A 288358-nucleotide genomic window follows, 5' to 3' on the forward strand; every position below is an offset into this window, starting at 1 on the left:
TAAATTGACTTTTATTGTATCCAAAAGTAAGAAATCTTCTGGGATAAAAACCCTTTTGCTACTTGGCTGCTGATAATTGGAATCAACAACTCAAGGAATTAAGGAGGCTAGATCAGCTACATGCTTTTAAAATGATTTGTAGCTGATGTATTGCCAGTTATGCACTCCATGGGCTAATCTCTAATTGTATTTTCATGTATAGCTCTGGACTGAGTGGGTGATTTATTTGACACATGGTTTGATCTACTCATCACCAGCCCTTAACATACAGGGTTTGCCATTCCAGATTGAGCTCTTTGTCCAACAAGTCCCATGCCCTGCCTTTAGCAGTGGCTGAAAACACCCTTGCATGGCAAAGGGCTTGGCTGCTGCTGAAGTGCTGGTGGCAGGGATGGCTCCTGGTGGCCCTGTGGCTCTTCCCAGTGTTCAGACACCCTCTTGGGGCCTGATCTCTGTGTGACAGAGACCAGAGGCACATTCCAAGGCTGCTTCAGAGCCAGGAGTTGCTGCCTTTGTCAGTTCTTGGGAGCCAAGAGGCAGCAGCAGGACCCTCCTGAGTGAGGAACCTGTGTGGGTTAGGCACCAGTTCACAGGCCAGGAAACTTGGCGAGCTCTGCTGTGGGAGATATTGAATCACTCACTCTCTCTCTCTCTCTCTCTCTGAACTTGTTTCCACCCACTCCTTCTCTTGCATAATTAGTCTATAAGCTCTCCAGGGCAGGGACCATCTTTTTATAACCTGTTTTGTGTAACACCTAACACACAATGGGGTGCCAGTCTCACCTCAGGCCTGCAGGCACCACGCTGCTGTGGATAATTAGTATTTTTTTAGGCACCACTGTAGTACAAATAACCAGGGTGTTTTGTTGTTGTTATTTATTCTTGGCCAAGGCCTGGTGAAGGCAGCAGATCACAGAGGACTGTGGACAGGCTGAGTTTAGAGAAGAGCAGACACGTGAGCTTGTGGTGAAGATGGAAGGGCTCTGCAGACCTCTGCTTTACTCCCAGCTCAGCTGCTTCTCAAGTTGCTTTTAAATGTCCACTTCATTACTTCTCACCAAAGTTTCCTTGCTATGAAAAGTGTAATTAAGGACCAGCTCTTTTGTGAAGGTCTGTTAGAGGTTTGGCTAGAGCAGAAAGAGTAAGAAATTAGACATGGCAAATTCCGTTTAATTGTTCCTTGCCCTTGCACAGACCAGAGGATGTTCTTACAGCACTTCTGTAACGTGTTTTGCTGTGGGTGGGCAAAAGCTGGGAGAAATCACAGAAGATCAAGTGCCAAAGTGTGTGTGTGTGCTCATCTGACCAGCTGGGTGTGCATCACGTGCGTGAGAAATGCCTTTTTTTTTCTTTAAATTCACAGAACTGCTCTTTGTTTCCTTAATCTCACCGTGGATGGCTTCCTCTCTGCGTGCCCATGCTGTAATTCCCCCAGTAGACATCTGTCAGGAATACACAAAAACGAGCACAGCTTTGATGCAACAACAGAATCCTGGAAACTAATCAAGAAAAAAAAATTGCCCTTGTAAAACTGGGTCTGTAATTATTATGGGAGCCAAGATATCGAGATAATAAGGAGACAGCCCTAAATAACTTGGGGGAATTACAGAAGGTAATAATGTACTGCACCACTGCCAGACAGGGTTAGACAGACAGAGTGGCTTTGGGTTTTGGCCTGGGTTCTGCATTGTGTTAAGGCTGCTCCAGCACTGCCAGACCGAGGGAGGAGTGTGAGGAGAGGGGCTGTGCAGGCTCCTGCCTTGGGCTGAGCCTTCCTGGGCGCCACTGGGGGATCTGCAGCTCCTCACCCCCCCTCATCCCGCAGCCTGGGGAGGCTCCAGCCCTGCCACACACCCCAGAGCTGCTGCAGAGAGGGCTGAAACCTGTTCAGTTTGGGGGGATCAGCTTTTCCTTCCTAAGCTTGGCCTTGCCATCTCCTACCCACGAGATGCTGCACTCTGTGCCAGCAAACCTGCCCTGAGCACAGAAATGTCTGCAGCTGCCCCCCTGCAGTGTGATACCAGAGATGCAAAATAGGCAAAGGGTTACCAAAACCAAAAAAAAACCCAAGCAAAACTGTTGCTGTCTCTGAGGGAGGGAGTGTCAGCTCGGCTTTGCTGGTTATGGTAAACTGTTGTACACAAGCTCCTATCCTCAAACAGGAATCTCTGTGCCAGAAAGTCCATGTAGTCTTGGAAAACAGATGGTGTGGGAGCGAGCTGATCAGGAGTGGTTGCCCTGCTGCATTTGTGTGTTGCCAGAAGAGTCAAGCCAAGCTCCTGTTGCTTTTTCACAGCCACCTTCAGCAGGGCAGGGGCAGCTCAGATTCTCCTGCCGAGGAAACGCCGGGCGCTGCCGGAGCCAGGCTGCTTCCAGCTCCAGAGAGCTCAGGCTTGGGCAGCTCAGCGCTGCGGTGCAGACATATCCTTTGGGTGTAATAACAATAGAAAGATGAGATATGTCCTTTTCAGAGGGTTTGGAGCAACAGGGTGTTAAGATAATACAGGCAATCAAGCTCAAAATATATCTGGTGGTGGTTTCTAACCCTGCTGGTATTTCTCCTCGGGGTTCAGTGTGTTAGAAGAGATCAGGGGTGTGTTTTAAAGTATGCAGAACCCACAACCAGGAGTAAAGACTTCCAAGGATCTTAACACTCATTTAGACAAACAGAAATCACTCCGTGCTACAAAGCTGCTCTGCAAACTGGGGGGCTGAACTCGTTTGGAAATTCAGCTTTTAGGTGCCATCAGTTTGCTAATCATCAAGACAAGATCTCTGCATCTTTTTCAGCAAAGCAAATGCAATTTAAAGACACAAATCCACACTTATATTATTAATGTTTCTGTTTTGCAAGGATATTCCAGCTCCATAATGGGGATGTAGAGCTGTTATCCCTTTGGGCTGACTTCAGTCCTCAAAACTGAATCTTAAACAACAACCTCTTCACTTCGCCACTTGATCTTGGAGATGCACTAAAATATTCTGTGCCTTCCTTAAACAGAAGAAGAAACCCCGTGAGTTTCAGGTGTGTGAGCACTGAAAATCCCAGTGAATTCCACTGAAGAGTCCCCTGTATAGCAGCACTTTCCAGGGACACTTCCTACCTCTCCTTTGATGTCCTCGTACTTAGAACCTGGAGGAGCATAGCATGCTACTACTAAGTGCTTTTAAATTAGGATTTAAAAAATTCTCCTGTGGTTGCCCCTGTTGATTACAAATCTGGGGTTTTTCCCCCCTCAAGACTCAGTGTTTTGGCTCCAGCACCCTCATCAGTTATAATTACTGTGCCCTTTTACATGGAAAATGTGATCAGCTTCAGCTCCTCTGAGCTGCTTCATCCACCTGCACCTGTGGCTATGGAGGGAATGGCTCATGCTGGAAATTCTGACTCTATCAGAAAGGCAATTATTAATCCTAGGAATGGCATTAAAAATATCTCCCTTTTTATTAGCATTATTAAGAGAAGTCTTATTCTTGATGATCTGCTAATCGCTTGTCATGTTAATTCCAATGTAAAGTATAAAAGCCCTTCTTTAGTTTGAGTCAAAATCATGTGTTTAAAGACACAGGAATATAGTTGATGAATTAATATGGTTGACTGAGGGTAAATACGGCCAGGGTAGATCTCGTCACTCCCTGCTGTCTTTGAATCCTGTTTAATTCACACAGCAAAATGGCCATACACACTCTGGATTTCAGTGGGCTGAGCTGAGCACAAATGGCCTTTGCAAATCAGGAGTTTGAGCTGAGCTTGATGGGATGTTGTGTGGCACTCTGCTGCTATCAGCCAACTCTGCCTGTTCTGCATCCTGCCACAGCTCACTGCAGGGCTGGGATTCTGCTCTGGCTTCAGATTCAACAAAAATCTCTCCTGATGAGGCCAGGAGGAGCAACTCAAAAAGTTTGCTGGTTTAAATCTCTGCTTTTGGTCCTTCAAATAAACTGAGGATAAAAAGACAAAAGTTTCATGGTGTCTATGCACAAAGAGAAGAGGGAGACAGGAGCAGTTCCCAGGTCCTGCAGTAGCCCTGTAAGGCATTGCATGTTTGTCCTCCTCTCCAGCACCAGTTCAGAACCAGAGCCAGCATTCCCTGGCCCAAGCCCTGTGCTCAGGTTAAACCTGGCCGGGGAGCTGGGATGTCCAGATCAAGCATCACTTGACCTTGTTTCCATTCCCTCTGCCCTGCCTGTGTCTGCTGGGCTGTCCCAAGTCCCTGTGTGCATCCCAAGTCCTGAGCCTCCAAAATCTGCCCGCATGGAGCAGAGGTGGGGCACAACAGCCCCTTTTGCAACCACCAGTTTTCCTGCCTCTGCTCCTGCCTGGGTGGTTCAGCAACCACAGCTCTCATCATTAGCAGCCCTGGTGGGTCCCAGATTTAGCCCTGTCACCACAAACCCTCTCTTTTGCTCCAGCTTTAGCAAGTGGCAACTCCCTTAATTACACATTTTTCTCTTCTCCACCCCAGCTACTGCACCGGGGCTGGGGGAAGGCAGGGGAGAGCAAAAAGAAGGAATCAGAGGGGGAAAGTTAAATGAAGAGCACTGTGGTCCATCCTGCTGGCTACAGCATAACTGTTCCCTGCAGCATGAGTTTAGCAGGACTCACACAGCCCTGGCCAAGTGTGTTGTCCACTGGGGCTGCAGCTTAGGGCTGGATTTGGGGGCTTCTCCCACCTCTGTCCTTTTTCTCCTGCTCAGGGAGGCTTATAGTGTGACTCCTCTTCTCTGGCCTGGTTTGGGGTGATCCCAGCTTTGCCCTAAGCCCACCACCATCTCCTCAGGCATCTCCAGCCCCGGCCGGGGCTTTCCAGGTCCCTTGTTCCTCCTTGCTCCTCTTTCTCTTTCCTTTGCTGCCCTCTATCCCCAGCCTTGCTCTGCTGCCTGGCAGATAAACCTCGAACTTGCTGCATAGGCATAAAATCCTTTTGCACATGGATAGGTCAAAAAGAAGTGTAGCAATTTGCTCGAACATGTGCACGGGCAGTATTAATGCAGATCAGTTGCAAGAAATAACGTAATACAGATTTGCCAACGTATGTATTGCATAAATGCTGACAGGTGCTGACAGAAGTGTGTGCGTAAACATTTAATAGCACTGTTAATTCATAGCACAACAGTTGCTGTTGGCATGGTTTGGAATTTATTATATTTTGCTATTTATTCCTAGTCAGCTTGTTGTCCATCATCCTCCCAGATGGCATGTCTGCCGCGATTCCTTCCTCCTCACATTTGCATGATGCTTTTCCTGGGAGGAAGGCAGGGTGGCTGAGAGCTCAAGTTGTGCTTGCAGGCTCCAAAGCCTCCTTTCTTGTTCAATATAAGCCCACTCAGTAACTGTGAAGAGTTCCCCTAATCTCTTTATATCTTAATTGCTCTCTGTGAATCGGGGGAAATAAATATTTCATTCCCTTATAGATGTGTTTCCCTATTCTGTTTTTCTTTTCTAATCTGTTCAGATCACCGTGGTGAAAACCCAGCCCCACTGAATGCAAAGGCAAAACCACCACTGATTTCAGTCCAACAAAGATTCACCTTAACTGACTCTGCCTAAAAGTCCAAGATAATCATCAAGGCTCCTTCTACAGTCCCTGTCGAAAGACACTGGCACCTCCAGCATCAATCCACCCTCCCTGTCTCAGACAGATACCTTGGGAAGGGATGAATGGCCCTCCAGAGGTGCCTGTTTCCCTCTCCATTCACCACAGCAGAAAGTTCAAACTCAAACTAACTTTTAGGTGGCTGTTTTTCAGTTGGGAGTGGCAGGGATGAGTCCTTGCTTTGTTGCAGTCCTTCCTCTCTCCCAGAGTCGGGATGTTCCCTGCTAGAAGTATTTATAGCTGGATCCACACTGGTGTGAGATTTGTCTCTCAGGTATCCCCCTGGGAACAACACCCAGGTGGCCTTGGACAGTGCCTGGCTCTGGCTGCAGGCTGGCACCCCTGTGTTGATCCATGGCAGTTTTCAGGAGCAGCAGGAGGACGTGTATGGATAGACTGAGAGCCTTTAGCTGGGTATTGCCAGGGGAAAAACTGAACCAGCCCGTAGGTTTCACATTTGGCTTTTCTCAGTGGAAAAACTGGACAATATCAAATGACAGGAACAGCTTTCCAAAAACATTTTCTTTCCAGCAGTGAGTGAGAGGAGCTTTTTCACTATTAACCTCCAAAGGTACACAGTAATTGGTCGTGTTTCAGGTGTGAGGGGCAGTAAATGGGGTCTCTGTGGGTCTGCTCATGGTGGTCTTGAGAAACATGGGAATAACTAATGGCCACATGTGACAGCCTCTAGGATATGTTCCTAATTGTTTTCCCCCAAATTCAGGATGCTGCTGTGGAGGTGGCAATAACAAGGACAGTTTGATGGGATTCATTCCTTTAATTTCACCAGGAGCCCATAGGAACTGCAGTGTGGCCTGGTTGTGGCAGGGAGTGGTGCTGCCAGACCAGGGTGGCCATAGGTGCTGAATCCCAGCCCTGAAAGCTGCTGGGATGTCCTGCTGACAAGTGAGAGGGAGAGAAGTTTCTTGGCTTCAACAGTCACCACACAGGAAAAGTCAACATGGAGAAGAAAATAAAGCCCTTGTTCCTCTGAATTGTGAAAATTGTTTCCTCTGTGGGTGTAAATGGATGGGGGATATTCTGATTTATCAGGTAAGGATCTGCTCTAACGTGCAGTAAAAGCTTCAAGTTCTGGCTGTAAGTCAGGGGTTAGTCCTTTGGGTAGTCACAGAGGAGGTTTTGCAGGGGGATCAGAAGGTAGAGCCCTTGGGAACCCCAGGAAAAATAAACATAGCCCAAAAAGCTGTGAGAGATTGTGTGACAGCCTCTGGTGAATGAGAAGTGACTGAACACCAGGTTTTTCTCTTTCACAGCCATAAACCCAGGCTAAGGAGCCTGTCCATTACATCTCTGCTGTGGTATCACTCCCCGTGTTTGACACTGCTCACATGATCTACGAACTGGGGCCTGGTTTTGATTTAGCACTGTTTATTAACTGAGCAGTGCTGACATATTTTAGTGCAACATATAAAATCTAAGGCTTTTTCTTAAGCTGAGGAAATGAGGTTATGTGACATTGATCCAAAATGGAGGGGAGTATTTTAGGTTTCATGTTAACAGACAAGGGAGCAGAGACAGGGGAAATGCAGTTTTTTCTCCTGTCCTCCCTGCCAAGTCCTCTGCAAATGGGGCAGAAACACCAGGTTTCAGTAAAGTCTGGTGCAGATTTAAAACCAGCTGCAAATGGCTTTTGATCATTTTGTCATATGTGTGAAAGATTGTAAGAATCAGTTTAAAACCTAAATTGAGAGAATAAGAAATTCAAAATAATGTCTGCTTGAGTTATTCACCTCTGAAAAGAGTTGGACACAGGTGTCCCATGGCTACAGTGAAGGTACAAGGTGTTGTCCCCATTAAATGGAAGAAGAAACTGAGGCCAGAAATGGGGGAATGGTGATTCAATGGATAGAGAAGAGGTTGGTCCTTCAGATTTTAGGACCTTATGGAATCCCACCAGCGCTAGGAATGTCGGCTAAGGATAACTGATTAAGGAAATCTAGAGCTTACTGGCACAAAATAGTGATCTGCAGACAGGCAATGACAGGCCATTAATAGGCCTGGTAATATGGATTTGCATTAACTTTTTCAGGTGTTTTGTAAGGCCCTTGGCTGCCTGTCAAAGCACTGAAGCTGGTGCATTGTTCCAGCACTGGAGTTGCTGCTGTTGGTGGGAGTCCAGAGCTGTTGTGGTTGTGCAATGCTCCCAAGTCCTTGCTTTTCTCCTGATTACCTCCTGAATGGAAGTCCTTTCCTTGGTTTTGATAACAGCTATTAAATTTGGCTGCACCCACTCCACATTGCTGTGCTTCTCGGAAATAGGGCAGCAGTTGTGTAACTTCCATTCATCTGTCCGTGCAGAGCATTTAATTTCCATTATTGAGGTTTCCCAACATCATAAGAGAGTTGCATTAATGGGCTTATCTGTGATAACCAGTGCAAACTAGTGCAGGAAAATCTGTGAGCAGAGCTTGTTTAATTCAGCCTGGTGAGTGAACATTACACCATTACCCTCCACCAGCATCTCTGAGCTTCCTGCTCCTCCCACGCCTCTCCTGACCTCTGTCAGGTGGTGCTTGGAAACCCGCTGGCTGTACTTTGGTCCCTGCTTCAGCTGGAGCTGCCTGTAAGAGGTTCCCACCATCAGTTACTCTGGGATCTGAGCAAGCTGTGCTGTCATTCCACCAAATTCCCTCAATTCCCTCCAGGAGTGTGGGGTTGCCCATTTTCCTCCTGCAGGCAGCCCAGAGCTCACTGGTGCATCTCCCCTGTCCCATCCCTTCAGTCTCCCCAAGAGGAAGGGCTGAAGGAGCTCACACGTTGCCCCATGTAATCTCACTGCTAGCTGACATTTCTCCTCCTCCTCCTCCACTCATTTATCCCAAATCCCTTCCTTTTCAGATCCCTTCATTTCCTCCTGCTCTCGCTTTTTAAGCCTTCTCTTATGTGACTTAGTGTCTAGAACAGTTTCCCTCTGTACTTCTCTCCCCTTTCAAATCCTTCCTTAAACCACAGCCACTTCAGCAAGTCCTCCTTTTCAGAGCAGTAATCCCCAGTTATGCCAGAACCCACAAACATTATCTGGTGTCATGTCAAGCCTGTGCACAGCCTCTGAGGGAGGCTGGGCAGGTTTCTGAGAGGGAGCAGAGCTTCTAAATCCCTTTGAAATGGAACACAAATCAGGCACCTCATTCTCTTTGGTGTCACAGTCCCGTTCTTGTCCCAGGGCAGGGAGTGGGTGTGGATTTAGGGACAGGCAGCACCATCCAGAGTGTGAGAGGTTTGTGTGGGACCACGAGTCATTTGGATGTGTGAGTTAAGGGCATGTCCCCAATGCTAAGATGGGCTGGTTTAGATGTGTCTCGTGGGGCTGGTTCTTGCTCAGTTGCTCATTTCCAGATGTGAATTTTGAGAGAGGCAGAACTCACAAGGCTGTCTCCTGTTAGGGATCTCCCCACAGTCAATCCCCATCTCTGTGTAAGTAACTGGGATTGCTCCCAGTGGGATCAGCAGCATCAGGACTGTGGAAGCTTTGCTTTTGGTCACCAGCTGTGGAACAGCTTTGCTACCAGGGGCAATCCCTCTATTCCCAGCGAGGCTGTTGCTGTGAGAGTCCTGTACAAAAGGTGACATTGAGCATTGTGGAAATGTCAGGAATACTTAGCCTGCTGTGCTTCTCAAAGGGAAAGAGCTGGGATTTAAGATGAGGGTAGTGTAGTCAGAAAGGGGTTTAGAGCCAGGACTAGGCATGGGTGTGACTACGGGGCAGCCTGTTGGTTGTTGTCTAGAGGGCAGAGCAGTGAAGTAATGCAGGTGAGAGAGTCTGCTCCTGCATCCCCAAAAAGCAGGGTGCTCACTGGGGCCCAGCAGTCCTGCACTGGGCTTGTGAAAACCCCGTAGTAAAACCTCTGCGAGGGGGTTCTCAGGTCCCAAGTCCTAAACATGTTGTGAGCAATTCCATTTGTTCCTCACGCTGTGATTTAATTCCCAGCATTGTTAGGAGCAGCCTGTGAGTGGATGGGACTCCTGTGGCTGCTCCTGGTGCAGCTCCCAGGGGACTCTGCCTGATCAAAAGTGCTGCCCAAGATAATGTGAACTGTCAGTCATGGTCAGGCCTTAATGAGTGCTGGATTCAGCTCAGTTAGAAACCCACTCTAAGGGGGGAAAAAACCCTCCCATGGCCACGTCTGTGCAGTGGAGTAAAACACAAGTGTCCTGGGAAGGGGCTGTGGTCCACAGGCTGACAGCAGGTCCCACACTTGTGGACCCCTCCTTTAGAAAGATGAAAGGTAAGAGAAGGAGAAAAAGCTATTCCTGATCAATTGCCAAAATCATAAAATACAGAGAGAGGGAGAGAGGAAGAAAGCAGCTGTAAATGTAAAAACCAGCACAAAAATCCAGTGGAGCTGGGGATTAAACCCAAGTGTGCAAGCTGCAGTCAGTTCCTGTGCCAGAGTCCCCTTGCATGAGCTGATTCCCTGTGGTGGGGCGGCCAGGCTGGGGCTCTCAGCAGTGCCCTGTGAGCAGTGCAGGTCCTGGCAGCCCTGGGGACTGCAGGGTCACATCCCCTCCTGCTGCTACGGGGACTGGGAGCACCTCAGAGCTCCCATGGAATCCCTGCCCTGGGCTGGGGTGTGCAGGAGGAGGAGGATGAACACTGAGTGGGGACAGGTTTCCCATTCCAGCAGCTCTGGATTTATTTCTGTTCATTCACTGCAAGTCACAATCCATTCTCTTCATTTTCATTCTTCCATGCTGTGACACCCTTAAAATCCGTGGTACATTTAACTTTTTATTTCCATTAAATTCCTTTTAAAGTGATCTAATGCAGACAGATTACAGACAGTGAGGGTTACTGTCCTTTGGTGGAAATACCCTGTTAATAAAATATTGAGAGACAGACTGGCCCCTCCATGCATTAAAAAAGAAAGATATACTACATTTAGATGCTGTGGCAGTAAAACTTTATAGACTTATCAATTTTGGACAGTCATATTCTCCTGAAGTTTTCAAATCACCTTGCAAAGGCAGCCAGCTCTCCTGGTTTGGAAATCAGAACCAGTTGTTTTTGCAGTTTGCAGTATTTAATGCAGATCTATGTAAATTGCTAGGGGAGGGGGAGGAAAAGAGTTTCATCTTAAAATATAATTTGGATTGTTCTCATCTTTTCTTGTAAAGGCTGTTTTGATCATTTGTTGCCACCTCCCAGTTTTCAAACATCTCAGTCTCAAAAAGTTCTGATACTTTTAAAGATAAGGATCAAAATTTATGTATTTTTGTCTCTTAGTTCTCATGCCTTTGACATTCAGGTTTGCAAACTTCCCCTATCAAAGGGCTTTAACATCTTTCCTTTTCCTTTCCTTTTTTTTTAATTTTTAAATGAAAATTGACATTCTCATTTAATAATGTGACTCTAGGTGCCAAGATTTTCAGAAAAAATGCCAAATACCACAATACCTATGGGAATTTGCAACCTTATTATTAGTAATGGGCGCCTCTTGCTTCTCTTCAAGCCTCCTGAGATTTTGTTGTTTCATCTAAATCCACCGAAATTCTGTGATCTTTAAAAGTGGGAAGAGTGGAAAAGTACCTCTTCAAGAGAAGAACTGATTACAAAGCATGGATTTCATTTTCAGTTCGAAGCTCTTTAAATATCAAATATTTCCAGGTGTAAGGTTTGGTTGCCTGAAATGTTGTTTTTTCCCCACTTTTTTCTTGCTTTGCTGGTAGAATGAAGGATTTGATTTAACATTATATGCCTGGAAAAAATAAAGCATTTAATTTACATTTTACAAGGCAGTTATTGCAGGTTAATTAAATATCAATTGAGTGTTATAGGCCGTATTAAGATTTATTAATAACCCAGCAGATAAATCTCCTTGGAATTCAATTAAATGAAAATCACATAAAAATATATGTGCAATTTTATTCATATAATACATAAAACTTGTGAATTATTGTGCAGCATTGTACAGTAAGTTGATTAATGGGAATTAATTGCTGAAATGGAGAAAAATCAATTTAAACTTCCTGTAGCAGCTATAAGAAGCTTGGTATTCTTGTCCCACACTCTTGGATGCTGAGTCTGTGTCTGCACTTAGACTGTACCATAGGATGAGTTGGAATAAATGTGTTTCCTCTCCTCTCACCTGCTTTAGCTCAGCATTTTGGGCTCAGAGAAAGGAATTAGTCACTGTTGCCAGTGTGTTCTGTGGAGTTAATTGTGCCACTGGAGCTTTTAGAGGTGAGCAAAGGAGCAGGAAGGTGACACTGGTGGGTGTCCCTGGCACTGAGAACACCCCTGGGCTTGTGCCCCGTGTCACGGGCAGGTCCCTGCTGGCCCCCAGGAGGATGAGGAGCTCTGGGGCTGTTTGACCCAGCAGATGTGGGAGCTTTTTGCCCTTTGGACACTGTTCCCACTCTGTCCCCATGCTCCCAAGGCAGTTCTGCCAGCCAGGCTGTGGGCTCTGGGCAGAGCAGTGTGTGGGGCTTTCACCAGTCTCAAGCTGTGTCAAGGGAAATATGGGTTGGATATTAGGAAAAAGTTTTTTACAGAAAGGGTGATAAAGTGATTAAGTTCTGGAATGGCCTGCTGGGGAGGTGGTGGAGTCACCATCCCTGGATGTGTTTTAAAAAAGCCTGGATGTGGCACTGGGTGCCATGGTTTAGTTGAGGTGTTGGGGAATGAGTTGGAATCAATGATCTTTAAGGTCTCTTCCCACCTGGTCATTCTATGAATTTTGTGAATTCTGTGAATTCTGTGAACCAGGATTAGTGAAGGGCTCAAGGCCCTTTTGGGAAGCAAAGCTTCTGACATCTCAGATGAGGTCCAGGAGCTTGTGAGAAATGCTACTCACTTTCAAAAATTTAAAAGGTTTATTAAAACCTTATCAAAAATACAACAGCAGATTGAATAGAGAAAATATCACAGCGCCGGGAGCAGAAGGTTTTTCCCACCATGTGCTTGTCCTCACAATGGAGGTTTCCATTTTGGAAACCTCAAGGGTTCCCCACAAAGGGCCTTTTAACCCTTTAGCCCCTCCCAGAGTTCTGTCCATCCACTCCTCCTTCCCTGCCCAGTGGTGGAGATCATTCCTGACACCTTGATTGGAGCTCAGCTGCTGCCACACTGACCCTCCCAAATGTCCCAAACCCAGGGCACCCCTGATAACAACACAAGGGGGTAAAACACAGCTATAAATCTATAAAACTTCTCTAACATATATACATGATATTTGCCGTTTAATTGTGAGAGTCAGCCATGGCATTACTCATCTATCACAGGCTGGACGTGGAAAATATCTTCCCAATCCTCGCAGGCCGATGGGGCCTGGCCTGGTGCCATCTGCTCCCTGTGCATCCTGAGTTAAACACTGTCAATATGAGATTATGTTCCAATTACAGGACCAGACCGACTGGTTTAACTCCTACCATGAATCTGTTTTGCTTTATTACCATGCCCTGACTCTGTGACTGATGTACCAGACACCAAAAGAGATGGGCTCTGCCCGGAGGGCTTTGTCTCACAGGAACACGCCGGGAGAAGACCGAACGTGGCAGAAAATGCAGATGAATGAGTAACTCAGTCGAGATTTTCTTTTTAATTTGGGGATTCTTTGCTTGGTTTTGTGTTTGGCTTGAGTTTTAATATTGCTAAATTTGCTTCCTTCAGACGTTGCACAAGAACAGAGACTTCCAGAGAAACTCAAACAGGGTTAGGCATGTGGCTCTTTGAAGTGTGCATGTTGGGGGGTGAACACTCCTGGAGCATGGAAAACCAAGGGAGAACCCTGCTCCAGCTCACACAACAGCTCCAGCTGAGCCATGGCCTGTCCTGGGGAAGTTTAGCCATGTTGAAAATACAAGCAGGTGTCAGTCCTTGCTCATCCTCCCTGCTCCTGCAGCAGAGACTGCCTGCATCTGTCTCCTCCGTGCTTCAGCTCTGCTTCTCCCTGCAATAGTTGTCAGGGATATTAGCATTAAATACTTACTGCCTGGCTTAACTAAGGGGTAAGATAGGATTTAATTTGTATGGCTGAAATCCAATTATATAATGGAGCCCCTGGGGGAAGCAGTTATACCTGCTGAATCTCTTGGATGAGTAATTGTGCACAAAGGCTCCTCTCCAGAAGTAGAAACAGATCTGAAATATTTTTTCTTTTCTCATTTTTTGCTGCTGCTGTTACATAATAAGGCTGAGACCCTGAAAAGAAAAGCCAATGACAACCCAATGCAGTAGAAAGAATTAAAGCATTGCCAGGGGAAAACAAGTTATAATCTGATAAAATCAAGGATCTAACAGGAAGTCTGCAGCAGCATTAGCTTGGAGGAGCCAAAAGGCAGGGCAGCCAAAGGAAGCTTACTCATCTTTTTGGAAAATAGCACAGCGGCCTTGCTGTCTAACTTTTCCCCCTATTTCTACCATGACCAGGGAAAGGGAATCCTCTGGTTGTTTTTGTCAAAGCCTGGGAGGTGAGTAAGTATTAAAAAAGCTGAGCAGCCAGCTAATTCAGATACATCTGAAAAATCCAGCACTTAACCACCTTTGAAAATCCCTTCTGCTTATCCTGCATGTCATCTGCAGGCTGATAAGCATCAGAATCAGAGGTGATGATGAGCAGGACAGGAACAAAAGCATGATGACGTTCCCAGCAAGGTTTATGAAAGCAGGCAAGCTTGTAAGGCATTAATCTGGGATAGTGCTGGGGCTTGACAACTCTCCCATCTGATATCTGCAGCAGCTCCAAATCCCACAAAGGAATTACTGAGGGACTGGGACTGAAGGCATCAGCCTGTTGTGCTTGTGCAAGGCTCCTCAGAGGTCAGAGCGCCAAAATTCATTCTATTTTTAAAGACAAAAAGCAAACTTTTATTCTTTTCTAACGAGCTCTGAGTGGAAAAAATCATTTCCTCAGTGTCTTTGATTCCAGGGCTACATGCAGATAAAATTGTAACTGCTTCCAGCCAGCGGAGGGAAGGCCAGAATTCCCAGTGCCGCGGAGTGAGGGCAGAGCCTTCAGCCTCGCTGCCTGGGCAGGGATTTCAGTCCTTGCAGAACGCTGCTAAATCCTGGTGAGGCTGCACGAGGAGGGACCTGTTCCCAGCCTCGCAGCTCCACCCAGTGGCTCTTTTTTGGCAGGATAAATCCATAATTTCAGAGGCATCAAAACTTGTTGAAGGCCAACAGTGATGCACTGTGGAGATGCTCTGGGATACGCATGAGGAATTGAGGGTGTATTTGTCACATTCTTTGAGTTGTCAGCTACCATTTGGATAATGGCAAAAAACTGCAAAGAGACTTGTAATGAATCTATAAAAATCAGAAATCTCATTATCCCCTTTCTTAACCCCTCCCAGCACAAGTGGAAGGGGGAAAATGGTAGGGAACTGGTAATTTACCCACTTCACCTTTTCAAATTCTCTGTGAGCAGACTGCAACAGTTTGGGCCAAACTTATTGTTATATGAGCTTAGTAATGAACTACCAAAGCAACTGATTTCTGATCTGTAAGCTCATTTTGAAAAAGAATTCTCTTGTGAGTGTGAATTTAACTTGGCAGCTCTCACTGTATTGCTCCACTTTCCTTCCTGGGTAATTACCAGGACTAACAGGAAGCAAATTTTCATCATTTCTATCAAGGCTGCCATGCTGAAACTTGCTGTTTCTAGGAGTATCAGGGCACTTATAATTAAAATAAGCTTCTATTTGTGCATATGCACACTTTTACTCCAAGAACACTCAAGAGATGGGTACAGATTCACAGAACACAGAAGTGTGACATTAACAGTGTTTATTTTCTATTTGAGCCAGTATTGTAAAAATATCCCATTCCTCCAAGCTCAAGTGAAAACTGACATCTCAGTTGTGCATAATGTAGATTTACCAGCCTCTCTGCAGGTCTTAAAAATAGAGAAGCTGATAAACTGATAGAAACCACAGTTTTGCTGTGAATCTCCTGGAAGTGCCTGCCCCATCTGTGTGAGGAAAATATCATCTGTGAAATGCTGCTCCCAGATGGGCTGTGCAGCTCCAGTGCCATGCGAGGAGCTGAAATGACCTCTTCCTCCTGGAGTTCAAACGTTATTTAGCATAAATGCAGCCCCTAAGGCCTTCACTTGATGTTGCTTTCTGCCAGCACAGCAGCTGAACATGGGCTTTAATCTGCTTTGTTTTGCCATTGGAGAGCTCTGTGGTAAGAGATTTGGAGTTACAAACTTCGTGAATCCAACCTTTAAGTTTGTAGACATCACTTCTCCATCCATACAATTAAAGGTTAATCAGCCTATGCCTTGTTAGGACAAAAGATGAGAGGTTTTTCTTTTAGAGGGATAATAGTTCAAAATAGATATTCAGTATTCCACAGCTAAAGAGTAACAGGAAGCATCTTGCAAAAGGCAGTTTTGGAAAAGGGAATTTTTTTTTCTTTTTATTAAACCCTAAATCAGAGCAAGAACCTGCTGGGTTTTACTTGTCCTCCCCAAAACTATCACTGAAGAGCCCTTCAGTGTCTGAGCCAGGTAGAGCCACCCCACCAAATGTCCAAGACCGTGGCTCCCAGGCTGGGGAACAAAACTGGTTCACTGATCTTACCACAAAGGAGTTTTCTGGGCACCATCTCCCAGCTGAGCTTGATCTCTCTTGTTCCCACAAGTCACTGTGCAGTGGTGGCACCTTGGCCCTGAGGGAGGCCAGCAACTCCTGTATGTGTGCAGGGAAGGTTTCAAATGCCCATGGAACACAAAATAGCTGAGATTTTGGCATGGCAAGGGTATCACAACTTGCAGCCTGTGAGTTTTTCTCCCTCTCTGCTTCTGTACCAGGATTTCTGTGTTTGCAAAGCTCCTGCCAAAGGTCTGTGCAGGTTGTGAAGCTCCCTCCCCTGTGCCAGGGGAGATACAGGTTGGATATTAGGAAAAAGTTTTTCACAGAAAGGGTGATAAAGTTCTGGAATGGCCTGGGGAGGTGGTGGAGTCCCCATCCCTGGGTGTGTTTAACAAAGCCTGGCTGTGGCACTGGGTGCCAGGGTTTAGTTGAGGTGTTGGGGCTGGCTTGGACTCAATGGTCTTGAAGGTCTCTTCCAACCTGGTCATTCTGTGAATTCAGATGAAACCTCAGGATAAGCAACCTCCTTACCCCAAAAGTGCTGTTCAGTTCTTCTTTTCATGCAGCTGGGGGGGTCCCAGGCTCCCTGCAGCTGCTTTCAGCCACTGTGCAGTCCTGAGCCTGCTCTCCTGCCACGTGAAGAGGGGTTTGTACCCAAAATGCCTGGAGGCCTTGTCTGTCTCAAAGGAGAAGGTGGTGACTATGGTGTTCAGCAGGGCCACGCTGAGGAAAGGCTGTGGCCTCCAGAAAGGGGACAGGATGGCCCTGATGATCCTGTGCAGTTGGATCATCAACCACATCTTCCAGTAGGGGATGTGAGAGCCCAGCCTCACCGAGGGGTCTGCACTGGCCAGCAGCTGGTGCCTGACCAGGAAACCCTTCCTGCTGGGGGTGTCATCGTAGCAGTAATACACCTGTCCTGCCAGCAGCTCTGCCTTCAGCTGCAGGTGCCGTGCTGCAAGGACATGCATCCATGCCACGTTCCCTGCGGAAATAAGAGAGGGAGAGAAACAGCCGTTCAGGGGGAGCTCAGTTTCCCTGCTCACCATAGAATGAGTGCACTGGATGTGCCAGCTTCAGTGCTGGGAAGCAGGGGGGCACTCATGTGTGCTCAGCTGTGCTGCAGAGATACTGAGTAGTTAATCCAGGCCTCCAAGATCCTTTAAACCTTTGGTCTCCCCTTTGAGCTGGACAATTAATGTGCCTTGTGATCCTGGTTCACGTGAAGCAAAAGGGCAGTGTTTTGTAGTTTTTGAGAGCAGGATGAATAGGAGGCAGTGCTCCAGGGTTTTATCCCTGCCTCTGCTGTGAGCCTTTGAAGGAGTCACTTGATTTATCTGGGCCTGATTCTTCTCTAACAGCATTTTCAAACTCTGCACTTTTGGAAAAAGACATAGAAGTGTGCTGCACAGAAATCACTGAATGCCTGCATGAGCTAATGGTAAATTACACCCCCTTGAAAGGCACCAAAACAAACTCTTGCTATAGGTTTTGTGAGTAATTTCTTGTGCTTGCTGAAACTGGTTATGTAGTGCAGCCTTTTCTGTAAAGAGCTTGACAAGTAGTGGTAGTTTAATTTTTTTTTTCTAATGAAGAAGTCTTTTCCTAGCAAAAACATTTTATAAACATAGCTGGAATTTCTCTCTGCCTCCCATATATCCCTGAAACACTCCTCAAATGGAATAAAGAAACCCTTCCCAGGAAAATAGTAATGAGAAACTGCTTTTAAAATCCTTTAGCCAGTCTAAGTTTTGTGGTTCCAAACCCATTTGTGCTCATTCACCATACTGATCTCTCTGTCTGGGGAGATTATGGCTAAGCTGACATGTAAAATCCCCTGTGACTAAAGCTGGTAGCACCCACGCAAGGAGCTCAGCCCTTCACTCACCCACGTAGGTGTGATTCCTCTCGGTGTCTTCAGGCTCCAGGTAGTTCAGAACACCACTCCTGGCTCTGGCAAGCAAGTACAGCTCCTGCAGGAACGCTGCCTTCTCCCCATACACGGTGTTGGCACGGAGGATGCAGGTTCTGAGTGTGCCACCATTGCTCAGCTGCAGAATCAGGGAGGGATGTCAGTGGACGGATCCAGTTTAGATGGATCCAGAGATGGGATCTCCCAAGTGACACTGGGTTTCCCAGATAAACCCAAACCCTGGGAGTACTGGCCTAGAGGAGTCAACATTTGCAGAGCTGCTCTGCATGCTTGGCACCTGCTTTGGGTCCCTAAAAACACAAGGAGGTGCCCAGTTTGATTGTTTTTTTTTTTCCCCACTGCAGATCTGCACCCACGAGGTGCTCTTTGAGAGGTGCTGGCTGGAGTGAACTCTTCTGCAGTTTGGTGTATAAAAGTGGATTTGCAGCAAACAAAACCAGGTACCACAGCAAGCCAACCCAAATGGCTGGCCTCAAACTGGGACTGGGGGAGAGGTGCTCCAGGCAGTGGTTTAGAGCACAAGTCTCATTTTTACATTCTCCTTAATTGTCTAGAAGAACTCCTATGTCTGCTGACTGTGCTGCCAGTCTAAAACAGTGAACAGCTATCTTGGGTGGGGGGCTGGCTCTGGGTACACCAATATTTTTAATTCTTAAGTCACTCTGGAAAGCCTGGAAATTACACATTTTTTCAGTATGAACTAGGTGAACCTGGTTCCTTCAGCCCTAATTTAGCACAGCCCTTTCCAAAGTCACACTCCTGCTGGAGCTGAAGCACAGGCTCGCAGGGAAGCACCCTGTGATCCTGGGAGAGTCTGGCAGCTTCCTGCTGATGTGGGAATATCAGGCTTTGGGAGGCTTAGGACACTGTGCTTCATGCCTCAAATCCAGGCAGAGGTTGGACACGCACTTAGCCAGGAGCTGTGGGGTGTCGCCACATTTCTCTTCACAGAGAAAAGCAAGGCACAATTCTTCCCAAGAATAATTCTGGGTTTCACATTCTCTGAACATCAGAGAAAGAAAACACAATTCTTATCTCATTTGCAGTGCCTGTGTTTGTGCCAAAGTAGAATGCAACATGGAGATTGCTGACCCAAAGTGATGGTGTTTTGTTTGTAGAATGCAATATGGAGATTGCTGACCCAAAGTGATGGTGTTTTGTTTGTAGAATGCAATATGGACATTGTTGACCCAAAGTGATGGTGTTTTGTTTGTAGAATGCAATATGGACATTGTTGACCCAAAGTGATGGTGCTTTGTTTGTAGAATGCAATATGGAGATTGTTGACCCAAAGTGATGGTGTTTTGTTTGTAGAATGCAATATGGAGATTGCTGACCCAAAGTGATGGTGTTTTGTTCCCTTGGCCCATCAGGGCCAGGTGTGTGTGTGTGTGTTGGGACTGTCAGGACAGCCACGAGATTCAGTGCAGGGGAGTGTCGTTGAGTGCTTGGCAGATTCAGTTTAGATGTTATGTAATATAGTATAGAATAATATAGTATAATAAAGTAATTAATTAGCCTTCTGATAAGATGGAGTCAGATGCATCATTCTCTCCCCCTCGTCGGGGCAAAACTATCCACGGTAGTGGGGTCTTTCCAACCATCTCCCTCTTTCCCCTGCCCTGGGCTGTAATTCCAGGGGTGCTACCACTGGATTTTGTACCTTTGCTCCGTTGGCTTCAAGCACAATTTTTTCTGCCATGGCTTTTGTCTTCCCATAGGGCAGCTCCACTTCCCCACTGTACTGAGACTCCTCATTTCCTCTGGAACAGATTGTGGGAGACAGGGAGTGACTGTGGGGCAGAGCACAGGGCTCAGGGACATCTGTGCCAGCCTGGTTTGCTCTGCATTCCCTGCTCCCAGGGGTTTCTGCTGCCTGGCAGCTATGGGAATCTCAGCTCCTCGCTGCACTTTGGGAGGAATCAAGTCCCGAGGAACACCAGGTGCTTCGGGGTGTTCACAGGCAGGTTTGCATGGGGGCAGTGGTTTCTCAGAGCTGGATTTAGTTTTGTCTAATAGCCTGATTGAAATAGCATTCCATCAGGCAAATTAGAAGGCAGCAGAGTGGCATTTTTAAGCAACTCACAGCAAGGTAAAAAGAGCACAAGAAGATGGAGGGCAGGAAAATGAGAGCAATTCTACTTCATTTTTTCATTAGGGCCAGAGAAAAGCCTCTCATGAGCCATAAACTAAAAGGAGAAACTGCTACTTAATTTTCTCACAGAGTTGATTAAAGTTGGGAGGCATTTGCTGGGGATGTGGTGGAGCTGCTGGAGATCTCCTGGAAGCCTTGCAATCAGCAGGGTTGTGCTGGGATTGCTCCTTCATCTCCCCTCACAAATTGCCCTTGAGGGGAAGGAGAAGCAGAGGACCCACGGTGAAGGACAAGCAGGGAACGCTGGGCTGTGGCTGTGGAAGACAACCTGCTCCTCAGGCTGCCCCCTTACAGTTGCCAAGGGGAAAGCCTGTGGGATCTCACATGGAGCCAGCCTCACAGAGCCTGGAATAATTCCAAGGAGAAAGCAGAAAGCAGCTCTATTCCCCATAGGGTGTCAGCATCTTGTCCCAGTGGTTTTAGATCAGCCTGAGGCCATCATGGGATTCAACATCTCCAGTGGGCTCTGCAGTGAAGAAACCTGGCTTGCAGCATGGGGAAGGAGCATCTACTTGCTCCCCTGCTCCCCTGAGTAGCAGAGATCAAATCTCCCTCCCTTCTTGTGCTGCTGGAGACTTTCTTCCCATTTTTAAATTAATTTACTCTATATTTTGCTGTTCAAGAGAAATCCACCCTGCCAAACCAGTACCTGCCTGGCACGGGGTACCCCACACAGGGCAAAGAGGAATCCTCACCCTCCTGTGGCTCAGACACATCTCCTGGAAGGTTCAGTGGCCTGTGGGGACTTCACCCAGCACATCTGCAGCAGAGGTGTTTTTGTCAAACACTGGGCCCTGGGAGAGTCAGCTCTGACTCAGGCTCCCTCTCTGACCTTGGCAAGTTGTTCCTGTGCTCAGATCTCCCCGTGTAAAACGTGGCTGATGCTGCTGCCTGGCCCCTGCCTGTTCAGCAGGCTGGCATGTTGTGTGTCAGACATCCCAGCTGCAATCAGGCTCTCCTTGCACTACAGCAACAGAAATAAATTAGGAGCATCAGAAATGCAGACTCCTCACACACCCTGGGCTTCTATCACAAAACCCTCCTCCCCTCCCCGTGTTTACAGGGCATGAACAAGAGACAAACCAAAAAACAAGCAAGACAAAAGATTGATTGTGCAAGGTTTGTTGCAAGCCCAGGAGAGGCCCAAGACAATTAGTGGGGGGTTATCTAGAAGTTCTAGTTTTAATTGCTTTCTCTCTTTTTTTTAATCAATTTTTTTGGGGTTTTGGTTTTTGGTGTTGTTTTTTTTTTTTTTTTTTCTGTTTTTTTTTTTTTTTTTTCCCTGCAAAGCTTTTGAAAAGCAGCAGCCTCACAAAGGGACAAACCTGCCTGCTGTTCCTGGGCTCTGCTGCGTGTGCCTTCCCCCACCCCTCTGAAGCTTGGTAGTAACAAAGAGCTCAGCATAATGCTCTTGCTTTTCAAAACGATCCCAGATAAGTGAACGCTAATCAGAGTGGAGCAGCATTGTCAGAAGGTATCTCAGCAGTGCCTGTCTCCCAGGGATTGAGACTGACAGAGGCATTTTCTATTATTGTCGGATGCTGAGGTGTGAGCATTATCCCTGAGCCCATCACCCCGGCCAGAGACTCCTCCTGCTTTTTCTGTGCCAATTCCCTGCACGTGAAAGGGAGGTAAATAAATTCTACAGTGCCGTGATGGAGAAGGGGGACAGAGGAAAAGGCAAAGGCAGGCAGGATCCTGGACTGTGAGGAACAGGGTGGGGATGGGGAGATGGGAAGAGGAGAAAGGAGAGAGGCATCACCTGTGCCTTCAGTCTGCAAAGCAGAGCCATGTTATGCTGCTCCCAGTCATCCCTGGGCTCCTCCTGACACAGGTGGGGTAAGTTTTCACTGGGAGGCTGATACTTCTCCCATTATCTAATTCCCTTCATTTAAAATCAAAATAATTGGAGAATGAAGACCCCTCTCTAGGGCTTCTTCTCAGGATAATGGGAGAATCTGAATGTGTTCTGCAAAATGAGTGAAAGGCTGCAGGTGTGGTTTTGTTTGTGGTGGGGAAGGCTGTTTATAGCTCCATGAGCATCAGCCTGGGTGGGTTTTCTAACCCCTGTTGGTGCCACCATTACAAGCCAAAGGACTGTGATCAGGCAAGATCTCAGGCTGATTCTTTCAAGACATCTGTTAACATCTCTCTCCTAAGTCACAGGACTAAAATACTGGCAAGGATGTGCCTGTATCTACATGAATTCTTAGGAATTATTTGTATTTGCTAGTGACCAAATTCCACAGCTTTGCAGTGACAGTCTCCAGTGCTTGTGGTCCCAAATGGATTGAGTTGCTCTCATGAATTTTTTCATAAGCCAGACATTTATTCTACAGATTTGAGTGCTTAGACACTTTTCAAAACAAGGGGCTTATGCCTTCACTTACTTGTGAGCATGAAATTGAGGCTTGTAGGCAATTTTAAGTTATGTCTTTTCTAGCTGGGCTCAAATTTCTAGAGCCAAGTGACTGAAGGCAGCTGTGTCCAGGCTGGCTGCCTGTGGAGGCACCGCTTGACTTGGAGCCAGCTCCCCTGGCACACAAATTTCCAGGGGCTGAGCAGTTTGTGTGGCTCTGACCAGGCTTGAAATCAGCAAGGAGACTTCGGTACACATCAGACTGACCTCAAATTCAACCTAAAACTTTAGCCCCAGAAGTTTTTGAAGATATTTCTTCAGAAATATCAGCCCTGCTCTCAAGGTGCAGGTGCTGTTGCCCCAGGAATACAAAAGTATTCCCAAATCCTGATGCTGAGCCCTGAGCAGGAGTGCCAGCTGATTGTCAAAGTCACTTCTGGGGATCTAAGCAAAAAAACCCTCAAAATTGTTATTTTGACCACTGTCTTTGTATTGATCCAAATCTCACCTTTGCCACAGAGGGTTTTCTAAAGCTCTGCTGCTGCTTCTGGGTCTGTGGGTCAATCTCATGGGAGCCACAAACAGAGGAGAAGGGTTGAGCGTAAAGCCCCAAAGTGGTGACATCCAGGAGCCCAGGAGGCAGCCCCCATGAGCATGTTCCAGGAAGAAGGACTTTGAGGGATAGAAGGGTACAATTTACAGATCAGAAGCAGGTAACAGAAGGATGTGACTACACCTGAATCCTGCAGGGCAGGTTCACACCATGCCTCTGTCCCCTAAGACTTCATAGGCAATTGCTTTTTTCTGGGATAATGCTACATGAAATCTGCCCACATTTGATAACAGAGGATGGGCACAGGCTTCCCAGCAGCTCCCTGTGGAGCTGAGAGGAGGAGGGGCAGTGTGGTGGTAGCAGTGGGGCACCACCGCCCTTTGGGTTGACCCATTGGGCAGGAGAGCAAAACCTCTGACCCAACAGCAGGATGTAATTCGGCCATATCCCAAACTTTGAGCACGTGAAACCTTATCTCAAAATGATTTTAGGGCTCAGAGGAGCAGGGCTGTAGATCCAGGGACAGCCTGGCACTGCAGCTGGGCCACACAGCTCTCACCTTGGGGTGTCACTGGCCAGGATTAGGCTGGGAAGAGCCATGGCTCCTAAATGGGAAGAGCAGCAAGGAAAGGTTTTCAAGAAAGAGAAGGAACAAGCAGGAAGGGAAACACAAATCTCCTTGGTAGCTCAGATCTCCATCTGGCTGCAGTTGCATTGCTGTTTGACTGGACAAACAGAGCAATGGAGAAGGTTTGCTGAGCCTCACCTGAGCAGGGGCTCACAGGAGGTGTTGGGTCCCACGGCAGCGATGGAGCTGGTGTAGAGCAGGTATGGGATGCTCAGGACACAGCAGGCCCTTACCACGTTTTCAGTTCCTGTGGGGCAGGATGGGACGGACAAAGATCAGCCACCCTGCCTTGATTCCTGTTGTGCAAATCAAAACAGATTCCCAGGGGCTTTTTCCAGCTTGGAACAAACCCATCTTTTTTTATGGCTGAAAAGATGTAAAGCCCCAGGTGAGGGCTGCATTTCCTCGGGAGGGGATGGTTTACAGCATGAGCAGCAGTCACATCCATAGCTCTGATGTGGCTGATCCTCCATGGCCATTGGCAACTGACTTAACTTGGACTTTAGAGCTGCTAACAAAGGGAAGTTGAGGGCTTGGCAGGGCAAAACTCCATTTTTTCTCATTTGGGGACAGGTTTTTAGTGAACTGCTGCCTTCTGGCAAAGGATCAGCGTTTTAGTTGCATGTGTTGCTCTGCAGAAGGTCTGCAGGGTGCTACAGGGTGAAATCACTCCATCAGACTCCTGATAGCTGCAGAACTTTAAATAAAATAATGAGGGCAGCTTACAAGTCCATGTGAAATCCAGACAAATCCCAAACATGGTTTGCTTTCAGGAAGGTTGTTCTGGCTGAATTAGTTGGTCAGTGTGTGCAGTTTAGTGTGGTTATTTTGGAGTATTTCAGTGGGTTTAAACAATTTATGACTCTTTCAGGAGTGGTTTTTGCATTCATTGTGATTTTGATCCAAGTTGATCCTGTGAGAGCCTCAAGGACAAGGACTGAGGGCCTTCAGACCTCAGATTGAAAGGAAGCAGCTCGTAGGGTTGGCTTCCAGAAACCTCCACACTATTTGTGCCTGGCTAAGCAGGCTCTGCCCTGAGCCTCTCTGCAGATCTTGTGTGGGAGGGCTTGTGATTTCTCTTCTCTTTGCTATTAAGGGCATAATCTGATATTACCAAGGAAATCCTGAGTTTAGGGTGATTTCCAAGCACAGGAATCCATCTGAAATCCCAGTGGAAAAGAATCAATGTGCTTCTCCATGAGCCTATCACAATATGTAAAGTTAACTGAGAACCCCTGGTGAGAAACATCCCTGGAAACAGCTGAGTTAAAATCCATTCAGCTTAACAAAAAGAAGATTAAAAAGTCTTTAAGTGACTAGATAGAAAAAATAATTCTTGTAGAAGAGAACTCTTCAATTCAGTCAACAAGGCTATAACAAGACTCAGCAGCCAGTGGTTGAAACAGAGGAGGGAATCAAAGCAGAAGATGTAAATTTTGGCCAGAAATTATAATTAACCATAGCCACACCACCACTCCTCAGCATTGTTATGGCTTGCTGAAAGCCATGATAGATAGCCCATTAACTTGCTCCCTTAATTCCAGGCAACAAGTCTGTTGAAAAGGAATGGTCCAATTTAGCCACAAATTGTTGGGCTCAGAGCAGTAATTGGATGAATTTCTGTGGCCTGAGTTGCACAGAGGAGCCAGCTAGAGGATTATATACTTGACCTCTCCTGACCCTACTTTTTTCCATGAAGTCTGCAGCAGGTATCAAATACCATTTTTATTCTTTTTTCTGCCATGATTTCAATAGAGAACTTCAGGCTAATCTCTCAATTCAGGATTTTGAGGAGCCCTGGTGAGGGCAGCAGCCCCATTTTGGGGAGTTCCATGTGGAGCCATCCAAGGGGAGGCAGAAATTCAGGACAGGCTCCCGTTAAACCATCCCAGACTGTGCTCCTCAAAGAGTCACTCTGGAAAATCCTTGCATGTATGGTTTTCTGGGAATGTCATCAACAACTGCAAGAGGTTTGGTTTGCTGAGGAGGGGACTTGCCTGGTGTTCATTGCTCTCTCTGAATCCTCCCTGAGCTGAAGCACTGAGCTCACAGCAACAGTGAGGGGGAAGAGCTCACAAAGCCACTAAAAAGCAGCAGGAACCCTCAGGCTCTGAATATTCTCAGAACACAGAGAGCACAATGCTGGCTCTTAAAAGCATTGAGTTTTGAAAACAAGTACAGCAATGAAAAGAAGGCTGGAATTTAAATGTTACCCTTGACTGTATCAGCAAATAGTCGAAGCCCTAAGCAGTAATCGAGTTGGAGATGTATATATATGAAAAAAAAAAAAAGTTCCTTCCTTTTGGTTAACGACTATTTTAGTAGCTAACAGCCTGAGGTACCACTGGAATTGCTGCTGTAATAGGGATTTCATTATTTTTATAGCCTGTGCTTATTTCCCAGATTTATGAACAAATTTTCTCTAAGCAGATCGTGCACCAAACATGAAATTGGCTCTGGTGGTAGGAGGACAGGGTTGTAGGGTTGTGGAGCTCTCAGTTACACGTGGCCTGTTGATACATGATAGCTGGGAACTCTGACTAATTAAACAGCATCATCTGCTAATTAAAACAGCATCACTCCCTTCTGGTGGGTGCAGCTCAACGGGTACAGCCTTGTGCTGGTAGAGACAGGGCAAAATCCCTGGGAAAGCCATGAGCTCTCCAGAGCACAGTTTCATTTTAATTGTTTCCCTTGTCACACACAAAGCAGTTTCAGACCACTGTAGGTGTGTCCTGACCCACCTCAGAGCCACCAGGGGAAGTTCTGCTCTGGCCCAGGAGAGCTGTGCCAAAACTGAGCCCGGATTTGATGAGCAGTGGAGAGGAGCAAGGACAGAGGGGCAACGGGAGAAACCTCCGTGCTGGAAAGGTTCTGGGCACCTTTTCTCTCTCTGGGCATTTGGGATTCAGGCAGAGGGAGCCCGAAATGTGGATGGATGTGGCTGCAAGGTGTGTGAGAGGGCAGGGCTGTGTCCAGGGCCCTGCTCTGGGCTCACCCCCGACGTTGACGGCTCTCATCTCCGAGAAGGGCAGCGTGCTCCTGTAGTCCACCACAGCAGCTGTGTGGAGCACCACGTGCACTCCCCTCATGGCAGCAAGGAGCGCGCCGGGGTCGCGGATGTCTCCTCTCATCACTGTCACACGAGTGGAAGCTGCAGAAAAACAATACAGAGGTGCAGGGGGGGGAAAAGAGTACAAATCAGCATTTGTTTTTTCTGCAAAGAACAAAAAAAATCTACAAAAAAAAATTAATTTCAATTTAATAAATTTAATAAATAATAAAAATAAATATTAAGAATATAGTAATAAATAATAAAAGCAACAATTTAAAATTCTAATTAATTAATTTTCAAATATAAATAAAAATTATAAATCAAAAATTATAAATTAAATCAGCATTTGTACTGCAAGCTACAAAAATTTATAAATTAAAAATAAATAAATTTATTTAAATTAAATTTAAATTCAATTAACAGCTTTTTGTAAATAAATTATAACTATTAATTGTTAATTGTTTATTAATTAGATAATTAAATAATTACTTTTTATTAATAAACTAATTAATCTTAATTTATAAATGAAAATATAAACCAGAAAAAAATTTCTACATCAAAAAATTTTATACATCAAATCAACATTTGTACTTTCTGTAAAGCACAAAAAGTTTCTACCTTCCTGCGAAGCATGGAATGTCCTCTCTGCAGGGCAAGGCAAAGCACTCTGATAGTTTGAATTTACCACAGTGCTGTGCATCAGCTGTGGGGCAGAGTCAGTGTGTCTGTCCCTGCAGAGCCCCAGCCTGCACCGAGGGCAGCCCTGGCAGCAGGACACACCTGGCCCAGGCTGGAGCTGCCCCTGTGGCTCAGGGAAGCTGTGCTGGACTCTTCCCTTCAGACGCAAAATTTTAGGGCTTGTGGGAACAGCACCTGGTGATTTCAAGAGACATCTCACAGAGCTTTGTTTAAATTGCAAATACTGCCAATTAAGAAGGAAAATAATGCAACAGGTTTAAAAAGCTTCATAGGAAATTCCTCCCTTAGAGCCTCTCAGAATTTTCCCCCTATTCCCTTTTACCTCCTCCTTCCTCAGAGTAGCTGTTCCTTACATGGCTACTCTTGGCATCTACTATTCATTTTCTTGCTTTGAGGCAGTGTTGTAACATTTAAATAGGATTTTCCCCTTTTTCCTTTCCTGTAGTTGGGAATAGAACAGGGAGAAGCTGGGATGAGCAGCCTCCACTCCTCAGGGATTTGCCAGAAGCACTCATGGGGTTGCTTTGGGAAGATCTCTGCCCCGGTCTGCTCTGCCCTGGGCAGAGAGCCCCACACAGGCTGGGCTCAGGGTTGGAATTCCTGGAGGATCCCACCAATGAGTCCAACAGGATGAAGTTTAATAAGTCTAAGTGTCGAGTTCTACATTTTGGCCACAAAAATCCCCTACAATGTTACAAGCTGGGGACGGTGTGGCTGGACAGTGCCCAGGCAGAAAGGGACCTGGGGGTGCTGCTCAACAGAGACTGAACATGAGCCAGCAGTGTGCCCTGGTGGCCAAGAAGGCCAATGGCTCCTGGCCTGGGTCAGGAATGGTGTGGGCAGCAGGAGCAGGGAGGGCATTCTGCCCCTGCACTGGGCACTGGTGAGGGCACAGCTCGAGTGCTGTGCCCAGCTCTGGGCCCTCAGTTTGGGAAGGATGATGAAGTTGAGACACTGGAGTGTGTCCAGAGGAGGCAACGAGGCTGGAGAGGGGCTGGGAACACAAACCCTGTGAGGAACCACTGAGGGAGCTGGGGGTGCTCAGCCTGGAGAAAAGGAGACTCAGGGGTGACCTTATTGCTCTACAGCTTCCTGAAAAGTGGCTGTGCTCAGCTGGGGTTGGTCTCTTCCACCAGGCAGCACTGACAGAACCAGAGCACACAGCCTCAAGCTACCTCAGGGAAGGTATAGGTTGAATATCCAGAAAAAAATTTTCACCACAAGAATAATAAAGTACTGGAATGCTCCTCCCAGGGAGGTGGTGGAGTCACCATCCCTGGGTGTGTTTAAAAAAAGCCTGGACATGGCAGTTGGTGCTATGGTCTAGTTGAGGTGTTAGGGCATAGGTTGGACTCAGTGATCTTAGAGGTCTCTTCCACCCTCATCATTCTGTGATTCTGAGCAGCTCAGGGAAGGGTCTGTGGCTCCAGCTGTGGGGCTGTTATGGTGTGGAAACCCTCAGAGAGGATCCAGCAGGGCAAGGTGGGCAGAGCATTATTCCTGATGGCCCAAAAGGAGGGATGGAATCCAAGCCAGCAGATCAAGTGGCTGAGTGTGCTCTGAGCAGCCTGGGATGGAGAAGGAGACAGAAATGTTACCAAAGGGTCCAGCTGCTTTCTTCATTAGCACAGCTAACAGTCAGTGGACTCACTCTGAGGAGTTTTAATATTAAATTAACATTGACCATGAATATTAATTTAGTAGTAAAGCACAGAGTGAATTCAGTGAGAATAGAGGGTGAAAGGAAAGGAGCTGTCCAGAAGCAGAGGTAAAACCCTTGCCTGGAGGAGCAGAGGGCAGAGGAGGATGCTCCTTCTGAGAGGCAGAGCAGGGTGTCAGCAGGCTCTTGGGGGGAATTTTTCTGCTCCTCTGTTGTTTGGGAAAGCCTAGAAGCCACCAGGCTGAAGTGTTTCATAGCCTTTTTCACACCACCTGTGTTAAGGCAGCTGGTGTAAAGCAACCATGAGGAATTTCCAAATTGATTAGGAAATTGAAGGCCTGTTGAGCACTTCCAGGGCTCCTAAAGAGGTGAGGGGTGTAACTGCAGCTTCAGTGGGTTACCAGCTACTTTGGAGAACTTGTGAAGGCACTGGGAGAGCTCAGCAGAGCAAATGAAACACTTGTGCTTAGAAGGGAGGTAAAGAAGAGGCAGGAAATTACAGAACATTTTGGTTTCAACCCCAGGAAATTCAGGAGCACGCACTCAAACACGCATGTGTGAGCACCTGTGGGATAATGGGCAGAATGGAAGCAGCTGACATGGATTTGTCAAGAACAAATCAAGCCAGATAAACCTCCTTTGTTCTTATGACAAGGTAACAGGCTGCAGGGATATTGTGGAACAGGTTGATGTCATCTATCTTGATTTTTGAAGGGCTTTGGAAACTCAGCGTCATTCTCACAAGGAGTCAGTAAAACATGGGCTAAATCAGCCCCATTAAGGAGAGCACAAAGCTGGTGGAATTACAGTTCCCAGGGAATTGCCAGCTGTGGTAGGTGGCTGCCCTGGGGCTCTCCAGGGCTTATTGCTGTATTTGAGTATTTTTGATTGTTTTCATCAAGAATCTGGCAGATTTGTTCATTAAATCAGCAGATAACATCAGACTGGGAGGGACCATGCTGGAGGATTTGAGTATGAGCTGAATGGAATTAGCAGAGTCTGGGAGTCTGGAGGGGGGGCGGGGGGGAAGTGAAATTTGACAGGAACAAAGAGAAGTTTTTGGTTTAGCAGGGAAGAGGCAGCTGATCTTCATGAAGGAATTAAATTGGGCCAGGGCAGCTCAGGAGCTGTTGCTTGTTGTCAGCTGGAAAAGGCACAATTGTAGTGACAGGTAAAGCAGGAGGATAAATTACAGGATGGAAGACACAAATCCATCAGCTTTTTGCAGCAATGGGAAGGCCATAGCCCAAAACTCAATGCCCCCCTTGCAGACAGGAGCAATGGCAGTGCCCTGCAGTGCTGGATGGAGCAGAGGAGGAGGAAGGAGTGTGTGAGAGCTGCTTTAGCCTAAAGCAGAAACCAGTATGGAGTGGAAGGATGTGGTTTACAGATGGTGAAGATTGTTGTAAAAAAAAAAAAAAGACAGTAATCCTGTAATACCTCTTCTACCTGTAAGTTTAGATGGGAAATCAAGGACTCAGACTGTACCCACTGCCTGGTGGGGCAGAGATAAATGGGCTGCTCGGGGTGGCCTGGGGACAGAACAAACATTTGTGGTGGAGCTGAGTCTGCCCGGGGCAGAGGGATGGGGTTGGGATGGCCCCGCAGGCTGCTCCTGCCTCATTGCCTGTGGTTTGCTGGGGTGTCAGGCCACAGAGCCCTCCTGGAGCAGGGATTTTGGCACCTCCTAAGGTTTAAACAGCTTTTTTTTCAATTATGGGTGCTTTTAAGGTAATTGGCTCCCTGGAAGCTGGGGAAACCAGTCTGCTGAGTTCATCTGCCAGGGAGGTTTCTGATAGTGATATTTCCCTGGGAGTCTTGACTTGCTGTGGGTGCATCCCCTTTCTGTCCATATCTCCCCACAGGATCTCCCTCAGCATTTTTTGCCTCTCTCAAAGCAGGCTGAAGGTTTGGGCAGTCAGAGACAGGAAACCCAGCCCAGCATTAGCTGAGCAGAGCACCCTGAGCTGCCTTGGCTTGTTTGGCATGGGTATTCCTGAATCCAGTAAAACAGGATGTTTTTCCCCAACAAATCTCACTGTACTCAACCCTGCATGAGGGCAGCACTCAGGGTATGATCAAATGAATTCATTCAGTATCTCTGAGTATTTACTGAGACTCACCTCCTCCTTTTTCAAGGCTGCTGTAGGTTTCTCTCAATTATTTCCATCATTTATTTCACAATGCCTGCAGTAGGTGCTGAGACTGATTCTGCTGCTGTCAGGATTTTTAGTTATTTCCCTCAGAAGCAGTGGCTGGTTGGAGCAGCTCAGGAGGGTGTTGGTTTAACCCCTTTGTGTCAGACTGGCTGAGCAGCAGCAGCTGGGCAGCCAAGTTCTCATGTCACAGCCTCTGTGTGCACATGGCTCCTCACAACCGAGCCCTGCCTGGGGGCTCAGAGCCTCACTGGGTGACTTCTCTTGGCTGACCCATCCCTAGGGGTCTTTTTTCTTTGATTTAGTGCTGTGCTGTACAATTTCTGAGCTGGAAGTTGTTCCTCACCCAGTCTGTTTATCCAGGTTCCTACCCCATGCCTGTAACTGTGGCATCTCCAGTGTTATCCCAGCTGCCTGGAAGGAGAGGGTTATGGGCACTAAATTGATGTTGGTGGCCTTTTCTTACCTGTGCTGAGTTTTTCTACTTCTTCTCTTGCTACTGAATCAAAAACTCTGACTTCTTTGATGTAGTCTTGTTGAGACAGGAGCTCCACAATCCTCTCCCCCACAAACCCACATCCTCCTGTCACCAGGTAGACCCAGGCTCCATCCATTGCTGCAGATGTTTTTGTGGTTGAGGAGCAGGGAGAAGGAGGCTGCCAGGATCTTATTGTGCACTCAGCCAGTGTTTTCTGAGCTAAGTCTAAAGTTTAGCTGTCACAGAATGCTGCTGGGTGAACATTAACTGCAGCTGGTTACACATAAATCAGCTTTTCCTTGGCACAGTCCCACAGTGCTGCCACAGGCCCCCTCTGTGCTCTCTGACTCAGCCTTTCCCTGCTCCCATGGCCAGTGGGGCACCTCTGGCTTGCCTTGGTGAGTGTCCAGTCTCAAGCCAAAATTTGGATGCCAGGAGTTTTGCACCCTGGGCAGTCCCTTGCCACAGGCAGGTTTATCATCTGTGGGAGCTCAGGGCTGCCAGTGGGATGTGCAAGGACCCTGTTCCCATGCCCTGGTGGTTTGTAGAGAGGCTTTAGAGCAGCAAACCCTCCCAGTGCTGTGTCAGGAATGGGCAGCTGGGGTTTGGTGGTCACCAGTTCCACCAGTCTGAGCATCTGGAGAGGCTCTGCTGGATGGATGTGCCTTGAGCTGAATCCATCACACACACCCCTCTCTGTTATATATATATATATATATATATATATATATTAGGAGGAGAAAGACCTCTCATAATTTGAAAACCATACTGGAGTGCAAACTCTACCACATCCTTTGGCAAAGCGTTCCAGCAATTAATTCTCATCACTGATACAAGTTCCATCTTGGCTGACACACCTTGCCCTGCTATGCTCTAGAGAGTGTGTGCTGTTTAGTTTCCCACTGGAGTCCAAAAATGGCATCAGCTTTGTCCAAGGATGCTTGATCCTGTCCTAAAAGTGGGATGTGGCAGGGACAAGACCTGTCCTGTTTCTCCCTGCCTCTCCCAAAAAGGCTCAGAGATAACAAAGTCAGGCCTGATCAGCTGCCAGCTCTCCTTGATGCCAAGCAAAGGACATCCTTCAGTCTGGAATAGTCACATTGTTTCCAATCCATCTTTGAGGCAGCTCCTCACCATTGGTGAACTGTTCTTAGAGGGTAAATAAGGCAATATAGTCTCCCTGCTTATTTTTCCTTTCCACAGTGTAGTAGTTGTTTTTCTATAGTGTTGCTTGGGAAGTTTAGGGTGAGTTTGTTCCTGTTTCAGGTTCCCTGCTTTCCTCATCCCCAGGCTGGAATTCCAGCTCCATTCATGGCCAGAGCCACTCTTCCCACAGTGCCAGTGCCTGGCTGGCTCAAGAGCCATGTGCTGCTGAGCATGAGGTTAATGAAGAGTTAAGGCAGTGAACTCCAAGAGTAGCTGTGTTTTGTTGGTGAATAAATAGTTTTCTTTTAATCAGCTCCTGCTCAAGTTCAATGTGCTCCCCTCTGCCATTGATTTTCCTGGGCTGTGTTGAGCTCAGGAGAAGTCAGTTCCCCTCGCTGTGATTACAATCAGTGGCCATAATGGCCCAGAGACCAACATGGGCCTGATGTTAATTTGGTGCCTGGCAGACCAGCACAGCCACAAATGTCCCAAGAAATTAATTTAGCCTTTTATCCAGCAACTCCCAATCTGTACAGTGGTGATTAACACAGCTGCCTTCCCTCAGAGGGCTTCTTGCAAGGATAAATACATCGGAGTTGGAGGTGTTAGGACTCAAAAACTGAGATAAATACACCCTGAGAGACCCAGAGAGGTGCTGCATGGGAATGTCTGGCATGAAGTAACCTTGAGCATGTCCTCATCAGTGATGCACAAAGCCCTGTGAAGCAGAGACCTCAGCTCTGTGGACATTCTTGTGTTTACAAGGCTCAGCCTTCGCTGCACTTTTGGTATCTGCATCTCTGCCGAGTAGTCTGATCAGGAGGGGAAAAAACTGGCTGGGATTTACATATCTCTTGTTGTCTTTGGGATATGAAAAACAAGTTCAGAGCCCAGAGCTGTGACATCTGTGACAGAAACAGCCCAGGCCCTCCCCTCCAGCCTCCCTTTGCCAGCACAGAGGTGTTGCATCTCCAGGAGCAGCTGTAACAGAGTAGGAAGGTTAAAAGAAGGGCTTTACCCACACCATCTTCTGGCAGTTTGAATTGACTGACATGACTCTGGGGGTCTCGTCAAGCCCAGAGGCACACTCAGAACATCCAAAAGCTGCTGGAGGGGGCAGATGTCCAGGAGGCACCAGAGGATGTCAGGGAGGGGATCTGGGCAGCCTTGCTGTCACAGCTGAGCCAACTCAACTTCCTTGTACTGGGAGGAAACTTTTGGGGAAGTGAGGAACCCTGCAAATATCAGCAGATTTTAATTTACACTGCTGGGCAGAGCACAATTCTCTCTCTGACTTGCTCCCCCCTCACAATCTGCTGCAGCCTCTTGTCCTCTGAGTGCCCTCACCGAGCCCAGGCAGGGCTGGGATCCCTGGGTCTGCCCTGGCACAGAATTCCTGCAGGAACTGGAGGAGGAATCTGCCAGGTCTGGGCAGAGCCTCACTCTGCAATGCACAGCAAGGTGCTCAAAGGTGACCTGAGAGGCTGCCTGAGGAGCTAAAACACTTCCCCATGAGGGCAGGATGTGTCCCTGTGTTTGGGATGTGTCCCCGTGTTTGGGATGAGCTCCTGTGTTTGGGATCTGTCCTAATGTTTGTGATGTGTCCCCATATTTGAGATGTGTCGCTGTGTTTGGGATCTGTCCCAATGTTTGGGATGTGTCCCCATATTTGGGATCTGTCCCAATGTTTGGGATGTGTCCCCATATTTGGGATCTGTCCCCGTGTTTGGGACATGTCCCTGTGTTTGGCTCTGGTGGCTGGGAATGCTGAGGGGTGGCTCTGTGTGTCCTGCAGACAGATCTCTCTGCAGAGGAGTCAGCATCATCAAGGGCAGGGAGACCCAGCTCTGGTTTTAGGCAAGAAAGATCCTTTTTGCCTTTTTTGCCCTTTTTGCCCCTCCAGCTCACAGCAGGGCCTTCACGCACATCTTGTTTTTAAGAGCCCTGCCAAGGAGCTTTCCCAAAGAGAAGGCTGAGATGTCAGGAAGGAAAAGCCCTGATTCCAGGCTGCAGTTTGCTTGAACTTGCTCTGAACTTCATAAATAGAGGACACCTGACATGATATTCATTTACAGTAAGTTTATTTCTCAGTGCATTACATGAAAGGTCTTTGGTATTTGTGGGTCCTTGAATACTGTTCCCACTCTGCTCCGTAAGAAAATGCTGAATACAAAACATTCCATATACAGTAACAAACCCCATAGCAAATAAAGAGAAATAGATATTTTGAACAATAACATAGCAATATGAAAACAGATAAGTAACCATGCAAGAGGTGGAACAAACAGGTCGTGTTTACAACAAACATTAAAGCCTGCCATAAATGAGTTCATCCTGTCAGACGAGATTTATTCTTGCTCTAAGTTAAGAAATTACACGTGATTGCAAGATACTGCCTATGGCTGCCCTATAAAAGACCAAATGGTTGTAAAGCTGATCCCCAGGACAGAAGCCAGGACCATTGGCACACATATAAAACACACTGATATAAATAAAAAAGGTACTGTGTAAAATAACTGGTGAAGAAGTTACCATTTCCTTCTGTGGCTGGGAATGTGCCTCGTGAACAATTATAGCACCTTTCAATCCCTTGGTTTCACAGGAAACCAAGAAATCACAGAGACTCTGAGTGGTTTAACCCCTACACCCCCAGTGGAATGTCATCTTGAGTCAGACAGATGTAAACCTGGAGGAGGATGGGTTTCCAATCATTGCATCAGGAGGGAATTCCAGAAGCTGGTTGTCTTTGGAAGCCTTTGTCACAGTGCTCAGGGTCCCATGTGACAGCAGCTCATGGCAGACACTGGAGCAGAGCCCACACAGCAGCAGCACATGCTGCTCTGGGGCTGGGTCTGATTTTTAAGGCCTGTTCCTTTGAAAGTTGATGACAAAATGACTCTAGAGTTTGGTGGGAGCAGGTGAGGGCTCTTCTCTCTAGTTAATTCCTATTTCCCTGGGTTGCTATCAATTCCTTACAGTAAGTGCAAATTAGACCCTCTGGAGAGGAGCATTCCCTGCCTCCCAGGAGTTGCAGGTTGCTGGTGAATGTGAGGGTGCATGACTTGCAAAGGGTTCTGGTTGTGCAATGTGCTGCTTCTGGTTAGCTCAGGGCAAGGAAAACACTACTACTACCATAGCTGAGCCAAGTCAAAAACACACTGGAGCTCGAACAAACATCAGGAATTTCAAAAAAGTCTTAGGGAGAAAAAAAAAAAAGGAAAAGAACACACTATGGTATTGCACAGTATGTATGTAAGATAAAGCACTAAACATTTCAATTAAAATATATTTCTAAATGAGCACGCCTTCAAAATAAATCCCCTAAGTTACATAGACATGGCAAGAAGCATTATATGTCCTGGCTGAAATGAACCTCAGGATCCTGCCCATGACGGAGAATGTGGTTTGAGTGGTTTGCTTGGTCATCAGTGTCATCAATGTCAGTGTGTGAGGCTGTGCTCACCTTTAAATGTCATTAAACTGCGGTGGCATAACAGTGTGGTGCAGCCCTTTTGTGAGTGGAGAGGAATGAAACCCCAGCAGAGAGAGAAAGTCCATCTGGTGTAATCCTGCTGTCCCCCATTTAAAGATACAGAACCTCATCAGAGAGATGGGGCTAAACAAAGCAAGGAGAAAAAAATTACATAGCTCATACTATCAATAATTAAAGTGGTCTCAACCCAAACCTGAACAGCCTTTTGACAATTGACTTGGCAGGATTAATTGCAAACAACTTCCATTAAATTTTGCCTTCATCTTGTCAGTAATTTGTTTTAAATAATATAAAATTCCAAATCCATGTCAGTATGAATGCCTCAGCAATGTGACTAAAGCATTACTTTGAATTCAGAAGACAAACTTGGAGAAAGAAAGATTTCTCTTCCAGTTCAGCGTGAAGCCTCTGAAATGCCAGGGAAGTAAAAATGGCCTCGTTGTATTCCCTCTTACCCAAATTCAGCCCTGTAGCTACAGGACCAGTGAAACTGAATTTCCCCGTTTCCCTTTTTAAAGGTTGCTTTGGTTGGGTTTGGTTCCTGAAGCTGCCATGAGGACACATTGCTCCTGTGGCCTCAACTACAGCTGGCACCAGCCTGCCCAGTGCACGAGTTTAGGCTGAACTGAGATTTCTCCTCACTCCCCAGGCCTGATTTTCCAACACCAACTGGCTGATTTATCTCCTGGAAGCCACCAGTGAGGTCTTGGAGTGTCCATGTGATACAGACCAAGATGGTCCCAATTCACCCCAGAGGTAACCAAGTACTTCTCAATTCCTGCACAGGAATCAGCCTGCAAATGAGGAAACATCTTTTTTTTTTTTTTTTTTGACATTTAATTCTTAGATGGAATGATTATTCCAAGAATGTTCCCATGGCTGCCCCTTGCTTGGCTGGCCACAAACAGAGCTCTTGCCCTGCCAGTGGTGAAGGAGGGGCTTGGGCTCTTGGAGCAGCACAGACACCTCAAAGTCAATGCTGGGTTTAGATTTAGTGCTGGGGGTGAAAGCAAGATGCATTCAGAGAGGCTTTATTTCCTCTCCCAAAGGGATTGCAGTTACAGGATGGCTGCTTGAGCTCAGGAACCTGCTGGACGTGAGTTTTACTCATTTCCTTGTCTCTCTACACCACGCTCCAGCTGTAACTCAGAGTGCAGCCAGGGACCTCCCCAGGCTCCTGCAAAGCTCTGGGCTTGTTTCGTGGGAAATTCAATCATTCAGATGCACAGCCTGAACCAGGTGGGCTGAATGAGCCCCACAGCTGGCACTGACCAAGCAGGGGGAGGATGCCAAAGCAGGGCAGGGACTTGCATCCCTGCTGCCTCCAGCATAGCTGGTTGTTATTCAGCTGCACAGCAGTAAAAGCAAGGTTCTGGTGCTTGCTCAGCATCAGCTTGTGCCATTTCACCTGGCTGGGGATGGCTGGATTCCTGAGGAGCAGGGCCAGGTGAAGGCATGGTGGGGTCAGCCATCCTGAAGGAGCCTGTAACTGCTCATTTGTGGAAATGCCAGGCTCCAGGCTCTTCAGAGGAAGGATTGGGATTGGGCTCTGTTGGTAGCACTGCCATGTTTACAGTGCATATGGACAGTCAATTTAATGCTGGGCTGGCAGAGCTCCTCCATTTTTAGCCTCATTTCCAGTGGGCTTTGCCCTGGGAAGATCACTTGGGGTGCTGAACTCAGGGACTGCAGAGTGTTTTCTTTGGAAAGCCTCAGACAGAAACACTGCAGCAGTGCAGCCCAACTTGCTCACACAGCTGTGTTCTACACAGGGGCCTTAACACAACTCAATTTGCTCACTTTTGTCCTGGTCTGAATTTGAGAACTGTCAGAATGTGGGAATTAAAAAGTAAAAAATAGTCCAGTCAGTTTTGTTGATTAATCTCCCCCTTCTAACAAAAATCACTGTCTACATGAATGACATCAGCTTGTCTGACCTGGTTAGCACAGCAGGTGGAGTGATTCATTTGTCACTGAAGGGCAGGTTCAACTCCGTAAACCTGGAAGCTGGTACTTCCCCTAAAATAACCAGTTATTGCAAAAAGTAAAATGACTCTGTATTTAACTCCCAGTGCAAGATAAGCTCTTGACAAGACTAATTCCCTAGGCTGTGGTTTGTTCCTACACTGTCTCCACATCCAAATGGTGAGGATTTACTCACAAGATTAAAACAAAACACTGTGAAAACATTTTTCCTGATTGCTGTAGGATTAAGAAACTATTGCAAAATATCCTTTTCTGTGAATAGCTACTGCCACCACTTAAATTAATTATCTCTGGATGTATGCACAAGCTGAACGCAGTATGGGAAAATTCTTGCACAATTCCATCATATCTCATGCAAACTGCTCTATGTTTTCACAGAAATAGTCTAAATTCTCTAAAGATAGACAGAAAGCCAATGTTTCCATGAACATTTGCATCAAAAGTCCTTGTTTAGCCAACCACAAATAGAAATAATGTCACTCACATGCAATTAGCAACATGAAAAGCCAGGATTTTGTTGCTAAAGTCCAGAGAGCCGCCTGAATTTTCAGAGCAATACTTTCAAATGTACTTTGTATTCTAATTTGTTTATTGCTTAAAATAAATCCTTGCAGGTCATGCTTTCATGGCCTGTGGAAGTGGCACCTGGAAGTCAGTGTGACACCAACACAGGAAATAAAAGCAGATGTCTCCAACTGCAGCAATGGACAAGGCTGAGGCTTGGCTTTGGCTCTAGGTGGGATGGATGGGCTTGGCCAGTTAAGCAGAGCTTTATTGAGTGACTGTCAAGGGCAGTGAGAGAACAAGGGCAGGGTTAAACCCTCGAGGCACAGCCAGGAGGTGCCACTCCTGTAGGCAGCTTCTGAGACACCTGACAATTGCTATTCCAAAGGCAAAACAACAAAATCAAGGAAAACATTCTCAAAACCCTCTCTGAGCTATGGATAAGTCATTCCCTGCAACCAGGGCTCAGTATTGGCCAGGGAAGGAAACCCAGCCACCAACACTGCAGCCTCCCACCCACTCCATCTGCAGGGTGCAATTAAGCACTGGGTACTGGATCTTTAACTGCAGAACAGGCAGGGAGGACACAGAGTGCTCCTACTTCATCCGGTGGCTTCTCCTTCTGGCTTCAGCATCATCCAGCAGGGAGGAGAGGATCTGGTGGGCCTGGGGCTGCCGGGGTCCTCCTCGCTTGATCTTGATGCTGGTTCTCAGGGGGGAACCTGGGATCACATCCTGTCCAGAGCCTGGCTCAATGGAAGACAAAGAGTCTGTAAGGAGAGAAAGTCATGGGAGAGCACTATTTAAAAGGGGAGGCTGAGGAAGACACTCGTGGGCCCTTCTGAGTGGTTCCTCTTCTGGAGCAGTGTGCTCCCTCCTGTTTGCTCTCCATGCAGGAGGCAGCTTTGGAGCTACAGCTTTGCTGCCATCACACTTCTCCTGCATGAGATGTTTCCCCTCTGCTTTGTCTGAGCTCTTTGGGTAAGTGCTTCTACTGCAGGGCCTGTTCTCCTTTGTATTCCATTTCTAAAGTGCTGTTCTTTTATTAATTATGAATTTACTTGGACTGCAGCAACTACTCAGCACTGCCCACAGACTCCTGGTGTTGGAGGATGAGCTGGTGGGCAGTGGGCAGTGATGCTCTTAGGGTTTAAGTACCATTTCCCTCCTAGTAAAGGACATTTGGAGGCACTGAAAGGATTGAATGGAAGGATTGGCCCACCCTGAGCTGCAGCCAAATCAGCAATAATGCTGGGGATGGATGGTGCCTGTCCCTGCTCCCAGAGCACCTCCAGGTAACAACCTCCTGCTCTTCCCTTAGCTGAACAACTTCAACATACACTGCTCTGGGTCACTCTTCAGCAACAGATGCTGGTGGCTTGATCTGCCTCATCATTTCCAATGCCCCAATTTCTTCTTCCTTCTGCCTCCAGAGCTGGATGTTTGTGGTTCCCTGCCAGGAGCGCAACGTGCCAGCCTTGGTTTGATCCCACCAGGCAGCGTTTCTGTTTCCAGTGAGATTTTGGCTGCTGGAGGATTTGGGCTCTGTCTGCTGGCACCAAACCCTGCCAAACAATTTGGGCTTTGCTGTGTCCTGCTGGGCTGCTCTCTGCAGCTTGCAGGCCAGGTCAGCTGCAGCTGCCCTCCCAGGGCAGAGGAGAGGTTTGTTTGCTGGGATGTTTTGCCTTGTTGCTTGGGTGGCTGTGGTTTTGGAAACCACACTCAGTGGGAAGGTTCTTGGGAAAATGAGCGCATGGGATTGGTATTTCTGAGTGGGGTTTTAAAGCTGGGCTGCCCCAGAACCTGTGGTCAAATCCTTAACACCTACACTGGGAACATGACCAGACAGTTGGTGCTGGGTGATTTAAACCTCTGTGGTGCTTTTCAGTCCAGGGAGGTCTGTGCTCAAGGAAAATATTGTTTGTTATTTAATGTCTATTCTATTTGTTTGTTGGGGGTTTTTAACTGTGTACACGAAGATGAACATAACTGCACAAGGAAAATATGCCTTACTTTCCAAGTTCCCTTTCTAAATGGTATTTTTAGGGCCTAAAATATGTGTGAAGTGAAAGAATGGAACTATTTCAAAAGCACTGAGTAGGAATACAATTATCAATACTTATGGGACAAAAAAACACCCCTAAAGTCATACAATATAGGTGTTTAAATAAGACCTAACCACAGTGCACAATTAAAAAACCATCCATTTTTGCTGATGCAGCTACACTGGTATAGAAGTACACATGGGTGTAAATACCTCATCTCCATCCCAAGCAGTAACAGATCAATACAAATGGTTTGCTGAAATGACTGTTTCAAAATATCAGCAGCACACGCCTTGTTGCTGCTGTATTTCCAAAGAGAATGTGAAAACCAGCTAAATCAGGCAGCTCTGCTGGGGCAAGGCTGTGTGAACCCCACTCCCAGGGTCTAAAGGAGATTCCTAAGGATGTGATTTTTTGCTTTATACCACTATAAATGAAGGTACAAAGCAAAAACCAAAGGAGGCCCAGATCCTGGCTCTTGTAAATCCCCTGTTCTAATGGACTCATCCAGGGAACCCCCCTATCCCTCTTCCCTGGAGATCACCCCAGCTGGCACGGGTTGCTGCCTAGGAAATCGAGTGGGCATCTCCCTGGTACCTCCACCAGCTCAAAGCAACACAGCATAAAAATACATTTTTCTACCCTTGGAATGAAAATGTGAAGTGAAGCAGGATTAGAGCAGAGGTAAGGTCAGGGTGAGTGTGGCTGAATCATGGGGTTGTGATTCAGGGTTTCCCAAAAATCTTATGCTGTTGCTGCCTGTTGCTTTTGGAAGTAGAACCTGGAGCCTCCAAGGGCAGGAGGCCACGGAGCAGAGCAGGCTCCAGGCCAGGCCAGCCATGCCCTGGCACTGGAAGGGTCCAGCAGCAATTCCATCCCAGCACTCTGGCTCCAGACAGGGCTGGGATCCCAAGGTGCTGCCTGAAGTGCTTGATTACTGCAGTGAGGCACTGTCAGGACTGCTGGGCATTTTAGCTACTTAGCTTAAATCAGTGTCCAAAGGCCACATCCCAATAAAAGTGGATGCTGATCTGAGGGGAGGTGTGAGGTGGGCTCACAAGCAAGGCCAGGAATGAGGTTGCATGTGTCAAGGACAGAAAAGTGCTCTGGGACTTGCTCAGTGCCATGGAGCAGGTTTGCTGCTCACAGGCTGGGGTAGTGGGGCCAAACATTTTGCCTCTAACTGTGCTTCTGAAACACAGAAGGTGTTTGTTGCTCTGGCACAGCAGGGTTTGGCAGGTGTGAGAGAATTGATCCTTGGCTGCCCCAAAAGGAACAGGCTGGCAATAACCAACTCCTGTGACAATAACCAACACCATCCTGTGGTTAAGGGAAGAGAACATTCTTTAAGGAATGATGTACACACTCTACCAGTGATGGGAGAGCCAACAGCCTCAAGAGATCACAAAAATCTATCTGAATGTAGAACATTTCTTTAAATCTGACTGTGAAAATAGGTTTCATGTAAGTTATGATCACAAAATGTTCAGGGATCACTGATTTTCAGGCTGACATGGCAGCACTGTCTGAGCTTTCTCTGCAAAACGTGGTGCTGCACAAAGCAAGGGCCTCAGTGGTGTTCAAGTCACTTGGAAGATGCTGTTAACAGGATTAAATGATCTGGCCTAAAGACTTGAACAAGCAGCTCTGTGGGAAGCTGGTGGATGATCTGTGCCACATGGCTTGAGCTGCTGCTCATGACTTGGCTGCCTGAACTGTAACAAAAATCACTGTAAGGGTCATTTCACCTGCTACTGGAAAGCCAGAGGAAGGAGAACAGCTGCTGGAACTCAACAGTTCCAAGCACCCCTAAGTCATGGTGCCTAGTTTTGAAAATGGGGCTTGAGCAGAGATGAGGAGATGAGGATAACTTATTCTTGGAGATGAGTTCTTTACAGAGAGCTCAGGAGAGTGGGAGGATGTTAAACCATCAAGCCTGAGCAGAGCCCTGGTTTCTAGAGAAGAAAACCTCAGCAGTGCTTACCATGAATTCCTATCATGTGCTCAAGGATTAATACCCTCTCAGCTAAAATCTTCAGAGCCTCTCGAAGCTGTTGGACACCTTCCCCCTGCAGGAAAGAAAACAAAACTAACATTGGAATGTGTTGCAGAATAGGCTTCTTGTCCATAATGTCACTTTCATAGCACCAAACTCTGCAGTGTGCATGTTTAAAAATGAAAAGATGCAAAAGAAGAGATAACCTAAGCAGGAGTGCAGGAGAAATCCCTGTTCAAAAAGCTCCTCCTGTACATTCAAGCTGTAGTTTGTTGTCATTGTCACCTTAGGTGTGGGCTTGAAGGGCTACAGAGATGTTGGGAAGTATTTCGGGGATTGAGAGCAGAGATGTGAGAACTCCAGTGCTCTGCACATGCAGTGTGATCTCTTCTGGGAGTCTGTCCTCAGCAGCTGGGAGGGACAATAAGGAAGCAATTCCCAACCAGCTCCATGTGACAGAACAACCTCTGGGGACTGAGGTGCTCAAGAACATGGTGACAACATGGCCAAGGAAACCTCACAGACCAGGATTTCTGACACACATTAAATTCAAACCCAAGGCACACTTGCTCTGCACATTTAACTGTGGACTCACCCTCTGGCCCCCAAACCCACCTGCCAAAGGGTTGAAGGACAGCAAAGTGACAAAACTAAAAGTAAAACAGTAGAAACACATCCTTACATCAGCACCTTTGTCACCTTCCTCACCCTTCTTGCCTGGTTCACCCTAAAACAAAGGAAGGAAACTTGGTTACACGTGGCTGAGGAGCCTTCCAGGACCTCTTGGATCCCTCCCCACCAAAGGAGCAAATTAAAGAAGCAGTTCATCAGCAGAAAACACATGGACCTTCATGCCAAGGGCCAAAGTGCTCTCCTGAGCTTTGCCATGGCTCCTGTCAGCTTCCCAGGAGGTCACCACCACTTCTAACACAAATGAACTTGTCCAGGAGTGGCCAAGCTGCAGGAGGAGCCACCTGCCATGGCCTGGGCCCCAGCAAGGCCAGAGACACCTCACTGGGCTCTCAATGAACAACACTGTATGCTAAACCACAGATAAATTGCTCCTTTCCCCCAAACATGCACGTGTTCATCTTGATTTAGAACACAAAACCCCTCCATTCTGCTTTCATTAATTAGTCACATCACTTTCTGCCTCTGAAGATGCTCATTAAGCTCTCCTTGAACAAAGATCTCTCTGTGCTGGGAACATTGCAATCATGTTTCCCCCCAGCCAGGAAGTTTCATGCACTTTCTGAAGAGCAGATGACAGGGAGAGATTCAACCACTCTAAGCTAACCATAAAACTAACAATCTAAAATAGAGTGGAAAGGCTTGGGCTCCTCAAACTTGTTGGACATCCCTGAGACATCTGCAAAGCAGAGGTGAGCACGGGAGGAAGAACCAAGGAAAAGGCTGTGTGAATTGTATGAAATTATTAGGTGGAACCAAGGAAGAGAGATGAGAACCGTCCCAGAGGCTCTGGGGCTTCTTTGGAAGCTGCCAGTCAAAAAATCCCCATTTTTCTCCACTAGATCTCTGTCAGCCAACCTTCATCACCATTGGTTTGTTTCCACTGGCCATATGTGCCAGTGCAGACATTCCTCTGGGCATCTGTTCAGGTATTGCCAAAAAATCATTTGGAGACAGCTCTCAACCTCATTACAGGGTCTCCAGCTCAGCTTGGCCAGCTGGGGTGCAGGAGGGAGTTGAGAGCAGCTGATGGACTTTGAGCTGTTTAACTGTGCCCAGGTTTGGGCTCTGGTGGTGCCAGGAGCTCCTGGGTGTGCCCAGCTCTGGCCAGAGGGATCTGCAGGCACAGCACAGCCCCCCTGATGCCCCCTGGTCAGGTCAGCACTGTGCTTTCCACCAGGGCATGCTTCATTTGCAGAGGGATTCGTTAGGGTGAGGGTGTCTGTGGAACGAATGTCTGAGCTGGAGCCAGCAGAGCTCAGCTCTGAAGCAGCTCCAGGGCAGCCAGTGGCACCTGCAGTGCCAGGCACCAGCCCCACCTGAGCCTGGCACCCACCCACGAGTGCAGCACTTACAGGAAGTCCCTTAATGCCCCTCTCTCCAGGCAGACCTGCTTGCCCCTGTTGGAAATAAAGGCAGTGTCATTAGGAGATACTTTGCCACTTGACAAGAACACAGTGTAATTTTTACTAGTGGAATTAAGATGGCTTAGTGGGAAAAAACCTTACACTTGGGATAATGTGTACAAAAAATTCCTCTCCCTTGACATTATCACTTAGAGACAGCAAAAGGGGGTTATGGTTTTCTGTCAAGTATCAGCTCCAAATCCCATCAGGCTCTGGAGGAGCTGGGGTGGATCCAGAGCTCCTGAGCTCAGTGCCCTCCCTGTAAGGCGATTAGCAGGTTTTTTGAACTTTCCAGCAGTCAGTTACATTATACCAGGAAGGAATTTGGCTGGAGATTTGTTCCTTACAAAGACACTGCATTCTTCTCTCTGGTAGAAGTGATGGGCTGCTGCTGCCCCAGCCAGAACAGAGCCCAGGACTCCCACCAAGCACTGATTTAATCTGCTCCTGCTCCACACACCCCACAGCTACTGATCAAAACACAGGTACAATATTTTGGTTGGTTTGTTTCTTTCTCCTGCTGTGCTAATTTTCACATTGTTCTCAGTGAGGGGCTTTTGTTCTTTTTTTTTTTAATTATTTTATTTTTTCTTTAAGAGAAGCAGTTTGAACTAGTATTGATTTGGGGCAGAATGAAATTCTGTTGAACTGAAGATCATCTTTTCTCCTGTTTTCCTCCACAGTGTTCCCACCCTGGAGCAGCTGGGGCAGGGCAGAATCCCTGACCAGAAGAGCAGTTACAGGTTATTTAGGGAGAAAGCAGGAGCTTGGGAAGAAGAGGCAAAATGTAAAAGCATTTCTAGAAATCCATTCATGAAACAGCCACATATTTCCCCTGGCTCTCCCCCTGCAGACACACACAGCAACAAACCCATCCTTTTTCCCTCAGAAAAGCTACATATATGGTGGCAGATTTCTGCAGTGGAAAGGAGAGCTGCTGGGTTTGTGTCCATCAAATTTGTATAAAACCAAGGGGCACCTACAGAACATTCCCATGGAATGAGTTCCTATGGAACGCCTTGCCAGCACCAGGAACAGACCCCTATGGACAGGGAGAGCTCTGGGAGAAAGGCCCAGTCCGTCAGGTGCTCCCAGTATCTTCAAAGGGAAGTACTTGGATTGTGCACTGGAGGGAGCAAAGCTTGTGAAAAAGCACAGGCAAGAGGAAAAATCTCAGAGAGAAGCACAACAGACTGAAAGCACATAAACAGCCTGTGCTCCATGTCCAGGAGGAACAGAAAGGATGTTATCAGCTTAAAGGGGATCAAAGGATATTTAGGCTGGATGTTGGCAGTATCTTTTATCCCAGGCCTCCCTGGCTGTTGCTCTGAAGAGTGCCTGGAGATGCTGTGGAGCCTCCCTGGCTGGCAGAGCTTGGGATGAGCAGAGGCTGAGCGTGAGCAGCACACAGAGCTGAGCCATCCAGGGGCTGTGCTCTGACTGCTGCAGGTCTCTCCCACATCTGTTCTCTCCAAGATTAAGCAGGAAGAATGTATAATAACATTTTCTCAAATCTCAGTAGCTGTTGTAAACCCCCCTCCCCTCTGCTTTTCTTTGCAGCTGCACAGCTCCTCTGCTCGAGCCCTCATTTTTATCCACCAAACCCCAAATTGCAGCATGTAGTTGTCAAACCAGCATTCAAAACCACACTCACAACAGACAAAAAGCACACAGAGCATCCTGCAGAAATTCTGACAGAAAAAGCTGTCAGCTTCCCTTTCCACACTAACAGGAAATATGAGGGGTTTTATTCTATTTATCAAGACATTTTGATATTTGAAAATCTCATTTGTCCCAGACCTAAGAGGAGAATTACAATTCTAAATCCCTAGCAAGGAGGGAACAAAACCAAATTCTAAGGGATCTGTCAGGAGTGAATGGACACAATGCAACAGGACTTTGTTTCAAAGTAAGTGTAGTAATAATATGGTATATTAGTAGTAATATTAGTAATATGGTCGACCAGAAACTACAGCAAAATATTAAATACATCATCGAGGAGGAGTTTTATCAGTATCCTGGATAGAAATGTGACACTTTGCCACACACCATGCCCTTCCATTTTTTAAGCTGAAAATAAAGATTGAGTGGCAGTGAGATGTAGTTGGTAATCTGTGCATCCATCTCATCAGTTAAGGTTTTGCTCTCTACCAGAATCTTGAATTCTAGTCCCAGAACTCCATCAATCTATTTGTAAAGCCAAGTCATGCCCAAGTTGGCTGAGCTGCACAAGGAAAGTGTTACAAACAATGACCAACAGCCACTCTGTCTTCCAGGGAAGTGCAAGTGATTTCTTACAAAAGAACAGGACCAAGACCCAAACCTAAAATATAACAGAGATTTCCAAAGACAGATGTGCTCACTCTCAGATAGCTGCTGCTCCTGATCCCTCAGGAGGGGTGAAACAAGCACCTTGCACAGAGGAGCAGTTTGTGGTTATTCCCAGGAATTTGAGAAGTCAGCACATTGGAGTTCACTGATCTGCATTTGTCTCTCCTGGCTCTTTCAGACATCCCTCTGCTCTGCTGGATTGGAAGGGAGCAGGAATGCAGAGGAGGTTCTGCCATGGGGGAATCACCCACCTGCAGCCCCCATTCACCCCCCTTGGTGGGACAGGAAACTTGGAAGGAAAGGGAGCTTGTCTCCCAGAGCTGTGGCAGTGCAGCCACCACTGCAGACATCCATCACTGCAGAGGAACCAGCCAATGTTTTCCTCCTGGTCTTTGTCCCCTCCTTTGGCTCTCTCCATGCTGGGGTCTCAGTGGTTCTCCACAGTCCATGGTGCCCATGGCACACCTAAGGGCAGATGATCCTCTTCCACCCACGCCACTCCCAAGTGATTTTGTGCTCCTAGACTCACCCAGAGATCTCAGACCATGACCTTTTGGCAATTCAGCTGGACAGAAGCAGCCAAAGGCCCAAATGCCCCTTTCAAAGCCTTCCCAGTGCTTGAATGCTGGGCTGGGAATCTGACACATTTATACCCTTGTCAGATATTTCTCTGGTAGTTCCTAAACTTCACCAGTTTGGAATTAACATTTCAACAACCTTTTTGTTCTCAGTTTAGTTATCAGCACTGGACAGCCCACTAAGGACTGAGGCACATAAACATTAAGGACATGACTTCAATATTCCAAATATGTTAAGAACATCATTTGACCTGGAGAATGAGTTTGGGTCAGGAAAAGTCTGGTGAGTTTTTAAAGCCTTAGGGCTGCAGAAGGGAGAGTTCAGTTAGACCTCTCAAAACACTCCACACTAAACAGCTTTGGCTGGCTGGTGGAAAAAAGTTGGTCTCCACAGGCCTTTATACACCATGTCTTTGCTACCTCTTTGGGGTAGCAAACCTAAATCAGCAAATCTGCTAATCTCTTTGGAGAATACCTGACTTTGCAAGGAATTCAACTCTTTCTCTGTACAGGAAACCTCATCTTGGTTCTTGCAGAAACCCCAGAAATTCTGCATTTTAAGTTGGAGGTGGCTGTGGCCCCACTGCATCTGTGAGACCTGTGCTGTGTATAATTCCACAGCCTCCAAAAGCTGTGGGAATCTCCCTGTGCCTGTAAAACCTTACTCTCTCTCCTCGGTCTCCTTTGGATCCTTTTGGTCCAGGCTGTCCTGGAGATCCTGGCAAGCCCTAGAAGAGATGCAGAACAAGAAGGAATTAATTTCTACTGTGCAACCTTTGTGTAGGTGTAGTGAATACATTTCCCAGTGATCCTCAGCTCCTGAAAACCTCATACACCCATTAAGCAATTGGGCTGGATTCTCTTTTTCCCTCAAGCAAACACAACAGGAGCTCTGTTTGCAGATATCCCGAGCCCAGCACTTTCTGCAGAACCCTCTATTTGGTTCTTTTAATGCTCTGCAGGCCCCTGATGTAACATTTTTTTGGGGTCAGTATGACAGGACAGTTCTTGTTCTCAGTTACCAAGAAGAAATTAATACACAGGTAGTATGTTTAGCTTAAAAATCCCCACTGCTTCCCCCTACTTCTTAATTGCCTCAGTGGGTGGCAGGAGCAAGCACACATACCTGAAAATTAATTGGATTGTGTAGTGGAAATTATTTTGAAGCTATTCACTCACCCTAATAAACAATTTTGAAATTAAGCCCAATCTCTGCTAATAATTTTACTCCCTGGGTTGAACAAATCTATAAAGCAGTCACCAATGGCTAAGAAGGGCACAGTCTCCAGATTTCTCCTAATTGAACTGCTATGCAGAAATCGATCCAAATTCTTCACTTATCCACCCAGAGAAGCCACAGTTATTAACCAGACCAAGAGAGAACAAGATTGTTTGTTTATATTCAGCCTGTCAGCTCTCCTTCTCCCCATAGCCACGTACAAAATGCTTTTTTTCCACCTCAGGTGACTTGTACATTGTCTTGGAGGCTGCAGAAGTGAGTCTGGAGCTCCCCTCCAGGCCACTGGGGATTTAAGCCAGCCTGGTTAGGAACAGCCCCCCCAAATCCCCACATCAGCACCCAGAGAAATGGGTTTTGTAGGCCCAGAGAGAAAGGACAAAAAGCACACAGAGCATCCTACAGAAATACTGACAGAAAAACTGAGCATTGCTGTGAGGAGCTCAGTGCCTGTGACGTGGCCCAAGGAGGTGGCACACACGTGATTTAAGGGTGCAAACGAGGAGTCCTCTCCCATTTCAGCTGGGAGCCAGCAGTGCTCACCAGCAGCACGTTGTTCCCTGCCTGCAGCCAGCCCCACCAGCTCAGCTGAGCTCCCCAGACACTCAGGCCTGGCTTAGGAGGCTCCCTGGGGCTGGCAGATGAGGTAGGGCACAGAGCAGGCTTGGCCCTCTGTCAGACATGCAGCACGGACAAAGCCCAAGTGTCCATAAGCATCCTTTGCTCCTGACAGCTCTCAGCAGTGTGTGAGACAGGGATGCTCAAGAGCACTGAATTCCACAGTGCAAAAATAAAAGGCTTACAGTGTGTGCTGCGTGTCAAAAAGCCAGACTCTGCTGCAGAATCTACTTATGAATTGTGAATTACCTTATATTTAATGATGTTAAACTGCATCTGTCATTTGGCTGCCAAATCTCTCACTGTGTTTGTATCTATCTGGAGTTTCTCATTGTTCTCCAGAGTATTTCCTAATTGAAAGGATTCTGCTACACTGGCAAACTTTCCCTAACCTGTTGTTCATTGCTTCTTCAAAGTGGTTAATAAACACATAGGTAAAATCTTCTCTCTCTATTTTCAGTTCCAAGCCCCCTCCTATCAGATCTGAGTTACATCCCTCTATAAAGTTACTTAACCTTTCTCTGTGCTCTCCAGTCATGTGGGATTCCTTTGAAAAATTTGATGCTGCTGTTTTACCTCCACATTAAGCAATATTCTTCCCAAAACTGAGTCCCTTTGTATCAGCCAACCACAGTTTGGAGCAGTTTGGCAGTTCCCTATTCATGACTTCACTTCTTTCCATTTAATCAGCTTTTTCCATCCATGTGAGTACTGTGCCCTTCTTCTACCATAAATTCTTTGGAGTGAGTTTTTCCCACTCCATTATTATCTCCCCCCTCCACAATGTTTGTATCAATAAATAATCAAACTGATGGGAATTTGTGATATTTTTCTTGAATAGGAAGTGCTATGTCTGGAAAAGTAGGCTTAACACATTCACTCTGGTGAATTGTTGAATTCCCATTGATGCATTTTTGTTCTTTTTATGTGTTCCACAGGAAATGCAGAGTTTTTCTATTACTGTGTTAGTAAAGCCCATGTCAGATCCTTTGCATCAGCTCAGGCCACAGTGAACTGTTTTGACACAGCAGCAGCACAATGTGTAGTTATGATTAAGGGAAACTCTGGAAAGCACAACCACTTCAACCTCTTAAGCCAGAATGAGAAAAAGGAAATAAATCACAGAATTTCATGGGGAACACAACAGCAGATCTAAGATTACTCTCCCTCCTTGTGCACGGGATGATGTTTTATCCCTGACCCCCCTCTGCCCTTCACCCCAAAGCACCAAAGCACCTTACTTGTGATCCAGGGGCTCCAATGGGTCCTGGGGGCCCTTTGGGTCCTGAAGCACCTGGTGGCCCTGGTGGGAATCATAATTGGAGACAATGTTAAGGAGACTTAGAAGGAAGAACCCTAAATTCCAAAGGCATGCACATTTTTCATGTTCTGCTGAGTCTCCCAGTGAGTGAGAACCTTTCATCAAACACTGGATTACTGGACACCCACATCCTGACAACACATCCCCATGCCCTAGGGGGGATGTTAGAGCTCTGGGAGGAAAAAAAGGTGCAGTAACATCCACATTTCCATTCCTTAAAATTCAGCTTTTGAGAAAACTGAAACTAGATCCATGGAACAGCTCCATGAGAGTGAGACACTGCAGGTGCTGGTCCTGAAGCAACCTCAAGTGGCAAGGGAAGCCCCAGGGCTGCTGCTCTTGTCAGAGATAGGAGAGGCTGAGTGGGGCAAAGCAAAGCTCTCTCTTGGTCTTCAGTCACTGCAGTGGCAATAAATTAATTTAAAATCTGTACCACAGGAGAGCTGCTTCCAGGATGTGTTAAGCACCATCTAAACAGGTCAACTTGTCTCACACAGTGACTTAACAGATTCATTCCTTTTGAAAAAATAATTATATCTCAACAGTAGCTGTTAAATTATACCTGCAGATGGGAGACAGGATATTTGCTTAGCCTGAACTTAGCAATCTCCTCTCTGCTTTAGTTGTCACAACCCTTGAGATGAAACAATGTGGACATTATACACAAAGTACAGCTGAATCAGCCTCAATCATTAATGCACCATACAAATGCTTAAGTCAAAGAATAAAGGAATTGAAGGATAAATGAAAGGCCCTCATAATGAAAGGAGAAGCCTTTTCTGCAACTAATGGGAGTTGACTCCTAAATATGCATCATACAGGGAAGTGCTGACGTCTGCAGGAATATTATCATTTAAGCCACCCATCAGCACAGAGAGAAAGAAGGCTTGTCACTGAATTTTCATCTCAGATTCTGATTTCAGTTATACTGGTGAAAATCTGGAATTGCTCAAACTGGCTCCAAAGTCTTCACAGACATCACAGAGCATCTGGCCAGCCCCTGCTTGGTGCAGCTCTGCAGCGACAGGACAGGTTTGCAGCAGGGGGAGAACAACTCTGCTCTCAGGAAGGAATCACTGAACCTACTTTTAAAAACATCTTTTAATTAGCTCCTTTCTCAAGATGTAAAGGTCAAACCATCAGCCACTATCAACAGATAAAACCCAGTTACTTCTTGCCAGTGAGGAGCCCCCCCTCCCCTGCAGGCACCCACGGACCAGCCACTCTCCATCAGACGGGCTTTGCCCTCCTGCCCTCCCTGCCAGCCCCGAGCCCAGCCCCGGCTGTCACCTGGTGGCCCCACGGGCCCCGGGGCTCCCCGCGGTCCAGGCAGCCCTGCCATGATGGTGTCGATGACGGTGGAGGCCAGCTGGGCTTCTCCATCTGCAGACAGAGCACAGCTAGTGTCACAGCAAGTGTCACAGCTAGTGTCACAGCTAGTGCCACAGCTAGTGTCACAGCTAGTGTCACAGCTAGTGTCACAGCTAGAGTCACACTTAGTCCTGAGCCCAGCTGGAATCACAGCTACACTCGAGCCCAGCCAGGATCTCAGTTAGTGTCGAGCCCAGCCAGGATCACAGTTAGACTTGACCCCAGCCAGGATCACAGTTAGTCTCGAGCCCAGCCAGGATCACAGTTAGTCTCGAGCCCAGCCAGGATCACAGTTAGTCTCGAGCCCAGCCAGGATCACAGTTAGTCTTGAGCCCAGCCAGGATCACAGTTAGAGTCGAGCCCAGCCAGGATCACAGTTAGTGTCGAGCCCAGCCAGGATCTCAGTTAGACTCAAGCCCAGCCAGGATCACAGTTAGTCCCGAGCCCAGCCGGGATCTCAGAAATCCTCTGGCGCCCGTTGCTGGCCGCGGGCCGGCAGTGCTGCAGGATGCTGAATTTGGGCTCCTGGAGCAGCTGCCCTTGCTCTCCAAGAGCTGTTGTGAAAGAGGTTTTACAGACACTTCTGTGAGCCACAGAGAAGTTTGATAAGAGGATCCGTGTTTGCCCCTGGAAGAATTTCCTACCAAGGTCGTTGATGTAGAAACCAAGAAAGAAAGAAGGAGAAATAAGAGAAATCTGCAACTTCCTATTCCAATAGCACTTGGTTTGTCTTTCCTGACCAATGAGTAAAGTGTAAACTTAGGAGTTTTGTAACAAAGTATAAAAAGCATGCATGCTATAATAAAAACAGGTTTAAAGCCTTCTGAAAATGAAGTGTTGCTTTGTATTGTCTCCATCACAACCATGACAGGCTGTGAGCCCCTCATCCTGCAGAGCTGCTCCTCTCACCCCTGAGAACCCCAGACAAGCTGTGCTTCCTCTCAAAACCTTGGTGTTTAATCCACCTGTACAATCCTGCCTTGGAATGACTGACCCCAAGTTGGCCATCCCCACCACACACCTGGCTTGTGGCTGCCTGGCAAGTGAAGCAGGGGTGTGGGGCTCCCTCCTGCCTGGCACCAGGACCTGCTGAGCCTCCCTGGCAGCACAGCCCCCAGCCCAGCCAGCTCACCTGGGCAGGTGCTGCTGGGAGGTGCCCTGAGGTCTAAGGATGCAGGAAAGCCCAGGGATGTGCTCTGCTCCCTCCACGTGCTCAGGAAACTTTCCTGCCATTTAGGATTATTTTAGGTGTTCAACTGGGCAGGTTCACTGAGCTCTGGGAAATGGAGAGAAATGGGAGTGGAGCAGGGAAGGAAAAGCCAGCAGCAGGAATTGGAGGAGTTTTGTGCTTTTGCACATCTTTCTCAGCTCTCTCCAGTCAAGAATAAACCCCAGCAGCCTGTAGCTGTCCATATTTTCCCTCAGCCTGGAGCCAATAGGTTTCTATTCAGTTGGCAGCTGAACAGAAAACCCAAAACTATAAATAAAAAAGCAACCCTCAGTATGTAATGCAATGTCAAACCCATACTTAACAACCCTGTTCCCTGTGGACCTGTTCTGTGGCACACCTGTAATCTGGGGTGGTACCTGTCTGACAGCACCTTTCATCTGAGCACCCCACGACACTTTGGGACAGTTGTGGAAACCTAGAGCAAAAATTCAGTGAACAACCAAGCCAACAAGGCCACAAAACAAGGACAAGAAGAAGGAACCCCACATCCTGGTGCTACCAAGGCTTTCTGTCCTGACCCTTTGGACCGACAATAAATCTCCTGTTTAACCTGGATGAAGATGTTGGCTCCTGGTCACCAGGATGGCAAACCCTCTGAAAACCCCACATTTTCCACAGCTGGAGGCGCCTTAAAGAAATAATGTCCATCTCCTCCTGCCCATGACCTCAAGCTTACTCATGTTTCCTTCCACCCATCCCTGTAACTCATCACAGTAAAATTCAGGGGAACCCTGGGCAGGAAAAGGCTGGGAATGTCTCACTGCTAATGTCAAGTGACACCAGGAAGGTCAGAAGGGTGTTTGCTTACTCTGCAGAGTCCAGCCCAGAGGTCAGAAGGTGAACTCCCCAGAAATTTTAGCAGCCACACTGTGAAGCCTTCCCAGCTTCTGGTGCGTTGGCAGTGATAGAGAGAGCTTCCAAGGCAGGTGTTTGAAAGCAGTTCCCAGGGAAAACTGTGCAATGGCTGTGGCTGCCAAGGATGACCTCTGCAATGCCTTCCTGGCAGCAGCACAGCACAAGGTCCACCCCAGATCCTTCTAAGAACCACTTTTTGTGCCTAAAGCCTGAATGCAAACAGGTATTTATCTGACTGCTGTTTCTAAACCCATTCATCTTCCCCCTCCTCACAGCCCTGAAACAAAACAACTGAGACTCTTCTCATCTTCAGGAGGAAAGGTACCCCAGTGAAGTGTGTAATCCAATTAATTTGAGTTTTATTTGACCCTGTCAAAATCCATCACAGCTTGGGAGTAAGATGAAATTGGGAAATGAGCATCAAACAGCAGTGAAGACTTTAACAGTTGCAGAGCCTTTTGTTTTTAAAGTGATCAACAAAATCAACTGCACATCCACAGAGAGGGGCAGAGGGTGGACTGCAAATAACCAGAGTTTAATTTCGGCTGGAGGTAAGCCAGGGATAAAGATTTGGGTTACAAAACATTCCAGCTCAATGGCACATTATTACCATGACAGTTACTCCCACAAATCCACCCCTCCTGACATTTGACTCAACATTATTTAATGAAAGGTGATTACATGATTGTGACACAGAAGAGAGCTCTGATCAACAACCCTTGGGCTCAGCAGCTCCTGCCTGGCCTGGGCAGCACAGGACTGTGCCAGCTCCTTCCTGGCCAGGCAGGACTCACTTGGAGCCAGGTTTCTTTCCAGGATCAGCTCTGAATGAAACACACTGTGAATGAGATGGGACTGAAGTGTGTTAAAACACAGCCCTCATATTTTTTAAAGGATTGCCTCCATATTCTCATAAAGCAGCAGGAAGAACTTGTATCTCCTTATAAACTCCCTTATAAATGGGGACATTCTGGGGCTCTCTGCAGCTGGAGACTGTTAGAGCAGCCACAAAACAGCATCAAATGGCAGCAGGAATCTTCCCTTTCAGCCACCTCCTGCACTGACCCAGGCTCTGCTGGGCTCAAGAGCTGGATTCTGGTTCAGTGCTCCTGGGTACCCCAAAGCAGCAGACAATGCTTCATTTGAGACTTTGATCCTGAATTTGCTCCAGGAGCTTTCCAACCCCTATCCAAGCCAAGAGGAGGAGTGAAACCAGTGTGGCCTGCTCAGGTAGGAGCACCTGTGTTCTCTGGAGTGGAACAGAGACACCCTGAAACAGCACAGAAATGCCCTGAAGGACACAGTGAAAGCTGCCCAGCCAGAGCAGCACAGGCAGCTCAGGGCACTTGGAAAGGATTCAGTTTTCTCAATTCCTTTTCTCTTCTCCTTCCCCTTCACTTCCTCTGCTCTGTTCTCCCTCCTCAGACAGGGCCTTGCTGGCAGCTGGGATGCTGCTGCACAGATCCCTCTGACATGCTGGGCACACCATCAGCTACTCTGCCTCAGTTTCCCCTGGCTCTCCCCTCAGGGAGTGGTGGAGTCACCATCCCTGGAAGTGATAAACATGTGTGGCTGTGGCCCTTGAGGACATGGTTTAGTGGTGCTGGGCTGATGGCTGGACTTGGTCTTGAAGGTCTTTTCCAGCAGTGATGATTCTATGAAAACAGGGTAATTTTATTTCTTGTGTCCTTTGCAAATCTTCGAGCTGGAAGGAAACAGCCCTCAAGAGGGAGAGTTGCATTATTTTCCCTAACTATTCCCTAGAAATCCCCAATGTTAGCACAAGGAATAGGAATGAGCTGGCTCTAGCCCATGTACCTGATCACTCATTTTTAAGTGGCAGGCAAAGTGAGAGGTCCCAGCAGCAGCAGCCCCAGCAGTGGGGAACAGCAGCTCAGCTTCTGGCCAAGGGCTAAGGTTTCTGACTAAGGGATAAATTCCCTCATTATAGCCTTGATTTGTAGAGACAGGATGGAAATGAAGTAATCCTGTCTTAATTTTTTTTCTGCTACCTGATCTGGAGGGAAAAAATGGGACCATTTCTTTTACCACAGCACAAGGAAACTGAGAAAATATTTGTCTCCCTATTTCTGGCTTCTGCCTGCAGACAAATATTGCCAACAGGAACTTGTTGCAATTAATAAAAGCACAGACATTAACCATGTTCAGGCAGAACCAAACTCGGTATAATAACAATAACCTGATACAGCTCTCACATCTCATTCCCATTAGCAGGAATATGCTTCCCTCTGCTGTCAGCAGCTGGAATTTTGTGTTTATAGTTTTCAGATGTGCTCCTTTCAAAACAAGTAAACACATTTTTAAAAAGCTAAACAGAATTTACAAGGCTACGTTTTACTGGTGGCAGAAGATCAGCTTTCCACCAGCCTGTAGAAGGCAAAATCAGCCAAGAGAGAGGAAAAATGGTAAGAAAATAAACTTGATACTGCCAGAACACTGTCATGGTGACATAGATATTTGCAGCTGGATTTGTACTAAGAAAAAGTGTCATAAAATCTTGGGCTACTCCTTCTGCAAACCAAGAAATGCACAGGCATGGAGGGAGGAATGCCCAGGGATGGAAATGGAGCAGTCACCATCTCCTCTCTGTTCTCAAGTCCCTGTGGCTGCCCAGTGCTGGCAGAGACAACAGAAATAATTATCCACCATTTATCCTCTCCCGTTTGGGCACAACACTGAGTTCACCCTCCTCACACATCAGCTGGGAAAGCCATGCAAAGCCTTTATTCACTTTTTAATTTATCCACTGATCACAAGGAAGAGTTTAATTCCAAGGGTGGTTGGAGGGAGGGGGCAGCAGCAGCACCCAAACCATCCTTAGGGATCACTTGGAATAAAAGGCAGAATGTGTGACCCTGAGAGGAGTGAGACAAGTGTAATGCAAACTCTCCTTGTTCTCAGGCTGATGAATGCAGCATGCTGATGTGTGTTTTGTGAAAATCTCAGTCTTGAACCTCAGTTATTCACCCTGCTCATACACCCTAAGTAACTGAATACGAAATCGAGCTGTTAAAATTCCCCCTAAATTAAAAATACAGCTGTTCACTTTTGGGAAAAGGAGTCTGGAGAGCAGAGTGGGTGGAAGGGAGGGGAAGGGAGAGCTTGAGATAACTGTCAGACATGGGGAGACTTAGTAATCCTTGGCTGTAACTAAGACAACTGGGCTTTGAAGCTGGACAGGAGCAGCAGGGCTGGGGAAGAGGCACAGCTGAGCTCTGGGGGAGTGGAGGTGGGAGACCCAACAGAGCAAGGGCAGACACAGCTGAGCTCTGCTCCCTCATTAGTACCTGCCAGCTCCACAGGGCTGGACCAGCAGAATCAAGCCCAAATCTGAGAGCATTCCAATCCAAGTGCAGGATGTGCCTTTCCTAGAAAGCCTTTTCTTGCCCTGCACAGCACATAAATCTATTTTTAAAATCAGCACAAAGAAACCCTGGCCCTCCTGTTACAGGGAAGGGATAAATCAGGGTGTCAGTCTGGACTTTCCAGTCCATAATTCTGTGTTTTGTGTGGATGTGGGATAATGTGGATGCACCAGAAACACAGGTGGAAGAAGCATCTGCAGGGGCAGGGAAGGAGACACATTTAACACATGTCTTTGTGGTAATTCCAGAGCTGCAAATCTCCAGTCCTTGCTGATTCCTGAGCAGCCCTGACACTCCAACACCATAACAGTGGCACCAAGAGGGCTCCAACCCCACAGCTTTGGTGCACCAGCACCTGATCTGCCCCTCTGGACCCCTCTGGCCCTTTCTCTCAGGTGATGCTAGCTGAGCTCTGTCATTTCACCAGAGACCCTCTTCCCACTCCTGATGGAAGCTTACAGGACACCAAATTGCCTCCCCAAAGCTGTGATGAACCTAAAAAAACAGGCACAGAGAACAAAATCCTCCAAACCCTGCTCTCACTGACAATTGAGGAGAGCAGGGACTTCGTTCTTCATCTTGGAGAGGTGAACTCTCAGCAGCTTCCAAGATGTTCCACCTTGAACAGGAGCTTCCAGGAGCCCCACACAATGCAGGGAGGCTCCAGCTGCTCCCAGGGCCTGGCAGAGCCTGGCAAGGAGGTGGGAGCAGAGCTGAGCTGCCCCGTGCCTGCCCACTCTGCTGATGCCACAGGAGAACATGGGAAATGAGGAGAGAACTTACTTTCTTTTTCAGCTGTGGGCTGGAGTGAGTAGAGAACCCCTTGCTGGAAGGTGAGAGGGAGGCTTGGGGTGGCTGGTGGCCCTGGAGGACCTGGGGGACCTGGGATCCCAGTTTCTCCTGGAAGTCCTCTTGGTCCTTGAGGTCCCAACATCCCTGTGCAGAGGCAGGAGAAGAGTGTTAATGCCTTTGGGGATGTGCTAATGATGCTATCCTTGAAAAGGCAGCAAGAAGACAAAGGATTTCTGTCCTGAGCTGCATAGAAGAGTGAGGAAAATAGAAAATAGAAACAGCTTCCCAATTTTCCTTCTTTTTTTTTTTTTTTTTTTGTTGTTTTTTTTTTTTTTTGGTTTGGTTTTTTTTTTTTGTTTTGTTTTGTTTTGTTTAGCATCTTCCTCTGCAAAGGAGAGAGCTTGGCTTGGCTCAGAGGTGCTGCCTTTGAGCAGCCCAGTTGCTGAAAGGGTGAAATCTCCCCTCTCCCTGAGGCTGAGTGAGAAACTACAGGCAGCAAAGTGTGAAATCAAATCCTCTTTCCCTCCAGGTACACCTGTGTCACCTCCCTGCCAGGAAGCAGAGTCAGTCCAGCAGCAGACAGATCACATGTCCTGTGGGGCTCCAAGGCTCTCCTTACAAACTGAGAAACCAAAAAAGCCAGACACATCCTTGGCCAGGCCTTGGCCACTGACAGCTCGCCAGAAAGTGCCAAAAAGTGTTCAGGGCTGCTCTCACATTTAAGGCACTCTCAGGGTTTTAAATCTTAACCAAGCTCAGGCTCACAAGGCACAGAGCCTGAGACAGACAGACAGACAGACAGACTGAGCCTTTCAGACACACAGAGCACTGAGCCTGAGGTCTGGCACCTCTTGTGCAGTATCACCTTCATCAAAACATTCAGGAACGTTTGGGGAATGAAGAAAGACTCCTAGCTCAGGAATGGAGTGTTCTCTGAAAGAATGGCCTCCTAACCTTTTCCCTTAACATAGAAAAGCATCATTAGTTTGACATCCTGGCATCTGACAGCTTGACACAAATGGTGGAGAAAAAAGGGAGTTCAAACAGGCACCCAGTGAGAGGGTTAAACAGAGAATGCTCTGCTCAGAAGGCTGACAGGTCACAGGCTCTTTCTTACAGCTCCTGAGCAGGATGGGGAAACATGATCCTGCTCTGCAGCTTTCTGGGACAGGCTCTCTCCTGCTCCACAGGAAATCCCAGGGTCAGTCATTGCTCCTGCAGGTGCTTGCCTGCCCTGGGAGCTCCTGGCTGATTCCAGCTCCCAGGGGACTCACTGGAATGGATTTGATACCAGCTGAAGATGCTCAAATCTTGTGTGTCTGGCCTTGTCTGAGCTGCTGTCACAGACAATTTGTATGAAGTGAACCACCTCCTGTCACAGGACTCACCTGGTGGCCCTGCTGGGCCTCTCTCCCCGGGCTGCCCCTTCTCTCCTTTGGGCCCTGGTGGTCCTGGGAGCCCAGTGGGTCCAACTGGGCCCGGGGGACCAACCTGTCCTGGAATCCCTGGAAATGTTCAGAAAGGAAATTAGCTGGAAGTTAGGACACTGCTGAGGTCAGAAAGGCTTCAGCAACCTCGAAACCAGAGGGGAGAGACTCAGTGATGCAAAGGGGAGAAATGCAGCAGTGCACTGACAGGGGGGCACTGCTGGCAGGAGCTGTCTGGCAGGGAAGCCAAAAAAGCCAGACTGGACTTTGCTTCTCCTCTTCTTCCTTCAATCCTGTAAGGAAAAAGCACATGCCCATGCACAAGACCCTCCCCAAAAAGTCAGCAGGATGTGCACCTGTGTAACCCCACATTTCTCTTCACAGAGAAAAGCAAGGCACAATTCTTATTCCCAAGAATATTCTAAGAATATTCCCAAGAATATTCTTATCTCATTTGCAGTGCCTGTGTTTGTGCAAAAGTAGAATGCAATATGGAGATTGCTGACCCAAAGTGATGGTGTTTTGTTTGTAGAATGCAATATGGAGATGATTGCTGACCCAAAGTGATGGTGCTTTGTTTGTAGAATGCAATATGGAGATTGCTGACCCAAAGTGATGGTGTTTTGTTTGTAGAATGCAATATGGAGATTGCTGACCCAAAGTGATGGTGTTTTGTTTGTAGAATGCAATATGGAGATTGCTGACCCAAAGTGATGGTGTTTTGTTCCCTTGGCCCATCAGGGCCAGGTGTGTGTGTGTGTCAGGACTGTTGAGACAGTCATGAGATTCAGTGCAGTGGAGTGCAGTTGAGTGCTTGGCAGATTCAGTTTAGATGTAATGTAATATAGTGCAATATGATATAGAATAATATAGTATAATAAAGTAATTAATTAGCTTTCTGATAAGATGGAGTCAGATGCATCATTCTCTCCCCCTCGTCGGGGTTGCCTGCGAATGCAGTACACCTCCAGCTGGGATGTGCTGGGCAGAGCTACACTGAGCCCACACTGTCCCCTTCCCAAGGCCTGAATGGCTTTGCCAGGTCTGGGTGTCCTTTGCTGGCTTCATCCAGACACACATAAACTCCTGGGCCATCCCAATGTACCAAAATACCCAAACCAGATTTGCCAAAGAACATCAAACCCTGTCTCCCACTTGCTCTGTTCACACCACCCAGAGGTTCTGTATCAGTGACGTTTCCCTGGTTTCTCCTGAGTTCATTCAGCTCTCAGGGCTCCACGCTGTGCTCAGGTTTTTAATCCCAAAGTGACATTAATGCCCCCAACTTGTGCAGGAACTGGCTGTCAGTAATGAATATCACTGAGCAGGGTGCTGAGCAGGGTTCCAGGGCAACACCAGGAGCAGTGATTGCAGCCCAGTGGGATGTTTCTTGGCAAGCCCACTCAGACACCCGGAAAGCCCAGGAGAGATGCAGAGGCAGCATTAGGGATCTCAAAGTCACCACTTCTGGTGACACTAAATAATATCTTAATGCTGCTTTCCCCAGACTACCAAAATAACAACAACACTTGGCAATTTTATGGTGCTGTTCAGAAGAGCACTGCTGGTCTTAGGCTCGCATGAGAGACATTTAAACACTGTGCAAACAGCACTGAGGCTTTAATGCCCTGGAGGTGTGGGCAAGTGGGTCTGTCTGCTCAGATTAAGTGGTTAATGGTTACAACAAAGGCATTAACTGTCAGAGCCAAGAGAGTCAGAGGCTCCTGGTTTCTGGGCTACCAAAGGGCTCAGAGTATTTGAAAGCAGTGGCAGATGCAAGCTCCAAAGCCACAGGGAGATCAGGATGAGTCCAAAGTTCAGCACATTCAGATTTCAGATTTTAGTCCCTGTGTTACAGGTGACCACAACACAGCACAGCAATTTAAGGTTTGATCAGCTCTTAAGGAGTGTCTTACTCCTTCCCAGGTATCAGGAGAGGTACTGGACCCCCCAAAACCAGTGCCAGCAGAATATGCTGCAGCTGGGGGTGGAGAGCATGGATGGGAATGGAGGGAGAGAAGGAGAAAAGGAAGGAAGCTGGACAGCACCTTCCCAGCTGGTACCAGGGAACAGGGCTGCACAATCACATCAAAGCTCACAGGATCTGCAGCTCCCACATTTGGGTCCAGTTCCCACTCTAGATGTGGGATAGATCACCTGGAGTACAAAACCCTGTCACCCCAGACATTCATCCACACTCCTCATTTCTCAGAACAAATTAATAATCCCCCAGTATTAGAGCCCTGTAGAAAAATCACCCTTCCTCTCTTCTTTTTTCCATTTTGCAGAGATGTCCAAACTGCTTTTTCTTACCAAAATGAAATCTCTCTCCTGCTTCAATCCATGATGAAACTGGGCAGACGCAGGAAATGACATTTCTCAATGGCTTTGAGTGGGAGTGTGAGCCTGTACTTTTGTTGCATTCAGTCATTAATAAAGATCTGAATTAATCTGAGTATTGAATAAGGAATTAAGGCCAGGTTTTAATTTGGATCAATTTGCTTATCCAGAGGACACAAACCACAGCCTTTTCTATGGATAGAAGGATGGATCTCCCCTGGATGCTGTCCTGGGAAGCCCAGGCAGGTGATGAGGAGCCCTTTTAGGAAAGCAAGAGCATTTTTTCACAGCACTGGAAACAGCTTCTACCCCTGCAAACCCCAGCACACCTGAAACTGCTCTGCAGCCATTGCAGCACAGAGGGAAGAACAGCAGAAGCTGTTTTGCAAGCACGACACGCTGTGCTGCTGAGTGTGGGCCAGAACATTCCCTCACTTGTGGAAATCACCCTCAATCCTTCAGTCCAACCTTCTAACTCAATGCCATGGAGTCCTGCAGCCCAGGAGCAATCATCTCCTGCAGCATCCTCAATGCCACCGCTGCAGCAGAGCTTTAGAGAAGCTGGCACTTCCTTCCTGGAGGGGGAAGAGCTGGAGGAAAGGCTGGAGAAGCAGCACTGGGTGATGCTCATTCTGGTGACAAATGGTGTTACCAGCTCAAAAGAGACAAGTGCAACAACAGGGGGAAGAAAAAGGGAAGGATTCAGGGAAAAGAGGGGAGGCCAAATCTTCAGCTGGCATAAATCAGCTCTGCTGCAGAGGCATTGCTTCCAGCCCTGGTGAGTATTTATCCTCCAAACAATATGAAGTAAAAGACCACAGGAAAAATATTTTTTTTTAATGCAGAGGGTGAGTAATCTGCTGCTGGAAACCAAATCAGATGTGCAGAGACCTGGATTTTCTCCCTGGCTCTGTCATTAACCTGCAACACACCATCTGCTGCCCTCCTTCCCCAGGGTTTTCCCTGCACAGGAGCTGCTCTGTTTATATGGAGCATAGGAAAGTGATGTCCTGCCATCCCCAGAGGCTCCTGGTGCCCCCAGCAGGTAACACCAGCTAGAGAAGTTTTCTCCCATCACTCAGGACATGCCCTGCTGGCTCTGGCCACATATGCTTCCATGATCTGCCTCTCCATCAGACACTGCTGTCCATCCCTTGTGTGCTGGGGAATGAATGTCTCAGAGGTGATAAAACTGGTGTTTGGCCTCTCCAACCAAAGCAGCCCATGATCAGATAAAACCCAAAGAACAAACTCAGCCTCTCCATCTGTGAGGCTCCAGAGAGCTCCTGGCCACAGGACTCTTCTGCTTTTTGGGACATAAGTACAGGACTGGGCACAACAACAGTTTGTGCTTTGAAAGAGAAATAGCAGAAATATGAACTTACCCTGGGGTATCAGCTGCTCCTCTGCACCTCTGTGTCCTTTAGGCTCTGTTCAAGAAGGACAGGGTAAAATAATAATAAAAAAAAAGAATAGGAGAAAAATAGAGAGATATGAAAAATTAGGTCTCTTGCTGCCAAGTGGCTCAGCCAGAGTGTATATATTTTCTTAATACTCAGGAAAATGTATTCTGTTGATTAACAAGCTGATCAGAAAGGCCAGTGCTGCAGCTGTCTCAACAGCACTGATTGCTTTTAAATGATTGTCTATCCTCAGCCCTGTCACTCACAGAAGAACTAACCACCCTCATGAACAGTAGCAAGTTTTCCTGGACCTCAGCCTGGAGAGGCATCAGCCAACCCAGAGCTACAGGGTCATCCACAAACACTTGCAGAGCTCACAGCATCCTGTCCATGTCACCCACCTTGTGTCAGGCCCCAGCATCCTGCCCTTGGTCCCTCCAGCTGCGTGGCATGCAAGGCAGGGCTGGGATTTATTTTGGCTGAGCACCCAGAAGCAGGGCAAAGCAGGGAATGTTTCCCAAAAGGCTCAGGGGAAGGGGTGGGAGGGACAGAGGATTAGCTTTCCACAGCCCCAAATCACCCAGGACACTCAGACCTGACTTCCACCCTCTTCAATATCCCCCATGGTGAAAGATCTCCTGAGATCCCTGTAAGAGAACCTGGGGGCAGCCTGGAGCAGCAAGTCAGGGCATGGTGGTGAAATCATGCAAAATGAGCAGCTCCCCTCCATCCTCAGTTGTGTGGAGTTCCCTTCACTCCACCAAAATCCACTCTGAGTTTTTTTGGCTGGCTTTGAATCGTGGACACAGACTGGTGTGGGGAGGGAAGGAGGCCAAATATGGACCCAGATCCATGAAATACCCCCACAGCTCTTTAGCAAAGCAAGAATTTGAAGCCCACAGAGGTTGGGTAGGGGCTCCAGCAGTGTCAGTGAGCAACTGAAGTGATAATTTCTCATTGCTGAAAGACACTGGCCTGGCTCCAGAAGCTCCAGTGCATTCCTCATTCCTTTATTACACCACAGTTATTATTCCACACCAGGTTAAATAAATCAAGGCCAGAAAAACAAAGGGTAACACTGAGCAAGGACAACACCTGGTAGCACACACACACACACACACAGCCTGGAATCTGGCTGACACCACAGGCTCACCCACAGCTCAGGCATCACCACCTGCTTTAGGAGGTGACCACCAGTGACCAGCTGGCCTTGCTGCAGGGCTGGAAGGTGCTGACCCTGCACCATGGGCTGATCAAAGTGCTGCAGGGAAGCTGCTCTGCTTGGCAGCACTGCCAGAAGCCTGGGGGGGAGCAGCCACTGCTCTGAGCCCAGCAGGACATGACCACGTGTGAGGAGCCTCCACGAGGACAGGACTTGGTGTGGAAGGCCCAGAGTCACCAGCATTTTGCTGGGCTGACCTTGGTGCAGCAAAGAGCAGGTGCAGAGCCACTGCCACAGCAAAAATAAATGACACGGGAAAGGCAGAATGAGCAAATAATGGACACTGGGGAAACTGCTCTAATTCAGTTCCTGGCAGCTGTGGCTGTGGTTCTGAGAATACTTTGCAGAACATATTGTTAGTGAACCTCCCTCCATGTTGTGGCATCATGACAAATCATAAACAGGGACAACATCTGGACTGTTTTGGTCGCTCCAAGTCTGCTGCAGTCGGGAAGGGCTGCCATAATAAACTGCCTGGGCCAAAAAAATGGAAAAAAGAAGAAAGAAAAAAAAAGCAAAGTAGGCCCTAAAGAATAAAGAACTGCTCTGGGAGCAAGCAAAGCAACACACAGACAGGGCTTTGGAAGCAGAGAGCAGGGATCTTGAAAAAAGATGCCAAGGTCAAGAAAATTCAGTGTGTGGGGATTTGTCTGGCCAAGTGGGCTCAGAGGGAGAGTTTCTTATAACTGTATTTTCTTATAACTGTATTCTTATAAGTGTATTTTTTTTTCATGCCACAAGAGGGATCATAAAACAGCCCATTGTGTTTATGGCAAATTTAGAAAATATAAAGCAGACTGCAACTGATGCTGCTATTCATGGGAAAGTTTTTTGTCCTAATAAAACCAAGAATGACCCATGCAGCCCATTCCTCTACCCCCCCAGCACTGCTCCCAGACTGGGAAACACTGCAGTTGGTGCTCTGTAGGTAAGCAGGAACTGTCCCACTGTGATCCTGATGGATCTCTGGAGTTTCCTCAGGAATGTTTCAATGTGTCCAGGCCTCAAAATCCCCAACCTCTGGACTTTAAAACAAGCCCACTGAAACACAAAGGCAGGCACAGTGGCCCTGCTGGGCTTAACAGAACTCGAACAGACCCAAATCCAGCTCCCAGCAGATGTTTGTGCCAGCAGAAATTGTGGCTGCCACAGGCCACCATGGCTGGCAAAATGCAGCTTCAATGGATTTTTTTCCCAGGACATCCCTGCTCTGCTCTGGCTGAACTCAAGGAAGGGCAGAGACCCCCCAACCCCTCTGCTCTGCAGCTCCCAAGGACAGAGCAGACCCAGACTCCTTTCTAGCTCCCCCAAAGGCATGGTGTTTGTAGGACGGGTGATTTGGTGAAGAGCAGGCCAGGCTTACCAGCAGATCCCACGTTTTTCCTGAGGACAGTGCCGGGGTTCAGCAGGGGGAAGGCGTCGGGCAGCAGCTCCTCGTACCACGTGGCCGTGGTGCCCGTGATGGGCAGGTTGTTCTCCAGGGCTGGGCTCCTCTCTGCAGCCTCCAGCAGCAGGATCTGCACAGAGACACATGGGCAACACACACAGCTCAGCTGGCTCTCACAGCAAGGGCTCACAAGCCCAGAGTTGTGGGTTGTGTTTGGATGGAAATGGGGGTGTGTGTTCTGTTCTCATCTGTCAGAGCTGGGGCACTTCTCTGCTGGTCATGGGGCAGTTTTTTCTTTATCTCTCCCACAGCCAATCCTCCCTCCAGGAGATCTCTGCTGTTCATGGCCACTGAGTGTCCCTGCATGGCTGATCAAATTCCATCATCCCATGGGGAGATGCTCTGCCCAGGGCAGGAGCCAGGTGGAAGAGGTTTTACAGCGACTTCAGTGAGCCCCAGAGAAGTTTGATAAGAGGGTCCGTGTTTGCCCCTGGAAGAATTTCCTACCAAGGTCATTGACAGAGAAACCCAGAAAGAAAGGAGGAGAAATAAGAGAAACCTGCAACAGCCTGTTCCAATGAGTAATTTGTTTGTCTTTCCTGACCAATGAGTAAAGTGTAAACTTAGGAGTTTTGTAACAATGTATAAAAAGCATGCATGCTATAATAAAACCAGTTTGAAGCCTTCTGAAAATGGAGTGTTGCTTTGTATTGTCTCCATCACAACCACGACAGAGCCAAGCATTCCTACCTGGATACAATCTGAGCCTGGAACAGCACAGCAGCCTTTGCCCACTGCATTCCCAGAGGAGCAGCTTTCTGCTGCCCTGCATTGCCAGAGGAAGAGCAGGCCCATCTCCAGCAGCCCTGGAGCTGCAGAGAAAAACTCCAGCCTTGTGCAGGATCCCTGCTCCAGCAGAAGCACAGCTGGCACTGCAGGAGGGCTGAGCCACCATGGAATGGCACTGCTGCCACCACCCTGACCCACAGGGGGTCAGCTCCTGTTCTGACTCTGGCAGTGTATTGTTTTTTGGACTATTGCATTTGTATTTTTAATTTTCCTAGTACAGAACTGTTATTCCTATTCCCATATCTTTGCCCGAGAGCCCCTAATTTCAAAATTTTAATAATTCGGAGGGGGTTTACATTTTCCATTTTCCATTTCAAGGGAGGCACCTGCCTTCCTTAGCAGACACCTGTCTTCTCAAACCAGGACATGGCTTCAGCCCCCACATGGGCCCTCCCCTTAAGAACTGGACTGAATGGTCCTCGTGGGTCCCTTCCAACTCAGAATATTCCATGATCTGTGACCTGGATGGTTTCAGACACTGTGTCAATTCCTGAGGAGGTCCTAAACTCCTCTTCTTGCCAGACAGGGCTGGGAATAACTCTGCTCACAGACCACAAGATTTTGGCATAAAAGCTTTATTGGTTTTAGGAAATCAGCATCAATTAGCTAGGAAGCTGCTGTGTTAATTGTGTGTCCCACACACACCCTCCTTGGGGAGGACTTCACTGCCTCCAGAGGGACTCGGCCTCATGTGGGACTGTGTCCCTGGTGAGGAACATGTGAGCAGAGACTGAAGCTGCTGTCAGGAACACAGCATCTCCCTGGTGTTCAAACCAGAGCCAGAAAATCAGAAATGACTGACAGCTGGGATGAGGTGAAGGGCTGCATCTGAAAGCCCAGGGTAGCAAACTGAGGACAAGTACTGGTTGTAAAAGCACAAATATCAACCAAATTAAAGATGATGGAGAAGATGAAGCTTTTAAAGAGATGAAGTACTTAAACTTTGAAGCAAATTAAAAAAAAAAAAAGTGAGAGAGCAGTCTGTTTACTCAAGGAGCTCTGCTTAGAAGCAATAGGATATTATTAAAACTCACAGCTGTTTCTAGGCCTTGCAAACACACAACCTTCAAACATCCCAACAGGCATCCCTGAGGTGTTTGGGCCATTTACAACCTTCTTTCCTGGGCAAAGTGACCCCACGTTCCCCAGATGGTCCAGGCTGTCCATCAGGCTCTGCTCCCTGCCCACTGGTAGCCTCTGTGAAACTGGGAGCTGGTCTCTAACACAGGAACATTTTTCTAGGCGTGCAACACTGAGGTTTGTTTCAGCATCATCTTTTCCTGTTTGAAAACCACCTAAGCAATACTAATTTAGGGACAAGGGAAATAAAAGGGAATGTGGCTCAAACTTTCCATTAAATCCCTAGAAGTTTCAGCCTTTACACACTGTGTTGTCTTTACATAATGAAGTCACACTGCAATTATAAATGAGAGTGACTTGGCTCCACTTGTTTGTTTTTAACTTGCAATTATTACAAGGTTTATCACTTCTTTATTGCAAGGCGTGGTGAGAGCCAGCACTGCAGCAGCGCCAGGAATGATGAACTTCCTGCAGAATGTCCTGGCCTGATGGGGGTGAATCAGAAACTAATTAAACTGGGAGCTGGGTTAAGTGCAAGGGAACTGAACCTCACTCTTGCAAACAAGCACAATTCTTCCTTTATTGCAAGGACCTTTATTTACATATCCAGAGTCCTGCTTTCTGAGTACAGCAAAATGGAGTAAGGTCACAATGCTTTTCTTCACCAGGTTTGACTGATGCCAGGCAGGAAGGAATCAGTTCCATCTGCCTCTTGCACTCTGTGCTCCTACCCAATGATTTATTCCTCAGACTTTCTAGGAAACGTGTTATCAGTTCAACAAACACTTAAGCATGTGCCTTACCATAACTGTGCTTAACTTCCACTGCCATGGGACTCAAGTGTGAGCTGAAGACCTTTTCTGAATCACTTTATATTATTTATTATATCATCTTTTCACTTCCCCAGCTAACATCTGGATGTTGCCAAAATGTGCTCGGGTAGAGAGGCAGAGTAACCCTGGAGGTGGCAGATTAGAGGAGCTGCAGCCAGGGCAGGGCTGGGATGCTCCTGCTGTGAGGAAGGGGCACACAGGGGCTGTCTTGGCCAGTGTTCTGCAGAGCTGTGGGAACAGGGATATTAAATCACTGCAGCCATGGTCAGGGCCCAGCAAACCACAGGGGCCCATGGCCCTCGCGGGCGGCGCGAGCACGGCTCTGCCCAAGGTCGCATCTGGAGTGGAACGGCTCCAAATCATTTTTATGGGTGATAATAAAAATGTGTTACCACATAATCAACACAAAACAGTGGCAACGGTATCCTTTTCATTAAAACAACATGTTTTAAATGAGCACTCTGCTGATAAATGCTGTAAAAGCTGTAAAGCCATGCACAGGATAATCCAGCATGCGCTGTTATAAATTGATTATATATACTTCGCAGTCATTAAGGCTCAAACCAGAGTAACAAGTTTATTTTCCCTGGGCACGAAATGATACAGCTCAGGAAGTCTCCAGACTTGAAATTGCTGAGAAATTCTAGTTTTTATGATTAGGTCTGAAGAAATGCCCAAAAGAAATAAAGCAGAAAGAGGAGAACTCTCACATCCGTGAGATCCACAGAGCCAAGCTAAAGAAGGAGAAGCACGAGGGATTTAGTCACATTCAAAAATCTCAAACTACACACAACTCTTTCAACAAGGAGTGTCCTCTCACAGCTCACACAGCACAGAGCACAAATGGGCTCCTTACACATTATTGCAATAGCACTGGAGCCATTCATCCACTTTCTGTCACGTTCTGTTTTTCTTAAGGCTGCCATTGCTGTAGTCAGGGGACTCGAGGAGAATTCCCACTTTCATTAAACAAAAAAAAGAAAGTTCTGAGCCCTCTGAGTAAACTGCTGGAAAATGATACCACAGAGGCTCACAGCCAGAAAGAAAATTAGCAAAATGTGCAGTGTATTAAAGTCTCAGTACTAAAATCTTGGTATTTTCTAGTCAATAGGGTTGAGGTAGAGAGAGGGATAACATCAAGGGAAGAATGTGGGATTTTTATAGGGAATCCTCATTGCAAGCAGGGCCCACCTGTGCTGCTACAACTTCCAACACAAAAGTTCTGCCTCCATGAAGAATGGAGGCAGAAAACATCCTCATGCCACCAGATAAATGAAATGTCTTGCAGCCCTGACTGATGTCACTCACCAGCCAACCAGGGAAGGCAGAGAGAATGACAGTGGTTGCTGCCTGTAGTGCCAGGACAGCAGATCCCTGCAGAACACAAAACACTCTTTCCTCCCTGCCTTGCAGTCTGAGTTGAAGGACGGCCTCAACTCAGCAAAACCCTCAAACTTTTGTCTTTCTGCACGTGTGGAAGGAAAAACTCAAATGAGCCTAAATGGCCGTGCTGAACTGGAGCCTCTGGCAAGAGAGGGTTTGTCTCTGGCTCAGACCCCAGGTCAGACACAGCTGAGCTGGGTCAAGAGGCTGGAAGGGATGAGACAGGGCCACCTCTGCTGCCAACAGCGCGCGGGAGCCACGCCGGCCACGGGAGCCGCTCAGAACATGGGGACCATCCTGCCCTGGGCAAGGCTCAGAGCCAGCTCCAGAGGCTGCAGGGTCACCCTGGGGCTCCCAGACCCACCAGGCTCCCAGAGCAGGCTCTGGCTCCCGCTCCACTCCCAGGGCTCGAAGCCTGGCTGTGGATCCCGCTCCGCTCCCGGCCCTCCGCGGGGACACGAGCGTTGTGTGCCTAGAGCTCAGTCCCAGCTTACTCAACCCACCTCCTCCTTTTCCATTTGCCAGCATAAACTTTCTCAACTTCAGACAAATACCACATTTCTTGCGTCAGATCAAAAGCTCAGGCCAGGGACAATGGAAATGGGAGGACGGTTTTCATCTTCTTGAGATGTTCGGTGTCAGAGGACTTTTTTTGGCTTGTAGTGGCTTTCCAGAACCCTATTTTTGTTGTTCCCACTCATCAAAAAAAGATTTCACAAAGGCAGCCTCCTCCCATCATCTGTCCTCTGCTCACATTCCTGATGTCCTGTAACTAGGTAGGTGTTAGAAACAAGGGAAGAGCAGCTAGGCTTCCAAAGATTTAAAAGTTGATATGACAGGGCTCACAATGCTTTTTTCTTTGGATAAAAATCCAGATGGATATTATTAATTAATAAACAGGGGATATTTAGTCTCTTGAAGCATCGGTGGAATTAACTCCCTTCCATCCCTCTCTAAAGAGGAGGGAAAGAAACTGCATGAAACCAGCTCATCAGCTAAAAATTCCAGTGTAAAGAAAGATTCCCTTGATCTTGTGGAGACACAAGCTGATTAATAATGGTAAATTACATAACTTGCGACAGATCTTTCTTCATAGCAAATTATTTGGCAATATAAGAGTTTTTTAATCATTCATCAAGACAGATCTAAACAGGGAGTTTGACAAAATGTGATGGGGAAAGTCTCTCTCTCATAGCAGTGTGGGACCTGTGAACACAAGGCTCCAGCACTGACACAAGTGCTTGGTTTCAAAAGCCAAAAGACATCCAGTAAGTGTCCACCAACATCTGAGGAACTGGGTGCCCAGAGAATCTGGGTGACTTCAAACTTACAACATCTTAGAGGCTTTGGCCAAAGGGACAAGATAATTAGTGCATGGAGATGTTGTTGTTGCATTGATAAATTATGGAGGGAGCACTAGCTGATGTCATTGTAGTGACTCAGTGCAGAGCAAAAGGTGAGGTTTGTGCCATCAGATAATGCATGGAAGACAAAAACATGGACCAAAGGCTTCCATCAGGTAGCACAGTTCCTGTTCTTTCTACAAACAGAGCTACCAGATTTCCAAAATCAGGATGGAAAATGCAACTCTCTCCTCAGCAGGTACCTTCTGGAGGGGAATCAGGGCAGAGAAGACACAAAAGCCCAGCTGCCCTCCCAGTTCAGACAAAACACAGGCAGTGTTCAGCAGCTCCTCAGACCCTGGAGGTTTTAAGAGAACAGCTGGAGGGCTGTGCTCCTGTGAGGCACTGGGGAGCTCCTCTGAATGTCCTCACCAGTGGGATTTACTCTGCTGCTGAGACCCCAGCCTGCAACAGCTGGCACCCCAAGGAGCCAGATGTGGAGAGGATCCAGCAATGCCCTGCACACAAAGCACCAAGGGAGCTCAGAGTGAAATCAGATTCACCATTGTGCCTCTAAAACACCAGATAAAAATACATGGGAGCTATAACCTTCCACCCTCAAAACCACATCATTCCTCCGCCTCAGGTATTGCTGAGGCTTCCTGGGGATGTAGGAATGCCAGGGATGTGAACCCAGCCCAGCCTGGGGTGAATTTAGTCTTGAGCAAGTGTCCCCTGTGCCCAGCAATGCCTTTGGGATCAGCTCTGCTTCCCCCAGGTGAGGAGGGATCAGCTCAGGGATTCACCCAAGGCAGCTCAGATGCCTCGTGTGCTCCTCTCCTCCCCAGAGCTCTAAAAGCTGCTGGGAGAGAGCAGAACAAGGGAAAAGATGAGGAGATTGGGCCTTTCCTGGCTCACCTTGGTGCATGTTGAAAGAAAAAGGACCCAAAGCAATTTTTACCTTTCAGTGATACTTTACTTATGAAGCTCCCACAGAATTTCTGATTAGAATCAAGTGGAAATTCGAATGTTTGGACACCGAATTACAAAAGGATCTGAGCACATCCCTTGGGCTCCTCACACACCTCCCTTGACAAAACCTACTGTTTGTCCACAAATGTATTTCTCTTAAAAAATCCAAGCTTGTAAGAGTGTCCCAGGTATTAAACACAGCAAAAGTATCTCCTAATGCAGACGTAGGATTTGCTTGGCAAACTTGAGTTGCGTGTCAGGAAAAGAGAATTTTGCAAAGTTATTTTATGAAAATATTAAATCCATTTGACTAAAAATGCCAAACTTGTAACTAAAAGACTTTGTGGGAGGGAATGGTGGATGAGGAGGCCTTTGCAGCCTTTTTGTTGTTCTGGCAAACGATTTTCAGCATTGGCCAAACACATGGAACAGTCTTAGGGGACAGACTGCTCCTTCAATCCAACAGTGATAAGAAATAAGGTCCAAAAATTACTAGACTTTAGGAGGAAAGGATTTTAACCATCTTTCTGAAAGACAGCAGGATGCCCAAATGAGAGAAGGCTCAGTACCCAAACTGCCTCATCATCAGGATTATTGCAGAGCAGCTAAAAACAAGAAATGGATACAAAGTTACACAAAATTGAGTTTGCCCACCCCGTTTGATTCATGGTTCCTCCTTGTAAGAATCAGTTAGGAAGTTGCATTTTATTCTTAGGGATATTTGAGTGATTAACTGACCTACAGAAACTCAGCATTAAATTAGAAATTTTACGGGGATTGATTCCATGTTGTTACTGCTACCAGAAACCAGCCAGTTATTATATAGCTACCTGTGAAACAGCCCAAATTCTCCTTAAATTCAATGTACTGCTGGAGCTGGAGCAACAGATTCTACACATAGCCATTAGGAAACCTTAGGGATTAATGATGATGATGATGATGATAATAATAATGACACCTTCTTGTTCAGAAAGGAAAGGAAATACCTGCTCATAGCTATCACATACAGAACATGGAAAATCCATGGAAGTCGCTGAAGTATCAAGCAACTGCTCATGTCCACCCTGCAGAGCCAGCAGCAGCCTCACAGCCAAGCAGTTCTGGTTCCCCTCCCAATCTCTCTGCCATGTCACAGCACCGTGAAACATTTGCTATCTTCCAAATATTTCTCCTCTACAGCAGGGAATTGTTTTATTGTCTATCAGAGAAAGGAAAGACAAACCCCATAAAACATCCCAGACAGCTGCCAGTATTTAATGTAACTGCCTGGGAGAAGAGGGAAATACAGAAACATTTCCTACAATGATCACATTAAAACTCAAAGTAATGATGCTTTACCATCCAAAGACAGAGTAGTGAAGGTGCTGTTGGTAATCTCTCCTAAATAAATGGGCTGATTTAAAAAAAATAGCAATGAATCTATCAAATTCTGTGCACTGTACAAAGATTTTTTTTCAAACCTTTCAGGATCTTCTGTGTGGGGAATCACATTACAGGGGCTGCTTTCATGCAAAAACTATGCATGTCATTTATCAATCACACAATGAATCAATCAGACACTGGATATGTAATGCTATCTCCAGGCATTAGAGCTGGAAGTGAAATGCCACAAGCTTCACAAGAGCTGTGTCAGGAGATAAGGCTGGCTTAGATCAGCTCAGATCAAGCACTGCACTCCAACTGCAGCCCAAACCTGGGATTAATACAGTGCTGCCCAGAGCTCTGTGGTGGTGCTTACTTAAAGAAACTGGGCAAGCAAAAAGAGCAGGAATTTGTGTGCAGCTGCCTGCAGCCCTGCCTGCAAATCTGCCAGCCCCACCTGCATCCCTGCCTGCAGCCCTGCTCCCTTTCCAGCCCTTTCTGCCATGGGCAGTGCTGTCACTCCCCAGGTTTGTCTGAGCTCAGTCCTGTGACACAGGAGGGCAGCACCAGGCTCAGGAAATTCCGGAAGGGCTGAACACACTTCCCACTAAGGGGCTGTGCTGGCTTAAGTGAAACCTTTGCTATGAAATAAAAGCAGGGTTTGCTCTTTGTGAAACCTTTGCTATGAAATAAAAGCAGAGTTTGCTCTGTCCTCCCACCAGTGAGGCTCCCGTGGGGTCAGGGGTGTTGTGGGGGTGTAAACTAAGATGTCACAGGAGAGAAAAAAGGGTTGGCATGTTGGGGCTTGGGGAAAAGGTACTTTTCTTCCAGTCCACACCATTTCTTGTCCTTCCAGCCCAGAGTGGTCACCATCCTCCCTGACACAGTCCTGTGCTCTGTAGATTTCCAGCTCAGCACCATCAATCAAGCTCTCAGAACTCTGGCACTCAGTGGGTCTGGTGAGCACATGAACTCCATCCTGGGGAAGACAATGTGGTAGCTGGAAACAGGAGATGAGGATGGAACCTGATTTCATCTGCCTTCACTCCCTCCCTGCAGAAACACCTCCTGCAGGCACAAGGACATCCTGGAGCCACACAGGGAGGTGTGAGGCACATGAAGAGTTGGTTGTGCTGCAGTTGAGCCATGGCTCAGCCTCTCTCCTCCCCAAGGGCAATAAAAGCACTGGTCCCTAATGAGTCATTTTTCATTCCATTTGCTCTGTGTTTGTTTTTGCTTCTCACCTTCTGATCCAACTCTCATATTACTAAAATCAGAGGGTTACTTTTATTACCTCATTTGGACATTGATCTTACAATTTGGATGAAGCAGCTCACCCTTGTAATAGGAAAGATGAGACCTTTGCTGGTTACATCCCCATTTTTAGGGGGGCTGCTATAAAAGCTGAAGAGGAGTGGGAAAAGAAGAAACCTCAGGCTGGTCTTTCCTGTTGCCATCCCTGAGCTCACCTTGGTCATTCTGGGCTGAAATTCAAAAGAGCAAAAGCAGCAAAGTGCTTCAATTTCAGCTCCCTCCAGAGGGAGCAGGACTGTGGCAGGAAAATCCAGCTCTGCTTATGGGGAAGATGAAATTCCACATCTGCCTTTGCAGAAAAAACCTGCAAAAATCCAGTGGGAAACAGCCTTTGGCACTGGCAGAGATGTGTGTGCCCATCCCATCCTTCCTGTGCTCCTCAAAACAGCTTCAGGTTGTTGTGGTGAAATGACATTACAAGAAGTCAGTATGGACAGCTGAGAAGACAACGTCACATCCAGATCATCCAGCAAAACAGGGATCTTCCTCCAAAATCCAGAGCAGGAATGCAGACACCACCAAACAAACATGAGCACCTTTAAACAATGCTGGCTATTGTTGAATAATAACAAGTGAGTTCATTAGATTGCTACAGAGATCAAACTGAACTTAAATTAACCTTGAAAAAAGGGGGACTCAGCATATTTCTCCTGTGTACAGCACCAGCAGTCGTGTACTGTTGCTTCACTCTCTGTTTCATTGCTACAGTCAATTTTTGCAAAGCATCCACAGCTTTTCAAACAAAGTGGAAGCCAAAAGATTGATAAGGACCTTGCTGGGCTGTGCTGCAGAAGGTCTCCTTGCAGACACATGGTCTTTAGTACTTCAAAAAGGAAGGCAGTAACTCATTTTCCTCTGTAAAAGTGAACCCTTTTGATGAGCCTTGCTCCCAGTTTGGGTCTGTGTGGGAGCAGAGGGAAGTCAGGAGGAAAACCATCACAGCAGCAGCACCAACTGCCTGGCTGCACCACTAAATCAGGGACACAGCATGCTCTGCCTGACTTCCCAAAGGGGTTTGGGCAGGTAGAACCTCCTTCCCCCTGCCCAAAGTCCTGGCAGGCCCCAGCTGAGCTGCCATCAGTCTTTACACATTGTTACCCACACAAGTGCTGAGCAGCACAAGGCAGCAGAGTGGGGAGTGATGTCAGGACAACCTCTGGTTGTCCTTTTCCAGTCAGCCTTTTACAGCTGGCCACAGCCTGGCAGGAAGGGCTGATTCACACCTCTCTGAGGCCAGACCTGTGGCTCACTTGCACTCAGGACTGCACACACAGGGGTCACTCAGCAGCCCCTCTGCCCTGCCCTGCCCTGCCAGAGGACCCCCACTGCCAGCCCCTGCTGCTCAAACAGCCCAGCTCCCTTTGGTCCTTTGCTCTACACCAGTTGTTTCCACTGGAACAATCCTGTTCCCCAGAACTTCATTCCCCCCACCCCTTCATTTTCCTGTAGTGAAATATAACTGTGAAGGCTTTGAGGAGGCTCCAGACTTCATTTCAGCACAAACAATTCCCAAATTACCATAATATCATGTACTGGCCTCAAAAACACCACACAACCACCACCTCCCTCCGCAAAGGTTTCTCCCTAAATTCTTTCATGTCATTGATAAGCATCAGTTAATGAATAATAACAGCAGTAAATGCCTTAAAGGGACCAAAGCATGATAAGTAGCAGCCAGGAGTGGGCTGTCACAGGAGGGACCACAGATCAAAGGGGAATGCTGACTCAGCTGCTTTGTTGCTAGACTGGAAGAATTTATCTGAATCCCAGTAGGTAGAAATTAAAACTATTTGTAGAAAAAAAAAAACCACCTCCACAATGTGAAGGTCTCCCCCTAATATTTGTCTCCACTGAACTATGCATGAGAGCCTCCCACCCTTCAGAAAAGGGATGAAAAAGCAGGACTGGATTGCACTTGAAGAAATACAGCAGAGCAGAGGGAGGGCAGGTGTCACAGGCAAACAGTGACAAATAAAATGATGGCAACACTTGGCAAGGTATTTCTGAGGTCTGAGCATTATTTTGGAGGAGCTGGGCTGAGGCAGGGATGCAGCCATATGGGAGGGGAAGGAGCAGGGCTAGAGGCAAACAGTGCTTCATGTTCTGGGGAAGAGCCACTGCCATGGAGAGAGGAAGAGGCACTGATCTCTCCAGGCCTGCCAATTCGATGTGTTTTTCAGCAGAAACTCTTGGAAATGTTGGTGGGCCAGGAGAATAAGGCAGCTCCTTACCTTGGCCTCCAGCGTGTTCAGCCTCTCGGTCATGTCAGCCAGCCTGGTGCAGTTCATGCATTCTAGAGAGAACAAAACACACTGATGTCACACTGCCAGCTGCTATGTGTGCTCACCCACAGCTTCAGGCTGATCCCTTTATCCAGGGCTCATGGAAAAGTAAATCAGGATCAGTTATGGGGCAAAATAAATATTCAAATCCAGTGCACAGGTCACCAGCCACAGCCACGTTACATGAACCTTGTTTGGGGATGTTTAGTGGGGCAGTGTGTGAAATGAAGTCCCCAAAATTCAGAAAGCAGATGACATAAAAATCAGTTTTAAGACTTTTCATGCTGCCAAGCAGCATGACCTGTTGTCATAGGCAGAGACACTTGTCCTGCCACTGGTGCAGACTGGTGTGGCCCCTGCTCCTCACAGACACCAGGCTGCACAACCTCCACTCCATTTAATATTCTCCCCTCTACTATTTTCCTGCTAAAATACCAAGGAAAGCAATGAATACACAAAATGCCCATCTCTGTGGAGTCCTGCTCCATCCCTGGGCTCCCAGGGATGCTACCACTCTCAACAAATGAGACAGAGCATCCATCTCAGTGACAGCCAGGAAATGCAAACAGATCCCAGGGCTGATGCAGCCCAGAGGTGCACCATGGAGTGGTTTCCATCTCCCTTTGCTGCAGAGGAGCAGCAGACAGTGAGCAGCCACCAAAGGAGTCTTGACAGGAGGCCTCAGTGAGAACAAACATTGCCAGAAGGAGCTCTGAGTGCAGGTTAAAGTGACTGCTCCCTCCAAAGGACATTCCTTATCTAAACACAAGGCCTGCTGCTTTACCTCTGGTTTCATCTCAGCAATTCTGAAGTGAGTGAAGGAGGATAAAGCCCTGAACAAGGATTTAATCAACAAAGTGTTTTCCCAGTGCTTTGCAGCAAGGTGGAACTGCCCACTCCCAGCTCTCAGAGAAGCTTTCCCCACTGGACCCCTCACCTCTCATGACTTCTGAAGCCCAGCAGCTCTCAAAAAGGGAAAATGGTTTACAGCATGGAGCATTTCAGAGGATAAGCCATCCATATTCAGGTGATGAATCACAGCTCACGTCCCATAGAGCAGAAACACATCTCTGTGTGTGTTTTGTGCTCCTGAAGGGCCAGAGCCTGTTTCCATTGACTGGCCGTGGAAGTATTTAACTCTGGTGCTTCATAGGGCTGGGAATGCTGTCCTGTAGTTCCTGAGCCCCTAACAGACTGCTCAGGAGCAGCTGAGGCTGCAGTGATGCAGAGGATGCTGGGGAAACCCAAAGCTTCCCTATGGCAAGGAATGGGTGAAGATGGATTCTGCCCTGAGTGAACACCCCAACGCCTGGGCTCTGCTGCTGCTGTCCCCCCACAAAATTTGTCCCCTGTTGCACAAAGTCTCCCAGGGACCTCTCCAGCCTCCAGCCCCAGTCTCTTGCTGGCTTTGTGGAGCACATGGCATGCCCTGGTGGCTCTGAGCCACGCCAAGATTTGAGTGCATGGCTTGGAAGAACAGGAAGCTGGGCTGTTCTACCCCGGTGACTTACAGGCTAAAAAGATTGTTTGAGTGCTAACAGCAACCCACTGCATTCACTTTTCAAAGGAATTCTCACACTGCCCCTCTGTGAGGAGCTGTGCAGCTTCCCAAAGGAGCCAGACATAGATTTTCCACCTCATAATACACAACATTTTGCAGAAAAAGCATCTGATGCTTCAGGAACACTCAGATGGAGGGATTTCCTCACAGGTCAATACTGACATGGACTTTCTTTTACCCAACAGCAAATAACATTTGTTTATTTTTATTTTCTGGAATAGATCTTGGGCAATCTCTTCTGGCTTGACTTGACCCATGAACATGCAAGTGCCATAAGTGCACTGTCCTGTGGGGAAGGAAATGGGTGAGGCTTGTTTGGTCTGGATCTGCTTGTGGTGTGTGAAACAGGGAATTGGTTTCTGTATGTAACTGGCTTCAGGCTTTTGATCTTGCTCATCCCCACAGAAAGATAAGACTGAATAAATCCATTGCTCCCAGGAGCCAAAAGACACACCAGATGTGTTACAGAGCAAATAAAATACAGAGTCCTAGTCTCCCTTCTGCTGGCTTGCACATATTAGTAACTCCCACAGGTTTAGAGAGACTGACTTGAACTGCTGAAAACCATCTCTGCATCTCTGAGATGGACTGACCACCTCAGGTCCCTCTGGAGAGCTCAGCTCATTAAAAAGGGAGTTTGTACCACGCCTGTGCACAAGAGTTAATCAACCAGCTCCCCAGGGGAAGGACAGGCTTCAGGGACAGCACCAGTCCAGCAGCTCTCTCTGCTCTTGAAGAGTGTCTCAAAGAGCCCTCTCAGGTGCACTTGCAACAGAAAATGTTTGATTTCAATGGACAAAGTGACAGAAGAGGAGGGAAACCAGCAGTGTCACTGCATGTGATATTTATACTAATATGATCTTCATGCCAGTGATGTGAAAACAGGCAGAAAACACAGCCTGGGTCAGAAAGAGAACTACTTAAGTTCAGGCTGGATTTGATCTCTGATCCTTTCTGTTGCGAAATGCCTGGAAACCCAGATCCACACCCAAGGTACTTAGACTGGGCCCAAAAGACATTTAAATAATCCAGAAAGTCCTACCCTAATGCAAAAGACCTTACTAAGGCAAGAGTCCTGCCAACAAATCCATGTGACATTTATTTATCTGACCAACAGGCAGACAAGGCTTTTGAAGGCAGAGATGAATGCTCAGGGCTGCAGAGTCAGACACTCCATCCAAGCTCCCTCACAGCACACCAGGGACTCGTCAGGGGCTGGGGTGCACAGCTGTCCTCGCAGAAAGACTGAGAATGGTGGTGACAAATCAAGCTAATAAATATCTTCCCTAAGCACCATGCACTGAAGTATTTAGTGTCTGATCTTGACGGCTGGTGGTTCCAAGGCCTGAGACTGCGAGGCTGAATTTTCTGATCAGGGTGGAAGCAATCTGTGTTATTTAGAAGAGCTTGAGAATCTCACATCATTACTTCTCATGGAACAAATATAACACTGGGGCAAATGCACACACTCTCTGACCTGGGACTGCAGAGCAGACGCTTTCCATATCTGCAGAAATCCATCACTTGTTGCTACACAGAACCACAGTTTATTTCTCTTCTTCCTAGTTGGCAGATTTGTATTTTTCCAGCTAAACTCTGAGAAAGGAGTTGTGATTTCACTCTGTGAATCCCAACCTCAAAACACATGGTAGGATTTGTTTTAGAAATATTCCAGCAGGGAGGATAAATAATTGAGATAATGAACATGAGACAGTACCAGCATATCCTGTGACACCCAGTCTGTCTCCACAACAGACTGTCCCAGCACATCTCTCCCTTCCATTCCTCCTTTCAGCTGGAATGCAACTGGAGGGATAGAAAATGCTAATGCAGAGGAGACATGGAAGACTTCACATGCTGGCAAATAACCACCCAGGTACTCTGTACCAGCTGTGACCCCCTTAACCCTGACATAAAGGTTGATACATTCAACCCATCTTTAATCAAAGATCAGCCTCCAGTGCTGCTGCTTTGCCAACAGCCATCAGATCTGTGCCTGAGCTTCCAGTCTGGATACACCCCTGTGAGTGACCTAAAGCAGTGAGTGATGACTTCAGGTCCCTTGTGAACCTGGCACTCCTGCTTTGCATAATTTCATTATTAAATAGCTGCACACTTCAGCTTCTCAAGCCTGAAAGCCCCACAAGTCTTCAAACTCCTCACTCAAATCCTAACAAGAGCAGTGTAACACCAGCCTGATAGCAACAGGGCTCTAATGATTTCAGCACAGTCATCACAGTGGCACTGAGGGCAGTAAAAGGAGAACCAGACCAGCTTTCACCATGGGGCCACAGGTCAGTTTTGTGTGAAAAGGCAAAGAAACCCCTTGGCACCTCTGCCCCATTTCTCAGCTCTGTCAGCCCACACTCATTTGTACACCCAGAGTCTCTGCAGAATATTAAAAGAGCTTTTGGTTTCCCTACAGCCAGATGCTCAGTAGATATAAATTGCACAGCTCAACTGAAGTCAAGGGATCAAGGCTCTGTCTCTCTTTTTCTTGATGGATTGCTCCAAAATTTGTGTTTCAGAGGGGAGGCAGAGGAGGTGGTTTATAGCATATGAAAGGGGGGAGAATTCTGGAATCACAAAGCCTTTGTTTAAACAAATAAAGTCTTTGCAGCCAGTTTTTTTCAAGACCATATTTTGCTATTACAAGAAACTTCAACCTCGCAATGCAATGGGGCGTAGCACACAGGCAGGCTCGGGGACATGAGAATCACATCTGCAGCTCATGCTTCAACCTGCTCAGACTCCAAACAACACACTTCCCTCCCCCCAGGATCACTTTCCTTGCATCCATTGTTAGCTTAATGTAAAGGACTTGTAAAGGCTCCAAGGTCAAAGGATGAAAAAGGACCAAATGTAAAATATATGCAGAGGAAAAATCTAAATACTTGATTTTTGTGACACAACTTGCCTGGCAGCTCTTCCCTCTCCATCTGATCTAGTCCAGCACTTCCATTGCATGGCCCTGCACAAAGAGGACAGGCTGGGTGATCCCCAGGGCAGAGGAGCAAACCAGAGCTGCCAACAGCCCATGTTGGAGCACTGGGAAGGCAACTGCAGCTCCATGGAACTGAACACAACAGCTCTGAGTGTGCAGCAACTGCAGCATCAGCTCCTGCACCACCACAGCCACGGCACTGCCCTGACAAATCAGTGACACACTGCTTGAGAAGGTCCAGCTGGAAGAACATTTTGTCTGTCAAAGTAAGCAGGAGACCAGCTTTTCTCAGCAGACACCTTCCCCCAGGACAAGTTCAGGGCAGTCTCTGAGCGAATCTGGAAGAACTCAGCTACATTCACCCAGTCAACCACGTTTCTTTGCAAAGAGAAAAGGATGAACTCAAAACTCCCAAGGGAAATAGGATGCACCATCAACTCAGTGAGCACCCAGGATCTCATGCACTGATGCTTTATTTGACACTCTGAGAGATTCCACCAGACCACTGGCCCCTCCATCCCCTTACTGCCACACACATATGGGCACTTTAGCCAGAAAAACAACAGTGACACTTTCTGACACTGGCACAGGAGGAATTTCAAGTCAAATTCCAGAGCAGAAAATGAACATGGATCTTCTGTGCCTACCTAGGTGGCCCTCAGCTGGGGGACAGCCAGCCTGGGCCTGCATCTCCACCTCTCTTTAATTTGTCTGATTTGACCCTTCCAGCCTTTTTACATGGTTACTGAGTTTCTTTAAGTAGTTTATGTTCTGGCCCTTTGCAAAAGCTTTCGCCAGTGCTTGTGAAGGATAGCAGGCCCAAGCCATAAATCACAGCCAACCTGGGATCTGTTTTTTCAACACATTTCCTTTAATGAGAGTCAGATGTTGGCTAGATAGGCTTTATTAATTGTGCTTGTTTAGAACAGGCTGTGTGTGACCGGGGTTGGAGCACTGAAAGGCAGAGGGCTGACAGCAGGCAGGGAGGGGATGGACACCTCTGTCACCCAGTAGCCTCTGGCCTGAGGAGCAAAGGCTCAGGAATCAAAGGGAGGGAAGGGCTCTGACCCTGGCCACAGCTCCAGGCCCAGTAAAGCCAGAGCAGGAGCTGTTTCTGCAAGGGGAAGCTCTCTGAGTTTTGGTTAGTGTAGGATCATTAAGACTCCACTGCTCTGTTTACTGCCCTGATATTTATTTGCTGTGTGCATTGTAAACCACAGAATATCCTGAAGATCATCCAGTTCAGCCCCTGGCCCTGCACAGACACCCCAACAACTCACCCTGTGCATCCCTGGAGTGTTGTCCAAACTCTCCTGGAGCTCTGGCAGCCCCGGGGCCGTGCCCATTCCCTGGAGAGCCTGGGCAGTGCCAGCACCCTCTGGGGGAAGAACCTTTCCCTGATATCCCTGACACAGCCAGGCCATTCCCTCAGATCCTGTCACTGGTCACCAGAGAGGAGAGATCAGTGCCTGCCCCTCCTCTTCCCCTTTTGACAAAGGCAAGGGAAGGGCCCCACTGGGCAGGGGCTGGCAGAGCCCTGGTGCTGGCACAGAAAGACCAAGTGACCCATCCCAGCGAGAGCTGTGCACTCAGTGCCTCTTCTCCCCAGCACTTCCCACGTCCAGCTGCACCAAACCTGTGTTCTGGCTGACCTGCAAACATTGCAGGCTCCAGCCTGGCCACAGCCTCACCTTCCACCCTGCATTCACACACCTCATTCCCTCCTGCTCACTCAAGAGTGGGACTCTGATCCTTTGGGGCCCTTCCTGCTCAGACCATTCTGTGACCCACGTTCCACTCTGGGACTGGCAGAACCCCACAACATCTCACTCAGCCTGGGCATCAGCACAATTAAAACAACTCCCACATCAGGAACCTGGAGCTCAGGAAAACTTAAAGATGGTCTCTTTGATCAAAGAGGGTTTGTTCTTTCCCACAGTTTTCACATCAGGATTTTGCAGGCTGGAATGTTTTATCTTCACCTGGAAATTGTGAGTTATTAACTTGCCTATCAAAATGAAACAGAACACCTCCAGAATATTTTTGCCTTTTTACCTTCATTCCAGATAATTCACCATCTCTGCTACGAGACCCCAATCACTGCCAAAATTCCCCCATTTGTAATGTCTCTCATATCTCTATTATAACAACCCTTACCCTTAACTTTACTGGCTATCTTTAAAAAGCAGCTCAGATTTCCTTTCTTATGAGAACTGCTATCTGATCCTTTTCCGCTTGTAAAGTGTTCATACTTCATTTTCATCTCTACTTTCTTCTTTTCCTTCTTAAAGAGGAAAAGGCTTTTTTTTTTTCCATAAACAAAAACTAAATGTTTTTTTTCATTATCATGATATTTGGTGACTTTGAAATGTCTGTAAGAAAAACTCAGCAAAACTAAAGGAAAGTTTACCACAAAATGCAAGTTACTCCAAGTTGTTGGAGTAAAAACTATTCAAGAAGCTGCACAAAATTTGGTACATTGTTTCGACTGAAAAAAATAGGTGCAATTTTTAAAAGTTTTGCAATATTATCTCTAGAGGTTTTTTCTTAAATTATTTTTCATACCTTCTGAATTAAATGTTTCAGCCTTAAGTTTTGAATAGCATTTTTTTCAAATCTCACTTAAATTAAAAATAAATGAACAAATTAAATAGTCTTAAGTAAAAGTAAATGGTTTAGTTTGGGTCAAAAGAAACAATTCTGGTTGATCCAAACCCATATTTTAGTTATTACACTGTGTCGACACCTTAAAATTTTCCATTTCAAAATCTCCCAAATAATTTTGCTTTCCAATTTTTTTGATTTGGCAAATCAAGCCAAAACCCCTCCATTATACCCAGGTCTATTCTTAAACAGCTCACATCACTCCCCTTGTTTTATTTAAGATTTCACACATGCACACTCCCACCCCAGTCACTAATTTTAGCCACAGTTCCTCTCAGCCTGGGGATTTGTGCTCTTCCCCATCCTGCTGGTGAGGCTGGTGCTCTGTCAACGTTTGGAATTTGGTCAGGATCATTCATTCACAGGCAACCTTCAGCTGTGAGATCCATGTCCAATCCATCTCTGTCTGCCAGAGGAAGGTTTAGCAGGGAATGGCTGTGGCTTGATGCAACATTTTTGGATAGAAATGCATCATCTTTATTTTTACAAGCACCAAGGGCATTTCACTAACACAGCGTGACTGAAGTTACCCTGAAAACAAAGATTTTACCTCCCCAGCATGAGTTTGCTAAAGCCTTGCTGGCTGGAGCTGCTGATCCTGGAGCTCCAAGTGATGCTGGTGGCACTGGGGCTACTCAGTAATTTTGATATGGCACCAAACAAACCCTCCCCTGGTTCACAGCTGTAGCAGGGCATGGCAGCAAAGCACACAAAGCAAATAAAATGACAGAAAATAAAGAAACACAGGCAGGAGGAATGATATGTATCTAGATACCTCTCACAGCAAGATTAATCTAAACTAGATTAAAAATCCCCAAATTTAAAGAGGGATTCCACAGGCTTTCCAGCCAAGGAAGCTGAGAGCACTATGTCCAAGGGCCTGGGGCTCCTTCCCAGGGAAAACACTGCAGTGAGTCCAGTCTTCACTATGCCAAAATCCCATGTTTGACCCCACCATTGTTGAGTTAAACTCATTTCCCCCTCGATCCCTGCTCTATGACATGGAGAAAAACTTCATGGGATCTAGTGAAGAACACACAGAAATTCCACTACACTCAAAACTTCATCTCACATTGAGATGGCTTCACATTCCTCACAAACCAGACAGCTTCTCCCTGCTGGGAGAAGCAATCAGAGGGAAAATGCAGTCAAAATATGGCGCAGTGTAACATGAAATAAGGAAGCAGACAGGACAAAAGGAAACATCTGAATCAGGCTCACCATGAAGTCTGCAGGGACTCTCACAATATTGGTTCTGCACCTGTGTAACACAGGACAGGGAATCTCTCACAGTCTGGAGCCAAGCAACGTGTGCTGAGCTGGGGTTTGTGTTTCATAAAGACACTCCAGAGCCAGACAACCAAGGTTTCCTTAGTGAACTGCATCCAAAGTTAACCATTGGATAGCAAATATGCATCTTGTTTCCAGTTGGGATTTCTGACCTCAAATTCTACCCCTGCTTTGAGTTTTATTACTCGGGCCCGCAGAGCTGCAGGGCAGCTCTAGGGTTGGACACCTCCTCTCTGCTCCAAGTCCCTGTAATCCACAAACTTGTGACATCCAGGATGCTCAGTCAAGCTCTAGTTGTTCCTCATCCAGAACATTTAACACTGATATCCTTTAGCCAAGACAAAAAATCAGCTGAAAGACCAATAAGGAAAACAACTCTTTAAGCCACTAAAAGGGATGGTCAGAACTCAGAAGAATTTGGCTCCCTGAACATCAAAATACTCTGTCTGCACATTCTTTCTCCAGCAAATGCCCAGTGATGATGATGATGATGATGACTATTGCTAGGGGCACTTTTGCAAAGGTTTGATGTCCCATGTCTGCATTTCAGCCTCAGGTTCACCATACCATGGTTTGTCCATTCTCCCCCACTCCCTCCCTCCCTGGGGCTCTGAGCAGCCCCCACAGCCCCTGCCCAACACCCCTGCCCTGCACAAGGCCAGTGACCACCAGTGAGCACTTGGAGCTGGGCTGAAATGGCTCACAGGTCCAGGACATCCCTCAAGGACCCTCACTCTGCCTCATGCTGCTGGTTACCCCTTGCTGGCCTTCATCTAAATCCCCCTGAGCTCTGCAGTGGTCCTTACAGATCTGAGCAGCAGGAAGAGCAATCCTTTCCACATTTCTCTGCAGCTGTGATTTTGTTCTCCAGGACACCCAGGGACACTGGGATTTCAGGGGACCCAGCAAATCCCTCACATCCTCTGGTCTCCATAACGTGAAGAACAAGGTAACATTTGCATCCCATTAGTGGGGAGCACAGAGCTGTGCAAAGGACTTTTTGTTTGGGTTTGTTTTCTGTTGTTGCCTTGTTAACTTCTGGGTGAAGAAAAATTAGTAGAGGAAATATCTGCTTGGGCTTAGCCAGGCACATTTCAGTTTCAGCTTCAGATTTTTTAACTCTTCTAAAGAAGCTACACCTTCAATTGATTTTAGATTGAAAAAAATCAAAGGATATTCACAATCAAAATATTTTCCAGGATTTCTACATTCTGTTGTTTTAATCAAAAACTCACTAAACACTTCCCAAATGTGGGGATCTATTCACTTTCTGATGGGACCAAGCCTTTAATCACCATTTGCCTATTTGCCCTTTCTCTGCCCTGTGACAAACAGCACAGCGTGTCCCCTAAGAGCCCTCATGCTGGTAGCAGTTTGAGGATCCTCATTTTGAGCTTCTAGATGATTCCATCCTGAAACTCTCCTTAAAAATGCCTTAAATGGCAAGTTTAGACCCATGAATGAAGGCCTAGCATGTGGGGAGATTTCTCCTGGAACATGGCAAGCACTGGGTAAGACTGGGTGTCAGCCAATCTTCTCTCCCAGCCTGTCACCCCACACACTCTGCCTCAATATTATGTTACTCTTACAGCTGTGGAGGTTTTGACAATGAATTTTGACCCTCCCTCTGAGCACTGATGAGGAACAGGGAGGAGAGCCAGCGAGCCCAAAATGGACAAACCCAGAATGGTGCAATTTGCCTGCAATACACCAAGAAGGAACTGGATACCTCCAGAGACACCTCCATCCCTCCAAGCCCACACCATCAATAGTCACTTCTGAACACCAGGCAACAATACACTGGCAAATCAGCTCCAAGCAGAGCTTTAAAATGACACTGCTCAAGCTTTAGAGGCCAATGCACAGCTCTGGTGCCTGCTGCCACATAATGCTGCTGGCAACAGGGGTGATTTTGGCACTTTTAAACAAGCACAGGGCCAGGTTGCAATGGGAAGCAACAACCATCATTCTCCTGCAGTCAGAGAGCTCCTAGGTTTTGTACCCACTGAGTTTAGCCCCAACAGCACGATACAGAAATTTGAGGGCAATTAATCAAATCAAAGCTCTTAACTGTTTAAGTTCATCTTTCTCCATGAAATGTGTCTGCAAGACACTCTCAGGCACTTCAGCAGAGTTAATTGCCTGAACCCAAACCATCACAGCCCACAAATCCTTTAAACTTTGAGAATTGACTTAATGCTGAACAGCTGCCAGGCTCTCACTTGCCTGCAGCCATGGGAACAGCTTTTCTTATCAATAAATGGGGATTCCTGTGTGTGCAACACCCAGGAATGGTACAGCAAATGCCTCTGCTTGGAGATTAGGAAATGCCAGCAAAAATGTGCTAAGTGCAGCTGGAGGCCAAGCAAGATGCACATTCCCAGCAAAGCATGGCCCAGCCCCTTTCCAGAGGTGTGGGACGAGGGCACGGCGGGTGCTGGAAACACAGTGGTGTTTGCTGTGAATTGCTGTGCTGCCAAAGACAAGGCACTGCAGCTCTCCTCAAGTCAAAGGGAAGCACTGGGCTACCTCCAAGAACCATTGGTAAATGAGGACTTTATTGGTGACAATTGCATCAGTACAAAAGCAATCTCCTATTTTAGTCCAATTAGTGCTGTGCTAAATCATCAGCCTGGGCCTTGTCTTTCACAGTGGAAGAGACACATCTGTGAGGCTCCTCTGCTGCATGTGGTTTGTATTATCCTCCAGCACAATATGCATAAACTAATGCTGTTCTACACTTACACAGCACCTCATCTGGAAATCTGAAAGCGATTTATGAATGGTGGGCATCTGTGACATTTTACAGATGGAAATCGAGGCACACAGGGATTCAGTAATTAGCCCCAGACTTGCACAATGAGTCAGCTGCAGAGCAGAGCCCATTATTTGTTCTGTAGTAACATCTAGTGTCCAAATACAGAGAGAAAAGTCTTTCTCCCCAAAAAGTCTACAAGCACACCCAAAAATACCACCCATGCCTGTGTTCAGACCAAGACTGTTGAGGGACAGTCAGAGTGAAAAAGCAAAGCCTCCCCTGGCACACAGGTCTCTTCATTCTTGCAATACAAACACAGGCAAGCAGAGGGGTTAATATGCCTGAAAGTTTGTCTGCTTTTTCCACATCAGTTGATCTAATAAAAAAGATTGATTCTCCCCACAAATCTGGCCTCACTTTAACAAATCATTTGATTTGACACAAAGGACTATATTCAGATAGTTTAAATTCCACTTCACTCCCTGAAACTAAAGTTTCTAATGGGCTGAAGCCTCTGAAACAGCCAATAGCAAAGGCCAGGCAGAGACACCCACCTTGGGAAGGGCTGGAAGTGCCTGAGTGCAGCCAGAAGCATCTGCAGATCTCTCTGCAGTGCTTAGGAGCCCACGAGGAACACTGCAGTGTGAAAGAAAACACACAGACCTTCCTGTACCTTTGAGAAACACAGCAGCAGCTCACACTTCTGAAAGCCTCCCAGTGGTAAACATAACACTGTTATTACCTCCCCACCTTGCCTGAAGTGACAATCCCAAAATGTTGGGATGCAGAGGACCTGGGTGTAGAAAAAGCCCATAACCACATCCAGCCCGTAACCACTCTCTCTGCCTTCCTGTCTGGCCCCACACTTCCAAAGGGTTTAGCCCACATCCTAAAATCAGAGCATCATTTGGAAGCTGAATGATTAAAATTAAATCATGGAAGGAAACCTTCAAACATCAGGCAACAAGAGGAATCCCAGGCCAGATTGCCAAGATTAAGGATTCCTTCCACAGTCAGAAAAACCCTAAAAACCCAACCAACCTATAAATCATAGAAGGATAGAATGGTTTGTGTTGGAAGGGAACTTAAAAATGGTCCAATTCCACTCCCCTGCCATGGGCAGGGACACCTTCCACTGTCCCAGGTGGCTCCAAACTCCATCCAGCCTGGTCTTGCACACTTCCAGGAGTCCAGGGGCAGCCACAGCTCCTCTGGGCACCCTGTGCTAGGGCCTCCCCACCCTCACAGGGAACAATTTCTTCCTACCATCTGATCTAAGCCTCCCCTCTTTGAGTATAAGACCATTGCCCCTAGTTCTGTCACTGTCTGCCTGTATAAAAAGTCTCTCTCCTTCCTTTTTACAAGCCCTGTTTAAGCACTGGAAAGGGCTCTAAGGCCTCCTTGGAGTCTTCTCCAGGCTGAACAACCCCAGCTCTCTCAGCCTGTGTTTGTAGGAGAAGTGTTCAGAGCATCCTAAACACCCATCACAACCATCACCAACACCCAGCCCATTTTCTCTAACCTGCTGTCACATCAGCAGAATAACAGCATCACTAGATTTGGCCTGGACGAAACCTTAAAAGGGGGTGCAAGTGCACAGTGGAGTAAACCTCATTTTACAATGATTTAATATCTTGTCCCCTCTGAGGGCTGTGGTGTGCAAGGGCAGGACTCTCAGTGCTCTCCCTGAATACCCAACAGGACAGATGTTGAAAAGGGCACAGCACCAAGGGAGAAACTGAAGCACAAAGTTTCAGGCCAAGGAAACAAATCACCACTTTAAAAAGAAAATCCAGAGCTAAGAGTGATCTGTGGCAGGACCAATAATAAAGACTGCAGAAAATGTAGATCTAATTTCTGCTGACACAGGACTTTCCCATGTGTCCTTGGACATGTCATCAGTCCCTGCACATGGCAGCTCAACACCAGGGTCACTGTGGTAAGAACTGCTTTTGTGTGCCAGGAGATGCCCAAGTTAACAGAGAGGAGCCAGCAATAGCATCCCAAAACATGGCAGAGAGCAGGGAAGGGAATAAGGACAGAAACCTGAAGGATCCTTCCCTGCCAGAAGGATTGGGGCTGGCTTCTCTACTCAGACATTAAATTTTTTCCTGACACAGTAAGAACTAAGAATTTCAAGGAAGCTGTAACACACTCCAAATGTCCTCTGGGCTCCATAGTGAGCACTGGGAACAGTGTTGGGCATCTTCAGGGTCCCACCCAAGGGATGCAGCACTGCAGATTGGACACAGACCCTTCCCAGGCTGCCCTCTCTGCCCTGCTTGGCTGTTTCCCACTCTTCCAGCTATGCCTGGGACCCAGGGCCAGTTCCAGCCTGAACAGCCATTCCATGAGGAATCAGCAGCACTTTCTGTGACACCCCTGGGCAGAGCACAGAGATGACCTGCAGCTGCAGCAAGAAGCACAACCCCACAGAGGGTGGGGCGCAAGGCTGGGGCTTGTCCTAATCTGAGGTTTCATAGGAGCTTCTGGGCTGTGGGACATGGATTTTTCTGCTGAGTGTGTGTCCAGCAAGGGGAGCAGAGAGGCAGAGCAGTGAGAGCTCCTCATGCTCTGTCACACCACTGCCTTCAGAGCCCAGCTCTTGGGATAACTCAGCACGTGCTGCTTCAGAGCTGCCACGATTTTCACCTTCCCCAAAACCACACAAGACTCCCACGTGAATTCCTGCTTCTCATTGATTAACCATCACTGGAGATACATTTTAGAATTTAAAACCTTGGCTGGGCTTTTGCATCTGCACCAGAGAACTTTGAAGCAATTTTAAAACATTGTTTTGGAGACACGCAGCTCATGCATCAGCAAGCAACAAATCAGCTTTCATTCATTTCCAACCTTTAAAACCAGCTTGGTTTTCTTAGGCAGGCTGTTCCAACACACTCAGACACGAGGAGACACCAGGCTGCTGGATGCCAATGGCTGAGGAACCTCATGGGAGAGCCTGCAACTGCAAATGAGGCCACAGCCACCCTCCCTCTGAGTACTCACCTCAGATAACCCCATTCCTGGCTCTTCTCAGCATCCCACCCCAAAAGATTGATGAGAAGCATGAGCAGATTGGGGAAAACAGAGGCATGAGCTTTAATGGCAAGGGCAGCACAACAGGTTCCCTGAGACAGCCCCAGGAGCCTGGTGTCCTCTCTCAGACAGTGAACCAAGCAAGAAGGAGGAAAGTGAAAGCAGGGTGGCCCTTCCCAGGTGCTCATCAGGTACCTCCTGGCAGAGAAGCAGGCCATTCCTTTTCCAGATCCTCAAGGGAAACTGAGGCAAAGAGCAGGCAGAGACTCACAGCCCCCCCCTCCCAGAAGCAAAGGGCACCCCTGGCTGGCACAGCCCCCCTCCCCCAGGCTGCTGGGGCTCTGCCCGTGGTGCCCACTTACGGTCCTGGCTGGGAGAGGAGCCGTGCTGGCGGCCAGAGGAACCTGCGGGGGGAGACAAGGAATTATCACTGCTCGTGGCAAAGCCTCGCCCTGCACTGCGCTGCCTCAGCAGGGGAAAGTTCCCTCAGCTGGGGGAGCAAACCTGGCTGAGCAATGGGAGCACTTCCATCAGCCCTGGGCCAGCAGCAGCCCTGGCATTCACAGCACACACCGCCCTCCCGAGGGCTGCGCCAGCCCCAAAACAGCCCCAAAACTCCTCGGGAGATGGTGCTGCCAGCGTGGATGCGACAGCCTGGTCAGAGAGAGAGAAAACATGTAGGAAAGACATTTTTGTGCTGTTCTTGTGAGCCAGCAAAGGCTTCCTGAAGATAAGGAAAACCTTCCTCAAGGAAGGTACCAAGGCTATCACCATGACAACGTGAAGAAAGAGAGAAAGTTATAAGACATGGACTTTGGTTGGCTCACAGAGTGACGTGGCTCCTTTTCACCTACTGAGAGCTTTGTTTCTTTTTCATGACCAATGGGCATTGTATGTGTTTGTTAAGCAAATGTAAATATCCTGTAAAGCTAGAAAGGCAACACATTGCTTGAATAAATGAGCCTGTACAGCCTTCTGACCTGAGCCCTGTGTCGTGCTCTATAGTGACAAAAGCAGGATAAGTTTTCCCATGAATCTGCCTGGGAAGCTTTAGGGAGCTGGAGATAAACAGTGATAGTCAAATATTAAAATAATCTGCAGGTGGTGTTTTTTAACAATGTTTTGCTGGTTTCTCATGAGGTTGGTTACAAATGGGTGTCTTGTTAATTAGCCAGTCATGTGAAATGCACTGATTAAATGACCAATCAGGTGCACCAGTAGCAAACTGAGGTCTAACAAGAAGAGAGGATCAAATAAATGTAGGGGTTTTTGCCATTTGCCTTCTGATATGACTCTGTCATCTCTGACTCAAGGGTGACAATTCCAGGAAATGCAGCCTCAGACAAACCTCCTGGAGGGAACAGGCTGCAGCATCCACCCCGGCTCAGTGTCAAAGGGCCAGGGGTTGGGGCTGGGGTGGTTTTTTGGGGTAACAGCAGTTGCTGCTTCCATCACACACAATGGGGAATAAATGGTCCCAGGTGCAAGGAGGGAGAGCAGCTGCTGTTGTTTTGGGTGAGCCATGGGGAGAAGAATCCAGCACCTTTCCAGCTGCTGGTGCATGTGCTAAAAATGATGTTTGTGACAAGAAGAGATGGGATCAAGGTGGGGGGAAGGCCTTTAGCAGTATGGGCACAGCAGCATCTCCTAATGCTGAGAAAAACAGAGTACCCTTCAGAGGGGGTGTCTGCCCCCAGCTCTGCTTCTCAGCTGGTCTGGTCACCTTCCCTCTACAGACTTTTTACTGTTTCCAAGTGTAAAGCCAGAGATGACGACTCCAACTGCTTTTATAACCAGTCTGAGGTCTGTGAAGACCTAATTATTTAAGTCTGTGAATCACAAAGCACTTTCATCTGGAAATATATGAGCAAATCTGTATCTGTGTTTTGTGAATAAAGGGTAATAAAAGGAAAAAGAAAAATGCTAAACAAGCTGAGAAAATAATTGTCTTAGTAGGAAAACTTCCCCCAGCAGCAGAGGGTGACAGTCCCACTGAAGTGATGGATATTAGTCATGATCACACACATAAAACCATCTTGAAGATACTAACTACAAACAACTGTTACAAGAGTTTACAACAGTGTGTTTGTTGTACCAGTGTCTAGAAACAGCACATTAAAACCAAGCAAACAAGATCAGATAATTGCTTTGAATGTGGTTTTTGTTAGTTTGGGGTCCTGGATGGTTTTGTGCAGAGGCCTGGGAAGCTGAGCAGCCAACTTGCTCACAGACCTCCTACTCATCCTCACAGGCAGGAAGAGGAGATGCTGGTGCATTTACAGCAGTGCAAATCTGCACAATGTCTGGAGCCTCTTAGGACCCTCACAGAGTCACTAAAGCCCACACTCATTTCTTTGGAGGATGATGCTTTAACTTTCCTCCAGTTCTGCTGTGTCATTCAACCTTTAAAACACACAAGCAGTGATAATGGGTCCAGGCCAGTCCCACAGTCAGTGTTACATTCCCCCTAAACCTATTCTTTGAGGAAAATAAATACAGACTTGGCTGCTGGTGTGACTCCCAGCAGATGTTTTCATAATGTTGGGCAAATGTGGGACATGTGGATGAACAAAAAACTGCCCAGAATCAACTCCAGCACTACCTTATTCCCTATCCCTTAAAGAAATCCTCTCTCAGCAGGACCTGACCCCAAGAACCCCACAGGACTGCCAGTGTGGGGAATCTTTTCAGCTAGTTAAAGCCAAGATTTGGGATTCAGTGATGCTCATTCAGCAAGGACATGGTAAATCAGATCCCTGAGGGCATGTTGCCATAAATTCCTACCATGGTTTTTCTCAGATGAGCAACCACAGGCTGTGCTGCACTGCTCATAGCACTTCTCCTCCCACCAACCCGAGCAGTGGGAGCCAGGCAGCAGCACTTCCCTCTAGGAAATCCTGTAGGGCCAAGGTGATGGCCATGCTGCAGCCTCTTCTGCATCCCCAGTGCTCCAAGCTGTGTCAACTCCTGCTGCAAGCCCATCTCTGGATGCACAGGAGGGAAAGGGCAGGAGGGGACACAGCCTAAGGCAGGGCAGCCTGGCTGGATCACAGGGCCACTTAAGTGCAAACTTAGAAAACATGACATTTATTGAGTGAGCCCTTCCTGTTGCATGGCCAGGACCACTTTTGCAGCAGGAACCACACAGGGGAGTCCCACAGAAACCTCCCTCCAGATACCCCAGCTCCCGATCCTGTCAGACGTGACAGGATCTCTTTGTGTCTCATCTTTGTGTCTAAAACTCTTTCCTCTTTTTACAGGCCTGCCTTAAGACTGCAGCAAGCCACAGTGCTGCCCTGCTTCACAGAAAACCAGTCCCACCACCCTGCTCCCTGCCTTGGCCACAGCAGGATTGCAGCTGAGGACTGGGATGCAGCTCCAGCACCTTCTCCACCTGCCAGGACAGTCAGCAGGGCAGACTTGTATCCTTCTCATATTCTTCTCCTCTCCTCCCTCACCCAGCACAGCCAAGTCCCAAAGAACCTAAAATCTGGTTACCCTTGGCCACAACAGCTGCCCTGCATGCCAGGGAAGGACACATCAGCTGCAAGAGGAGTGCATGGAAACAAGAACTGAGCTTCACATTTGAACCCCAAGTCTGGCAGAAGCTCTCTCCCCTGTGCTCTGACACTGTCAGTGCAGCCTGAGGAGCTGCAGCAAGGCACCACTTTGATCCTGAGTGAAGGGGAGGAAAATTAATCTTGTCTTTCATGTTTGAGGACTTAACATAAGATCAACCAAGCACATCCTGCATGAGATTTTTGGGAATGGGTGGTCACAGAAAATGGCAGGTCTCTTTGGTGCTAGAAGCCCTGCACCACTACAGAGCATCCACATTACCTGCAAGGCATAACAAAATGCTCAAAACCATATGGTTTTGCACTCTTATCCCAATAATAGAATAATCACTATGCAATAAATTTTCTTTCATCATTCAACCAGTAACAGCAACTTCAAACCACCGAGTTCTGCTTCTACTTTGAGAAGGAGAGAAAGATTCCAGTTTAGTCTTTTCCAGATGAAATTAGATAAATGTTTAATGCCTTCTGCAAGATCTGCAGAGTCAACAAAAATACTAAAGGCCAAATCCAGAGGGATCCTGTTAACTAACTCAAGATCCATCTAGAGTTAAACAGCATCCACAGTGTGAACAGAAAGTTTCTCCCTTTGCACAACAGTGTCAGGTCAAGATCAATGACATTAAAAAAATGTTTACTAGGTCTTTTCTGTAATAGCAACAAGAAAGAAAAAACTAAACCTCAAGAACTGTAACAGAAAGGCCAGTCAAAGGTAGAAATGTATTCCACAGCCCTGTGCAGAGAATCCATTTCTGGACATCTGCCTAAAACTCTGCATCCGCCTTGTGCTGGCTCAACCCCCACTGCTTTTGGCAGGTGAGATAGAAAATTGGTTATAAAATGAGCTCTATATTTTATAAGTTTCATAAACATTTTTTTGAAAAAAAAACCTGGAATATGAGGTATTCTCAGAGATTCTGTGCCAGAGAGTAATGTGGTCTAACTTGGAAACAGAGTTACCACCTGTTCATGGCAACTGCTCTTTTAATCTTCATTTCTGTTTTATGAGCTGACCAACACTATTTTATTAGCTGACAATTAGTTTAGGTTGATTTAATTAAGCAAAATTGAGTACAATCCCTCTTTCTTCCAGGGCAAAAGTTCTGCAGGATTACGGGTATGAGCAACTTGGAATCTGTATCAATAAAGCTAAATTCCAGATCTTTTTGTCAAAAGCAATCACATGACTGTCCAGGTAAATATATGTCAGTGGACACAGAGATGTTCCAGGTGTTCTAAGAGAAAAAGAGATGTCCTAAGAGAAAAAGGCAGGCTCTGGCTGCCTGGGGAAAACCAGAGGTGATAGTTTGACACCAGCACTTGTGCTTAAGTTCAACTGGTTGGAGTTGCCACCTTGGCTTTTAGAATGAGTGTCTGCAGCTCACGGAGGGACACTGCCAGGTAAGAAGGAGAAAGATGAAAAATAACCCAATCTGGAGATAGTAATTGATTATTTTTCATAGAGATCAATTCCTTAATCCATGTGGGTATTCCACTTGTGGCAGTGGGACAGAAAGGGCAGAGCAGGGTGGGAGGAGGAGCAGGCACATGGAGGGGTGATTGGAGCAGCCCCTGAACTCCTGCCAGGATGAGGACACGGTCATTGCCTGCCATGGCCAGGTAGCTCATCAAAAACCTGTCCATATCAGCAGAAGGTCATCTGCATCTCAAACAGATGCCTCCAAAATGGATGTAGCACAGAAGGCAAGGGTCAGTGATTGCTGTTTTCTGCCAGTGTTTGCTCTCCTCTGAGCAAATACCCTCATGCACCAGCATTTGGGCTGAGGAACCACATCTGCAAAGTTCTGCATTAGACAGCATGGGGGGGGATAATGTCTTTAATGTCTTTGGGTTTGGTTTTTCTTGTTGTTGTAAATGTTTTCTTCTTTATTTTTTCCCCTGAATATTTTGTATGATGTTTGCAGAGCTGTACCAAGAAGAAATTCCCACCTGGGCAAACATTTCTGCATTTCTGGTTTAGCACAAACTCAACCTTACACACAGACAGGAGTCAGGTATCAGGCTGAGAGGATTTAGCCTTCCTCAGACAGGTTGTACAGCTGTTTCTTCTTGGCTCATTTTAAAGATTCAAAGCAATAATTGACCAAAATCAGCAGCCTTTTGAGTACCAGCCTTCACCAAGGTAAGCCTGAGTGAAATACTCAAGGATGAGCTTCCTCATGTCACAATTTCTTGAGTCCCATCTTGCAACAAGGCAGAACCCAGTGGTTAATTCTATGTGCAGAGCTTGCAGTGAAGATTGTAGCCACAACTCAGCCCTAGAGGACTGATAAAAATGACTGTAACAGTAGTAGAGGCTGGGGTGCAGTTCAGTGCAGACAATTTTGCAGTCAAATGGCTCTTCTGTAAGATATATGTTGCCTTTGACTCTTACTGAGCCTTGAAAAGTGAGCCACCACCATTAGTTATAACTCCCTGGCAAGGAAAGCACTAATAATTCTGACTAATTGTCATGGAAAGTTACCCTGATTGCAAATTTGACAGTTATAAAAATCCAGTTTTGGAATTCCAAGCAGGCCAGGAACATAATTAGGCTCTACATTTTAACACCCTCTTGATCAATGGTGGGGTAATGGAGACCCTTCCAAGGGCTTTGTTTTGAAATGAATGGCGCCATATTGATGAAACAGCTTGGACCCAAACCAGAAATTAAATTGAAAGTTTAAACAATGCAGCTGTATTTTATCATCCTGTATTGTCAAGCTTTAACGAAAATAGCTCCTAAACAGAGCCACATGTTTTGCCTGTTGCCCAAAAACTGAAGGTGAATTTTAAAACCCTTTCCTAAGCTGCAGGATGCCAAGATTTTTCAGCTAGAAGTTATTATTAGGACACAACAGTATTTCATATAAGCCCTGACAATGGTTTTGTATGGTTTCTGCAAAAGCAACTTCATTTTTTACACCAGAGATAGCTGAGATGAGTGACACTTCAAAAAAATGGAACCTCTGCTATGTATTTCTTCTTTTCCATGTGCATGTGACAAAGGCAAAAATAAAACCACATTTCAATCATCACAACAACCAATACAGGGAGTCTAAGTTGGATTTCCCCCTCACCCTACGTATCATTAATGAAAATTGTCAGCTGCCTTCTAATCCCTGGACCTGGAGACAGATTTAGTGAGGGTCTATCAGGTATTTCAGTGTCACTGGAAACCTGCAGGCAGCTTTTACTCTGAGAGTTATCTCCTGCCTTCAAGGATTAAGATATGATTAAAAAAACACTTGTTAGTTACAGCATTCCAAGAACCAGATCTTAGATTTTTCTAGCAAATTGGTCATGATAGAGGAGGCAGAAAATGTATAATGAGACTTAGTCTTTCTAATATCCAAGGATGGATTTGCACAGCTGGAAAATTAGGGGAAAACTCTGGGGTTTGGTTTGTAATCTGTTCAAATAGCCTAGAGGATTTTAGGGGGTGCAACTCATACAAATTAAATGGGATTCTACTGCATTTATTTATTGGAGTATAGTATTGCAGCAAGATGGCAAAACTCAGTTCCACATTGAGCAAAAAATCTGCTGAAAACCAAAGAGCACATTAAGTTCTACCAGCCTTTCCCATAAAAGTTTAAGTGTTCAATCTCAGTTTTGAATATCCATAATTCCAGAAACAAGACAAAAAAAAGCTCTGGGACTGTAAGCCTCCAGTGGAATAGGTTCAATGGCTCAACCCTCCCATATGCTCCAAGGATGAGGTATTTCAATTGGATCTCTGAGGAAGCTTGCAGAGGGGTGCACACAACTTTCATCTTGGTCCACCGGGGGAAGGAAGGGAGATGAGACATGAAGAGATAAAAAAGCTGAGAACAAAGAGGTCCTTGCAGTGCCTCCAGCCTCCCTCATGCTGGATAAACACGTCTGTCAGAGCCTGAGGTCAGGCCAAAGCCTCTGACAACGCTGCTCTGCAAGTCTGAGTGTCTTTTATCTCCCTGTGCAACTCAGGCTTCCCAACAGCAGCAGGACCAGCTTACCCAGAAGGTTTTCATGGAGTGTCACCCATTTCCCTCCTGCTGGAAGAGCTGTGAGCTGGGCATTGGGTGTCAGCACTGAAATCAGCATCACAGCAAGGGCTGTGGGAGCTGCTGTCCTGGCACAACACCAGGGACCCCCAGCAGCAGGACAGGCCAGGGACAGTGCCCTGCTGCAAGGCACAGCTCCCCTGGGACTGGAATTTAGGCAATCTCTCCAGGAGGAATGGTGCTGACAAGAGGGACAGGGCAGCCATCCCAAGCTCCCTGAGCACCACTAACACCACGTGGTGACCCTGCAATCTCTGGTGTTCTTGCCAGGCATGCAAATCAGGCAGGGATGCTCAGCCTCTGGACATATCCCTCCTTTCCCTCCTCCAAGGGGAGCCCAGGACTGGTGAAAAGGAGGCAGGCAGACAGATGAGCTTTAGTGAGATAAATGCCTTTTTTTCATGTTTCAGGTCACTGTCTAATAAATACGGATGTGGTGCATCCTTTCCTTGCACATATCAGGGATGTTACAGACCCTAAAGGACTCACAGTCATATCAGAGGTCACATGTGCTCCTTGGGCACACCATGAGAAATGCTATTTTTATTCATTTTTTCACCCAACATTTTACTGCACTGCATTCTCAAATGCTTCCTAAATGTCAGGATGAGGAGAGGATTTTTAATGAGGTTACTACTCCCATTCATCTGCCACTGTTCAAAATCTCATGGGCATTTTTATCTCTCTTAGCAGACTAACAAGACTATGAAAGAGGCAAGATAAACACCAGCCAAATAACTTGGATATTGTAGCCTGGTACATGAACATGGGCTTCAAAAGAGCACCCAACAGGCAGCCACTGAAGTGGCTAAGGAAGGAGAAGCACCAACCTGTCCCGTGGCAAGTTTTCTCTACAGTCCTTTCATGGCTAATGAACATCCAACAATGCTTGATAAAAACAGTGTCTGCTACTGATCAAGTGCTGGTTGCTTTGTATCACACTTGAATCTAACAGGAAGAAATGTCCAAGAAGATGTATTGTCTAAGTTTAATGTTTTATCAAAACCAGATGAGCACACATAGCCCGAGGTGCTGGGCAAAAGCCAAAACATACAAGCAGGAAACTGCAAGCGGGTAAAATGTGACACTTGAATTAAAAGAGAGGTGCTTACCTCTGTGCCAAAATCATTTTAACATGATGGTACCGTGTATCTGGAACACCTCTCCCTCCCCAGACAGAACACTGTAGTTGCTACAAAGCCTCCCCACATCAGGCTCTGCTGAGTGGAAATCCCAGCTCAGACCACCTCTGGATGATGCACTCCAGTGCCTTTTACACATTCATTTACACAGACATGTCCATGTGCACACACCCAGAGGAAAACTGCTTCCATCACAGCAATTTCTACACTCTGCAATACTACTGAGCAGCTTTCTGAATTATTGCCTTCATGCCACGGCCTTCAGTGAGGAACCTTGCCCAGTGTTCTCCTCACGGTGTTAAGGTGGAGAATAAGCAACAGAACTGCCAGAGGTTTAGCCCTGACTTTCCATTGACCACCCATGTCCCTCCACCTATGCCTAGCTCCACTCTCTGCCTGTTTCGCTCTGAGTCCCCCTGGAGCTCACTGAAGCCAGGTTTGGAGTCACTGGGACGTGGAGATGTGTGTTTAAGCTGGAAAGGATGTGTCTTTTCTGATGTAAAGCCCCACCATGGAGTTTCCCAGCTCCAGCTGCTGAGGAAGCACAGTTCAGTGGTGCTTACTGAGCCCACCATTAACTCCCAGGACAGCCAACACCAAGGACCAGCTGGCTTGTGGAATTCTGAAACCTGCCATGTGTGCTTAAGCACAGACCCTAAACTCTCTGGGACAAGAACACGAGGGGAATAGAAGGCACTAAACCATCAGCAAGCAATGCTTGCACATTTTTTTATGTGATAAATCATTGTTTTCAATTTACTTCCAGCAAGGAAAGCATATATTGAGTAGGTTTGTCACATTCCTGGTAAAGCACAATCCACCACTGCCCATTGAAAAAGCTGCAGGGCAACAGGAAATGTCTCCAATGCCCCCAAATTCCTCACTCCACAACACCATCCAGTGGTATCCCTGTGAAACCTGGCTACACTTTACACCATGAAAATTAGTAGCAGAAGAGGCATTCTAGCCCCTGGACATTTGAAGTTTTGCGTCCGGCCAAGTCCATGGGAAAGGCACTGCCACAGATGCAAATGGCCACAGTTCCCTCACTAACGTCCCCCTCCTCTTCCACTGCTAAAAAGTAACATAAGTGTTGGAGAGAACTGCAAAATAGTTTTTAGGGTTCATTAAAATATTTCAAAAAGTCACTTTGATTTAAAAACCCACCTTAATAAAGCCATATTTATAGTTTCTTTCCACGGTCTTCATCCATTTATACAGCTGCAGTTCCTCTAGAAGACAGTTCAAAGAAATGCAGCTCCAGGCACCCAGTCAGAGCCTAAAAATCCACTGCTGAGTTGCCCAAGATTTTACTAATAAAATTTGTCTTCAGTGATATAAATTGAAAAGTCAAAGCAGCAACCTGCTCACAATCTACTGCAGAGGGGTTTTCAACCTGCAGCTCAATTCCATGAAAAAAGGTGTTCCACATGACTTATGATTGCTGGAGGGAGATAAGGAAAGAAACAGAGTGAGTAGGTGTTGAAACTTCTTAGAAATCTGACCATATCCTGGGGTTTTTCACCTGCTCACAGAAACAGGCACTTCATTTGTGATCTGAGATCAGAGCAGCCACTTGATGACTTCTAGGAGAGCAGGCCACCTGCTTTTACAGCCTCTGCAAAAGGACATTCTCCCAGTTCAAGCTCCCACACAAGCCCTGTTTTCCCAATGAAAAGATATTTCAATTCCTTCTCCCTGAGGTCCGAGATACCCCAAGGAGAGGCATCAACTGCAGCAGCATAACACATCAACAGCTGCTCTCAAGATGCTGCCAGATTCAGCTTAGCTAAAAAAAAAAAGCACAAATAAATTTCCTACCAGTGTCTGGGTACAGCCTTCCTGCTCCACCCAGCAAGATACAGGTCAGAATTCCAGACTAGGAACAGGGGGTAAATTTGGAGCAGCTGAACTCATCTAAGAATCAAAAGCAACAGGAGTTTTATGCCGTGCAAGAATTGCACAATATCAAAATTAGGACAGTATCAAAAGGTACACAGAAAAGCTAAAAGGTATTTTGTTTTCTGACATTGCTGCCCTTGAGCTACAGCATCTACCAATGCAGCATTTCTTCAGAGTCTCCATTATTCCCATGCAAAAAAAGGGAATGTTTGGGGCTGCAGAAGCTGCCACCTGGCAGGTCCTGCTGCAGCTGTGAGTTTGTTCCATGCCCACAGAGGGCTCTGCTCTGAGTGGTCTCTTGGTGCTCCTGCAGCATTGCTGTTAAATGAGAGAGCACTATTTCACTTGCAAAGTCCATTAATGCACAAGCAAGTCTGGGGTTACATTTGCTTTTTTTTTTTTTTTTTTTTTTTTTTTTTTTTTTTTTTTTTTTTTTTTTTAAAGCAGAGAAAAATACACATAAGCTTATTGAAGAGCCAACAGATAACAAATAGGACAAGAGTCAAGCATGTTATCAGTGAATGGGGACAACCAAATCATTTTGAGCTTGAGATGTAAGATGCTGACTGAGAAAGGCTGGACCTGGACTGCACAGAGACTGCCTGCCACACCAGCAAGGTTAATGAGAACAGCAGGACAGGGATATCTCCAACAGCCAGACTCTACATCCTAAAATTCTTTCATTTCAGTAACTATGAAATTCCAGTGCTTCTCTGATAACATCTAGAAGGCAAATGTTACCACAGCACAATCTCTGAGGCAGCAAATTTCAAAATTGAAATGACCTCTGAAATATTTGCCTCCATCACTTTTGCCAAGAAACTTGGGGCAGTTTCATCTTTCATCACTGCTGATTCTCAGCTTTTGACAAACAGCAAACATTAGGTTATTATTAGTAGCAATATCTTAAATTAGTGCCCAAGAATCCATTTACCCTTTGGTATTGAAGGAATTTCAAAGGGAAAAATTATTTTAAAACAAATAAACAAACATAAAAACCCCTACCACTCAGAAATTCAGCTGAGCTAGCATGCCTGGATTCAATCTATAGCTCCTCAGAAATCACAAACCAGTGGAAGATTAACTGAAAATCATGGGATGGAAATGCATCTGGAATTCTCATTGGGGAGGGTAGATGAGATGTTTTTAAACTCTGAAGCTTGGTTGATATTTCAGGTAGTGAAACACCTGCCCAGCCACCTCCTGCCCATGTTTGCTGGGCTCCACTCACATCAGCCTTGAGTGAGACACCGTGTGCTTGGCTCTCACCCCCTCACAGGGCAGGTAGGAGGATCCCTAACCTCAATACTGAGAGCAATGAGGGATTTGTCTTTACAAACAAACTGTGGGTCTGCTGGTAGATAAAACCAGCACTGAGAGATAAAAGAAACAATGGGAAGCATTCCACTGATAGATGAATGGAAAAAGATACTTGCCTTTAAAAATAAACTGTAGGTTTGCTGATAAATGAAATCGGATATTGAAGGATGAAAGAAGCAATGGGAGAAAACCCCTAAATTTCATGAGAATTAACAATGAAAAGGGAGGGTTATACATTAGAGGGAAATCTCTGGTATCAGGTGTTCTGGGAAGTCTGAACCTCTCAAGTACCTCAGCCATGGGGAAAGAGAGGAAGGGAAATGTGGCTGGGAAATTGGGATAAAAAGGGAGTCTGCGTTCTCCAAAAATTTGAGAGATCCCAGGGGAATACCCCATGGCCTCTCCCTTTATTCTAAAAAAGTGGAAGGACTCCTCTGTCTCCTTTTTGGACATAAACCTCTGATGTTTGTGGATTAATTTTCCTGACAATACCAATGCCGTCCATACTTTTCCAAGGAGAAGGCATCCTTCCTGCTACATTCTCTGAACAAAAAAAAAAAATTACTGACAGGGTTACAGCTCCCTGGGGACACAGACAATTGCTTTCTTATTTCACACCCCTTGGATATATGAATCTAACTCCAGATGTCCATGGAATATTTCATTCTATAGCAGACTACCAATTTCCCTCACCATTTTTCAATTAACGAGCAATTATGATTAGCACTGGCCAAGACAGGGGGGGTTGTGAGCTCACTGAATGTCAGAAGGAGAGTTCTACCATAAAGCCACACATGTTATAGATGGATAATGAGATGATTGGCTCTCACAATTAAGGGATAACCATTGTGTGAATGTTAAGAAAAGCTTTAGTGATGTATAGCTATGTTATTGTAGTTTAAATGCCCTCTGTTCTCCCCATAGTTCCCTTTCTCCCTTCCCTGTATTGTGACCATCAGGCAGCCGGGGCTGTCTAGGACAGGTAAAAAGAAGGTGTGCACACGTGTCCCTTGCATGGGGCACTGGGAATGGAAAAGCTTGGTGCTTAGGGGGTGAGGCATGGCAACCGCTGACCTCCAATCCTGTTACAAGAAAGCAGTTCCCACCGATAAATGACAAAGAAGAGCTGACTGATAGACTTTGGGAGGGGCCGGGGCTGGCTGATGCAGCCCCCTGGGGTATAAAAGACAGCATCCATCTTGAAGATGAACTGGCCATGTGGTAGTTCCACAGGGCAGTTCCCAGCACTGTGAATTTTTCCTTATGTAGTCCTTTCGTTGTATTTTTGTCAAGGTTTAATAAACCTCTTTAAATTGTCAAAGTGAGCAGTTGTTTCTCACACACGGGACCATCAACAGGAACTCTAAAAACAGCCATTTTTTCAGGAGGGTTTTGTGAAGACCTTCCCCCACACAAACCAAGACAAGCTCAGATCATTTCATGGTCAGACAAGCCATGGAATGCTGCTCGGGCCATGCCTGCTCTGCTCACAGGACGTGATGTACCCCTCCCCCAGATAACTTGGCCTCGCCTGTGCTAATCCAGCTGTTTTATTTTGTGAATTGGAGTTTAAGGCATAGGCAGGAGAGCCACGGGTTCAGATGTGCTGGGGCAGGGGGGATTTTCTCTGATAATCCCACTCGTCATTACGGAAGCTGGATGTGCGAACGATGAGCCGCTAATATCCCCCGGGGAGAGCCCAGCCTCAGACTGGGCTCACTCAGGGGCTGCATCTGGATCTCCCAAACATGATTAAGTGCCTCAGCTAGAGGGAACTGCTTTTTCTTTCTTCCCTTTTAATGAATAGCTCAGAGTTCAGAACATAGGGAAGAGGAAAAGTGCCCGAAAATGGTCATCTGTGCATCAAAAGGATCTGGAAACTTCATCTTAAGTGTCTTCAGGCTCCTTGCATCCTACAACCAAATTTATATCCTCTCTCTTGTACCTTAACCAGAAAGGCTAAGGTGAAAAGGTCACACTAATCACAGAGAATTGAGGATCTCCTAGTCTGGACAAAACCACACTAAAGGCCAGCGAGTATTTTGATATGTCAAAGCAGAACCATGTCATTTTATACCAGGCAGAATCCACCCCTTTTACCAGCAGCTCAACAAACAAGTCTCCCATTGTGAGCATTTAATGTTTTATATTAACTGAGTTAATGATGTCATGGCCAGTAACTCTTCCATTCTGACTTTCAGTTACTTCCCCGTGTTTTTCACAGGACATAAATTGCAAGTTCTGATAACCAGCACTGGTAACCGTGTGGCTTCTTCCCCTGTCCTTTCCCCTTCTCACTTTATTCTCTTCCCATAATCAGTTTTAGTTACATGAAGAAGTTCTATTGATTGTGACTGTATGCAAAATGTCTATCGATCAACTCCCTGCAGGGGTTAAGTACTGCAAGCTGCCAGTGCCTGCAGCTCTGTCTGCCTTGGGACACTCTTGCATGTGCAGTTTCTGTCCCACAACCTTTTGAGACATTCAGGACTGACAAATTACAGAACAAAGTTCCGAGCAAGGAGCACTCTGATGAGGGCTCTGATACAAAAATTGTGAAAGATCAAGCAGAAAACCTGCTTTCAATTTTTTTTAGCTAGTGTTGAAGGACAAATCTCAGTAAAATTGAGACGAGAGGCAAGCAACAGCTCAACTTCTGAAAAAAGTCACCAGTTATGTCACTCTGGCTCAGTTCTCAGTAAAACATCCAGCTCCAAGGAGCAAGTTGCTTGAATTTCTCTCTCTCATGGCTTACATTAATTAAGTACTACTTAATGCAATATGATGTTTTCGTCATTGTATTCTAAAAGAAAGTCAAGCAACACTGAAACTGTTCTCATGGCAAAGTTACTTGGCTGCATTACATCTCCTACAGATGTCATCACACAGATCTCACATGTGGGTCATTCTATCTGCGCAAATCGGGACCAACTGCGCAGAGTCAGCACAATCCTGCTGCCATGCAGCCACGTGCGATGAGAAATGGGGCTGCTGCCTCCATCCCTCAGCTATCCTGGAGCTCTGGAACGTGCAGTGGAGGAGGCACTTCCTAAGAGGGGAAGAGGTGAGAGGGAAAAGCAGTGTAAAAGCATGGAGTAGGTCACATTTCTGGAGTTTGGACTCATTGCCCACTTGCCTGAGCTACAGGAGCCACTTCAGACAGATTGTGACGTGCTGGATTTAGAGAGGGTTTTTTCTCTTACACTTTGACCTTATGGAGGTGAAAAGGAGTCAGAGCAATGGTGTGGCCTCTGCCAGCCCCACCAGCATCTGCTGTATTCCCCTCCTGTGCTTTCCTGCTTTTTCAAGCTAAAGAGTCTACAGCACGTAGCATAATTCCTGTTACAGGAAGGAGAAGTTAATGCTGAATCTGGAGAAGCCAGGGGAGTATCAAGAGATTTCCAACAGCTGACGGCTGCTCTGGAGGAAAATCCAGCTGCTCCTTTCCATGCAGTGACCTGTTAAAGTTGGAACAGCAAATTTCCAAACCAGTCTGTAGCCATGCCTGGAACAAGGAAGCATAAATAAATTAAATTCTTATCTCGGAAAAGCTTATGAGTGTTTCACTCTGTATGCAAGCTTTTCAGGAAATGGGGAAGAGGGAGAAAAGCTTCCAAAATTTCTGCACTAAAATAATTTATACTTTTTGCAGTCAGAGAAAGGGAAAAATAGATAAGAGAATAGCAGCTTTTTGTGGGATGGAATAAGCAATGCTGTCTATGGGAGAGCAGGAAAAGTTGTTTTAGATTCTGGCACTCGCTCTTCATTAAAGGCAGCGGGAATTCGACCGCACACATGTACAGCTGTGATGGCACAGCCTTCTGCTGGATTCCCCCCCAGAAAACCCCCCTGAAGAGGAGCTGGGTCTGCTGATAGCAGCACACAGCCAGCATGTAGGGCCTCAAAATGACACAGGCACAAAGCAATGGCAGTGGCAGCCCCAAAAAATAGTATTCCCACCAGCCAAGGGCTGAGGCCAGCAGGAAACAGACAGGGCAGGGAGGTGACCAGCAGTGCCCAATTTATAAGGATAAAAAGGATCCTATTTAAAAGGATGAGTGTTAATAAATGAGTGTTAACACGTGGAAGATCTTTCACACTATTCCACACCTTGCATGGACACTGATCAGTGGCAGCAGCTCCGACACTTTGCCCCAATGGTTATGGAAAGGGAGCATTCAAGAAGACTCTCAGTGACATCAGGCAGCTCCACTTGTCAGTCAAAGAGCACAAAACAACAAACACCTGAATTAAACCTTTAAGGACTTCTGAAAATTGCCTATAATGACTGTTGGAAAGTGATCCTCTTGCTGACCAGAGCAAACCCAAGCTCAGCCTGCTGCTGTTCCCTGGGGATTAATTGTACCACGTGAAAACACTGCAGGGTGTGTAGATAAAGAGCAGTCATGACATGAAACAAATGTCTCCTCAATTCAGTCATTTCCCACAGGGAGCAAAAGTTAACCACAAATCCTAAAGACCAGGCAACTGCATTTAAAAGTAATGATGCAAACCATTCTTGAAAATTATTTGCCTGTCCTTAGATTTTGACATTAAGACTATTATTTCAGTTTGACCTTTATGTCACCTAAGACAGAACAAAATAATCCTCACTATCATAAAACAATACTGCTGGAGATACTTGTACATGTATTTTATGGTTTTATGAAAATATTTCTCCCAAGAATGCTGTTAAATATCTAGTGCTTTCTTAACTAATCACGGGTTCTCAGCAAAAAGAAAGACCAAAGCTTGCAATCTGAAATTCTTAGTTCTGAACTAAGTTTTCACATGAAAACTACAAAGACTTTGGTCAGGGAAAAAAATAATGGCAATTAAGTAACTTTTTAACTTAGACTAAATGTCAGCTCTCTCCCCTAAAAACGTCAAAGGCAAATGTTCAAACATCCTCCCTAATGCTAATGTTATTAATACTGTCAGCAATTCTCAGTATCTCAATCTAAGACAGTGAGTCAGGCAGCAAATCAATCCAATTGCCAGATCTCCAGAGGGAAAGAAACAACAGAGGAAGCAGGCCAAAGAGATTGCTGATAATGGATATTTAGTCTTTATGTGGGACAAATACTTTGCTACTTCCTCACACTCCTTTTGCTCTGTTACACTGGGGGCACTCAGTGAGTTGTAGCTCAAATGCCTAAATATAGCAATTTGGATTACACTGCCTGGAATTTTTGTATGGGAAGAATTCCTGACTTCCCAAGAGCATCCACAGCTGACTCACAGGACACCTCACCAAGGCTGGGGTCTGTGGCTTTCCAGGGTGGGACAAGTGACACTTTGTGGGGAGTAAACCCAGCAGCTGGGTCAGGTGACTGTGCTGCTTGAGCTCTTTTGTCCTGCAGCCCATGGGACACAAGGACACCTTGATGGCCACACCTGCAGGTCCCTGTTAGCACAGAGCCATTCCACACACATCAAAATCCAGCAGTTTCTGACAGGGTGACACTGGGGATGATTACAGCTGAGCCCATGGGGGCTGCTTGTTGAACAAGCTACTGAAATAATTTGGTTGTGGAAACTGGGTTGCTCTTGTTTGTAGAAGAGGAACCAGACAATGGGGTCAATGTTCTGGACAAAAAGAACAGGGAGCCTTTGGAGCCATCCCTGCCAGTTTGAGTTTCACCAGCATGGTAGGACATGATGGCATTTCCTGCCACTGTATTCCCTCAGACTGGTCTGTTCCCCCTGAAGCATCACTATCTGCAAGAGTCCCTGCCTACATGGCAAGTGTGAGATTTACCTGCCCTAATTTAGGCACCTGAAAGGGAGACATTGAAGCCCAAGGTGCTCACCCTGGCCTCTCTTTATGCTCAGAAGCAAAGGGTGGGTGGCTCATATTCCTGGGTGACCGACCTCCAGTACACTTCATCCAGTGTGGAGGAAACTGTTTCTGCACTGTCTGTGTGGGGAGCCTAAGGCTTTCCACCCAAGTTGCTCACAGCCATATCAACTTTTCCCTTTTATGTTCTTTGCTGCAAACTTTTATTTCTGCCTCCAGCATACAGAAGATTTTCAGCTCCTAAAACAAGCAGGCAGCCAGGGTTTCCAGTGCAGCATTAATGAAAAAGCAGCACTGAAGGGTTTGAGACCTGCTGGGCACCGAATGGCCAATAAACACAGCTGTATTTCCTTGCCAGCATTATTTTTCCTGCTTGGTTATATTTAAGCTGAGGGACTTAGGAGAAGCTTCTCCACATGCCTGCACGTGGAGGTTTTATTTCCTTTTCATGTGGGAATGGGGCTCATTTTTGATTTGCACTGACCCTTCTTCCCACGCAATGCCAGATCTCTATCGCCTTGGCCGTGGGCCACACGCTGTGGTTTGAAACCTGCTCCCCCAGGTAATTATCTGAGGAACATGTACATGGAAATTGATGGTACAAACTCACAGCTGTCAGCCTAGGCTCTGAGTTTGGCTGAGCCAGAAAGGGATTCAAGGAAAACAGTCAGCTTCTAAATATAAATTAAAGGTTGGGGAATTTTTTTTTTCTTCTTCCTTATGGATTTTTAAGAGGCAGAAGTGAGGGAAAGGTGAAAAGTGGTTCTTCTTGATGGGCAAACCTTAGATCCCTCAAGATGTCTTAAAATTTCGATCAAATTACTTTGTGCCTTCAGCTGTTCTGCTGCAGGACTGGGCACTCTGTCAAAGGGAAATTGCTCAGAGACTGAAGCACACGCTCACTGGCACGAGAGATCAAGTCATCTGCTAAAAGTATTTGGGCTTCTTTGAGAAAGTTAAAACATTTTACACCACTTATTGTGCTAAAGCACTACAGCTAAAAGAATCTGGTAAACCCAAACACAAAGTGCAAAATTAATAGGTGGGATATCCGCTGCTTCCCTGCCTTATTTCTCTGTTGGGCCTGCACTACATAAAACCCCAAGGCTTTCTCTTGCCATACTTGGGTTGACTTCAATCAGTCCTTAAGATCCTTTTCCCAGTTTCCCAGCTTCTTTTATACTTTCTTCTCTGGGTGTGAGGGGAATCCACGTTCAGACTCACCCAGTTGGGAGGTTGAGTTTCTGGGCATGACCAAAGTAGTGCACAAAGTTTAAAAATTAAAAGTTTTACAATGTGTTTCTCACAAACATCTCTAGCATCCAAAGGGAAAAAAATCTTGCTAATTATTGAATTATTGACTTGTCAAGGCAATTCTGAAGTTTCTGATTATGTGAGCCACAGTATCTTGAGAGCACTTAGAGAGTGTTCTGGTGAGTGACTGGTGAACATGTTCAAGAATTTCTGGAGGCTATCCTGTGATCCTGTGGGCAGAAGGGCAGGATGATGCTGATTATTAAAAATGGAAAACAGAAGCCAGCCATTTTTTACATAAATACCCAGAAAAAAATGAAGCAGTAAATAAACAGTCTATTTATAAGCACCTGGAATATAACAATCAAATCACTTTACAGTCAACATACATGTGTCCAGAACAAATCATGTCAAACTAATCTAATTTCCTTCTGTGATGAAATACCAGGCCCCTTGAGGAAAGAGTCCCAATAGTAGTTTGCACATATCTTGATTTTCGTATGGGTTTATTCTTATTTTTTAGTGCCTTTCTCCTGGTGAACTCAGAATGCAAAAGCAGTTCTGGAGCAGAACAGGGAGTGCTGGATGTCACAGGCTGATGTCTCCCCTTACTCCTTGCAGCAGGCTGGAGAAGCACTGGCAGGAATCTCACCAGCCTGCACATCCCAAAGGAAACCCCATCAATGCAGAGCTTCCTAACAGCTCCCAGCCTCTCTCTGGAATGTGTTTAATTTAAAAGAGAAAAAAGAGAGAAAGAGGTGGGAGCAGGAGGAGAAGAAAGGAAGAAAGATTCCAGGCCTAAGATTTATAGAGAGCCAGGTCAATGGGAAGGGGGAATTAATAACTGAGGGTTGTGGGGTTTTGTGTGTGGATGATGATAACTGGAAATTCACAAGATATAACTGGCAACGGGGGATGAACACCAAGCAACCAAACCCATCTGTGTGGCTGGAGCCAAAACTGATGCTTGCTGCTACACCAGTGCATATATATTCCTTTTCCCTGTTTCTTTTTCCAGAAAGAGATGATTTTGAGGTCATTTGGGGGTTGGGGGCTTAATTGCTTCTTCCAGTATTTTCCAACAGCAGATCTGGGAAGAAGCAGAGACTACTCCTGGTTGTACATGAATTGTTAATTAAGTGATCAAAACTGAAGCAGAAGCTTCCAATACCATAATGATATGCACTAACAGCAATAAAGAAAAACAAAAACAATCTGTATCACCTTTATTTCCATATTCCCAAATCCTCATCTCAAACAGGAGCAAGAGCCAAGGTGAACCTCCCCCTCCTGTCAGTGCAATAGTTTGGGCTAAATGAGCATAGAGCTGCAGTAGTTTTGGGCTAAATGAGCACAGAGCTGCAATGAAGCCTTCCTGTCCCTTGCAGTGATGCCTCCATGGCTGCAGCTCCCAGCCCTGGCCAGAGCTGCTCCATCTCTGCAGTGCCAGAGCTCTCAGGCTGCAGTCACTCACTTCTGTTCTCTCATCACCCCCTTTCCCACCATGCAGCCAACACCTTCTAAAACAATCTCAAACACCAGAGGATCACAAGTCCAGGGATTTTTAGCAGTTTTAAACCCACATTGCAGCCAGGCTAAAGCCTCCACTGCAGCTCAGGGGGTGAGCTTTCAGACCTCTATAAATTGTTCATGAGGAATGCAAGGGCTTTACAGTCACTGATTGACTATAAATCAATTAGATGATCTAATTTCTGCCACACATGTGGAGTTCCATGAAGTTACAAATTAAAAGGTGCAGGAATGATTTCTCATTTTTAGAGAACAGAAGACATGGATAAATCAGCCTTTTCAGGGTTTCTGCTCTGCATGAACAGAGCAAACAAGGCAACAGTTTCATGTTTCATAGCATGAAATACACTCAATTCAACCATTTCACAGGTGTCACCCCCCCTGAAGAACATTCCACCTAGCAGGACAGACCTGACACCAAGGAGAATTTATTCCTCTTCTCTTTCTTCCCTCCTCTCTGGAGATCAGCATTTCAGCCCAAGCCAGCCATGGTGAGGAGACATTCAGACTCTTCAATCAGGAAAACACCAGACTCTTCTTAAACTCTGCTATGGAGGAGTCTCATGTTTGAATGTGACAAGGACTGTGAATTCCTGCTGAACCTGGGAGCTCTTTAACTCTGCAGTGCTTTTTAATGATAGCCCATTCTAGGTACAATAGCATCCTGTATCTCAGAGTTTAACACTGGAAAACCCACATTAAGAGCATGTCCAGCACAAATATTAGGCATAATAAAGACAGCAAAGATAACCTTTGCTATTTTCTTAAGAGAGAGAGAGACCAAATTAAAAATAATTAAAAGAAAGCCAGCCTGGTTTTATGGCTTGGGCTGTTGGATGTCAGAAAGGAATCAGATTAAGACCAAATTGCTTAATTTAGCATTTATGTTTCTATAAATCTCTCAGCCCTTGTATCTGAAAAACCTCTAAACATTATCTTCCCAACTCCCTGTGAAACAGGAATACATAATCCCCATTTTACATAAGAAACAAAGTGCCTTGCCCAAGATCACAGAGTTAGTGGCAGAATACTGCTCTTCCACACTGCAGGCAGGGAAGCTGGGTAACTGTTTGCCAGGAACCTTGCAGTGTAGCATCATCCCAAGGACACTGCCCTTGACCAAATTTTTCACAGGTTCACAAAAGGATTGGAGGAAGCTACAGAAAAATCCCCTGAGAGCTAAAAAGAGGCATAAAATCAGCTCACAGCTAAGGACATGCCTAAGCCATAGCTTGCTGGATTCAGGCCTGCAGAGTAGTCGAGGCATTATTACACACTTGCCTTTTTACTCCCACTTTTCCCACTTTTCCACAGCCATCAGCTCCTGGCCACTGTCAGAGACAAGACCGGGGATAGATGGATATCTGATCTGATCCAACGTGACCAATATGATCCCTGTGCCTTCATTCTCCATCTGCTTTCCTCAGCTTCAAAGATCAGGGTAGCTGATAAGGAATTTCTGTTCTTTATCTCAGACTTTTGAAGAACAGAAATCTTTGACATGGTTGTTGTTTAACCCACCTAGGATTCTCTCTTGTGGAAATCAGAGCCTGGAAGCTGACAGCACAAAGAGAGAGGGATATGATGGGTCCTTATCCCATCAAAAAGCAGCAGTTGCATCTCACCACCAACCTCTTGGACCATCACAGAAGAGCTGCTAAAATATGCAGCTTTTGAGGAGACAGCTGCTCAGGATTTTGCAGCAAGCAAATCCCCTTTTAATTCTATCATGATTTTCCTGCTCTTTGGGATAAAGAAGACAGACAGAGGGATTAAGGCAAGAGTACCTGGAAAGTGTCTGCTCTAGCAGGACTAAGCCTCTGCTGCTTTTTCTAGCCCATAATGCTGGGGGCTGAGTGCCAAGTGGCACCATGTCAAATCCTCATTGTAGGCACCTGGTGGAAGCTCCACAGGCAGCTGCTCCAGGAGGATGGGCTTGAAGACCATAAGGGCTTGGGACTGTGGCCAAGCCTTAACATCACAGTGCTCCCTTTGATGTGCTTTCTAGACAGCAGATGATGCTGGAACAGACCTCTCTCTGCCTATGCACAAAGTGACCCAATCCCAGAATTTATACACACATCCTGCGGGGATTCAGGTGAGGGGGAGACACCCAGGGTTTAGCATCCAGCAAAAAGAAAAAAAACCAAAAACCAAAAAACTTGTTGTAAGACTGAGGGATGAACCTGCTCAGGAAGGAAATGTGGAAACACTGCAGACATGAGTTCGTGAAGGAAGAACAGTGCCTGGAGAGGCAGAGGCTGCACTCAGTGAACAAGGGCAGCTTCTCCTGAGCAAAGGCAGGACAGCTGCAGGGAGAAGGGTCAGATCAAGCCCTGGCTGAGCAGTGCAGGAATCTTTTAGCTGCTGCACAGAGTCAGGCTGAGGCACTGTAATGCTAAATAGTGCTGTGTAAGGAAACTGCAGCTCAGCTGAATAAAACAGTTTGTGGATGGCCAAAAGTGCCCACAAATAAATACACATTTGCTGCAAGAACTCCTAATACAGCATGGGTACATCACCAACTCCAGATTTGAGATGAACCAATACATGTGGTTCACCTAAAATATAAATATGGCTTTTAACATGAGTTTGAACACATGTGGCACTTAAAGGAAGACACCACTAACAAACCTCTGGTCGTTTCAGGGCTGCACCACAGCACTTTGTGGAGCCTTGCTGCTTCCCAGATTGCCTCAGGAAAGGAAACTGAAGCAGCAACAGTGGCATCTCAGCATTCCCAATGAGACACAGCCAAGGACTTTGCTGACTGCAGCTGCAATCACAATCATTTTGGACACTGGTGGCACCCTCCATTTAGAAGAGGCCACGAGGGGAAGTGAAGCAGAAGGATCTGCCACAGGTTGCTCACACTCACTGCTCCCACCTCACAGGTCTGCTTTCCCTGCTCCAGCCCTGCTCTCAGCAGGCAGCAGCAGCATCCAGTTCAGCTGGTTCCAGTCATTAGTGACACATTGATTGATGAGCTTCACTGCACGGTACCTCAGGAGACACTGCAGAGCATGGCAGCAGCTCCTCTGCACAAAGCCAGAGCTGGAAACAAACGCTCAGCTCTCCCCATGCCAGCACTGCCCTGTACAGCAGAGCACTGCCCAAATCAGCACACACACACTGGCAAACAGCTCTGTGACCTGGCTGAAAACAGCCTGGTTATGAACTTGAAAATGATCTGGGCAAATGCAGATGAAGGTTGCTACAGGAAGGCTCCTTGTTCAGTTACTAAAGTTAGGGGTTGTAACAGTGGAGCCAACTTCAAGCCAAGCACAAGCTCTGGCTGCTGCAGAGAACAAGGCTTTCAAAGACATCAGTAGCTTTAACAACTTCTGGATGACCCCAGGAGTTATTAGGCTAATCCATACTCTTTCCTAAACTGGTAAGAAAAAGAAAAGCAGCCGAGCAAGGAAGGCTTGAAAGTTTGTTTGAGGGAAAACATATTAGAGTTTGCTGCAGGTAAGGGATTACCAGTCTTTCTGGGAGGCCTTGTGGGATTTCCAGACAATTTTTCCTGTAGCAGCAAGAAATGATCCAGTTTCAGTAGGAAAGGCTACAGGGAAGATTGATCCTGCATGTGTTTAGTCTTCAAAGGTTCAGTAATTTCAGCCACTTGGCTAAGTTTCCCTGCTCGTGTTGTTTATCTTCAGTGATTGTTTGGAGATGCATTCAAAACAAAAAAATCAGAACCAGATAGGGTGGGTCCAGCACAGACATCTCAGAAAGGCTCCTTGTCCTCCCTGAGCAAGCTGTAAATTTATTCTTCCTTCAGTATTACATTAGGGAAGGACTCATTTTTGACAGGACTGTAGTTGAGGACTTGGCTTCTGGGGACTGCAGGGCTCAGCAGATTAGCCAGGGACTCCTTGCCTCCAAGAAACACAGATTTTTTTTTTCCTTCCTTTCTTTTTCCCCTCCCTGTTTCTTTATACTCTCACCCTCTGTTAGTGGTTTCCAGAGAAGCAGCAATCAAATCAAGGCTCGCATGTAGTGTCCTTGATAAATGACAGAGCTGGTGAGCAGCTTCAGCAGACGGGGCTTGGAAGATGAAATTTAATCCAACACTGTCTCAAATTATTGAATAAATGAGGCAGCCTGGGAAACAAGCACTGTGGATGGGCTTAGCTCATAAAGAACATTTTTTTCCTTAGTGCCCAGGAGTCAAAACTCTTACAGCTGCTTTGAAAATGCTGGCTTGTCTCTGAAACATTCTGGAGTCACCCACAGTACGTGCCAGCCCCCAGAAGTGGCTGCTGACATCATATAAAATTAAAAATATAAACCATGTTCCCAGCAGCATTGAAAGATCATTAGTTAGACATCAGCTCATTTCTTTCAGATATTAATAGCTGTATTTTTTTTTTTTTTTGAAAATTCCAGATTCAGAAATCTGTACAGGAGACACTTTTTTCTTTTTTTTTTTCTTTTTTTTTTCTTTTTTTTTTTTAATGAATGCCAGCATGCAAATTTATCCTGGTTTTGAATTAGCATTGCAAGAGAAATTAATTTGGAGTTTAGGGGGGTTTTAACACGACAACCAACTGAAAAAGGATTCCCATGCCACATTCACTGTTATGATCTATTTGACAGGAACACTCATACACCCATTAATACTGCAGACCTGGAGCTCAGTGACCATCTCAGGAGGCCTCTCTTTGCAGGAGAATCCAGAGTCCATATCTGCATCCACAGCCCACCCCTGGATCCAAATCTCCATCCCTGCATCCATAGCCCATCCCTGCATCCACAGCCCCATCCCTGCATCCACAGCCCCATCCCTGCATCCACAGCCCAATCCTTCCATCCACAGCCTCATCCCTGCATCCACAACCCTTCCCTGGATGCAAAGCTCCACCCCTGGATCCACATCTCCATCCCTGCATCCATAGCCCATCCCTGCATCCACAGCCCAATCCTTCCATCCACATCTCCATCCCTGCATCCACAGCCCCATCCCTGCATCCAAAGCTCCCCCCCTGCTTCCACAGCCCATCCCAGTTCTCCAGCTGAGAGCTGGCTCTGTGGGGCACCCACATCCCACACCTGCAGCCCATTTCCAAGAGAAAAGCTTCTCCCCTGGGCCTCCTCCTGTGGTGCCCATGCCTGAGCTGACAGTTTCACTCCTCCTCCTCCATCACAGGTGGCTCTTCCCTGGGTTTAGAGGGAGCTCTCCTGCATCCTAAGAGTGAGACAAAGATGGAGGAAAAGAAGTGTCCCAAGATTTTATCTTCTCCTGCTGCCTCTCACCAAGGTAGCTCAGCAGTGGGCTGGGGTGAGGACAGAGTGAGGACACAAAGCAAAAAAATCCAAAGCAATAAGAAATAAATAAACAAAACACTGAGAACAATACAAAAAATTACAAAGAGCACCTTGCATTTGTTGATCTTTCCTAAGGTTCATTGACTTCAGAGTTTCCTGCATGTAGGCTGAAAATAACACGATTTTTGTAATTTATCTTAGTCACTCAGCATAGGGCCTCTGTTCTCAGCCTGTACTTCAAATCCGTTCAGCAATGTATACCACATGAGTCAACTGTGTGGAGTAGCAGGCACTTCCCTGGAGAGCCTGAGTGTGTGTTTTGGGCTAAGAGTCACCAGGATATTTAAATAGCTTGGTAAGTATGCACAAACATCAGTAATTTTAGTGTAGCCATAAAAACTGCACCGTATGGAAACATACAGAAAATGAAAATTGGTACCTTAGACAGCCATAAAACTTTGAACTAGCCATGAGTTTGACTTTAGGAGACCAAAGACATGTCTAAAAAACCCCATTAGCTTGTTGGAAAAAACTTTGCTACTAACCACAGGGGAATGTTACAGCTCAAGTCTTACCCCATGATTTCTGTTTTAATGCTGAGTTATACCAGGTATAACCTTCCCCAAATTATTAAAGAACTGCTCACCAAGTGCTCCTGTACTGGTTCCCTATAATTCCCTTTTTCAATTTTATTTTTTCCCCCCTCTCCATTCACAAAACATGTCCTGGCTGTGCAGCCTGTACTGCCTATAGATCACCAAGTTCCTTTTGTACAGATCATCTGCACTGACACTTAAAAATAGCACATTTTAGAGAAGCATCAAAACTATTACTTCAGAGCTGCAACTCTAAAATTCAGCTGCTTCTATATTCAACACCAGCTGCTGGAGCACACCCCTTTCTTCACAAGCCAAATTAAAACCCCAACAAGAGCAATTTTAATGCTGGTCAGATGGTTTAAGCCTTGTGAAAAGACCTTCCTCTTACTGTGTTGCCAACAACATCTTTGAAAACAAGACTGCAGAAAGAAAAAACATGTTTGCAGGCTTTAGTCTCAAAGTGTCATCTCTCAGTGAAGTCTAACCCAAACCTACCCCTCCGCAGCTCTGACCCTCTCCCAAAGCTAAGCTGGAGATGGCCATGGCCCTTTTATAGAGCTTTCAAATTGTGGCTCCATCCTGCCCTATTTTGTTTCTCCAGGCTGGGAACAGGAGGTCACACACTAAAAGAACTTGTGACTGGTGGAGACTTAGAAGTTTATAAATTCAGGGTTACACTCAGCACTTGAAAGTGCCAGCTCTAAGATCCTTCTCAAAAATTCCTTTGCTAAATGGAACTGTGGGGGAAGTTTGGGATGGGCAGCATTTCATGTCATGAGAGCGTCTGGCTAAGACCAACATCAAAGCTGACCATTTTGCCAAAAGCATTGGGAAGACTAAGTCAGTGCAAAAATAAAGATTAAATCTCAGATTTAATCTTGAGGTGGGAAATGAAACCTCTGCAAGGCACCAGTCAGTGACCCAGACTCACAAGGGGAAGCTGTCTCCACCCCAGCCCGTTTCCCCCTGGTGTGGCTGACAGAACATTTCCCTGGTTTTGGGCTGGGAATGCTGCATGTGCCAGGCAGGAGCCCAAGCTCTGCCGTGCCTTCAGACCCAAATCCCTCACTGGAAGTCCCAAATCCCAGAGAACCCAGTGCTGGAATGCCAATTCAGAGAGGGAGGCAGTGGGAAAGGACCCTTCACCAATTCCCCAGAAGAGGAAGGTCCTTGAGTCCTTTCACTGCCTCCGTTCAAAGCTCACTTCTACTGCTGGCTGCTGTAGGAAGAAGCTCCATGAGGAAAACTCCACACCACGTTCCTCCTGAACACCTTCCTTCCTGCCCAGGCACAGCAACAGGGCTGCCCCAAAAGCAAGTTTTCTCCTCAGCTCCCATCTGATCTGCTCTACCACCAGGGCTTTCTGTGCCACCATTTCTGTAAATGCAGGACAGGAAGAACAGTGCCATCCTTTGCAGTAAAGCACTTCTCACAAAATATTAGGTACAAATTAGGTATTTTTAGCATAATTCAGACCTGCTGACAAAAGACTGCACTTTTACCATGATGGATGCATGGTTGGGTGTGTGGTGCAGACATTCTTAAGCAAGCCACTTGCAAAGTCCACAAACCCATCTGCATCCAATTTCATGCTTACACTTATCCAAGGCTATTTATACATCATGGCATTCTTAACCTCAGTGGCTTTGCAGCTCCCCACATCTTTCAATCACATAATTGAAATGATGAAATGGTCCCTGCTGTACTTATTTCATGATACCATTATCGTGACTGCACAATGCAAATACCTGATGCTGGTGGAGCTTTGAAAAGTGACCTGTGAACACCAGACAGCAGCAATGCTCCAACCAAAGTCATCTTTTGTTGCCATTCACACTCTGAATGACAAATGCACCAAGCCATGAATGAGGTGCACAGCACACTCGATTGAATTAAAGGCAAAGAGCTCTGCAATAGCTTTTCAGTGCTGACAGCCTGGTGATAATGAAGCTTAGTTATTCATTGCACTGTGAAATGCAAAGCAGAACATGCAACCTGGAGGAGGGAAAGGATAATGTTTGTCTAATTTATCATGTTTCCAACTGACAAATAACTTCAGTCCATAAAAATGAAAAGGAAGTGAAACTTTAATCCTCTCTCCCTTCCTGCTCAGTGGAACACTTTTAAAGCATGTATTTGCATTCTGGACCACGGATCCCTGATCCTCCTAAAGGCTGCTGTGTATTAGTGGTTTCACACACTGCCCCAGTCCTATTCCAACAGATTCCAGCCATTAGGCAAGAAGAAATGGCCATTTGGGAGGAAGGGAGACGCAGGAAATACTCTTGAAAGCAAGAGAGACTGAGATTTTATCCCACTTCATAATGTAGCAGAGAAAGGAATTAAACACACTGACCACATAATCAAGGAGAGTTTAAAACACCCCACCTCTTAAGCAAGAGCATTTGTATCACATAACCCTGGGACACAGCCGACATGTCTATGTTTGGTCTGGTCTCCCTGGGTTGCCTGTGATCAATGGACAGAGGAGTGAAATCACCTTCTGGATCTTTATCAGCTCCTGTTCTGAACAGACCCCTGAGGACTCCTTTCCTCCGGCTCTGATTAGAAGGGGAGCCTTGCTAGACAAGGCTGGGCTCTCAGGAATCCTGGGGAGAGGGGCCAGGAGTGCCCCTGCAGAGGCTGAAAGGCCAGGGCAGCCACTCCACAGCTTCCAGCAGGGCAGCAGGGCACACAAGGGTTTGAGCCGCTGGGGTTGGAGCTCACTCTCCAGGCTGAAGAGCCCAGAGGGGCAGCAAGGGGACCCAAAGGTGGCAATCACTGCCACCAGCAGTGGCAATGGCAGTGCTCGCTCAGCACCAACATCCATCTTTCTAGGGTTCAGCACAAGAAACTGCTCAGATCTGAGCTCCTGGATCCTTCCACAATGGCAACACTCCCCTGAAAACACAGATCCCTGGTGTTAACCCCAGACAAGGATCATTCCTGGATCTCCTACAATGTCCTGTGCACTTCACATTGGGAATGCAAAGCATTTCTTTCTTGTTTGCCGTAGGGTTTTAGAGTGTGAATTCCTGTAAACTAAAACCACTGTTTCTCTCATTTTATCAGCTACACTAAAAGGAAAGGGAGAAGCCTAAACCTATGTGTAAACAATGGGATTGTCCCCAAACACACACACTGGAACAAATTTCCCTTTCAAAGCTTGCAGGTAGCCTACCATGATCTGTGCAGGATCTCAAGGACAACTGAATTAGTGTCTTCAAACCGTGACAGAGAAGATGAACTCCCATACATCAACTGTGTATTTTCACTTACATATTTTTCTGTTATTGTGTCTGCCACTCACTCAACAGCTGGTTCCAGCCTTGCCATGTGAAAATGGCTAAATAAAGTCAGACACACAATTGGGAAATCGGTGTCTAAACAGAGCAGAGATTTTCCACAACCATGTGAGACGAGGGATCTCTCCCATCTTCATCATCACAGACCAGCAAATGTTGCAGAGGATCTTTTAGGAGGCAGGAGGCACAGCCTGAGACCAACCGCTGGCTCTTCTGAGTCACCATCTACCATCTTAACCCAAAAAGTTGGACCAAACAGTGGATTTGTTCAAGTAACCTCTGCGGAGTCAGAAGTGATGACCTACAAACAAACACTACAAACCCAAAGGCGTAAAAGGCAGCTTAAAATCTCACACAACCTCCAGCAATACTGGATTCTCCTGGCTGACCCATTCAGTGGCCTCACCTAGGAGAAAAAACACTGCAAATTGCATGGAAAAAGGGCCACAGTCTGTGCTGCAGCCTTCAGCTCTGCCAGACAGTGGTCAGAGGAAATTAAAAGAGCTTAAATGAGTAACCAACCCCCAGGTTGCTCACACCACTGTGGCCAGAACGGAAATTTTCATGAGCCTGCAGAGGGCTAGGAATGAGGATTCACAAGTGGAACAGGACTGGAACAACACAGGGGAAGAGATGAAATTCAAGCCTGATCTCAGTCAGGATACGACTAGTCCAGAAAATGCCACTAGGACTTCCTCCAGAAATGAAAGGCAAGGGGGAAGAATTGCTAGGAGTGGAACATTATTAAATCATTTCTGGCAGCATTTTGGAAAGAATTACTTGAATGTTGGCACCTTTCTACCTCTGCTCACGATTCTGGTAGAGGTTTTTGGAGCCCATGGGCTCTATCTGGAGCTTATTGCTTCTGTCGCCTGACGTTTCCTCAGTCAGGAGCCAGCTGGAAGGTGGGCACATCCACCCACACTCTTAATCTGGAGTGACTTTACCTTACTGGTGAAATATTTGCCTAATTTTCTCTCTCTGCAAGAGCAAGTCTTGTTAGAGGGATTTGTACAGCTCCCACTGCTCTCACTCCTTATCAACAGGACAAACTCTTCATGAACACTGGTAGCTGAACTAAGATCTAACCAACTTCCCTTCAGTGTTAATGTTGATCTGGCTTCTGAACTCTTCAAGGGTCTTTAAGTATGAAGAAAAGAATATTTTTTATTAAAAAGAATATTCAGCCTTTGTGTCTGAGAAGCCACATATAGCCTTCCTTTTGCAGCATGACAGTGATGCAGGGCATCCATAGCCAGAGCTATAACTCAGGATGGACTGAAAATACTGCAGCAAAGCCCTGCAGTGAAGGAAGTCGCTCCCAACACCCCCAGCATCCAGAGCAGATGTGCTGCTTGTCCTACCTGCAATCCAGGTGCCACAGGACACATATGAGACACATGTGTTAAGAGAGAAGAGGGATTGTCTAGACAAAAAAACACCGAGGAAAAAGAGTAGCAGGTCTGGAATCACCCCACCAGAAGACAGTGACCCTCCTGCAGCTACAGACCCCATCCCAACCCCTTCCCACAGCTGGAAGCAGCAGGTCAGCAGCCACAGCCCCTGTGAGAGCAGCAGGGAGGAGGTGGGAGATGACAGTCTTCTCCCTCATGTCCACCGTGGGGCTGGGCACGTGTGTGGGTGGGTCCCAGGTCAACCCAATGACATCAATTTCTTCCCCAGCCCCTGCTGGCCCCGTTCCCTGCAGCTGGAGCTGGGGCTGGCCAGCAGCTCCCTCCCAGCACACCCCACTGCCAGTCCCACGGCCACACCAGCCACTGCCATGGCGTTTGGGACATGTTTGGTACACATCTGGGACACATCTGGGACACGTGTGGCTGGGACACGACGAGTGGGCTGCACCTGGGCACCAGCCACTTCGTGTTGGGGCAGTTCTCAGAGCAAGCTCCCTACTCTCAACCCTAAAAGCAATTGTAGGCAAGGCTGGGAACAAGGCAGAGGAGTAGAGGGAACGAAACCACACATACCTATCACCTATTTAGCAACTGCTGAATAAGCTGTTCTGTACACATTGCCCAACAGAGAGGAATAGAGGCTCTTCTGAGTGTAACTCAATAAATTTGAAGGGAGGGAATGCCAACACACACTTCCAACTCCAACCGCTAAATAAGGAAACATACGTGGAAATTACAGATGAACAAATTCTAAACAGACCTAGGGGAGTTTTCTCCTTTTCATCCAAAAAGCAATAAATGTCACAGAACTGAGCAGCAAATCATTCAAAACAATGTAGCTTACCAAGCACGCTGTCAAAGCAAAAAAATCTGAGTCACTTAAACAACTGGATGCTATTTCAGGAGGGTTTTTTTTTAAAGGCTCATGAAGTGCAAGTGGCTCGAATTCTCCTTTTGTACTTGCTAACAATGGGCGTGTTTCTTGGCCAGAGCTGATCTGCAGAGGTCTGATTTTTGTGTTTTATTTCGTTCTGAAATGCCTCTCTGACCTCCAGCCGTGGGGCCAAGACCTCTGGAGGCCATCTGCCCAGCCTCTCATCCCAAAGCAGGATCACCTCAGCTCTTATCATTCCTGACATGTTTGCCTAAGTGGTTCTTAAAGATTTCCAACACTGGAGGCTCCACAACCACTTCAGGCAATCTTGTGTGTGTTTTATATAAATCAGCAGCTCATCTCAAATTGAATGCTACATTTAATTTTGCTCACTGAGGTCCAAAAAAAATGTTTGAAACACGCATGCTAATGTTGAAAGATTGGAGAGCACATGGCCACAAGTGCCCGCCGCCTACGCCGCTGTCCCAGCAGCATTCCCAGCACACCCCAGGAATGCACAAGCACTTGCAGCCACTGCTGCAAACCAACCAACCAGCCCAAGCAGCCTGAGATGTCTGCAGAGCAGGCAGATACACAGAGTGGTTGAAAGCACCTTTCGGTTAGTGATTCGAAACCATTCAGAGGTTTGAGCATCCAAAGCCACAATTATACAGCCATTTTCCCTTCTGCTGAGGAGGACCACCACTGCGGGGGGGTACCAACCTTCCCTGAAGGTTTTATCTCATTCCACAGAAATGTTCACATTTTTACCACACTGGGAACATAAATTATGGTCTGCAGTTTGAGCTGGGATCCTGCAAATATTCCATCTGCTTGCTTTGCACTGGGATTCATACATCCATTGAACCAGGTCCTTAAACATGTAATTTCTTTATCTGCGTGGTTCATCAGCTGGTTTTCCAGGATTTCCAGTTATCAATCATGTCATTGACAAAGCAATGACTTCCTTTACTTTTTGCCGTTTTCTTTTGATCCCTGTGGTTCAGTCCCTGTGGATCAGCACCTCTCCATTCCCATCTCCAGAGTCTTTGGGAGACTTCCTTGGATTCTGGACTCTCCCAGCTCAGGCTGGAGCTGCTAAAGCTCTCATTTCTTTAAAGAGAGCTACACTAGTGTATGGGTTTAGCCATTTTTCTCCCAACTATTTATTATTATCTGCTGTTACTATCTAACTCAAACTCTTTCTTTCTGTCTGTCAAAGTCTAATTAAATTTAATCAATTTCCTTTGAAGAATATAATTTTTGTTGTTTCATGTATTTGGTCAAAACATACAGAGCATATAATTAAAAAAGAAACAGCAACTGGAATTATGGGAAGCACTTCCAGACCCACCATGTCAGAAGTTCTGAACACTCTGTAGAAAGTACTTTTCACCAGCTGGGGTTTTTTTTCCCTAAATTTTCAATATATTTGGCAATTTATTTTAATGTTATTCCTTACCACCTTGATTATGGTTTTGTTTTGCTTTTATTTGGTTTACCTTGTATTTGGATTATATTCAATTATGCACACAATATATTTTGGGTTACTCACTGGATGGGTTTACAGATATTTCAGTTTCTCCTCATTGGTTTATTCAGTTGCTTCCACCATAACCCCAGCTCGAGTTCCAATCTGACAGCAGATTTTTTCTATTTAATGTAATATACTATTTGAAGTGAACATTTCTTTCTAATTGTAAAAACACGTTCTCATGGTTGGAGTAACAGTTGTGACAAACTAGAACCTCTTGGCTGACAAATTAATTCTGTAGGTTTCTATTTACATCCTTTCGAAGAGTTTGCTGATTTATAACTTCCAGCCAGGAATGAAATGTGCTTGTAACTAAAAGTGTTGATTAAATCATTGCCTGATATTAATCAAAAGAAAATGCAGTGCGAGGTGCAAGTCATTTAAAGGATGACATAAATCTGCCACTTATTAAAGTTTAATTCCTCCAGTGATCCAGTAAGATGAGCTTAAGTTAAACGAGGAAGGTGTGACTTCCAGGAGTCCTCAGTCTCTGTATCCCAGTGAATTTAGGCAGAGCTGCATAAGCTCAGCAATCTCTGAAAAGTCAGGCAATGAACCAGAAACAATGAAAACCACTGAATTTCATGCCAAAGGGGGACTCATCCTTTCCTGGAAAGTTCTGCTGCTCTCAATTTGGGACCAAATTATGGATTGCAAATGACTTCTCCTCCACACCCCCTTAAAGAAAAAAAAGCAAAATCTTTTTCTCTCTCTGAAAAAGAGCTCAATGAAGCAGGAAAGCACCGCCTGCCAAGTCTCAGATGAAAGAGGAACTGCACATCCAAGAGCGACCCAGGCAGATGATCCAGGAGGGAATAAATGATGGCTGTTCTTCCAGCAAGGCAGTTCCATGGTGTATTGCACTTCCAGCTGCTCCCAGAGGCTGTGGCAGGGTGCACCAGGCTGTCACTTCCCAGCTGGCTTCCGATCCATCTGCGCAGGAATGAGGGAGCTGGCACGGGGCAGGATGGATCCTGTTCTTCTGCAGACATTCCACACAGCTGTGATGGTAATTTAGAGCCTTTCTACAAAGAGCTGTAATGGGAAGGTAACTGCTTTTCCTTCCATGCCAGATGAAAATCTAAGCTTCCTCTGAAACCTGCTGAGTCAAAGTGGAATAAGAGAAAGGAGCCATAGAAGGGCCAGACTTGCACAGGGGATTTCCTTGTCCTTGGACAAGCAGGGGGAACAGGCAGAACAGCCCTCCTGAGCAGCTTCCACGTGGGCTGTATTTGTTTCAGGCTTGTGGGCTGACACAGAGCAAGGACAGTTTGAAAAGAAAGGTGCTAAAAAAAAAGACCACTGATCCAATCCAATGTGATAGGAGGGGAAAATTACGGCATGGAAAAAATCCACCCTGCTCTATGTCTGGTGCACAACATATACCTGAACTACATCTGCTGGATTAAGAGTTGAATATCTTTGAGATTCAGAGTACTTGATTTGGGTCTGCCTCAAATCACAATAAGGACACTCAGGAATTGTGACATTGCCATCAAGCAGCTGCCACTCAGTGGCTCCTCAAGCACACTGTTGCTCTCTTTTGTCATCCAACACCTAAGCCAGCACTGTTTTGCTCAAAAATATGTAACACTTGGTAAGGCCCAAAATGTAGGACTTTGGGTTACCTAAGGTCACACAAATTTCCTTCTCCATGAGAATATGACAATCTTGTTATATTCATAGGGAAGAGAAAAAGTTAAAATGAGATAGAGGAGGCAAATACTGTCAAAGCATCACACACAAAGAAGTCCTCCCTGAAAAGTTTTTGAAATCTGTACTCAGAAAAGCACTGGGGGCCAGCAACCCCCTTCGTTTGGTCTGGTTTACCTCATGAAGGAAGAAGGAGGGGTTCAGATAAAGCCCAGGAGCTGTGCTGATAGACTGAGAGGATGGGAGAGAAGAGGCAACAGCTCAGGTTGCCACCTGCTATGTGAGGTGCCAGTCACAGTAAATAACAGAATCTCTTGTCTCTTCCACACAAAGAACTTACCACATAAAATACCTTTAGAAATTCAGTCAGTCCCATGTCCCAGGTTCCCTGGGATCCCGACTTCCACAGCTGCCAATAGCTGACCAGCACAAAGCAATACTTGACCTGGAAACCCTCCCAGACTGCAGTGGTTTGTGGTTCAGCAGCTTCCCTGGACTGTGCTCAGCAGCACAGAGCAGCCTGTCCTCCCACCCAAGCACCTGCTCCCAGTTCCCTGCAGAGACAAGAGCATTCTTCTGCACTGGTTACACTTCATTCACTCCTTGACAGCCCTTTCAATCAAAGCAACTAAATGTCTTGTGGAATTTTTAATGGAAAATCAATGTTTGCAGCCTGAGATGGCAGATGAGAAGCACCAGCCTGCCAGGTGCCTGGCTCCATCCTCTACTGAGGTGGCAACAACACAGCATTCCCTCCTCAGCCCCACCTCAGCATTGCAGAGACTCTCTGGAGGAGGAGGGAGAGCAAATGGCTCTTGCTGGAGAGACAGATGGGAAAACAGATCCCAGAGAGGAAAGGAAACAGCTTAAAAACTTTTCATCTGACGATTTTTTGGGCAGAGATTCAGGATACTAAATTTGGGCTATGGATTAGGGATGTTGCTACACATCTTTAAAAAAAAGGAAAAAAACCAAACCCTGAGGCAGAAGCCAGGAGTCCAATCACTCCAAAATTCCAATGATTCAGACACTGGTTGAGATGACACTAAGGCACAGCAAGGCAGGGGTGAACATGTGTCAGGAGAGGAGGAACTCCCCAGTGTGATTTGCTGAGCAGCCAACGCTATCAAGCACTGTGGTGTTCCTAATCTTCACAGTTCACAATCATGCTGGCCATAATTACATCCATCAGATGTTTAGGAGCATTCTGATCTTATCAGCAGATCTGAGGAACTCTTGAGGAGACTGTAAGGACTCAAGAAAGGAATGTACAGATTTTTCTCCCTTTGAGGAGTAGATTGAAAATGCCCTGGAGAACATCAGTGAGGATCTTACAGCATGTCTTGGAAATTTATCACCAAAAAAAGTGGGAAATACTTAAGGAACAGCTAGAGCAATTAAAACTGAAACCCAGGCAGGTTTAGGAGTCAATATGAAGGCAGAAGTCCACCAGATGAAATGGATGCAGAGGGATGGTGCATGGTTATAAAGATTACACATCTCCACCTTACTGGAGGTATCTACAGCCAGGCTTATCACAGGAGCAAATGGGAGTTCTGAGGGGAGGCAATGGCCAAGAACAAAAGCTACAGCCCTGGGCACTGAACACTTGTACTGCAGCAGCAGAGCCTCTGGAGGGTCTGTTTGCTTGGAGTCCATGATCTCAGAGGTCTTTTCCAACCTTGACATTTCTACAAGGGAAGCCAGTCAACAGCACAGGCGGAGATCAGCTGCAGGGCCAGGCAGAAGTTTGGTGCCTGGAAAATAAACCCAAGGAAATGAAGAATTTGTGCTTACGTGGTTTGCTTGGGAGTGTGCACAGAGAGCATTGACCAGGAGAAGAATCACCAAGAACTGAAAGACAACCAAGACACTTCCAGCTCTGCTGAATTGACGGGAGAGCCCAGCCCCACAGGGTGAGAAATGGCTCAGTTTCTACTGACATCTACTGACTGCTCAGTTCAAGGTTCTCACAGGCTCTGGATCACACCTCACACAGAGCAAATCACTTGACACCTTCAAGGAAGGATGATTGATACAGAAATCCAGCAGTGCAGGGAGAAACAGGTGCCTCACTTCCATGAAAACTCTTAAAGGAAGACACTAAAGAGCTAAACCAGCCTCTACTCCCACACTGCACTCATCCATGGCACCAGAGCACCCTTCAGTAGCAGTTTCAGTGGCAGGAGTGTCCCTGACTTGGTTTGTTTTGTTATGCTATTACCAGGAAGAGGGAAGTGGCCTGGTGATTAGTGACTGCACTCAACACTGTGAGCCTCACTTCACATTCCCTCAGTTCTGGCTTCCCAAGTGAGTCTCCCTCAGGCACTGAGAAATGCCAAAGCAGCACTGGTTTGCTCCTATTTGTGATTTCCTTGTGCACTAGAGAGTGCAAAGCTCCCCTGTGACCTTTCCCAGTCCCCGTGCCATCACCTGAGCTCTCCCCAGTGCAGATGATCCAGCCAGGGAAGGCAGAGCATGGTGGCTGGCATTGCACCCTGGCCTTGCCAAGTCTTCTAAACCTCCAAAAAGTTTTATAAATGCTAAAACCAGAGGTGATCTCATGGACAAAGGAGATCATCTAGTTGAGTTTGAGACCAACAGGCATGCTTCTGAATAATCAGGGGATGTGATGTGCAAGCAGCCAGAAGACTCTTAGCTAAAATTACGATGTATGGAACTCATCGAGCCAAGTACCTTTTTACTAATAATTTCCCCCTATCTTAATTCGGGCTGATAATTTGCAATTACAGTTGTAAAGGGCTCCAAGTGGAAAGCCCTTTTATCAGATGTTTCTGTTGTTAGTCGACTTTACAAGAGGGAATCAGATCCAGATGAAGGCTCAGAAAAGTCCAAATCAATCAGCCTTTGACAAGAATCGTAGCCCTCCAGCAAATCCAAATAAAGCATCTTGATTTAGGAAGACATGAATGCAATTAACTGAGGAATCCACATTAATTTATTTCCCTTTGTAAATATTGTTTATTTCCTTAACAGGTTACAAAAATGGTGACACACTGAAAACTCAACAACTCTAATCACTGGGCTAACAAGAACTAAGTGATTCCAGGTCCCCCAAAGGGAACTCAGCTACTCTCAGATGCCCAAGTACTGATTGTCTCTGTCAGAGAAGTATTGGCTGACATTTGTTAACCCATAAAAACCACTGTCTGAAAGGGGCATTGAAAGTAAAATCCTTGGCCCTCTAAAGTTTACATTTTTCCTATGTGAAGCATGCTGACTCTTTGATTAGCAGCCAAGAGAATGGACTTAACTCCATTCCAAGTCTTAAAAAATAGTATGAAACAAAACATTAGTGAAGTGATTTTCCCTTGTTTTAATGTGGTTTTCAACATTAGGTTTATTGTTTTGTGGTTTTCTGCATGGAAAGCATATGCTTGCAATATGTTTACAATATTCCAGGGGTTTAAAGCTACAGCATAGTCATTTAAAGAAGAAAAAAAAAGACAAAACCCTGCAAATTCAGGAGTACAACACATGAATGTTTTCACTTGTTAAACCCCTTTGGGAAAGGTACAGTATGGGTAAAACAAATTCAGTGTTTCTGGCTAACGAATCAAATTATCTCAGACACTATTTTTGACATCATATTCCAGAAGTGCTCTGGCTGTCCCACATGTTCATTGGTCCACCTGCTAGAAGGTGCCATCCTTTGAGGTCTCAGTTTATTCAATTAAATATCCAACTCATTGCTCTTTAAATACCCAGACCATAGAAGTGCCCTTTAGGGTTGAGATGATCCCAGCAGCAGTGGGGGAAAGGGAAAAATATCAAGTGACTGAAGTACTTTGGGGCACAGACAGAATTAACACTGGCCCACAAGAGGAGGCAGGAAGGAAGAATAAGCTGGGAATTCCTGAAATATTGACTCCAGAGGTGAAGGAAGGAGAACAGCTCCTGGAGGAGCAGTTGCCTAATCTTAGCACCACAGTGTGGTGGCAATCACAGGGAGGTTGGGAGGCTCACAGGAGGAGCAGATAACAGCTGTCCATCCTGGCTGGGTGCTCTGGGCAGGCTGAGGTGGCCACAGCCTGTGTCCAAAGGAGGTGGCCGTGCTCAGGGTTATCTGCTAAAGCCAGACACCCAAACCCACAGTACAAAGCTGGTGCCTGTCTGGGAAATTTGGCTGCAGGCAGCCCAAAATCTGCCAGGAGAGCAGTGTAAGAGGGTCTTAAGCACAAAACAGAGGTGGTCATATAAAATGGATGTAGCACTTGATCCACCAAACCTGGGCAAAGCTGTGGAGAGAGAGCCAACCACCTCTCAAACGTGAGCATGTGAAGCAGAGCAAGAGGGCTCCTCGACATCCTCCAAGCTGTGATGTGAGAGAAGCAGAGGAGAAACTGCTGACATGACTCTTTGTGCTCAGTCACACACCCTTCCCTCACACCTCCCCCAGATAGCCTGGCTCCAAGGACTAGCGTCAGAAGAGGAAAGAAGCATTTAATTTTATAATTCCTACTTAAATGATTCACGAGGTGCTTTTGCAAATTGCAGGAGAACACCCTATGAATCAGTCAGTGACAGAAATAAATTGCATTAATCCATAGTAGTAATATGCTCAGAGTGCTGGAGTTTCAGTAGGAATGAGCTCATTTGTTAAGCTCCCCTCTCGGAGCATGTAGGATGGCTTTGTGCCCTAACATTGTCCCACAAGACAAAGGCCCGCTTTCCTGCTGGAAGGGACCCCAACTTGCACACCAGATCTTTGTCTTCCAATTCAGACATTGCTGAGTGGCATCCCGTCCTTCCACTGCCTCCTCTCATCTTCTGCGTGCCAGCATCCATCTCTCACCTACTAATTGTGGCCTACTCACATCACCAACACTGAATTAGTCAGCAGCAATGGGCTGAGATCCAAACTCCATCTCCAAAAGCAGTGGCCCTGGCTACACAGGGCACTCGGCCACCTCAGGATGAAAAGAACCAAGCCAGTGCCTCTAAAGGTAAGGGTGAACTCTTCTAATGGCAAAACAAAATTCAACAGCAAGACAAATGCCAATGAACATCAGAGAAATCTGAAATCTCAGTCTCTGTGCACACAGATTGCTTGGAATGCTCCTCAGGCAGCATCACTTTGCTTCAGTGCCCTCATCCCAAGAGCTGAGCCCAAAGAGCTCTGTAAGGTAAGAGCTGCACATGCAGCCATGCCATGGACACCAGGGAGCCTGGTCCATCATCTTTGTTTCAAACACCTCCCATCGACTCCAAGTGATTAAAAAAAGGAACCTATCCATTCCACCAGAAAATCTGAAATTAGAAAGGAAAAAGATCCACACACAAACACTTTTACAATGTTAATAAAGGTGCAAGAAATCCTGATGCTGTGCCTTTAGCCTTGCTAGCCCATTCCCATTTAAAGAAGATTTGCTGTGAAGTGACTGGTACCTGTAAGAAACAACACTGGCATCCTGGATACAAATGCTGCTTCCAAATCCTCTGAAGCAGGACTTGACACTGAACAACTTGCACCTTTATTTCCAATAGCAGCTTCATTTTACAGAACTGCTGGAAAATGTGTGATCAGGTCTGTGAAAAATTGCAGTAATTATTAGGAACACATTCCCAAATGAAATGATGGTCTCAGGCCAGGTTCACAGTCCTCTCCTCTGCCATGACTGCATGTTAGAGATGGGGCAGCCAGTCTGTGTTTCTACTACATTTTCTCTATCTGCTGCAGCTGGATAAGCACAGGATGACCTGAATTTTCCCCCTTCCAGTTTGTTGTGGAGATTGTCACAGCCTAATCACATATTAAAAAACCAGAACTGTCCTTTCAGGTACCTAACTTCTGATGCTCTGAGTATTCTGTAGTCACTGCTGCAATAAAATCTGGTTTTAGAGAAGCAGACAACCAAACGCAGAGAAGAATACATACAACTAAGTGGTCATACAATGCTCTTTTGTGAGGACTAACCTGCAATTTAAAGAAAATAGCACTGTTTTATGAACTGTTTGGGACAGTGCACCATAAACTGGGATTGGTTCCCCTTTTCCCTGGTGTCTCCACAGGATCAGGTCTGTATTAGGAGCAGGGAGCAGGGGGCCAGGTGGGATGTGCAGCCTCTACATCCTGCACACCACAGCTGCCTCAAAAACTGCCTCTTAGCAGAGAGAACATCAGTTTGACAACTGAAATCAGCACTTCCAGCAATGACTTGAATCCACTCACATCATTAAAATGAAAAATCTGAAAAACTTTCCTCCTTCCATGTTTTTCACACTGTATGGTTGCAGAGCCCTCTTCCCTCGTGTGTTCTGGGTGACAGCTCCCATCCTGTCTCACTGAACTGGTTCTTGGTGTGCTGGGAAAACGTGGGAGTGCTGGAGATGTAAAGGATACCATGTTCTGTATTACACACACACATCTTGGTGGAGGGAAAACATTTCTCTCAGTCCAAGTCTGAGAGAAATGTGGCATGATGTTTTCTTGAGAACACAGACCCTAAATTTGGGATGAAATCTGACCTTAGATTCTTCCTTTATGTCTGTATTTTCTTTTGACTGGGTGGACAATTTTCACCCTTTTGCTGGGCAAGGGTTTTTTGTTAGATTTTCAAAAGTTGCTCAGCTTTTGACATTAAAGTGCCAAAGAACCAAGCATTTCTTCAGTAAAGCAGTTCAACACATAGAGACCAGGTTTAAAAACTTAGAACAGCTTCTGAAATGTGTTAATTCCATATAAAAGCTGTGGCTAAAAGTCTGATCCTTAGACCACTAGAGGTCCACAGAGCTGTTTCTGCTAAAGCAGCAAAAAATGCACAATAGTTTTTATTTCTCTGACCTTGAAAGTTTTAAGTGTCTCGTTTTAAGGGTTGAACTTCCCTCCACACATTTGGTTAGCTGGATTATTGCAGGTCAAGGTTGAAAAAGCCTCTTCCTTTTCTGAGTGTATCATTGGTATAAACTCAACCATGAAAAAGTTTGCTACTGACACCTACAGCAATAAAACTGAGGAAGATAAAGCAAACTGGAAGTTAATCAGGAAATATTACAAAAGCCAGCTGAGCCAGATTTCCTTGGTCGTTGGCCGAGCAAAATTTCTTCTCACATGAAGGCAAGTTTAGCACTATTTGGTACCAAAATATTCAGGTTTCCAAGATGAAAGGGGATGCTAATATCCATAAAAGCATCTAACCCAAGAAAGCAAAAATAACAGCTTCAAGACAAAATGGGATGGAAACAATCAAGGACCTCTAGCCACTTCACTGAAGAGATTTTTTTTGTTGTTGTTGTTCTGGCTGCCCTAAAAACTCCTCTGTTATTTTAACCAATCCCTACAGTTTAGCATGAAAGAGATAAGGAGATCTTAAGATAAGCAGGTGGGGAGGGGGAGAAGAGCTATGCCCAAAAAGATAGTTCAAGGCAAAGCCATGCTTCAAAGAGAAACTCTAAACCACACTGGGCATTTAGAGATTGTCAACAATTTTCCCAAAACAGACTCTTTACTATTATTATAGGCACTGCTGAAGAAAGTCTCAGGACTCAAACCCACAGGACTGATGCCATGGGGCTGTCCTGACATTTCTGTTTTGCAGGGTATTTGCAGGAGAGGATTCTCCAGTTTTCAAAGATCCTCCTCCTTCTGTGTCCTTCCCAGCTGCAGCATCCCCACACTGCTCAAGCTGTCCCAGTGGGTTGCTGTGGATGGGATTACACAGAGCCACAAATCAATATCTTGACTCCAGGTGCAGAACAAACAGCAGGAGCAGATAAACTCCGACAGAACAAAGATCTTCTTGTCAACCAGACAGCAATGGAGAATGCAGAAAGAGAAATGAGAACCTGCCTGCAGGAAGAATGTTTCCATCTCTGTTAAATGGACAGGGACATTCATGACAGTCCATCCATCACCTGTATTGCTGTTATGGCTCAGACAAAGTAGAGTTAATATGTGAACCTGTGCCCAGCTTGTGAAATAGAGCAAGGAAGATTAAATAGGTTTAATTAGTATGGGATTGGGCAAGAGTGAAGGGAGACACAGGCACACACATACACACAGGTATATTCTGCTGCTGCCCTTCTGCCACAGACCTCTCAGAGTAATTCCTTTTTTCTTATTGAAACATTATCACCTACTTACTCTTATCCTGCCTACATAACATCTGCATTTAGAGTCAAAAATACTGAGAAAATCTCCATTAGCAAGGACTAGCTTTCACACATACAAAGCATCTCTCAGATATCAGAAGAGTTAATTCTTTCCCTCTTCACCTTCAGTAAGAAACCAGGTTATTTTCTGCAGTTACATTGGCTGTAAAGCCACTACAGGCAATGCATTAATCTTTTATGTCTCCAGCACCTTTGCAGTCACTGTTATAATTAGAGGGAAGATAGTGAAGTCTGCCTTCTATCATAAGTTTTCCATAGGTGAGCTTTCACTGTTGTTCTGAAATTCCAAAGCTGTAACTCCTAATGACATGTTTTGCTGGGTTTTTAAAAATCAGCAATATTTGCTTGACAAAGCAAAGATCACAGGACTGTCCTGGAGCATGAAAAGTGAAAAGAAAACAACATAAATAAAGAAAATATCTGATCCCTTGCAACCTTCCCACACGTAACTTCTCTTGATGGAAGTGAAAAGCAGTGCTTGCTGTAAGATCTGGCTAAAATAGAATATTTTTCATTGTCCAGCTGAGAAACTCAAATGGCAGCAAACCAAATTGATGGCAAAAACACAATTGTTAAGAATCGAGACCCCTCCCTATGTTACAAAATAACCTTGGCTTATTAAAAGCAGAGACTTCTAATTCCTTGTTTTCAATACAAAGCTTCTGACACCATCCCTTCTAAGAAGGAAAAAATGTTCATCTGCTACCTAGAGCTTCAGTAATATCTGCTGGATAAAGCTGCTCCTTCTAAGGGAGAGGTGAACAGCAACACCTGAAATGCAGTAATCATGCAATCTAAAAGTTTGGCTTCAAGCATGAAGGATAAATGGCAGGAAACTGGAGGAAGAAGAGTTTTAGCCAAAACTGGATGACTGAAGACCAAAAATACTACCGTAAATAATTCACAAAGGAACACAGCCAGGGTATAACTATGCAAAAGCTTAGATCTTTTGCAGGATAATAAATTTAATGGAGATGCCTGATAGCATGAGCAGCACAGATCACTAACTGCACATGTTTGAGAGGAGCCTGAGCTCCTCTCTCTCAAACTGAAACATAAGCATGTGGTTGGAAGGGTGGTCTGAGGAGCACAGCGAAGGTCTCAGTTTCCATTCCCAACTCTAAGACCAACAACTTTGGCAGACCAATAAGAAAACCTCTTAATTTATCTTACTCATAGACAGATGTTACATGATAGACAGATGTTCCTCACCTGGCTGCCTGGGACCTGAGCAGGCCCAGTATTTGGAGAAGCTTTGAGAGTGATGAAATTCCAGGAATTGTCACTGTAATTTAGTTTTATTTATTCAAAATTAAGATGAAAAAGAAAACAGCAAAAAGCATGCTTGTTCAAGGATCTAGGCCTCCTGACAACCCTCAAAACACAAATCATGCACTAAAACTCAGCTGCTCAGGCAGCTGAACTCCCAGCAATTTAATCAAGCAGCCAGACAACAGAAAAACACCCCTGTGCTTCCCAGAGGCTCTCACTCTTCCCGCCAAAAGCCTGAAGGGCTGGACCTGTCCTGCACCACGCCAAGAACAATTAAGATAATGCTACTCCATATCAAGGCATAGGATAAATCCCAATGTCAAGGGCTTATGCCAGCAAACCATTTTAAAATCAAGATGGCCTTCAGTGTATCCACAATTGATCACCTGGAAAGCACAAAACTGTGCTGAGTTAACAGCACGAAAGTGCATCACTGCAGCACCACCCTGCAGAGCTTTTTCTTCATGGTGTTGCAAGGGCACAACACTCAGCTTTTTTCCAGATGTCACTGCCAAATCCCACAGGCACCTTTCCAGCAAGGCAGCATCCAGCTATGTCAGTGCTGGGATTATCTCTAAAAACCCTGGTACTCTCCAGAATTTAAAGCAGGTGTGCAGATTGTAAGGATGCAGACTCTGTGCATGCCCCCATCACAATTCTGGCCAAGAATTGACTGAGGGGCTGGATAGGAAATGAGAAAAGAGGGTATTTAGAGGTACCTGAGGCAACCTGGGATAGTGGAAGGTGTTCCTGGCTGTGGCAGGGGGTGGAACAAGACAAGTTTTAAGGTCCCTTCCAACCCAAACCATTCTGGGATTCAATGATTAATCTAAGTCAGGTGAACCATTTCCTAGCACACTCAGGTTTTTTAGCTAACAGATTGTCCTTTGTGTCACAATATGCAGAGGGCACAGAATGGCAGCAGCCTGCTAAACTGATGTCCTGACACTCATCAACCTGCAGTGAGCACAGCATATACCCATTCCTGCTCCTAATTCAACCCCCAAAAAAAAAGCATTTCTACATGGGATTTCCACTAGTTAAAGTACCAGACTATCAAAGCAATTTTGAGTTAAATATCTGCATGTGGATATCATCTAAATTTGGGAGGGGACAAGCAGTTTCTTCTCCCTGCTAGAACAATGCTATTCATGACCATAAGCTGATTTCCCAATCAACAAACTGGCAAAGATACCTGTACCAATCATTAAATTTCTAAAGAGTGTTTCCTCTAGAATCTCTAAGTGACATGAACAGCCCCAGGCCCTCAATCAGTGCAAGCAAGAATGGTTATTTCCAAGTAATGCATAAGAGAAAATCACTTTGTGAACTCTCCAGCGATTTTAACCTGAGTTAGGTGAACTGCTACACACCTGGTACAGCCCTCTCCTGTCACAGACACAATCCCTAATCCAAGGCCAGGAGATCTAACCCAGATCTCCACTGCTTTAAGATTTCCTTTGCTTGACCCCTTGAGCTTTCATGGTGCCTTGCAAGCTTCCCCTGCAGTTCTGCAGTAGCAGGAGATGGTTGGGCCCTGCTGTCCCCTGAAACCCCACAGGATATCACTCAAACAACCTTTCCCATCATGTCCCGAGGGATAAACAGGAAAACATCACAGCTCTGAGTGAATAACCCAGATACAGCTCTCAGTACGACAAACAAGCACAGTTCTCAGGTATGCAATTAAAGATTTAAAAAATAAATTACAGTAATTAAAGTGGCAAGGCAGGGCATTTATATGATTCATATAAATGAAGTATATTTAGTGTATTATGAAGTATATTCAGGTATTATGAAGTATATTCAGGTATTATGAGTTATGTGCAGCACAAAGGCACAGATTGGACAGAAAGGGAAGACAGAGCTCACTGAGAAAGTCAAGTTTATTTGGGTTGCAATGGAAAGTACAATTTTGATTTTAAATTGTTTCAAGACCAAGGATAATTTGAAAAGGAGAAGTCCAAGAAAGCTTGGAGGAAGTGTCCTCCTGCTTTTTTCTTCCTTTTTTTTTTTTTTTTTTTTTTTTTTTTTTTTTTTTTTTTGTTATACTGTGTTGGGGCTTTCCAGTATTAAATCTATGGCAGGTCCGATTATGGGGAGGGATTTTAAGGGAAAAGGGGAAAAAGAAAGTATAGAAGAAAGTTATATCTGATCATTCAGCCTGGAAATTATTTTGTCTGCACAGCCTTGTTTCAAATCCAATTATTATAAAAGCTTTGGGGAACATTATTTTCAAAGTGAAATCTTCTCTGTCAAAACTTTCATTAATAAGTTCTATTTCTTAGTAGGGGATCATTTTCCACAGAGTGCCCAGAGATCCTGCAATGTGGGAAGATTTTTTTTTAGATGAAGTACTGTAATTTGCTTTAGGATCGTGGTAGCTCAACATTTTATTTATGCTTTTGAACCAGAAAGGTTCTCAAACTTTATATACACCTATATGATAAATGATTTCTCTTGGGCAAACATACTAACAGCTTTTGTTGGTGCTGTTATTACAGGAGAGGGGAGAGCAGCCATGAAAATTCACAGAGTAACAGGAGGACAGCCATAGGTCCAGGGCATGTTCATCAGGGGACACAAATGTAGCTGACTGATCACAATTAATTTTAATTGTTGAGCTGTGCTGTGGTCCAGGGTGATTTCCTCAATATGCTGCAAATCCAACAGCACCAGAGCAAAGTGTATGAAAGGCTGGGACAAAAAACCTTCAGTTGCAGCAGTGAAGCTGTGGAATAAACATCCAGAAGAGAAGGGAATCAGGAGTATTGGGGTGTAGACCACAAGAGAGCCTTTTATCAAAACCAGTGCAAAACTATACTGCTAAGTTTCCTAAAGCTTTCCAGCTACAGTCAGAGTAGGAGAGGTTCTTTATTACCTTAAATATAAAACCATTAGCTAGGCATTCCTCTGAAACTCTACACACACAGGTTTTATGCAAAATAATGAAGTGATTTCTAGCTATAATACACCTACATCCAGGAAAAAGGCTGGAAACCTTCATGGCCTTGAAGCCTTGCAGAATATGGCTGCATATTTATCCCAAAGCAAGGAGCATAATTATGTATCTCTGGGCCAGTGAATGAAACATCCACATCCAAAAAAATTGGTTCACTTTAGCCTGCATTTGAAAGGCTTCCTTTTGATTCCACAAGGTTGCCCTAAAGCATATCTTAGAATTTAGAGTAGGCAGGTTTGCTTTGGATCAGGAAGCTGATCCCTGTCCCAAGGGCACTGATCTGTGCAGTAGTTGCTATGGTACTGCAAGTATTTTTGTTTGTTAAACAGTAGATTAAATAGTCACATAAAACGATTAGACTGGACGTTGGATCGTTCCCTGGGAAGGCTTAAGTTACAAACTGGCTTTCTGGGGAAATTATTTAAGCTTTTCACTTAGAAAAAAAAAGTTTTTTGAATCTTAGGTTGATGTGTTTAAGAGACTCTACTCCTTACTCTGATTTAAACCTATTTGTGTAGGCAGGTAATATTTTTAGGCACTTTTACACCTATTAAAAATGTTTTTGTAACTGTTGGCTTCATGCAGTGAGTGCTTTAATAGCTCCTGTTTTATCATCACTGTCCTGAATGGTCAGGGCTTGGATTACAATTCTTTTGCAAAAGGAATGGATGTCTTGCCTTGGGTCATAGCAGTGATGCAGGAGTTAAAGATTAATGGTTAGTCTGAATTTCTAGACTGAGCAATAAATTTCCCTTAAAAGGCCAAGTGCTCTGTCTCCAAAATCAGCTTGTTTGGTTACAAAAGTTACTGGGGGATTTGAGAACTTTGAGGTTTACTTATTTCATTTACCTGCCTTGGCATCTGTACCACACTCCCTTCATTAGGTCCAGGCACTGTGATGAAGGAGATCCAAAAATATGCATAAACAGTCCGTGGCTGATAAATGAGCCTTGGACTAATTGCTCAGATGACTTAACAGGCTCAGGAGCAGATGGTGACTGAGCATAAGGCAGCACAAACATCACATGTGACAATGATACAAATGGAGAATCTGTCCTGCTGGCTCATGCTACCCAAGAACTCCTATTTTTTTCAAGAACCTACATAAGGTGCCAATCTAGGTGGCAGAGCAGTGCCAGATTAAAAATAAGGGGATTTATCTTATCCAGCTGACCAGTGGAGTGCATCCAACTTCTGAAACCACAACAGCTCCTTTGCTGCTGATGGTTTCCAGCAGAATGGGACTTTAGAAAATACAGAATATTAAAAACCAATCCCAATGCAGTAAGAGTGAATCACACAGATACCAACATAGATAATTCTAGTTGCTGAACAAAGATGCCTGATTTCAGAGAACTCCACTTTTTTAAACAAAAAGTTCTCTACAGAAAGGTCCAGCTAAGCAAAATAATTATTAACATTAAACAAGTACAGCTGTAGATATCAGATAAGAGCAGTTCTGAGGATAGTATTTGGCATATATTACACTTCTTCATCTGTTTTTCCTGTACCCCCATAAATGATGACAGGACTCTTCTCTGCAAGGGTTCCCACAACCAAAGGCATTGATCACTGGAGCTTCCAAAAGAAAGGCACAAGTTGCCAATACTGGCTCCAAAGAAAACAAAATGTGTACCAAACTTGCAAGGAAGAAGTCGTAAAATTCCCATCAAAAATGCCAGTAGGACTGAAGCAGATCAACTGCAGACAGACCTGGAAAGTTTAGTGCTGAGTCCCCTTCTTGAGCAGGGGTGTAACAGAGCAGATGCTGAACAGCTAAAATTACAGTACCAAACACTCTGCCCTCAGGCACGAGGAGACATGAACAGCCCCTGCCTTTATCACAGCAGCAAATGCAAATAAAAATGCCCATTTAATAGAAGCTAAAAGCTTTCAGCCTCAATTCAGAGACCCAAGGCCCACAGCCACCATTCAAACCCCCAAAGCTGCAGCTTTGGCAGTGTCCTCCTGGGGTTGTTGCTTTGGAGTGATCTCAAATCAGCATTTTCTGGGAATGAACACCATCCTGCTCAAATCCAATGCTCTCCATACAGCCTGCCCTGGGAACTGGGCTGTTTCAGATGACCACATGGATGTGAAAAATAAACTGGAAAATGGGAACACCCATGTTCAGAGAGGACAAGACTAGCAGGAGCCTGAAAAGAAATGCTCTAAATTAGTTCAAAACAGAGAGTTACACGGCATCTGAGCCTCCCATAGAGACAGGGCCATCATGAAAGCCTTGGCACCACATTTGTAAAGTTTGCTTCACAACTGTTTCCTTTGAGGAAGCTAACTTTTTTTTTATCCTTACATCAGCTATCAGGTATAAGCAATTGGTTGTAAAATTGTTATTTTACAGATGAAGAAACAGACAAAGATGAAAGTCAGCATTTTCGGGTGTGGAAAGAAGACTTGAGAACTGGAGATTTCAGATGTCTTAAGCTGGGATGTCTGAGCAGCAGCAGCAGGGGTTGTTTGTTTGTTTAAGGCTCTGCCTACCCTGAACCATCAACAGAAGCCAGTGGAAGCTGCTTGGATTTGGAAACTCCCAAACCAGACAGCCCAAAAATTATTGACTGCCTCTAAAAAGTTGGCCTGAGTACTTTGTCCCCATCACAAGCAGAAGTTGGTTGTGGAGCCACAAAGCACAGCTTGGGGCCCCCGTTCCGTAGCTCGCCGTGCTGGGCCAGGGTACTCCCAAAAACACACAAGGTCTTTTTGGATGCCTTCTGAGCAGCTCCAAGAGTGAGCAGCAACATTAAGCTCAATTTCAAGCTGGACTCTTTCCCTTTTCTTCCATTTTTCTTTTTGAAAAGAGGAATTCCTCCATTTAGTTTTAATCCTATTTCTCTCTCTTGAAGCTGCCAAAAAATCAAGGCCAGCTCACATCAGACAGCAGTTGCTTTCCTTGGGGTGATCCCCACAGAACACACCATGCCCTGGGGCTCCTCCTGCCCCTGGCAGGCTCTGGGGACGTGGGATGTGTCCCTTGCCCCGAGCAATGGCCCCGGGTGTCCATCAGGCCTTGAATCCATCCGAGCTGCAGTCCCAGAGCCAGCACAAAGAGCAGCCCAGCAGAGGTTTTATTTACAACCTGCTGACAACAGAGTGGAAATTGATAGAAGCTGCAGGCAGCGAGTGATTCCCTGTCTGTCAGCACCAAATGGCAGCTCCTGCCATTACTCCCTGGACAGGAGCTCTTTAACTCTTTCTGGCTCGGCCTGGGATTCACAGGGGTGCTGCAGGTCTCCACCATGTTTCTGTTTCTGCCATCTTTATCCAAAAGCACTTCCACTGCCTTTGGCTGAGCTGTTTCCAGTTCCAAGCAGTGAGAATGGCCCAGGACCTCCAGAGTTACAGATTTACTGTACCCAAGTGGTGCTGGACAGTTGCTGCTTCTTCAGCCTCCTGCAGTGCCAGGTGTCAACACAGAGCATGTTTGAGTCATTTCTTCTCTCTTTACTTCTCAATCTCTCTGAAGCTGAATTCACAGCAAGCCCTTATCAAGGTCATTAAGATTTGCAGGAAGCTCAGAACCTTTTCAGAACCCACAAAAGCTCTTTGTGAGCCCAAATTGCCCCCTGGGATGCACCACTTTGGAGCCAGCATAACTTCCCAAACCAAGTCCCATACTCCAGCCTCCCAACCTAAACGCAAAGTGACTTAAAACACAAAAATGTTTAACTGGAATCATTCTAAAAAAAATTAGTTTTCTGTAAGCTTTTGCCTTCCACAGCTGCCTGCTGTTAGATGAGCAGGTACAATGTCCCCATCATCCCAGTGAGCAGAGAATGATAAAGGAAAATGAGACAAACTCCAGATTCTACAGCTGGCATCAACCTCTGCTCACTGAAAAAGCAAACACTGAAGGGCACCACAAGTGCCTTAAACCTTTTTGAGGAAGAATCTGTGGCAATTTCTGTCTCAAACAGAAGCAAATGCAACAGCTTTGATCCAGTTCATCCAGACATCTAAGGGCATAAACAAAATCATGTGGTCCCCAATAAAACCACCAAAAGTGCTCTGTGATTACGCTGGGTCCAACACTATGTGAGAAATGCAAAAAGTCCCTTGTAAAAACACTTCCTCCTGTTTCACCAGACTTTTCCAGATCACAGAAGTGTTGGTCAGATCTGAGCAAAAATGTGAGAAGATCTTCTGTGAGTTTGGCTTCTGTAATTCTCAAGATGCCCATCAGAGCAGACAGACAAACTTACTCTTGATTTCTGGATCTTGTGTTAAATCTGTGGGAGCCCATGACATCCTCACACTGAACAGAGGGCACACAATCCCAGACTGAGAGCAGCACATCAGCCCAGCTGAACCAGGAGAGATTAAAACTCTGTGTATTACTGGAAAAAGAACCCAGTACAACCAAACAGTTAAAAACATTTATGGAGCAAACATAAACCTTCCATCAGGCAGCTGGTTCTTGCTTGGGGAAAATATATACGTTGCTAATAGGAATTATATCCTGTTTCCTTTCTACTGCTTAAAACATACAAACAAATTATATTTCAGACTAATGACATATTATTCATGGATCTTTTACTTCACTGGAATTTATAGTTCAATTCCAAACCTGTAATTTAAAATGTTGGCTGTTTTTCTAAGTAATTCACCAGAAGGAGGTCCCAGGTCCCCTTCCTTCCCCTGCTGGCAAGGAAAAAAAAACCCTGCCAACCTCTACATAAATTGGTGTATATCACAAGCTACTCCACTTAAATGCCCAGACAGGGCTTTTCACATCAGAGCTAAAGTGAAAAAAAAATACAGACACACACACTTTATTACATAGAGCCTTTCTTCTCTGAGGATCACACAGCTGTTGTTAAACTGGTGGCAGCAGAGCTCTGAGGCCCAGAGAAATAAATGCACCATTTAGGAAGAAAGCAAAATATCACTAAAAATGCAGTGTTCAAAGAGAAGGAAAACTGCTACCAATCTCTTGCTGCACAAACCTGTTGCTGAGAAGGGCTGGGCTGAGGGAGCATCTTCAAGGACAGTTGGGAGACCTCACCAAGGCAGGTGTCCTGAGCAGGGACCAGCTCCCCACCAGCCCAGCTCCCCTGGTCACCCCTGTGTCACAGGCAGGGCCTGGGGCACGGCAGGGATGGAGCAGAGCACTGACACGTGGCACTGAGGGCTCCCTGCCAACTCACAGGGATTCTGGCTGGGAAAACTGCAGGCTGGCTCCATCCAACCATGCAAGAGGGTCTATAGGAGCACGCTGGCACCTCAGTTCTGGAACACGTGTTCCAGTCACCTGTAGGTCACATACCAGAAGGCTAAATATTAAATTTTGGCTGGGTAAGTCCCCCACATCACACAGCTCTGGAGGAGACCTGTACCCAAAGCATAAGGATTAGCATGTCCCCACAGGGACCTCAAACTGAGTTGTGTCCAGCGCAGGGCAGAGAACTCCTGTTGGGGTGGGAGGAGAGGTGGCTGTCATGATTACCTGCCTGTCCTGCAGGGAAGGCACAGAGCAAGCCACAAATCACATCAGCTACACATACAGGGACCTTCCAGTTGAAATAAGTGACAGTGGAGAAGAGAGTGACATTTTGAGAGTCCAGAAGGACCCTGGGACCCCACACCCCTAAGAATGGTCCCTGCAGAGCTCACAGTGCTTCCTGACCCCAGCGCTGTTTCCCAGAGCAGTTTCTCTCCCTGAGCAGGTCATGGGAGCAGGCACATGAAGATGGGACTTGATCTAAGATGTTTCTTGGTCAGAAGCTACACTCAAGTCCAGGGGAATATTTTGCTCTCACCCCCTTGAAGTCTCAGGGGCTGCTTTCTTGCTCTGCATTATGTCAGATTATTTTATAGCAAGAAAGGGTGGAAATAAATACCATCAAGCTAGCCTTGCCTTTCCTCCACCATATTCCACTTTCCTCCCCCATGTTCCATTTTCCTCCCCTGTATTCCACTCAAGAAAATCCCTCAATCCCCACAAAACAAGCTGCAATTTATGCCAAACCTAACAGAGCTCATACAGACATTGTTATCTTTTGAAATGACACCTTCAATTTAATTATCTCCAAGATTAAATCATCTCCAAACTATTAAGGAAAATAACTCAGTCGTGCCAAAACACTGCATCACACCATGATTTCTCCTTTTTTTTCCTAGCCCCCTTAAGCCTCCTCTCTCACTAGATTCACAGAATGGCAGAAGCACACATATGTACACTTGTACCTGGCCCCTGCAAAGGTCATCCTGCCTGCACAGCTTGCCAAGTTTCCCATTTGCTTTAAACCCAACCTCAATTCTGCTGGGGTAAATTCAGAGCAGTTCCAGAGCCTTCAGGAGCAGGAAGGAATCAAATTTAACCTGCTGGACCATGTGCTGTGCAAGTAAAAGAGTACCTGAAAGTGTACCAGCTTCACCTGAGAAAGTGCACGTGGAAAACCAACCACCTCCAAGATATTTGAAGTGTTTTCAGTGTTGCTTTGCCTACAGTTCCCACAGAGCCATCCCACTCCCTCACTGCATTTGCCTGCACAGCTCTGTAGGCTGGTACTTGCTGTGGGCACAGGATTCTTAACCCGCTCCCCCAGTGGTCTGGGGAGTCATGGCACCAGCACATGGCACTGCCCAGCCTGCATCACCATGGCAGCAGCACATTCCTAGGGCTTGGTGAGCTGCAGGCACTGGCTCAACAGCCAAAATGGAAGTATTTCCTTCCCTTTCCCACAGGAATGGACACCTGCCTCAGCAGGAGCAGGGCTGAGAGAGCAGCATCCCCACCCCACTGCAAAAGATAAAGAGGATTCCTTGGTCTCACTGCACGGCTTCAAGTCAGGGGAAGTATTTGCCAAGAAGGAATGATTATTCCAGCCAAGCTTTTTAGAACTGCAGTGTCCTTTACCATATGAAGGCATGTGGAGCAGCATAATGAAGGCTGAAAGAGCAAGGAAATAATTGCAACCTTCTGGCTGCAGGGCCCAGACAGGAGCACACATGGCCTGGGAGTGGCTCCCTTGGCCATTATAAGCCACTAAACCAGAGTGTACAAAATAGAATATGCTTAGCTGGAGGGACCCACAAGGAACATCAAGTCCAGCTCTTGAGTAAATGGCCCATACAGGGATTGAAGCCACAACCTCAGTGATACAGGCACCATGCTCTAACCAGCTGAGCTAATGTGCCTCTAAAGGTGATCTTAGAGCAGCTGATGGACCAAGGACTGGATGAGGACCACAAGCCAGTTTTACCTGGACCCCAGGAAAGCAAATTTGCTCAGAGATCAAGTGTTTGGGGCACTACATCCTCCAACAGGCCATGCTCGGGGCCAGGCAGGTGCAGGGCAGGGGGGTTTCACCAGACCCTCAGCAGTGCTACACAAAGTGGGCTTGGTCTAGGAGAAAAAGGACATGGGCAGAATTTTACATGATCAAGGCAGCTTCTATCACTCAAATATCTGTCCTTTCTGTTCAAGGGAGAGAAAATGCAAACTGGAATGAGGCACAGAGCTGAGAAGCACCAACATCTTCTACAGAGCACTCTTTGTTAACCACAGGAAAGTCACTCGAGGTTTCCTTCAGAGTCCCAACCTGCACAGCACCCTAAATGTGCTGTTAATTCCTCCTCTGTGTACAGGCACACACCATTCCTCCTAAAGAGCTCTCAAATTCATGGTGGTAGCACAAAGTGCCATCTAGGCCCTCAACAGCAACTATCCTCCTCGGGTACCAACAAGGTAAATGCCAATAAGAAGTGCCAGGAAGAACAAGTTTTGGAAAAGGGCTGGCATCAAGGAAAGCATTAAGGACCATATATCAGACAGTTAACAGAAAAATTTATCCTTCCTTAAGGTTCTTCTCAAGCATCACAATTTTCTACCTGGGCTGTGCTCTGAGAGGTTTATCTGCTCTGATGCAACCAGAAGAGATCTCAACAGCAGTAAAAAGTTCTGAACCACACAAAAATTTTAGTGGTGTTCATGCCCTGTGACACTGAGACCTGGAGACCCTTCATATGCAAACACACAACTTCCCAACTGCCCTAATTTTGTGATCTTTTAACTAAAGCAGACAGTGCTAACAGGAAGAGCTTTCAGTTTGAGACTCTTGTTCTGTGTTTATAGCATGATACATACCTACAGCTGTTATTCACAACATAAATAACTCCACCTTCCCCACTCCTTCCCATCCTCAGGTATTCTTATACCTTGGCAGGAGAATTATTCAATTGACTGTCTGTGCTGTTTGTTATTTCACATTCTATCTCCCCTTGCACAGGAATGGTGCTGAGCTGTGTGGAAAGGAATAAGAGTTTCCTATTTCTCCAACAGTTTGTCTTTTAAAAAGTTTGAACATTTGGTTCTCTGGAGACCTGGAAATGAGGTCCTGGCACAGGAGACCTGTGTGCTAATGGCATGACACAGTATTGGATTTAGCTGAACTGCAGGCCTGTGAATGACAGTGCCTGCAAGTGAGAGGCAGAGAGGCAGGGCAGGAGGGAGGAAAGGAGAAAAACATGATGTCAAGTTGAGAACTCACCCGTCGGAGTTATCAGACTGCTCCGAGTCAGCAATTTATTTTATTAACATTATTCCCTCTGGTCTGACGTCTCTGTTACCCCAGCAACCCTTCCCCAGACTCCCTGTGCTATCCCTGTGCTTAAAAGCAGCACAAAATAAAGCAAAAGGTCTGATGGAGCAAGAACTCAGGGCTGCAGTTAACAGGGCCATTATTACCTTCCAGTCCTCCAGCCTCAGGACTGAGGCATCAGAAGCCAGACACACTCAGACAGAATGGGGTCCACAGCAGGGAAACTGGGACAGTGCAAGACAAATTGTCTGCTGTGAGATCTTTTGATGAAAGAAAGAAAACAACAAAACAAACTAACAAACAAAACAAAAATAAATAAACAACAACAAAAAAGGAATCTATTCGATCGTGCCAAAATATTTTATCTTTAAAAACCTTTCCACAAGTTGACAACAACTGTTGGTCTGACCTAAAACTCAAAGGTTCTGCTCATAGTGATCCTGCCTCTGTGCAGAAGCTGATTTGAAATCCTGTGCTGTCCCTTTGGACCAGTCTCTTGCTCAAGTGTCCAACTCCACCACAAAGTGAACATCTGGCACGGGCCAAAGCTGACACTGGGATATTGCAGTGGGGAGGAGATGCAGGGATTCCATCATTCTGGGTGGGATTTTAATTCATGACAAAGACAAGCAAAAGGAACAGACTCCTGCAGAAGCTATCAGGCAAGCGGCCACTTCCAATTCCTCCCCAGATGATCATTCCACAAGAAAATTACCATCAAACTCCCCAACTTTCAGCAGGTCTTGTGTCCCTGCCTCCCTCATCACCTGTAAATGTCATCTGCTTCTCAAACCCCATTAACACCACCAAACACGGAAAAAGATAGTGAAGTGGTTTTCTTTTTTCATCTATGGTTGGCACAGAGTTTTGATATAGTTAGGTAAGCAGCAGCTCTCAAATTTCACAAAAAAAAAAGGAGATAAACTGGTTCCCCTTCACTGGTTCCTTTTCATTGTAGATTCCCACTGAAACTATCAGGGTCTTACACAAGTTGTCATGGATAGGCTCTTTAGCTGGACTACCACTTCCCTTTCCAACTTTCTAAACAAATCAAGGGTGTAAGAGTTATAGCCTGTCATGCCAGCATCCAGAGTTCCTCATGGTCCTTCAGCTCTCCTTGGACTGAGAATAAATTGCTTTCCTTCCTACTAGTTTTCTAGCTTTTTCTACCCATCAATTGTGCAAAGACCTGTGAGCAGAGCACAACACACTGAAGGTTTTCAGAAAAGTTCAGGATACATTGTGTGGTGTCCAGTTCCAAAATGGCATAAATTATATCCTGGAACACATTATGTCCTGCTATGTTAGACAAGAGGAAATGTGGTATACAATGAAATAAAAGACATCCTGGAACCCATTACATACTCAAAAGACAAAAGAAAGGACATTATAGGATCGATGTGGCTAATAAATGATGTGTTGGCATCTCTTTTCTACCAAGATGTGGATTAACAACAGATGTATTACACTAATGTCTATTTGTACACTAATCTAAAACAACTGCATTGCTGTTGCAGACAGGAATTTGATAAATGCAGCCCCTATTCCAGCTCCATGAGTGCTGCTGAGCTTTAGGAAAGGTGGGGAGGGAGGTGAGCCACTCCCAGAGTTTTGCTTTTCAGAGTTCAGGCACTTGCTCTCACCTTTTTTTCTTGCTAGGTTGTTCCCTGATGATTTCTTGCCTGCACAGCTGGGATCCTATGGATGCAGGCAAGAAAATGGGCTGCTTTGCACATCCCAGAAGGCTCAGCTCAGTTGCAGGACACTTGGGAAGCAGAGACTAACTCAGCATACTGAAGCAGTCTGTGCTTGGGAACTCCAGAGGCTAAAGAGTTAAATGCTGGAGCCTGGTAATTTCCAAAGTATCACTTTCCTTCTCACAAGCCAACAGCCCTCCTGCATTTCCATCAGGGAAGCCCTCCAGGGAAGGCAGCTGCAGAAAGCAGGCACAGGAGATACCTTCCTCAGGTAGCTGAGGAACAGGAGAGAAGCTCCTCTGGATTCACCCTCTGGTTCCTTTCCACGGGGAGCAGCTGCAGAGGACTTAGAGGCAGGGCCTCCACACCCTGTCCTAGTTTGAGAGCTGTGACAGTTCACTCACCTTCCTCAGCCTGAGGAGCCAAGCACAGGAGAGCAGCCTTTGCCATTCTGAAACCCACAGCAAGGTGGGGACAATCCTTTACCAACCCTCTCGGCACAGGAGTGAAATTCTGTTTAGTACCAGTTGCAGAGAGGCTTCCCCAGGCATTGCTGCTCTCAGAACAAATTTCTGTCCACAACATCCCAGGCTTGGGGTGTCTGATGCCAGGGAGATGGGGAAACAATTGCCTCATGTTCTTTTTCCTACATCTGAATCTTTGCTAGAGACTGATGGGATTATTCCACATTAGCAGTGCAGAAGAAGGGGCCTTGTACTTGTAGAGTACAGGCAGAGGAGTTTGGAATACCTGACCCTGTGGAGCCAGCAGAAGTTGTGGATGATGGCACTGGTGGGAGCTGCTGTGAGCCATCAAGGACCGGGCAAAGAAGAGCAGCTGGGGCTGGGAATGGGGGGCCCACCTCAGCCCAGCACCCCAAAACTGCTCTCTGGCAGTTCCTAACTCCAGCTGTGCCTTATCCACTGGAAGAGAACAAGAACAATGGGTCTTGGGGGGAAACAAAAGAAACAGAAGCCTGGGAGGAGGAGGGAAAGGAATGTGAAGCTGGCTAGATGAGAAAGCCTAGGTGAATATATCTGATCCTTCCTCCCCAGCCAGCAGAGGCTTGCTCTGTGAAAAAGATTTTCTCTGAAATAATTTGCATTTGCTTCCAAACGTAGAGCAGATCTGTCACCAGTCACTCAAAGCTCCACTGCAGGAACCAGCTGAGATTATAGAAAAAATGTGATAGAGTCTGTCCTCACAATATTCACAGCCTGGCTTGCTGGTGTGGCCAAGAGCACTGCTTGGAAAATAGATAGACTGAGAGTCCTGCAATTACATGGCACAAAATGCCAGAGTGGGTTGTCAGCCAGAGGAAAACATGGAAATCTGCGAGCAAAGATGCTTCTTTTCAGTACATCCACAGATGCACACACATTTTTTTCATGTATATTTAGAATTTATATAAAGGGAAATTGTTATTTTGTGTAAAACAACACAACATCTATTCAGAATCAGCATCACAGCAGATTTCACACTACACTCTATCCACTGCTTCACTTCCCAACAGCACTGACCTAATTACAATGCATGAAAAGCTAGTCCCACTGTTAACCAAACTTTAACTTCCTACAAGTTAAAATTCCTATTAAAATTTAAAATTTCTCTTAAATTGAACAAAACCTCTCCCTGCAGAGTTCCTAGTGGTGATACTTAGAGAGATGTTGTTAAGAGCTTTAAGAAGCTCTGCTTCATATTAAGAGCTTATCTATCCACACACACTTGCTAAAGGCCATCTCTGAGTAGAAAGCTGCAGAATAGGTGTGTTCTTCCCAGAGATCATATCTCTTCCCTTTCCTATAAAAATCCTATAAAATCTGAAGCAAAAGGGAGTCACATATCCAGGCCATGGTTTCTGCCTAAGCAGCTCTGGTTCACATTTTCATTTCTTGCATTTCTGCTCCTTTCCCTTCTCTGGATGCATGTCAATGCCCTTAAGGTGCTGAAAAAGCTAAGTTACTCCACATGGAGCAGAAGTGGGAAAATTCTCCAACTTCCACATAGTTCAATATTCTAGTGCAGTCTGAAGTTTTGCTTCCTGCAACACTTCAACACTTTGGAGAAAGCTAATTTTTCCTGGGACAATAGGATTTGCAAACTTGCATATGACATTTGTTTGAAAGATGGCTCACATTGACCCTGGCAAAGTTAAATGGTGATCATTCCACAGGAGAAACACACACAGTGGTCCACTGGAGAATTCCCTTTGTTGGCACAAAGTCAGGACATGGCCAAACCTCCTTACAAGCGAGGTAATGCAGTGACCAGGGGCTCAAAACCACACACACACACACACCCCGAGGCAAGATGGCCCATTAGTGACAATTTCTGTGCTAACTAGAGCTTCTGTTTTGTGGGTATTTGAGTAAAGGAACAGCAGAAGTTGGCATTCACAATACACACTCAGCAGCAGGACCAGAATCCTTTATGCAAATAAACTGTTCTTCCACTGCAAAGCACTTCCTAAACACCATGAAACAGAGAGGGTGCCAAGACAACTCTTCCATGAAACACCAATTGTTTCTCCATAACTCTCAGCTCCCATGGACCATCAGCCATCACTCCCTGTCCCCCTGTGCCCAGGGAGGGGACAGGTGCCAGCTGAGCCTGTAGCTTCCTGTCCTTGGACTTGGCCAGGAGAGGGACACGTGAGTACTCCAGGAAGGGAAGTCAGTTCCACCTGGGCAAACAAGAGCCTTGGAAAGACAGGGTGAAAGGGGAGGTGAGGGAGAGGTAAAAATGGGAGAATAGTGAAGGACAATACATGGGGAACCTACAGCATCCTGCCCCAGGTTATGCATTTCCTGGCTGTAGCCCTGTCCCTGAGCACCACACACTTCAGATGAGTTAAGACCCTGGCCTGGGTGCTGCTACAGAGCTGGATCTCTGCTGCTTTCCATCTGTTTGTACTTGAGCTGATCAAGAGTCTCATGAAAGAAAAAGAACCTCTTAAAAGCCATGAATAGGGAAAACTGGGACAACTGCAAGTGGATATCCTAGAAGCAGAAGTGAGGACAAACTTTGGCTGACAGCACTTAGAGCTGTAATAACACTCTCCTCCTATGTTTAATAGCCATTAAAGAAAAAAAAAAGACATTCATGTACAAAAACAATCACTCAATCAAAAGCTGAAAAGGGGCCCTAAGGCCACCTCAGCTTGTGCAAGACATTGGAAGGGTGCAGTGGGAGTTTTAATTTCTTCAGTGCTCCTAAAACAACAAAGTATTCCAGTGGCAGCATCTACTCTGTGGCCTTGCTTCAACAATCACTTTATTTGTGGATCTCTGAAGATGTTATAGCAATTTGTGGTGCCTTCATAAATACCTCAAGGTTTGTGCCCCCTGCACAGAGCATTAATCCCTCAGAGGACACTGGGCACTGGGCAGGATGCACAATGTTCACCTTCCACACACTGCCCTGCAGACAGCAGCAAAGCAGGGAGCAAACACAGAGAAACAACGCAGCAAAAAGGTCATTCCTGGCTGACAGGGGACAAAGAGGCCAGGAGAAAACAACAGATACAAAGGTATCCAATGAAAACAGGTCTTGCTATGATCCTGAGAAGCAGGACACTAGAAAGGGCCTGGGGACCTTTGTACAAACACTTGGTTAGGACAAAAAAGCCACAGTTCTAGAGCACATCTGACATCTAGATGGCACAGGGACAGTTGACATGATTGTTGTTCTACCAAAAAATGGGTGTTAAGAGTGAACCAAGGCTTAAGGCTTCTCTCCCTAAGTTCATGGATACCAAAGCAAAATCTTCCACACCAGTTGCCAGTGTGGATGCTTCAAGTTCATGAGACTGCAGAAACATGTGCCCCTTTGGAATTGAGAACATTGCTGCATAAGCTGAAAATAGAGTGAAACTGTTCTTCAGTGTATTCCAAAACTGTCCCCATGGCAACAAGAACAGAACAACTTCTCTAGAATAAATTGCCATCTCTGCTTGCCGAGCATTAATAGCTGTCTCCAGAGACCTGCAGCATAGACAGCTTCCAGGAAACAAACTGATGTGATTATGGGTTAAAAAAGACCATGAGATGCCCAGGTATGACAAGACCTAAATCCTTGCTCTCAAGAGGATACACAGATGGCAAACCAGGTGTCTGGGGACAGCAAGGTGCTTCTCAGGTAGGAGGTATCATACCTGGACCTGGCAGCAAAATCCTCAATAGGCTTCTACACAGAGAAATTCTAGATGGCAGTTTGTTCTAATGGAGATGACTGAGAAAAAGCTTACTAAGAGAACTTGAGACCAAACACCAGTAAAAACGGAAGAATGTTCTTGCCAAATTCCTTCATTTGAGGACTGTGTAATTAGGCCAGGAAAAGCACAACAGAATACACTGTGGAGAATAGTCCTGCACTGGCTTGCTGACCCAACAGGCCTCCTCCACCTCCAAAGCCTGCCTTTCATTGCAGCTACCTGCAGGTATAGATTACAGCAGGTGCTAAGCCAACCATTCCCATCTCATGGGGAAATTCAGCCCAGGCCAAGCGTGGGGAGCTGCATTTTGACACAAGTCAGGCCCTGTCAGCAGGGGAACCCTCTCCATGCAGCAGTGGAGTTCTGCCCAAGTCCCTGGTGGTGGGCAGGACACTGATTTGCACATGCTGCTCACTGATGTGCACATGCTGTTCCCCAGCACCTGTGATGGCCACCCCTCCTCTGAGCCTGCAGGACTCGAGCCCCTAGGTGTGAGACTGCCCATCAGCTGTGCCCACCATTCCCCTGAGGGCTGCAGCAGTGACTCCAGACAGAAATCCAGCTCACACTACCACAGGGATGAGCCTGCTGTAAATGGGGTCCAACTTCCCCTGAAATGTAAGGCCCACGCAGCCTCACTGGGATGCTGCTGAGATTCCAAATTCTGAGTATTTGGAAAATCAGGCACCTGGGCACTACAGCAGAGTTCTCTTTCCCTTACCACCCCATAAAACAAAGCTACCCAAAATAGCAAGCCAAATTTTGGAAACGTTGCCGTACATCACCCCTTGTGTGACCTTGCCTGAGTCATGACTGGACCCAAGAGTCTTCTTCTCCAGCTCTGGACTCTGAGTAGATGGCTACACAGCTTCCCTTGAGACCCAGCGAGGCAGAAATAGGAAATGAAATGGAGAACAGGGAGGAAATTCCATCTCCCAACACAAAAAAATTAAGAGGCAGTCACAGAATTCTCCTGGTAAGAGGTAAAGAAATACGTATGCAAGAGTGAAGGCTAGAGACACAGAAATATCTTGTTAAATTTTTACAGTTTAACCACTGAACAAGCTACTTTCTCTCCATAATTTATACCTGAATTGTATGTCTAGACATGACATCATTTTAAGGTATGCCTTGTGTTCTGTGGTAAGTTTACAATAACCAGAACTTATAATTGCTGTGGTTCAGGTCAGCAAAGGCGGAAAAAATATTCCAAGCCCCTTCTAAGCAGCTGTTCTTGGTAATGGCTTTAGTCTGTTGTTTTCTGTCAAGGAGACAAGGCCTAGCAAATGCTAAAAGCCAACACTGAACCAACTCCCCTTCCTACAAGTGACGAATACCACAGATAATCTTCCATCCTCAGTCAGCTTTATTTGGTATGGTTCATATTAAAAGAGAGAGGGACAGCCAGATAAGCAAGGGCAATAAAAACATCTACTGTGCCTGTGGAGATTGATGGCTACAGGCACCCAGATCCTGCTGTATGCCCATTATCCAAATGTCCTGTGGGGCTCAGGTGGGATCACAACAAATCCCAGTGTATTCTCACTGCTGAGGCAGAAATCCCAAGGCTATGAAATCTGGAACCCCAGTGTGGTTAACGTGCACCAGCCTCTCTTACTGGAGGAATGAACCCTGCTGTGATAAGGGCTGCTAGCCAAGTGACTTTAATCATATGAGGAGTTGCAATCACTGCCCTGGAGAACATGGCCTGAAGCATCCTATTGCATCAATGAAGTGGAATTTAGTCATTGGAGTGAGGGAGGAAGCTGTGCAATTTGAACACTAAATGATGTTTGGGGGGTTCGGGGTTGGTCTGTTTGCACGGGCAAGCTGGATACCCCAGGAGCAGGAGCTGGGAGCAGAGCACTCAGAAAGATGATTCTGGACACATCAAAACTGTCTTTATGGCAGCAAACCCAGACAAGCACCCATGCTGTTCTCTCTCCAACTTCCTGAAAAGTGACTGTAGTCAAGTGGGGTTGTCTCTTTTTCCAGGCAGCAACTGACAGAACCAGAGGAGACAGTCTTCAGCTGTGCCAGGGGAAATATAGGCTGGGTATAAGAAAAAGTTTTTCATGGAAAGAGTGATAAAGTACTGGAATGGCCTGGGGAGGTGGTGGAGTCACCATCCCTGGATGTGTTTAAACTAAGCCTGGATGTGGCACTCAGTGCCAGGGTTTAGTTGAGGTGTTGGGGCTGGTTGGACTCGATGATCTTTAAGGTCTCTTCCAACCTAGAATCCAAATTCTGTGAATTCTGTGAATCCTGTGAATCCAAAGCAACTCCAAGATCCCAAAGAGAAACCTGGATCTGCAGGTGCATAGGATGGAACTTGGCCCACAACATGCACCACAAAAGGCACAGGTATGTCACACACAGGGAAATTGTTTTCTAGAGCAGTCCCTGTTGGCAGGGGCCTACAACAATCACCAAGTGTCAACTGGTTTTTTTTTGACAGGAGCATTAACGTTGCTGAGAAGGAAATACACATGAAGGTTACACACACTGTGCTCCTTCCTGTTATCTCAGTGGGCAGACAAATAGCAGCCAAAATAAGGTCAAAGACAACAGGCAGGAGCCCTAAGTTGTAGTTACTGACAGTGAAGTAAGCAAACTCCTAAGTCAAAAGGTAACATCACAACTATTGCTGACATCTAGAAGGCAAGAAAGACTCCAAAATCCAGCTTTCTGCAACAGCCTCAAAAGACTCAAAAGACAGAGGATATGACAACCACTGTCCCTTTTTGTCCATGTCCCACAAGTGATCCAATCCAGACCACGCAAGTGCTCACAGTTACAAGAATGTGAGTGGGTAGAATCAACATATTGATGTGTTTTGAAATAAAATCACCTTCCCTTTCTATACAGGTTCCACAGAGTTTTGTTATATAAACATCAGTGGTCCAACTCTCCTCTGTCATCTGTAGTAATCAGAGAAATTTTGATGATTGCTTCTTAGCTCTTCCAACACCCTCTCAGAAACTGGGAACCATTTCAGCTAACAGCAAATGGGAGAGAGCCCATAATACTGCACCAGCAGAGGCTGATTATTGCACCCAAACTGAAGTTAGCTTCTATTCAGCTGGTTAATGCAGACCCAGAGCTAGCTCAACCATGTCTGCTCCAATGCACATGGATGGGACATCAAGCTACACAGGGATTTGTACCAGAACAAGGGACTTAACACACATTCCAGATCAGCTGCACACCTGGACCAGCAAATCTGGCCCACTGCTGTAGCACAGGGTTTGTGCAGAGCTACAGGATGATTCCCAGGGAGTTGCTCAGTGTGACACTGGGCCATGGGGAGAGCTGGGGAGCAAAGGAAAACCATGACAGATGCTGGCAAGCACTGCCCCGACATGGCTGGTGCCCAGGAGCAGTGGTGAAAAGGAAAAGTGCCCATGCTTTTCAGTGCCAAAGCAAAAAGCAGCCCTGAGAACACCATTTCTCATTGGATCCCCTGGGAGGAAGCACATTACTGCCCAAATAGTGCAGCTGACCCACACATCCTCTGTCCCAGCCTGGGTGTACATTAGAGCCTACAGCTGGCTCATAATGAAAGTCTGAAGTCATCAGAGCTGTTCTGGCTTCAGTTCTTGTTAAAGATGTTGAACATCAGCCCAGGTTTGGTCAAAAGGTTACACAGGTTTTCAAATTGTTCCAGCTTGTAGTGACCAAGGGTTGATATAGCGTTTGCTGTCACAGCATATTCACATTTACTGTTCTACAAGCTGCCATAAGAAGCCAGGTGAAGATCAGAGTTTCTGGTGATTTGAGATATAAATAAGATACAAAACAATGTGGATAGGAAAAAGGATACCCATTTTCTCTGGGATTATCCCAATTTCAAGGAGAAAGGACTGATAAATAATCAGCTTTTGATACACTTCAGGAAAACCATCCTTTTCTTACTCCTGACCACTTCAAATGTATTTGAGGCATCGAATTTACTTTTGCTCTCTTCTGCATCAATCAGCAAAGACCAAAGCTTAACAGCTGAACTTGTAGCAGAACACAGATTCCAGGGTGAAGATTTATATTCTAGTGTGTACAACATTCACATTTGTTCAGGGAGAGGAGACCAGTGCTAAGTGTGAAAGAAAAAAAAAGTGCCCACTAGGCATTAATGGAGCTCATTCACGTAAATGCTCATTCACATTCCCCATGAAGGGTGTGAGGGATCTGGTTACACTGGTCTGTAAGGAGATTACAGTTTCATGGTTGGTATCCCAACTACTACTGCTAGTAGACATTCTACTTCCCTAAAATAAGGGCAGAGCAAGAATGTGCCCTTTGTACAGACACACCACACTGTAGATGAAGGAGTTCATTGCAAGGAGAATGGACTGTTTTCCTGGGTAGCTAATAAAGAGCTGCACCTTGCTGTGAGCGCTAATATTAAGACAAAAGCAAGAATCTTCAAGTTTAGGTTAAACATAATCCAATACCCATCCTCTGCATCCCACCCAGACAGACCAGATGCAATAGAAATAACTGCTTATTTGTGTTCCCACAAGGACCAGCGAGTGCACAGCACAAGGACAGTGTTCAAGGCATCTCTGGCAGATCACACTGTGAGATGTGTTTAGCAGATCACACAACTGGAGAATGCTTGAAAAGACACTGTTTGCTTAATCACTTGAGGCTAAGCTAGAAAAGATCAAACAACCCAAGTTTAGGAGTAGCTCGTCCCCCTGCTTGAATGGGCTGTAACTTTTTACAGTGCAGAGCCCTGCAGCAACACAGCAGAGCCATCCCTACACAAGTACTCTGATCCACTTGGGTTTAACAAGTCTTCACACCAGTAAAGAGAAAACCAGAACCTTTGTTACTTAGCACAGGCCTCAGCCATTGAGGCTAAAACACTGGCTGACAACAGCAACAGGTTTGTATCTCCATCCAAATTGGCCACTGAAGAACTAATTAACCAAGATACTCCACAGTTTCTGTCAGTGTCTCAGGGGTACCACAGCGCTTTCTACAGCTCATGCTGCAGGAAACACTCTTTCCAGAGCAAGACCTGACACCTTCAACAGAAAGCTCTAGTGCTTGATCTGGGGAGACACATTTGACAGTCACTGGCAAGCAGGACATAGTCTAATTAAAGCGCATCTGCCTTGGGTGTCCCTCAAGGTTTTTAGAATGAAGGACCACCTAGCAATGAACACAGGCCCTGCACTTCCCACAGTGGATACACGCCAAAACTTCTTTAGCATTACTGCTACAAAAGTCATTATGTGCACACAAATGAAACATCAAACTGAATCCTGACTTGGTCTGGCTTCTTCTTTTTTAGGCTTGAGTGTATTTCATTTACAGGAAAAGAAGAAAAAAATGCAGTTTTTTAATTTCTTATCTCCAGAACCAGGTGAAGGCTAGGACATCTTCTAGCTTCAGATTTCTTTAATGCTTCTGATTTTATTAGAATTTATGCCCAAATTAATTTCAGCAACTGTGCACTCCTCTCTGTTACTTTCATGCCCTTGTCTTGGACCTGCCTGCAGGGGAGGCATCAGCCATACCTGGCACTGCTTGGCTAAGGGAGCAGCAATAAAAGGCCCGAGCTTTATCAGCCTTTGAGTCCTCATTTGATGGGATTAGCAACCAGAAAACCGCAAATGCTACAAGAATTTTCCTGTCAAGAACGAACACATGTGAGATGTGGTTGTATCTGTAGCATGACCCTGCTGTTGCCTCTCTTCTATGCTGCACCCATTGCTGTGCATCTTGAAACATCTGTGCCTTCCCAGTGACTGATTACCCAGAGACACGCAACAGAGCTCGGTATCTGTGCGAGGCCGGGGACTGAACCCTGAGTTTATTACAGAACAGAGCTGGAGGGAGCTGCTTGCCAGAGATCCAAACTCTAGCCAACAAGTCCCTCCAGGCTCACTTGGAAAGGTCTTGTAACCTCACTGCTGTATGCCTGCTGGGCTCAAAATGAAATGCAAACTTGCATGTTACTTGTGGATTTGGATGCACTATCCAAGGAGACACAAATCAGGAGCCCGAACAAGAAGCATATGTTACGAGTCCAGAATAAAGTTTATCAGTCCTTAATGAACTTCATGATAGGGGATTTCCACAGAGCCATTCCTCTGGTATCTTTCTTGCTTTGGTGGTTGAGGGACCTAGTACAACTTGGTTAAATGGTGATGCTTCACTCAAATTTTGGAGAAGAATTTTATTAAATATTGTTCAAAATCTGATGGGACATAAAAGCAAAGCTCATTTCTCCAGTAAGTTTTTCCCAGCCTTCATTTACCTAGGAATGGTAAAGTTGCTGAAAAACCACCCAACAAGGCTTCTTGACAATATTGCAGTGACAATCAGGATATCTTGCAGTGATACATTCATAGGAAATATTTAATCAGTTCCTAGACTTTCTGTAATCATGTGTGTGTCATCATTAGAATGAGTCTACACCTACTTCTTGTCCAGTTTCTGAAAACCATGAGTTAGCCTAAATGACCATCAGTCATGGCATATTTAGAACAGCTTGTTTGTGCTGATGCTATTTTCAGCTGTGTATAACGCACACCTACTGACTCCTCCAAAGTTTAGCAGTCTAATTATTTAACTGTACAACATATTCACACACCATCTACCATGAAAGGCACATTCCCTTCTGAGCCAAACACTTTCCTTCATAGATGCAGCACATCCCTTTACAGTGTTTAAGGTCCTGGGGCTCAGATGTGCAGCACAATTAGGACTGGCTTTCACATGAGTTAAGCAGTTAAAAGGCTGAAGTTCCAATCAATGCTGAAACTTGACCTCTCTGAGAACCACCAGCACAAACACATGCAGGTACCACACTCCATGAAAGTTTTACTTGTTGTGTGTCAGGCAGTGCCATGGATTATTTAGTAGTAAATGTTACACCTGGTCAGAGTACCTGTAGCATCAAACTCCAACATGGCATTTCTTCTCCTGACTTTAGAGCAACTCTTCAATCTGACATCTTCTACAAACTCCATTCCCACCTCTGGGATCCCACTACCTTCAGAATCTCTTATTTAAATCTGTGCATTTAATTATTCCTGCCTCTGTGGCTGTCCTTGATTGAATCTCACTTCATGGATTCTTGCCCAACTCTACAATTCAATGAAGATTTAACAGCATTTTAATCCTAGTCTACCATGTATTCCCAGTACTGCCCAGCCTCCAACACACAAAGATCTGATTAGGGAGGGCTCTCCATTCCTACACTAACTTGGAAATGGAATAACAAGCCATGCTGGGCTGAGCACAGTTCCTGGGACAACTCCATTTGCTACCTCTGCCCAAACAGGCACAGTCTGAACCCTCACTAATGACAGCACAGAGGTTTTTTTCAGTGAGCTGTGTGTTTTGCAGTTGCACATTTCTGTAGCTTGCCAAATGAAGCTGTACTAACTTTGCTGCCTTTATCCTTCTAAGGGGCTCACATAGAGAAGACAATATTGAAATGCATGGAACACGCTTTTGCATAGCACTTCACGTTAAATTGAAATTAAACTCCACCAGAAATTATTACTTGGAGGAACACTTTTGGTTCCCCATTTGATAACAAGGAATGGAGTAAGAATAAAGTCTAGGATTCAGCAACATGGGAATTCAATGCTTACCTCTTGCTTTCACCTTGAAGTCCACAAAACATGAAACCAACCTCAAACTTCTCTGGAAAATCCACCTTTGTTCCTACTCCTGGGCTTGCAATCCCAATTCTACCTGGATCCCAATTCCTTGCAATCCCATTTCCACATGGCGAAGCATCCCAGGGTAGTTGAAATGGGGGTTTAGGTACCTAGTAAATCTCTTCTTCCTGAAGAAAGTTTGTGTGGATGAGGCTTACCCTGTTCACATCCTGCCCTTGCATAAACCCTCCTTGTGTTGATGTTTTTGAGCAGCCCACAACTGGAACTAGTTACCACAGAAAACACAAGTGTTACTGTACCAATTGCATTAACTTGTTTAATGAAAAACCTACATAAGAAAAAGGGGAAAAGGCAAGAGTCCCTAAGATAGAAATAGGAATGTGTCCATCTGCTTCAGCCTCAAATCTTGGCTCCTTTTCAGCTTGCTACCAACTGCACCAGCCCATGTACTCTGTGTCCTCCTTCAACCTCTCCCCTTCGTCTCACACCCCCTCAGACACATCTTGCCACTCACACATGCAAAAAGCTTGCACTTCCAACAGCTTGACTTAAACTTATTAAAAAACTTTTTGCAAGAGTGTCTTGGCCTGTCCATCGGCTCTCTGTGGAAAGCTGGTGATGAAGTCTCCCATCTTCAGACCCTTTATTCTCATGTCTTTAAATCTCTGGAGTACGAGATATTTCTCCATCACTGACACAAAGTGACAACTCATTATTTGATCAGTTCTGCACAGGTCTCTTAGAATTTGTGTGGTGTAAAGTATGTTCTTGTCTCTCCCTCTCCCCTGTATTTGACAAGACAGAAATAAGAGATGGCAGCAGGATTCTGAACACAAAGTCACACCTAGGTGAAAGTCCTGAAAACCTGGAACTTTGTCCCTCACCTTTCCCTTATCCTCCCCAACATTCACATCTGCATAAGTCTCCACTGCTACTAGAGTCAGATACCAAAGACAGCTACAAGTAAATAAATTACTGCACTAAAAAGAAATGGCACTCTGCAAATCTGGCCACTCAAAAATTCTCCTGCAAGAAATTCAGTAAGTTCTTCCTCAAGGAACCATCCCATTCAGCACTGTTTGACAGCAACATTAAATCCACACATTTCATAACTAAGCCCTTGAAAAGTGATGGGGAGAGAGCTGTAATTTCGTAAGTGCTCAAAAATTAAACACAAACCAGCTGGTTAAGTGGGTAATAGCCTTGCAAAATGAGTGAAAGAAAGAGACTCCTCATTGCCACCCCTTCCAACTGTGGAATTTCATATCCAAGGCCTAAGCCTAATTTCCTATTCCTGATTAAAAAAAAAAAACACAAAAAAAAAAACCCAACAAAAAAACACCAACCCCCCCCCCCCCAAAAAAAAAAAAAAAAAAACCCAAAAAAAAAAAAAAACCAAGTCACTGCAGCAGCAAGGAAGACTTGGAAACAGCATCAGTAGGTGGGTTTAATTCCTCTTCCATTATCTGTAATTTACTTGAAAAGCATCAAACTGATCAGTGGCCACCAGTTAGAAACTACTCCTCTCATTTAGCTCTTCCCTATGCAAATGGGAGTGTACACTCCAAAAAGTACTAACTCTGGTATAAACACAACTCCACCCTTTCCCCACCACCTCCATGGGAATGGCTGTGGAAAAGAGAGACAGGGTGGAGGTTTTTGGGAGAATGTTTTTCCTGACTTTGGTACTAACTACATTTGCAGGATTCACAGCATAACATGTCACATGTCCCTTTTTCCAGAGGACACTACACTGTCAGCAACTCCCAAAGGCTCTAACAATGAGAGACTCACAGAGGGGAAAAAAACCAACTCCCTTCTAACAGCCTCAAGCAAATAAAATTTCATCATTATGAGGATGAATGGGAAGCAAGTGATAATTTGGGGGAAAACAAGAGCTCTGAAGGAACAGCTGCATGAGAAAGTAGCTTGTTAAAAGCTCGGGGTTGAAGGAGGCAGTAAAGATTATGAAAGAAAATGTCAAGAGGTTGGATGTGCTCTTCAGAACCCACACCTCCCAAATTCTACTCTAAAGTAATTCAGGAGCTCCCTTGGGTGCAAAACTTCCAATATCTAACTAATCTACCACTAGAGATGTCTTTGAGCTTATACAAGTCTGAAACAAGCACAGAATGGTTTGGGTTGAAAGGGACCTGAAAGTTCATCTCATTCCACCCCTGCCATGGGCAGAGACACCCTCTACCAGCCCAGGTTGCTCCAAGCCCTGTCCAGCCCTACCCAGGGGGAGATTATGCTCACTCCTGATTAGAAATAAAGCAAATTCATAGGAAAGTCATTCACTAGAAACAGGTGTGTCCTTCACTTGTGAATTAAGACATACACAGCAGAAAGTACCCCATGTGTTTGGAAAAGCCAATAGCTTATGAAAACACAAAAGATTCTCCACATACCACAGTAATTTGATGGGAGCTAAAAAATTTGGGATAGTGTAATGGTACAGAATACAGCTTTCCCATTTATGTTAAGATAACATCTGCAGATATTTAGCACTTCAGATATTTTGACATTAGGTGCTCAATAAAATTCTCCCTGTTCACATTAGAATGTCCAAAAAAATGAAACTACTCAGATGCTGGAATGCAGTGTCAAAATATTTGGAAATCTAACAGGGATTTTTTTTTAATCTATGTATTCAAAAGGAAGATGAACATTTAGAAATTGTTCAAGTAGTCACAGAGTGCTGATGCCAGAAAGTGCTCTCAGCAGGCTGTGGATACTTCCAACAGTGACCACACGCTCCAGGAACTCCTCAGAAAATTTGATCAGTTTGATCAGGGGTGACACACATTATGCCTGAAGCCAGAGGTTGCTGAGTGGTCAGCATGGTGGTGGGAGCAGACAGCAAGTGGGTGACACATTGTAGGGTGGTTTGGGCAACTTCTGGTGGATCTTGTATTGAAGAGGCCACCAGAAGCACAAGCAGGAGGTGGAACACTGGAGCAGCAGGAGGTGTATCCTATGGAAGAAAATACTGGGGTAGGTACTGTCCAACACCTGGGACCTACATCACAAACATCAGTGCTCTGAAAGTCACTTCATGTGTCAGCAATTCCATCATGGGTGATTCAAATGTTTTGATATTTTTGCATAAAATATTTTTGAAGGTAGATTTACAGAGATAGTTACCACATTTTACCTCCTACTTGAAAAACTATAATTAATCCACATTCCACTTAATAGTCTATAACATGTATTCACATTATTCACTTACTGTGTCTAACAAACAAACTTTGGCATGAAAAGATGTTTTCAGAAAAGAAAATTTGCTCTGTGGAATCAAATATTGTACTTGGTTTCAAAGGTCTCAAATAAGAGCTAACCCCCACATTTCCCTAAAGGAATTACTGAACCTGTCTCTAATAGAGAACTACATCCCTGTTAGAACCAAATTTGAAGGGAAGGAACCTCAGTCTGCCATGTCTGCAGCACAGAACTGCCCAGCCAGAGGGCACCGAAAAAACCACCTTGGGGGAAATTTCAGTGTCACGTGGAAGGTTTTGTTTTATGACAGGAGCTGGACTCAGCTGCAGTGGGCAAACATCACTGAACCAGGATTCAGCAGGAACAGGAACAGGCACTGCCATGGCTCTGACTCCCACTGCTTTCTCCTACACTTTCTCAGTTTCTAAGGGAAGATTAAAAAGCTCAGTGACAGCAAAAAGCTCTGCTGAGGAAGGAACTGAGGGGCTTGAAGAAAGGAGAACACACAAGCTCAACTCATGGAGAGAACTGCTGTGATACTACAGGAAATGTTACTTCATCATCTCTGTGTTGCACTTTCCCATCATGGACAGTTCTGTCTTTTAATGGTTCGTGGGGAAGAAGGACAATGTTTGGAGAGGTGAGGTCCCATTAACACCACTTTGAATTCCCTTCCCTTCAGAGCACTTCAATGGGCTTTCAAACTTTCAGGTCTCTTGTCTTGATGTCTTTTCTCACAGTCTCATCAAATTTTATCTTGTAATTGCATTTGCTCATTTAAGATTTTCCTGGCAGTGTTGTTCTGCATCTCTCCTCCTGGGACCAAGAAATTTTGTAAACCAGCAGTAAAAATGAAAAGGCTTTTTGCACTCTATCATACCAAAAGGAAAGTCCTCATTTTCTTATGCTGCTTTGAAAACTGTAAATGCATGGCAGTCTTAAGAGGTTTAAAAAAATATCAGGATGGCAAAAAAATTGCAAATAATAGTTACTAGAAGTAGATCAGAATATTCCAAGAACAGATATGAGGAGTGGGAGACATTAAAATAAAAAACCAAGTTCTCCAGTTAATCCATTACTTGAACTAGGCTGCTCAAATTTCCTATCTTACTTGCATTCTTAGGAAAGAAAAAAAAAAAAAAAAGCTTGGAATCACAATAGCATCACTTTAGAGGTGCTGAGGTTACTCTGGGAGCTGTTTCTTGCCCAAACAGCTAAGCTGTCTACCATCAATCTGCTTCTGGGGTAAATAGGATACTGGCTACTGTCCCAAACTCAAGCAGTACAAACAAACAAGGAAGAAAGCTATGCTATATTTGTAAAGTAAAATAAGACCTCGCCTGGCTGGAGAGCTCCAGGGCAGTGCTGAGCCCCTGAACTTGCTGGGGACACTTTTCCTCTCCCGAGAGGTTGCATTTGCCTTTGAACTTTCAGCCATACAGAAAAAAAGGCTGAGTTGAAATGTCAGCATCATCTTGGATTCAAATCAATCAGCTTGATGCATGATTGCAACGGCTAAAGCACTTCACCCCTGCACTGCCCTCATCCATATGTTCTTTATATCAGCAGTCAGCAGACTGGGTGGCTCAATGCATTCATTTCCTGTCCTGGGCTTGGGCTCCACTTTAAACAAAACAAAAACCCCCTGAAACTGGAAAATAAAAGTTAGTATCTAGTGACAGTTATATTCACCAGACTGGTTTGCATCAAGTCTTTTTCTCCATCCAAGGAAGTTGCAAGAGACCCTTTGGGAAGGACTGGTACAACTGGTGGTTTTTGACTATCAACTCAGCGAGCAGGTCACAGTTCTACAAAACCAGTAAAGGAGCTGGAGATCTTTCAAATACTGACATACCTTGGGCTGAGTAGAAAGCAAGGAAAGGAAGGGGAGAAAGCCCCAGGCAGTGTCAGCTTGAAAAAGGAAACAGGTTGGAAATTTACCTCAGTAAATTAATGGCCCACTGAGAGCAAAATCTCCATCCACCTCTAGAGCTGGGCTTCCTCCAGACAGTGCTGCTCTTTATCAGCTTCAATGCAGGAGTTAGATTCCCAGGATAATTTAAATCCAAAATTGTGCAGCTTTCAGTGTTAATATAGGTGCCTGTCAGCTGGTGACACTGAAGTGGTGACTGTCTCAAGCTAAACTTAGCAGCTGAGGATGGAGACACTTCAGTGATTTAATTACATTTAACACCTTGCTGTAGCAGAGGGGAGTTTTCCCACTGAAGGTGTTTTACAGCAAACCAGTCTCATCAGGAGTCTGTCATACTTTGGGGCTAGGCACCCACACTGAGCTGCTGCTTTAGCTAAAGAAAAGCTGACCTGCCATTTGGGAAATCACAAGTTATGTTATCAGAAATAAGTTATGTTATCAGAAATAGCTGCAGCCTCTGAATGCCTTCAAATTCTTTGACTTCTTTCCTTGGTTCACCCTCTCCCTGTCCTGTCTTCCCTCATAAAATGCTAAAAGAAATAAATTTTAAAAGGGCAAGGAAGGCTTGATATAAGAACAGCTAGTAAAACTAATCTATCCTACAGTGGTTCCCCCAAAGACTCTGCTCCAGAACAGCACAAAAAAGGAGCAAATATTAACTCTGCTCACTGGGGGTGAAAGAAGGAATCAATAGATCTTATAGGCAGATTTAAATCATCAGGATGCAAAGACCACCTTCAGCCATGCCTGTGCACACACAGCTCCCAGAACTCTTCTGTGTGCTTCATCAATCCATTCTCTGCTGGCTTAATCCATCCCACTGAGGGAAACACCCTGACTGTTCCAAGACCCATTGGGAAAGGAAGAGTTTCCCTTCAGTCTCTGGAACCAGGAGATGTTGCCAGAAAGCTCAGAGCCACTGTAGCTGTAGCTGCCAGTGGCAACAGTGGCTGTCAGAGAATGGGAGGATTTGTAACACAGCAAGAAAGCGAGCTAAAAATAATGCAGGTCCAGGCTGCCTCCTGTCATACCTACCTCACATCAACTCCTAAAGCACCAGCTGCACATACTAGAGAACTGAAATATTGAGGAATCTAACTACCAAAGAAAGATGAAAGCATTTTGAGGTTCTGCCCTGCTAATTCACTGTGGCTTCATCACTGCACTGTTTTTGTTTTGTTTCAGTTTAGTTTTCTGTTTCCTTTTGTCTGCTGTTTCCAGGAAGAACTCACACAGATAAGCATCCCACCCTGTCAGAGGAACCAATCTTGCAGTAGGGGAGAGCACAGAAAGGAAAGAGTACAAAAGGCCTCATATTGGGTTGCCAAAAACCCTAAACCAGGCTATTTTTAGCCTTTTTTACTTTGATTTCCAAGGGACACTAACATTAAGAATTAGCATAAGGAATAAGTAAATATTTCCATTTTAAAATTGACAGCTTGAAGAGCCATGCAGACCACTAGCACCAGTATTTACACTAAAAACTAAGGGGCCCAACCCTGCTGCACTAGAAAAGGTTCTTTTTTATTTTCCTCTTTCATTCAAGGATATGGGACTGTCAGTAGCACCAGATGTTTTAAGGAGAGGAAAAAAAAGGTAAAAAGAATCTCACACTTGAAAGTAAGGGCTTACTACTGGCTTTCTTCTCACACTCCACAGAGCATATCCAAGCCCAAAAGAACAGTTCCACCTTTCAAAGTAACTGTATAAAATTGTCACCTCGTTGCACAGACCTGCTCCTGCGAGATCGCTGCCGGCTTTCTCAAACCAGCTCATGTTGGATTTTTATTTCCTCTGAACTCTGCTGAGACAGATCTGGCACTGCAGGGGGGAGCTGGGATCTCTCCTTTGCACCAGCAGCACCACTAAGCTGCAATAACTCACACCTGTCCAAACCTACAGGCACGAACAGGCTGCACACAGGGGCTCCTCAGGTCACCAGGCACAGCCTCAGCTCTGCCACCATCCCCAGCTCCCCTTTCCTTGCAGGGACAGCTGAAAACTCAAGCTGCACAAAGCAGCTTCTCTCTCAGCTCGCTTCTTTTAGCATTATGTTAAAATGTAAAGCTCTCTCCTGCAGACTGCAACTTTGGGTAGTTTTGCCACTTTGTAAGGGTTTTCTGGAGCTTCTGGGAAGCTATTGTTTCCTCAGCAGCCTGGAGCCAGCTGCTGTCTGCAGCCAGCACTCTTTGGGACTGTAATGAGACAACTTCCTCGTCAGAGATTTGCCTGAATTGTGTGATTGGTATTAAGATATCACAGCACAAAGAAAACGAGCACAAACAGCAGACTCAGAGATGTTGGACACCCCCACTGACCCTTCAGCAGCCAGAGACAGGCTGTGTTGACCTGATGCAAATGAACAGAAAACTCCAGGCTTAGTTTCTCCCATTCATAAGCTGTGAACTCTCAAGTCAGGTTCAGCAGGTGCCTTAATGCCTAAAACTGATACTTGGTGGAGAAGCAGGACTTGTTTCAAACCCCCAGAAGTGACAGTTAAAGTAGAAAATGTTACGAAGGAAAATGTAAAACATGCCCTATTGTGATAAAAAAGGGAAAATACTTTTTCCTTCTGCTCTGGAAAGAGCTCTGTGTTTTCCTGTGAGTGGAGAGAACTGTGTTTTCACACACTCTGTGCAACATGACTGTTACACCAATAAGTCAAGGAGCTGGTAGAAAGGGGAACCAAAGGTATTGATTCAAAGCTCTCTGGGAGCACACATTATTTATGTCCAGACCTTACAGTCATAAAATGTTTAGAAGCAGCTTCCAGGGACCAGCTTTTATTGGATACAGCAACTGATGGTGACAACAGGGACAGGGAGAAGATAACACACAAAAAGGAGAAAGCACATCTTCTGAACACACCAGGGATGCCAAGCATGAGCACATCTCTAAACAGGTCATCCCCGTTTCCCTTTTCTTTCTTTATTTCTTTCCCCCTCCCTGTTCAGGCCTGTTTGCAGGCATTCAGAAAGATCTGTTTTCCAAGACCACCCCTACAGAGCTGTATGTGACATTCAGATAACAACGCGGAAAGGAACAGGTTATTTGTTCCTGTGTTTAAGAGGTGTAGGGCACATTAAAGAACAAACCCCAGCTCAAGGCAGCCAGTCCATCCTTGCTGCTCCTAAAGACAGAGGCATTGCTGGATAACTCACCCTCCTCACAGTTGCTCCCTGTGAAGCCAGGACAGCACCTCCACTCCAGCGTGGTGACAGTTCTGTAGGACATTTTGTACGTGGGCCTGATGAGAGTCCTGTAACTAACACAAACAAGGAGTCAGCAGAGCACAGTGACCTACTCCAACAGTGCTGCTACTGATTGACAGCACATCTTCCCACCTGGATGTATCCCAGAGCACCCAGCAAACCCCAGCCACAGAAAAAGGAGTCACACAAAATATCAGCAAGGATTTATTAGAGTGTGGATGTGATTTGACAGCTTTTATTTCCCTCCTTAAGCCCTCATGCTCTGCTGGCTCTTCCTGACACCTCTTATTTCCCTCCTTAAGCCCTCATGCTCTGCTGGCTCTTCCTCACACCTCTCCTCCTGCAGGTACCACCAGCAGCTTTGTGGAGATCTCACCACTGCAAAGCCCTGCAAGTAGCAGAGATGATGACTTATTTCTCACACTCTCCCTTCATGTGGGCTTCTGTGACATTGAACAGAGGCTGGCAATAGCCTTTCCTCACTCAGCAGTAATAGTCTGCCATCTCCCAGGTGCCTTCCCTTTCCCCACCACTCAGACCTGGGATGTACCAACACATCAACATGACAGCTACATCAGGGACCTTCATGGAGCCTTTTCCCAGCTACCTGACCTGTGCCTCAATTCTCCCCGCAGGTGAAATAGGGTCACACTCCTCTGGACCACAGCCAAGGTTCTGCAGGACAGTTTGGGAGCAGCACAGCATCCCCAGGATCCCAATTACAGCATGAGCACTGCCAAGCCCCTCTGGGAACTGGAGGGTGACCTGCAGACACAGCAGGGCTGTGCAAGGCACCAGTGATTCTGAAGTCAACACAAAACAGACAGTTGCATAAGTGACAACTTTTCCTTTAAAACAGCAGCTCGTCAAAGCTGGCAACTCAGAGTTTTCCCAGTACACAGCCAAACAAGTCACTGCTGCTATTCATGAAGCTAAAAGCAAACACAGAAGTTGTACTCTACAAGTTCCCCTCAAAATTCCTACCCTTATTTAACAGCCAAAAGAATTTGGCACATAGAGGGAGAGTCTGAAGCTTTGGGATTACAGTGTTGCAGGCTGCAGCTTATGCTTGTCTCTCCAAGCCAGGCAGACACAAGCTCTGAGCACCCTGTCCCTGGGGAAGAGGCTCCTCCTGCTGAGAGCCAGAGGAGACAGAGACTGCCCCAGGCTCAGCTGGGCACAGGGGGAAAACAGAGCTGGGGGTTGCATGAATCTCATCCAAAACTGCTCCAAGGGGAGGCAGGTGTACACGCAGGACAGCACTGCAGTGGCTGGTTACTCCAAAGAGCAGTAACAAAGGCTTGCCAGGAGAGGATGCCCATGTGTGTCTTGGAAAGAAGGGAGCAGCTCAGTCGTGGTTAGCAGAGTCTTTGGGAAGCTAAATTCTCAGGAAGCTGTTTGCTGATGATTTGTGCCAGCTACCAAACACAGAAACTAAGTTCTGCTATAGCCACTGGAGAGGGTGGGCTGCACAAGCTTCCTCCTGAGCACGAGGCTGCCTGCCCTGGGAACAGCCTCACCCAGAGACAGGAGAGCAGCACAGTCTCCTGAGAACAGGATGTCCTCAGCCTTGGAGCTGCCAAAAAGCCCACCAGCCCCTGCTGATACCCACAGCAGTGATCCAGGCACTTGGCTGCTATGGGCAGCACAGAGCCAGCTCATCCCACCTATTTCTTTGCTCTTCTGTGTCCAGTGGTGCTCAGGAGTCCACAGTCGTGTGAGTTTGAGGACTCAGAGCACGCTGATGTAGGTAGACGTTCTGTGCTTTTTCACAAAGAGACCAAAGGCACAAAGACTGTAAGTGCCTTGCTGAGGGTCTCTCAGAATAGCTCTGGCAAAGCCCAGGAATTAAACCCAGGTCTCCCAACTCCCAGTCCTGGCGTTGGACTCCAGACACGTTTCCACACGTAAGCCCCAAAGCATCAGTCAGAAGTTCATGACTTTGTCACTAACACCACAGCTGGATTTGACCTTCAGATGAAAGTCTCCAGCCTTGTTACCAGTGTCCAGAGCCAGCGTGTCTCCAACCACACCGTGATTTTAAAACTATGTTTCTGCCAACACCAAGATGTTAAAACTCTTTCAAACTTCATTATGAAGTGTGGAGAGTGGCTTGAGCCAGACTGGAATTTTGGCAGCAGTTCTGTGTCGGGGAAGTAGCTCTAGTTTAATCCTCAAATGAGGGAGGACTTCTCAGGGCATGACAAGCGTGGAGCTCAGCTGTCACAGTCTACCACCCACCCTGAATTCCCTGGAAGTGTCCTGATGTGTGCAGCTCTGTTCAACATTGTACACTCAGGCATCTGAAGTGGGCCCAGCTTGCAAGTCCAGTTTGTTCTGAAGTTGCTCTGTTCTTCATAGCATCATTTTTCCTCAATTTTGTGATAAGGCACCAAGGTCTGCTGTGACCTATAGCATCACATCATGCAGATTTATCTTGCTATTCCAGGGGGGGAGCACAGAAAGCACCTTGAGCAAAGCATCACCACCATCTCACCCTTGTAGTGTTGCAACTGAAGGAGATGAAAATAATATATGGAAAAGGAGAGGGAAGGAAGATACCTGTTAAAGATCAGAAGCCCCTGAATAAAAGTGTGTTGAAAACACAAGAGGCAGAAAAAAAGATTGGTAGCAAAATAGGGAAGCCTTTCCCTTGGATGTCACTCAAGCCACAAACACTGGCACAGAAATTTGCCAAAGCAGAGGGGAAGAAGTTTGGAGGAGCCACAACCTTGCACTGCTCTGCTCCTCAGGGAGCCAAAGGATGTGCTCAGCACACAGCTCCCTTCAGCAGGAGAACTCCAAGCCCTTCATGGAGGAGCAAACTACCAGGATGTGCCACTCCACTGCAAGAGTCAGGAGTCATTTCCAGGGATTTTGCTGAGGCTTCACAGCAATATCCCAGGGAGTGGGGCAACTCCCACAGAAGAGCCCAGAAAGCTCAAGCAGTTGTTCCTAGACCAGAGCCAACACATGGCTGTCCTTGGAGCTGCCTGATCCCTGTAGGATGAGCTACACAAGCTTGTCCACATGCAATTACCTTTTGGGAAATAGCATCTCTTGCTTGTGGCTCTAAGTGACTGCCAAGGAAGTGGTAATTTGGGGAAGGAGCATGAGCTGACTGATGAACTGATTTGGGGGTACAAAGCTGTAAGTACTGGAGAGGTCAGGACACACCAAGGGATGGCAGCCAACAAATCTCACTCCTCAGCCCACAAGGACATGTCCCCCTTGTTTTCAAGGAAGTGTCACTGAACACAACAGGCACACATGACACAAGAAGGGGGAAGAGTGTCACATTCCAGGATCAAAGTCTCAAAAATCATGTCAAAAGAGACAGGGTGATCTCTGCCATGACCCAAGCAGGACAGCCTGTCACACACAGGAAATACCTTCACCCTTTCTGGATTTCCCCTGCCCTTTCACACAAACAAACAAAGCTGTTTGTGCACAAAGACCACAGAGAAGGAAGGCGTGAAACTCGTTTCCACATCACAAGAGAAGTTTTGTTACTCTGATTCATTCAGCCATTGCAGTTTGTGCTCAAGGAGACCTCAGTGACCCTCAGAGGCTTCTATTGATTTTTATTCAAGCCCCAGGTTGAAAGTTTCACCATCACTTACTGATGGGTTTCAGGATCACAAGATGAATGAACTTGCCTTTTTGACTGGCAAAGAGTCCAGAAACCAAGGAATCCAAGCTCTGGTTTGCCTGCTTCTCTCATGGCACTGAAGTCAGGTATCAACCCAGTGGGTCCAACCCCATCCATAAAACTGCCATACTGTCTTCCAGGGACCCTCATCTTCATTCCAACAAGGGTATCAAAAGGGATTCAGGACAAAGCCTGGGTAATTCCTCTAACTCTTGGTACCAATGCCCTGATTTACAGACATGCCAAAACCCTGCAACTCCCCACAGAAAATCAGAGTGTTCTGAAATCAGATTTCAAATACATCAAGTTAAGTAACCATATCTCAAAGCACTTGGAAAGAAGGGAGTTTAAGAGCTCAGAGAAGCTATCAAATATATATTTGGTTCCCAGCACCACCATGTCCACACAGACCATCCTAACCATCCTCTCAAAGCCTACCAGACACTGATTACACCAGGCAGCTCCTCTGTGAGACACAGACAAGACAACTTCACCTCAAACCAGTGCCACAGCTGATGCAGGGACAAGAAGCACCTTTGCCATCCCATTTGCACTCAGAGGCATGGTGGAGACCATCACTGTGAATCAGAGCTGTGCTCTTTTTTCCTGCAGCCCCAGCTCTTCCAGCTTCCCTACCACAAACACAGTAGTTCCCTAGGGAACAACATAACCAGAGGAGCTCCAAATATGCTCCTGCAGACATCAGATTAAACAAAAAAACAACCTGCAGCTGCAGGAGTGTTGGAGTTCATTGTGTCTTCTGTGTTTGCCAATAGGGAGGAGGAAGACTTTGTTTAGGTCTGAACATATCTGGTTCAAACAACTTAGCAAAATACTAAACCCAGGAAACAAATTGATCTACCTGCCATGCCCTGCTGTCCACAGCAATTCTTGACAGTCTCTCAGTCCCAAGAAAAAAGGGCCAAGGACACAGAGACAGATGTTTCTATGCCACCACAGAGTAATCATCAGCTCCTGCCTTTACTAACAATCAGATCTCAGTGCTGTTGCAAGCAGCACTGCAGCAGGGAGGAGGAATGCTCAGAGAATGTCTGGGCAAGATCAAAAGGCCTCAATCAGCAGCCTGAGCACAACCCCTGGAACAGGTGACCCTCCACCTGTGCCCAGGCAGCAGCACACAGCCATTGTTCAAAGCAGAGAATGCCCCTTTGTGCTACAGCTCTAATCCCACACACCCTGAGCCTCCGTCTGTCCTGTTGTAGGAGCACTGTTCATCCTGCGTTTACATCCCATGTGTGCTTCAGAGAGCAGATGCCTTTTTCCAAGCACATTTCTCTCCAAGATGAGGAGTTGTAAGGGAATTAAACACATAAAAGAGTTTATGTGTAACAGGACTTCAAATAGCAATCCTAATGCACTGGAATAAGCTCTGGGATTTATTATTCAATTGACTGGAAAGCAAGAAAGAGAGAAGGATTTCCCTGTGGCATTACTAGTTCTGAAACTGAGGGGAAACATCATCTACAGGCCAATCTCCTGGGTGACAGATCCCCAACTTCTCCTACTGACCCTGTAGCAACAGAGTTTTCAAAAGCACAGAAGACCACATTGGATGAGCCTGCAGAATTCCTTCTTTGTTATTCTACAAACCAGCTTGTAAAATCCCTCCGGGAGCAGTAATGTGTTCAATTTAAATGAAAAGAAAAAACCCAGCATTCAAAAACACCAAACAAGAATGATCCATGCAAGATGTGTAGCCTGCTTACATGAAATGCAGAGTATTTGTGATAAGCCAAACCAGCTACAATACTGAAATAAAAAACCAGGCAGTGACAGGCAGCTGGAAAGGGCATCACAGCCCAGATTTGCTGTGTTGTAAGAACACTCTTCCTGCCATCTCTCCCATCTCTTGGTGAAGTTTAAAGCCAACAGATGAATAATTCAATGTTTGGAGTTTCAATGACTCTTATCAAAGTAAGAGACCAGGTAAACCCATCCCTGTACAAGCCAGCTGTGGGTTTCCTGGAAGATCTTCAAAAGTCTCTGAAGGCAGAAGATGCTGCAGAGACAGGACACTCAAAAGCTGAAGAGAGACAGCTCTGTGACCACAGAGTACAGCAAAGCATAGCAGGAAAAAAACTCACTCAGCCTTGCCGGGAGCATTCATTTTCAAGGATGAGACAAGTAGGAGAGGAGCTGGAATCTCCCACCACAAATGAAGAACATTTCCAGAGATGAGATAGGGATTTTCCAGAGAAGATGGGGACTTTTCAAGGCATCAACAGTTTGAAGCAGAAAGTGTTTGTCTTCAGAAGGATGTAACAGCACATGATCTGCCAATGCCACTCATCCCATCCATTTACCTCCCAAGACACTACTTTACTGACCACGACAATCATACACAAATATTCTAATCAAAAGTAGGCTGATTTTGGCCAGCTAGAGTATAGCAAGAAGCTGCCCTATTGTGTCATAAAACACAGTAAAGCAGCTCTGGTTTCATCTTACAGGCGAGGTAGTGTTGCTGGCCTGAAGGCACAGGAGGTCACAGAAGCTCCAAGAACTGAATGTAGGTCCCAAATCCTTGCCTGGCCTTCAAGACCACCCTTCTGAGTGAGCCTTGAGGAGTGCAGTGTCCCAGGCAGGGCTGGACTGGGCATCCCCCTGCAGCTGCTGCAGCAAAAGGATTGCTGAGAAGAAGGGTTACAATTTGGATGCCTGGGTTTACCAGGCTGGGGACAACCATCCAGGCAGCAGAGAACCAGAGATTAGGTTCCCATTGACACCCCAAGGTAGGGACTTTGTCCCTTCCTTTAGACAGACAAATGGCACATGAGTTTGAAGCAGCCCAGGAGCTTCAGCCAGGCTGCTGCAGAGCTGCCCGTGCACCAGGAGTGTGACATGGCAAGGGCACACCTGTGGCACACAGGAGCTGAAGCCTTCACTGCACAAAGGGAGAGAGTTCAAGAACAGATCTGCTGAGGGAAATCCTCCAGCCAAGACTGCTCCAGAGCAACTCAGCACCAAGCTAAACAAAGAGCCTGGGGCAGAGGGCAAGAACAGAGCAGCTCATCCCAGCCCAGCCCAGCCAAGATGATGACACTCCTGCTAAAGCAGCTTCCTAGGAGCAAGTGAATGGACAGCAAGGACATCCCACAGCCTGGGCTGCAAGGCTGGGATCTCACAGATCCTCCTCTGCCAAAGGCTTGACCCTGAGCTGCAGTTTGTGCAGTAAGGGAAAGAAACCCCACAAGAATGAATGGGAGACAGGAAAGGGATTAAATCCTGTCTGGCCCCAGCGATGTCTGCTCGTAAGCAGAGTCTCTGTAGCACAGAGCCCCTCTCAGCTGTCACCACAAGTCTGAGAGATGCCTTTTTCCTTGGCTGACATCCCTTTTGCTAGCGAGCAGCCTGATAAGGGGTGCTGGCAGAATGAAAGCTCTCCCAGATATGGCTGACTCCTGTAAACAAGGAGATGAAAACAGTTTGTTTCAAATCACAGCTGGGAGAAACACTATAAAGGCAAAATGGTGCCAATGGCTTGCTGACACATTGCATTGCTTACAGTCACACACAACACTCTGTGCCCTTCAATTCAAGCTCAGGCACCACAAACCTACCTGGAGAAGAACAGGAGAAGGCCAAACAACACTTCAAATTTACTTTCTTAGCAACGAAAAGCAGATATATTTATATTACCTGAACAACTGCAGGGATATAGAGAACAAGAACATTTTTAGCCACTGACCAGACCTGGAACGAGCCTGACCTTGCGTGAAGCCAGACTTCCAGAAATTCCAAAAAGAGAGGCTGGTACAGACAAGGTAAGGAGGAAACAGAAACAAGTAGGGCAGCCAGGCTGAGTTTTGTGCTTTGTTCATTTTCTGCAGGGATTTTCAGAGACCTGTTGAAGGAAGTTGTACAGCTTGGTGGCTGATAAACTCTTACAAGCCCCTTTGAAGCCAGTTTCTTAACAGGAAAAGCACTATACTGCCTTGTGACTTTGGGAACTGGTTTTCCTTATTTCTACCCTTTATACACGAGTTTTCATCTCAAAACAGGAGATGGGGTTTACCTGAATTACAAGAGAGATTGGTGGTTCCTAAAAAGACAATACTCATTTTGGTGAGAGAGGGAGGAAAAGTATTTTTGCTAAAAAAAAAGTAGTTTTAGAACTTCAGCTTGACTCCGAGAAAAAAGAAAGCCACTTCAAGCATCCCTATGGGCTGGCAACAAAACAGTGCTAGGCTGCTGTGTGCTCAGAAAACAACACCTCTGACACACAACCTGGCTCAGGGTACCAAACATTGCCCACAGCAGTCACACATCACAAGAGTCATCATTTTCAGCAGCTGTTTTCATTCTCTTATCAAAGTCAGGTGCATTGCTGAAAACAAACAACCAAAAGGTGTCTTGGCTGGGGATAACTTATCCAACAGCCCATTCAACTCTCAGGATCTCAGATCCCACCTTTGTTGTCACTCTTTCTTGGGGCTTTCCCTTTCAGACAGTGGCAGTAGGAGAAATTATCAAGGACCTGTTTTACCTCTGATGAAAGTGGATGAGTTCCAGAATTTTGTCAGCAGCTTCCTGAGAGGTTCTTGGGAAAGAGGTGCAGGGTCTTTCTCTACTTTATGCAAGAATGTCATGCAATATGTGCCTAGAGGCATACAGGCATTTCCCTGGAAGGGTTCCATCCTCTTGTCCTGCATTTCCTCCCAGCCCAAAGGGAACAGAGCATTGATGTCCTCCCATCTCTTCAAGAAGATTTCTCCATAGTGATCATCTTCCAAAAATGCAGCTCCTGTTAGCTGAGCTTTCACCAGCTGAGATCTTGAATATTTAATAACCCCAGCATCTTTCCATGATATTTTCACACAGAAAGAAAAATTGAGATGTCTTCTGCTGTTCTGCATTGTCTCCAAACAATTGGACTCATCAGGCAAACAAACTAAACTACATTTGAAACTGAAAATGTTCCATGAACAATGTCACAACAGCACACACTACTCCTAAAGTCTCTGGGTTAATGTAAGAATCAATGGCATCAATCAACTGCAGGGGCCCACAAAAAGAATTTTTACTAATAACATGATCAGATGTTTGGTTCTTATGAAATTCCAGTTGTGTTACTAACGAAAAATAAGTAAGATTTTTGTCAAGTTTAGGAGACAAGGTGAAAGCTCACAAGTTTCTAATGACAATTATGTGCCTAAAAAGCCTGGGAAATTAAAAAGCTTCAACAGAAGTTTGGCCATGACAGTGTGAAATATGAAGTGTTTCAACCACAGCCTTGCATAAAGACAAAAGAGACACCAAAGCAGATATTTTACAAGTGAAAAAACTGAGACTGACCACTGGCCAAGTGGAAACTGGAGAACCAACAATGGGAACAGCCCCATGCAAGATGTGAGTTCTAGATGAAGTGTCACAAGAACAGGGAGGTGGGACTCAGCCTGCAGTCACCTTCTGGCCAGGTTATCAACCACAGGAGGACCTCAACCAGTGCCCTGTGGGTGAATTGGTAACAATAACAATAAAATGACTGAGCTCTGTGAGCTAAGTTATGGCTTGTGTATTTGGGAAATTGTTTTAGAAGCTAGGTGCAAATTTAGAGCACAATGGCTTTTTTGCCCCAATTCCCAGCTGGGTGGGTAACACTATCCTGCTCTGAGAATGCCTTTCAGAGAAGGCAAAGCACAACAATGCAGACATTTTACTGAAAGGTTGTAGCTGGGGACAGCTATTTCACACTTTTTTTTTTCCTTCTTACATGTAGGTTCCAAGGCTATAAATGATCAAAAGGAAAAGCAGGCTCAGGGCAAGTTTTTGACACGTAGCTGTTTTTTTGTTTCTTGTCTGAGGAGAGGACTTTCTGTTTTGAGTTGTCTTTAAAGGGTACTGAAATCCAGGAAGTCTAAAGAAATTCCACCCTGAAAGATACAGGGCACATTACCTTTGTCCCCCATTGCCTGTAAGAGATTTGATCACAGCTTTCCAGTGTATGTGATCAATATTTCCACTACAGCCCTGAGTATGGGGACTTGATACCAAAAACTCCCACAGGACCACTGACCCAGCATCCCTGCTCACCCTGAACATTTATCTGCTTTCATGCCTGACCAGCAGCAGCCTCCTGTGTGGAGAAGCACAAACTGGCACTACACCCTCAACTAAACTGTTTCACATAACTTGTCCTAATACTGATGTCTTTGAATTGAACTATTTGTCCCCAGGCATAATTTGCTCCCCTTTTGTAAATGTAACTGATGTTGTCACATAACTTCTACAATAGAAGTTAGTTAATGAAAAAGAGAACTTTATATACAAGCCTCTTGTGTAAGATTATATCACCCAAATAAATAGGCATTAGGTAGGTGGAAAATGTATATTATGTATATTATAGATAATATTATAATTATAATTATTTAAATATTATAATTATAATTATTATATGTATAATAATTATTATTATTTTATACATTCCTGTATAAAAGATGTAATATTTTACCCCTCAGTGTGCTTGATTTGGGGGAACCTCCACCTTGCACAGAATAAACAATGTCTCCTGTCTAAATTAGACCTGTGTTTAGAGAGCTCCTAAAGCTGGAAACAATGCTACACTTACCTTCACCTGTGATTTCCCTGCAGTTATCACCAGTGGTGTTCTTCAGTCACAGCTCCCCAAAGCAGGACATCCCACCTGCCCCTCTCTGCAGCACTCACCAGCCACCCAACCCAAGGGGAAGGGCAGGAGGATTGGGCAGTATGAGACATGAAGATTTTTACCTGACTAAGTTGGCACAAGGTCCTGGCCAGCGGCAGCTCTGATAAACTCTCTGGATCACCGTTTCTGACCCGTTCTGCACCTGGCAGGAGACTGTCCTTGTGACTGTGTAGTGACACCAGTGCCTGCAGAGAGAGAGGACACACGTTAGTGAGCCCCAGTGAGACAACAAGGGAACCAGAGTGAGACAACAAGGGAACCAACACACGCCAGACTGCAGGAAAAACAGACCAAGAATCTGGGGGTGGGGTGGTTTCTTCTGCCAGCCATAGCCAGGCTAACTTGCAGTCTTCACTTCTCACCCCACCCTCTCCTTCCAAGAGCTGCAGAAAGATTCCCAGCTCCTGCCAACCTGGACCACAGATCCAGTAATGCCTCTTGCTTGGTTGTCAGAGGCCAGAGTTTTACAGTGCATAATTTAGTTCTGTGACTTATCAGAAACAATAGGACTTGGGGAAAAAAAAAAAGACATGTTCCAAATCTCCTGATAGTCAGCTCCCATTGTACTGGTCTTAATTCCACCCTGCTTGTTATGGTATCATTCCCCAGCCTCCCACCATTCTGAACAACAGCAGAGTAGGAAAATTCTGCTTTTTGGTGTGGTGGAGTTCTCTGTCAGCAGGGCTCGAACAAGCTGGTGCTGAACAAGTCCTGTTGTTGTCCTGCTGAGGTTACTGCCTAAAATTGGGCAAGGGAAAATGCAGGGGAGGGAGGGAAGGATAAGTATCTCACACTGTCTCAAGAGAGAGACAGACCCCTCACTGCAAGGTGTATGAGACAGAAGCAACTGCAGTGTCAGCACAGGGAATTCAGACCTAAAGACCCTTCAGGGACCTTCTCTGGAAAAAAAAAAAGAAAAAGTTTTAGGTTCCGGTGACATGCTTGAGGGGATACAAAAAATTCCCCCCTTGAAAGCATTGCTCATTTTGCCAAATACTGGCACAAGTTTTTGTGAATGTTTTGGTGTGGAATGTTTTGTGATGTTTTTGTACATCAGTGTAGTTAACAGGTTTGAGAGTGACTTTCCTACTGACTGGGGATCACTGAATTGGGGTCACTGTGGGACATGGAGACACCAGCTTGTGCTCCAAAACACACCCAGTGCTTGTGTAAGCTTTCCATGCTGAACCAGAGCCAGAGTCCTGGCTCCTCATCTATCTTAAAGCAAGAGCCCTCAATTGAGCTGATCCCTTAGCACCACAGTGACTCCCCAGCCTTGCACACCAAAAATCAAAGTGGAAATGCACCTGCACATCCCCTTCTCCTTCCCTAAACCACCTCCTCTGCGTCAGTTTGATTTCTCCAGAACACGCCATTTACAGCATTTGTTGCTTTTTCCCCCTTTTTGCATTCCCCTCCCATCTCCACAGGAATCCCTGCTCTCTGGATAGCTCCCATTTCCATGAATAGGAGGCACAGATGCCAGGACCACATGGGGCCAGCAGGCTGCTTGCTGACCCTTGGGCTACAGCCGGCCGGGAAGGCTGGGACACCCAGGGAGGGGTGGCTCTGTGCCACTGCCACGAGCCCAGCAGCAGGGACAGGGCTCAGCTTGCAGCTTTCCTTGGGACACTGCTCCTGCTCACCATAAACCTTTCTGAGATTCCTCGGCAGGGATTGTGCACTGTGGGCACGCCTGATGCAACCCCAGGTGGGCAGGGAGGTCTTTGAGAACCACTTATCTCAGACTTGTCAGGGATCTGTGCTGTATAATAGGATTCAGGACTGTGGGCACACCTGAGGTGACCCCAGGTGGGCAGGGAGATCTTACAGAACCACTTATTTCAGATCTGGCAGGGATCTGTGGTGTGTAAATAGGGATCAGGCACTGGAGTACCCAAATGTCTCTACTGACAACTGCAGCATCAAAACAAGGGGGGGAAAGATAAAGTTAGTGAAGCTTCAGATCACATGATGACATCAGATCCTTTAACGGGCTCAACAGAACTTCCACACAAAGTTTAGGGAGCAGGACCAGGAGAAACAGCAAGAGCTAAAGGCTGAAAATGTGACAATTCAGTTTTCTTTTACCCCTCATTTGCACACTTAGTGCAATCAGCCATTTGGTCTCTCCAAGCCTCAGTCATGGGGTTTGTCCTGACCGGGGTAATATCTCCTCATTCCATGGGAACAACCAGTTGAGCACAGAAGGAAAAGCAGCCAGGAGAAAGGGTGAGAACGAGAGGGAAATTCACAGCCCTGCATTCACAGAATTACCAGGTTGGAAGAGACTTTGAAGATCGTCAAGTCCAACTCAGCCCCAACACCCAACTCAACCCTGGCACCCAGTGCCACATCCAGACTTTGTTAAACACATCCAGGGATGGGGACTCCACCACCTCCCTGGGAGAAGCATTCCAGTACTTTATCCAGTACTTATCTTTCCGTGAAAAACTTTTTCCTAATATCCAACCTATATTTCCCCTGGCACAGCTTGAGTCTGTGTCCTCTGGTTCTGTCAGTGCTGCCTGGAGAAAGAGACCAACCCCACCTGAGCACAGCCACTTTTCAGGGAGTTGTAGCATGATAAGGTCACCTCTGAGTCTCCTTTTCTCCAGGCTAAACACCTCCAGCTCCCTCAGCCGTTCCTCATCAATCACTACAGGAAGTGAGAAGCTCCCCGAGGCTCTCCATGCTTTGCCTTCCTTGCCTGAAGCCATCACCTGGGTTTGCCAGGCTGAACATGACTGGCAGCTCATGGCAGGGTAACAGATCCTTAACTCAAATCCAGGGACAAATCCACCTTCCTGCGCAGGGTCACAGAGGGAGCAGTGACAGTGATAAATCACCTCTTATCAGCACATTTGTCACCTCTTCTCTAAAGAAGAAACACCAGTGTGGGCATAAAAAAAAAAAGGGGCAGACCCCAGAGATACTCAGCTAATCAAATGTGAACACAGGTTTCTCCAACTTCTCTCTTTACCAACAGAAGAGAGAGTTTGGTTACAAAGGTACCCACAGCCAGGAGTGAAAGGTACATAACACTCTTGGGTTCCCATAAATAGCATCATTTTCCTACCAATACAAATTTTAGGGGTTTTTACTGTGGCACACAGGCAGGTGAGACAAAAACAGGAACACAGCTGGTCAAGGATGCATTAGGACATCCAGCTTGGAACTCAGTGCAGATAAAATAGCACAGTGATTACAACAGAAAGAAGACAGACAAACAAAACCATCCCAAGACTTCTCTTTGCAAGCCAAAAGTCAGCAAGAACAGCCTCCAGAATGCAAGCAGGCTTCAGACAACGTGACGAAAGGCCTCATCATGGCTTACAGAGATTATAAATGACCCTTTATATTATACACAGATGCTAGGAAAGAAGGTTTAGGACTTTTACTGGCATGCATCCAGGATGGCAGAGAATATATTGCTGCTTATTCAAAAACAATATTCCAACCAAGCAAACAAAATGATCCAAACAGCAGCTCCTTTAGGATCTCATGCATGCTCATCAGCAGCATATTTAGTGTGATGTTCTGCAGCATCCCATGGAAGTGGTCCTTGCTCAGAGAGAGGAGTTTCACTTGGTCCATTTCCTCCAGCTGTTTCCAAAGAAACACCCCCTCCTCTCACACCCTATTTAATTCTTGGAAGACTTTCACAGACAACAGAGGATCTGCAGATCATGGCCTGCAAGCTGCTGATTTAGACAGTTTCCTTCTGGGGCTACAGACCCAGATATCACGTCTTGATCCCAGCTGACAAAATGTTTTTCAAGAGGGAATAGGGGTGTTGATGCCAGCAGCTATCTAATCACATTCACTGTGTAGGTTCAGGATGTTACTGTGGACCCTTCAGGCTAAATGGAACAACAAAATCAATAGCTTGCTTCCATTTGGAGATAGTCTGCAAATTCCTGCTTGGAGCTTGAACAGACCCCTCCCTCAGCAGATGCTGAGAGGGGCCTACCCTCTGCTGACTCAGCAAAAGCAGTGATGGCTTTGGGCACCTGGACACTGGAGGACACAAGAAATCCTCACCTTCCAGAGTGCATGGGGAACAGCCTGAGAGGCTCTCACAGGGCACCCAGGCTTACTCAGAAAGCTGGAGGTGCAGTTTGCTTCCATAGGCAGACACCAGACAAAGCCATACCTGAACCTCACTGACTTTCTGGACCTCCTGCACCCCTCAACAAAAGCTTATTTGGACTCATAGTTCACCCCTGGAGATTCTGGACGTTTTTACAGCCTGTCATCCAACAGTGAGAGAGAAAAGGGATTGCAGAAAGTAGAGAAGTGTAAGGTAACATACAACCCAGCTAAAACACTGTAGGTTCCAGAAGAGCCACACGCTCACATATCAAAGCTTAGTTCTGGATAGCATAGTTAGAGCAATCACTTTATGGATGGGAAGACACTGACAGGAAACTTCATCTTCCCTCCCTTCTCAGCACTGGGATTTGCACAGTGTTCCCTAAGCTCACAGGGTGCATAAGGGATCTATCCATCCATCAGAGCACTCACTCCACAACACACAGAGCCATCCCCAAAAGCAGTGTTTGCTTCCTTCCTAGTCCAAACTGCTCACTTTTTCCAAGCTTCTCTTCATCCTGGGGGTCCCTGGAGGACGTTCCAGGTGGTTCACTAGAGAAAACCTGTTAGCTGGCTCTTAGTGCCCCATTTCACTGGAGAAGGGATCACAAAGTGAGCAGTGTCAGAGCCACTGGGCTGAACTGATCAGGACCCAGCAAAGGCGGGTGAGTCGATTGTGCAGCTCAGGAATGGAAGTGGCTGCATTCCTGCCTAATCACCTCTTTCAGAGGGGTGACAGTTCAGCACCACACACAAACCCAGGGCTGCCTGCCCTGCTAGGGACAGACCTACAGCAGGCACCACCTCCCCCACAGGAGCTGTGGGCTGATGCTCTCACTGGACTGAAGGACACGGCTCCGGCTCTCAAAATCCGTGGTCTCCCAGCACACCATGCTCCCACCAGCTCAGAACTGCTTCCAGCAGATACAATCCTCCCAGCTGGGCTCTGCACAAAGCCATCTGTAGAGCTGAGCGAAATGGAGATTTGGTGTGGGCTTGGTAAAGAGTTAACTGGACAAGCCAGAAGGAAGAGAAATCTTTCTGAGAGTGGGAGAACACTTAATATGCAGGATAGTTTCATCAGCACCTGTTCATATGTCTGGGCACAAACTGACCCTCCTCACTCTCAATAAATATCACAGAAGTCTCTCAGGAAGGTTGGCATTTCTGATGCTTGTGATTTCCCCTAAAGCTTTGTCCTGTGTAAACAACTGCACTGAATTATCTTTTTGTTTCCATAAGGATAACACACTGTGTGTTATACTTAGCAGAGATCAACATTTAGGGCACAGAAAACAGTAGGAGTGTTTTGATAACTAGGTAGATTTCCCCAAGTTTCCTCATAACATTTTTCACTGGAGCTATCAATTTCCCTGCAATCCTAGTGAGGAATTTCAATAAAATCAGAAGGTCACTGACTTTCACTGGGAAAAAGTTGCTGTTCTGACTCAATGAAAGCAAACTGTGCCCTTTTCTCTGTGTAAATAGTACAGCATCCCATTTGCTCTGCTAGAACAGCAACCCATACACTTTGTGCTGGAGCCCAGCATTAGGAGGGGTTAGTTATTTATATATTCCCTCGAGGCCAGGAGCAGAAGTTGCCCTTTACATGCCAAGAAATCCAAATTCAAAGGCTGCCAGGCTCTCTGGGGTATCTCTTCCTGAACCATCCACTTCTATAAAACTACATTATTCCTTTCTTATTCATAAATACACCCATCCCTGAATGTGCTTTCATTCTCATCAGGATCAAGTTTACCAGCTAATTCAGTTGGCTGGGACCAGGTTGCTCTTTACTGCTGTGACCTGGCTAAAGAGGAAACTATCCCATCACATGTTACTGGAAAGCTCAGATAAAAGCCAAGTTGGGCTTAAGTTTCCCCTGTTCTTGGCTGTATTCATGCTCTCCCCAGGTAACTAGGTTTTAGGATCAAGGCTGTCATCCAGCTCGTTGTCCAGCTACAAAATTCAATTGTAACCAGCAGTCTCCACACTATTGGAATGTTCAGTGTTGATGGATTGATTCAGGATTGCCTGTAGATAGATGGACCTTTGCTAAGGAATCCATGAAAGACCACCTGGCAGGGGTGAGGGGCTGGCTGTACACAAGCTTATCATGGCATGGTTCAGGTCAAAGCAGATTCTGCTCCTCCATTACAAAGTTTTAAGAGGCCTGCAAGTCAGAAGCCACGACAAGCCACAGTAATCTTGTTGTCAATATTGATGTTTTACGCATGCCTTACTCCCACTAAGCACTTCATAGTCACTAATAGAGGTTACCCTGACTCCTGCAAAAAAAGGGAGAAAAATCTCTGTAACAGCCCATTCATTTTGGGAAAGGAATAAAACTGGAAGGCTGCTGGTGTTTCTGAAGCCAGACAGCAGCAGCCATTTGAAGCAGCAGAGAGCCAGAGGCACGAACAAGAATAAGACAAGTTCCAGGTCTCCCACTCCGCTCTCTTGGTCAGACAAAGATTGGAAGGAACTCCAACCTCTCTGCACACACCACCACTCCACCCCCACAATAAGAGTCTGAACAAAGTGGCCATAAAAATAAGTTCTGGCTAGTAGAGTAAGATGGGACAATTTATCTAGGAACCTCCCAATAGCATAACCCTTCCCCAGGGGGGCAATACGTTCTGTGCTTTGTGCACTTCAAATACTCACTTGCCAGTAACAGCCTTAAGTTTTCCCACACAAAGTGTATTATCAGAGCCTGCTGAGGGACTTTAGTCCTAGAGGAATCTTCACCTGAAGAGGAAAACACAGTTCAGTCTGCACAACAGCTTCAGTCTTCAGCAAGTTCTGCAGCCACGCACATTTAACTGTGCTTTCCTTGCTTTGTTTTATGCAGGGATGACCCTCCACAAACCACTGCCCTGAGGGATGGTTTGGAAAACCATAGGAAAACTGCACAAGATTTTACATTATCCTCCTGTAGCCACTGAAATTACAGGGGCTAAGGGAAAACCTCTCCCTATTGGAATTATTAAACACCTAGAAGCAGCATAGCTAAATACCAAGGCACATGTGTGCAACTCTTCTTCAGAGACAAGGAAGGATCCAGCTCCCAGAGCCACATTCAGCTCCTTCAGCCATGAGAACATTCCTCTTCTCTTCTAACTTTCAAACTCATTCACTAGGCACTGCCAGCTGCTGCAGCTACTGCAGGAGCAGTCTGGAGATAAGAACACTCACCTGTTACACACCCTTGGTCCACTTGTAGAGCATCAGCACTGATATTAATGAAGGATAGAATAGAGGGAGATGAAGAGTCAAGTGTTGATCAGGCAGGGAGTATCAGAAACAAATTGATCACATTCAAAACATGCCCCTCTGAGCCTACATACCTGTTTGTGTGTGTCCAAGGGCAGAGGGCACAAGGAATATTCCTCCAGCATAAAGTCCCTCTATTCATACCCAGTACCTATCTCCTCTCAGTTTGCCAGTGCCATGTTCCAACTGAATCAAACCATAAATATGGTTGACCTGAAGCATAATTACCTTCAGCAGTGAAATGAAAGAAGTTAGTCCATGACTGAGTGCTCGGAAATAAAAGGGGGCTTCACCCCTTTGAAGTTCTTTGCTTTTACAGACATTCTTTTACACACTGCAATGTTTTGCTGCTCCCTCCCATGAGCTTATCACAATCGATGAGAAGACAGTAGTTTCCAGTGTTCACAGAGGGAGGAAAGAGGAAATGTACAAAAATATCCATGGAATCTTTGTTAAATTAGACTGACTTGATGGAATTTGGCATTTGATATCCATGCAGCGTGGAAATCATGCACAATTACAACCAAGTATGTCATTTTTGCAACATTAAAAGCTGCTTGAATTAGAGCCTTTCAAAAGAAGAACCTGAGTCTAAACATTTTTGCACAGCTGGATAACATGGTTGTAGATAGGTCTAACACCTCCATACTGTGAATACATCCATAGAACTGGTTTGTTCACTCCTAAAAAGCCTGACCTTGAAAGGAGGGGTGGGATCACAGGGAAAAAATCCTTAAGACCTTGATTGAAAGTAGAGAGCTGGGATTTGGCAGTAGGGGTTTGGCAGACCAACTATTTGTCTGAAACAGATCCTTGTGGTCAAAGTCTACATTTGGTACTTGTCTGTGTCCTCTGATGGTCTGATCTAGAACTGGTTGAGGACAGTTACCCTGATCCTCATTATGAGCACCAGACTAACTTTGATAAAAGTCAGTATATCTGAGTTTACAAAAATTCATTCAGAATTAAACTCTAAATTTGATTTAGCAAGAAGTAGAATGTGAATTTTAAGTAGAAGAACAGGGTACTGACACACACCTGGAGCTTGTCTCCAAAACCTTTGCAGAAAAGAAAACATTAAGAAAAGCAGTATAAGGAGTCACTGACCCTGTCAGAACATCCTGTGCTTTACTACTGCTCCTGTTGTGGCTACAACTGCTCCTCCATCATCCACAAAGGCAGTGCCCATGGCTGTCTTTAATTCCCCTTGTAACAAAACACTTTGCACAACTCAGTCCTCCAAAAGGGACAAATCAGGCTCCTGCTGGTTTCAGCATCTCCTTAAATCCCACCCTTTGCCCTACAAAGCCTGTATCTGCATCACCAGCCAATCTGCAGGGATTGGACAGGGCCTACTCCCAAATCTGTTTTGTTTTTATGCTTATAGAGCTCTGTACAGACAACAGAGCATCTTTGTGCCTCCCATTCAGCCCTCCGGTGCCAAACTCCCAGCACTTACCAGCAGCAATGAATGCCACATGCATGACAGGAACACAGGCACTTGGCCCAAATGAAGCAGTGTTTTTCATTACATTATACTGGCACCAAAAACCACAAACTACAGCAAGAACAAAAGGCAATGTCAAAAGGACAGTGTTGAGTGTATAAAAAAAAAATAAGATGGCATGATCAAGCTTCCTACTATTGCATGATGTTAATCTGCTCATGTAACATGCATGTTTTGGGCTTTTCCTGGAGCTGAACAGTTGGGATATTGCTGCACTGGAGAAGGTACATCCTTTTGATAGCTAGAAACAAACACAAAGAAAAACATGTATTGAAAGAGATCCCACAGACAGCACATTGCTTTCTCTTTAGGGCAATAGAGTTGTGTTTTCCTTATGTTTTCAACTGTCAGAGCAGTGAGCCCCAAAAGGTGTCAAAAATCAGATTAAAGTATCAGCTTCAGATTCACAGGTTGCGACTGGAAATACCTGCATAGCTGTGTGAGGTAAACTGAACCCACAACTCTTCCAGCAGCACCTCTTCCACCTGCCCACTTCTCATTTCCTGTGGCACATTACAATTTCTTCAGTCTAGGTCTTCAATTTGGTCAGCAATTTGTAAAGGAATTTGTGGGCTCTGGTGTACAAGGGACTACACAGCAGACATTTCTAAGTAGTGACCTACCATGTGGTTGTCCATCCCTGTAGGGAACAGGATCTCATGAGCCAAAGGCACCTCTTCCAGAGTGAAGCTGCAGCAGCTGTGCAGGCTCAGCTGCACTGCACAGCACTCCTGGTTCAGGTGACTGCCAAAGAGCCAGACATGACACCAACCCCACTGAAACCACCAAGGGAACAGCCTTTCCTCAAGTGCAAGAAAACCCTACAGTTTTCTGATGTTTCCTCTGCTGGAGGAGGTGATTAGAAACAACAGGCCAGTCTAGACAAATCCATCTTCTTATTTTGCTTGAAGACCAACAATTTCTCTTCTTCCTTTTATATATCTCGCATTAGCCACTTGCGTTCAGTGAGGCAGCTGAAGATCAGGTACCTGTGAGCCAGCATTTGCACCAGGCCTGAGACAAGACTCCTGCTGGTGCTCCAGGAAGATTTTTTTTGGGGACAGCTGTACCCCATGAACATGTCAGCACCTCAAGAGCAAAGCACTTTTCTCCAGTAACTGCTCTACCAATGTGCCAGGTCATCTGAACACCAGTCTGTGCCCTGTGCAGTACATAAATTAGGCTGTTACCCCCAGCCCAGCTCAAAGATTCCCAGGATGAGCCACATAAGACCCAGCTCAGTCAAAACAAAGCCTTGGAAAACTTTTCTGCCTGGGTATTCAAAGTGTTAATCAGCCCGAAAAACAAACCCCAAAGTCTGTGTGTTAATTTGCTATTTAAATTGAAAACTTTTTATTCCATGTCTGCCATGTCTGGCACAAGGCTGTCCTGGGCGTTACTACAATAAAAAATAATTTGGAAAATAATCCTATTGTTCCAGTCACACCCATGGGAGTTTCATGTGTAGGGAAGTAGGAACATCAGAACTGAGATCTGTCCTGTCATCAGAGAGCTGAGTTTGCCCTTTACAACAGTCAGTTTTTATCCAAGGGCATATTGAGAGCAGGATCAGAAGCTGAGCTAAGGCAGGAGGATGTATCAATGGCTTTATGGTTAATAAATTCCAACTTGCACAGGCTAAAAAACTCTTAAAAACCACTATTAGTGTAGCAATAACCTTTACAAACACATGTTCACATCCATGGGTGTTAGTTTATCACATCTTTCTCTTCCTTGCCTCCCTCTCAAGCCAGTCCTTCCCAGAGCCCATGTAAATGAAGTGAATTGCTCTAGAACACCTCCTGGTTGCCAATGACCAGCCCTTCCAAAGAGCCTCCTCTGCACTAAGTAGAGGCCTCATTGAAACCTCTCTACAACTATGGCATGGCTGGGATGAGGCAGCTCCAGGCACAACAATCTGCTGTACCAGCAGCCTCCTTTTCACCTTCCTCCAGACTCCCATTCTTACACTCTCCTGACTGCACCCATCCAATGCCATAAAAAATTACCCCACAGGCTTTGCTGTAGCTCAGCTCCTTGCACACAGAAGTCCCAAACCCCTGCTGGTGAGCACCCAGTGCTGCCTCACCAAGTTCCAAACTCACTCTTCAGCAGATGGTGTGTTTTAATCACACAGAACCCACTACACTTTGATATCTGTCTCCAGACAGACTGTAAAGAGACAGCAAGAAACTAAGTGCTCTACCTAACTATTTCCAATGTAAAAGGTTTGTTCTGCTTTTAACACAGCTTCCTAAGCTTTCACTGGTTCTGGAAGCAGTCACCATCCCTCATTTCTAGCCAAGGACAATTATTTGTATTCTCCTTTTAAACCCTGCTGTAACCCAGTTTGTTCATTAGAAATAAAAAAAGCTTAAAAAAAAGAAAGCCTTTCTCTTGTGAACGGAAACACTAACACCTTTCTCTGTTATTAAAAAATTCTTGAGCAATCTACAAAACTGCTTTAGTGCCTCAGTGCTTCGGAAGCCTCTGTTTGGAAGGGAGGAGATCTACATTTCAGTATCCAGGTGGAAATGGGTTTGATTTGGCCAAGTAATAACAGCTGAAAAAAAAAAAAATCCTCCATAGCCTGTGCATGCACTGTAGATTCCTTAGGAATGATAACACTGCCTTGAAACATTCCCGAGGAGACACGTGGGAAACCGGATGGGGAGAAAGCAGCACTGAGCAAGAGAGGGGACAGCAGGAGGTCTGAAGGAGACACAGGCATTTGGTCAGAAAAATTCCTGCCCAGTTCTGTGCAGAATTGTACAGCAAACTCCACCAGATGGAGGTTTGCAGGGTTTCTTTGGTGGTGGTTTAAGTTAGAAGTTTCCTGCCAATGCAAAAGGACAGGGCAACCTAACTGCACCACCATGGCAAAGTGCAAAACTCCACAACTTAAAGCATTTTAACCACAAATTGGTGAAAATGCCACCTGATGCCCACAAGTGAACCAAACTCCTAAAGCAAATGTTTCACAGGCATCCTTCATCCTTCTGCTGGGAATGGGAATGCCTGGAGTTACTGGTGAGAGGGTCTTGGCCTATGTGTGCAAAGGAGAGGCTGACACTAAATACATTAAACACACAATACTGACAAGAGCTTGGGGCAAATTCAAGGCAAAACCATTAAAGAGAGATTAACTTTTTTTTTCCTCTTCTCCTATTTACACACATTTCTTCCATCAGAGAATGAAGAGTGACACAAATAGCATGCAAGATAAAAGTTTGATTTAAAACAAGCAGTTATGACCTGAATTTTATTAATGGGTGACAGTTCTTCTGTATTTCTGGTACCTTTTACATGGTTTGGGAACATCTTAATGTTGTTTTACTGGCTGAGGTCAAACCAGCAAACCTGAGAGTGACACACAGCAACAACTTGTGTTTATTACTCACTCAGCATGTACACAAACATCCTTCACACACAACAGCTCCATCTTGTTTGTGGTTTTTCCTCCCTCATACAAACATACATGAGAGTTTTCCTCTACACCTTTCACTACATTGGAGAAATCTTTCCATGCATTGTCGCTGCAAAGGATAGTGCCAGGCTGAGCCACCCTGGAAGCAAAGCCAGCAGGTGCCATTGCCACAACACTTGCTTGAGCCATTTCTAAGCAGGTATAGAGGGATATATGGACACTGCAGTGCTGAATATCACAATAAATGGCTGTGGCAGACTCACATCACAGCAGAAAAAAGATGGTTTGATTTTCACTAGAAACCACTCTCATTCACAAATCAAGAAGTTTGGTACAACCTCAGAGCACAGAGTGACAGAACAACTCTTGAACTGGTTCCCCTTGCTGGAGGTATGTCCATGGGAACAGCCAGCTCACCTATCCAGCTGTTACTGGCAACACTTGAGCCACAAGCCCGTGGGAAGTGAGTGATTCCAGTCAAATGCTAGTGTGGGGTTTGGTGTTCGTCCTTGTGGTGGTGTTTTTTGGCTGGTTGGTAAAAAAATCCAACCAAACAGCAACAAAAAAAACCCCCAAACCACTCCCACACATGGAGGTGCCCTGCAAAGCCAACCTTGCTTCCACAGGAATGCTGAGATCCAATCCATCACCCAGACACAGGCAGCACAAGATGACTCCCAGGCTCAGCCAGGACACCAGCTGAAATGTCCAGCACAAATCAACCCAGTTTCTAACTGCATTCAAGTCAAGAGACAAGCTGGGATGATTCCTATAATTTCCATATTCCCACTTTTCTCCTCTGTCTTCCCAGCCACTGTACAGATACACAGCTTCACCCTAACCTTCCTAAAACTTATGCAGCAACTTCTCCAAATGGTACCTGGGAGCTGAAAGTTTACCTTCAGCAAAATTCCAGTCATTTGCAGAAGCTACTTTGAAAACCTTCTAGTTCAGACGCCAAGAACCACTTGGCAAGGCCTGACAGACATAATTAGAGAGCTTGATTGTTTCAAAGGACATTACCCAAGAAAATTAGTATGTTGCTGTGGTTCTTGAAATAAATTTACAATGGGTTTGGTTGCAGAGGTCTTGCAAGGGTTTTAGCAGACTTTTAATTACAGTATCGGGCCTCAAGTATTTTTCTAGTGCTTGGCAATATGAGATCCTATTATTTCTGCTTGCAATGCACACTCATTCAAAGCTTATCCACAGGCTGACAGCCTAAGAATTCCTACCACTCTGTAATCCAAAATTTTTGTATCATTTGTGATATACATTAGTGACTTCCAGTAACAGCTGCCCCAGAGACAGCATTTTACTGTGTGATAGTTTAAACCCTTTGGCTCGGTGTTGTATCCTGAAATACACTGCAGGGAGGCTGTAGCTTTTGCTGCAGGTTATGCTGATTTACAGCAGCATTAAGCCAAGTACTGTAACATCCTACAAAGCCAATTTGCCTTTTTGCTCTCTGCTGTACTGCAGATGGGAACAGGGGAAGTTTGCAGCATCACAGCCTGGAGGTGCCTTTGCTCCAAGGCTGGTGCTTTCGGGTCACACCCATTGCCACAGGCATTTGTGCCCTGAGCACAAAGCAGCTGCTTATAAAGGTATGTCCCACAGCCAGGCTCCCAAAAACCACCCTGGGGACAGGAAAGCCCCTCAGCCTGTGCCATCACCAGCCCTCTGCTACTGGTCAGTCCAGCCTGCCCTGCTCAGCACCCCCCTCTCCCACCCCTCAGCATCCCCTTCAAATCCTTCTCTGCAGAGCTCAGGCAAAGACTTACCCCCAAAGACCAATTTCAGTCATTCAGTCTCAGAGAGGTGCAGTAAACAGGGAGCACAATGACCTCTATTCTGTAAGAGTGGAAGTTTATACAAGAGCCAAGTATTATCATTCATAGATTTATTATAAACTTCAGCATAAATTCATATACAGTACTTTGGATTTTGTAGCTTTCCCTCTAAGATATAACCACACCCTTGTGAAATACTCCCTAGAGCCTTCCTTTACATGAAGGGAAGTATTACTATTCCCATTTTATTTAGGGGAAAGAAAAGAGAGAACTTGCAAGTCTCAGTTCCCAGACTCTGTGCTGCTCTATAGAATATATATTGAGCATTTAAGGAAACAGTCTTTGTCTTGGGAAAGAGGGTGGAAAACAAAGCCTTATGAATAAGCCAGCTAATAATTAAAAGCAACTAAATCCAGATCACTTTAAGCTGCACATGAGAATCTGAACTTCTCAGATGCTGAATTCCTCTGCCGACCAGAAAAGCCAGGGTCACTTGCCCAGCTGGTCACTATTGTTCTGTCCAATAAAGTTCTGGCAGGAATGCATGTTTAACAAAATACAGAGATTAGGCATAGCAAAGAATGCAGCTCCCCCCTCAGTGTTTAGGTTAGCAGGGTTTGCCATGTTGAAATACTGAAGCTTAAGCATATCAGATTTTCTCTGTCCTGTACTGCTGGTGCCAGTGACAGACACAAGCTGACAGCTCAGTTCTTAGGGGCACTGCCATTTTAGCTCTAAGTTTATTAAAAGCTGCATTAAAAGTTCACCTCAAATCTGCAGTGACCACTGATTAAATCAGTGTTTTCTTGGATATGTAGAATCACGACTGAGAAAAGCTCTCTGTACCTCCCCACATGCCAGAAACTTTCGAAGGGCAATTTAAATCAAGCCACAGACTCAAGGGACCAGATTTTGAGAATCTTGCAACAAGGTAGCTCATCTTCAAGTGTTTTAGGATCGCCTAAATTTCCAAAAGGAAACTTAGCACCAGTGACTAAATACAGCATCAGAATGGCAACGACCTTCCTAACATCTGCCATAGCCTGGTTCTGTCTAGCTCTCTGTCAAGAGCTCTTTAGCTCAATTTACAACAAGGGACAACACAAGACTAGAGCAGGACACGAATGTCACAAGAACAAGTCACACAGATGATGTGACAGAGAGCATCAGAGATCTTGCAGGAACACAGCTTTTACTAAGCCTATGCACAAAGCAGCTCTGATACCTCAAATGGGCCAAGAATTTCTCAGCTCAAAGTAGAATAATATTAAATGGACAGATATTTGAGACTTGTAAGTAGATTTGCAATGGATATAGTCCTTGGAGAAGTGCATACAAGGAGGTTATAAATAGCCTGGATTTACCTCAAAGTTAGTGGGTTATATTCAGAGATACCAAGGATTCCTAAGTTCCCCCACAGGGGTACAGTAGCTCATGCTGGGTGAAGTTGTGGTTCATAGGTAGGAAGCATCTAAGATCCTGTTACCATGGCAGTCTCTTCTCTCCTTCTCCCTCCACAGAAAGCTGAAATATAATTTTCCATCAGAGGCACACAGGAAATCTGGAACAGGTACAGCTGAGATCCAGACCTGCTGACAGGCAGAGCTAGGTGTTTCTTCCAGGAGAGCCTTTTTGACTCATCCTAGCACAGCAACAGAAACATTATTTTAGCTGGTATTGCTTTCACTGTCACCGAAAATGCAAACAACTCAACATTTGAACAAGATACAGTGATGAGACAAGCAGCCAGACAGCCAACATTGAGCAGGGTTGCAGAAACCAGACAGGTTCTGGGGAAGCACAAGACAGAATCAGGCAAGAAGAAAGCCAGGAAGCCAAGCAACCCGAGGCAGGCACAAGAGAAGTGGCATCAGATGAAAAAGTCTTTTTCTTTAGGGAAAACACGGGCAGAATCTCCCTCGGGTTGAAGTGTTAAATTCATGTGGGGAGAGCTGTCACCCATTGCTGCCTCAAACGGGGATTTGAAAAAGCTCCCTGTGATCTGCTGTGTTTACAGCAATAATGAGAGCCCAGAGGAAGGGGTTAGAAACATCTGAGTTTAATAAGGGCTAAGCAGCACACAGCAAAAAAGAAATGTCTGCCCTTCCGTTCAGGGCTACCACACCCCAGCAAGCACCGCCACCGCAGGCCAACGGGAGCCCGGCGTGGAGACGTTATGTCATCCATCCAGCAGCCCCTCTGCCCCTGCCCTTCCCCAGGAGCAGCAGCTCCAACCAAGCTGAGAGCTCCCAGCACCACACTCTTGAACAACTAAGCAAAGTCCTGGAGGGAAAAAGCAGATTTGATTGACCCCAGGCACAAAACAAGAATGGAAGTATTTGTGTAGCGCCTTAACTGAGCAGCTCCATCTCACGAGGTCATCCCAAGAGGGCAAAAGGAGTATTTAGCTCATTTAGCACCTATGCAGCTGCCTTTTCTTAGTCCTAAACAGCTCTAACATCCAACAGGCACAGGGTAAGGGGCATTCTGTTCTCATTTCTCACACAGAAGACCAAGAGCCTTAGTTCTCAGGTCCTGCAACCAAATTTGCTGTGGCCCCTTCCTCACAGTCCACCCCCAAAACTGTCCTTGCACGAAACAGGCATCTTTCTTGAAACACCTTGTCCTATACTACCTTTATAAGGCACGCTCTTTCCACATCCTTGGTCTTTTTATTCCATTAAAACGTGGAAATCAGGAATCAAGAGTCTTGTCCAACAAACACACCTCCTCTCCAGAGTGCACATACACACATAGAAGAGGTGGGGGGACATTCAGAAGAAACAGAACTGGACCTGTTCTTAACTCTACAGAGTCAGACTAACTTGGTTACACAACCACATCCAGGGAATACTCCCCTGCCTCATGATTTCACTGCACTGGCATTTCTGAGATGCTCTGAGCAAACACATGCCTGTATGCAGCACAAATGCTGCAAAGAATATCACTTCCACCCAGTTCCTAGGGGCAGAAAAAGTGGAATTTATTAAAAAGACATCTGACTACATAACCTGATGTCAATATTGGACATGAATTGGTCCCTTCTATGCAGTGGTACCTCACTTTAGCTTCAATGTTTTGACAGATGGTTTGTTTGCTCAGCACAAAGGCAGGTGGCTGGATAAGAACAGCCTTACTCAGCTCTGGGAGGATGGACAGGAGACACAAAACAAACCACAGAAGTAAAGGGAAGAGTCCTAAATAAGAGAATCACACAGATTGTGTCTCTTCTCAGTTTCTAAATCAGCTGTTATGATTTTGAGTGGCAGATTCTCTTTCCCAGATAAACTACATCAATCTGGAAGAAGATACTGACCTATTCCAAACATGAAACATTGGGAAACTACCTTCAGCTTTTGTCTCAGAGGCATCCACTCTGTGGGCCTCTGGGTGAAAGCCATTTCTAGACAGATAGAAGAGGCTTCTTTCTTTGCCAGAAATATGATTGCCCAGCTTTAGAAGTGGAAAAGGAGTCTGAAATCTGAAGTAGTTTCCTCTTTGTTGGTCCTCCCCAAAAGATTCAGCTGTTTTCAAACAGCGAGGCCTAAACATTACAGACAGTACTTCCCCCCAAGCATACTCCTCACTTACACATCTGTTCAATTCCAAGAGGAGGAAAACATTACTTGTCAAAAGCAGCCAAAGCACCTAAATCATGTAATAAATTACACACCAACAAACAACCATTTCTCCAAACAAAAGAAGGCAAGGAACAACACCAACAAGGAACAATATCACAGCTCCTACTCTTGCTGGTTTCTGCAGTATTAAGGACTCCAATTCAGATGAGTGCTACACTGTGCATATTTACACTAAGCAAGAGATTTAGTATTACTCAGCTATATAAAAAGACAAAAAATTTAGGACAGTAACCAAATTAGTAGTTGCCTTTTTTCTAATTTGCAGCTATTACCCTCAACAGAATCCTTGTGATATCAAAGTTGGCACAGGCTGGCTGTATGCTCAAAGATTCTAAATAAACATTATGCCTCAGTGGAAGTAAATTTAAGCACTGTCTAGATCTGCCTAATTAAAAGTGAGTCAAGAGCTTTGTGGATATTTCAGAAATGCAGTTAGATTATTTTTCTGTATTATCCTAGAGGAAAGGCGTCTATGCTTTGTAAATCAGTAAAATTTCCAGACATGCTGGAGGTCTGATGCAGGAATGGGTGCATTACTCTGACCCAGAAGACCTAAAGCACTCCATGCTTTCAGTTCCTAATCATTATCTCAAAGCCATTCTTCATTTTCCCCCTTTATCAAGGCACAGCCCAACAAAACTAAGATGTAAGTAAATATTATATGATTCCAGTGTCACAGAACCACTCCCCAAGCAAAGCTGTGACATTTCTAACCTGACCTATTTCCACCACCCTTCCGCACCCTAATAAGCTCAACTTTGAGAAAACTAAAAAATAAGGATTATTGAAAGAAACATTTGTTAATTTATCCAAGGGGAGCACAAGTTCACTGGCACCCATTGTTTTGCCTTTCTGCTCCCTTTGTTTTTTCCCCTTGAGCTGGTAAATGAAACCTACCTAAGGGGAAATTATTCACGCAAGCAGCTGGAAAGGCAGGACAGTAGATTTCCTACAGGAATACAATTTACTGCAGTAGCTACAATCACATCTGGTATTTCAAAGCCATTCCAGTGTCACCAGACCCTTAGCCTACCATTGGCTCCACTGCTAATTGCATTGCAAAGTTACAGCCCTGAACCCCATGAATCAGATGAAGATCATATGGCCGCAGAGTCCAGGGAACAAACACCAGATAGTTCCAGGGTCTGGTGATGAGCTCAAGACCTTCTGACCTCTTGGTTACCTGGGTCGGGCACTTCAAAGCAGAATTAGAGCAGAGGACTCAGCATGACACAAATCCCAGTTTGTTTGCTTGACATCCTCACAGTCCATAGCAAACCAGAGACCTCAGGCAATGAGCAGACAATTAGGTGATGGAGAGAATGACTCAGAGAGCAAGATCCTGTCACTAAAAGGTGAGAGAACCACATTTGGCCAATATGTATAGTTTTATATTCCACACCCACTTAAGAGTCACGAGAGGTTCAGAATTTGAGGCTGAAATAAGGTTCAAGTCATCTGTCTCTAGTGAAGAGAGAATTAATAAAAATCCATCAGGAAAACTCCAGATACACATTCTGAAAGCATTCTTACAGACGACATATATTGGGATACTTATTCATAGATGACCTTTTAATATTAAGAACAGGCTTCTGTCACATAAAGACACTCACAGTTACTTAAAAGAACTAAAAGCTCACCTAAGAGGCTGGAGGTTGCTACATTTCAGTGCAGTTGTGCTGGGGAGGGTCATTTCCAGCCCAGCACAGACGTAGCTGTAGGGCCAGGCACAACACAGGCAGTTATTCTGGACAGAACACACCTACCTACAAGAAGTCCACACAGACATCTTGATCTTGAGAGCCAGACATCCAAGTGACCTGTTAGGAAACTGGTAGCCTCAAGGAATAATTGACAACATATTTCAAGCACCAACACTTTGGGTTTCTCAGGGAAGCAAGACAAGCTGCAGTACTGGAAAGTTGGTATCTGTTTAAGAATCATTCCCACATCAAAGCAGCTCACAGAGCTTGTTTAACTATTCCATGGAATCCATGGCAAAGTGATTTGGCCCCTGATATGGAGTAAACCATTGGTAGAGGAGCAACTGGAACTCGGGTCCCTGAGCTGTGCTCTGAGTCACAAAATGAAATGGCTAAAGGCCACCTGGCCTTCCATGTCAAAGCCTCTGGCAACCAAATATTGCACTTACAGCTATCAGATATTACCTTCCTCTCCATATACATCCTCAAGAAACATCACTGCTGTAGGAATCACTGGGAATTACTGTGACCAAATGTGCAATTACCAGTAGAATGTGGATAAGAATACCTATTTGTACAGTCCTGTTATTTGTAACATCATGGTTCAAATGTTCTTTACCAGGAAGAAGTTTTTAGGCTGAAGATTGTTTTGAAGACCTGACTGCTACAGCTGGACTTGAACCCACCCCAGAGGGCTTTTGTGATGGTATTGTAATGATCCCAGTGAAAAAATTATCCTCCTACCTTGCTTTTGGGTTTATGTTTTGGGATTTTTCTATCAGCCACCTCCACTTCTCATCCAAAGAGGTTTCCAGTCTAAGCCCTGCAACTATTCTCAGAAGTTTCAGACTCCCACAATTAAGTTCACAATGACTCAATGCATGACTAATTAGAAAGTACAGGAAAATAGAATGAGGAGTTGGGAGAACACCAACCCCAAAGACAGCTAACACAGAGGCAGCGTTCCTTGACAACTGAGCTACTTCCAGCATGGGAACAAGCTTCTCTTAACTCAGTTAGCAAAGCTTCTCAGAGCTTGGAGGAAGATTTCTCCTTGGCAGGCAGCCCCTCCATTCTTATGCTTCCAGTAAGGCCCACTTCCCATTCATGGCCTTAACAAAGCAGCAAGCTCAAACTGCATGCACTGAATGGGAATTTCAAGCTAAATCGTGAGGCTGTTGCAGTCCATACAATGCCAACAGACATTGCTGCAAGGATTTCAGTCACTAGCACTTGCACATCTGAAGTTCAATCCAAGCACCTGCAAAGATACACTGCAAGTGTTTTTGGTCTAATAACCAAGACCTGTAAACTGAAGCCAACCAGAAGCTAGAATATTCATTTTTAAAAAAAGGAAACAAAGAATACATCATTACTCCAAAGCAAGTATTCCATGGCTTCACTTTGAAGAATGTGAATAACAGTAATTTTTCCTCCAAATTTCTCTTCACCACCACCCCAAGGTTTTTACAGTGCTCAGGGCCTTATTTTTCTGGCAGGAAACATGGTCAGCAGTCTTCAGAGCTTCAGGAGCCATCTCTGAGCCAGCCTGCAACCTAGATACCAGGGCTCTATTAGCACAAAGGACTCTAGAAACTTCTCCCCTTGGAGAAATACAACTCTTATGAAAAGTTAATTTTTAGAAAATTGATAGCAGATTCCCAAACAGCTCAATCGCTTGTTGATCGAAGACAGGAAAAGACAACTGCAGAAACGTGGTGTGTCCTGTATCAAGGAAACCTGTCAACTGTACAGCATCCCATCAGTATGTGCTGCAAAGTACCAACACCTGGAGCTGCAGCAGGAACTTTTCAAGGCTCTGTCCCTGCTTATTTTTGACTCAGAGAAGTGCCAGAAGTCACTGGACAAAGCACACACCGGGAAGGTTGAAGAAGAGGAAGTGGGAATGGCCATATAGTGCCATTAACAGCAATCACCTTCCCACCATCTTGTCTCCTCCACAGCCTCTCCAAAGCAGAGGCCAGAAAGCTTCATTGTGATGGAGCTGCTGTTGCTTCACATAATTCAGGTGCTACCAAGATCCCCTGTTTCAATGGCAAAAGGGACACTGAACAACATAAAAACCCATCTATACCAGTCTGATTCAGTCCTTGAAAAAAGGCTTTGCACCCATATAGATCAATGTCAAACTTGGAGCAAAAAGCCTCATTCCCATCATGGACCATATTAAACCCAGAAAAGTCCAGCAATCCCAACCTGAAGCTGCACCCAGCAGGAGACTTCCCTCAAAAGTCCAACATTGTGGCTGGGGAAAGTTTTCCCACACAGATTTTCCCATCAGAAAGTGAAGCTGTTAGACATTTGCCAACAACAAAACTTCACCACTCAAGGGGAAATTAAAACATTCAAAGATTGCTTCAACGTGTGATATTTGACTGAGCACTTGAATTTTTCTTTCACAACATCCACTGGTGATTTTTTCCTCCCTTCAGTTTTTTACTTCCCCCTCTATATTAAACTAGAATGGGAGATTCTCCCAGGGCAAAGTTCCATCAGACATAAAAAATAAATCTAAAAAAATCTACCAGCTTTCCCCAGCATCATTGTTTAAGTCAGGTTTATGTGGTTTTACACAACACTTTATAGACTTGGAGGGAGACACATTCCCCTGACAAAGCATCAGCTATCCAAACCATTGAGGCATGGAAAAGCTGTGCGAGAGTGTGGACTGGGGAAGGTCTTTGGTGAGCAGAGTCCACACTCATGTAAGTGTGGTAGCTCTGAACAAAGATCTGCAGGCTAATAGATATGTAAGACAAATGACATGTGGTTCTCATTGCAGCTCATTCTTTGGGAAGGGGGTACCTTGGAAGAGATCCAGCTGGGATAGGTTTATCCCATTACTCTCCTATAATTTTCTGCCGTTTCAAACCCTTTGACAGTTGCTGTAGTTTAACATCACACCCCCTGCAGCCCCAGGGCTGTCTGACAGCGCAGCGGACAAAGCCACCTCCCCCCGGGGAGAAATCCGCACCATATGCGAGCCCCGTGCAAGGCACAGCGCTGGTGCCCGCCCCTGCACCTCCGACACGGCAATCCACGGAGTCCGTGCCTTTCCCCAATCCCCAGCCCAAGTAAGCCGTGCTAACAGAAGCCCTCCTCCACAGCAGCACTGCTCACTCAGACTAGGTATTAGCAAGGGAGGAGGCAGAGAGATAGAGACAGGATGGACGAGCTCTGAATATTAAATCTCAAGTCCCCACTTAAGGGAATGACAGAGAAAAAAAAAGAAAAAAGTGAAATTCAAGAACAACTGGAATCAGGTTAAGCCACTCTCCTGCTTTATACAGTGCAGCTCATTCATCTGAACAGCTGTTTCACCTCTGGAGAAATATCCAGAGAAAACAGAGGGGAGGGGGAGAAGCCTAAACTGTTTGCTCTACTGAAGCAGTAAGATACAGTAAATCAAACCTGATTTATATTAAGTTTACAAGAAATTGGGTTGGGGTGGGGGGAGAGGAGAAGAGTGGGAGGTTTGGTTTTAAACAGCTACTTGGAAGTTGCAGCTCTTGAAGAAAGATCTGTAATTAAGGGCTTTCCTTTGTTGAGCTGAACAAGTTTCTCCTCGCAGCCGAGGGCTATAACAGTTCCCTCTGCCGGCATCCCCAGCGTCCCGGCTCAGGAGGTTTTCCTGCTCCGGCTGCGCACTGCGCAGGGACGCGCAGCCCGGCAAAGCCCCTTCCCCTCCCCGACGGGCTGGGCGCGGCAGGGGGAGACTGTGTGGGTGTCATTTACCCAAGCTCAGCTCCTCGATCCCCCAGCCGCTCCCTGCCCTAGGAGGCGGACACTGCCGCGGGCAGGTAGGGAGAGTCCCACACCCCACCGAGGATGCGGGCAGCCCAGCACGCCCCTGCACCCTCCGAGGCACCGCTGCCCGCGGCTTTACCGTGCCCTTTCGTCCCCCGGGGCCACCGGCGGGGCGCAGCCTCCTCGCCCGGAGGCGGACCCGGTCTTACTCACCGGCGACTGGAGAAGCCGCTGCCCGGCGAGCCGGAGCTCTGCTCCGGGTAGTTGTGCTGCAGGGTTGATGCTGGGAATTGATAGAGGAAGCCAGTGCCCAGCGCGCATCCGTGCAGGCAGCAGCACCAGGACAAGAAAAGAGCGAGCTGCATTTTTGCAAGAACGGGATTTTCCTACCGCCTCCTCCTTCCCTCTTACACTGCACGGCAGGCGCGGGGCCACACCGTGCTCCCCCGGCCGGGGTCACGGCGGGATCCCGCGGCACGGAGGAGCCCCGGGCGCGGGGAGCACGGGGCACGGGTGCCGGGCACAGGGAATGGCTGCTCCGGCTGCCAAAGGGAAGCTCCGACCCTCGGCAAGCCGAGCCCCGGCGGCTGCGGCTGCTGCCCGCGCAGGGGGTCCGGGGCCAGCGCGGCTCGATGCTCCCAGGGCGCACACTCAGCCCCGGATGCCTTTTCAAATTTGGCGAGGTTGGCCCGACTCCGTCAAAGGGGGCGTGGGGCTGCGGCGTTAACCCTTGCCAGGCCTGGCGGCAGACCCCGCTGCGGAGGGGTTCCGTCGGGGCAGGCGGCGGCCCGGGCCAGACGAGCCGCGCTCCCGCAGGACGCGGAACCCGCGGGGCGCTGCCGGCTGTGCCCGGGGAGCCCCAGTCCCCACCCAAACCCAGGCATCACCGACACACAGCAGAAGTCCATCTGTCTCCCCAGTTAACCGAGGGCCAGGTCGAAGGGAACTCACTGCTCAGCAGTGCAGCCCAAATACCCCAAAGCTGGGGCCTGCTGCCACGTTCACAGATAACTTCTGCTGCAAAAGTTACACAAATAAAATAGGAAATAAATAATTTTAAGACATTCCACTCACACGGTAAGCAGTGAGAAAGTGATCTCTGCTTTCACCATGTGCATCCTGCTCATTCTAGCATCACTCAGATGGGGACATGGGTTCATGGTTAACATGACAGTGTGAAGCTGACTGTTGGACTCAATGATCTTAGAGACCATGTCCAACCTTCACAAGTCTATGATTCACACACACGCACTCCCTTTGTCACCGCTTCCCACAGACTCCCTTGGTTTATTACCCAGGATGGCCCTAAACTTGAAGAATTGCACAGTGAACCCCAGGCAGGAGGAACATTTTTGCAGTTGTAGAAGGATGAGGGTGTTTCACAATGGTAACACCCCAAGAAAGAAGGTAGCAGCAAGGCTCCCACTCACTAAAGCAGCTGAATCTATGTTTAAAACCCTTCTACATCCCCCATTTAGCAACAGTGTCAAGACCCTTTTTTGCTGGCTCAGTGTCCCCTTCCCAGCTCCAGAGGAACCTGGGCTGTTGCAGCACACTGATTAGGCAAGCAACTTCTCTGCACCAAACACCTCAAGAAGGGATTTAATTTTTAAGATGACACAACTGACTTTCTAAATTTTTTGCCCTCAGATCCCGCAAGCTGTCAACATCCCCTCTGCACCTTCCCTGTTTGTGCAGTCAGCCAAAGACAGCCCTGATGTAGCACTGAAAGCAGGTCTCTTGCAGGGGTATTCTAGGGGCCCAGGGCCTGCCCGTGAGGCTCTGCAAAGGCAGAGACCCTCTTCCCTCGAGGGCAATACAATCCCTGCAAGATGCTGCAGCTGAAAAAGTGTTCCTTACAAGACACTGGGAAAATCCAGTATCTTGTATCTGGCATTTGCCCCCAGCCACAGGTGAGCAGCTACCCCTTCCCCCACGGTGCCCACCTCCAGAGCCTGCACACAGAGATAAATAGCCCCTGGCTGGAGCCTGTAACCAGACAAGTTTAGACTGCAAATGAGGCACCAGGTTTTTTAACAGCCGCTGCCATTAATCACTGAAGGAGGCAGAGATGCAGCTTGCACTGCAGCTCAGCACAGCCTCCCTGGGCTGCCCCAGACCCAGAGCTGGGGCAGGCAGTGCACCAACACTCTCTGAGCCCAAAGGGATCTAAAAGTTCTGTTCCAGCAACACTGGATGCCAACCCCACTCAAAAACAGACACTATATATTTACAAAAAGCCCTCAGTACCTGAAGCTGGGATATAACAGGGCCCTCTATCCCCAGGCCTGCAGCCTGAGCACTCTTCCCTTTATATTTCCTTCACCTCCAGCAAGGGAACACTTTCCCTTCCCTTCTCTCACCGCCAAGAAAGCACACAGCTCCCAGAAAGTCACCCTAGGATGTTCAGCCTTTCAGACATGCTGCTCAGAGTCAGTCCTCAGGAAACCTCTGCTTAGCCTGACAGGGCAACAAAAGAAGAGACTTCCTCTCTGCTCTTCCCTGGAAGCTGGACTACAGACCACTCCAAATTCAGCCTTCACCAGGGAAAGGAGTCGGAAACAGCAAAACACTGAGCAGTTCTCTAAGACGCCCCCTCTCCTCAACCTGGGTGCCCATCCTCAGCTCTGTGTGCACAAAGTGGGTGCAGCTGGACCTCCACCCCAGCAGTTCCTTGCACACCAGACTGAGTGTTGAGGGCAGGGTTCAGGGTTCAGCCTTTTATCCCAATCACACCTCTCTCTCCTGACAGGCTCAGATAGATTATTTATCAATATTTAACAACACTGAACAGCACCAGTGGCTTTCTGACCCATTCTCCTGGGTTAGATCCTTCAGAAGCTCTTTGTAGTCTTCAAGTCTTAACTTTCCAAAAGCATTTTGTTTTCGGCTGCATGGAAAATTTGCTGCTTCAGCCTTCACTGATTTTGCAAGACCCTAGGAGATATTAAACACAGGTGATTAGACAAGACATGATTCTGGCAAATTATTAGAGACATCTGTAGGAAGCAAATGGTCTTCCTATTTCATGAACTGAGAGAGTGGAGACCAGAGGTCAAATGACTTTGCTCAAGACTGCAAAGAGCTAAAAGCAGAGCCAGAAACAGAGCTCAGATCTCCAGACTCCCATTACTTCTGCCGTGTCCCGAACGCACACTTGCTTCTATTCTGTATGGTTGATTTGAAATGAAAATGAAGAATTGACTTCCAAGCTGTTTCTGGAAAGAGAGAAGAAAGGGTGATATTGTCTACTGTAAGGGGAGAATTAAAGATGACATTTCATTTTAGTTCTTTGGATATGCGTAATATAATCAAACACAATAGCAGTAATAAATGAATATTTTTTCTCCCCACGGTGCTTACGAGTGCAACATATTCTAACAATTTCTCAAAACTATGTTGATAAATTGGAAACACAGTGATGGAGGTAACAAAGACAGCCAACAAAAACATAATCCCTTCAATTTATCAGAGGGACTGGCTTTGAGAAGAAAACCCTTGAAATCTGAACAGTCCCGCTCTTCTAAACCAAACATTTAAAATAGAAAGCTACACTTTTTATGCCTGTTAATTAAAGATTTGCCCAGGCAAGCAAGGCTAAATAAATTATTTGGATGCATTTCACCAATTCAGTTCAAGATGGAAGGGGCAGATGCACACTGGAAAGCCACAATGCAGAGCAGCACTAGGGGAAATAAGTAAAGAGGTAAGGGGCAGGTTATTATTTACCAGCCCTGTGAACTCTGCTGTCATAAAGAAGAAATCCTTGGAGGACTGTCCTCCTGCACTCTGCTCACCTGCCATGCAAATGCCAACCTTACACTGTCATGTCAGAAAGATAATCCATTGGACATAAATCATGTGGGCACATGGACTGTGTTTCAGCTTTCCATCCACTGGGCAAACCTGAGATTTAAAACATCAGAAACTGTTCTGAGAAAATGTCTATAATTTCTTTAACCATACACACCCTGCATGCAAGCCAACCAATAAATGAAATGGTAGAAAATAGAGACAATAAGAGCAATAATCAAAGTTTAGTCTGATTTTTGTTCAGTTGAAAGGGAAAAACCAGAACGATACAGCAAAAGAGGGATCTGTGGCACAAAAAGGTAGTAAAGCACCACTGTGTCTGTAAGCAGACTGCAGCTCCACAACAGAAATGCCATCTCAACTCTTCAGCACCACTTTTATTCCAAAAGTCAGTAATTAGCTGAAAAAGAAAAGTCACAATGTTGTTAGAATCATGACAAACACATTTTGAAAGGCCAATGCCTAGGATTTTTCAAGTGCACTTTTCATGTGGATACTAAGAAGAGACCAAAGGAAAAACAGCTTTGTTCTCATTGATAAAACCTCGAGGAGCTTTAGAATTATAAGTGTCCTTTGAAGCTAGAATGAAGTCATTGATAAGATCATCTAAACCCAAAAATAATTTAGATAAACTCCTTCTAGCTTCCCAAAATGCCTAGATCATTGTGATATACAAAGAATTCAAGAAACCTTGGAAAATTGAAAGAGATGGATAAGAGGTTAACAACAGTAAGAGTTCAAGACCTCTATTATAAATTAAATTATAAGATTACTAAGGTTATTGTAACATGTCTATTACTGGAGAGTCAAACAAACCTAAGCCAGAAAATTTTATGGGACTGTGGAGGTTTTTATTATAAGCTAGTAGATAGCTATTGTGTGGTTTCTTACATTTGACCAGGAATAAATGAATCACAACTCAGAATGGAATAGAATTGAAAAAAGGTTCACTTACACAAGCAGTTTAGCATACAGCAAACATGATAGACAGTGTTATTGTGTGAAGCATGAGAAATGAGTCAGAAGTCATGAATGGCAAAATTCATTGACCATAGATGAGAACTTTGCCTGAGTGAAGCACTTCTGTGGGTATTATAAAGTAATACAAGGGATAAAATAACTCAGATTGAAGCATAATTCAGCAGATGGAAAATCTGATGACTCAACTGATCAGCAAGACAATGCCTATGTCCGGTGGAATTATACATACTCTGAGCATGACTGTGTCCTGGGAAAAAAGATTTATGTCACCTTTGATGTCAGGCACTGATCTGCACAGGCACAGGGAGTTTGTGGACACACCCTTGATCCATCGAATCATCAAGGATGCAGCACAGCAGGGGTGCACACAGGTGTGATAAAGACAAAGCAGAAATAGCACCAAGGCTATTGCACTCAGACCTGCCAGAGTAGAAACACACCCAGAAGTAGCCAGGAAGGACTGTAAGAGTTACCTAATCCTTCTTCCTCCTCCCAGTAAGAAGGAAAGATCTGTATACACAGATTATTGTTGGCACATTTTTTTCTGCCTTGTTCTGAAAGACCTCAAGACAGAAAGTCTCCATGGTCGTCTGTAAACAAATTTCAATGTTTGTGCTCTGTTCTGGTAGTTTTTCTTAGCATCCAACCTCATTCTGCTTTACTGTAATTTAAGATCTTAATGGCTTACTTTTTTCATTATGTGATGGATGTAGAAAACTCTTTCTTCTCCCATTGAAGAGACTTTTAATTCCTCAACATACTTTAATAAATGTTCTAATAACATTCTTTGTCTTCTAGAAGCAAAACAACAGCAGTTTCTTCAGGTCATGTTAGATAGTTATGCTTCTTTTTGGTATTCTCCTCTGGATTTTCCAACAGGTCTGCATCTATTTTATGGTATCCATGACTTATATTTCTGTGGAATACCACTACCCTGCTAAGGATTTGCCTTTTTGACATCTGTAGAGCATTGTTAATCCCTGTTCAGTTTGGGATTCTCTACCTTTTCCTCAGGACTGCTAGCCTGACATTCCCTCATCCTCTACTTGCTAGTTAAAATTACTCCTGCCAAAGTAAAGTGCCCTGCAGTTGTCCTTAATTAGATTCATCTAATTTTATTCAGATTATATCACCAATTTGTCAAGATCACTTGAAATTTTAATCCTGCCTTCCAGTACTCTTGCATTCAGTTCCAGCTTTGCCTCATGTACAGATTTAATAAGTATACTCTCTCTTCCATCTCTGAGATCACTAAAGAAAACATTGGGAGGTCTGCCTCCATGTCTGTATCCCCAAACCATGATCCTGTTCATTAACTGTTCATTAAACATCATTCAGTCACTGGGGGCTGCCTGCTTGCTTGATGCTGTACAGGACATAAACACTGATATTATAAATTCTCCAGACCACAGAGAATCTTGAACTTCTACAACAAAACGAAGTACTTTGTAACATGCAGTGGGAGCAGCTACCAGAGACAAGGCTGCAATTTTTATTGGAGTCACTGACCATAGAATATCCAGATTCAGTGGGCTTAGCTAAAACCTGTCCTGAGTCATGGACTCTCTGAATCTCAGAGAAGGAAGGGCCTTCATGACCAAAGAATGTCTCCGTTTTGTACTCTGGCTCTTAAATCCTCCTACTTCTCCTAATTTCCCCATGGACACAGGTTGCTTGACTTGAGGAACCCAGTATGAGTGGGAGTCTGAGTTCCCCTTCTGTATTGTGCAAGTCACAGAAGAGAGAGTGGGCTCACTCCCTTCCTCACAAAATATACAAGGAAATGCACACAAAACCTAAGGAGTTATGGAAATAAGCACCCTCATCCCACCTCCTGCACACCTAAGGCACTGCTACCTGCCCTGTGGAAACAACCAGTGGGGATGCAAGTGGGGAGACTGATGTTCCCCTTCATCCACCCAGAAAATCTTAATGTTCTAGCCATATTTTTGAGTTTGTTTTTTTTTTTTTTTTTTTTTACTCTCCTAGGAACATTCTCCTTGGGCCATTACAACAAGGACTAACCACAATAATCTGCTTTTCTTAGCTGGCTTTCACAGGGCCCCTAGAAGTTGGCTTTGGTCCTTCAAAAATTTGCGGGGTGCAAGCTGAAACTTGCTGCACTTGGTCCCATTGTATGTGGACCACCATGTCCACAGCAAGATCCTGCTCAGCTCAGCTGAAATTGCCTCCAGCATTTTCACCTTAGATGTTTGCAGTTCAGGTAGATTAACAGCAGCCATGTGCTTTCTCAATCTTCTCTCTCCTGCCTTGTTCCACAAGCTGCTTACCTGTCAGCCTCTGTCTTCACACTGCAAACTCTTTGTCAGTCAGTGCCTCCCTGTAGCACTGTTGCCCATGCTGGACCTACCACCCAGGCTGCAGGACCTTCCTTTTGCTCCTTGCTGCAGGTGTTTCCCAGAGCCTGCTCCAGCGTGGCTTCCACTGCCTGTGTGTTACTGGCCAACAGTCACAAGGCCACTGTCACTCTCCTATTTTCCTTATAGTTCTAGCTTCACCTTACCCTGCACATCCAGGTTCACAGGACCCCTCTGATAACTGACATCACATATTTATTGGAGCATTCACATGAACCTCTCCCTTCTCTGTCTTCATTCTTTTCCCAAGATCCTATTTTCCAATGTAACTCTTCTTGTTTTCATAGACTTTGTCTGTTTCAATGTGATTAATCTCCTTCATTATTTTAAAATCATTTAAAATCACTGCAAGATCTCTTTTAAAACAAGATAATACCAAAGCTCTTCAGTCTTGCTTTATAACTCAAAGCTGAAAGGCACAGTATTACTGTCATTTTCCTTGCTTTATCCCTTAATCATATTCTCCTTAGGTAGAGCAAGCAGTACTGAAAAGAGCACTCTCAACAAGAACTCACCAGTGGTTTAGGTAATAACAATAACACCTTTTTGATATATATTCTGTTCTTACAGTAATGCAGCCCAACATCCTGTTCAGTTGTTGGGATTCTTTTTTTTCCCCTACAGCTGTGTGTTAGGCTGGGAGCTCTGGGGATTATTTAAAGAGAAAATTTTCCAGATTTATCAATTTACCTTTATGACATTTGGGTCTCCGCATTCCAAGGGGAGCAATCATCCAAGCAAACACCAGCACTGTTCAGTGGCACTGCCTTGCTCTTTAGCTGGCTCTCTACCCAATCTCCTCTCTTGAACCTGACAGATTCCTCCATGGAAGCAATAAAAAGGCAGCCAAGGTGCTAAATACGAAAGATTGCAGGCATTAAAGGATAAAGTCACTGCAAAGCAACAGGTTCCAAGTATTTCTTGGCTAAGTACATGTACACTAATGCTAGCTTAGGTGTTCACATTGTCAGCAATGGATTCCACACCTAATGGGCTTGGTTTCCAAAATTCATCCCTCTTCCAGGGCCTCGCTTCCATTTTTAAATGACCCAAGCTGGAGCTACTAAATTGTACTTTACTTATATCCAGCTCCACACACAGAACACAAATCTCTTTTACCACAAGAAATGCTCTTCATCTCTCTGTTTTCTCTTGTGCCTAAGGGAGATCAATCTCTCTACAAATGCAAAACCAATCCCCAAATAATCCTCTGAGATTACACTGGCTCACAGCCCCTCATGCCACAGGGTCTCAGGCAGGAAGGATACATGGGCTGTCAGTCTACACTCAGAAAGAATCTGGTTGAACTCCCTGACCTACCAGAGCCATCAGGAAATCTCTCAGTGCCTCCCTTTGTAGCACAGGGTTCAGTGCTCTGTTATGTATCATGGCTATTGTAAGGATAATAGGAATGGAATAAAAATGACATGGTATAAATAGTAACAACAATGAAAGAAGAGAAATAAAAATAAAAGAAGCAAGATGAGATGTAATCTAAAGAGAGATATAAATTGGTTTTTGGCAGAAAGGAAATTATAGTCTGCAAGATACTATGCAATGTTTAAACTGATTGTTGCCCAAAAGAAGAAATAAAAGCTTTTGACCAGACTAAGGAGATTTTTGGTATGTGATAGAATGATAGGACAAGACTATCAGCCTTGCTGTGTGCCTGGAAAGAAGTGTCTCCCAGCATTTTTTGGCTCAATTCAGAGTATTTAACTCTCAGATTGTTGTGAGAAACCCAGTGCAGTGCCCCAGTGTAGGGTGATGCCCTGTTCTGCATTTAAAACAGGTGTTCAGCTGGCTGCATTCTAGTGGAGCACATGAGATTTGTCCCAGATTTTCTGGACATGATCTCTAGATAATACTTGCCCTTGTTTTCAGATGTTTCAGTAAAACCAGATAATAATTGTTCATGTACTGAGCCTTCCCTGAATGGACTGACAATAGATGTACAGAGCTGAGCTGTAGGCAGGGCAGAGGGGGATCCTGGCCAGTGTACCTGGGAGGTGAGTGGACTTTGGAGCTGCAGTTCTGGAGCATTTCTGGGAACAACCACAGTTTGTTGGGACTAGGACACTCCAGCTGTGGCTGCGAGCCACAGAGGTGCAGTCCCTGGCTGGGGATCAGGAGAACAACAGCCCTGATGACCCAAGCACTCGTTTCCTTAGTTTTGAAGCTGTGTTAGGTGAAGAACTACATTAAGAAAAACTCTCCACTGTGTTTATTCATTTTAAATGGCTTTGAGATACAATTTCTTCAAAAGGTCCTACACAATCAATCTCCATTGTTCTGTATATATTTGCAGAAGATAACAGCTTCATTAAAATATGATGTGCTATCAACTGCAGTAAATATATAGCCTTAAACCTTAAAATGTAATGTAATTAAATAAGAAATATGAACCCAAGGAGGTTAAGTGCAATCAACCACTGACATACACATTTGATTTGAATTAAAAAACACACACAGAGGGAAATAAAGGGCCTCCGTACATACTTGGATAACAGGAAATCCCCTGGACATAAAAATAGTGAATTTAAGAATGGAGAATATAAAGGTCTAGTTCAAATTTAAGATTTTATGACTGAGGACTCCATTAAATCTTTGAACACTTACAGTAAAGAGTTTGGAATGCTTCCAGTCCAATTCTTTATGTTCTCACAAGTGACAGATTATACTTCTGAACTTCTATGGCAAAAGAAAGAAAGAGTGATTGTATTAATCCATCTAAATCTGCAGCTTGCTAATTAAGATGAAAAGTATAACAATCTGTGCTTAGGTAAAGCACAGTATTTTTATAACCCAGTTCAAGACAGCATCACTAGCCACGCCAAAAGTAGAAGATTTAAGCTCTCAAATTATTGAAGAACAATAAAATAATGAACCACTTAATAGTAAATGATCGACAATCTGTATTAAATATGAACTCCTTCATAGTGCCCAGTCTACTTTGCTTTTTATATTTCCAAGACATTCCTTGTGGTGTTTAAAATACAGAGAATAGAGGCTTCAAGCCCCACCTGCAGCAGAGGAAGGAGGTTCAGTCCCAGCAGGTCTGCAGTGGCAGCTCCCTTTCAGAGGGCCAGTCTCACACACGGGTTTTTGTGGCCCAGAGATATTAAGGAGGGAATTTCAAATGAAGAGTTTGCAAGTGAGCCAAGCATTGGAAACTAATGCACTACTTTTACAAGGTTTTAAAGGGAATTGAGGCAAAATTATTAAGAATAAATCTTTTAAAGTTTAGGGTGTAGAGTTAAAAATTCATCACTGCTTCCAGGTACCTAAGCAAAGGAGCAAAGATTTTATTCCAGACTTCTCAAAACATACTAATTACTGGTATAAATCTGTTGTCACTAGTGGCATATTGCCAAGAGGTAATTGAGCCTTAAATGAAAATGAATGTGAGACATGTGAAAAGACAGCTGATTTGACCCAGGATGTTAGCAGAAACATAATGCCTGGAAGGATCGCGGGGTTAAGGAACTCCTGTGATTGGCCCTAAACTGCAAAGTAACACATAAGTCAAACCAGAGAATGAAATTGAGAGAAAACAAAATCTTCCTGTCAGTAGGCTCTCCTCTCCTACAGGGTACATGGCAATCCCTCTAAAGACACTACACACTGCTTTGCTTCTTTCTATGAAGTCATTGAGGGTCTGGCTTGAGTGAATAACCAGAACAGACAACGTTAATAAATGCTGTCTCTTCCCAGACCAACACGGGTGGCAAACACCACAGCTGCCACTGAGAAACAAAGCTGACTTTGAATTCTGTATTCAAAACAAAAAGCATACGGGTCTAATAGAAAAGGATCCAAGAGCCCTTGTGAATCACAAATAACAATTACCCTGTGATTGTCTCCTTTCAGTACTTTCAGGTCTGCCACCTCAGACAGCATTTTTACCAAACATTAAGAAAGCTTTTTCACCCAGCCCAATAAGGCTGCCACACTTCTTCTTCTAAGAGTAAAGGTTGCCCAACAAAATTCCTCATTTCTCACCATCAGGCTGTGTTTCTCTTTTCCTTCCCTCACAAACAGGTATCGGGAACACCAGATTTAGGAGGTCTGACTAATCGTATGTACTTTTGCATGCTTTCATTCCGTGTACATCTCCACAGCAGCCAAAAGGTCCCATCCTTGTCCCACTTGGCCATGTCCCCACTGGCCCCCATTACCTCCCTTCTGTTAGCACCAGGCTTTTGTGCAGTTTTGCAGTAAATGGGTTCATGGAGTTGATTTTTTTTTTTTTTTATCCCAGAGGCATCAGGCTAATTTTCAATTTAAATCTGTTCCATCTAAACAGGTAATTGGGAGGAAGCTGGATGAAGAACTGGGGATGTGAAGGGAGGCAAATACTATTCTTTGAGTGGTGATACAAGCTAATGTCATTTGTAAAAGAGCATATATCCACAGTGTAAATTAGAGTTCAGGCTCTGGCAGCAGGCAGTGAAGACTCTCCTAAACAGATACTTCCAATGGTAACTCAGAATACCTAAACCAGAAGTCTAAAAAAACAGCATGAATACAACAAACCCAGAGTATCTCAGTACTGTAATTCCCACAAGTTGAGGTTCTGTTTACAAATGCAAATGATCTGGGTTTAAGCAGAAATACTTTTGCTTAATGTTTTTTTTTCCATGGAGAAACTGAAACCTTCCCCTGTTCCCCTGTGAGGAGCAGTGAAGACCCTCTGAAGGGCTCTCCTGCTAACACAATAAACATCTGTGGGTTCTTTCCTCCCTAATGCTGTTTTTCTAGGGGTCCCTCTCTGATGAATTAGCAGTCCCAGTAGATTGTGGCAAACAATCCCACACACCACATTTTAGGAAATGGTACTTCTTGGAACTGATTGGTTTGGTCTGCCTTAATGCAGGCAAGTTAACACCACATTATCAAATGGACTGAGGTCACCAACCTCCACCAAATGATCTGCTTGATCCTTTTCAGGCCAAAAAAAAAAAAAAAAAAGAAACAGAAAATGAAAATGAAAAAGCTTGGATTCCTTACAGAAATCTGAGTGTTCCAAGCTGGAAGCAGTAGGCTTGGTCACTCACAGCCCACCCACCTACAGGTCAAGATGGACTGGAACAACCTCCTCCATAAGCCAGAAAAGTGAAGGGGGTTGGGAGGTGGGAGGAAGAGTTTCATATTTCATCTACCACTTTTAATAGAAAACAGAATGTGGTGGGAGCTTGAAAGGAAAATAGCAAATCCCTGGAGATCCTAAGTGTTGGCCTTGCAAGTCAAAGCTGTCAATCACACCGTGTGCCCTCCAACTCCACTTGAAAGGAAGGAAAGAAAGGAGGAACAGACTGGCACATTCAGCCACTAGGTGTTACTGTTGCTCCACGGACTTTAGAATAAGGAAACCATCTATCAGAGGCATCATCTGCAGCTGCACCTGAAGATTTAAACCACAGAAACAAACTCCTACTTCTGGATTCACATACTGCGACTCAAAAATCAGAACACTTTGGTGTCTTTTCTTGGGGTGGCTATAGAGGCGGACATGTTCCTCGGGTTTGTTTTTACATCTCTGCTTTGTTTTTCCATCTGTAAAATGGAAATAGAGACCCTCATCTCCTCTGGGAAGGACTTTGAGGCCACAGATCAATAAGAGTGAAGTCTTTGGCAATCTGTTGGCATGAACAAAGCAATAAGGTTTTGCATGAGCTGTTCCTATTGATTCCAGAATAGGTTTCCTGAGAGAGACTGAACAGAGTGTTACCCCACAGACTCATGACAAAGAGCAGGGCTGCACTGCACCCCTGTCAATGCACCTTAATGTCCTGTTTCCCTTTGGTCTCTTGCCATAGCTCCACCCAAAGATTTTTCCAGAGGGCAGCCACACTTCATCCAAACCATCATTTACTTAATCAGCTGCGCTTTGAGCCCCAGAGACACATCCTTGCCCTGAGCTTCGTAACCAACAAGCTTTGAGATTACAATATTGATTTTCTCCTTAATTTTTAATAACAGGCTACAATGCTCAAAAATAGGTGTTTCTTCCTCTCAATTCCTGTATTCCATGCCTTGCCTCCAGGTGAACCAGTATAAATAAATGGCTGATGTAATGCAGGTCCCTGTCTGCACCCACTGAAGAGCTGTTTCTGCACACACACAATAAATGTCATGCAACACACAGCAACCAGGCAGAGCCTGCCCTTCATGGTGAGCTGTGCCATGTGGTTGTACTTCTAACCCAGGCAGCATTTTCACACACAACTGGAGTGCTCCAGGGCGTGTTTCCCAAAGTTTGGAAACATTGCTACAGTACATTAAACAAAGCACCAATACTGAGCCACAAAAGCTTATGAAAATTTTTTTTGAGTTGTTTTCATAGGAAAATTTTTATGTGCCACATTAAACGAAATACAATGCAAACTTAAAATACTGAAAGGCTGAATGGTTTGCAACTGCTCAAGTATTATCTGAAAGCTGACTGGCATTACATTTTACTGCTGCTTCCAGTAAAACTAGTGGGTCTCTACCTTGGAGGCAAATATCCTCTGATCTTCAATTCAGGCAAAAATCATCACTTGCCCTCATACAGCAATCACTGCATCTCTCACTCAAGTTCTCATTGCCATTTCTAGAGCAAAGAACAGCTTTATTAAAATATTATTGATACCTTGCAGTGGCTTTTGAGGGAAGAAGGAGGATTTTTACAAGGAAAATCACCTGAAGATGATAATTTTTGCTCGCTACCAAAACATCATGGTAGAAAACCTGCCATCTAATAAATGCAACATATAAAGACCATTACCAGCATTGTCTGGAGGTTGTTCTCTTACTGCTGGGGTTTCCTCTCTTCTGCAGTCTGAAAAAGAGTTTTAAATCAGTGAAGGAAAATGATTCACACACATGTGCTCTCAGCAAACAATACACCAGGCACTAACATAGCTTTACTCACATGCCTAAGGCAGATGCTGATAACATCAAATGTACTTGACTTAGATGCCTTTGAAAAGTCACCCTAAGTGGCTTGAAAGCTTAATTCCCACTTTCTAAAGTGACTTCAAAACCTAAATCACACTAAATCACCATAAATCCAAAAATTGCACCCTTAGTCAGCTATGCTCTCCTTACTCTTCAGTGGCTAATATAAACATACAAAGATCCTATCTGACACTCCATCTAAAAATTAATCCTAATTGCTTTCTGGGCAGCTGCACAAACAGCCAGTTTTTACCCAGTTTCAGTTACCTCTTATGCTTTATTTCCCCTTCTTCTGTGTTGGTGTCCACAACAGGACTCTCTATAACACATTTTTCTTCATGTGCTAGTGTCAGCTAATACCATATGCCAGCTGAGGCTGTCCTGGTTCTTCTCTCTGGGCCACCCTTTCTGTCTTTCCTTTGGAAGTCGTGGGTCTGAAATGTGGAAAACAACAAAGCTGTGGAAAGAATTAACTATGAGTCGTCCCAGCTCATTGTGAGTTTGGTCCTGAATCACACAGAACACAAACAGAAAGCACATATCTATTCTGCTACAGCAGAATTCACAGGTAGCTGCAGCTACTGCTTTTTCATTGTCTTAGTCCCATGAACCTGAGAAGAAAGGGTTTTCTGATATTTAAAATACTGTGAGAACATCGGGATGCCACTGCCATACTGAACCACTGTAAACTATCCCTACACAAGGAGTGAAACAACAAATGAGTCTCCACAGTGATAGAGAAGACTGTACCCCCTCAGTGAGAGCAGAGCATTTCTGGTTCACATTTATTAGCAGTGCTGGTAATAAACATTTACATTGTGGTAGCGCCTAGAGGCCCTATTTGAAAGCTTGTCTAGAAGTGCTATTGTACCTGGGCACTAAACAGCTCTGAAGCAGCACATCTGTCTGCCAGATGTTTTATTTTCTTAGAAGCTGCCATTTCAAAAAGCCTCTTGCCTCCCCTAACAAGCCTTAATAAGAATCTTCAAGAGCTTGGCTTTGTCCTCCTTCCAAGGAGAATCTGCAGTTAAAATTGCAAAGAAACAAGAAAGGAGAGCACTGCTGCAACTAGTGAGGGACACCAGAGCGGTGCAGAATGGTCTGAAGAACACATTGACAGAGGGCTCTGGAAGAGGGCACTGACCTCTGCCTGTTTCATCCCTTCAGGGCTGCCTGCCAGGGCACTGGGGCCAATGCAGGAGCAGCATGGCACAGTTGTGGCCAGCAACGGGGTGCAGCAGTGGGCTTGGTGATCTCTATTCCACCTTTCATTGACTTTTGGACCCTGAAAAGTTGCACAGGAGCCGTGGGCTTTATCTTCTCACGGTTCAAAGATTGGTATCTATGGGCAGAAAAACAGTCTGAGAGGGACTTTCCACTTTCTCCCACTTCTGCCCTCAAAAGCCATCAGCTGTTCCTCCTCTGCTCAGTGCTCAGGGGTCACACAGCTCAGTGGCTGGAAATCCTGTCCCCTGCTGAAAGCAGCAGCTGGGAAGTGCCAGGAGGATTTCCCCCTTACCAAAGCTGCCCTGGGCCACAGCAGCACGTACATTGTGAAGGATCGCTCTGCTCTTTTGCTGTGACACCACATTTGTTCCAGCAGACCGACGAGCAGGCCAGGCAGAGCAGGGACAGAGCGGGGGAACAGCAAGGGGCACACAGAATTCACAGAATCACTAGGTTGGAAGAAACCTTTAAGATCATTGAGTACAACCCATACCCTAACACCACCTCAATGAAACCCGTGGCACCCAGTGCCACATCCAGTCCAGGGATGGTGACTCCACCACCTCCCCAGGCAGACGATTCCAGCACTTTATCATTTTTCAGTAAAAAACTTTTTCCTAACATCCAACCTAAATTTCCCTTGGTGCACCTTAAGACTGTGCTCTCTCGTTCTGTCAAGCAAGGACACTCCGTGGACAGAGCAAGGACACGGTGAGGCAACAGCAGAGACGCTGCGGGCACACTCTGAGGACACGAAGGGGACACAGCAGAGGCGCTGCGGGCACATTCTGAGGACACGAAGGGGACACAGCAGAGGCGCTGCGGGCACACTCTGAGGACACGAAGGGGACACAGCAGAGGCGCTGCGGGCACACTCTGAGGACACGAAGGGGACACAGCAGAGACGCTGCGGGGACGGAGCGAGGACACAGCGGACGGACAAGAAGATGGAGCGGGGACACTGAGAGGACGGAGAGGCGACGTGGAGGGGGCAGAGCAGTAAAGAGAGCGCGGAAAGAGCAGTAACGGAGCGGGGGCACGGAGCGGGCACAGCAGGGACACGGAGACAGCCCACACGCCCGGCCGCCGCCGCCGCCGCCTCACGCCGCGCCCCGCCCCTCGCGTCACGTGCCGGCGGCAGAGCCAATGGCCGCGCGCTCCCGCCGCTCCGCGCGTTGCCGGGCAGCGGCCGCGGGGGGGCGCCGTGCCCGCCCGCCATGCTGAGGGCCAAGGTGCTGCTGGTGGGGCCCCGTGAGGTGAGCGCGGGCCGGGAGCGCCCGAACGGCAGCGCCGAGCCCCGCGGGGTCACTGCGGCGGAGGGAGGGAGGGACGGAGGGAGGAGGAAGCGGGACCAGGCCTGCACACTCCGGGGCTGAGCGGGAGGGATGGCGCGGGGGTCTTGGGTGAGCGCCGACGTTGCGGCTTTGGCGCAATAAATTCCTAAGTGTGTCTTTCACCCCCGCTTTGGGCCAGTCTGGCAAGTCTGTGCTGGCAAACTTCGTGTCCGAGAGCACGGAAGGGATCTGCAGCTACAGCCCCACGCAGGGGGTCAGGTGAGCGAGAGCCCCCGGAGCCCCGCGCTGCGCTGTGCGCTGGGGGCCATCGCATCCCATTGCGCGTCCCTCGTCTCCGCAGGATCCTGGAGTATGAGAAACCAAACCTCAACGGGAACAGCAAGGGAGCTGCGTGTCGGTTCGAGCTGTGGGATTGCAGTGGGGATCAGAAGTAAGCCAGCATTGTTACTTCCTCCAGGTTACTGAACTCCTGATAGTTCTGTTTACAAGATACTCATACTTAAGGCTCCAGCCTATGATCTGTTTGACATGCAGAGTATTCCCGACTCTTTACCCCAATATATTTGTATAGTTTCTGCTGTAAAGCATCCAACACTAGGCACTCCCTGCCATGATCACAGCTGAACTCTATTTTGGACAAGGACTGACTCAAACAGTAAAGTCCACTACTCCTGGAATGAGGTTACAGATACAGGAGACAGAGGCCCACTCTGTAATTCCCTTCATCTCCATTAAATTATGTGAGTGGACTTCAAACAATGTATGCATATGATTGAGGCCTTCATTTCCAAAAGATGGAATTGAGAATGATCCATTCTAAGGGCAGTGTTTAAGTTTATATGAGCATTTGACCAAATTCTACGTTGTCAGCAAATAATCAAATTAGAAAATCATGGGATCAACTATCATAATAGATAAGTCAAAATACTTAGAATATGATATGTAACTGGCAAGGTTAGTGATGTTATAGTTTAAAAAGTACTTAATGTGTACTTGAGAAGTGCACATTGAAGGGGAGAAGGGAAAAGAACTTGAGGAAATTTGAGTGCATGTTTCTTCTCTACAGCTATCAGTCTTTCAGTTTTCTGTATTTTTCAAGGTTTGAAACGTGCTGGCCAGCTCTGATGAAGGACTCTCATGGTGTAATAATCATCTTCAACCCTGACCTGCCGAGCCACCTGAAAGAAATCGAGATGTGGTACTCGTGCTTCGTGCAGCAGCAGCCTCTGCTTGACAGTCAGTGTCTCCTGGTGGCACATCACAAGCCAGGCAGTGCAGGGGACACAGAAAACCTGTCCTTGGGTAAGGAGATGGAAAACTCCATTTGTAGCTCAGAGTTTTTCATTGATCTTTGTGTCTTTAAAATTGTAACTGTCTCATGGCTTGCATTTTTCATCTAAATGTGTTGATTGAAGAACACTAAACTGCTCTGAAAAAACAGAAATAAGAGATTTCAAAGGTGAGCAATATTCCTGTTTCATGGAATGGGGAAGGGAAGGTTTCAGTGGCTTCGCCAAGTGTGTATGCAGCTGAGCCAGAAATTAGAACTCCTGCCATATTTCCTCATCAGTAGAAGTTTGGTTCTTACATTGGATTGTTTTTTTGGTAACAGACACTTTTTAGGGCATTTAAGCCTGTATTTTGCCAGCCAAGAGAACAGGAGCTCTTTGAAATAAAAGGCTAATGAGCTGCATCTTAAAATTAGCAATAGGTACCTTAGATAGTACAAAATTATTTGTGGCTATTTATGGCTTTGAAAACACATACTCCCTTCTGGGCAACCTGTTCCAGTGTTTAAACAAACACGTTTGTTATAAGCATCAATATATTAATACATATTTAATACAACAATATAATTCCATAATTTTGAAGTAATCAAAGAATATCATATCACTTCAGAAATCAAATTGCAGTTCAGTGCTCAATTTGTTTAATTCTGCTTAACTGAATGTGAGACCAGAACCAGACTTTATGCTTCAATAATAATAAACTTTGAAGAATTTAATCTGGCAATAAGCTGTCTTTGTTTGCAACACTGACAAACTGCTGCATTTCTCCTTGCCCTGCTCTGTGTTATCTGGGGTGTCAAACATTGTGTACTACTGAATTCTGTTGTAATACGACACGAAAAGATGACACGGACACTGCTGCTCTCCAGGTGAACAAAAAAGAGGGACCTTTATTTTCTGACTCCAACAATTATAGCTTTCCAAAAGTGACAGTGGATTGGAGAGGTGACAGTGCCACCTCTCCAATGACACTGGACAGACCAAGAGTCCATCAATTCTCTCCTCCTCCATGAAAGAATGCAAAACATAAATTGTTTACAGAACTGTGTGTGAGAAAGTTTGTTACAAGAATGCAAACATCAGAAGGCTTAGCAAAGTCTTAAAAAATCAGGGTGACAGAATTCCAGCTGAGCTGTCTCATGATTGTGACTATTTCTTTTATAAGAGGAATATACCTAATTATTCTTGTTTCTTTTCAAAGCTTATCCACTGAACAAGCTAAAACTGATACATTCCAACTTAGAGGAAGATCCTGAAGATGTTCGGATGGAATTTATCAAGTACTTCAGAAGCATTATCACCATAATAAATGAGAGCAGAGAGAGGGAAGAAATGTCAATTATCTCATAATATTAAAAAATACTGAACAAGGAAGAAAAAATATAATTTTCCCTTAGTAAGCTATACTAGCCTGTGAACAGGCCCTCCCAAGGAGAATTTGCCAGGCTACAAATACTTCAGTCTGTGAACAAGGGGTGACATCAGGTGAACTCTGGTGCCAGGGAGGTGGGTGCACATCCAGGAATTTGAGTAGCTTTGTAGCTGCACTTTGGCATCAGAGGCACAGGAAGGTGTTACTATGTTAGTGTGGCCCAAAATACAAAGGTATGGGTGGTGTGTTCAGAATTCCTCTGTGCAGGGCAGCTTGGAGAAGAAAGCCTGACAGAACATAAGATGCTGGAGTTCTGTTGAAGCATCTGGGCAAAGTGCTCATGTTAGCTGGAGAAGGCTTGTCTTTGGAAGTCAGTACAAACTGATTGGAATAGAGATCTCAGAAGTCATAGTGTAGACTCCACATTTTTATGTTCTAAGTTGTCCTTGTCTTTCCCTTGAGGAGACCACAGTGCACAGCCATTGCCTTGGCAGGACAGAGCAGGTTGCAGTCTTTATCAAGACTAAGTCTTTCTTCTATTCCAACAAAATGAACATGTTGTAAGGACAATGTTTAGGTCTCTCTGGGAGGAAGGAATTGAAATCTTGGTTTAATGCAATATTCTGACTTATGTCAGAAGCTCAAATAAGTTCTGCATTCTCCAGAGGAGTAAAAGCTGTTTCAAAACTTTACTGTTCCCTGTTGCATTGAAATAAGTGGTTTCATAGATAATTTACTTTCTGATTCATTTGGTTTGCACTCATTCCTGTTCTTTGTGTGTTTTGCTGCAGAAGACTTTTTTTTGTAACATGTATTACTAAGGCAATAAAAACATTTTAAAAATGCATCCTCTTTGTTCTCAAAGGGGTAATTAATTATGGGTTTGTGGAACTCTTAGCAACTTGTTTCATTTTTAGTAAGGAAAATAGTGATAAAGTTGTAATACATTTCAGCCTACAACAGGAGACATTTACAAAAACTTGGACCCAAGTTGCCAAAGAAATGACACCACATTGACACTGTCTTTTAGTAAACATCCTTTAGAGAAAGTATGTTATAAACCAAGAAGTACTTCATGTACTTTAGTGCAAGACAACTAAAGAGTAAGAGATTCTTGGGGTTTTTGGTGATCCAGCTGAATTAATCTACTGTTTTTCCTATTTTCCTAGTTCTTCTCTGAGCAGTGAGTAGCCTGTCCTTGTGCAAGTGGCATGTGGGGTGAAAGATTAAAAGATCTCTGAACAGTTCCTGTTCTGCCACTAAAGCTAAAAGCTACCGTTGGTTCTGGGAGGCAAAGAGCATGGTACTGAAGGAAAACAGTGAGAGAAAGGACACCAAGAAATAAACAAGTGAAATAAGCAGAAAAAGATGAAAAGAATAGGTTGGAGGTGAATAGTGGGAGGTTGGCATTTCAACATCTGTCTTATTTACATGGCTTTTGAACAATCAGGCTTTCTGTGCTTGCAGTCAGTGTCATAGGGTGGTCTGTTGGAGGCAGTTATTAAAAATACACGGTCTAACTAGAGAACAGTTTTTTACATGCTCCCTTAGATTACTTTTTCCTTGTTTCCAGCTGTGTGGTGCTGGAGCCAATTTTTAAAATATACTGCCTTAATAAATTCAGTTTTCCCCAACAGCAACATTGTGATATTTACTGGTAAAAGATTGGTGTGAAACCTACCAAATATTTTACTTGGAATGTAAAACTGTTTGAGTGATTCCAGGGTTTAAAACTCAATTAACTCTCCTGTTCACCACCTTGCTTCATATAAAATGTTAATCATGATCTTCCTTTAAACTCCAAAAAACGTTGTAAATTACAGGTATCTATAGACTGTAACACACTGTTCATCAGAGAAGAAAAATGGTGTTAGAACCAAAGACAGATGCCTAGACTCGACTTTATATCACCCATAAAGGTCATAATACACAATAAATATGGAACATCATTCATAAAATCTGGCCAAGAAATGAATTTCTGTCACTGCTGAAGAGCAGTAAAGGCACAGACTCATGCAAAATTAATCCTTAGTACTGGAGAAGATAACCGAGAAAGTATTTGTTCAGAAGTATCTTTCATTAATGATTTACAAAGGCCATCAGGGACATCCAGCTAGCAGAGAGGTGTGGGAATGCCAAGGAACACCCGTGGGGTCTCTGTCTCTGCCTTTCTGAGCTCTCAGAGCCTGCAGAGCCCCAGGAGATGCCACATCCTGGTGTTACTCAGACTGTGGGGGCAGCTGTGTCTCTATGCCTGAAGCCAGGTGGTTCATGAGGGGCTTTTCTGTGCTCTGTCCTATTTCTGCTTGGGAGGCCAAGGAAGTGCCAGGCAGGTGTAAATGAAACTGGGAGCATGTGGCAATCAGCCACAAATCAGCTGGCAAGCTGTGTGCTTGGGAGTAGGAACAGTCTAGGAGCAGAGGAGAACAGTAGCTTTGCAGAAAGAGCACTCTTATTTTATTCTTCCATGCTGAGGACCTCACCACCATGCTGGGGAGCTTGTAAAGGCTTTTTGGAATGGCTGTTCCAAGAAGAGAAAGGCAGACAACCAGTGAAGTCTGTCAACTCCTCCAAAATGTAGCCTTCTCCAGGTGTCCTCAGTCTCTTAGAGTGAACAGGTCACGTCCTGTCAGCAGCCATGAAGTCCAAACCCTGGCTTTGTATCAGCTGGGCACAAATTGGGAGTCTCCAAGTTCCCTATCCTTTTCTGTGGGTCCCTGTCCATACTGGAATTCAATGGATATTTTTTCCAGTGGTTTTTCTGTCATGGTTTTGGGAACTGAGGCTGGAATCAGGACCATAGAACATTTTAAATATTAATTAATCCAAATAAATTCAGCCTCCAGAGTGCAGAATCCAAAGTTTCCAGGATATGCCAACTGTGCAGTGTGAAAACAACCTGTCACTTCAACAGAAGTTATTCAGGTGCAACGTTATTTTGGCACTGAGTCATGATAATTCTGACAGCTTACTTCATTTTGTTTATGATGTACAGAAATGGTTTTCAAAGTTTTATTGCTGCATAGCTACAAAACCCTTTACAGCTGTACATGAGTTCCACTCAAGGTCACACTCACCTCCCACAACAGCAGTTAGGACATTATTGCTCTGGACAGCTGACCTGTCTGGACAAAGAGTCAGCATGGAAATTTGATAGGGAGCAGTCAGAATCAGAGGAACTCTGCAGGGCTAAAATGCAGGATTTCAAGACTTCAGGGTTATACCCATAAAGTTAAAGACTGTGGCTACTTTGCAGGCTGGTCATTGAAGACATTTAAGCTTTTCAGTTGTAAGGCTTTGCTCAGGTTACCTCTTACAAGCTGTTTTCTGCACACGTAGAACATTGTGAAGCCAGTAATTCCTGGTGAGGATGAAGACAGTTACAGGCAGTGCTACCCAGATGTGTGACTTGTTTACAACTAAACTTTGGGAGTAGCAGCAAAGCTGAATGAAATACATTTGGACCTTACCAAAAAAATGCAGCTTTCTTTTCAAGTCATATATTTTGAAGGGCAGGCCTTTGGTCTCAGTTGCTCTCAGCAGTATTGTTCTAATGGACACAATAGACATAAGAAATCCCACGTTCCTATTTCTCTTATTGTGCTGCCAAGTGACTAAAGGGAGTCATGTAGGCCCCCTCACTAAAGAGTGCCCATCCATGCTGGGGTTTTGCATGCTCAGTTTAAAACATCTAGGGTGCTGACACACAGATGCTTTAAGAAACAACTTCTAGAAGGTATGCAGGACCTCTTAAAATCACATCTTAAACAACTAAACTTTTCAACAGGAGTACCTTGCTCTAGAGGTCACTTGCATTTCCTCTTATTGCTTCTCCAGAATTCTCCACTGGTGGAATACTTGGTGCAGCAAAGATCTGCCAAAATACCAATTTACCTTGTTGAGAAGTTGCCTTCCCCAAGACTCTGGAAACACTGGAGCAGTGATTCCCCCAGCTTCAGTCAGTGCTCTGTGTGCACACATGGACACCATGGCACCCAGGAGTACCAGATACCATGTGCTGCTCCCCAAGAAGTGCAGGGGTTAACTCCCCTGTACAAAGCAAGCCTTTTGTCACCTCAGGTGTGCAGTTTTGCATTGATCTATACAGGTTATTTACCTAGGACAAGTTTCCCCTTGGGTGACTGAGCTTTGCATAACTAGACACGTTGGAAAGGCACCTGCTTAGAATTTGCTGAGAATTCATCCTGTGAGAATTCTTCACAAGCTACAATGGGAACCTCTCACCTCGTGCTGGAATCAACACTAGGATGGAAGTGGCTTGTTCAGGTTTGGCCCCCCATGCTCAAAAAGATACACTGAATCAGGAAAAGACCACTGAATGGCTAAAGAAGAAAGAAACAATTGTATAAGAAGTGTTGTTTTTTTTCACTCTAGCAACATAGCAAGGGGATATCCTTGATGTCTGCAAATAAATCACAAAGAAAGAAATCCACTGCAATTACTTGGACATGAGGTAACAGGAGCAGTCAGAAGAGCAGAAATGTTGAAAAAAGGGTTGGGCCATTGTAACTAAGGTACACAAACTATAAAGCTCTCACCATCTGTTCCTTTTGCTTATTCTCCCCCTGCCCTTAAATTGCATGTAGAAATAATTTGACCTTGAACACAAGTTTTGGGTTTGTTTTTTCTTTTTCTTTTCTTTTTTTTTTTTTTTTTTCTGAAAGACGCAAAAAGCAGAGGAAATCTAATGCATTCTGACTGTAATAATCTAAACTAAAAGGCAGCTTTGGCACAATACTAAATGTGAACAAACTAGCCAACCAGTAAGTCTAGTCTGGAAGTTAAAGAAGGTTTCTAACAGAGTGGGAAAAACCTGGTTCCATAACAGTGTTTAATTAGCAGTTTGTGATAGATTGTCACTGGACTTGATCCTTCTAGTCTGCCTCTTATGAAAACAAGAGGCTGCTTTTTTTAAAAATATTATTATTATTCAATTCATGCAGGTATTTTTCTGCAGAGGTGGCAGTGAACCAGAACATCAGCTCCAAACTTCCTTGAACTTTGAGGAACTTGGATTCTGATTTGTGCTCCCCAGCTGGAGATCAGCTGAAGACATGGGTTGTATTCACACATATGCAGAGGAAATAAAGCAGTTTTATCAACTCACACCAGAAGAAAGATAACACAAATTTTTTTCACAGGAGTCTCTCTTTAGAGAGTACTGCCTGCAGATGGGTACTGGGTTTTGCTTGCATAACTCTCAGACAGAAACAAAAAAAAATGCCACGTTTTGCTGAGTTCTATTGTCTCTCCCTCCTTTTGTAAGGAAATTAAAGCCTATTTCTCTCCTAGTTCCATGAAATCTATCTGAATCCTGGTAACAAGTCTCTGAGAAATTGCTCAGAGGGAATAACAGACAAGGGTACACCCTCCACTGCTATGTTACTGCTCCATGAGTTCCAGACAAAAGCATTTCTTGTGGTTTGGCAGCAAGCATCTACTCCTAAAACCCTGGGATTGCATTGTTCTTTACATGTCAAAAGTTGATTTAGTACCCACAGGCACAGATTGCAGGGTCCCTCTTTTTAGGAGGGATCTTCAGGTTTTGCAGACTGCTGGGGTCACATCTCACAGCCAGTGACACCATTTGGGACAGTCACACCCAAGTGGACTGTAAAGAACAGGCCCTCAGGTCTGCCCTGCAATGAATATTCCAGGATTTCTATCCTGACCTAGGTTAAATGGTAATACTCCAGAAACTGAGCAACTGACTGCCAGGCCCATAATAACAACTCTGAATCATTAAATAAAGATACATCTTCAGGATAAATTATTGTTAAGGCTCCAAAATAGTTCTGCTGTGTTTGGAATTCTAATAATGGTAGGCAAGCTTGACTGGAACCCTTAATGATACAAAGATCTTGCAGTCTTGCTTATCTGTAGCTAAGTTAATGAGTCTGGGACCCAAACACAGCTATTATGAGGCCCTTCTGCTCAGAATGGTGTATCTTTACTTTTAAAGCAGATCATTAAAAGTAATATCTAATGAAAACTCCATCTGTTTTCCATTGAGCGTACACTTGGCTTTTTTCTTTTTTATTCTCTAAGGCTCCATGAAGCTTTGCAGCACACAGGGCTGACACTGTCACATGCTAACAGGACAAGCCAGCCCTTGATGCAATTCCTTTGTCCAGGGAAGTTAAATATTGGGTATATCTGGATCTATTAACATAAAGGTAACCTTTTGGACCTTTAATTTCTTTCATATCCAGGAACTGGAGAGAGATGCACAAATATGAAGTGGTATAATAAATTTTAAGTCACACAGACCTGCACAGAATCAAATCTTCAGACCGTAAATGTTATTTTACATTAAAGCATTAGCAATAAAAGCTGAGACTTGCCACTCTGCTCTCTCTCTTGTACCCAGCTAAATGGGAATTTCTGAGCCCTGCTAAGACATAGGGTGCATGACACAAAGTTGTGCAGTTGTGATCCCTACAGACACTCTCACAGTTTCTATCATGTGAACCTACAGAAGCCAAACACATGCACATGCAGTTTCCATTACTAAATAATTCATTTGCCAGTCCCAGAAAAACCTGGTAGTATCAGATACACAAACACTTGATGCTAAGTGCTGTTCAAGCCTAGTTTCCAACAGACTTGAGTCTTAAGGATTTACCCAAGTGAAGATTTTCTGTCCTCTTCTAAGTGTTTTCCTCCCTTATCCCCTATACAGACATGGCCACCTGCAGTAATTAATTTTTTAGGAATTTCACAGAACAAGAGAAACATGCTTAAACTGACCACAGAAATTAAAAGTTTGGGTTTTTTTTCTCATCAAAAGAAGGAAATTCTGGAACAAACAAATAAAGTGGGAAACTGGGAGAAAAGGAGAGACAACAAGGAGGAAAAAACATATTTTTGAATAGCGCCAAGCTGTTTATGAAAAAGATTGGTAACTTGGCTCGCTACAGGAGCAGAAGACTGGACTCAGCAATCCCAAAGACAATTTTAATTCTACATTTCCTTCACCAGAACTGGTGATAGAATAGATAATTTTTCCTTTAGAATTAGTTTTCTCTGCACTTGCCTGTGCAAACATGTAAGTTAAAATGCATGTCACCTCTTTCCCATGCTCCAGCAAGGACAATAAAAAGAGAAAGTGACCTCTTGTGTGGCCTGTAACAAGCATAAATTAATTATGACTTAATATGCATTCAATGTAGAAAAAAGTCCCATATTTCATACAGCTTTATAAATAAAGCATATCTTCTACGGTTGATCACAAATAAACCAGAGGAGAATCAAGCAGGTAATGTGGAAATACAAAGTAATAAAGATTGATTCTTACCTTTTGCTTTTGTAAGAAAATGAGACTCATGTTTATGTTTGTTTATATGAATTGGCCCCAAATAGTGTTGGAACTGGTTCATAATTCCCACTCAGATTTTCAAAACTTACAATATTTAATTCCTGCAAGTTCTGTGAAAATACAGCCAAGTTAAGACAGATTATTCATTTCTCATTGAAGAAACAGGCTAAAATGAATTAAATCCCCATTAGACATCAGAGAATCCATGCCTAAACACAATCCAAGATATAAATCCATAGGAAAAAAATATTTCACTGTTTGCAGAACTACTTGTATTGAATGAGATCACAGAAATATAACATCAGTATGACAGAATCTAATCACCACTCAACAAACATTTTGGAAACAAGTCAGCAACCACATCTGCTTCACCAGAACCACAGCCTCATGTGACAGGAAGCTTATTAGAGACCCTGTCTCTCATTATTTTGTTTTTGCTTATAACTCCTCAGCGTGAATATTCAATATTGCAAAACCAAGCAGCTTCCTTTACAGACCATCCAGAAAGGAAAAAAAAAAAAAAAATTGTGTCAAACATTCCAGATCCTGAAGAAATTGATGCCTGTGGAGCTATGGATTTCTACCAGCAAAACATCTGTCACAAAACAACATTAAACATGAATAACTTGCTTCTCTTTCGCCTTACCATTGGTGCGAGGCAATAATAACTCCTCTGAAGTTTTCTTGATGTATCAAGCCTGAAAACAGGACAAAAGAGAAGAAATCCAGCCCTTTAAACATAGCAAGACATCTTAAAAGAATGTAACTCAAAGTACCTTATTTTCTTAGTAGCAGAGAATGTTACATTGTGAGACATTTTCTTGGTTACTATACATGAAACAGTTGCTTTACAATACTCTCAACTGCGCAGTTTAGGAATTCCCATTTGGTGCTCTTTCATAGCTTTGGTCATAGATCCAGGAGTCAGAGCCTCTGAGCAGGTAAATTTGCTAAAATTTACAGGGGAAAACACCACTCATAGGAAAATCTATCCAGGAGTGAAGTCAAATGTCCAAAGTCTCAGCCAGGGTAACAGTAGCTCAGTGTACTCAGCCTTCCTCACCTGAAACATTTCCTGAAGTGAAAGGATTCATCTCAAAACTTCTAAATTGGGCGGTTCATATGCACCAGCCCTTGACTCACCTCTGCAGTCACAGTTGGTGATGTGAGAGCCTGGCCTTCCTCCCTGTGCCCAGTGGGACGATTTTGGGAAGATCAGGGCTGTGGAATGTTGTGTGACTGCAATATGGGCACCTCCATCTGTCGGGTGCCATCAGTCCTATGACACACCACAGCTCCTGTGTTCACATTCCTCAGCTCTGCAGGAGTTTTCCTTGCACATAAGGCTGGGCTTGGCAGTGGCATTTGGAAGTGCTGAGCTGTGGGGTAGCACTCACCTTCCCTGGCAGGCAGGTGTTGCATGGATATATCCCCACAAGGGCCCTGTGGTGGGCAGGCACATTTTATACAGACCAAAGCTCTCAAACAGGGTCCCACTCTGCAGACACATCAGACAATACCTTCCCAAAACCTCTGGATAACCTTTCTTTCTTCTTTCTCCATCACCTTGTGGACAGATAAGAAACCTTTCAGGGAGATCTTAAGTTGGTGTTGCCATTTCAACCTCACAGATGTCAAAAGTGATTTTTACACTCTTTCTGCTCAGCTAATTGCCAAGCCCCAACGAAGGGACTTTAATGGGTTGCACCAGGCAATAAACCATCATCTATTGGCTCCAGCAACAAGGAAGGAAGAGAGGGAATGCAAAGCTGGAGCAAAGCACAGACCCAGAGCAGGTCCAAATACTCGCAGAAACTGATTTATCCAAATATTTGATACCAGATGTTCTATTCAGACTACTTTAACAGAGCTCCACAGAACATTAAATGCTTCTCATGTTTTCAGTATCCAGCCCACTCCATCTGGGCACTTCTGCCACAGGGCACAAACAAAACACTGCTTAATATTATTCAAAGAAGGGATTTTTGCTCTCTTTGCTCTTTGCAAGTTCAATATAAAAATGGTAAGAGCAAACATATGCTAAGCTGTTCCTGGGAACACTGAACACAACAGAGGAGCTGTCTTGGATTACAGCATTTCCAAATTATGCCCAAAGTCTTGTTTTGGGGAGGGTATATTAGTGATATGCTACCGCAAATACTGTGCTAAACTGCAGCACTCTTCATCTCTGACTAATAAATATCTGGTTCATAATATACCAACTTAATATTTCTTTGCTTATCTAGAGTTTCCACAGATTATTGCATAGCTCCTAGTCCACAGAAAATTGCATCCTTTTTCTTGGACATTTATTTGGGAATCACTTCTTTACAGATAACAGTTATTTTTGTTTGTGCCCATTTTTAGCCCCATGGACTCCTTGTTCTTCTATTAATTCCATCTCTCTAGCCCATTAACAGCCTGTAGCCATATATACTAAGAATTACTACTTAGTGCACACATCTCTGCAAAACCTTTCTCCAAATTATTTTAATTCTTGAAATCCAGGACTACCTACATCTGTCAAACAGTACCAGGCTGTTGAGACTGTGCAGTGGCAGCTCAGGTCACTTCTTCATTTTCTCAGCTGCCAGCGCACTCTCCTAGTCTCTTTCTGCTGATTCAACTCTGCAAATGGGAAGGATAACAGGATAAGTATCTGGCCCAGTTTTCTCTCTCTGCAGTAGCTCCCCTCCATCATGGATTTAATTCACCTACTTTTCTAAACTGACCCCATCTATTGCCACCTCCACTTCCTCCTTCCTTGTATCTCTTGTTCCCTCAGTCAGTACCTCCAACTCAGAATACAGCTCTTCTTTAAAAGATGTGACCTTCTCGGTTGTCTCCTGCCCTCCTGAGAGGCTGACAGCCCTGCCAGCCTTCCCTTATAAGTTCCTTCTCTAACTGGCTGCAGTCTCCCTGTGAACTCCTCGTGCATCCCAGCAGGTGCAGCTGGACCATGGGATGTGCAGAGCTGCCTCTGTCCCAGCGCCACCGAGTTCGTGTGTGTTTACTCAGCTCAAGCACTGGATGGTGCTCTTGGCACTCCCATGCTGCAAAAGCGCTTTCCAAGCTCTCCCACTTCTCCCGAGAGCTGTAAAAATTCCCCGGGGTCACATACACTTGCACGTCTGAGCCTCTAAATCCCAAGAAGAGCATGTTTTGACTACACAGAATGTGGCTGAGGTTGCAGTGGAAGAAGCTCAGTTAGGTAAGGACAAATACCAAATGAAATGTCACTGCCTATCACACACAAATCCACCGAGCGGTGCCTTTCACATTCGGCCTCAAATATTTTATTTGCTAATTGGTTCCTTATCAGTGTTCCCCATAGCAACAAGGAGATGTAAGTGGCATCAAGTGGGCTGAGTGACATTATGTCTGCGTGTAAATGTGACTGGGATTGTGCATGGAGGGGATGATCTGAGGGAGGTTAACAACATAATGTGGAACCTTTTGTGGTCTCAGAGGAGAAAGGAGCTCCTTAATACTGCCTGTGTGAGGTAGGGAAGCTATCTCAGCAGCCAACCTTTTTGAGAGAATCAGACAGATTCTACAGAAAATGAGTTTGTTTGATCTTTTTGCCTACTAAGAAATATTGATTTTACACCAGATGTTTGTCTTCAGTTATTTTTCATAAGGATGTCAGAAGATTTTTGGTACTCTTAAAGGTGTCATTAATAAGCAAAGGAAAGATACTTTATAGTGAAAAAAAAAAAAAAAGCTAAAGGGAGATAGGAGATAAATGTTCAGGGTTTTTTTCTTTTCTTTTGCTGATTTTTGTGCATCCCCAGGCAAATCAGGCTGTCCCTTTGAAGTTGTTCAGCCTTGTATATTGGTGATAATTCCTTCTCTTCCAGCTCTTCTAAAAGGCTCTTTCTTCAATGGAAGGTGCCACAGAAGTACAAAATATTTCGTGTGTCTGCATCTAAGTAATATAGGTCTGGAAAAGGCACTCCAGCAAAATAAAGAAGCAAGTAGAGAGATCGCTGTAGCATTTAGGAGAAATCAGGGAAAAGGGAATAAATGGACTCATAAGGATGGGGTGGCATTGATGAGAACATCTGGACTAGCTGGATGTACGCACTGACCTGAGATGTGGGATTTAAACCTGTATTGATAAGTATTTGGATTGGACCACCTCAGGCTATACAGACATCAGCACAGCCCCAGAAAAGGCTCAGGAATCACTGAAGAATCCTACCTGGAGGAAGGCCTTGCACTTTCCAGCAATTCTACCTGGATTAAGCATTTCAGAGGGTAGGCTAGCTCATCTGAAGCATTTGCACAGATTTCGTATCCCCTGAAAGCCTATGGCAACTCTTCAGCTGCCTAGTCCACTGTTCACACAAAGACTGCTCTGTCTGCTTGGGTATCCTCCTTCTAAATGCTCCAAAGACAGTTCTGAAAGGGACAAACTGAGGGTTAACAGCACTTGGATGAATAAAACACTCCAAACTGAGCACTGCTGTTGAAGTCTTAACAGGGAAATCTTTTGGCTACACCATTTAATACGACACACACGGGACAATGAATTTTACAGCACTTGCAACACTCCCTCCTTCTCTTGGCAAGTGGGCATTGCAAACCAGTAGAATTTATGGGATAACTGAGCTGCCTGTGCCTCAGAGGAAGAAAATAGGATAAATGGCCCAGTGCTGCAGATCTGCCATGACTTATCCCATGGAGGTTAACGAACCGGCCGCCTCAAGATTCGGAAGTTGAGTGCAGGAGATGCTACTGCTCACACAGGCTGCTGCTTAGAGAACTGCTACTACAGGCAGTACTTGAGTGCAAAACAGCCTCAAGAAGCAGAAACCCTGTTGTTATTTTAGGTTTTTAAAAGGAAAGTGTAATCTTATGCACAGAGTGAAAAACGAGAGAGGTCTCTCTGGGGTGCCACTGCTCTTGCTGTCCCCACGTGCTGGACCACGTTGGGTGTGCTCAGCGAGGCCTGAGAAATGTGTGGTGACTTGCTGGAACCCTGGCTACTGAGAATTTTAGACTTTCTGTGCTGACAGGCACTGACCCCAAGAGAGCACTGCATTTGACCTGAGGCCGTGCAGCAGGCTTCCAAAATTGAATGACAGAACTGCAGAACTGGGATTATAGGTGTGTAGTTTAAATAGAAGTGCGTAATATCACATGGTAGAAAACTTAATGTTTTAAAATATAGTAATATATATAAAACAAGACAGACATTTTAAAACAGAAGCTAGTCCTTCTTCACCTTCTTCTTAATAGTATTATATAATTAGATTAAAAATCCACATTAAATACCACAAGTAATTAGCTATTAAATTAAAAATAAATAATTTAAGTATAATTTTTGATTAAATGGTTGATCCTTAAAAAAAAACTTTGTAAAAAATAGACTCTATTTTTAGTTTATTAAAATAAAATATTATGAAACTCACATTTTATAAAACTATAATATAAACAAAACTAATAAACATCTAAATCTAAACAAAAAGTACCATTTCACACATTTAATCCCAATCCTAACAAAAAAATATGAAACTCCACAGTGGCTCACATGGGCCTTGCTGGTGCCTCTCTCCTCTCTTGTGACATCCTGCTGCAATAACAGAGCTGCCAGGAGGGAGCCTTTGTCCAAGTGTGCCTTCAGCAGAGATTCAAGCAGAGATGCTGGTATTGCAGTAGTTGCAGTGTGTGCAGGTAACCTGGCAATGCAGCTCTAGTGAGTCTGAATGGGTATGGCATATTTTTAGATCTTCCCAGGAAGGAGTGTGTAAGCACAAAGCAGAGTTGTGCCTCCCTGCAATGGCAATTCTGATGTACTGCTGAGCAAGGTTACCCAAAAGACTGTGTTCCTTATGTGCTCTTTGTTACTCACACAGACTGAATTTCTGATTTCTTGGTTAATTTGCAGTAAGAAAAATTGTTTAGTTTCATGGTATATCACAACATTGAATGAGCTTGTCCCTTGGGAACACCAAGAGCTTTCAGATCTTAATATAGACATCTTTCAAATGAGATCATTAACATATATATATCTGGATTTAGAGCCAATGCAAGCACTTCGATTTTTTTGCCTGCCAAATTTTCTTTTTTGGCTCCATTTTCTTCCCATATATTCAAAGAACTGCACCACATGGAATCCTTTAAACAATAGATGGGATAACATAATTTTTCAATAGCTCTTGAAAAGGTTTTTAACCACATAAACTATTCCAGGGTTCGCTAAGAGGTTACCATTGCAAATAATGTAATTGTTCCAGACTAAATTCCTTGCATTCCAGAAGAACTTTTGAAGCAAAGAGCATGACTGATTTGGGATTTTTAACCAGCCTCTTTATGGTAATACTTAGATGAATGAAAATTTTCTCCAAAAGCTTTGCTTTAAAAAGAAAGGACCAAAGCCCAGAAACACTCCTAGCTGCAGAACCAATACTTAGTGCTAATGACCCATCAATCTCAACAGAAGGAAAATAAACATTTAAAAATCAGGAAATGGAACACTTTATTTTAAACAATAAAAAAAAAAAAGTGAGAAAAACAGTAGACAAAATCTGGTGAACCTAGAAATATATAAAATGCAAGCAATAAATTCTGGTTTTCCTCTTCTCTTTTGCAAGCAGGACAAGGCTGTTACTTGCCTTTGGAATGAAGTCAAGGCTCACTGTCCTGCACCACCAAGTTTCTCCTTAAAGATGTGTGCAACTTCTGCTTCCCTGGGCTTCACCTGGAATTTAAACCACACGTTTTTTTCTGGTAACATGTTTACTCTTATCACCTGAAACAGACTTTTGCATTCCTCCAAAGCTGATGTCATTGCACGGTTTGGCCAGTGGAGACTGTTACCCAACTCTCCTCCAGGTAGAGTAGATGGGGGAGATGAAATCTCCTTCTTGTTGAGGCAGAGGGCCCCAGTTCTGCAATACTCATCCCCTGTGGGTGCACTGGAGTTGAGCCTTAAGAACACACAAAGCCACTTCCCAAATCCACCTCGTTACTGAGCTTTCTTGGATTAATTGAATCAAGCAGTGGGTGGTTTAGGAGATGAACTACTCTGGGAGCAGGGCCTGTGATTCACTGCAAACCCCCACCACACAGGGCACAATGGAATCCAACTTCTCTGTGGCCAGTAAAGCAGCAGACATGGGGAGCAGCACTTCGGAGAGCCTTTTGGATCTCCATTCTGATTCTGTGCTACAGGCCAGCTTCTCAGTTCCCACACACCAGCCTGTTTCCACTGGATTCACACCAGATGCAGACTTGGCCTTGCAAGTCCAGAAATTCAGCTTATCTTTTTAAAGACTCTGGGTTTTGTAGAATTGGCTTAGCTGTGGTATGAAACAATAGTATCTTGTATCACTCAAAACAAAAGGAATTAGCTCTGTATTTATTAGCCGAATTTCCTGTGAATACAAAGCTTTTGGGATCATACTCTTCCCCAGCGTGATCACAGCCCTGTCCCTTTAACCATCCACAAGGAGGGACTTGCTGGAGTTGCAGGGACTCCCCCAAAGCTGTGCACTTTGTACAAGTACAATGTATGTAACTGGGTCTTGTCCTGACATGGAGCTGGGACGCAGCTAGGGTAACTCAACCAGCCTCAGGATCTGGGACTAGTGTCACAGATAAGGACAGTGATAATTACCTTCTTCAAAGCCTTGTGAAAATAGATGCCACAGTTGAGGTTAAAGTGCCCCAAGTAAAGGGAAAAAAAATAAAGGCAAAGACACAGAAAGAGAAAAATCTTTCTACATGATCAAAAAAAATAAGCAGGGAAAGTTTCATTTGGAACTTGAGTTCACATAGGCACAGAAGTCAATAAACCATAAGACCTATTAGGAAAACAGATTCATTAGGCTCTTTCCCCACTTATTTATTTTTCCTCAAGGAAAATGAAAATACTTTTTTCCTAGATACGTTATGTGAATTACTTCACTGTACTCTTTGCAACCAAACAACCCCAGCCCCCCACAGCTTCCTCCTGGTCTCCATCAACACTATGTGTTCACATTCACTGCTTGCCCCTGGATGCTACTGCTCAAACAAAACCTGCAAACTTCTTTTTTCAATGAGCCTGCAGGATTACATTTCAGGCAGAGTGCAAGGAGACAGCTGCTCCTCCACCCGTACTGACGCAGCACAGACTCTCCAGGAAGAGGCATCTTCCATTCACACGTGCCTGCTGCTTGTGGTGCTGATGCTGAAAATGCCCATGTTAGGCTTTTAGGCCAAATAAAATTGATTAAAAATCGTGGGATTTTAGGAGCATTATTTCTGGAGAAGCTTATTCCAGAAATAGTCTCTGCTCACCTGTGTCACTGATTCCTTGGCATGGCACCTGTCTAACATTCACACCACCAGGACTGGAATTCAGGGCTTCTGGTCTCTGCTGGTTCTCTGCTTTTCCTCTGACTGAAAACTGTTGCTAAACCTCCCTTAGTTATTTTAAGATTTAGCTGAGTCATGCTAGGAAATCCTTTGAGATCAAGGCTACAAGAACTCCAAGTGAGTAGAATTAAATGGGACATTTTGGGAGGCACAGAGGAAGTTACTCAATTGTTTCAGGTTAGAAGATATTCTATTAGATACTACATAAACCTTCACCTCTGTCAAGTCCAATTACTGTCCAGTAAAGAAAGATTAAGTAAGAACCACACCTATAAGGCTAGTATAGCTCTAAATTGAAGAACAAGAAAGTAAAATAAAAGTACAAGCCCCTTGAGAGTTCTTATATTTTTCAAACTATCTATAAAACCCATTCAGAATGTAAGCTCAGGAGTTCAGAGAGAGACTTGGAAATGTTGCAATTCCAGTAGTCAATATCCTGTCATCCAGTCTATGGAAGTGATGAAAGTGAAATGATATTCATCCCTTAATGAGCACTTGTAGGTACAGAAGATACCAAGCTTGTTATTATCTTACTTGCTTTTTGCAGCAGGAGTGGTGCTGCACTGAGTTTGATCCTTGACCGACCAGAATGTGTCAGAGCTTTGCCTCAACATGAACAAGATGAAATTAGCTGCCAATATGGGTGCTCCGAGGTACCCATATGAACACACACCAGGGTGGAGTTTCAAGAGCTCAGTTCCTACACTCAGGATTAGATTTTCAGGGAGCTTCATGCACTGAATGCTTGTAACATCCAGCTACTTATAAAAAAGCCTAAGAAGGAGCTAAGAAATTTGTAAATGTACCTCAAGTGATAGATACTTCATCCTTTGAACACCTGCCACTAAGTCAGCAATTCTGTGAGCAGCTGACACTTCTGGGTTCTCCACATTTCTATGAAGGAAGCCCTAGATGTCTCAATTTGGGAACACAGAAAAGTTAAGTCTTTAGTTTAAGCCTGCTTTATACAATAGCAAAGACTGAGAAAATTTACTTCAACTAATCAAGGAGGGCAAAATTGAATAATTTTTAAAGACTCCCTATTTCAGGTTTGCATTTGGTTCAAATGAGCAAAAATTTAATGGGAAATGCAGAATCCCGTGCCTTGCCATACCATGTATTTTGGCAGCGAAGCTTGAAAGACAGTGGCAAAAAGTGAGATTCAGCTTAAAAGTGACTCATTTTAGGGTATGCAAGCCATAAGAAAAGTGAGTTATAACAGATCCCGCCCCTGAAAGGAACTGGTATTGTAATCTCTACTCCAACTCTGTCCTCTGTGATTTTACATGTGCTCAAATGATGTAGATCTACAATCTTATTGCTACAATCTGGAGTTCAGACATGTTCTTCCAGCTAGGTGGAAGGACTAAAACCCACCAAAGGACTAAACCTCCATCAACACAGCCCAACCATGGGTGCCGGGGAAGGGACCCCTTGGCAGGACAGGCTCCTTCCACTGCCCAGGCAGGTCACAGCTGCATTATTGGTGTGACAACAAGTGTGACAACTAAAAATAGGCCAGGGACTAATACACCAATTTCCATGCCAAGTGTGTAATTTACTAATAAAAGTTCCTGATTGTTTGCAGACCCTCTGACTTTTGAGGATCATTTGTCCATGAGGATCTATGAGTCTTGGGTGCTTCCATCCCCTTCAGAGTGAGTCGTCACCTCAGTGATGTGGCACTCACTGCCAGGCCCGGGTGACAAGGGAGGGATCAGTCTCAGGTTGGACTCGATGACCTCGGAGGTCTTTTCCAACCTCAGTGATTCTGTGATTAAAGGGCAGAATTTGTTGGTGTTGTTTCCTCAATAATAAACATTAGTTATGCCTGCAGGCTGTAGGCCGGCGATTTCTCCCTTGCCCGGGGTTGAGGGGCCAGGCCGGGCAGGGACCCGGGGGAAGCCATCGCCACGCTCACCGTGTCCCCAGTCCCTGTTCCAAGCTCTTGTCCCCGGTCCCCAGTATCTGTCTCTGTCCCTGTACCCCCTTCCTGGTCCCGGTATTTGGCCCCTGTTCCCCATCCCGGTGCCTGCTCCTTGTCCCGGTACCCTGTCTCGGGCTCCCGGTCTTTGTCCCAGTCCCTGGCCCTGGTTCCGGTTCCTGCTCCCTATCGCTACCCCCAGCCCCTGTCTCCGTTCCCAGTCCCAGTCCAATCCTGGTCCTGGTCCTGGTCCTGGTCCCGGTCCCGGTCCCGGTCCCGGTCCCGCTCCCTCCGCGCTGGGCGGCCGCAGCCGGTCCCGTGTCTCACCGTGGGCGCCTGCGCGGGGCTCCTCCTCCTGCTGCTTCTCCTCCTCCTGCCCGTCCTCCCCTCCCGCCGCCGCCGGCCGCTGTCAGGATGAGGCGGAGGAGGCGGCGGCCCGGCCCGGCCGCTCCCGTCTCTCTGCCCGTGGCGTAGCGGTCCCCGCCCGGAGGAGGCCGCGGCGGTGCCGCCCGCCGAGCCATGGCCCAGCCGGGCCCCAGCGCCCAGACCGAAGGTACCGCGGGGGCGGCGGCGCGGCCTGTGCAGCCCCGGGCTCGCCTGGGAGCCGCGCCGGCCACGGGGCGAGGGCGGCGGCCTGGGCGCGATCGGCCGGGCAGGGTCCGGGGGCCCGCACGGAGCGGGGACCCGCCGGGAGGGAGCCGGGAGCGGCCCGGGGAGCTCGGCTGGGAAGGCCTTGGGAGGGGGCGGGAGGCAGCGCAAGTGGATTTTTAGGCTGTAAATGTGGAGCAAGGGCGGCTCCCGGCGCGCACGGAGCGGGGATAACGCTGGGAGGACGCGCTGCTGCTGGGGAAGGGGAGCCCAGCCTCGATGGGACGAGGCCTCCCCGCCCTGGCAGGGAAGGAGGGGAAGGGTGGCGGTGTATCCAGGTAGACATTGATCCTCCGGTTGGGACGCCGTCACTGATTTGGCCACGGCTGGGGATGTTTGGCTGTGTCCGAAAAGGCACTCGGAAGGTGCAGGTCGGGATGTGCGGTGTGAACAGTGCGTTCCTTTGCTGGAAAAGACAAAGAAAATAACAGGTCTTCTCTCAAGGTGGTATGTACCTGTGCAGAAAGAAGCTAAGCTTTCCCTGAAGGTCCCTGCTGTGGAAAGGTTATTTCTTTCTGGATTGAGAGGAATTGTGAACGTTTTTTACCTTGGAAGAGGTTACAGAGCTGTGTGCATATAAAAAAAGTTGTAGGTAATGCTTCGCTTGGAAGGTGAGGTTGAAGGGATGGTGTTTACTGTATGGGAAGGGGTAAGAAAGATAGGAATTTAGGTTGAGACTGGTCATAATGTAGATATAGGAGAACTGGAGAGATGTGCTGAATCCTACAGGATTGGTGCTTACCCAGCTATTGGACTAGGCCCGGGCTCTCCTCTTTTGGAGAACATTTGAGTTTCCTTGGGGAAGCACTCTGTTAGAAAAGGGCAGTGATGTATTCTTAATTATGCATGTCTAGGGAATTGCATGGGCCTTTTTTTTTTTTTTTTTTCCTTTTTGTGGAGTTACACGAGAGTGGACTTGTCCTTAGGGATTTCAGCCTGCCTTTTGAGAGTTCTAGTGATCAAGGTGCTTAGATTGTGGGGTTTTCCCTACATTAAGATCAGTCCTTGCTGGCTTGTCCTTTGAGAGCACTGAGGGGAAGGTGAGTTTCCCTGTTGTCATGCTTATAAGGTCCGTGTAGGTAGGGGTTGTTCTCCTGTACTTTGTGGTGAATAACCATTGTTTATTGTTCTTCTAAGGGCTGCAGAACAACTTCCAGCAAATTTTCTTCTTGGCTCTCACAGACTGTCTCGCTGCAGGTGTGCAGGGGAACTGTGCAGCGTACAAATGTTTGCTGCCTCTTGACCAGGAAAGGTAGCTGTAGGTTTGTAGTGTATTAGAAGATCCACGTTGGATGTATTTGTGTTGTTGCTATTAAAAAAGTGCAAGTAAACTGAGTGGTTTGATAGGTTGGTGAAGCCTGTCTTACAGGAGGTTTGGATTGCTATCCCTTTCCTGCTCCCGAGCTGTGGGGAGATGAGGATGCTGTAGAGAAGGGGACTGGCTGGAAAGTTGGGTGAATTCTGAAAGTGGTTGCTGTGTCCTACACTAAAGAATTGGAGCTCCTAAAATGGCTCCTCTCCCCATCCTCCTTTGGCAGCCATAGGACCAGTCTGGGGTTTTTATCCACTTTGATTACTGTTGTTCTCATCTGTGTTGATTTTGTTTGTAAGTAGCTTACCAAAAGTGTGCCTTGAAACTATTCTATTTTAACGTGGAAAAAAATTCAAGAAATTAATTATTTCATATCTTTAGTTGTGTGCACTGAATTTATTCCTTAAAGGAGTAGCATAACCTCCAATTTAAGATTACATGTGATAAAATAGAACTGGATTAGTATGTTCCCCTAAGGAAAAATAATGGCTTTTTATAATTACTTGTATTGATTACAAATAACTTATGCATTCTTTACTCATGCAAGACACATCAGCTATAATTTGTTTTGTGGAAAGCAAGTATAAAACTACTACTTTTTCTGCTGTGGTAGAAATAACATATGGAACAACACGAGAGGAATTAATGTAGAAACTGCCTTCTATTCTAAAGCCTGCACTGAATCGAAAATGGGCCCAAGAATAGGGGAAGGAATAGTGCAGAGAAATAGGAAAAGAATGGGTGTTGTGTCCTACCCTGGTTTGTACTTTGGATTAGTGGAGACATTAATAACCCTCTAATCCAGTGTGTGGGGTAACAGAGTTTCTATATGATAAGAATCACAGGGAGGCCGAGGGCAGCCCTCGGCTGCTGCTGGAGCTTTGTGTTTTGTGCTGGAAGCTCATGATCTTGACCTGTGCTGCAGATAGGTGTGTGCTGCCTGCGGATCCTGGTCAAAGGGCTTTTTTTGGAGAGATTTTAATTTATGTGTGTTGTCTAGATTGCTTTACCACAGCTGTAATGTCTTATTTTTCAAAATATTTTTACTTTGAATATAACATTCAAAATTCAAACCTCTCAGGCTCCCTGGGTTTAGTTTGGATCTGGGTGCTTGCCATCTCCGAATGTAAGGTTGCCAAACAAAATGTGTTGGCATAGCTTTTCCCTGTCAGAATGCTCAGGATTTAATTCTCCTTCTCATTTCTGGAAAACACTTCGATAAAGGAACTGCAGTAACATAAAACATGATTTCTTCAATACTAAAGTTAATTAGAATGATAGGCCAATTATTAAACTCTTCTTACTGCTCTGAACTTAAACCATTAGTGCAGTCAGACTGATAATTAGCATATCCATTGATATTGTTCAGTGATAAACTGTTAATGGCACAGTCTATCAAATATTTTAATAAGAACTTGCTGGCACAAGGAATTGATCCAGTATTGGAGTAACTTAAGCCAGTAAAAAGTGTCAGTCTGTCAGTGGTGGGAGGCTGTGCCAGCTCTCAGTGGAGAGAACTGCTCAGCTGTAGATGGAAGACTGGAGGATGTTGCCATATTGATTTTGGTGCCACCAGCAGTGCCGTGATCCCCATTGTGTCCCTGTGTCAATAATCCAGGATCCCAACAAGAACTGGGACTTGCTGTCACTGTCACACATGCTCCAGGGCCAAATGTTGCTCATGGAGAGGTCAGGGGTGTCACACAAAAAATTAACTAACAAAACTTCAGGTGCTTTTATATTTCTAGTTATTTTCCTTGTAAGTATATAACTTTTAAACAAAGTTAGTATCTAAAAAAGTATGCTATTACTCATCTCCAAGCTAGGTGTGGTTTGTAGGGGACTGGCCATGAGTGCTAATGTTCAGCTCTGCCTTGTTGATGCAACTGTCAAATGTCAAACTCTTATCTCTTGGGGAATAACTTCAGAATTGTTGGTACTTTCCAAGAGGCAAAAAATTTCTTCCCTCACTTTCATTTTGCTCTGTGCTTGCTTTATTATTACTCAATAATTACTGGTATTATTACTACATTTTTATTATATTGTTGCTAATATAATAAAAATGCATTTTAATTAAAACACATTCACACTTATTTTTTTTAGGCTATGTGTTTTTCTGTCACTTCAGTGGACAAATCTGGAATTTGGTTTCAAAAACAAAACAGACGCCTTGAATGTACATGTTTCTAAGGAAGTTTTGATCCACTCAGCAGCTCAGTTTGCTCTGAAATGGGAATATCCATATTCAGGGTGTCTGTTTTCCTGTCAAAGTCAAGTTGGAAATCTCCTAATTTTGCAAAATACCCTGACCATGTTCTTTATCATTACCTGTTGATCTGCCAGAAGGCACAATGAATATGCTTTAAGCTATGGACTGACTCTCTCTTGCATTTTGGATGCTGGAAGATGTAAATTCTTTGCCCATGTTTATTTCTTCTTGGCCACTTCACCATTGTCATGGAGAAGATGGACTTAGTAGTGTGTTTTCTTCCCTTCCTGGCCTGGTGCCTCGGGATGCTTAACTGCTTTCCCATAGCCCTTGGTGGGTGGACTGGATTCCCACTGTGAAACTAGTTTGTATGCACTCCCTTGAAAGTGATTGAAGAAGGAATTTTGTTTTAAAACTTTCAAGAAGCTAAACCAAACAATTTCTGTCAGTGTGGGAGTGGACCAAATCCCATAGGCTTCATTATGGGTGATGGTTGACTGGCAGACTTGCTGGGCTTTCACTCCAGGCATTTTAATAAAAGTGCTTCTCAGATGTGAAGTTTTCAATCCTAAAGTAGGTATTTTAACTACACTCTTCCTAAAAAATACCAAATATGTGGTTTAAAAAAAAACAACAGCCTGAATTTGAGGTTATGGCTTTACTCTGACTGAAGTCTTTCAAGGTAAGAACTGGTAACATTGATAAGCAGCACTTACTAAAAAAGCTGCTGTGAAAGCCATTGTGTGTGTATTTCAGAGGAACATCTACATCAAAGGTCTGGTACTTGTCAGTGGTTCAGCCTTTACTTACAGAGTTGATTTTAGTGGCTGATTTAGTAGTGGCTGAGTTAATGGTACTACCCTCCACAAGTTATTCTATAAATAGGGTAAGCATTGTGTCATTTTAGTCATAGTATAGTCAGTTAGGCATGAGGATGAATTATGTCTGGAAAAATTTAAATCATTTGATATTTTTGTGCAAATTGGCATAGGAAGAACAAGTGAGCAGTGTACCCTAGGTTAATATTTCTGTGCTGTTTAGAAGGAGGAGGGTTTTTTTTACCTGGAAAGTACCTGAGAAAATTCTGAGTTGTCCTGTTGCTCTGTAAGCAATACTGCTCTGTAAGCAGTGCCTGTAGTACCCTAGGAGTGCAGAACTGCAGCATGACCACTGATATAATGAGGAATTGTGTGAATTTATTTTTTTTTTCCCATTCATGTCTCCTTCTCTCAGCCACAACTCCCCTTGGCGTTCAGCTGACTTGTGGTGGTGCTTCCCTCCTTCCTGTTCCTATCCTGCGCTTCTCTTCCCAGGCCTGGCTCCTTCAGTACAATGAAGGGGAAGAATAAAAGCTTTTGAATCACCTTTTATGTCTGTTTCCATCTCCTCTGGCAATTCCTGCTCCATGCAGCCAAGAGCAGAAATGTGGCCTTGCTTGCTCTTTGCTCTCAGGTGTTTGCTCCCTCCCTGGTCAAACACCCAGTCAGTCCTTTGGCAATGTCTTGGGCAACTGCTGCTCTTCAGCAGGTCCTCTGGTTTCCTCAGCCCTCCTTCCCAGCCACCACCTCAGCTTCTTTAATATTGCTCTCCTTGCCTTTTCCAACCTCTGGTCTGGGGGTTTCCCCTTGTTTTGGCTGCTCCAGGCCTTGCTCTGCTCTGTGGGATCTCACCCATCCATCCCTCTGTTCTTCCTCTTCTGGAGAAACTTGCATGACTCTACAAACTTCCTCAGTGAAAAATGTCTTTTCCAAGCAATATGGCTCCCTAGCTATGCTTAATCTTAGCTTTTTTACTCTTTTTAAAATATATTTTTCTTTATTTAAAAGCTCTCCAGGCTCTGTCACTCTGGAAGGAAGATCTCATTGTGCTTTATTCTTGGTACACAGAACTACTTATCTGCTTTTCAGCCCTGTCTTATACATGTTCCGTTCTGAGTGGTTTTTCAGAACAGATTATAGAATTTTGAGGCAGTGAACTTCAGTTACCTAATCACGAGGTTGGCTGACATCTAATTCTTTAATACCTTGGTATCTTTATAAACTGCAGTAGGTAAGTGCCTCACAGATTCCAAAAAATTCATTGCTGGAAGTTAACTTCTGCCTCTTGGAAATAGAAGTAGAAAATAGGAGTGTTCCATCTTTTGGCTATCAGAGCAGTTCTGAAATTGGTATCAGCTGAGAGGAGGACAGGAAGCAGCAGAGCTGCTGTGATCTGCTCATTTGGTTCTGTGTGCAGTTAAGGGCCCTGTCTTCTGTGTCTGGCTGGGTTAGGAACTGAAAAATAACCAGAATCCTGGAGTAAAAAAAAAAAAAAAAAGGCAGTCTGATTTTTAGTTACTTAATAATCCAGAAGCACTTAATAAGCCTTACTGTGGTGAGTCACACTGAGAAGAAATTTAAATTTGGGTGGGATTTTATTAATATTTATCTTGTTGTATGTTGTGGTTTTTGAAAGTGTTTTTTGGTAAAGCTGTGGAGCAAAAATGCAATAACAGAAGTTATACATGGCAAAGTGAATTGGAATCAATAACTGGAAGGCAATGGTAGCATTAACTGTGTGTATTCCAGAGGGAATAGCCTGGAGGTGAGAGGGAAGGATTACCTGGGGATCAAACCAAACCAGCATTGTTGATTATAATGGTGTTCCCATGCCTTTAAGCCAGTGACCTGAATAGACTGTGTGGTTTGTATTGTATCTTCTGCCAATACACGTTTTTAGCTTACAAATAATTGCAACAAGATTTGCAATGCTGTTTAAATGGCAGCAAAGGAGAGGAATATGCACAACAAAAGGAGAAACAGCTCTTTCACCGTTTTTGATGAGTGTTTCCTGTAAAACTGTTTATCCCCCACACCCCTGCCTTGGTAGGGTAACTTTGTATTCACATGGCTAGTCACCATTAAAATACTGCCCAACAGAAATGATTTATTTTCATCTATGCTGCATCAGAGCTATGCAAAATGAGGAGGCAGCACCATGGTTGGCTGCTTAAAAAAATAACAAAGCAGTAACTTGCAAACAGTAAGGCAGATAAAACCACAGAGTATAATACAATCCTTACATCTGGGTGTTCGGTGTCGTTGCCTTAATCTACACAGGAAGAAACACAGAGGAGAGCTAGAAGTTATTGCTCCAGCAGTAAGTATTTTAATCATCTACAATAAATTTTCATGTCCAGTGTCCTTTAAGAAAATTCTTTCCTAAGGCTTACAGGAGTTTATATTAGCCTCCCATTGACTTCAGACACAAGAATTGTAACATTCCTCTTACATTAACAGTAACCTGTGCCAAAATCCCTCTGATACATTTTATCTGTGGTGTTACTTGGTTTATTTTGGTGACATACAAAGCATAAATTTGGCTCTGTTAATTCTGATCATCTGACAGACTGGCATCTTTATGTCATGTACTGCATCTTTTAAATTTTCTTTTAAAGATTGGTTTCAAGTAAGGTTTTCTTAATTGCCAGCTTGCAATGTCTGTTTATATCTTCTCCCATGTGAAATTAATGGGAAAGCAATTAGGCAAACTCTGGGTTCTGCGCTTGAGTGACACTTCTAGCTGTGAAGATATTAGAGCTGTCTGGCTGGTCTGCACAGCTTCTGTTGGAGTTTAGATGAACTAGAGATAAAGATGTTAAATCTCAAACTGGTGCTTTAACTCCTGATGTTACAGAGTTAAATTTGTTGGAGGCACTGAGGATTACATTTAGCTGAGGATCCATCAGGAGGGGCTGCAATGGCCTGTTACAATGTCTAATCTAACTGTATTTGCTTTCAAGTAAGAGTAAATGTGAGCCTAATCTTATTGTGGGATAGGAATGTTTTCTGATATGTTTTTATCGACAGCCCTAGGTTTTGTACCAGTCTAAGCACTTACTTCTGTACTGGAAACTGCAGTGCAGTGCAACTCTTTCAGCTGCATTTGTTCAAAACCTGAGTGTGTACAAACACTGGTGGGAAACCTGAGCTTTGGAATTTGCTTCCTAATACCAATTAAGTTTGTCAGCTTCCCCTGGAGAGTCTGAATGGAAATCGGGATTTGAAAAAGGTCATTTATCGCTTACAAATATCAGTCATCAAGTCTTTAAAAAGTAAGTTCTGCTGCATGACTACACCAATATCAGTTGCCACAAGGGAGAGTGGGGGACAGAAGGAAGGCCAGACTATTTCTTTTGGCAGACAGCAAGCACTTAGGTTAAACTGATAATCAGGCTGTACCCATAGGCTGTGGTTTCATGTTGCAGCTAAGCCAGTCTAGAAGGTTGCTGCTGCTGAAAGAAGTGTTCCTGCTCTTTTCTTCCTGCTCCCACAGTCGTGTTTCCCTCATTTTGTTTGTGCCAGCTCTGCACATTGGACCCATCACTGAGCCCAGTTCAGCTCAGTCACCCAGTTGAGAACTACTCACTGCTGAATTAATTAGTTTAATTGAGTGAAAGACCTGATAAGCAGTAGAGCTGGCATAAAGGAAGGGTGTAGACCACACAGTAATAATATGAGAGTCCAAGGGTATCGATCTGACTTTTTTTTCACAGTTTACTCTGATCCGTGTGTTCATTGCCACGTGTGTGTCAGGGCTGCTCTGTGCTCAGCTGAGTGCTAGGTGTGGTCTGCTTTGGACCTGGTTTGAGACTCACTCCCCTCCCACCCTCCAACTTTTTCCTGTATCACTTCTGATGCTGTCACTGCTGTCAAAAGCTCTGGTGGCATGGTGGGGGTAAAAGGCATGTGTGCTCACAGTGAGGTGGGAGTGCTGAGTTACCCTGTCAGATGACCACCAGTACAGAATGTGATTTTAAATGATTGTAACTGCAGGCTTAGTCAAGTTTTCCCATTCTGTGTTGCTTATACCCCTGGAATATTTTAAATCATTTGAAAATTTCATGCTGGAGGAGGATTTTCTTCCTTTTTAACTGTTCAGGAATTCATGTAGTTGACAAGTGGTAGCAAAAAATATGAATATATAGAATCTCAGCAGTATTTTCTGTCAAGAAATAAATTCTAGAGGCTTGGGGGAGTACTAGTCTGTTGTTCTCAGAGAACCTATTAAATTGCTGTAGAAACCTTACTCCATATAATAGGATCTGTATCCTGTTCCTTATCAAATAAAGATGTTAATTGTATTTTCTTATTATTATTTGTTATACTATATATTTATCATCCCAATCTCTCCATACATAGATCTAGCAACAGTATTTTCCAGGCCATTTATTAAGATTTATAGCCTTTGAGGGGCAACTCTACAGCGCTGCTTTTTCATGCCTACAAGCTGCTGTTCTGGCAACTCGAATTTTAAAATTACTATTCCTTGAAAGTAAGTTTTTCCCTGTTCTCTTTCCCAGTTTATTCTCTGTAAACCAGTTTGTTTGGCCAGATTATGTAGCAAGGTATAGGAAACCACACTGGGAAAGAAATCAGGTGTTAACTCCCTTCTTTGCTTCTTGTTCACATCCATAACTCTTGAGTTGTGTGTGAGTTGCTGCTATTTCTGAAGTTTTTCTGGTACCTGTGAAATTACTGTAGTGCTGTCTTGTAGCTGTGCATGTGGAAGTGAGTTTCCATGCTCTTGTGATTATTTCAGCTCTTGAAAATGTCCGTAACAATGCCAATTTGCTTTAAATGGCAGGGTCCTCATACCTGTAGCAATGGTAAATTACAGAAGCCGTTGCCTATAGAAATTCACAAACATTGGCTTCATTCTGGTTTCTTCCACATCCCCTTCTTGGTCGAGCTATATTTCACTTTTGTTACCTTCCTTTGAATTCTTAAGTGTGTTAGGTTATCATTAATTTGTTCTTTCTGGTCAGAAACCGGGAAGCAGAGTACCTGGGGTGGTCTGCAGCCTGAGTGCTCTCAAAGCTGCACTTCAATTCTTGGCCCCAAGACAAACAGCAAGACAGCACAAGATCTCAGACTAGTGGTGTCTGGGGGAATTTTGGAATTAATGTAATGGTTTTCTTTTATATATTAACTTACTTCATCAAAGAGAACAATGCAGTAGGGTTGTTTTGTGATGTTTTGTTGGTTGTTTTTTCCTGAGAGTTGAGTCATACTTTATTCCCATTTTTCTGCCTTAAGAGGACAGCCTTTAATAAATCTGTAGGCGAAGTGATAAACTTATAATAAGGTGTCACAGGGATTTTTTTTCCTCCCACTGCAAATGAGTCAGCAATTAAATTATCTTGAAAGAAAATCAGTCTGTTGTCTGGGTTTAGCACATGTTTACATTTTAAGAGAACGGTTATATTAGTGGTGCTCAGAGTGCAAATGATCTAGGGGGTCTCCTGTAAAATGAAATACATATCAGAATCTCTCCCTAAATGGCTCTCAATCGGAAATATTTTTATTTCATCAGAACAGCAGATTCCTGCTGGTTTACTGAAACAGACAATATCCTCAACTTAAATTTTCTTTTACTGGGAAGACACACTGAAAAGCTCACTGTCAAGTGGAATTGCCACGTGTAATCCAGTTCTGGATATTCTGGTTATATCATACAAATGATGAGACGTGGTAGCGTGGAGAAACTTGGCAGAAATATTCCTGTGTAAATACGAAGGCTCATTCATATTTTCAGTCTTGCTCTGGTCAGGAAGATTTATGTGACTTGACATTTTTGGGGACTTGTTTTCAAATGCTGTGGAAGGGAATAGGTGGCTGTGCTGGAGGTCTGGTTCCAGGCCGGAGGAGCCTCTGTGCTTGAAACATTATCTGTTGGTGTTTATCTTGCAGGTAATGAGGAGGGACAGGCTGGTGAAATGAAAGGGGCACGGACACGCGTGAAGCGTTTGACAGCTGCATTGTTTGAGCTCAGAGGTGTGAAATGCTCAAAAAGCTTTGCTGTGCCTGCAGGGTGTGGAGATCTACCTAGGCTGGCCTAGGGTGGCAGCGGTGTAATCCAGTTGTGAACCCACTTGGAGGAATGTGCCCACTTCTTGGGGACTTCAGCTTGCCCAGTTCTGTGCTGCCATCACCCTGCTCTTGTTTGCTCAAGCAGTGACTGCTCTGAGTAAATGCCCACAGCCTGTAGAGTAAATAACCCTCTTCATAAATCCAAGGAGACACTGAGCAGCTTTGGTTTTGGGTTTTTTTTTTGTTTGTTTGTTTGTTTTGTTATTTTTTCCAAATTGATCCTCCTGAAAAAAGCAGATGTAAATAAGAAAAATTGTTAAAGCAAAGGGAACAAGATGCAAGCACTTAGGGAGCAGGGAAAATGCTGGTGATTGTGATGAGATTGGTTACTCTGTTCTCTCCATTTTGTGACACTGTAGATGAATTCAAAGTTCACCAGACTGTAGCTTGCTGTTGACTTTTGAAATACTCTGATATGCATTCAAGCTTAGCAGCACTGTGTTTCTGAGGAGATTCACTGGTGGTAGCCACAGGATACAGCCAAAATCCTTTCCATAGGATTCCATTAATGGTGTTGTCTGGTTGACTTGTCCAACTCTGTGATTCATCCACTGCTGCCCTATTTAAATTATTTAAAGAATTGATAAAGCACAGAGTGTGGCTGATTTTCTTGGAAAAAAAATGCTAACCAACAGCATTTCCTGAAATTTCTGGCTGAATTGTTCTCCTCACCAAAGCATCAGTGGCAGAGATGAAATAGAGTGAAAACTAATGGTGGTAAAACCTCTTGTGCATTAAGTTGGGACTACTGAGGACAAGACTGTGCACAGAACTGAGAGTTCTGATGGCAGCCTAGTTCAAAGGAGAGAAGCAGCTACTATGGTGAGCAGGGATGTACAAAAAGCCAAGCTATAATCATGGAGGTAGGAGATTGTCCTTGGGAAGAAATAATGCTTTTGGCAAAGGAAAACAAACTGTTGGGAAAAAATTCAAGCTCACTTTTGTAAACATGGACATCCATGTTTAAGTGCATTCCCCTGATACTTGATGTGACTGAGCAGTGTTCCATTGCAGCCCAATGTAAATAATGGTTAACTAAGCATAAATTTAAAACTAGACTTAAGTTAACCTGGGGTCAGAATGACTAAGTGTATAGAAGAGCATTACTTGTCACACGAAGTGGGTTTACCAAACTGGAAGTCAGGTGTGATTCTCCTTTACTGAGTGAAATGGAGTGTCATGAGCTGGAAGTCTGGACCCCAGGAAGCAGCTGCCTGCTTTTGTGTCCAGGAAAGAAGATGAAGGAGGCAATAACAAAGCAAGGAAGTAGTTAACACTTTGTGAGTGCTGTGAAAAGGGAGAAAAAATGGGAAGTGGAAGTGGAAAAAAAAATGGGGAAGGAGAAACTGTGTGTTCGCCTTCTTTTCCTTGTAGTTGTGCATGAAGATGTTTGCTGTGCTGTTGGGGAAAATCACTTAGTTGTTACTGCATATGGCTGTTTATCACTGCAGGTTTAGTTAAGCCATTTAAAGGACCTTTGTTTTCTCTCCCCCTTTTGCTTGTTCTCTTCTTGTGGCTGCCTCATCCCTGGAAGTGTCCAAGGCCAGGTTGGACAGGGCTTGGAGCAACCTCATCTAATTGAAGGTGTCCCTGCACAAGCCAGGGGTTTGTAATGAGATGATCTTTAAGGTCCCTTCCAGCCCAAACCATTCAGTGATTCTTGATTGTATTATAGAAGAGAGTCTTCCCATTTATTCAAACATCTTAAGTTCTTCATTTAGAGGAAATTAGACTTCTTAATTTAGTGATGGCTTTAAATTTTCTCTCTAAGATCCTTTATGTAGGATGTCACACAGTGTTTAACATAAAAAAAGAAAAATAAAGAGTAGGAATAGGCACTACTGAGATTACAGGCTATAGTGGAAAGATGTTTGTCATCAGCTTCAATTAAAAATAACATTACTTTCAAACTTTAATAATATATTGCAAACTTCCACTTGATGTTAATAGAGTATGTATTATGTGTTTAGATGTTGGTAACATGCAGTGCTTGGCTCAATATTTTTCATCCTGCACTTGCTGATTTACTGTAATAAGTATAAAGCTTCTGTAACAGATATGATGCAGCAAGGCTCTGATCTGCATGGTGATACCTGCATTTGTCAGCAACATCAAGGTTTTATGGATTTGGCCTTAAATTGGTACTGGATTGTTTGCCTGTGAATGTTTAGTCAATAGAGAACAAATTGTGGATGTCAAATAACCTTCAGCTGCACAATCAGCCAGAAATGGCTGGATGAATGCAGCAGTGTCTGAAAGCTGCACTGCCCGAAATGGGGAACTGCCTGAGCTCCTTCTGCAGAGCAGCTCAGTGCTGGGAGCAGGTCCTGTGCCAGGGCACAGCTGTGTGGGGCAGAAGCCCCTGCTTTTCCCTTTCTGGGGTTGAGTTCCAGGTGCTGTGTCAGGGCACAGCTGTGGGGCAGAAGCCCCTGCTTTTCCCTATCTGGGGCTGAGTTCCAGGTCCTGTGCCAGGGCACAGCTGTGTGGGGCAGAACCCCCTGCTTTTCCCTTTCTGGGGTTGAGTTCCAGGTCCTGTGCCAGGGCACAGCTGTGGGGCAGAAGCCCCTGCTTTTCCCTTTCTGGGGTTGAGTTCTCCTCACCACACACAGTGAAAGGCTATGAAAGGGGAGCTGTGACAGTCGGAGGCGTTTGGTGCCACTCTGAAAAAGAAGGTGGCAAGTGAGAAGTCAGGAGTCATTCTCTGTCCTCAAATAAAACAAGGAAAGTGTGTGACCAGTGAGCTTGAGCCATTTGGCCAGTAAATAAAATGCTTGATGCTTGGAAATGCAAGTTTGAGAAAAGCAAGTAATTAATTTCTTCCTGGTTATTTTTTTCCTCCAGTTTGATCTGCTGCTGTGGGATATCTGTGTGTAAGGGCAAATGTTTCTTGAAAGAAAGCAACTCCATATCATAAGTCAGGAATTGCTTCTGTTTAACATGCTTATTCAAAGAACCATAATCTGTTCCTTTGCTTCTGAGTGCCTCATGCAAACAGCTGGGGTTTATTGGGGGTTTATGGGGTTTAAATTGGGGTTTATTGTAAGAGTGGGGGTGGGGGGGTTTGCTTTTTTCATCAAATCCTGTTTGAGTAAAATAAAGAAAAGCTTGTAGCAGTCTGTATGAATGGTCTGGTGGCAGACTTAGATTAAAAGTTTATGTAGTAGCAGAATTTTGGCTCCAGAATGATGTCATGATAGATGAAAATTAGTGCTCATAGAAAGTAGTAGACACCCATAGTAGAAACTCATACTCATGGAAATAAGTATTTTTCCATAGTTCTGTCTCAAGCAATGATGACAGCAAAAGAATGGTAGATAATGACAGAAACTATTTTTTTTGTCTCCAAAAAGTTGGTTGGATATGTGAATTTTTTCTGCTCTGTTTTCATATTTCAGCTATGTTGGACTGAACTTTTGATGTCGTGTTTGATTCTTTAAATATCAAGCAGAAAGCTCTATGGCATTAATTTTATAAATAGACCTGGTACTCAAAAATAGTCTTATTGGTAATCAGCTTTGTCTTAGTTCTGGAATGATCACTACACGTTTGTGTAACTGGAAACTGTCGTATATAAAATTTAACTCTTTTTGGAGCTGATCTGTGGAACAGCATATAAATAACTAGTCAATAAGAAATGTTTGTTTTTCCTGTATTTTTCTAGATTTGGAATTTTGCTGTGCAATGGGTTAAGAGAAAGCCGTATCTTTTTTCACTAGAGTTTCTCTTCATGTATTGCAGCAGTTTTATGGTTCTCCTGTAAATCGATGAGTCTGCTCTGAGATGGATTTTGTTGCCCTTCTTTTGAGTTCTTCTCCCTGGTTGAGGCACATGGTGACATTCACTGTGCTTTGCTGTAATGTCAGTGCTCCACAGGAGATGGGGGATCCCTGGGTCTGACCTGGAGTGTCTCTGTACTGTGTTGTGAGCTAGAAATAAAGCTAGTGATTTAATTGGCATCTATAACTCTGTCATCTGTAGTTTTTTTAGCCTAATAATCCGTGAAAAAACGCTATTTTCAATTGTTGGCCAAAGGGATTTCTTGCTTGGATTTTTTTTAGTTTGGCATATCAATTGTAATTTAAACTTTTCTCAGTGCTATTTCCAAAGTCAAGAAATTGATCGGGTTTGGGGGGGTTTCTTTAGGCTTTCTGTTTGTTTCTTGATGACTTAGGGCCCTAAATAGGCCATTAGGTCTTCAGGGTGCTGCTGGGAGGCAATACAGAGCGTTCCGTGCCGGTGCCGTGTGTGACCCCGGCTCCGGTTGCAGGCGGGCGCGGCTCCAGCGGCGCTGCCCATCCCGGGCTGGCTTTGCTCTGCCTCATCCCCGGTTAAACATTGATAGCCGCCGCTGGCACCATTGCCTGGCAGCCCGGGCACTGCTGCCTGCAAATGGACGCCTTGCTTTGGGGCTGCCTTTAAGTTGATAGCGACTCTTTCAGCTCTATAATAGGCCTGGGGGGAAATGGACCTAAATTCAGAGTGAAAATTAAGTGATAAATGACAAAGGCCTAATTGGAAATCTATGGATGAGCCCATTTCCTGCCATTGACTCCAGTGCATGTCCAGGTGGACTTTAATCTGTGCCATGGAGCCCGAGGGTACCTGTGCCTGGCAGTCTGGGCTTGGGATCACACTTGTATTTTGGGAAGTGTCTGTATGGCTTTTGTACAAATTGTACCTCTGAAGAAGAAAATAATTTCTTTGTAAACTTAATCACTTAGCAGAAAGGTGGTAGTTGATCAGATGTCTCAGAAAATAAACTTTATTTCACTTTTACTTCTTATGCAGGTGCATTTGAGGGGGTTGATGTGGACCTATAAAGCCTGTTGTCCTCAAGTTTGTGCCTTGTCTCACTGCAGTGGGGATGTGCTGAGGTCTGTCCTGAGCCATATATGTAGCACAGGTGGTAAAACCACTTTAAACTTAGTATAGAATCGAAAGAATGATGTTAATGCACAGATGCAGTGATGGATGACCTGCAGTTGAGATCTTAAACTTCTTGTTATTTTGAATGCCTGCAGCTGGCCCTGACAGCTGCCAGAGCTCAGTTGTGGAGGGGGTTGATTATTTAGTTATTTATTTATTACTTTTTAGACATAACTGCCAGGCTGCAGAGAGGAGGGAATACTGTTAAAATGTAAATATTTAAATTTCATTTCCTTCTTGGTGACTCTGCCCTCCCTCTTTCTGTTTGGGCAGGAGGATTTCAAAAGGATGAGTCTGTTTCCCCAGCTGAAAGCACTTGAACATTCTGCTCTTGGGGTGTCCTCTTGTCATTCCAACCTCAGCAGAAGCAACTCACACCTTCAGAAGAAGTACAGCCTGGTTGCTTTGCACTTTGTGATGGGAGCAGCAGCACAGCTGCTGCTGTCTCTCTGCTGAAGGAAAATGGAAAGGGAATTAAGTAAACAAGGAGTGCTCGAGTCATCTTTGAGGGCTGGAGAGTTGTCTGCTGTTGATTTAACTTTCAGAATTACTAACTATAGAATGAAACAGTTTATTTGTGTGATCTTCGAAAGCGTGTGCAAGGTGAATGATGTCCGGATTCCTCCTTGTTCAGTTGGAATGTGTGCTTGAGGCTGCGGGGTGGTACCTGTGGATGCAGAACTGCCTGGCTGGCCCTGGCACACAGCTCCCTTAGGCTCTAGGAGTTTCCCTTGAGGAGCTGAAGCTGAGCTCAAGCCCAGCTCCTCAGGGCCAGCAGAGCTGTTGGTGGGGTGTGGAGCAGGAGGTGCCACGGTGGCTGCAGGCTCTGCACAGGACTGCAGGGAGTGGAAACACAAGCAAACCCTTTCCCTTTGCAAGACTTCAGCAAGAGATCAAAGACAACACTTTAACTTTGGGAAGCATTTTTCCTACCCAGACCTGGTTCCACATGTGCTGTTTCATCCCTGGTTTTGATCCAGACACTCTCTGAACTCACTTGAAGCTTTGCTCTCAGTGTCTTTGCTGCAGATTCCTTTCATTTTCTGGAGAACACTCCTGTGCAGTTGGCTTTGAACTATCCACATAAGGATCTATCACATAAGGAACTATTCCTCCTCTCTGCTGGCCAGAAAAACCTATGTGTTTGTATTCAAGGTGATAATAAAACAAAATTAGGATTTTTTAAAAAGTGACATTAAAATTTTGTCCTATGTCTGCATGTCTCTTTCATTCAGTACAGAGCTGAAGAGATTAGGTGCTGTATTTTATAACACCATAAGCTCCTATAACCAGCAATCAGTAAAACATACCTGAGCTCTTAGAAGGTCCTTTTGTTTGTGTCTGCTCTTACTCTACGTCATCTGGTACCAAAAATAACTGGCCTCATCTCAGTGGCGTTGCCCATCCAGTGTTTTACCACTGCAAGCTGCAGAGCTGAGTCTGAATGTTTGATGCTGAAGTTGTGTAGCCTTTGGAATGTTTTCACTACTTGATTGTGGTGGGAAGTGTTGGATGGGATACACAAACACCTCTGATGGATCAATATTTTGTGTATCTAGTCTGTGCTATATAGAGGCTGTAACTGAAGTGATTCACTTTGCACAGCAGAGTTGGAACATGCCCACAAAATGCTTTTGCAGAGCACACAGAGACTCATACAGAACTTTTTTTTTCCCCCAGTGCATTGCAGCAGGGAGATGTGTTTTATTCTGGCTCATCAGTCTTTTCTTTCTATTTCATATTTGAATTCTGAGGTGTGCAAGTTGTAACTGCAACCTACAGCAGAACTTGAGGTGCAAAGAAGTTGGAATTGCACGTGCAGATAGGTTGGTGGTTGTATGGGGTCTTTGTAGCATCATACAATAGTATCATATGGAATTTTTTTCAATAATAAGCATGTTATAACAATCTTTGTAGACTTCCAACTCTTCCTTCTTTTGTTGTACCACACAATGAAGTGCTGATGTGGTAAATTCTGGAAAACAGAGTGATGTTTGTGCCCCTTTGAGGATTTTTACCTGCTAGAAATGAGGAGAGTTTGATCTTACAATCAATTAATTCTCTGTAGGTTGTGGTGATCCTCTGGCAAACTTCTCCAGATGTAATCTGGTTCATCTTTTGGTCAACATGCAGAACTGAAGACTGGATTGATGATGGCACCTAATTTTTAGCTCACAGGGTTTCCTTCCTGTGCTTTGCCCTTTCATAGCTGTTAGCTGAGATGCTGTCACTGTTTTCTTTGACCTCAGCCTCTGCAAACTTGGTGCTTTATTGCTCAGCCCTCACACACTTCCCAGGGGAGAATGCTATCACCAGAATTATTTCTATTTCTTCCTTCATTGTCTATACCAAATTGTGACTTTCTTTGGAGGATTGTTTTCTGCAGAACTCCCATTCTGCCACATTCCCTCTAGTTCCCTAGAGATGTTTAATTAGAATTTGGTGTTACAGTCTTTAGAAAACCTACCTTCCTTTGTTCCTCCCAGGACTGGCTACTTTTCCTCATTATCATGGGGCAGAGCTAATGAGTGAAGATATTTTAAAAAGAGTAAGCCCCAAACCTCAGTCTTGCAGAATGGGATGTCTGGGTAACTGTTAGTGACGTACCTTATCTTCTGCTTTATTTTTAGATGCTCTTCTACAACGGGTAGCAGAATTGGAAAAGGTCAATGCAGAATTTCTGCGCACAAAGCAGCAACTTGAGCAAGAATTTAATCAAAAGAGAGCAAAATTTAAGGAGTTATACCTGGCTAAGGAAGGTAAGTTCTTAGTCTCTGAATTATTCTAGAATTTATTGAACTGCATCTTCAAATAATCCCTGTATGAAGCATAGTCTTTTAAACAGTTATAATAAGAATGTAAGAGATTCAATAGGTGACTATTGAGCATCATAGAATGAAATTTAGAATTAAATTTAAAGATTTGCCTCATGGAAAGGAGCCAAAGCAACTTGATGTCCATGCAGAAATACCACTGGTGAGTTTTAATACTAATTTCCTGAATCCTGTGCTCTCTGAGCAGGAGCTGATCTGGTAAATGAGAAGACATAGCCTGGATGCTGTGCTGTTTCTACTCTGTGGCCTTTTTTTTTTAATGTAGCATTTATTTGTCTTTAATTTCCATCTGAGGTAGGCTGTGAGCAGGCAAACGTTATAAAAGTTTTAATACCAGCCGAGGGCATCTATTTCAATAACACAATTTATAGGAAAATTTAAATCATATGAGCTCAAATATCTGATGAAGGATCAGAGAGTAGAGATAGCTGTTCTGAGAGCCAGATTGATTTATCTAATTCTGATGATTTTCCTGTCTTTAACATATGAAAGTAGAGCCAAAACATAATGCATTAAGACTGCAGCTGCTGTATATGAGCTTATGAGAGCAGAAATACAACAGGCATAATGAAGATTGGATCATACAGCAGGCCTATTTACTTGTGTTTTTAAGGCTGAAGGAAAGGAAATTTAAGATACAAGACACTACTGATGAGATCAGCAATAATTCTCCCATTTTGGTACAGTCAAAAAATACAAAATAAATTGTGATAGGGGAAGAAAAAACACCCCAACTTTCACAGCTACTGAAAGGACACCAGAGGAGAATATACAAGCAATTACTTTCCTTTTTTTTACCCCTCCCAAAAGGTTTTCCTCCTCCCTGTCTCCAAGACCCTCTCCTAAATGTTCATGGGGGCTGTTTGGGACCCATCTTTAATACTGTCATTTAAAAAGTAAGAATATTAGTGCTACAGAGTCTTGGTTTTTTTACACAAGGATTAATGTCATTTTAAGTATTTGATTAGCTCTGGGTTGTATATTCTCTATCAGGGGTGAGAGCACCAGGATTGATTGAGCTTTTTTGGAGTGAAATACGTGGAGATAGCCTGCTTCAATGGCAATCCTTTTTAGCAGAAACATCTGGCCAGCACACAACCAACACCAAGCTATGTGGGCATAAAACATACTTTGTGTTAGTGCTTTTGGAATTAATTATATAATATATGTCTTCCAGAGCTGTTTATTTCAGATTAGCTGAGAACTCAGGAGGATAATATGAAGTTAGTTAAATTTTTGTTTATAGGTGCAACAATTAGATAAGTAGTGACTGTTCCAATGAATGTATCCCTTTTCTTTGTAGAAGCTCAGTTTTACTAAAGTCTTTGGTAAAGAGCAAATTAGGCTGCATATTTTTCTTGTGTATGCTCTCCAAAGTGGTCGCAGAGTGTTTCTGTTCAAGAAATATGAAGTGTTCCATCCAAACTGAGAACCAAGTTGGTCCCAGAAATGTGAGGAAAACTGTTTTCTAGTCTGTTCATGCCTTTTCCAGATTCATTACCAAAATTAGTTAAATAATAAGAACTGATGAAAGCATAGTTCACTTTCATCAGGTATATTGATCCTAATTATATCTAGTGTCTGCTTTGTGTCTGCATCCATAAGATGCTCCTTTAATAAAAGGCAAGGCCAAGCAAAGTCAAGAAAAAGCATTCCTTGGAGAGACCTGCCAACATTTGTTCAGTCGTTACAGGCAGATGTTTTAATACCAGTGCTTCCTTCACTCCCTTCTGTTCTTTGCCATAGCAACTGGGGCTACACTTCAACTTGAACTCATTAATTAGGCTAAATGTATACAATCCTCCTTTCAGAGGACCTGAAAAGACAGAATGCAGTGCTGCAGGCAGCCCAGGATGACCTGGGCCAGCTGCGGACCCAGCTGATGGAGGCCCACGCTGAAATGGAGAACATCAAGGCCATAGCCACCGTGTCAGAGACCACCAAGCAGGAGGCCATCGATGAGGTCAAGAGGCAGTGGCAAGAAGAAGTGGCTTCCCTCCAGGCCATCATGAAAGGTAACAACCAGGCAAGCTGCTGAGATCAGCCACCCTGGTTCTTCAGGGATTTGTGCCTGCTCTTCCTCAGAGTATGGATAATTGTTATGGCTTGGGAAAGCTGCAGAAGGGCTCGATGAAGTGTAGTTCCCAAGGCTGTGAAAAGGAACTTGATGGGTTTTTTATTGTCAGCTTGAGAACAGAATTTAGAATTCATGGCCATGGGAACCTCATGTATATGCAAAGCAGTTTTGAGGGACTATGAGTGTGATACTTCATCCTTCCACAAAGATAAGTATGATGTCTGTAATTTGACAAGTCTGCAAACAGCTTTAAGCTGCCAGCGTGATTCTCTTTCTTCCTTCTGTGTGAACAGAGTTCTGCTCTCACACAGTCAAGTGTCCCTCCAGTACTCACATGGGCCTTCCCCCAGGGTATTGTCTGCACATGCTGCTCTCTCAGTCCTGGGTGGTTTTTTTCTTAATAGTTCTGATCTATTCCTTGTTACATTTGCACATTGCACAGCTGTTGACATTTCTGAGACAAAGGAAATGAACACAAGGATATGAGCTGGGAACAGACTATTGCCACAAATGTCTGTTGTCTTAAAGGTTCACAAAGAGGATCACGCTATCCTGAGCCTGACGACTGTGGGCAGTTTTTCCATCACCTCATTGTGCTTTCACCCAGAACAGACAAACCTTCATGTATATTGAGTACACACATGTCTGTTTATTTATGATCTGCTCAGATACATGAGCCTAGATTAAGGCTCAGCTGTGCCAGCTGCTGTCCCTGTGTAAACAGACAGCTCCTGAGTTCAGAGGGGTGGTGTGAATCCTGGGGAAATGGAAGCTATGTGAGAAGTTTGAATTTCTTTGCATTTTGGAATACCTTTTTAAGGCTCTAGTAATTTATTTGGATGATGTACTTGTGTGCTGCTAAATAGGATACGAGTCATGTACATTACCTTGAAATTAGGAACTGCAGAGGTTTTGGGGGTTGTTTCTCTCTGCTCTGTTGATGGTACTAATTGAAATTTAGTTTCAGTTCTTTTACTTGTGTATTTGGGATTTGGGGTACTAATTGAAATTTAGTTTCAGTTCTTGTGTATTTGGGATTTGGGGCAGGAGTCTGAGGGAAGGGAGAGTTGTCCTAGTTTTGATTAATTATAGTAAATCATTGAGTGGTTGGAGATGGAGTTCCTAAAGCCCTGTTCTTTCTCTTACGTTGAAAATAAGTTTTGAAAATGCTGTTTTCTAGAGACTGTCCGTGACTATGAGCTGCAGTATCACCACAGGATGGAGCAAGAGCGAGCTCAGTGGAGCCAGTACCGAGAGAACATGGAGCGGGAAATTGCAGAGCTGAGGAGGAGACTGTCTGAAGGCCAGGAGGAGGAAAACCTAGAAAATGAAATGAAAAAGGTACATTGCTCAGTTTCTGTTTGAGGATAGGCCCGTGGGGTCAGGCACTGGTTCATTCCTACGGCTGCTGTAATTCCTCAGCAATTCACAGAGCCTGGTGCTGCCAGCTGCCAGCCTTTGTTCATGGAAGTCATCATGACCTAATCCATTTAAAGCCTTTAAAGCTTTGTTCCTAATTATGTGCATTCAGTGAGAGAATTGCACCTGAGAAGATGGTAAAGTTTAGCCTTCAGCTTGTAAAAACAGGCAGCCTTGTCAAGGCACTTGTCATGATGTCAAATGAGCTCAAGTAAAACCACCTTTAGATTTTTCTGGATTGACTGCAGTTTTATAAAGCTTTCTTTACACTTCTTTACATTTGCTTCTTTTTCCAGCTCTTAAAAACTTGAAGTGCCCTTTAAAACCTCAGAATATCTAAGATGTCTTTCCTCTTTCTCTAAAGTAAGCCATGTTTGTGCATCACAGTTCTGCTGCCTCCCTAGGAAGTGCAGAACCTTGCTGTCACAAAACAACAGGCTCTAGATGATGAAAAATAATTGCTCTGGAGTATGGGCAGATATTGTTGTAGTTGTTCAAAGATCTGACACTAAGAAAGGTTCATAGAAGTATATTGAGGTGCCTTGTCTTGAGTTTGGATTTTCCCTTTTTTTTTTTTTGTTGAAGATTTAATGTGTTTCAGACAGGAAGGAAATTTAACCTGTCATAATACATCAGTGCTTTATAAAAATCTTTGTGTATCCTATTATAATAACTTGCATGTTCATGAATTTCTCATCTCAGCAGGCTTACCTTAGTCTTCAAGGTGTTCTAACACAAATTTAGTGACTGAAATTCAATAAAGTAGGTTAACATCTGGTAATCTGCCACATCGCTGCATGTCCCTGTTCCTGCTTGCTGTCTGCAGAAGAAATGCAGTATGCAATACCACAAACATTCCACATGAGAAACATTTTAGCTGTTTTTACTGTGTTGTAGCAAGCAATCAGTGTTAGTGTTGCAAAATGGAATTTTTTTTTCTGAGACTTAGGAAGAGGTTCCTGACTGTTGCTAGTTGTAGTTGCATTATTGCTGTGGGACTGCTCTTCATGGAGCCCTGATTTCAAAGGTAAGAGTCAGGGTAAAGCCTGTTCTAATCCCACTGCAATCGCAAGACATTTACTGGTTTTAAGAAAAGGTTTTAGTCTTATTAGGAACAAAATTACTTTGGTTGAAGTTGAATGGAGGTTCAAAACTGGATTAGTGAGTCTTGTGGAAACAACCCAGAAGATGCAGAGTTCACAGTGTAAAAGTCCTGGCATTGTACTCCCAACTACCTGCTAATAAGCACTTCCAGAGAACAATCTCTCTCAACTGATTCATATTTTTAATCTGAAATTACTGATTGTGTAAGTTGAAATTGCAAGCTGCTGACATGGAAGCACAGCTCACCTAAACTCAGTGGCTTTAGTAGCGAAATTTAGCATAGCAGATAAATAGCATTTTCAACTACAGTCCTTTAAAAGGGAATTGAATATCCCTAAAGGAAAAGGTGATCAGTTTATTAATCTCTGGTAATAGGAGTTTGGAAAGCTTTCTAGGCCTGTGAAGCAGAGGAACATGTACCTTATGTAATAGGAGGGGGAGGGGGAAATCTGGTTTTCAGAGTGCAGCTTGAAATAATTGCTTAAACTGCTTTGCATGAGGGTTTTAATCTTCTTTGTTATTATTAAACCTGTGAGGTTTTTCCTCAAGGAGACTAAGAATTAGATTAAAATTAGGAAAAAGACATTCAATTTTACCTAAAAACAAACAAGCAAATCCCAAGCCCATGAAAAGGTTTGCTTGGGCAGCAAAATAATGAATATTCATGTGTCAGCAGTCAGTGTGAAAAGAGGAACTTTCCTGATCACTTGGGATGTGTTATTTGAAGACTTGTGATCAATTCCTCATGCAAAATGGCATTTGCAGCCAGCAATGCTTATACTCCATCTTTATGTGTTCTTTTGTCAGAAAGGACTTGTCTGGTGGAACCCATGCTCTTGTCTGGAAGCAGCTGTTTTGCTTTTCCATGTCAATACATTTCAGGTTGCAAATTGCTAATTCCTGTAGAGAATTTGTCTGTTCTGTGATTTTTTATCATAAAGCAATGATTTCTAAGAAATCATTTTCTAAGAAAACCTTGTAACTTTGTCTTCTTAATCTCCCTTCCCAACTCAGAAAAGGTGGATACCTTGACCTAATGATAACCATGCTCACCTGGTGATTAATCTTTCAGAAAACTTGGCAGTGATTTATAAAAATCTGTTTTCCTGTTGGGTTGTAGTACCAGATAGGTCTGGGCTGTTTGTTTTTGTTTTGTTTTCACAGCAGCTAAAAGCAATCTAGCACAGCAGCATGTACTTCCCTGCTGGAGAATGACTGGCCTGACTCTGGACAATGACTGCGTGGGGATGAGTTGTGCCCAAACTTTGGCCACTGGCAAAATATGACTTGGCTTTTTTTTTTTTTTTTTAAGTCAGACCTCATTTTCTGTTCAGGAAAGGAAAGGATCTGTTTTGCTGTTGCAGCTGTGATGAATATAAATACTCTTCTTAGCACAGTTGTGTCAAGCTCTGAGTAACAGAAGTCTGCAGAGCAGGTATTTTGTGTACAGAGAGAGCAGGAAAGTAGAAGGCTCCTGTTAGGAATTGTGCTTATTAGTCAGGAGAGGGGAAATTGGAAGGGAAGAGTAATCAGATTTCTGTGACAGAGTTGGCCATAAAATCTGATAGACAGTAAGCTCTTCTTGTTGGTAATGGTGAAGAACAGTGGGATCAATTTAGAGGAGTTTTAAATGGTTTAGTCCTGCTTTAAAGAAAAATCTTCAGATTGTGTCTGTGTTTTTCATTTGTCTCATTTTTAAGGAACAGGTATAATGTTACTTGGGATTTCTCCAGTCATATGTCTGTTCCTCTGAAAATGACTTGGACTCATTTTTAGCATTATCTCTCCGTGGAGTCATTTTCCTGCTGTGGTCTGCAGGTCCCTCAGTGTGTTCTGCAGCCCCCGTGCTGGGGGGGAAGCAGGTTTGGCTGGGGCAGAAGTGGTTTGGATGCTTGGTTTTTGGTTAAGGAATGAGTAAAGATGAGCTGATCATGTGTGAAACTGTGGGAGTTGACAGCCAAGTTAAGTTTAATAAAAAGTTAAAAGGAAATAAACGTTTTAAGGATCACACCTCTGGAGGAGTCTGAATAACACCTCTTAGCATAGGAAATTCGGTGCTGTGCCACCTCTTGCCACATGTGACAGTATCTTTAAGTGGCATTTTTCAACACAACAGATATTCTCGTTTTATTAAAAGGTTGATTGGAGCTTTAACCTCGATTTTGGAGTCTCAGTAATTCTGCTTTATGTCCAGAAGCAGAGCCAGGGCCCAGCACTCCTTTTGTTAGCAGAGAGAGGCTGTTGGGAGTGTTTAGCTCAAGATCACACTGACCTTTAATAGAGATCCTTACAATATGTTGCAACCACAGTGTCAAACTTCAGCTCTGTTTACCAAGCAGTAAAAGCTGGAGTAATTTTTCTGTAAGTGAAATGTGATACAGTTTTGTCTTTCCAGTTGTTCACAGTCTGGTTTTGCTTTCAGAGAACTTTCTGACTGTTTCTCTGAACTGCTTGGTTCCTACTCAGGCACATTTGTTGCTCTGTATTCTGTGGTGAACCATGCAAAACCAGGCTGGCAGTGAAATATTGCTGCAGTTATCCTGAATAATTAGAAAAGAATGTTCAATTCACTCTATTAAATGAATAGAACTGATATGATAAATGAACTATAAAGCAATGCCTGAAGTGGAACTCCTGCTCCCATTTGTTTGAAAAATGTGACTGTTGAGTTGCTGGCTGCAAGCACCAGGGTCTGGGTGTGTATGACAGTCACATGTCCCTGGTATTGGATTCACTGCCAAGTGACATCTCTTGCTTTCCTCACAGCTTTTATTGGTACTCCAGCAGTGACAAAATGTAGAAATAAATGAAATTTAAAGAAATTTAATTTAGTGTTGTGTTCAGAATTTTCTGTAAAGCTTTAAAATTGTAGTGCTTATATAATTGACAGGCATTGCAATAACATTTTATTTTGTCTATTAATTTTAAGTTAGAAAACATCAGTGATTAAAAATATTTTCTATTTCTGTTCCTGAAAGTCTTGCTCAGAGTACAGTTGTCAATAAGCTCACCAGAAACTGAAAGTCAAACGAGTAACCTCTAAAACCTGCATTCTAGTCTAGTTTCAAAACCAGACATGAGTGTTATCATTTACTGTCTGTCTTTGCTGTTGAGGTTATGAAAGGTGTCATCTTTTGAAACTCCAGCTTTGGGGCACAGTTCCATGCCCTCTCTCCCCTGCTGAGTTCTTCAGTAGAAGACAGAGAACAACGGAGCTTTCTGAGCCTCATGCACAAAGCCAGCCCAAATTAGAATGCTGGAATTCTCTGTGCCTTGGAGAGTTTTACTGCAGCGAGTATTTGAGTGTTCTGCTGGCTCCTGGGGAGCCTGTGGGAGCTGCTCCTTTCACTTGGAAAGTCTGCAGTGCATCCCTGAAGGAAAGGCAGAGAATTTAAGAAATGGGGATGTCAGGGCCACACGTTAACGTGCAGTTCTGGTTTTGAACCCTGAATGCTATTTCTCATCTTAATTCTTGCTATTTTTACCTGGTTTTTCCTTTTTTTTTCCCCTTTCCTTGAAACAGTCCTCTAATTCTGCTGCTCTTTGATCTTCTCAGAACTGCTTTTTGAAAGAAATCATTATCATTGGGATAAATTGTCTATATATAGTTTGAAATATTCAGTATGTAACACCAAAACCTGATGCTGCATCAGTAGTAATGCAAAGTTGAAAAATGATCATCTAAGAGAGAACTGAGCTACACTAGGCATTACTGTGCAGCTCCATTTGCTTTTAACTTTTCGAGTAAGCAACTGCATGATCAGTACCTCATCATGCCCTTCTTTTGGGTTTTTTCATATGTGCTATGTGGCAGCAGGTTGTGGGACAATTAGGCCTTTCATAAAGGAAAAGTGCACATTCTTTTAAATGCTTGATCCATACATTTTCTCCCAGGCATCAAGAGTGATAGATTTGCTAACATTCTCTTTTAAAACAGATACTGTGGCTTAACCCATACATAGATTAAAATTTAGTTGCCTTCTGTGAACAGAGTAATATCAGCCTATTGTCACAGAGATGGCTGCTGAACTAAATAAATAGCAGTAAGATGAGCATTGAAAGTGGAAGTTTAGTCAGGTTTTTTTTGTTGATGTAGAGTTTTTCTCCAAATGTCTCCAGTAATGGGAACTGTTGTGAAAGTTCTGATGCTGCATTACAATTTATTGTCTGAACTTCAGGCTCAGGAAGATGCTGAGAAGCTGCGCTCGGTTGTGATGCCCATGGAGAAAGAGATTGCAGCCCTAAAGGAGAAACTGGCAGAAGCTGAAGAAAAAATAAAAGCAGCATCAGAGGTGAGGTGGAGCTCTAACTGGATCCTGATTTATATCTTGCAGCGTGCTAGTTTGATGCAGACAAGTCAAATTTCATAAGAGAGAAAAAGGTGTATTGGGAAACTCATCATGCCCTTCTTGTTTCCTGTAACTCAAATATCATGTTTGGCCTAAATACATTTTTGCATCTTTTTGTTTTGGGAGTTGCACCATGTGTGTGGGATCTGGGTTTAGAATAAATTGCACCAGGTCTACTAATAATAGAAAAAGCTCTAGAAAAATATCTGCTCTGCACTTCTCCCAGCCACCTGGCCTCTGGGTTATTGGCACACTTGGAGCCACGAAGTCAGACTTTCCCATTTGAAAGGCGTGAAGGGCAGCAGATGGAAGGTTTGGTGTCCTAGGGCAGGAAAGCTGTCCCCACCATCAGTGGCAGTCACAGCCCAAGGCTATCCTGAGCCCTGGCTTGGCGTCAGCGCGTCCAGTGCTGTGCTGAGGCAGATGAACAGCAGCTCTCTGCAGCCAGTTAGGAATTGCCTGAAGGCTTTGGTTTTCTCTAAGATAAAACCTCCTGTGATTTCTGACTCAGCAAACCATAAAACTGAATAGTGCCATAAAGAAATCTTTCAATTTGTTCCTTGTTCCAAGATGGAATCCACTTCTCCAAGCATCAGGTCTGACAGATGTTTATGTGACCCTGTCTTGTAAGGTTCTGACTGGAGATTCTGCAGGACACTCATTTCTGCTATTAAAAAAAAAAAAAAAAATCCACATCTATTTCTTCAGTATTTTGTGATATAATTGCTTTTTGTTGATAGACTTTCCTTCCTTTTTGTAACAGTCTTTCATGAGTTGGAAAGTTTCTTTTCTTGCCTGTCTCCAAGTTTTCTCTCTTTGTAGGCTTACTTCAGGCTTGCCTCATAGTCTTTTTTTTCTGACTATGTTTCTGATTACTCTGTTTTGAACTAATGAGTTCTTGGCTTATCAGCATTTATCAGCTATTTAGTACCTGGCTATCAGCACTGATTACTTCACTGTCTGCTTTCCTGAGATATTTCCCTTTTTACCATCTGTGCTCAGTGCTGCTGCTGCTGCTGTGATCCAGCTGCAATAACTGTGATACACTGATAGGTTTGACTTAGAATTTTAATGTGTATCTCATTCACAAGTAAATACAAGCCCTGCTTACACACTGATAGTTGAATATTTGGGATTTCTGCGCATAAACTGGTCCTTCAGCATCCGTACATTACCTGAACAGGCACCACTATAACTTCTAACAAGAAGGAAATGTCTGAGAGTGTTCCCCCACTGAGCTGGTTATTTCCCTCTTTTTATTCAGGTTAAAGAACTGAACCATTATTTAGAAGCTGAGAAGTCCTGTAGGACAGACTTGGAGATGTATGTGGCTGTTCTCAACACACAAAAATCAGTCCTGCAAGAAGATGCAGAGAAGTTGAGGAAGGAGCTGCATGAAGGTACCCACCTAAAAATAGTCCTTTGACTCTCTTCCACTGAGGATGCAAAATTCTCTTATCATTTCTTACTTGAACTTGATTAAAAGAAATTGGGAGAGGGAAGCAGGACTTTTCACATTTAAAAGCCATAAAATGTTTGCAGAAGAATTGAATGTGGAATTCCCTTATGACATAAAAACAACAGTCGTTCATTCCCTCAAGACTTGTTGTTGATTATCTGCTAAGTTCTTAAAGCATTGCAAGCTTCTTTCTTGCTGAAGTGATTTTAGGTGTGTATTGTATTTGTGCATAATTATGAGCATTATTTCCATAATGTATAGACCTGCTCCCTGAGGTGGGGCAGTGCTGAGTGTGGAAATATTCCTGTAGGGCACCAGATCCCAGGGTCACTGCAGAGGAGTGGAAGCTGGGACCTGCTGCTGAAGTAAATAGGAATGTAGAAGACAGTTTTCTGAAGCCAGCACTAAAAAAACCCCAAAACTCTTAGAATTCATGAATGAAGTTGAGGCTTTAGTCTTCTTACTGGGAAATCTTGAACTGTCAGTGATACATCCCTAATCACGAGCCAAGTTTGGAAATTAAGAAAATGGTGTTTGAAATAAGACATTTATAACCTAAATAGTTGTTGAACAAAGCCTGACTGTTCTTGATTAGACCAATAATTACTTTTATTCCTGAAAATGCTTCTGTTTGGAAAAGATATTTAAATGCTGGTGGTTCAGAAGAATTTTTTCTCTGCTTGCATAGTTTGCCATCTCCTAGAGCAAGAGAGGCAGCAGCACAACCAGCTGAAACACACATGGCAGAAAGCCAATGACCAGTTCCTGGAGTCCCAGAGGCTGCTGATGAGGGACATGCAGAGGATGGAAATTGTGCTCACCTCAGAGCAGCTCCGGCAGGTGGAAGAGCTGAAAAAAAAGGATCAGGTTACCTGCTGCTTTCCTCTTTTTGCTTTTATTTTTTGGTAGTACTGTAGGTTTACTGTGGTGTAACAGGCATGGAAATCACATGTTGGGTGCAAGTGTGGTAATAGCTCAAAAAATGAGAATTGACTGAGTTTTAACTGAAATCTCCCCTTTGAATGACAGCTGGCAGTTATAACAGACCCCATTTGGACAAGTATTTTAATGGTGGTGTATATAGGAACTCTAATGTTGCCAAGAGTTAAGTGAAAATTTAAGAATATCCAGAAATTAATCTTGGAGGAAGAAACAGTCATCTGTGATGCAAAATGTCTGGGTTAAGGATGTCAGCAAGTTTCACTTCTTTCTAGGTTTTTCCAGCCTTCCAGTACATATCCTAGGCATAAATTAAGATTTTCATTTTAACTTACACAAGTGATTGTACATATTTTTGATTTAGTGATCTATTAGGGTTTTTTGATTCCTTATATTCCATCATTTAGTGATCAAGGCACTTCCTGTTTCACTTTTTTTTAATGTTCATGCTTGTGTAATGGCTGTTAATGGGTCTTTTAGGGGTAGATAGGTTATGTATTTATAGTCTATACAACAGCCAGTGTACCAGCTAGTTTTGTTATTTACTAATCTTTATAATTAGAATTTTAAACTAGGTAATATGCTTTTTGAATAAAATAATTCTAGAATGTGAATCAGCCACTAAACATGCAAAGTTCTCACTTCAGTCAGTTTGGGTGCCTTGTGAAATGAACACTGTATTTATTAGCTAAAAGAATATTTATGTGAAAACCATTGGGTTTTTAACCAAAATTATCCTTTTCAGTGTCTTCTTTGTAGCTTAGTTTATCATGAAAGCTGATGTCATGACTATTGTGGCAAAACTGAATCTCATTTTCTGTATATGCTCTATTGGCCACTGATTTTTAGGAAGAAGATGATCAGCAAAGGCTTAGCAAGAGAAAGGAAGAGAAGCAAAAAGATTCAGATGATGAAACAAAGGCTTCATGTTCTCTGGCCCCTGAAGAAACCCTTACCCAGCTCTCTAATGAAGAGGTAAAACAATTGAATCTTTCACTTGTACTTGGGCATTCCTCAGGGTGTTCATTGCAAATACAAATGCAAAGTTACAGCCCTCTATTCTCTGTAGCTTCTAATCTTATTAGGCAATAAAAATCATCAGAGTTGCAGTTGAATCTATAAATCCTAATTAAGATTGGAAGACAATAGTGCACCATCCTGAGAGGTGCCATTAAAAATGGTAATTTACATTTTGCATTCTGGAGGTTGACTGCTGGTAGGTTCTCCTGGGATTTCTAAGCACGTTCTAGCACACCTAAATGTTCAGGATTAAGCCAATTATATCTGAACATTCAGCAAGAGTGTTGTAGCTACTTTGCTAATTAAATTGTTGAATTCTGTGCTTATCCTTTCTTAGGGTCCATTTTCATTTTGTGAGTCAAATGAAGGAAAATTCATAAAAACCCATGAAGTTTTTTTGCTATTTGAGCTTATTTAACCTTCAAGAGATTTGAGAATTTTCAGAGTGAGCCAGTGTTTTGCCTGGTTTTTTATCATTTTTGAAGGGGAAAAAAGTGTATACTTAAATGTATGTATTCTGAAGTAATTCCTTTACTTTTATCAAGGATTTATAACAGTTCAGAATGCAGAAAGATGTTCAGAATCATGAGATCTAAATGTAGCTGAGATCTAGTTCTGCCCTTTAGCCTACAGTCACTTTCTGTTTCAAATACTGTTTGTATCTTCCATGTCCAGATATGCAAATGAGGCACATTGGTGAGGAACAAAAAAATTACATTCTGATGTTTTCTTTAATCTCAGTTCATAACATGTTCTTTAGTCCATCATTCACAACACTTCTTTGCTTCTAAGATTTATACATAATGGAAAATTTACATTTTGTGAAGGAGCGTAATTTTCAGAGTGGTTTGGGTTTCTATATGTGTTTGGTTTTGTTATTTATGACCTTTTTAGCTGTTCAGAATGTTTTATATGTTGTAATCAGTCATATTATTCATCAGTTCTTACAACTTGTTATAAATTGTTGTAGCTTCTAAGGGCCTCTTTCTTGGGCAGTTTGCAGTACAAACAGATGATTTGTTAATATTGTTTTGGTTATCACAAAACAGCTGCAGCCTGAAAATGCAGTTTTATGTAAGTCTGCATTCCCTTGACTTTTTTATTATGAACTTGTATATATACCTGCAAATATAAATATTACACCTAAAAATGATTTAAACAAGGCATTTACAAGAGTCATAAAACAGTAGTACATTATATATATATATATTATAGGTTACAAGCACTTATATGAAGTGCCAGCAGCCTCCTGGTCTCTGGACCTATTTCAGAAATGATAATTTTTCTCAAGAGCCTGGTTCCAGTGTTACTTCCTTATGTGTCTAATGGCAAAGCAGAAGTGCATAATATTTTGGAAGGTATTTTGAAAGCAGTCATGTGCTTTTTAAATAAAGCATTACTGCTCTCTTTTCAGTGCTACAAAAAACTAAAATAGATCGAGAGGCTCCATGTGCCTGATACACATCACAGCACAATTTGTGTGGCTTTTGGTGCTGGCATTCCCCAGGGTACCTTTGGGTCTAAGCCCAGCCTTTTCCCTTTTCTTTTTTGTTTTTTATGTACAAATAACATTGTGAAGAAAATATCTTGGTATTTTGTTAGACACTCAAAGCAGAAGGGAAAAATAGAAGACCAACATATACTTGTTGGTCTAGAGAAGACTTTAAGTATATTTTTCTCTGTTTATTTTTGTGTTAATGCAAAGTGTGTTGTTTTATGAAGAACTTCCGCATTTCTTTTTGGGAGTGGACTATCTGCCTTCTGACTATGGTTGCAGAGTGAATGTTGCTAGTACATCTCTTCAGGGGAAGCATCTTGCCTCAAATATTGGAAGATGGAAGGTGACTGTGTCCTTGCTTGTCTGGCAGGAAGGTAGTCTTACAGACGCACTCTGTTAACAGAAGACTTTTAAATTTTATTTGTTTTTGAATTCTAGCTGGTTCATTTCAGTTCTCTGTCCCTTCCTCGGTGACCTTAAACTTAGAGAGCAGATGTTCTTGCCAAAAAAATTTAATCTTGCCTTGTAATTAGTGTCCAGCATTCCTCCTGTACCACTAAAATGGAGTAAATATTTTTTTATTCCTTCATTTTCGATTCCAGGTGCATGTGAATAGCACCCATGGCTCAGTCCATTCCCTGGATGCAGACTTGCTTCTTTCCTCTGGCGAATCCTTCAATAAACCAGACACTGATATGTTTAAAGATGGACTTAGGAGAGCACAGTCAACAGACAGTCTGGGCACATCCGGATCCTTACAGTCCAAAGCTTTAGGGTACAACAACAAAGCAAAATCTGCTGGGAACCTGGATGAGTCAGATTTTGGACCACTTGTTGGAGCAGATTCAGTGTCTGAGAACTTTGATACGGCTTCCCTTGGGTCCCTGCAAATGCCGAGCGGGTTCATGTTGACCAAAGATCAGGAAAAAGCAATCAAAGCAATGACACCAGAGCAAGAGGAGACTGCTTCCCTGCTCTCCAGTGTCACCCAGGGGGTGGAAAGTGCTTATGTGTCCCCCAGCGGGTACCGCCTGGTCAGCGAGACAGAGTGGAACCTGCTGCAGAAGGAGGTGAGTCCCCCTGCCCTGCTCCTGCTCCTGGGCTCTGCCCAGAGGCAGCTGGGAAAGGAACAGGTCACATCCAGGGCAGCTGTTCACTTTCCCCTCTTGGAATGCTTCTGTAGGTGAAACACATCCAGTGTAAGGTGTGTGAGCTGGCCCTGCTCCTGGGACAGGCAGCTTTGCTAAACACAAGATGCTTGGGATTTTGAGGAGGTGGCTGTGGAACTCAGTATTGTCTGAGAGGGGAAAAAAGGTGGGAGAACTTCAGGAGAAAATGGGAAGTTGAGGAGAGGGCATTATAGTGGAGCTGAGGATGGGTAGGAGAAGGCAGAGAGGAGCAGAAGCAGCAGAGCTGGGGGTGCTGCTCTGTGTGCTGGGGGTGTTTGCTGAGGGCTGTGCACAGGGGGCACTTTGGAAATGAGCAGCCAAACTATGCCCAAGGCACAAAGTACCACAGAGAGGCTCCAGGAAATTGTTGGGGACTTGCATCATCACAAAGCCATTTCTGAGAGCAGCAAGCAGCAGGTTAGACTGAACCCTGGGCCAGTTGCACTGTGGATCACCAAGGAAATTGTTGCTTCTGGGTGTTCTGCCTGTCAGTTTTTCAGCAGCTTTATATGATGCCAGTTCAAAGCTTGTATTTGGTTTTTTGCTGATTAGTGGAGTATTTGGGGTTTCCTGTGGTGTTTCTTTCAGAGGAAGAGAGGCCAAGGAGCAACACTTTAGTGGGAAGAAAAGCTGAGGGGAGATAATAATCCATACTGGGTGAAAAGGGAGACAAGATGGGTATAAAAAAACCCCTGTAAGAATGTACTGAAGGAGAAAAGGCCAGATGAAGGCCAGATGAAATAAAGAACTACTGATTTTTTTTTTTTTTTTTTTTTTTTTTTTAAATTTTTTTTTGTTCTTGAAATTTAACTTAGTGCAAATCATTGCTTAGGAGGTCTCTCCAAACCTGTTGTAAAGTTGCTTTGTTGTTGTTGTTGTTGTTGTTGTTGTTGTTTTCCTACTGATTTTCTATATCTGAAGAAATTACAGCATCCTGAGCTCAGAGCTAAATCCTTACTCTCGAGTGTTCCCTTGCCCTGTTGACATTTTGCTGACACTTTACTTCAGCCCTGTTTCAGAATCCAGAACAGAAATACAGCTTCCCACGTGTTCTGGAGGCAGGAGCACACACTGGGGTGTGAATGCCTCTTGCTGTGGGTTGGACATGGAGCAGCAAATACAAACACAGAATCAGCTCAAACTTGACCTGCAGCTGGAACTTTGATAAAACTTTCATTTGTCCCTTTGGCCAAAACCATTGCAGTTCCAGCATGACAGCAGGTTTACTCTTGGTTTCCCTGCTGCCCTCCCCAACACTGTTATTTTCCTCTCTCCCGTTTGGTTTCTGTTTGTCAGAAGAACACAACAGTGACTTGATGACCTCTGTGTGTCATGGCTTTTTGTGCTGATGGTGGGACCCATGGCAGGAAAAGCTGGTGTCCCCCAGCTGATTTGGGTTATCCTTCACTTGTAGAGCAACTCAATCCTGCCTTTACATGATTCTGCCACTCTTTTGTCTGCAATGCTTTGTGGCCACACCACACCTGAGTGTGTGTAGCATTCCTGATTCCCTGGAGGCTTCCCTGGCTCATGGCAGGTGCTGCTGTGTGTCCTGCAGGTGCAGAATGCAGGGAACAAGCTGGGCAGGCGCTGTGACATGTGCTCCAATTATGAGAAGCAGTTGCAAGGGATCCAGATCCAGGAGGCTGAGACCAGAGACCAGGTGGGAATTCCCTTATTGCTTTAGCCAGGCTTTTGCAGCTTCTTGAACTACTAAGGGTGCTGTTTTATTCATTGGCTTTAATTGACCAATATCAACATATCTTGACATAACTTGATTTGTTATTCATGTGTGGTCATGTACATATTTCTTAGGGATTCACCTTGAAGAACTCCTTTATTTGATGCTGTAATACCATGCAGTAAAGGTAGTGTTCTATAAAAAGTATTATGCCCATGCTGAAGTCAGTATCTTTAATAATTTATATTTTAAAATGCTTGTCATGCATTAAGTTCTATTATCTTTGATACTGTTAAGATCTGTTAACAGAAAAGGACCTCATCCTAGCAGCAGAAAATGACTTTCAAGTCTTGGAGGATATTTGTTTCCTGCCATATACCAAAGAACAGTTTTCAGATGGGTGTGGAAGGCATGAGTCACATTGTGCTTTGAAATAATTGATTGAAGTCATTACATGGCCATGGTCCAGTGCAGTTTGATGTCCTGTGTTTCCTTAGAGAGATAATCTGTGCTGGAGCCTGTTTCAACAGCAAAGGAACTTCTGAGTTCCATAAGATTTTTGAGGAATTTTATATTGTTGGTTTGAGGAGTGAAGGGGTTCAGAAAATAAATTCTCTCCCAAGAGAATGAAAAATGAATTAATTTTGTTGTGACAACACAGGTGAAAAAGCTGCAGGTGATGCTGAGGCAAGCTAATGACCAGCTGGAAAAGACAATGAAAGATAAACAGGAGTTGGAGGATTACATGAAACAAAGTGCTGAAGACTCTTCTAATCAGGTACAGGATTTGGTAATTGAGATCCAGGAATGATGAAATGTTCTTCAAAAGTATGTAACAAGAACTTGTGGTTTTTTTAGATATGGATGGGCTGCTGGCTGTAGAGGCAACACAAATGAGAATTTCTAGGGTTAGTTATGCTCCATCTGAGTCTGCCACAGTTTCTAGATAAATCTATTGTGTCTCTAATATTGTGTTACCCAATTTTGGCTTCAAAATATCATCTCTAATCATGAAATCCATTACAGAGTGGCAGTAGGAGTTTGAGTAATGTTTGAGTTTTGGAGTGACCTGTGTCTGAAATGGTCCAAACACGCAAACAGAGCCCTGTGCCCTGGGCACAGCTTTGTTGCTAGAGGAGTGGTTCTGTTCCACCACCTGCTCTTACCAACATTTGACACCCAGTTAATGGACTTGTGGTGAAGAATGCAGTAATGAGGAGCTGAGCAGGCATTAGCAGGTCCAAAATAGGCACTGAAGTTCTTCAAAATAACAGCCCACTGGAAGGATTTTTCAGTTTGAGATGTGTACCTAATTCTTCTGGAACAATGAAGCCAAATATAATAGGTGGTAATCATAGTTAAAAAAAAATCATCATCTTTGGCCTATTAAAGCTTGCAATTGTAGGTACATGCTGTGTACCAGACACTGAATTTACTTCACTTGGGCTGGAGCTTGGTCTCTTCCATCTTACCCAGTATTTTTTCTTACTAAAGAAACAGTCATTAGACAAAGTCCAGTTTAGACAACAGAAATATGTTTATATGTTCTTCTGGCTGTACCAGGGTGCTGTTAATTAAGTAATGATTAATCTTACATGTGTTATTGTGGAATGACTTGTAAAGTTTTTGAAGGTGAGTGTTTTCAGATTTAAAAAATGCTGAAAACTTAGAAAAAAGCTCTTCAGTTTCCCTTCAGTGTCTCTGAAGTGGCTTACATGTGAATTTTAATAGAATTAACTGTTGATTCAGAGTTTGGTGAATAGAATATAAAAATATTGTTGGTGTAGAAACACAGCATCTGTTCTTACTGCCTGGAGCTGCTTTCCTGCTTGCCTGAGTGAAGAATTAACATAAACTTCAGTGGCTTAGTTTGAAATTTCAAAGTACCTATTAGTAATGATAACAGGCAAGAGAACTGATTTCTTTTCAAGAATCTGTTCCATGCTTTATTTCTTACATGTCTATCTGTGTTTTCTTTCTTTAAGATCTCCTTGCTCATGGCCAAGTGTCAGAAGTCAGAGAATTTCCTCAGTGAGCTGCAGCAGGCATTTCTGCAAGCCAAGAGAAGTGTCCAGGAGCAAATGGTAAGACAGGTTAATTCCAGAGATCCATGAGCAGCCCTGTTTGTCTGACCCTGGGTCTTTTAAAGGCTTTGTCTGCCCAGCCAGGCTTGGCTGGAGGGGGCTGAGCATCTTCACTTGCAAAGGGCCTGGTCCAGTGAGCTCTGATGGCCAGTGTTGGGCCTGGAACAGTTTGTGTCATTCTGTGCTGCTGTCTGTGTTCCTGCACATTCAGGAGCAGGGAGATCACTGGCCAGCTTCTTTCCCCCTTACTCATTGCCTAATTCTGTCTCTTTGGTATCTCAACTTCACCTCAAATCTGAAGACAGAAGATTTTCTCAAGACTTTTTTAGGATGCATCACAAGTACCATCATTAGTGAATATCTTCTCAGGTTTTAGAGGTGAATGATCAGTGTTGTTGCGGGTCAGACTTAAAACAGCAGCCCTAACACCCAGGGACAGATATGTATGGAAGCTTAATTTTTTTAAACTATTTTTGAGCATCTTGTTGGAATTAAGCCAGAGAATAGGAAGAGGACCTCATGTTTTAGAACTAAGTTTGACTTCCTTGGAGCAATTCATTCCTTTCTGTATCAGAATCAAGTTTCTCCTTTTTTCCTCCCTGCCACAGCATTTATGAGGGACCAAGAGAATTCATCCTCATGAAGCCCAGCATTGCATTTTTGGGGTCAGGGATTGTGTGCAGCATATCAGGGCATTGCTGGCAGAGATGCTCTGCATGAGAACACATCTGGTGGATGTGCAGGAGATTCAGAAAATGTGTTGATCTGAGTCTGCTGCTCCTTCTACCCCCTGTAACACAGCTCCTGCCATTGCTCAAGTTCCCCATTTCCATTCCTCTTGGAAAACTCCCCTGGATTTTTGTTTTCTTTTGTAATGCAAGCAAGGCCATGTCCTCTTCATCCCTCTTCTTTCCATGGCATCAGCTGTTCTGGTGCTCTCCTGGGAGGACAGTGGGAGGCAGACACCCACCATGGAAAGTTGAATTCATCCACCAGGATGAATATTTCAGGTTTTTGGATAACCTGCTCTTACAGCTGAGTGCTGAGGTGCTGTTAATAATCATCCCTGCAGCTCCTGAAAGCACCTGTGGTTCCCCACTCTCCTTCCCCTCCATGAGCACAGCCAGCTAATGGATAAACACAGGAGGAAAGTGGGACACTGAACAAAGCTGTATTTTATTGATCACTGGCTTCCTTTTCTCTGCCTGGACCCTTAAGGTTGCCCTTGTCTTTATTTCTGGTGCATAGGCCAGGCAGGAGGGAGCTGCTGGTGTTGATCCACAGCATCATTTTGTTTCCCTTCTTTACAAAGAATATCAGTTCACCAGACTTCTGAAGGGGTGGTGGTGAATGGGGCAGAAGAGATCTGAGCATGACCCTGAGTGTGAATTTATGCTTTTCTTTGCATTGTAGGCTGTCCTGACACAGTCACGGGAGCAGGTCTCAGAAGAGTTGGTGAGACTGCAAAAAGATAATGAAAGTCTGCAAGGAAAACACAGCTTGCATGTGTCCTTACAGCAGGCTGAAGATTTCATTCTACCAGAAGCAACAGAGGTAAAATATTTTTAAATTATTAACACCAACAGTGCTTGTGACTTGATCTCGCTGGAGTATTGTTCTTTATCAAAAAGCTGTGTCAACCGGCACAAAGAGCAGTAATTAGGATTTTAACCCTGGAAGTCTGTGATGGACAAAGCCAGCCAGTGGTCCCCCTGTGCCATGGCTGCTTCAGGGTGTTGAATGGATTGTAAAACCAGCTAACTGTGGCCTGACAGCTGCTCTGTGGTCAGTGGAGTGTGGGTTTGGCCCAGTTCAGCCAGTTCAAGCAGCATTTTCCAACTGGGCACACAAGTGTTCAGTCAGCAGAGCCCCCCTGTATTGATTCAGTAATTCAAGTGAAGTCACTCACTTCTGTCCAGTTAAAACCAGTGATAATCCAAAGCCTTGAATAATGATAAGCCTTTTCTTTCCTTTCATGGCCACTCCTTTCTTTTAAGCCTAAAAGATTTGGTGGGGCTGAAGGGCAGGGGGAGCATCATAAACCCATGGGGATGTTTGCCATGTTTTCATTTCCTGTGGCCAAGCAGACTGTGGCTGTAATTCCTTGCTGGGAGCGGGGTCTGGGATGTCAGGACAGACCCTGGGGCAGCAGAGCTTTGTCCTTGTGCAGATAGTCCAGTGCTGGGTGATGCCAAATGCACATCACATCTCTGCTAATCCTTGATCCAGGAGCTCCGGGAGCTGATCCTCAAGTACCGGGAGGACATCATCAGTGTGAGGACAGCAGCAGATCACCTCGAGGAGAAGCTGAAGGCAGAGATCCTCTTCTTGAAGGAACAGATCCAAGCTGAACAATATTTGAAAGAAAATATAGAAGAAACTCTACAGCTGGAAATAGAGAATTGCAAAGAGGAAATAGGTGAGCAGGCGTGAAACAGTCTCAGAATAGGAATATAAGGAATTATTAAGATGCACAAAGACTTGATTTTGTAGTAGACTTACCTGAATTCTAAATACTGTGCACTTTTGAAAGCAGAGACACCAAGGCTGTGCAGCTGAAAACAAAAGTACAATTATTTGTTTGCTTTTGAGGTACCTTTGATGTAACATGAGCTTAATTCTCCTTTAAATATTAACAGAAGTAAACAGGGTATGAACAATTTCCTGTGTTTCTTGCATTTAAGTTTTAATATTCTTGGTTTTCAGCTTCCATTTCCAGTTTAAAAGCTGAACTGGAAAGAATAAAAGTGGAAAAGGAACAGGTAAGAAGCCTTTTCACTGTGGGATTTTGGGTTTGGTGGTGTGGGGTTTTTTAGTAAAGGATTTTTTTTCTCTTTCCTGTATTGATGCTAGTGTAGGAGTAGGACACATTCATAGTTCTGTTCCCTAACAGGAGTTTGATCTGTTTTATTAATCTGTAACCTAAATACTGGATTAACTAATTCCTAACTACTACTACTACTAGACTACCTTACACTGACCTAAATGTCAGGTTTGGACATTTCTCTCCTGCTCAAATAGTAAATAAATGGAGGCCAAGTGATGTTATTCAGGTGTTTTCTCTGCCCCTGGAAGAGATAATTTAGGTGTGTTTCTGAGTCCCTGAGTCCCCTAAGGATCTGAAAGATACTTTGACTTCTTATGGAGGGACTGTGGGAGATGGAAATGTTGTAAAGCTTAGTTAATTTTTTTTTTGTATTATTATTATACAGTTGGAAAGTTCTTCACAGGAAAACCTGCAGCAGCTGGAGAGTCTGCAGGAGGCAAAGAATGCTCTAGAAGAACAGCTGAAGAAGGAGACTGCAGCAAAGGTAGCTATGATGTCTGGATGTGAAGTGTATCTGCATCTTGTGTGATGAGCAGCTGTGTCAGAGAATGTGGCACTACCTAAGAATGAAAAAAAGAAGCTTTTGAATGTTGGTAAGAAACTGGCAGGGCAGTAATGTCCTCTGGATGTGGTTAAATCCTCACCCCTGTTTTCACTGGGATTTGTAAAGTGGTGGCTCTGAATTGCTGCTGACCTGACCATCCCTTGGCTTGTCCTCCCAAGTGAAGGCTCAGGAACATTCCTGCCTCTGCAGTGTCCTGACAAGCAAACCTTGGCTTGGATGCTTTGATGCTTTTGAAGAAGTGGGTGTTTTTGTAGTTGCTGTAGGAAGGGACTCTACTTCAACACTCAGGTGAATTAATTTTGACCTGAGCACTCATTTTCTGCCCTCTCTTGTTGTGGTTTTGGTTTTTTATGTCCTTTCCCTCAACACTTCTCTGACTAAAGCTCAGAACAGCAAGACAGTTACACTGCCAGCAGCAAATTACTGCCCTTACCATGAACTTACTGCACTAAAACTCAGAGCTCTGCCTTTGTATTTTGAGATCTCTGCTCATGGTGCTGTTAAGGGACTTTGGGTTTTCCATGCTTCCAGTCTATTGGCACCTGTTAATGAGTGTTAGCCCCTGATTTTGCACTTTGGAAAACTGAGGTGTGGAAAGACTGGTTTAGTTTGTTGCCCTGTGAATGCTGTGCTGCTTTCCTCTGGTATCACACTTTTATCAGTTTATACAAGCTGCTGAATTTTATTCAGTTCAAGCATAAGGAACCTTTTCCTCCTCAGGCCAACCTTGAGCAGCTGGTGTTTGAAGAGAAGAACAAAGCCCAGCGGTTGCAGACTGAGTTGGATGTCAGTGAGCAAGTGCAGAGAGACTTTGTAAAGCTTTCTCAGACACTTCAGGTAAGAGAGCCCAATCAATGTGTAAGGGCTACTTTAGTTTCATTATTTCTCCAGAGCTGAGTAAAATAATAAATAGCAATTGTAAATTTTCTTATGTTGGTATTTATGATCTATTTTAGAATTAGTTAGTGTAGTAAACTGATCAGGTATTCCTACTGTGATATTATTATTGAGATTCTATTCTAATTTTCAGCCAACTTTCAGTTATTGTACCAAAAGAAATTTTGCAGGGTCAAAGATAATGGCTCCTCCAGACCTGTGTTTTTCCTTGTCCATCTCCTGATGCTTCCAATGTGATATTTTTGTAGCAAATCATTAGGATGCAAATATTTGAGGACAAAGGAAGGAGCTGGTAATGCTTGATCTGAATATATGAAATGGTTTTTAGTGTCACAGTTATACATTCTAAAAGTCTTGTCCTTGCTATTGTCTCTTGTTATCCTTTAATCCTCCACCAGGTGAACCTGTGGTTGATGTGAGATGCCAAGAGGTGCCTGAGGGGAGGAGTTCTGTCAGGGGTGTCCCTGAGGCTGATCCTGGTTTGTCAGGCTGTTCTCTGCTGCAGTTTGTGTGCAGAGGGACTGGCAGTGTCCTGGGGAAGCCAGGCTGGACTGGGCTCACCTTCATGGTCTGTTTCCAGAGTTTGTGCCCCCTTTATGTTCCAGCTTTGCACACAGAGGAGGTGCTGAATTTCAGCCCCATCTCCTTGGAGTCCTTGGCCAGGCCCTCAGTGGCATCCAGCAGAATTCAAACTACACATTTTCTGAGTCAGACATTCAAGTTTACTTGGAAAATGAACCCCAGAATGTGGGAGATTTGTTTACTGGACACAGTTTTGCTGGATGGACAATAGAGATCTGTCCTCTCTGGCTCTGTGTCTGGAGGAGTTGGTAGGACAAAGGAGACTATTGAGTAGTCCTGCTGAGGGAAATTGCTTCTTGTTGTCCTCATGCTCACTTTTTGGGTTTTAAAGTCCTGCAGGCACTGTTTTATGCAGTTCTTAGAGCAAACAGCCACCACTTTGAAGATGTGTGGTGGACTCTTCCACAACTTGCAGGTAGTTTAGTAAACCTTGAGCTCAGTAAGAACTCTAGCTCTTGTGTTTTGTGTTTTCTTTCTGCCCTAAGCAGTTAAAGCACTTCAGTCTGTGCTCAGTTTAAGCAGTGGTTTGTGCCATGTGCACTGTACACGGTGTGAGATGACATCAGAGGAGGATTGTGGTTTCTGGCAGGGTTATTCCCTTGCCTGGCCTTGTCAGTGAGAGCCTGAGTAGGTCCCCCTTGTGTGAGGGGTCCACTGGCCAGATTAGTTATCAGCAATTCAGAGGATGGGTTAAAAAGCAATTAAATTCTAGGTGGGGATTTTTAACTGAAACCCAGATCCTATTGCAAAGATGGTGAAAGTTGGAGTGTGAGAAAGAAATCAGTTGTGCTCTCTTTGCATTGATTCCACCCCAGTTCTGCTGGGCCCTTTCTCAGCAGACAGGAAATAGCTTAAACTGGATTATCAGCAAAGCAAGGAGTGAGGCTGGAGATGGGATGTTTGCTCCAAGAGCATTTTGGCTGTGACCTTGAGAGCCTCCAAGGCACGTGTTGGGCTGCTCCTGGGAGAGTTTACTTTGCACATCTCCAGTTTTCCAGTACAGTGTCAGTGACTGGACATGAAACAAAACACAGAGTGCTGGTGATGCCTGAAACCCCCAGAAAGTGGGGGATTATTGTAAAATCACAACTGCCTCATGTCTTCCTTCCTCCCATTCTTGGGGCCAAATTAAGCTTGTCCTCCTTCACACCTTGCATTTCTTCAGCCCCTGGTGATGTTGGATCCCTTGGGGGGCCCCCTCTGGGCCTGGGTGTGAGCTCTTCCCCCTTTGGGCCTGGGTGTGAGCTTTTCCCCCTTTGGGCCTGGGTGTGAGCTCTTCCCCTTTGGGTCTAGGTGTGAGCTTTTCCCCCTTTGGGTCTAGGTGTGAGCTGTTCCCCCTTTGGGTCTGGGTGTGAGCTGTTCCCCCTTTGGGTCTGGGTGTGAGCTGTTCCCCCTTTGGGTCTGGGTGTGAGCTCTTCCCCCTTTGGGTCTGGGTGTGAGCTCTTCCCCCTTTGGGTCTGGGTGTGAGCTGTTCCCCCTTTGGGTCTAGGTGTGAGCTGTTCCCCCTTTGGGTCTAGGTGTGAGCTCTTCCCCCTTTGGGTCTAGGTGTGAGCTCTTCCCCTTTTTGGGCCTGGCTCTGGGCTCTTCCCCCTCTGGGCCTGGCCCTGGGCTCTCCCCCCTGCTGACTGCAGTGCCTGTGTTGGTTCCCTGCAGGTGCAGCTGGAGAGGATCCGGCAGGCAGATTCCCTGGAGAGGATCCGTGCAATCCTGAACGACACAAAACTGACGGACATTAATCAGCTCCCTGAAACATGACACCCTGATGGGCTCCGAGGCTGTGGCTGGGGTTTTTAACTCATCTTTATAGCAACATTAATTATTATTTAACTCTAACCGAGAGAGCAGAAGACAACAGAGGGGAGCAATGACTTAAGTTTTGTTTCTAGAGGGGAAAAAGGTTTCGTACTGGGCAGGAAGAGAGCACAAGGGTGACTTGTAGTGTAGGAAGGAGAATTTCTAATGGAAACACTAATGAGTGCAGTGTTTCGTGTTCCACGGAGTGGGATCAGTCCTTACATTCTGAAAAACTTCCCTCTTTCAGCCGACTTCGTAACCTAATATAGAGTTTTGGAACATATACCCCTGTCTTTCCCTCTGTTCTTTCCCCCACTACTGTGATCAAAGTAGCTGCTGGAAACTATTGTCCCTCCAAAACGTTGAAGAGCAAAGTGGTTGAAGTTTTTCTGTTTGAATAGTCAGTAACAGTATTCACTAGCAGAGAGAATGAGGTGTAGAGTATGCTGTATGAATATTTTATATTAAAATATGACTTTATTAGCAGGACACTGGATATTGATCTTATTTCATAACTCAGTACTTTTTTTTAAAAAACCATTGGCTCTGTGAAGAATCTGAATGCTGCTGAAATGTGGATATGAGTGAGCTGTGTATCTCCTGAACAGATAGAAGCTAATCCAAAAGAAAAAGAACACTGTACTGAGAATTTAACTCCTTGCCATTTTTCTGTTGAATTCAGATACGGAAAGAAAAGCACAAGAAATGCACTGTTTTGTAATCTCTTTTCACAAATGTAATTTAGAATATGGAGCTACAACCGGTTGTTTCTCATCTCCTAAAGCTGAGCAGTGCCTGGAATCCCTTCTCTGTGGAAAGAAAAAAAAACCAACAAAAAACCAAAAAAACAATCAAACAAAAAACCCAAACAGAAAAAAGCTGGTAGAAGTCACGTGCATGTCTGAGCATTGGCCTGAGGTGGGGCAGGTGTGCCCTGCTCTGGGGTGGCACGAGGTGTGAGGGCAGGAGCTCTCTGGGGAAGGTGTCCAGGGCAGGTGCTGAGTGAAGCTGTCCCTGAGCCCTCTGCCAGGTCAGCCTCGTGCCAGCACGCAGGGAGCCTCTGCCAGACACTCCTGTCAGGGCACAGACAGGCAGGAGCTGCAGGATTGTGCTGCTGCAGCTTGGAGGGGGCAGTGCAGCTCTCTGGTGTCCTGCACTGCTCAGAGGTGGCTCCTGTGCTGTCCCCTGCCTCTGCTCCCAGACTGTTAAATTACACTGGGTAATGTGGCAGCAGAGGCAGGAAATTCTTGCGATCCCTCAGTTGCCAGGTTTGGGTTTCTTGTTCTATAAATGTCCAGAGGTAACATGAGCATTCCTTCTTCTCCTCCTCCTCCTGCACTGCTGGAGTTCCATGCATGCAGCTGGACAGATTCCTGAGCTGTTGCAGGTGTTGATGATCCTGGTGGTACAAACCCAATTCTTGGGCTTTACAGCTCAGTTAAAAGGAGGCTGAAGGAGCAGATCCCGCTGTCCAAAACTTCTTAGTTTTTCCTCCATTCCTTGATGTTTTTTTTCATGTACTTGGCCTGAGATCTGCTTTTCTTCATCACCTTCAAAAGTGACAGAAAATGCTCCAAACTGCAATGCACATGACTATGTATTTTAAGTGCTTAGATCCTATTTTTAGCAGTGTATATCCTGCTACTGACATAAAGTCAGAACCAGTGGTTTTGAAGAGGAATGCCTTAAAAACAGCCAAAAAGCATCATACAAGCTCAATTCCTTACCACTCATTACAAGAACTAAAGCATTTTATTCACCCTAGCAATTAATTCCCTTCATAATCCTGATCTAAAAGTAATTTTTCCCACCTTAGTAATGACTAACAGATGGCAGAGCTGTCATGTCTAGAGATGACACTTACTGTCACATAAAGGTGACGTTGAAGTGTGGCTTGAGTCTTATTTGGCTATTACCAGATTAGGGTTTTTTACTCTTCCTCGCTATTTGCTGAACTGTGGGTGACAGCAGCCAGGTCCTGATGCATAAATCTAGAACCAGATGTTTTCATTCAGTTTCCCAATGGCTGGGTAGACTTTGGAGACAAAACAACAGGCCTTTAGTAGGAGCTGCAGAACAGAAACGAAAGCTTTTTTCTCTGTTCCCACCCTCCCTTGCCAAAAACTCATGTGTAACAGGTTACAGGGTTAGTTACTGTCACCGGGCACTACTTCACCAGTGCAGGAGGTGTAAGGAAGCCTCTTGTATGGCAAAACTACGCCACATCCTGCACCCTCTTCAGCAAGCTGAGCTCTTTAGGAACTGCACCTTGAAGTCTTTCACAGTAAAGTATTTTTTGGTTGTGTTTCTGGATGGTCCCAGTGTGAGAGAGCAGGGGAAGGGGCTGTTCCTGGCCTTCCAGCATCCCTGACTGGTCCCCGTGTCTGGCCTGTTCTCAGCAGCCCTGGCTGTGCTGGCTCAGAGCGTGGCGGGTGCTCCAGGGCTGGGGGGCTTTTCCTTGCTGTGTTTTTATGGCTCATGGGCACAGCTTTCCCCAGGTGTGGTGGTGTCAGGGCGAGGTCGTGGCTGCAGCCTGGCAGGAAGGAGGCGAGTGGGGCAAGTGGTTTGGGCTCCTTGGTAGCCGCAGGGCCTGTGGAGCTGTTCCCAAAGGCAGATCTGCAGGCCTGGAGGGTGTGCACTGAGTGCTTTTCCTTGTTCGTGAACCAAGCACGGCACAAGTCCCTGGAGGAGCTTCTGTGGTGAGGAGAGGAGGGCAGGCAGCTCTTGCATGGTTTTTCCTTTTCACCACCCTGTTCCATGGCGCAGCCCAACACCCGTGCTCCTGTCCCAGTACCAGCTGTGACCATTGTAGTGTTGAACACGAGTCACCCTTTTCACCAACTGCTGTAATGTCAGACTTTTAAACAATTCCGTTGGAAATTGGAACCCTGGCTGTTCACAGAAGTGGTGGGAGATGTGCTCCCTGCAAACTGCTGTCCCTCCCGGGGGAAGGACAGCAAAGCTTCAGCAGCAGCAACTGAGCTTCTGCTGAACTCAAACTCAAAGGGGCCTTTAAAAGCAAAACAAGACAGTGTGTGCCAAATTTGCAGAGCAAATTTAAAAGACTGTAAACGTAGGAAAAGCTCTTGGTGTAGATACTCACTGGATGATGGATTCTGGTGTTGCTGCTCACGAACGTGAGAAAACAAATGCTCTTCCTTCCAGTTCTGGGTGTTGTGGAGCGTGGCTGGGCCGGGGTGGGTTCTCCTGTCTCAGGCAGTGTCACTGCTCAGC

General features: G+C 45.0%; 4 protein-coding genes across 10 annotated transcripts; 2 read left to right on the forward strand and 2 right to left on the reverse strand.

Moving 5' to 3' along the window:
- Positions 1 to 15330: 15330 nt before the first annotated feature.
- On the reverse strand, positions 15331 to 32027 carry HSD3B7 (hydroxy-delta-5-steroid dehydrogenase, 3 beta- and steroid delta-isomerase 7). 2 transcript variants are annotated; one of them, XM_038158407.1, is made up of 6 exons: positions 31822 to 32027; positions 26784 to 26939; positions 23924 to 24032; positions 19754 to 19853; positions 18046 to 18208; positions 15331 to 17142 (listed from the first exon to the last, which is right to left on the reverse strand). In XM_038158407.1, the coding sequence occupies exons 1-6, from the start codon at positions 31967 to 31969 to the stop codon at positions 16703 to 16705; spliced, it is 1116 nt and encodes a 371-aa protein (XP_038014335.1). In that variant the 5' UTR covers positions 31970 to 32027; the 3' UTR covers positions 15331 to 16702. The 2 variants fall into 2 exon arrangements, with proteins under 2 accessions (XP_038014335.1, XP_038014336.1); XM_038158408.1 differs by lacking the exon at positions 31822 to 32027 and adding an exon at positions 31323 to 31814.
- A 3017-nt stretch (positions 32028 to 35044) lies between these two features.
- COL26A1 (collagen type XXVI alpha 1 chain) lies at positions 35045 to 204793 on the reverse strand. 6 transcript variants are annotated; one of them, XM_038158299.1, is made up of 16 exons: positions 204107 to 204793; positions 180746 to 180868; positions 170293 to 170390; positions 92635 to 92676; positions 77966 to 78027; positions 66575 to 66728; positions 63972 to 64016; positions 60208 to 60324; positions 58811 to 58963; positions 52475 to 52567; positions 51105 to 51166; positions 48674 to 48736; positions 45049 to 45093; positions 43686 to 43730; positions 42992 to 43076; positions 35045 to 39732 (listed from the first exon to the last, which is right to left on the reverse strand). In XM_038158299.1, exons 1-16 carry the CDS (start codon positions 204256 to 204258, stop codon positions 39560 to 39562), a joined length of 1512 nt encoding a protein of 503 aa, XP_038014227.1. In that variant the 5' UTR covers positions 204259 to 204793; the 3' UTR covers positions 35045 to 39559. The 6 variants fall into 6 exon arrangements, with proteins under 6 accessions (XP_038014227.1, XP_038014228.1, XP_038014226.1 ...); XM_038158300.1 differs by having other exon boundaries at positions 35045 to 39708; positions 170293 to 170396; XM_038158298.1 differs by having other exon boundaries at positions 170293 to 170396; positions 204107 to 204258.
- A 15555-nt stretch (positions 204794 to 220348) lies between these two features.
- On the forward strand, positions 220349 to 224037 carry IFT22 (intraflagellar transport 22). Its single transcript, XM_038157680.1, has 5 exons — positions 220349 to 220490; positions 220708 to 220787; positions 220870 to 220959; positions 221629 to 221831; positions 223020 to 224037. Exons 1-5 carry the CDS (start codon positions 220452 to 220454, stop codon positions 223166 to 223168), a joined length of 561 nt encoding a protein of 186 aa, XP_038013608.1. The 5' UTR covers positions 220349 to 220451; the 3' UTR covers positions 223169 to 224037.
- A 17294-nt stretch (positions 224038 to 241331) lies between these two features.
- On the forward strand, positions 241332 to 285972 carry RABEP1 (rabaptin, RAB GTPase binding effector protein 1). The gene is made up of 18 exons (XM_038157677.1): positions 241332 to 241373; positions 259457 to 259585; positions 261472 to 261675; positions 262918 to 263078; positions 268439 to 268552; positions 269874 to 270009; positions 270757 to 270935; positions 271857 to 271982; positions 274128 to 274595; positions 276253 to 276357; positions 277037 to 277153; positions 278361 to 278459; positions 279873 to 280013; positions 280689 to 280878; positions 281166 to 281221; positions 281672 to 281770; positions 282572 to 282688; positions 284984 to 285972. The coding sequence occupies exons 1-18, from the start codon at positions 241340 to 241342 to the stop codon at positions 285083 to 285085; spliced, it is 2577 nt and encodes an 858-aa protein (XP_038013605.1). The 5' UTR covers positions 241332 to 241339; the 3' UTR covers positions 285086 to 285972.
- The last annotated feature ends 2386 nt before the right edge of the window (positions 285973 to 288358 follow it).

The sequence above is a fragment of the Motacilla alba genome, chromosome 19 (assembly GCF_015832195.1).
Source record: "Motacilla alba alba isolate MOTALB_02 chromosome 19, Motacilla_alba_V1.0_pri, whole genome shotgun sequence".
NCBI classification, from domain to species: domain Eukaryota; kingdom Metazoa; phylum Chordata; class Aves; order Passeriformes; family Motacillidae; genus Motacilla; species Motacilla alba.

What these genes read in the sequence shown, in the direction of transcription:
- HSD3B7 (XM_038158407.1), bottom strand. Translation starts at nt 31,969, where the DNA reads ATGGATGGAGCCTGGGTCTACCTGGTGACAGGAGGATGTGGGTTTGTG. An exon ending in TTGAAGCCAACGGAGCAAAG is followed by an intron (nt 18,209 to 19,753) that starts GTACAAAATCCA and finishes CTGATTCTGCAG; the next exon opens with CTGAGCAATGGTGGCACACT. An exon ending in GAGGAATCACACCTACGTGG is followed by an intron (nt 17,143 to 18,045) that starts GTGAGTGAAGGG and finishes TTATTTCCGCAG; the next exon opens with GGAACGTGGCATGGATGCAT.
- COL26A1 (XM_038158298.1), bottom strand. Translation starts at nt 204,258, where the DNA reads ATGCAGCTCGCTCTTTTCTTGTCCTGGTGCTGCTGCCTGCACGGATGC. An exon ending in CTCCTCTCCCAGCCAGGACC is followed by an intron (nt 78,028 to 92,634) that starts GTAAGTGGGCAC and finishes TGTTCTCTCTAG; the next exon opens with AATGCATGAACTGCACCAGG. An exon ending in TTGGAGCCCCTGGATCACAA is followed by an intron (nt 48,737 to 51,104) that starts GTAAGGTGCTTT and finishes CATCTCTTCTAG; the next exon opens with GGCTTGCCAGGATCTCCAGG.
- IFT22 (XM_038157680.1), top strand. Translation starts at nt 220,452, where the DNA reads ATGCTGAGGGCCAAGGTGCTGCTGGTGGGGCCCCGTGAG. An exon ending in GATTGCAGTGGGGATCAGAA is followed by an intron (nt 220,960 to 221,628) that starts GTAAGCCAGCAT and finishes GTATTTTTCAAG; the next exon opens with GTTTGAAACGTGCTGGCCAG. An exon ending in CACAGAAAACCTGTCCTTGG is followed by an intron (nt 221,832 to 223,019) that starts GTAAGGAGATGG and finishes TTCTTTTCAAAG; the next exon opens with CTTATCCACTGAACAAGCTA.
- RABEP1 (XM_038157677.1), top strand. Translation starts at nt 241,340, where the DNA reads ATGGCCCAGCCGGGCCCCAGCGCCCAGACCGAAG. An exon ending in CCCAGCTCTCTAATGAAGAG is followed by an intron (nt 271,983 to 274,127) that starts GTAAAACAATTG and finishes TTTCGATTCCAG; the next exon opens with GTGCATGTGAATAGCACCCA. An exon ending in AGAAGGAGACTGCAGCAAAG is followed by an intron (nt 281,771 to 282,571) that starts GTAGCTATGATG and finishes TTTCCTCCTCAG; the next exon opens with GCCAACCTTGAGCAGCTGGT.